Source organism: Pongo abelii, chromosome 4 (assembly GCF_028885655.2).
Source record: "Pongo abelii isolate AG06213 chromosome 4, NHGRI_mPonAbe1-v2.0_pri, whole genome shotgun sequence".
NCBI classification, from domain to species: domain Eukaryota; kingdom Metazoa; phylum Chordata; class Mammalia; order Primates; family Hominidae; genus Pongo; species Pongo abelii.
Window position 1 is genome coordinate 185,490,856 of NC_071989.2, and position 234,145 is coordinate 185,725,000.

The following is a 234,145-nucleotide window of genomic DNA, read 5'->3' on the forward strand; positions in this document are numbered from 1 at the left end:
GTTTTTGCCATGTGTGTTTAAAAATTTGAGGTATTTCATCATACAAAAGTTAAACATGAATGTGTGGCTATAGTCCTGCCGTGCGACGTGAGACATATCACAGACACACTTGGATCCCTCTGTCTTCTCCTGCCAAAGGTGATTGCTGCAGAATCTGACTTTTTGTGTCTGTCTTAAAATTTTTACCACAGGGATATGTATCTCTACATACATTGTATTGTTTTGAATTTCTGAAGACTGTAAGTGGTACATGGACGTATTCCTCAACTTTTGCAATTCAGCATTGTTGGTGAGTCTTTGGATTGCATGTGGCTCAAGATGGGTGTTTCTCGCCGTGAGGTATGAACAGACTCCAGTTCCTCCATTCTGCTACTGATTGGAGGTGGTTTAGGGCTTTTGCTCTGCTACACGATACTGCTCTAAGCACTCCTGGATGTGTCATATTTATTTATTTATTTATTTTTGAGACAGAGTCTTAAACTCTGTTGCCCGGGCTGGAGTGCAGTGGCACAGTCTTGGCTCACTGCAACCTCTGCTTCCTGGGTTCAAGCGATTCTCTTGCCTCAGCCTCCCGAGTAGCTGGGACTACAGGTGTGCACCACCACGCCTGGCTAATTTTTGTATTTTTAATAGAGAAAGGGTTTCATCATGTTGGCCAGGCTGGTCTCGAACTCCTGATCTCAAGTGATCCTCCCGTCTCAGCTTCCCAAACTGCTGGGATTACAGGCGTGAGCCACCGCACCCAGCCCATTTTCAGTTTTACTAGAGGGTGCCTCGCTGCTCTCCAAATCGGGCCATGACCACGGTGGGGTGGCACCTGCCGAGATGCCCTGTGCCCCTCAGCACCTGATATAGTCACAGCTTTCCGTTTTTGACAGATGGATGCAAAAGCTTTCGTTTGTTTCTCTGCTAGCCATGTTGGGATGTGTGCATTGGTTGGCATCTGTGTTTCTGTGTGGTGGTTTAGTCCGGGCCCGTTCTTCCAGCCGTGTAGGAGTGCCTGTGCGGGGCTCCTCTGGTGATAGGCCCTTGGTGCATACCTCCCAGTGTGCCTGGGGGCTTTTGCTTTTCAATGACGTCGTTTGATATACAGCCTGTAATTTAATGTGATTTCATAATCTATTCTAAAGATTTTGTTTTTGCTTAAAAGCTTTAAAATTTTGCTTTTCAAATTTGGCATTTAATCGAAGTGGAGTTAAGTTTGTGTAGGGTGTGATGTAGGGAATCCACTTTTCCTATTGTCTCCAGCCAGTTCCAGCACCGTTTACCGACCCCTGGGTCCTTCTGCACCCTCTGAGGCCCACACTCAGGCGGCCACACCACATCTGCTCCTAACCCTGCCCCTCAGCTTCCTCCCCTCTGGGGCTGGAAGGCTATATACTTGGCTGAGCTCCTGGCTCCTTCCAGCTAGGGCGGCCGTGTGCCCACTGCAGCTGGTCAGATGCCCGAGCCTGCCGACGAGGGCCTCCGTTTGCTCTCGGTTTCCCCACGTGAGGAGATCTAACAGCAGCTGGTGTGGCTGGGCCCGCTCCCGTCTTCCTGTCCGGAATGTGGAAGGGACCCCTGGCATGCAGAAACCCCCGTGTGACCACGAGGGCCAAGTGGAGCACCCAGAGCCTGGTGGAGGGAGAGTCCTTGGTGTGGCTGAGATGCTGCCCAGCCTGGACTGCCAGCCGCTGGGGTTTTATGTTAAAAAAAAAAAAAAATGCCTATTTGTTCAAACTACTGTGAGTCATGTTTTCTGTTCTTTTGTGGCTAAAAGCAGCCCTGCCTTTGTCCCCTCTGTGTGGTGAGTTTTCTGACATGTATAGGTCTGCTCCAGACTGTCGCTGATGGTCACAGTCCGTTCTGTGCCACACACGGCTTTAGGCATTGGGGATACAACAGAGGACAAAAGGGACAAAGATCTTTGTCCCCATGGAGCTCATAGTCTAGTGGAGGGATCGGGTGAAATAATAAAGTATGTTAGATAATGCTTTACGTTGGTTTCTTAGGGCTGCCATAAAGGGCCACAGACTGAGGGGCTTGAACAACAGAAAGTGATTGGCTCTCAGCTCTAGAGGCCAGAAGTCTCAAGTCAAGGTGTTGGCAGAGCTGCGCTGTCTCTGATGGCTGTAGAGGAGAGCCCTTCCCTTCCTCTTCCCGGCTTCTGGCTGTTCTCAGCAGACCTGGGAGTTCCTTGGCTTGTAGACACATCACTCCAGTCTCCGATTCCATCATAACATGGCCAACTTCAGATCATCTTTCCTCTATGTGTCTCCATATCTCCAGTTTTTTCTTTTCTTTCTTTTTTTTTTTTTTTAATAGAAGTGGGATCTTGCCATGCTGCCCAGGTTGATCTTGGAACTCCTGGGCTCAAGCGATCCACCTGCCTTGGCCTCCTAAAGTGCTGGGATTGCAGGCATGAGTTTACTGCACCCGGCCCAGATTTTCTGTTGTTTTTTTTTTTTTGTTTTTCAAGACGGAGTCTTGCTCTGTCACCCAGGCTGGAGTGCAGTGACCTGATCTCAGCTCACTGCAACCTTCACCTCCTGGGTTCAAGCAATTCTTCTGCCTCAGCCTCCTGAGTAGCTGGGATTACAGGCATGAGCCACCGCGCCCAGCCCCAAATTTTGAGTTTTTATAAGGACACAAGTCCTTATAAAAATTAGTCCCCCCCGCTCCCAACAATGACTTCATCTTAATTTAGTAAATCTTCATAGAATCTATTTCCAAATAAAGTCACATTCTTAGGAGCTGGGGATTAGGACTACAGCATCTCTCTCTGGGCGAACAGAATTCAACCCCTAACAGTAGTTAAGAAGAAATAAATTAATGAAAGGTGATAAGAAGAGGCGGGTGGAGAAGAGAAAGGCTTGTGATCTGGCCAGCAGCCTGCAAGAAACAAGGGGGTGCGAATCATTGAGCAGTACACCTAAGATTTGTGTACTTTTCCACATACAATATTTCAATTAACTTTATATGCATTTCAAGAAGGCAGCTTTATTGTAAGAACCTCACAGTGTTTGGCATTTCTTGATTTCTGTCAACAGTGTTGATAATGCATATGCGCACTAAAATCTCCCCCATGGTTGCAGCATATTTCACTGCTTTTTTTTTTTTTTTTTTTTTTTTTTTTAGACAAAGTCTCGCTCTGTCACCCAGGCTGGAATGCAGTGGCATGATCTCGGCTCACTGCAACCTCTGCCTCCTGGGTTCAAGCGATTCTCCTGCCTCAGCCTCCCAAATAGCTGGGATTACAGGCATGCACCACCAGGCTCAGCTAATTTTTTGTATTTTTAGTAGAGATGGGGTTTCTCCATGTTGGTCAGGATGGTCTCGAACTCCCGACCTCAGGTGATCTGCCTGCCTCGGCCTCCCAAAGTGCTGGGATTACAGGCGTGAGCCACCACACCTGGCCTAAGTTTTTAAACTTCTGTAGAAACAGGATCTCACTGTGTTGCCCAGGTTCAAGCAATCCTCCTGAAGTGCTGAGATTACAGGCATGAGTGGCTGTGTCCAGCCTTTTTCTTTCTTTTTTTTTTTTTTTTGAGACAGTCTTGCTCTGTCGCCCAGGCTGGAGTGCAGTGACACAGTCTAAGTTCACTGCAACCTCTGCCTCCCATGTTCAAGTGATTCTCCTGCCTCAGCCTCCCTAGTAGCTGGGACTACAGGTGCGTGCCACCACACCTGGCTAATTTTTGTATTTTTAGTAGAGACGGGGTTTCACCATGTTGGCCAGGATGGTCTCAAACCCCTGACCTCATGATGCACTCACCTCAGCCTCCCAAAGTGGTGGGATTACAGGCGTGAGCCACTGCACCTGGCCTCTTTTCTGATTTTAAATTAACTTTTTCCACATGTTCTGATCCAGGCTCCTTTTCCAAATTAAAAGTGTATATTTAAACATTGCATCTTAGACGGTGTGATAGTCATGAGGTCATAGAAGTAGTTAAGAGGAAAGTTAATCTATAATGAAGATCAAGGCGAAGAGGAAAAGCATCTTTTCTGGAGCCCTAGTCTTTTGCAACATTTTACAAAACAATGTAGGTAAAGAAAAGGCTAATCTATAATCAGAGGAACAAAGGTTACAGCTGCCTACCACATGCCTCATAATCGCATTCCTTTAAGGCTCAAAGTAATTTAAAGTTCCAACAACAGATTCTGAATTACTTATTTTTGTAGACCCTTGAGAATGCACCCACAGGCAGCAGACTGCTGGGCACACAGCCATCTGGGGAGTGGACCTCCACCATCACTGGGCCCACTGGCACTGGGGACAGCATTTACATGGGAGAGAAATCAGCCACTGTGTATGCATTGTTGCAGGTTTTCTTTTGCTCACAGCCAAACCTAATCCTAACTCATACAAGTGGGAAGTTGTGATCAGAGGGAGAATCTAGTCTGTAAAAGCATTAATAGGTTAAGTTAGCAAATTGAGGAGAAACATCACAGGTTATTTATTTATTTAGAGACAGGGTCTGGCTCTGTCACCCAGGCTGGTGTGTAGTGGTGCTGTCTTGACTCACTGCAACCTCTGGCTTCTGGGTTCAGGTGATCCTTCCGCCTCAGCCTCCTGAATAGCTGGGACTACAGGTGCACACCACCATACCCAGCTAGTGTTTGGTGGTATTTTTGTTTTTTTTGTTTTTTGAGATGGAGTCTTACTTTGTTGCCTAGTCGCGAGTGCAGTGGTGCAATCTCACCTCACTGCAATCTCTACCTCCCAGGTTCAAGCAATTCTTCTGCCTCAGCCTCCTGAGAAGCTGGGATTATAGGCATATGCCACCATGCCTGGCTAATTTTTGTATTTTTAGTAGAGACAGGGTTTCACCATGTTGCCCAGGCTGGTCATGAACTCCTGAGCTCAAGCAATCCTCCAGCCTCGGCCTCCCAAATTGCAAGGATTATAGGTGTGAGCCATTGCATCTTGCCAGCAGATCAGTCAACATAGGAGGGAGCGGTTCTTGTGGAGAGGAGGCGTTAGGAGGGAACTAGGCAAACCCTGGATCGACTTGTGTGAAGTCAAGTACTGAAGATGGCCAATATGTAATCAGCTGGTGACTCTGGGCCACGTGCCATGCAATGGCACGTCCTCATCATCACAGCTGATCTTGGGCACCGCTGCTTGGTAGAAATCCCCAGAAATCTGGAATCCTGGATCTGGATTCTCTTAGTGTGCTGTAGGGGCTATTATATGTAGCCTGTCCTCACCGTCATCCTGAAGGGGTAGGACAAGAAATCAACAGAATTTACTTGGAATTTTGGTTCCAAATTGCTGTTAATTAAAAAAAAAAAAGTGCAATCTCCTGCTTTCCTGGTCTCTTAACTCTCTGATTCTTATATCCCATGTCTTTTGTACTTTCTGATTTTGAGGTATATCTCCTTTAGAAACTCTCCTATAGATGGTTTCGAGGTTGCCGTGGTTTGTCTGCCCCCTCCAAAACTCATGTTGAAACTTCATCTCTAGTGTGGCAGTACTGAGAGGGGAGCCTTTAAGAGGTGACTGGATCATGAGGGCTTTGCCCTCAAGAGATTAATCCACTCATGGATTAATGATTTCAGGGGTTAGTCGATCAATGGGTTATCATGGGAGGAGAACCAGTGGCTTCACGAGAAGAGGAAGAGAGACCTGAACTAGCATGTGAGCATGCTCAGCCCCCCACCCTGTGATGCCCTGTACCAGCTCCAGACTCTGCAGAGTCCCCACTAGCAAGACCTCACCACATGCAGCCCCTCAACCTTGGACTTCCCAGCCTCCAGAATTGCGAGATATTCCTTTTCTTTATAAATAAGTCAGTTTCAGGTATTCAGAAAACAGACTAAGAGGCTGGGTGCGGTAGCTCATGCCTGTAATCCTAGCACTTTGGGAGGCTGAAGTGGGAGGATTGCTTGAGCTCAGGAGTTCAAGACCAGCCTGGGCAACATTGTGAGACCCTGTCTCTACAAAAAAATAAAGAAATTAGCTTGGTGTGGTGGTGCAACTCGGGAGGCTGAGGCACAAGGTTTGCTTGAGCCTGGGAGGTTGAGGCTGCAGTGAGCTACGATCATGCTACTGCACTCTCGCCTGGAATTTTTTTTCTTTTTTTTGAGACCGAGTCTCGCTCTGTCGCCCAGGCTGGAGTGTAGTGGTGCAATCTTGGCTCACTGCAAGCTCCGCCTCCCGGGTTCAAGCAATTCTCCTGCCTCAGCCTCCTGTGTAGCTAGGATTACAGGCGCACGCCACCACGCCCGGCTAATTTTTTTTTTTATTTTTAGTAGAGACGGGGTTTCACCATGTTGGTCAGGCTGGCCTCGAACTCCCGACCTTGTGATCTGCCCGCCTTGGCCTCCCAGAGTGTTGGGATTACAGGAGTGAGCCACCGTGCCTGGCCTTTTTTTTTCTTTTTGAGATGGAGCCTCGCTCTGTCACCCAGGTTGGAGTGCAGTGGCATGATCTTGGCTCACTGGCAACCTCCACCTCCGGGGTTCAAGCGATTCTCCTGCCTCAGCCTCCTGAGTAGCTGGGACTATAGACATGTGCCACCACACCCAGCTAATTTTTTGTATTTATAGTAGAGATGGGGTTTCACCATGTTGGCCAGGATGGTTTCGAACTCCTGACCTCAAATGATCCGCCCGCCTCAGCCTCCCATAGTGCTGGGATTACAGATGTGGGCCACCACACCCTGGTGAGGATCTTTGCATCAGTGTTCATTACGGAATATTGGCCTATAGTTTTCTTTTCTTGTAGTGCCTTCGTCTAGCTTTGGTACTGGAGTAATGCTGGCCTCACAGAATGAGGAAGTTTTCCCTTCAAGCTTTTGGAAAAGTTTGAGGATTTGTATTCTTCAAATGTTTAGTATAATTTTACCAGTGAAGGTGTCAGGTCCAGGGAGTTTCTTTGTCAAGAGATACGTGATTACTGATTCGGCCTCCATAATAATCATAGGGTCTATTCAGAATTTCTGTTTCTTTGTGATATCATCTTGGTAGGTTTTATGTTTCTAGCAATTTGTCCATGTCATCTAGGTTATCCAATTAGTTGGGATACAGTTGTTCATAGTACCCTCTTATAATCCTTTTCACTTGCATAGAATGGGTAGCAATGTTCCTACTTTCATTTCTGATTTTAGTAATTTGAGTCTTCTTGTCTTTTCCTAGTCCATCTAGCCAAAGGTTTGTCAATTTTGTTGATCTTTTCAAATAACCAACTTTTGGTTTCATTAATTTTCTCTGTTGTTTCTTTGTTCTCTATTTCATTGATTTCTGCTTTAATCTTTATTATTTCCTTTTTTTCTGCTATCTTTGTGTTTAATTAGTTCTTTTTCTAGTTCCTTAAGTTTTTAAGTTAGGTTTTTAATTTGAGATTTTGTTTTTTTTCCCCTCTTACCATTATTCCCAAGAAATACGAAAATAAACACAATCATACAGAGAATGAAGCACTGTAAAAGTAAAGCACTGAAGAGTAAATATGAAATATATTGCACAAGAGGGTTGAGATCAAAATACCAGAAATATAAATTATATCAATAAATGTAAATGAACTCATGTAACAACATTTTATCAGGCCAGGCGCCAGTGGCTCACACCTGTAACCCCAGCACTTTGGGAGGCTGAGGTGGGTGGATCACCTCAGGTCAGGAGTTCGAGACCAGCCTGGCCAACATGGTGAAACCCCCTCTCTACTAAAAATACAAAAATTAGCCAGGCGTGGTGGTGCGCGCCTGTAATCCCAGCTACCCGGGAGGCTGAGGCAGGAGAATCATTTGAACCTGGGAGGCAGAGGTTGCAGTGAGCCGAGATTGCACCACTGCACTCCAGCCTGGAGACAGAGCGAGACTCTGTCTCCAAAAAAAAAAAAAAAAAAAAAAAATATATATATATATAAATATATATAAAACTGTATATAATTATATGTAATTAATATAACAACAAAAATTACATGGACAATTTTATATAATTTCTGTGTATATGAGATCTATATATTATGTGTGTATATGACTGAGAAAGCCAAGCTCATAGGCCTGTGGAGTGAAGGGTTCCTCAGAGACCAGGCATGCTGTTGGAAACATGAGGGAAGAATAAGCAGTTAGAACCACCTGGAGACACGGATATGAAACTTTTTAGTTGACATAAAGGACTCAGTATAGGGGTTGATAACAAAATGGATTCACCAAATTAGTTGAAGAAGATCAACTAATTTGAAGATCAGACCAAAGATCAGAGGACCTTGGGAGGAAACAGAAATGGAGATTTATATAGAGATTTATAAAGAGATTTTTTAAAGAGAATGGGCCTGGCGTGGTGGCTCATGCCTGTAATCCCAGTACTTTGGGAGACCGAGGCAGGCGGATCATGAGGTTGAGATTGAGACCATCTTGGCCAACATGATGAAACCCCGTCTCTACTAAAAATACAAAAAAATTAGCTGGGTGTGGTGGCGTGCACCTGTAGTCCCAGCTACTTGGGAGGCTGAGGCAGGAGAATGGCTTGAACCTGGAAGGCAGTGGTTGCAGTGAGCTGAGATCGTGCCACTGCACTCCAGCCTGGTGACAGAGCGAGACTCTGTCTAAAAAATAAACAAAAATTTAAAAAATACAAAATTAGACGGGCGTGCTGGTGCATGCCTGTAGTCCCAGCTACTTGGGAGGCTGAGGCAGGAGAATCGCTTGAACCTGGGAGGCGGAGGTTGCAGTGAGCTGAGATCGCGCCACTGCACTCCAGCCTGGGCGACAGAGTGAGAGTCCATCTCAAAAAAAAAGAAATATGGAGACTATAAATGGAAATCAGCAACCAAAAGATAACTGAAAAAGTCCTTTGCATCTGGAAGCTAAAAACATACTACCAAATAACATTCGGACTTAAGAATAAATCATAATGAAAGCCCCACGCTAAAAGAGGAAAGTTGCAGGACCTCGCTAAAGCAGGAGAGGTTTGTGGCTTGAACAAGAACATTTGCAGGGTGCCCTGATCCCTTGAAGAGGATGCCCTGATGCTGACCGTGGGAACGGCCTACGCTACGCGAGCAGGCGTTCAGGTGGAATACTCTTCCTGTACTCCAGAGAACAGGCTGAAACTTTTGACTCAGCAAAGGCCAGAAGGAAAAGGGGAAGTGGTTTATCAAGTGCCTGCTGGAGCATATAACATCCCAGACACTGGGCACTTGCATACAAGTGACCGACACGGTTGGCCCCACCGCTTGCCAGTGCTGCCTGGTCAATGGGTTAGACTCATCCCATGACGCTAGCAGGGTAGTTGCTCTTGTTGTCTTTGGAAGGACCTTTTCTTTCCTTTCCTTTTTTGAGATGGTGTTTCGCTCTTGTTGCCTAGGCTTTAGTGCAATGGCGCAATCTTGGCTCATTGCAACCTCCGCCTCCCGGGTTCAAGCGATTCTCCTGCCTCAGCCTCCCGAGTAGCTGAGATTACAGGCACGTGCCACCATGCCCAGCTAATTTTGTATTTTTAGTAGAGACGAGGTTTCTCCATGTTACTCAGGCTTGTATCAAACTCCCGACCTTAGGTGATCTGCCTGCTTTGGCCTCCCAGAGTGCTGGGATTACAGGCGTGAGCCACCACGCCCGGCCATGGAAGGACTTTTTCAAGAAACCGATGTAGTCAGTTTTCCATATACCTCCAGGTGCTCTGTTCTGGTGCCTGGGTGCTCCACCAGCACGGAGAAAGACATTGAGTGCCCTGTGGCCTGAGTCCCAGGCACTGAACACTCTAGCCTGGGCAGCAGCTCCGGGAGGACTCAGCTTCCCGAGCACCGCCCTCAGGTAGGGAATCTACAGCAGCACCGACAACACACCACACAGTGCACCAGCCATCAAGGGGGCACACAAATGGCCAGGGCTGCCTTCCAGGCAATGGCTACTGCCTGGTGGATCCAGTTAGTAAGCCAAGAGCAGCTTAAGCACATACCATCTCCATCTGGCATCAAACCGCCCTGCTCACTGCGCCAGTTGTTGTAAGGACACCCTGGATTTGTTGTCATTAGATATGATGTAACAGACATAGAAATGACTGCCATGGTGGGAAGAAGCTTATACTCACAGTTGCCTAGAAACAGGTGGCACTGTGCACTAACACGGGCCACACGGGGAAGCACCAGGGTTGGTAAGGGGGCAGAGGGAGGGAGGGGGAACTGTGGGGCAAGAGCCTTTATTGTGGTTTGCTTGGGAAGGAACCTGAGAGGCAGAGTGAGCAGGTCTAGGATTGCCTAGCTTGAATAATTTCAGTGGGTTTGGGGTAGGATGTCCCTAGTTGTCCAGTCTTTGGGGGATAGTGGTGCAGCGTGTAAGAGCCCAGTAAAGGAGATGGTTGGAGGGTATGGGCTCTGGATTGGTTAGTATGAATATGAAAGGCACACTTGCAGGTGAGTGAGTGATTTACTATCTCTAGGAATTGGATGAGAGGATGGAGTATGATGAACCTTTGATTCCTGGAGGGCCATGAGTTCACCGTGATATGGAAATGCTGCTGTGCTGTGATCAGTTAGTGGAGGCAAAAATTAATAATGAATTTTAGAAATGACGGATGCAACTCCCAAGGAGTTAGTTCACTGGACGTATAAGGAAATGCAAAGTAACAAGAAACAAGCTAAATATACCATCCTATTGTTCTCTGTAGCAACAATGAAGGCAAAAGATAGTGATAGGGCAGATCCTGAGATTGGGCAAAGCTTGGATTGTGGCTGGTCTGAGCTACAGCTATTCCCAGGGACACTTTTGAGGGGAAAAATTATGCTGAAACAACAGTGAAGATGGTTAGAATGATTCACAAGAGAGTGGGGAAAACAAAGGGAAGAGTCAAGATACTCATCCCAGCAGGATGGAATCTTTAAAGGGTTCTTAATGAAATGGACTGAATAAAGTAGACACTGATGGGGTCAAAACAAAGGTCATACTCCAACACCCTTGGAAGTCCTTGGGTGGACAGATGGGAGCTTCTGCTGGTCCCCCACTATTGAAGGGCCCTAAACAAATCTGATTTACTCACCTTAGTTTGGAGGATTTTAAAATGTCAGAGGGAGGCTGGCCTGTAATCCCAGCACTTCGGGAGGCTGAGGTGGGTGGATCACCTGAGGTCGGGAGTTCGAGACCAGCCTGACCAACATGCTGAAACCCCATCTCTACCAAAAATATAAAAAAATGGTCGGGCGTGGTGGCACACACCTGTAATCCCAGCACTTTGGGAGGCTGAGGCGGGCGGACCATGAGGTCAGGAGATCGAGTTCATCCTGGCTAACACGGTGAAACCCTGTCTCTACTAAAAATACAAAAAGTTAGCTGGGTGTGGTAGCATGTGCCTGTAGTCCCAGTTACTTGGGAGGCTGAGGCAGGAAAACCGCTTGAACCCAGGAGGCGGAGGTTGTAGTGAGCTGAGATCGCGCCATTGCACTCCAGCCTGGGCAATGAGAGCAAAACTCTGTCTAAAAACCAAACAAACAAACAGACAAACTAGCCAGGCATGGTGGCGGGTGCCTGTAATCCCAGCTAGTCAGGAGGCTGAGGCAGCAGGGGAATCGCTTGAACCTGGGAGGCAGAGGTTGCAGTGAGTTGAGATCGCGCCATTGCGCTCCAGCCTGGGCGACAGAGTGAGACTCTGTCTCAAGGAAAAAAAAAAAAAAGCCAGAGGGAAAGATGCCAAGGAGAAAGCTGATAGGTAGTCACCTGGGGCAATTGCGCCACAATCCAATCAAGGTAATGACTGACACCCACTGGGGACCCAAGGCCATGTGGACATGAGCTGCTGAAATGGTTAGGGGCTGCAGGAGAGACTTTACTGCGACACCTTTTGTGGAACCCATGCTCTGTGACTCCAGAATCTATTTGTGAAGTCCCAATGGGAGCAAGAGTTCGATTGGGAGAATATGGGAATGTGATACCTGATGGAATGGAAACGGGGAGGGTTGAGCAGGCTTTATGCAAAGCGACTGCAGCTCCTTTACCTGAATGTACTATGGGGGTGGATATTGGGTCTGCCTGAGGCGTTTCTCTTACCTAGCATGGTAAAGCGGAAGGCATGTGAATCTCCCCACCCGCCAATATTGATTGGATATACCTGATGGAAACCAGTAAGATTGCCCAAGCCTGTGCAAGTTGTTCATTTGTTGTACCATAGCCCCCCTGAGGAGCAGACTGGACCTGAGGGCAAAAGCCGGAGTGCCACCTAGTGGCAACCTCTGGGATTTTGGACCAGGAAATTTCCGTTTGACTAACTTGCTATTGGATTTAATTAAAGTCCAATTGCCCCTATGACTTAAGGACATAAAATAACCTTGAAACCTGAAATACTCATAATTTCTCGGGTGATGTTGGGGAAGTAATCTGATGAGGAGGGCAGTGCCCGGAAGGGTCCATCATAATTTGGAAATGATTTTTCTAGAACGTGCTATCTGGGGAATGCAAGGAGGCCGTCCCAAGTGGGAGCCTCTTCCCCCACAGGCAACTTCAGAGCCACCTAAGGAGTTTCACGGGCCACATGAGCAGTGAGTGCCTTATGAACAGCTCTCTATTGACAAAGAGCCACCTGGTTTATGGTTGGAAGTTTCAAGGTGACAGGACAGCTTCCTATCTGGAAGACCATCAAAGAAGGTAAAAACAAATACTCAGCAGATTGAATTGACTGGTGTTTGTGCTACATCTCATGGGCAGTGGCCAACCTGCCCGCACAGTCAGCAGAAGGGCAATGGAAAACTGGCCTATTAGTGGGATGCCTGTATGGGGCATGGGCCTGTGGACATCATTATGGGAGTCGGAGGGGTACATTAAAGTAGGACGTTTGATGCTCATCAGAAGAACCCCATTCCAGGATCAGGGAGTGATTGGAATCAGTCAGTGGATATTCCGGTGTGCTCACTTAAGGAGGCCTCATGGTATGAGGGACATACGGGGGCCGCCACAGTGCAGGGATGGACTGAGTCTAGACATGTTCCCCTTGCACCCTCTGAGGCACAAAACACCAGTAACTGTTCTGTCTGTCAACAAGAGGCTTGATAGGCAAGTCAGACTGAAGCCTGTAGCCCCAGGAAGTGTAAGTCGTGGCAGGAACAGACAGTCACTCTGCACACTGGGCTCGGCTTCCCTGTGGTAGATGCAAATGCTCACAGCACAGTAAAAGGACTGGAACTCAGCTGGGCGCAGTAGCTCACACCTGTAATCCCAGCATTTTAGGAGGCCAAGGTGGGCGGATCACCTGAAGTCAGGAGTTTGAGACCAGCCTGGCCAACATGGTGAAACCCCGTCTCTACTAAAAATATAAAAATTAGCTGGGCATGGTGGCAGGTGCCTGTAATCTCAGCTACTTGGGAGGCTGAGGCAAGAGAATCTCTTGAACCCAGGAGGTGGAGGTTGCAGTGAGCCGAGATCGCGCCATCGCACTCCAGCCTGGGGGACAAGAGCGAGACTTCATCTCAAAAAAAAAAAAAAGGTACCAATTTGGACTCTGCCAGGTCACATTTCTTCAGACCAAGGAACACATTTTACAGCACATAGTGTCCAACAGTGGCGGAGACATCCTCCCCAGAGTGATGGTTTGATGAAGAACTGGAATAGGCAAGTGAAACATTTGTTGACTAAAATAGGAAAAGCCAGGCAAGGTGGCTCACGCCTGTAATCCTAGCACTTTGGGAGGCCGAGGCGGACAGATTGCTTGAGCTCAAGAGTTTGAGACCAGCCTGGGCAACAATGGCAAAATCCCGTCTCTACAAAAAATACAAAAAATTAGCCGGGTGTGGTGTTGCACACTTGTAATCCTAGCTACTCAGGAGGCTGAGGCAGGAGGATCACCTGAGCCTAGGAGGTCAAGGCTGTAGTGAGCTGTGTTCATACCACTGCACTCCGGCCTGGGCAACAAAGTAAGACCCTTCATATATTACCAAGTTGGGCAACATACATGAAATTGGGGTTAGAGTAGGAAAGTAGGGATAGAATAAGACAGGAAAAATATTTGAAGAGATAAGAACTGAAAACTTTTCCAGAAGCTCAAGACACCCCAGGCAAGGCAAACACCAAGAAAACCACACCCAGGCGTGTCACAGCCAACAGTTGAAAACCAAAGGTGAAGAGAAAATATTAAAAGCAGATAGAGGATAACAATACATTATATCCAGTGGAAAAATAAGAATTTCAGCTGACTTAGAAAAAATGCAAATCAGGCTGGGTGCGGTAGCTCACGCCTGTAATCCCAGCACTTTGGGAGACTGAGGGGGGCGGATCACCTGAGGTCAGGAGTTCAAGACCAGCTTGGCCAACATGGTGAAACCCCATCTCTACAAAAAATAAAAAAATTAGACAGGCATGGTGGCATGCAGCTGTGGTCCCAGCTACTTGGGAGGCTGAGGTGGGAGGATTGCTTGAGCCCAGCAGGTCAAGGCTGCAATGAGCCCTCATTGTGTCACTGCACTCCAGCTGGGTGACAGCACGAGACCCCACCTCAAAAAAAAAAAAAGCCATACTACTGACCCTACAGAGGCCTGTTTGCAGTGTTCCTCCCAGGATAGCGGCTGCCAGGCACTTCTGAGACCTGTCTAGCCAGGGCTGGCCTCTTGGCTTAGCCCCTGTGACATCAAGCGAGGGACCGGCTGGCACCCAACTCCTGATCTTTATGCCGCACTGCCACAACAACCTGGGGAGCGTTCCAGAGGTGGCCTCTGTGTGGGGGTCTGCTGACTGCTTCTTCTGACATTCTATGGGTGTGGAGACACAGGCCCACCAGCCCTTCCCTACCCCTTGCCCATGGCTTGGCCAAGCCCCTGTTCGGCATCGGTTTGCTCTCTCGCTGAGGTCGTAGTCTGCAAGAAGAGGCTGACCCTGAGAGACGCAGGGCCCGCTGCTGCTTGGGAGGATGCGCTGAAGGAGGGAGGCCTGGGAACCTCCTGGAGCAAGTGACATTGAGCAGAGATGGCAGAGGCAGGGAGGTGAGCAAGGCCATGGCATGTCCCCTGCCACAGCAGGAGGAGGAGCACGGCCCAGCTCAAACTTTGTCCTGAAGGCCGTGGGAGCCTGGGCCTTCAGCGGGGGCGTGACCTGGTTAGCTCTGCGCCTGGTGAGTGCTGCTCTCTGGGAGAGGGGAGGCTGCGGGCAGCCCAGGGAGGAGGCTGGGCGGGGGTCCAGGGTCGGAGCCAGGCTCCTGACTCCCCTGATGACTCTTCTTTGCAGGGGAGAAGGGGAAAGGGATCTGGGGAACGCAGGGCCGTCTCCTCCTGCACCCTGTACCCTGTCCATGGAGTGGAGGAGGACGGTGAGCCCAGGACTGGCTGCCCTCTTCAAGGGGTCCTAACTGGGACAAAGGCCTGGGGGAGGGGTCTCCCTTCTCCCCTTCCACTCAGGGCACAGATGCAGACTCTGTCCTTGGAGCCCAGAGGACCGTAGTCCCCGATAGAGTCTGCCCTGCAAGGACAGGCAGCAGAGCCCCAGTTACAGTGGGCTGGTGGAGGCAGGAGGTCACAGGGCGAAGTGCAGGACCCTGCGGAGTCCGGGGCAGAGGATCTGGGCTGGTCACTGCTGAGGGGGCACTGCAGCTCCTCTGTCCAGTCCTGTGCCTAGAGGCCACTAGCTCTAGCATTTTCTCACAGGGGCCCAGGGGACATCCAAGGGCTTGGGGCAGGATCCCTGCTGATCCAGGCTGGATCCCCCCATGCCCCATCCCATCCTGTTCCTGGGGAGGTATTGTTCCTGTCTGGCCTGGCCGGTGGCCTTGACCGCAGCCCACATGCTGCCCCTGGCTGGAAACCACTCTGCGGCTCCTAGGATGAAGTCCAAACTCCTTGACATGAGCCCTCCAGCCCCTCTGCAGCCCCAGCCCGACTCCCACCACCTCCTGGCCATGTCTTCAGCTCACATATGCTTCCCTCTTTCCCTCTGCTGAAAATTCTCCTCCTTCAGAACCTCCCCACCCCTATCCCACCCAGACTGGAGGCCAGGCCATCTAGGGCCCAGACATCTGAGTAGGTTCGTGTCTGCACTGCATGGTGCTGACTTTGGTGAAATAAAATTGGAAATTCATTCACAAGCCTTGTGGCTCCTTCCTTCAGACATGGCTGATTGCAGCGGGGAGTTTGGGGGAACCCATCAGCATGTTCTGGGCCCTGCAGCCTCTCCAGTGTCAGCCTGCACGAGGCTATTTGCTCTCTGTAAGCCACACCGCCCCTGCCACGCTCCTTTCAGCCCCAGGGCCTTTGCACGTGCTGTTCCTTTGTCTGGAATTCTTTCATCTCTCCTATACTTAGATAACACCTCTTCATCCATTTCCCCAGTAAAGCCTTCTCTGACCTCACCAATTAGGTCAAATGTTCCTTAGAATATGCTGTGGGGGCACGGTCTCTCCCTGTGAGGACCTGTCCAGCTGGACCTCTGCCTTCCTGTGGCTGTGTTGGTGTCTTTCCCTCTCAGGCCTATGAGCTCTACAAGGGCAGGGACCCTGTATGCTTTTGCCTGTCGTATGTCCTCCAGCCCCCAGCACAGCGCCTGGTGTCAGCAAATATTTTGTGAGTTAAGGACAGGCGGCTGGGTAGATGGATCGTCTGCCTAGACAGGGCAGTTATTCCTCTGTGAGCAACTCTTAGAGAAAGTTCATTTTTTTTCGGTGCCCGGCCGAAACTTCAAGATGTTTCCTGGCCAGGAACGGTGGCTCACGCCTGTAATCCCAGCACTTTGGGAGGCTGAGGTGGGTGGATCACCTGAGGTCAGGAGTGCGAGACCAGCCTGGCCAACATGGTGAAACCCTGTCTCTACTAAAAATACAAAAATTAGCTGGGTGTGGTGGTGAGCGCCTGTAATCTCAGCTACTTGGGAGGCTGACGCAGGAGAATTGCTTGAACCCGGGAGGCGGAGGTTGCAGTGAGCCGAGATCGAGCCATTGCGCTTCAGTCTGGGTGACAGAGCAAGACTCAAAAAAAAAAAAAAAAAAAAAAGATTTTTCCCAAGGAACTGAGGCCTGACTGACATGTGCTTGTGTTTACCAGGACTGTCTCTTTACAAAGCATCTATCCCTCCCCCTTCTCTCCCCTCTCTATTTTCGGGTTACTGGAGTCACAGACTCAGCCCGTGGCTGGCAGCAATGCTCCACCCTGCTACAGCTGCTTTCATCTTCCTGTCCCCAGATGTGGCCCCACCTGCTGGTGCTGCGGCTAGAAGTCATCACAGCCACTCCTTCGGCCGGCTAGGAGAGTCAGGTGCAAGAAGGGTTCATGGACTCTGAGTAAGGCGAGCAGGGGCTGCCTGGGAGGCCAACGCCGCGGTCTGGTTGCACTGGCCTTTGAGATGGGCGGCTCCTTCAGGCCATGGGCACCGCGGAGGCATTGGTCTGATCCTTCAACGCTGTCGTAGGGCTCCTGAGGCTTAGAGACGGAGGTCACCTCCGGAGTCATACACAGCTGAGACATCAGTGACAGGAGAGGACCCCAAATCCGCGGATACCAGAGCCCAGGGCTCCGGAAAAGGCCATTTCGCGTGCCTCCAGGGTATGGCCTGCCTGAGGAAGCTGTTACCCCACTGACGTTTTCGTAGCAACAACAGCTTCCTCACAGAAGAGGGGGGCCGAGAGATTATTCCCATTCGACACAGTAGGAAGCTGGGGCCCACGGGGGCCTTCGGGGGCAGATGGCAGGCAGGCCTGGGGACAGACACCGGAGGGCAGGAGCCGGGTCCGGCGCCCCTCCGCCGGCGCCTGCGCATTGCGGCCCAGCTCCCCTCTCAACCCCGCCCCATCGCTTGGGTTTTCAAATTTGAAACCTGCTTCTTTTCCCGCCCAAACGTGTGGATCAGCGGCGGGAGAGGGCGGGGCGGAGCGCCAGCCAATAGGGCATCAGGGACTCCCCGACCCCGCCCCGAGGATGACAACAGCGATCCTTGAGAAGCCATGTGCGAATGGGCGAGCGGCGGCCGGCAGGCCCTGCCCCCGCGGCGCCCACGTGCAGCGGCTGGGCCCGGGGCTTCCAGGGGACCACCAGGCCCCCAGGGCGCCGTGCTATGTTGGGGGCTAGTCACTAGCACGGGGCTGGAAGCTGAGATCAAAGACGCCAACGAACCGGCGTGGGTGGATGAGTGAAGCGGGCAAGAAGCAGCACCCGTTAGCCTGAGGGTTCGCTCCAGGGCCAGGCCTGGAGCCAGCGCCCTTACCTGCTCCTGGAAAGTCTGAGACCACTCGGGGCGGGGCGGCTGCCGGAGGGTAGGCTGCGGTTCCGTGGCGGGTTCCAGAGGGGCGGAGCCAAGGGCTGGGCGTTCCCGCGGGCGGGGCGTCCCGGGGGCGGGGCGGGCCCCTGTGTTTGTTGCACCGTGTCAGTTACTTTGTAACAAAAGTGCTGCAGCCGCTTGCTCCGGCCGGCACCCTAGGCCGGCCCGCCGCCAGCTGTCGCCGACATGGAACCCGTGGCCAGCAACATCCAGGTCCTGCTGCAGGCGGCCGAGTTCCTGGAGCGCCGTGAGAGAGGTGAGGAAGAACCCTTCGCTGGATTCCGGGCGGCGACCTCGCTGACACGGGCCTGTACTGGACCTGGCTCCCAGCTTGAAGGATGCACCGCCCCAGGACAGTAATCCCGGGGCGCCTCGCCCTCAACTCGAGAGGAGTCCCGGGGCGGTAGAGCAGGGAGGGGTGGGGGAAATGGTCCTGGCGCCAAAAGCCTTTCCTTGACCGTGCTGTGCCTGGGGCTCCCGCTGGGACCAGGTCCAGCCCCAGCCTGACGCAGGCGGGGGCTCTCTCTGGCAGAGGCCGAGCATGGTTATGCGTCCTTGTGCCCGCATCGCAGTCCAGGCCCCATCCACAGGAGGAAGAAGCGACCCCCCCAGGCTCCTGGCGCGCAGGACAGCGGGCGGTGAGGAGGCCCGGGGCGGCGGGAGTGGGGGTGGGGGTGGGCGCCGCCCCTGGTCGGGCCCTCCTCTGCCCACTTGTTGCTTGCATCTTTTGGGCCAGGTGTCTTGCTCCAGGAAGCGTTCAGACCCCTCCTGCCATCTCCCCACTCTCCAAACACACTCACACCTTTCTATTCATTCAAGGACTATTTCTTGAGCACCTCTAGATGTGCCAGGAACTGCGAACAGCAGTTGGGGTCCCGCTTCCACTCGCACTCCCGCACTCCACACATCAGGCCAGTCACCTCCCCCGCTGGCTTCCTCCTTTTCTCTCCTCTCCCCAGCCCTTTGCATATGCTGTTCCCTCCTATTTGAATGCCTCTCCCTCCACTACCGTCTTGGGAAACATCTATTTCTGCATTTAGCTGTCACCTCTGTCTGGGAAGTCCTTCCTGACCAGCTGGCAGGGGCCCTCGTTAGGACCCCCATACCCACCTGGGCAGGCTTCTGTTAAGCATTTGGCTCCGTGTGTCTTTGACTCCCCTCGCCCTGCCAGGGGACTCTGGTGTCTGAGGCCAGCATGAGGTCTCCATAGGGGACTTGTTTGGGGCAGACATCTGTAGTGGCTCTTGAGCCACTGGGGGCCCTGGGATTGGGGCATGGGCAGTGGCTGATTCCCCTTCACCCCGTCCTCTCTGGCATTGGCAGGTCAGTGCACAATGAACTGGAGAAGCGCAGGTGAGTCCCAGTCCTTCCGTGGCCAGAGGCCACCGCCCTCTGGCCTTCCCTCCTCTGCCATTCCTGCGGCCAGCAAGGTGGGGCTGGCACTGCCCTCCAGACCTCTTCCCCACAGGAGGGCCCAGTTGAAGCGGTGCCTGGAGCGGCTGAAGCAGCAGATGCCTCTGGGGGCCGACTGTGCCAGATACACCACGCTGAGCCTGCTGCGCCGCGCCAGGATGCACATCCAGGTGAGGCCCCCCGCTGTGCCTGGACTGGCTTGCCCTGGTGTATGGAGGGCTGTGCTGTGGAGGGGCTGGTGGGACTGGGGAGCGAGACCTGAGGTCAGAACTCAAGAACTGTGTGACTTAGGACAGCTCTCTGAGCTTTTACTTTCCAGATCCATTAAATGGGAAGAAAAGCAGACAATAACTCAGAGGGTTGAGGCTTCAGTGAGTTCACTCTATAAATGTTCACTGTTGCTGTTACAGCTGTTATCACTTAGATCACAGCTGTGAGACCTTGGGCAAGTCACTTAGCCTGTCTGGACTAACCTTCCCTCCTGTTTGAGGGGAGGGGATGGCTGTTGAATTCTGTGATGGGGTGTATGTGGGGGTCCTTGGGACTGTAGAGGGTTGGTCCTTGCTCTCCCTCTCTCACCTTCAAGGCCTCCTGTTATGGGCAGTCTATCCTGGTGCCACCTGGGAGGCAGCTCCAGGGACAGGAGGGGAAAGGACTTAGAAGACGCCAGTCACTGGTCCTCCCAGGGCTCCCGCTGCTGCTGGGGCTGAGCTCAGTGCCCCCTGGTGGACAGGAGTGGATGTGCTGAATAAGGCCCAGGTGGCCCTGGCCATGTCAGAAGTGGCCTTGGAAACCACAGGACTTTTCCTGTCCTCCAGAGGAATACATGGAGGCACAGCTAGGCTGAGGGCCAACAAGTTGCACAGCTGATGGGCAGCAGATTCAGGACCCACGCCCAGTTCCCTGGCTTGCATTATCTCCTCCGACAAGTGTTTATTGAGCACTGGTTCTGCTAGGCCCTATTCTAGGCACTGGGGGCTGTGGCACGCATAGACCTATGCGCTGTTAGTAAATAAACCACAGCTGTGGGAACAACCGCACTGCCCCCCGGAGTCTGTTATTACCGTGATTGTGGCTGAATAACACTCTGGTTGGGTAGTGGCCCAGTTTCTCACATGGAGCTTGCCTGGCCTGGTTCTCGGATGGATGATGTGTGCCCCTCAGGGGCTGGCTGGCCCGTGGGCAGGACCTGGGCAGTGCTCCTTCTCTGGGACTCCATCACCCCTCTCCTGGATTAATTCACCGGCCTCCTCCCAGCCTTCCTGTTACCTGTTTTGCCTCCACCAGGCTGTCTTCTACTTTGCTCTAGAATGATCTCTGCAGCACACCTATCTACCCAGGCCCATCTCCTGCTGAAAACCCACCAGTGGCCCCTGACAGGACAAAGCCTCTGCTCCTTACTTCCTGTGAAACTCGAGGCCCTTCATAACCCAGGACTTGCCAGTAGGCTGCTCTTTTGGCCTCATCTCTCCGTGTGCCCCACAGAAGCTGAATGCTCCGTGCTCTTCCCAGGCTCCCTCTGCTGTGTCTTGACGTTTCTTCCTCCCTGTGTTGGCCTCGGCAGCTGTTACTCATCTTTCTACGCCCAGTCCAAATGCCTCCATGGCCCAATCCTCCCCTTGTTGAATGATCGAATGTAAGCTTCTGCCCACTGAGGGCTCTGCCTGGGAGAGCCCTTGGCCTTCCAGTCCTTGGAACTTCAGGGCTGGCAGAGCTTGGCGGGAGGTAGGGGGATGGGAGGGAGGGTGCTAACGCCTTCACGCTCTCGCTCTTGCAGGGATCGTGACCAGGAGCTACGGACTGGTAGCCTTTGTTTATTCTCTAGTTTTCTAAAAATTTAAATTAGTTGTCAACCCCTCAAAAGACATTTGACATAAAAAATCTGACTTTCCAGCTAGCTTCTCGTAAAGAAATGGGGGGCCGGGCGCGGTGGCTCACACCTGTAATCCCAGCACTTTAGGAGGCTGAGGCAGGCGGATTACCTGAGGTCAGGAGTTTGAGACCAGCCTGACCAACATGGTGAAACCCCATCTCTACTAAAAATGCAAAAATTGGCTGGGCATGGTGGCGGGCCCCTGTAGTCCCAGCTACTTGTGAGGCTGAGACGGGAATTGCTTGAACTTAAGAGGCGGAGGTTGCGGTGAGCCGAGATTGTGCCATTGCACTCCAGCCTGGGCGACACAGCGAGACTCTGTTTCAAAAAAAAAAAAAAGAAACGGGGAGACCTGGTAACACCGGGCCTGTTTCCCATGACAGCACATGCCTGGCACCTGAGCCAGAGTGTACACGCAGCAGTGCACCCTGCTCCCAGTTCCCACCACTGGACACCACAGCACTCCATTCCTTTATCCTTGACTAGGCCCCAAATGCCTTTGAGATTGTGGTGCCCCCCACCCCCAATCTAGGCAGCACCCTGACAGGACGTGTGCATGGCCGGAAAGGGGCTGGCTTTCTGGAGGATGTGGGTGCAACCCTCTGGGGCCTGGATTTAGTCGCCACCTGCCTGGAGTGGGCATTGGCCCTGTGGCCGTGGCCTGGTACTGGGTAGTGTTGGGGTGCAGCCCAAGCCCCCACGCCGCTAACTCCAGCCCCTTGCTCTTTTGGGATCCCCAGAAGCTGGAGGATCAGGAGCAGCGGGCCCGACAGCTCAAGGAGAGGCTGCGCAGCAAGCAGAAGAGCCTGCAGCGGCAGCTGGAGCAGCTCCGGGGGCTGGCAGGGGCCGCCGAGCGGGAGCGGCTGCGGGCGGACAGCCTGGACTCCTCAGGCCTCTCCTCTGAGCGCTCAGACTCAGACCAAGGTGAGTGCCCTGAGGCTGAGGGGTTGTGTGGCCCTCGGGGCGAGCCAGGTCTTCTGATTGGACCCCTCCCCGCGCAGAGGAGCTGGAGGTGGATGTGGAGAGCCTGGTGTTTGGGGGTGAGGCCGAGCTGCTGCGGGGCTTCGTCGCCGGCCAGGAGCACAGCTATTCGCACGGCGGCGGCGCCTGGCTATGATGTTCCTCACCCAGGGCGGTCCTCTGCCCTCTGCTCATGCCAGGCCCACTTGCCAGGCAGGAGCCCTCCCCAAGCCTTCAGGGCTGCTTGGAGTCACCTGTTGGAATGGACTAAAAGGACCCTTGTGTGGGAACAGGTGCTCCCCAAACACCCTGCTGCTGGCTGCCAGGCAGGCCCTCTGGAAGGGAAGGGGCAGGACTCATCAGGACCTCCCTGGACCCCTGTAGGACAGACAGCTTGGGCCTGAGCCCAAGCATTTGGCTCTGCTGCTCCCAAGGGGACAGGAAGCCTCTTGGGCCTCTTCCCTTCCTAGACAAGGCCCTCTAGCCTTTGCCTCACATAAACTGTACAGTATTTTCATTAAAAGCCTCTTTCATAACTTCCCGTCCATAGTCTTGCCTAATGAAAATGGGGGAACTCCCAACCACAGACCCACTGGAAGAGGAAATAATATCAGTTCCCATCACTGACACTGTTGGCCGTGCCAGGCAGTGCACTTAATTCTCACAACTCGAGGCGGTTCTGTCTCCACTTCATGGATGGTAGAAATGAGGCTGAGTGATGTCACTCGCCTGAGGTCCATAAACAGTGGAGTCAAGATTCAAACCAGAGCCTTCCGACTCCAGAGCTGGGGCTGAGTGAATTCAACAAGGATTTATTGAGTGCCTATTACGTGCTAGATACCGAGACACATCAGAGAACAAAACCAAAAGCCCTGCCCTCATCGGGCTTACAGTCTAGCACTTACCGCCAGTTAACCTGCAGGCTACCTGGAACCCTGGGCAAGTCACCTCACCTCTGTGCCTCGGTCCTCAGCTGCCCAATGGGAGAATAAGCAGACCTGGGTCAGACATGAATCATGTGCTTGGTGTACTGCAGATGCCAAACTGCATCCCCACAACCCACCACGCAGACAGCAGACAGGGCTGGAAGTTGAGTTTTAATGATAAAGTACAATGGAGGGAGGGCAGAGGGGCTAAGCCTAGCTGTCTGGGGTGCTATGGTGGTGGTGGGCTGGCTACACAAACTGTTGCTGCTGCTGCTGCTTCTTGGTGGCCGCCTTGCTGGCGAGGTCCTTGGCCTTCTCTGTAGCTGCCAGTGCCGTCTCCTTTGCCTTCTCCTTGGCTTCCTTGGCTGTCTCAACAAGTGTTTTGGAAGGGGCCTCACCTGTCATGAACAGCAGGTGGCTGCCTTCAGAGGATGCCTGAAAGACCAACCTAATTTCCCTCCCCCATGACACCCATCTCCCCTGGGCCAGGCTCCACTAAAAAGGTGGTATTCACCCTCCTCCCACACCCAGTACAGACGAGGAGTCCCCGCTCAGAGCAGGGCAATGACTAACCCAGACTCCACACCCGCTAGGCTGAATGAGCCTCTCCCTATGAGGAATATCCACATACCCAGAAACTCACCTTGCAGTTTCGCCAAGATATATTCAAAACCCTTCATAGTCTTGGTCACGTTGCTTTTGAACCGGGCAAGACCAAATTCCTGGCATGAGAAGGGGAAGGATACTGAGTTGCCCATTGACCCCAGCCCAGCCCCAATACCGAAAGCACTGGGTCCCAGAGCCCCAGCAGCCCCAACAACACTGCTCACCTGGACAGCTCTGGAGACACCAAATAAGCTAGAGGAGACCCAGGCTTCCCGGCGGATTTCGGTCCAGCCACTGTTGTCAGAGTTCACACAGTAAACACATCGTTCCTCCACCACCTATGCAGAGGCCAACCACAATCGTGGAAGAGTCTTTCATTTTGCCAACTTGCACATCAATCTGACTCCCTGTCTCTTTTCATGAGGCAAAGCAATACAATGAAAACCCATTCCTTCCCGACTGCACCCCCAAGTGGCACTGACAGAGCAAGAAGCCATAAATAAGGTCGTTTTGCTCTCGAAAATCTCTCTTCTGACTCTTAAACTAGAAGGCAAAAGGTCTCTTGAGATCAACAAAGGGCCTTCCAGCCCGTCCTGCTCCTGGATTTTGTTTTGTGCATCTATACACATGCAGTGTTTTAGCCGCCTTCCACCAGCTGCAGCTCTGGAGCTTCCTGACAGTCCAAATACAAACATTTGCCCGGTGCAGTGGCTCACGCCTGTAATCTTAGCACTTTGGGAGGCCGAGGCGGGCGGATCACTTGAGGTCAGGAGTTCGAGACCAGCCTGGTCAACATGGTAAAACCTTGTCTGTTCTAAAAATACAAAAATTAGCCAGGCGTGGTGGTGTGTGCTTAGAAATCCAGCTCTTCAGGAGGCTGAGGCACGAGAATTGCTTAAACCCAGGAGGTGGCGGTGGCAGTGAGGTGAGATCATGTCACTGCACTTCAACCTGGGTGAGACTCTGTCACCAGAAAAAAACAAAAAAACAGAAAAAAAAAAAAGAAAAGTACTGCCTCTGCCACTCAGCATCACTCCTGTGAGTCCAACATATATCTGTGCCATAGATGCCGGATGGGAGTGCTTAGCATTTAGAACTTAGGACAACTCAGTAAGATAGGTACCCCTCCCCCACTGTATGAATGAGTCAAAGGACAGGTCCAGAGAGGATGACCAGCTGAAAAGAAGAAAATCTGAGGTCATACTCTACAGCTGTCAACCCTCAGTAACCCAGACCTGCCTCCGGCCACAAAAGCTCCCTTATGGCTCTCTAGCCACATGTATCTGAGGAGCTCTCTATCTGGTGGGAAGGGGAGAGGGGGAGGTGCAGAATCACAACAGGAGGTGTCTCACCATCAGCCGGGCGTGGTTGATGTTCCAGGTGAAGGTAGTCATGGTCTGATTCTGTGGGTCCACAATAGAGTCCTCCAGGATGTACACCGAGTGAGCAACATTGGCAGGAAATAGTCGCTCGGCCCAGCGTGGCATCCTGTTGGTCTTGGTCAGGAGTCGCCGGGACAGCAGTTTCTGGTCAGGGGTCACCTCCCGGTGTACTGTGTCTTCCGTCAAGACATGTTTGCTGCAGGTGTCAGGGTGAAGGTGACCCTCAGAAGCCTGCCCCTAAGAGACTGCCCGAGGGGATTCCCATTTGGAGGCTCCGGGCCTAGAGAGGCCACGCCTTCCTGTAACCTTGCAGGGTGGTATGTGCTATGGTTCAGACCAGAGTTAAGGGCCCATCCCAGGGCAAATTCCAACTCCCGCCATCTGACTGACCTGGATTCCTGCCTTCTAGCAGGAATGGACCTCATGATTTACTGCACCCCAGGAAAGCGCCACGGGCAGAGGAATAGGATTTCCAACTCCAAGATCCCTCCCAACTCCCATACTGCCGCCTCTTCTTGTCTCACCACACTGAGAAAAGAATCTTACACTAAGGTCTCAAGTAAACCACCGCCCAGGCCCAACCTCCCTTCAGGACCTTGCAGGCCTGGCCTGGCCGCTTCCCCGATAAGGTCTACCTAAGATTCGATATCGAGTCCTTCCTGGTCCCAGTACTTGGGGATTACCCATACTTCGATCTCCAAATAGCGAGATGGCGCGGTTTTGCTCTTCCAAATACCACGTACCTATAGGGATTTGGGTACCGCTGCCAGAAGGCGGCGAACACTTGGTCCCAGGAACTCCGGAGCACGCTCTGGCCCAGGAAATACTTCACCATCGTCCCGGCCGGAGCGGGCTCAGCACCCGCGCAGCATCAGGGGTGCGGAGCCTGGGAGGCACGCGGGGGCCGGGCCGGGCCGGGGCTCGGCGCACACCCGCCGCCAGGCTCGTAGCTCAGTCACCACCGCACCGCGCCCAAGCAGCTGCCGCCGCCGCCGCCGCCGCCGCCATGAGTTGTCCGGCCGCGCGCCACTTCCGGCGCAGCCACACAGTAGCCACCGCTTCCGGCGCCCGCGCCACGTGACCTTGCGGTCCCGCCCCCTCGCCCTCTCGCCCCCTCCCGCGGGAGTCGCGGCGCTGCGGGTAGGAGCCGGGTTGGGGGAGACCCCAGGTTCGGTTGGGATTCCCAGCCAGAACGGAGCTTAAGCCGGGCAGGCGAGCGAATGACCGAGTAGCGAGCTGCACGGCGGCGTGCTGCGCTGTTGAGGACGCTGTCCCGCGCGCTCCCAGGCCGTCCCGGGGCTTGGGGTCTTCGAAAGATAATCGGCGCCCGGGGCCGAACAGCGGGGGCACACGGGGCGCTGCCGAAGTGCAAGGCCACGGCCAGAGCTCGAGCCCGACGCGCTGTCTGGAGTCGTAGGTTGGCGTCGTTTGGGGTCGGGGTCTGAGGCTTGGGCGCTGCCTGGGCCGAGCGGAGATCGGGGTTTGCCTCCCGTCCCCGCTCAGGATCCTGACGTGGCTGAAGCGGCCCCGGGAGCATGAGCGGGCAGCGCGTGGACGTCAAGGTGGTGATGCTGGGCAAGGAGTACGTGGGCAAGACTAGCCTGGTGGAGCGCTACGTGCACGACCGCTTTCTGGTGGGGCCTTATCAGAACGTGAGTGCACCTGGAGGGGCCAGGCACGGTGGGCGGGGAAGTGGGGGGGCGGTAATCTGCACCTATGGCCCCGATCTCTTCCCTCTCGTTGCAGACCATCGGGGCCGCCTTCGTGGCCAAGGTGATGTCGGTCGGAGACCGGACTGTGACATTAGGTATTTGGGTAAGTCCCCTGGGCATCTATTCTTGGGAGACTCATTCCTGAGGAGGTGTAGGTCCTGCCTATTACTGGTTGATTTGTGGTCTCACAGACCCGTTTCTCATAGACCCGTTTCCTTATCTGGAAAATAGCGGGGTCTGGAGAACGCGGCCTTAAGTTTGACTCAGGCCTTACTCTTTAGGACACAGCAGGCTCTGAGCGCTATGAGGCCATGAGTAGAATCTACTATCGGGGTGCCAAGGCTGCCATCGTCTGCTATGGTAAGGGGGGGGTCTGGGCTGTCCCACAAGAAAAGATGGGTGCCAGGCTAGCCAGAGAACAGCCCTTGACCACTTGGTTGTGTCTCCTGCATGCCGCACACCAAGACCTCACAGACAGCAGCAGCTTTGAGCGAGCAAAGTTCTGGGTGAAGGAACTGCGCAGCCTAGAAGAGGTAGGTGAACAGACCTCACTAGAACACTGGGGGCTGGGGTTCTGTTGGTCTGTGGAGGTGACCCTTGTCTTCTGCCTCAGGGCTGCCAAATCTACTTATGTGGCACCAAGAGTGACCTGCTGGAAGAAGACCGGAGGCGTCGACGTGTGGACTTCCACGACGTCCAGGACTATGCAGACAGTAGCTGCTCCTCAGCCCTTTGGGGGGTGGGGGTGTGTGGCTGTCTGGGTGGATCAAAGAAAATAGGGACTGCCTTGGCTGCCAGGGCAGGGTGCTCTAGGAGGTCTTCCTGGCCTCCTTGAACCGTGGGGTCTACGAGACTCCCTGAACTGCTAGCCCTCCCTTTTGTCTGTTTATCTAATTCTCAGGTATGAGGCTTTAGTCACTTCTCTTTACAGATATCAAAGCTCAGCTCTTTGAAACATCCAGCAAGACAGGCCAGAGTGTGGGTGAGTGCTGTGCTGGAGCCTCACAGCAGGAACACGCAGGGGCACCAGAGGAAGCTGAATAGGGCACTGAGGGCTGGGTCACTGGGAGATCCCAGGGCTACTGGCATTGGGCCCTCGCTGATCATCATTTTTCCTGCCAGACGAGCTCTTCCAGAAAGTGGCAGAGGATTACGTCAGTGTGGCTGCCTTCCAGGTGATGACAGGTGTGTGCCTCCCCAGCCTTTATGGAGACTTACTCTAGGCCCACAGCATCTAGCCCCTTTCCTGAGTTACCTGATCCCAACAGAATGGTGCTGAGCTGCCACCTCTCTCTTTGACAGAGGAGGACAAGGGCGTGGATCTGGGCCAGAAGCCAAACCCCTACTTCTACAGCTGTTGTCATCACTGAGTCAGCACTCACCTGGCCTGGGGGAATTAAAGGAATTCCCCATAAGGGCTGGACCCAGCTCCTTTCTGGGCTTGGGTAGTCAAATGTCTGAGCTACCCCAGGTCCTCATGTCAGCAGAGTGGCACCTGCCTGTGCTGGCCCATGGAACGGAGACAGCACTGGGCTGACTGTGGGCATGAGGAGGGATAAGGGCTGATTTGGACCCCAGGCTTCTGCCCTGGACAGCACTTGTGTCTGCAGATTATTTAAGTGGCTTTTGATCTGTAAATAAAATCAATGCACTGTGAATCACACCCAGCCCCTTTCCCTGCTGTGTGGATTGGGTGTCAAGACACCTAGTTCTTTCTGGGGCCACCCGGCTGGCTTCACTGCTTATATTAAGTCTCCTCCCAACTCCCATTTTCCTTTGGAAAACAAGACTTTTCTCCCCATGGTTACCGCTGAGATGATACTGAGGCTGTAGTAGTACAAAGCTCACAATTTCTTCTGAATGCTGAAAAGAGTGCGTGAGTTGCTTCAAAATAAAAGGGTCAAGCATTCCTACTTCAGACAGGTTGGTCTGACTGGCTCTACTGCATCAGTCATGTTTGGGCCCCTATGTCAGACCTGTGACTCAGGTCCTGAGCTTCCCAGTGACATCCTACAATGTGGTTTAATGGTAGGAAAGTCCTAAGTTCTGTAAGCCAGAAAGGTCTAATGGATCCAGATTTGGTTCGAATTCAGCTGCTAATTTAGAAAAGGGACTTAAACCCTCATCTTGAATTTCTCGTCTATAAAATAAGGTGACTAATACGCAGCCCAAGGATTGTGAAGAAAGTGAAGAGTAATTCTAGTACTAAATGTTTTTCCCAATCTTCCCAAGCACATTTTGCTGAAAGGGCAGGAAGTTCAGGACTAGGTCACAAAGGGAAGCAAATTCCCAAGTTTTCCCCAAAGAAGATCCAGATTATTTCTGAGGAATCAGGTGTTATTGTAAACAGGGCTGACACTTGCTGTTCAACCAGAAGGAAATTTATTGCAGCCCTTTCTGGTATGGTGGGTGTGGCCCCAGGCCAGGGGCTTTGCCTTACAGTTTTATCCTTTGCCTATGCTTTCCTGCCTTTATTTAGGCCTGGGCTGAGTCCTCTGCAGTGGCCAACACCTGCCTTGGAAGAATGTAAAACTTAGCCAACATGGTCAGACTCACACTCAGAAAGTGCTTTGGTTCCACTTCCTTTTTAAAAACCAATTCCTCAAACTGCCCTTCCTTCATGCGTGATGGGGGCTTCCTGTGGAGGGAGACTGAAACTGACACCAGCCACTCCCAACAGGGGAGAAAGAGGCTTGGGCAGCCCTGTGGCTGCTGGGAGGAAACACACTATTCCCATGACATGCTTGGAGGAAGGGCTTAGCTTCACAGTATCCCTGCGCCCCCCCGCCACCCCCACCTCGTACTATCTCTGGGGCTGGCTTCTGCTCTGACCCCAAACAATCCTCCCTCCTGTTAGACTACAATTCCCCACAGCCAATAAAACAAAACACAGGGCAAGGGCCATATATGAGTAAAGTTAAACTTTACTTTACAGTAAATTTTTTTTTCTATATACAAAGAATTACAGTACATGTTTATGGGGACTCCTAACACAGGGCTCCCCTCTTTTTCACTAGGAGTTTCACTTACAGCTGACAATCTATGGGGGTGGGGGGTGGGGGGGCGGCAAAAAAAAACAATGATGGACCTTGGCTGATCCCCCCGACCCCTTTCTTAACAATATAGGTAGATGTCTATCGTCAGCTTGCCTCTTTGCCAAGACCTAGGAGGCGGCTCTGCCATGAGCTGCTGTGCTGCCCTCCCCACCTTCAGCACACTCATCTACACACACACAGGTAGCACCCACCTCGATGAGACCGCCTTGCTCTGGCCTGCCCCAACCCTGGAAGTTGAAAACATAGAACCATTTATTTCTGCTTCTACTCTCTCTTCCCATCTCTTGTCCACGAAACTTTGCTTAACTTCCAGGACCTTACACCTGAAGCCCCACAATAACCTGATGTTTTGAAAGTCATGGGAAAGCAGCTCTAGAGAAGGAACCACATAAGCAGAAATAGCGCATGTTAAACTCGAAACACTTCTTCCGAGGTTGTGGATTTCTAGTTTAATTCTTTCCACTTCCTTAAAAAATATTACCCTTAATCTTCATAAGCAGTAGAGGTGCTTCCATGAGTGGAAGAGGTAGAGAGGGGCAGAAGGGAGCTGAGGAAGACCCAACAACCAGAGCTCTCTAACAACCTGCTCCAGGCAGCGTGGACGGAGGCTATGGACAAGGTGGCCCCCAGCCCTGAGAAACTCAATGGCCACCTTCACCTGGATATAGGATCTCTTCCACCTCTAGATTGCACTGGGCCACTCCAGGGTTGGGTGCAAGCTTCACTGAGGATCTTCCTTCTCCCCACTTTTAACAAAGCCTCAAACTTTTCTACATAAAATCTCCTCCCAAACAGGAACCCGGGTTTCTTGAGCTGCCAGTCCCTCAACCCTTGGCAGTGCTTATTTATACCGTGAAATTAGCACCATCATTACATTTGTGTGTGTGTGTGTGTGTGTACAAACAATGATCTATTCTTATTTCAATTTACACTATAGCAGCCTCTGGCCCTGTTGCACTGGCCCTAGGAAGCTCAGCTGAGAACTAACTGGCCATAGCCAATGACAGGCTCCCACAGCAACTACCAAGCAGTGACTTGGAATGTCTACACATGGAACTGCTCAAATGAGACTCAGCAAGAAAGGGGCTGGAGGCAGCTCCTTCTCTGCCATGATCTGAGAGAGGTTAGGACACTGGGCTCCTCTAACCTGGCTGACAAACCCCAAGAGGATGACAGTATCATTTAAAAAACCTTAGTAAAATCCACCTTATAGGGACTAAGGGTAAAACCTATCCAAGTTTCGTGCTGTCCTCATTACTCCCTATGGGGGAAGCTGCCAGGACTAAACTTTCTGCCATTCTGTTCTCACGAGGCAACATTAGAATTACAACCTGGGAGTCCAGCTCCAGTGAGCAGACAGTGCTGAGCCTGGGAAGGGATCAACAGGGTGTTTCATGCCCTGACCATAGTGTGGGGTGAAGGATGTAAAGAATAAAATAACTATTTTCATCAATGCTAAAGATTTGGTTCAGAAGAGGGTCAACACAGTGATTTAAGTCATCTCAAACTCAATAACAGGGTAAAGCAGACATTTAAAAATGAGGATGTTTCTGTATCAATGACAGCTATTTTGCTATTAGACTGGGTTGGCTCCAGCAAGATAAGCAAATGAGGCTTTGAATGTAAATTTCGACATTTGTCATGATCTTTTTCTGACTTAGCAGGGCTAGGAGATGTACTGGCTTTCTAGCTACCTATGGAGAATTTCAACTTTTGCCTTGTCCCTGGAAAAGGCTTCCTGGGGAGCTGGCTCCAAGGCAAACACTCTTTGAGATCTCAATTTCCAAGCACATACCCAAATACCACCCTGCATAAGGACCAGAAGTTTTCTAAGATGAAAGATTTCCTTTTCACTCCAATTCACATCCCCTTGGAAAAGGGGTCTTATTACAAACTTCAGGAGACGTCCCACAGGGCTGGCAAGGCCACTCCCTCCCCACCTTCATCCAAGAGTCACATTTCCCAACAGTTGTTGTGACTAATTGGATAGTGACTGCTTTCATGATTTTAACAATCTAGTATCAGATGCTGCTATTGGTGGGCCCAATAGCTCAAATTTCTAGTTTCTAATGGTTTTCTAGTTTCCATTCAATGGCCCTTGAAGGAAGCCCAGATGTCCATCCATTCAGATGAAGAACTGCTCCCCAAAATGGCTCAGAAGCTGTTTTCCCAGGCAGGTCTGGAACGAAGCCTCCAGTGAATGGCGGAGAATGGAAAGAACCAAAATAAAACCACAAAGCAGCCAATCATGGCCCCTTTCCCTCACTCCCTCCTGTCCTGTGAGACATCTAGACTGCTGTCAAGTTGATTACCTACCAAAGCCTACTTTAGAGAAGCTACTTTAGAATCAAACTTCTCCACGGAAAATTTTTACATGGCCTGCACGCCCTCCCCCCGCCCCCCCACCAAATTCACAGTTTATTTCATGAAACAAAGAGCTACGGTAATTTAACACACAACATAGTGAAAGGAGACTCTGACAGTGCAGTGCAGATATCTTTTTCTGATCACAACTACAGATGACTGGAGAGAAAAGGGCACAGGACTGGCACCAAGCAAACCCTACTCATATGACCTAAAAGATTAGGGAAAGGGACCTACTAGCTGCAGTTATATACTTATTATTCTCACACATGATAAATACTTAATATAATGAACTTTAATGTTCTGGGTGAATTTCTTTAAAAATATCTTTTTCATGGTTTAAAATTCTTTTAAAAGAAAATAAGATGCTTTACGTTTTCTCTTCCTTTTGAACAAAGAGCTTTTCCTCTTTGATGATGTGGGAAGAAAGAGAGGATGAAAGGGGAGAACTAGGCAGGTGGAATTCACAGAGGAGATTCCGAGGTCTCAGTGAAATGCAGGGATAGGCCCCTAGACTCAGGACAGCCCTGCCCAGCCTCGTCCCTCTGCCTGAGTTCAAGTGTCTCAACCTCAGAGACAGACTTTGGGAAATAAAAGCAGATTCTATTTTTAATCTTTAGATAAAGCGCAAATGCTTCTATAATAACTATTGTTCCCTCCGTGGACTTGATGGGAGTAACCTCAATAAGAACTTGAGGAAATTGGGACCAAATACAGAATACTGTTGAGAGCGTGAAAGCCATAACTAAGAGATAATGGCCAGGAGACGTTAGGGCCAGGGGATGGCCTGCTGGCTAAGTTGGCAAAGCAGAGAGGTAAACATGTTGGTCTAAGGACAAAGGAGGGGTAGACAAGTGGGAGGAAACTAGCCAAACAGCACTTCCTGTTGGCAGTCTGTGAGCTGGGTGAATGGTAGGGCAGGGTAGCACCAACAGATTTCCCAGCCCTTGGGCCCCAGCTCAGGGCAGCAGTAACAGATAATCAGCAGTTATTAGGAGTCATCTCTCAGCCTGGACGTTGCTCTAAACACCACCTCTCGCCAGTCTTCAGGGAAGGGTTCTGGCTTGCCTTTGAGCTAAGTCAGCAGGCAGGTGCTCTCAACACAGAGCACAGCAATTCTCAGGGAGGCGAAGAAGAGGACTCCCTCCACTCAGGAGGGAAAAGGAACGGGGAAAAGAAGTTTCCCATCAGGATCTGGTACTCTTCCTGAAGCTGGTGTGTCTAGCTCAGAGCTTGCCAGAGATTCCCTATGTCCACTGCCCGAGGCTCTGAAATCTGAAAGCACCTGAGTGTTTTAGGGAAATAGGGATGGGGTGGATTCATGTACAAAGAGAAAAATAGGTAGAAACAAAAGCAAAGAAAGAGAAGCTTGCCAAATGCCTTCTTCCACTGCTGGAAATCTACATTCGCACAGAGCCCAACTCCCCCTGACCATCTGCTCCTCGAAGGACTGATCTTGAGACTCTGCACAGCCCAGACAAAAGCAGCAGCGGCGACCCCACAGCCAACAGCCTTGCTGGCCTCAATGCGGCACCCTTGCATCTATAGAGGAGACCTCTATGAGTGTGCGCGCATGCACACGCACCCATGCACACCGCAGCCAAGAGACACTTCCTCAACATAACCACTTCTGGTGCCACAAAGGACATTTCAAAATGAATCTAAAGCCCCAGGGCCCCTCAGAACTTCCTGTTACTTCCTGGTCAAAGGTTCTTGAAAGCCTTGGAATCCAGGCTCACAGGGATGAGGCCTTATTTACCTCTGTATCTCTCATCAGTGACTAGCACCCAGCCTAGAACACGTGAATGCTCAGGAAATCGCCACTGATTTGAAAGAACACTATTTCCTCCCAAGGTTCCTAGGTGCCCTCAATGGGGCTCTGTCTGGTTGGGGAAATCGCTTGGGGAGCCCCTATACCTTCCAACCTGACCAGCGGAATTGAATTCCATACTTGACTCCAGAGTGGACTTTTTATTTCACGATGACCATGTGGAAAAGTTGGGGGAAAGAGACCCAAGTCTGTCTGTCTCCTTGGTTGGGGCCCACTGGATTTTCATACATGGTTCACACAACCATAAGCCCCCACTGGCTAATGTCACAAGAGTTCTGAGTGTTGGGATATGAGGAAAGAATAACAGTGGGAAAGTGTTCGGGGCAGATCTGTTTTTTTTTTTTTAAGGGGGAAAGAAAGAAAAGATTTTCCCTCCCCAAATGGTACCCTGGGGGCAGCTTGTTTGTTCATGTGACATTGATTGGTACTACTTCTGTTCTGATTCTGCACACTTGTGACTGGAAGGGGCCTGGTTAAGAGCTGGAAGTGTATTTTGCTCTGGTTTGGGGTCTTGCCCTCTTCCAAGAGACCAGCAAGTCTGTGCCAATGTCTGTGTGCTCCCAGCAGACCAGCAAGACTGTGCCAGTGTCTGTCCAGCCACTATGGGCCAGAGCCCTGCCCGTGATGAGGCTTTTCCCAGGGCCCAGGGACTTTGCTCTGTGGTTACCAGCTTCTTTTCTTCAGCGGGGAGGGAGGCTGGGGCCTTCCCGAGAGCCCTAAAAGATTGCCCACTCTTGGCGGCAAGTGCAGGTAGTTGCTGGCCTCCAACCATCTGCTTCGCCTGCTTCACCAGGCCCGGGGCTTGGCTAAGAGGCCCTGGGGTCTGCTCAGCCCCTGCAGGAGCTCTTCCTGAGGCCTGAGTTGTTGGCTCATATAAAAAGGCCTTGGCAGGAGGCTGAGAAAGAAGTCTGGCCTGGGTGAGTGATTTAACAGCTTGCCAGGGGTCCTCTGAAGGAGCTGCTGCTTTCCCAGATGTCTGAAGAAGATCTGACACACAGCCTTTGTCAACAGCTCTCGGCATATGCCCCAGACCTTTGCTGGCAGGCCATGAACTTGACTCCAACACTGGCATCTTCTCATCAGCCTGTGGTATGACCTCATGAGGTGAAGCTGCCCGCTCCTTCTGGCGAGGAGTCAGGTCTATGAGATCCATCACCAAAGCAGCTCTATTTTTTGACTGAGTATTCTGGTCCACAGGCCTCAGTGCTTTTTCTTTAGCTACAAGGGTCTGGACCACAGCTGATAGTACTTTCTCAGGAGGTGGGAGTCTCTGGGACAAAGAGGCATGGGGTTTGTCAGGAGGCCTGTCTGAAGTCTGGGGTTTGGGACTGCTGGTAATGTGCAGTCTGTCTGGCGGCGGAAGTCTCAGGCCAGTGGGAACTGGGGTTTTCTCCAGTGACTGGGGCCTTGGGCTGGCAGCACCTATGGATTTATCCAGCCTTGGGTCAGCTGTCCCCAGAGGTCTTTCCAGTGGTTGGGACCTGACTGAGGGTGAGGAGCTTGGGCTGGTCACTGGAGAGGGTTTGTCGCTTAGCTGGGGTCTTGGTCCTGTCACTGCTGGTGGCCTGTCCAGTGGCCTCTGGCTGGAAACCAAGGATTGGGATTTGGTCCCTGACCCAGCGAGGTCTCTGACCTTATCTAAAGACTGGGGCCTGGAGTCAGTTCTCTCAAGAGGTCTTTCAGGTAGCAGTGGCCTCTGACAAGTCCCTGCCAGAGCTTTTTTGGAGAGCGACAGCGTCTGGTTGGTGTCAGCAGGAGGTTTATCTGACATTTTGGGTGCCTGAGCAGCCATTCCTGTTGATTGCTCTGCCAGGTGAGTGCTTGGCCCTGGAGGCAGCGGTACTGGGGGAGGCACATACTCACGGATCTCCCCAGGTTCCAGAGGATTGGGCCCACAGGGGTCATGCTCAGTACAAGACAGACGCCCATCCAGTTTGGAAATGAAAAGCATCCCTTCTCGATGCTGCTTACAAAAGGAGCTGGGGCACATCTCACAGAAGGAGGCTGCTTCCTTCCCGCAGATGTCACACTGATGCCACGGACATTCCCATTTCCCTGAAAACACAGAAGTACATCAAAAGTTTAGGAAAAAAGAGATACATATCACATGGGCCATGGCTATGCTACAGTCCGTAGGTGTGGATGATGACCTTCCTTCACACTATCCCTGGTTCAGAGAGCTTATGCCACTCACCAGCCACCTCTTGCCCCAGAATTCCAGCTTCTCTTTCTGCACAGAATACATAAAGTAACAGCGAATTATCAAATAGCAACTACTATCAACTAAATATACAAGCAGAGGAGTAAACTGGTGTTTCTATGACTATTTCCAGCAAGGAGTTGGGCTGGGGGCAGGGGTGGGGACAACAAAAAGCTTCTTTTACATGAAACTTAAGATATTACTTTCATATTTTTGCAATCTCCATTTGTACTACACAGCTTTTAAATAAGCAACTCAAAGAGAAATATCCTGGCGATTTAGATTCCTGCTTATTTGCTTATTAACAGTAATAGAAAAGACATAAAATCATGAAAAATGGAAGATTTACCTTTGCTCTATTTTAAGTCTTGAGATCAGCACAGCACATTATATGTTGTTCACATGGAATCAGTAGAAAAGACCCAAAGCTGACCTAAGCTTTTACCTGCCTCCCCACATTTCATGAAACCTGAGAGTCTTGACCAGGGACAGTGTTTCCACCTTCAAATCAACTACACCAGCTCCCACTCCTGGCACACAGGCAAGATCGGTTCTATCACAGCCTGTGCCAGTGACGACCCTGAGCAGTTGATTCTGAAACAATTCTACTTGCTGGTGCTGACCGGTCAATGTGATTGCCTTGCCCTCATCCTACCTCAGTTTCTTTTATTTCATGACCCTGGCCAGTATACACTGAAGGAAAGCCAATCTGGGGACAAATTCCTTTTACTTATACCCCAAAGTTCTCAACCTTCTGCAACTCTTGGAAGCAGGTCACTAGTAATGTATAATCTCCTCACCCTGGAATGGCTCCCTACTGGTTTCTCTTTTTTGTTCATTAAAATAGATGGCATATCCAAATCCCTAAAATTCTCTAACCCCAAATCACTACTCAAAGGTTCTCAATTTCTTCAACTACAAATTTCCTGTGTACCACATCCACCGAGCAGCTTTTCATGTATTAACTGATACAACCAAATCTCCTTTAGAGGAAAAAAGTCTACTCTGCATGGGGGAAGACTGCACTAGGCGTAGGGGAGCAAGGTAGGAAGTGCTAAAAGGGTGGCAATCCATCTCTCACTGACTAGAAACACCTAAAAGCTTTACTGTCTCAATCTTTCTTTCTCTAGAAAGGCAACATGATTTAATAGTCTTGGAGTCAAAAACCCAGCTCTCAATCCAGCTCCTCTATCTATGTGTGAAAGGTCACCTCACCAATCCTAACTGTTTCTTCACATGCATTATGGAAGAAAACCAATCATTATGGGTTGCTGGGGGGATGAAATAACATGAATGTAAGTAAAGGTCTTGAAACACAGCAAGTGCACTGCTGTTCCATTCTTCATAACTAAGAATTCTAAGCCTTTGTTTTCATTATTTCCAGAATAAGAAAATAGACCATACCCCTCAAAATTATGCATGGAAAGACCAAATGGCACTTTCTTCAAGGCTGATGCAAATGGCATGAGACCCTGAGTATGATGGAGAGAACGAGTAGCAGTACGAATGGATTTTGGCACCAACCTGCTGGTCGCTTGGTCAGATTGAGACAGTCTGCATGGTAAACTTTTGGGCAGCCTGGTTTCTTGCAGGAGACGAGCTGGCCAGCATCCCCACAACTAAAACACTCATCTTCTCGCTCCTTTGTGATTTCACCCTGGGTCCTGCGCTTCCCCTGTTGCTTCTTCTTGAATTTCTTTGACTTTTCTTCTGTGGCAATGGGTTGATTCTACAGGTCAGATATTGAACAGTCAGCATTCTGTGAACACATTAGTACCAATTTTAACCAGGTTAACTATCCTCTCTGAGCCTCATTCTCTTCTCTGGGAAAAGAGATTGTCATGAAGATAAAATGCAGGAAAGGTACCTGGTACATCACAGATACGTAGCAATAATTACCACTTTTGTATCAACTACCCCTGCCACCTGAACAAAACAGAAGACAAAAATCCTTGTGTTTTTGCTGACCCATAAGGCTGGTGTTAAATGTCATGCCTTTCATAAGTTTCATTAATTAATTAATTTATTTATTTTTCAAGACGGAGTCTTGCTGTGTTGCCCAGGCTGGAATGCAGTGGTGCGATCTCGGCTCACTGCAACCTCCGCCTGCTGGGTTCAAGCAATTCTCCTGCCCCAGCCTCCTGAGTAGCTGGGATTACAGGTGCCCGCCACTCCTGGCTAATTTTTGTATTTTTAGTAGAGACAGGGTTTCAGCATATTGGTTAAGCTGGTCTCGAACTCCTGACCATGTGACCCACCTGCTTTGGCCTCCTAAAGTGCTAGGATTACAGGCGTGAGCCACCGCACCTGGCCAAAGTTTCACTTTTATATTCGTCTACTTTCAAAACTAAAGTAGACTTCTGTGTGTGGGTACACATGCCTATTTCTCGTTCATTCAACAAAGCATAACTGAACTTACTATGAGCAATGTGTTAAGACACAAAAAAGTTAATTCATGGTCCCTGCAGTCAACAAGACTACACATCAAGTCAAATTAGCTTCATGTCCACCACTCCCAAGGCAGACCCTGGAGCAGCCAGCAGATGTCCTCTCTTTGTTCCCTGCAGCCCACACTTGGTCACCAAATCATCTTATCACATTCTTCATTTTAACCCAGAAACATCCAGGACCAATCTGTAAGGCTTAATGGAGGTCCATCCTATTCTGACAGACCAATATCTACTAAGAGCACACAGTGACCTCTCTAGCATCTACCTCTGCCTGACTCCTGTGAAATGCTATCCTATGCAGACATCAAGGATGCTGAAACTGACATCCACACTACACTTAATACCATTAAGTACAGGTTAAACTGAGTTACTATTTTAATTTATAGGAAACAAGTCAACAACATCTTAAGGAACAACACCGTTAAACGAACAAAACTAAACAAAAAGCATAATAAAATCCAATATAATATAGAGGTGATTCTCCTTATTTAACAAGATTAAAAAACGACCATTGAGTGCTCTTCATTTCTGGCCGGGCACAGTGGCTCACGCCTGTAATCCCAGCACTTTGGGAGGCTGAGGCAGGTGGATCACCTGAGGTCAGGAGTTTGAGACCAGCCTGGCCAACATGGTGAAACCCCGTCTCCACTAAAAATACAAAAAATTAGCCAGGTGTGGTGGCAGAGGCCTGTAATCCCAGCTACCTGGGAGGCTGAGGCAGGAGAATCACTTGAACCTGGGAGACGGAGGTTACAGTGAGCCGAGATCATACCATTGCACTTCAGCCTGGGCAACAGAGTGAGACTCCGTCTCAAAAAAAAAAATTATTTACTCTTTTCTTATTGGCTTCTATGTTAATTTGCATTTTTCAGTTCTTAATGTTGAGCTTCACAATCAAAAAGGCATATGGAACATACTCAATTGAAGTCACTATATAGTTTATTTTGTATCAAAATTAAACTGCAATTTTCACTGTGCTGTTACTTATGATAGAGAAATCTTGAAGCATCCAGATGTTCATCTAGTATGTCCATCCATTATATAAAAAAATTAAGACAGTCACTAAAAATGATCAGCAAGGACTTTAAAAAATAATAATATAAGGGCCGGGCACGGTGGCTCACGCCTGTAATCTCAGCGCTTTGGGAGGCTGAGGCGGGCAGATCACAAGGTCAGGAGATCGAGACCAACCTGGCTAACATGGTGAAACCCTGTTTCTACCAAAAATATAAAAAATTAGCCGGGCATGGTGGCGGGCGCCTGTAGTTCTAGCTACTCAGGAGGCTGAGGCAGGAGAATGGCGTGAACCTGGGAGATGGAGCTTGCAGTGAGCCGAGATTGCGCCACTGCACTCCAGCCTGGGCAACAGAGCGAGACTCCACCTCAAAAAAAAAACAAAACAACAACAAAAAAATAAGAAGAAAAGGAGAATATAGACATGGAAATAATACTTAACAGTTACAGAATTAGAATTCAATTATTCAGAAAGTGCACACTAAAAAAACAGGAAGACACAGCAATGCTTAAACTTTTTTATAGTGGTGAGATTAAGAGTTCTACTTTTATCTATGATGTTATGCTACATTTAGAAGCTTAAACTGCAGATTTTTTGGTATCTTCAGAAAGAGAAAGTGAGAGAAAGACAGGGACAGACACAGATACACCAAAAATCTATATGGCTTATTAGGAGATGTGAGATCAAGACGAGGGAGGTAACTAACCTTCTTTATAAGGTCCTATTTCACAGCGTTATTAGTTAGAAAAGTAGCACCAATTAAAGTCAGATGGCGCAAAACACTTCAACAATATCCCCCAAAAACCTCTTATATAATTGAATTGATCAGCCGAATGCTTAGTGAATTGCAAGTGGCCCTATCAACACCTATTCAATGTCATTGAATTTTTCTTTTTTTTTGAGAAGGAGTCTTGCTGTGTTGCCCAGGCTAGAGTGCAGTGGTGTGATCTCAGCTCACTGCAATCTCTGCCTCCTGGGTTCAAGGGATTCTCCTGCCTCAGCCTCCTGAGTAGCTGGGAATACAAGCACATGCCACCACGGCCCAGCTAATTTTTCTATTCTTATTAGAGACGGGGTTTCACCATGTTGGCCAGGCTGGTCTCGAACTCCTGACCTCAGGTGATCCGCCCACCTCAGCCTCCGAAAGTACTGGGATTACAGGCATTAGCCACCATGCCTGGCTCAATGTCATTAATTTCAAAGAGATTTCTTCTTAAAATGTAGACTGCCTTAACACTGTTAGGGAGGGAGGACCGCACCACTAATCCCAAAGCAGAAGTCTAGAAGGGTGGTACCTTTGGCCTTACACCCAAGAAGCCACTGCAGTTCGGGGCTCCACATTTGCAAACAGTCTTTCCATTCCCAAGACATTCTAGGTTGTAGTTGAAGGTAAGTTCAGTGCCTGCATAAGAGACCGTGAAAATATTAATATCTATGGTTTTAATTACATTATTTCTGTATTAATTACAAAGGATACCAACTCCCAAGAGAACAGATTAATTTTAAAAAGAATTTAGCTCTAATCCTATATTTTAATTAATTCTAATCTTATAACATTAATAATCAGCTAATACAATTTAACAGAGAAAACTTAAATGGCTTAACAAGTAATATTTAAGATAACTCTTCCTATAGAGGTGTTAATTACCTCAAGTTGTTTTTCATTTGTTTTTTAACCATTCAGATTCAAAATATGTTAATTCATTACCAAAACAAACAAAAAACAACTTATCAATGTGTCAGGCCCTGGGAATACAAGTATGAGGAAAACCTGTTTGTCTGTTCTCAGGTGAACACATGTTACCTGGCAGCACTGGAGAGGCATCTCAGTACAGAATAACACTAGAAATCTGTAGACTACAGACTGTTTGTAGATCCAGTTATGTCACAGACTTAGCAGGGTAATCTTAACCCTGAGCAGCCCATTTTAAAATGGAGAAATCTAAGAAGCTTATTGAGACAATATGACATAATGCACATAGCAGTAATGTGTAAACTTTCAAAAGAGGTACTCAAATTAACAGGCAAACTGTCCTCTTTCTCTCTTTCTGTCAAAGGTCCATTTCATCAAAACTGTGAGAGGAAATAAACATTCAAACTCAAAACTCATAACTAAAAGCCAGTTATGGGAGGCCTACCAAATATAAGAATTTTATATAAATATGTAAAGAGGTTGCCTATCACAGGGGTAATGTTTACAGTTAATGTATAAGGTAACCATCATTCATATTAAAAATTGTCAATTCTTAGGAAGATTTCCCTTTGCAGACTGACATGCCTTTCATCAGTGAGACTGATAAACATAGTTTTTCATCTAATGTTAAATCATTATTATCACTATTTCTTTATTCAAGTATATTCACAATACCAGCAGCTACGTTAGGGGTCATGCTGTAGGAGTAGCAGAATTATTCATGGCCTGATGAGAGGCTCATGCCATAAGGAGCTTGCAGGAACTGAGTGAGACTGACCAATGTAACAGAAGGGTCATGTTTCCCATCTCATGCCTGAACTTAACTGGATTGAATCTTTGGTGGTTCTGTTCATGCTGTTTTTTTTTCTTTTTTCTTTTTCTTTCTTTGAGACGGAGTCTCACTCTGTTGCCCAGGCTGGAGTGCAGTGGTGAGATCTCGGCTCATGCAGCCTCTGCCTCCTGGGTTCAAGCTATTCTCCTGCTTCAGCCTCCTGAGTAGCTGGGATTACAGGCACGCGCCACCACGCCCAGCTAGTTTTTGTATTTTTAGTAGAGATGGTGTTTTACCACGTTGGCCATGCTGGTCTCAAACTCCTGAAGTGATCCTCCCACCTCGGCCTCCCAAAGTGTTGGGATTATAGGTGTGAGCCACTGCACCCAGCCCCACACTCTTTTTCTTAATAAAAGATTTATGAATAGATAACTAAAATTTTATAGATACGATGTGCTTATAATACAACTGTACCTTATACACAAATAAAAGAAAGCAGGATACTTGTCATAACTTGCTGCTCACTGAACATATACTATGTAAGCGTAATCACAGAGAGGCTAAATTAAATCAGAAATCAGTGCTCATAAAGTAAACAGTGATACCATTCTAGAAAAGAGTTCAATATGCAGCAATCCTTGATGGATCTTCAGTTACTGGGCATGGCAAAGGGCATGAGAGAAGAGATAAACAAGAGTAGGGATGGGACACTTGGGAGACAGTAAGTTGCAGGTATGTGAAGGGCCCAGGAAGTTGAATGAAGGCCTCAGCTCTGACAGGCACTCTGCCTGTCCCTTAGCACATCCTGTCTCATTTTCCCCATCCTGAACCTATGCAGACTGCAAGTCAAGTGAGGAGAGGAACAAAGTCTGAGAATTTCAACACCAAGCTACCTGAACTGATGAACACAGGAAAAAAAGAAGAGAAATTTGTGGCTAGACATGGCAGAGGAGGGCATCCCCATGGACATGAACTGCAGGTTCTAAGTAGACGAATGGGACTATCAGCATTCAGCAGACATAGTAGAACTAAATCATGTGACTGATTTATTATAGAGGAACTATATTTATATTGATTTAATATAGAGGAACCTCTCCACCCCTGGGGCGATTAGAGAGAAAAAGGGAGAAAAGAATGAGAGAGGTGTGACATCCAAGGATAAAAGTAACATAAGTATAATATCATCTACTTTACAGCACTTTTGCAAGGCTTAAATGAGATAATATGCTTAGAATCGTATCTGATATTCCATATCATTTATTGAATTACTCATGTTACAAAGTAGAAATCTAAACAATATACTCTGAAGCCACCCATTCCAAAAACCTGAAATAAATCTGCAACTAAAAACCAATCTCAAATAAGCAGAGTGCAGTGCACAGTGATGCTCAAGTGTCCTTGGCGTCATCATGTAAAACATTACGAGAAACAAACGCAAAACCCCAAAGTAACTAGTGGCTCAAATTTTAAAATCTAAAAATTGTCACAACCTAAAAAGTCTGAAAGACTCCTGGACAACACATTTAAATTGTAGAGAAAAAAATACACTGAGTGAGTGTGAGAAGTCCCATAGATTAAATTTAAAACACAGGCCAGGCGCGGTGGCTCATGTCTGTAATTCTAGCACTTTGGGAGGCCGAGGTAGGTGGATCACTTGAGGTCAGGAGTCTCTACTAAAAATACCAAAAAATAGCTGGGTATGGTAGTGGATGCCTGTAATCCCAGCTACTTAGGAGGCTGAGGCAGGAGAATTGCTTGAACCTGGGAGGTGGAGGTTGCAGTAAGCCGAGAGCATGCCACTGCATTCCAGCCTTGGCAACAGAACGAGACTCCATTTCAACAAACAAACAAACGAACAAACACACACACACACACACACACAAAAACAGGCTAAGATCTGAACAAATATCATTCTAATTCTTTTATCTTCATCAATGCTTCCTGAGGACAACAGTGACTGAACAAAGGAGAACTAAGGTCTTCCAGAACATTCAAATGGGATTCTGCTTCAACAGTAATTAGACTATACTACTGTATATTACAGACTACCTAGGCCAGTTCTATCCCAGTTTGAGTATAGGAGACTGATTTTAACTGTTTTGCTCATATCCTTGCAAAACTACATTTGAAAAATCATAACTTTCTTGTACATTTCAAAATGTACAACGTTTATACAAATTTTTTTTTTTTTTTTTTTTTGTGAGATGGAGTCTCGCTCTGTCACCCAGGATGGAGTGCAGTGGCACGATCTCGGCTCACTGCAAGCTCCGCCTCCCAGGTTCAAGCCATTCTCCTGCCTCAGCCTCCCAAGTAGCTGGGACTATAGGCGCCTGCCACCACACCCGGCTAATTTTTTGTATTTTTAGTAGAGATGGGGTTTCACCGTGTTAGCCAGGATGGTCTCGATCTCCTGACCTCGTGATCTGCCTGCCTCGGCCTCCCAAAGTGCTGGGATTACAGGCGTTAGCCACCGCGCCCAGCCACAAATTTTAATACTTAAAAAATCATGCAATCTGGAGGGTGTTACATGCATAGGTATATATGTTTAAAATAATCGTATCAAAATCTTGAAGCTATAGATTAAGATCCTTTAATTTATGGAAAATATCTACCACATAACTTTACTGTCAAACCACTCAGCCATACCAGATTTACTTTCGATTCAAATTAACTTCTTACTATTTGTCCTGGTTACAACCATCTCGCTACCCCATCAGAGAGACAAGTACCCAGGTGAGCCATGACAGAGCAGTAAATTCTCCAAAGATCCTGTTCTTTGACATCCTAGAGGTTGAGAGGTTTTTGTTGTTTTGTGTGTGTGTTTTTAAGAGTCAGAGTTCTCACGATACTACCCAGGCTGCTTCTCAAACTCCTGAACTCAAGTGATTTCTGGCCTCAGCCTCCTGAATAACTGAGACTACAGGCATATACCACCACACCCAGTGGTTTATTTTTAAAATAGCCTTGGGTCCATAACCCATAAGATATGGAAGAGTGAGAGATCAATCTTTGGTTTATAAAGTGGAAGAAGGGCAGCTGTGAAAGGGAAGGTGAGAAAGGAGACTGAAGAGCTAGTAGTTTCTAAAGCAAACCTATTAGTGGTAAGTTCATATGAATGCGAAAATTTGTTCCATTAAAACCAACCATGTTCTGAAGACACTGTGCTAAAAGAAATGAGCCAAGCTAAGCGAGGTGGCTCATGCCTGTAATCCCAGCATTTTGAGAGGCTGAGGCAGGAGGATCACTTGAGCTCAGGAGTTCCAGACCAGCCTTGGCAACATAGGCGAAGACTCCATCTCTACAAACAAACAAACAAAAAAAAAACAAACAAAAAAACAACCAAAACCTGGGAATGGGGACATGTGCCTATAGCCCTAGCTACTCAGGAGGCTGAGGCAGCAGGATTGCTTGAGCCCAGTTCGAGGCTGCAGTGAACAGTGATGGTGCCACTGTACTGCAGCCTGGGCAACAGAGCAATGTTCTGTCCCTAAACATTAAAAATGAATCAATGAATGAATGAAATGAGGTGGTCACAAAAGGACAAATATTGTCCATTTATATGAAGTACATATAGTAGTCAAATTCAGAGACAGAAAGTAGAATGGTAGTTGCCAGGGGCTGTGAAGAAAAAGAAGAATGGGGACTTAGTGTTTAGTGGGTATAGAGTTTTAGCAGGGGAAGATGAAAAGGGTTCTGGAGACAGATGGTAGTGATGGTTGCACGAAAATGTAAATGAACTTAATTCCAGAGAACGGTACACATAGAAATGTTTAAAATTATAATCTGAGGAAGCTGTTTGTAAAAAACAAAAGCCCTGAAATTCAGATGTCAGCTGCAGAATCCTGAAATGATTCTTACCTGCTTTAATGTCACTTAGTGCAAAAAGGCCTACACGGGTATCTCCGTTCACAGACCACTTCTGTGTTTCACAGTTGGGCTGGCAGCAATGATTCATGAACCGAGCATAGTTTCCTTTGGGACCAGCATCAATGATTCGGTCCTAGAATTCCAAAAGAAGCTACACATCAGACTTCCTGAGACCTCTGCTATAGATTAAAATTTGACTTCTCTAATAAGCTGGAGTTCCTATTTGTAAAGATTGAACCTCTCAGAGAAAAGATCCCAAAGAACTTTGGTTCTCAAAGTGTGATCCCTGGACCAGCACCATCACCATTTGGCAATTTGTTAGACATGCAAATTCTTGGGTTGTGCTTCAAATACACTAAAGCAGAGACTCTGGGTGCAGCATTCTGCATTATATATAACAAGGCCGCCAGGGGTTTCTGACTACATTGAAGTTTGAGGACCACTGCCCTACAAACAGCAGCTTGTCCCACTTTCTCTTTAGGTAGTTTCAACCCAGATGCACATTAGAAATCACCTAAGGAGATTTAAATACTAATGCAGAGTCCCAATCCCAAAGTAAGATCAGAATATCTGGAGGTGAAGATCTCACAAATCCTAGTGCACAATTTGAGAAATGTTTACAAAGGTAAATACCAAGAAAGGGTTTTATTATAAAAACTAAGGCCAGGTGCGGTGGCTCATGCCTGTAATCCCAGCACTTTGGGAGTCCAAGGCAGGCAGATCACCTGAGGTCAGGAGTTTGAGACCAGCCTGGCCAACATGGTGAAACTCTGCCTCTATTAAAAATACAAAAATTAGCCGGGCGTGGTGGCGGGTGCCTGTAGTCCCAGCTACTTGGGAGGCTAAGGCACGAGAATCACTTGAACCCAGGAGGCAGAGGTTGCAGCAAGCCAAGATTGCGCCACTGTACTCCAGCCTGGGTGACAGAACGAGACTTTGTCTCAAAAGAATTAAAAAAAAAATTTACATAATCTTATCAGTGAAATAATTAAATATTTAACGAACAATTTTCTGTAACAAACAATTACCTGTAAAATAAAATAAAAAAGAATTATGTACTTTTCTGAGTTCAAACTTGTAATCCTGTAGAAAAAATACTCAAAGATATAAGCTCCAATTTTCATTGAATTGTTCAAAAGCAATGCTAAAAGCTGCTGTATTGCCTCTGGCCATGAATACCCAGAAAATGAGCACTCTTATCTACTCCAGAACCCCAATCCAGCAATCCCAATGGGTGTGGGAAAAGACCCTACCTTGGGAACTGCGTTACATGCCTACAAATACTATGGCTGGGACAACACAAATTTACAATCTTGTAACAGTGAAAACAGCATTTCCCATTACTTACTTTGTCTAGGGTAAGCATATAGAAATTAGTGATATCATGTTCTTGAGCATAGCGAATTCGAGCTCTGCATTCTTCTTCATCTATAAGCTCACCCACATACTCATTCACAAATTCACCCTAGAACAAGAAATACCTCCTGACTTAATGGCAAAAAGGACACCGGTATCCAAATGTATACATTTTTTTAAAAAATTAATGAAAACATCAGATTCTACAAAGCAGATTACATGAGTATAATTTTAGGCACATATAATTACTTTACAATCCCCAACTATTTGATAATGAGAAACACCTCCTTACTCCCACCACTGACAGCAGCAGAAAGATTAGGATACACTGGATACTAAAGATCCTCCAGAATGGAAGATTAGTAAGTAAACTAGAGCATCCTTATAAAGAGAGATGGATGGCCAATCTCTACCTGCCCCAGAGCCCGAGAATTGGCTTCCCCAAATAAACTATGTTCATCTTCCTTGGCGCTTGCTCTGCTCCATATTTCAAAGTACCATCCTCCCTATTCATTATGCTACAGTCACTCTGGCTTTTCACACGTGTTCACTCCTAACCTGCAGGGCTTTAATGGTCACCTTGCCTGGGTCAACAGCTACTTATATTTCAAGTCTCAATTTAAAATAGCCTCACAAGTCAAGAGTGATGGCTCATGCCTGTAAACCCAACACTTTGGGAGGATCATTTGAGCCCAGGAGTTTGAGTCCAGCCTGGGCAACATGGTGAGACCTCACCTCCACAAAAAATACAAAAATTAGCCAGGCGTGGTGATGCGAGCCTGTAGTCCCTGCTACTCAGGAGGCTGAGATGGGAGGATCACTTGAGCCTGGAAGTTGGAGGTTGCAGTGAGCGGAGATGGCACCAGTGCGCTCCAGTTTGGGCGACAGAGTGAGACCCTCTCTCAAAAAATAAATAAAATAAAATAAAATATCATCAGAGACAAACTAGTTTCAGTTCCTTTGTCACACATCTCTAGAGCCCTTTATACTTCCACACTGGGAGATGATTTGTTCAATATTTCTCTCCCTCCGGAATGTAAATTTTATGAAGGTATAGGCCATATCTCTCGTCTTGGTTAGTGCATCCCCAGCACAATACCTGGCACATACAGTAAATATAAAAATAACTACTTGGCAAATGACTAAACGCCAACCCATATACACTACATTTCCTGGAAACCAATAAAATTCTTCAGAAAATGTAAGCAGAATAAGGCTTATTTTATTAAAAAAATAAGACTATACAATATTATTTATTTGTTAGAAACTTAGAGATCCTGCCAAGTTTTAAGTTGAAGACATGACTGCATTTTCATCCAATAAGGCTTAACCTTCTTATCCTTCATGGTTCATGAAGCCAGACCTGTTTTTTCCTCACTAAAAATATTTTATTAGTAGGTGGATCAATGTCTCTGTATCATGTGCTCACTGTCATCTCTCTTAATTACTGGCTGTAGGATATTCACAAAAAAGCAAACAAAGCCATAGCATCTCTATGAATGTCCCATTTTTTCCAACCTCCTACACAGTGACCATGATCAATACAAAGGACTTGGGAGATCAAAACCATCCATTCCTAAGCCTCTAAACGGTAGAAGGATATGGCAAGACACAACAATAAGGTTAATTATTAACTGTGTTATTTTCCTCTATGATGAATTTTCTAATGTCAAGAATCAATGATATCAAGCAACTGCAAAGAGGAGAAAGTATATGGTAATTAAGCTTTTTCTAACCTTTTTAATATCTATTTTTGTCCGTAGACCCCAACCCCGCTGTAACGTGCGGAAAATTTCAACCTCTGGATATTGGCGCTTGGAAAAGCACTGGTTTTGACAACGCCCTCCGGCAGGACACACTGTGGGGTGGCACTCATAGAGCAGCATGCGGTTGATGCATTCAGAGTCTATCCCACAGGGGTTCTCATCAGTAGCTTTACAGTTGCAACGGGGTATTTCAGATAAGTCTGCAGTGAAGATCTGTACCCTGCCAATAGGACGGTTTACCTGGAAAAGTAACACAAAGTATACTGCATAAAACAAGTCAGCATAAGACAATTCAGGTCCTGAAAAAGGCAAACTTTTTTTCCTTGAAGTTGCAGCCACATTTCCCATGATTTTGAACTATCAACACTTAGACAGTTTGATATAAAAACAAAGCCTCCCTTGACATACAAAATATGAACTCCACAAGAACTGCCTGAACCCAGGAGGTGGAGGTTGCAGTGAGACAAGATTGCACCGCTGCACTCCAGCCTGGCCAACATGTTGAGATTCCATCTCAAAAAAATAAAATACGAGCTGGGCATGGTGGTTCACGCCTGTAATCCCAGCACTTTGGGAGGCCGAGGCGGGTGGATCACGAGGTCAGGAGATTGAGACCATCCTGGCTAACACGGTGAAACCCTGTCTCTACTAAAAATACAAAAAATTAGACAGGTGTGGTGGTGGGTGCCTGTAGTCCCAGCTACTTGGGAGGCTGAGGCAGGAGAATGGCGTAAGTAAACCCAGGAGGCAGAGCTTGTAGTGAGCCTAGGTCGTGCCACTGCACTCCAGCCTGGGCAACAGAGCGAGACTCGGTCTCTCGGTCTCAAAAAATAAAATAAAATAAAGTAACATAAAATAAAATAAAATAAAGTAAAGTAAAATAACATAACATAACATAAAATACAAACTTTAAAAATTTTTTTGAAATTCATTTTAAAAAATAATTTCAGCCGTGCGTGGTGGCTCACACCTGTAATCCCAGCACTTTGGGAGGCCGAGGCAGGTGGATCACGAGGTCAGGAGATCAAGACCATCCTGGCTAACATGGTGAAACCCCGTCTCTACTAAAAATACAAAAACATTAGCCAGGCGTGGTGGCAGGCGCCTGTAGTCCCAGCTACTCAGGAGGCTGAGGCAGGAGAATGGTGTGAAACCGGGAGGCAGCGGAGCTTGCAGTGAGCAGAGATCGCGTGACTGCACTGCAGCCTGGGCAACAGGGCGAGACTCCATCTCAAAAAAAAAAAAAAAAATCAAAGCTGATCGGCCAAGTGAACTAATAAACTAGGTTTCTGCTATTGCCACATGTTGGTGTCACATTTGCTGCTACAAAAAAATAGGCATTCTTCTTCCTTCCTTTTTTTGAGAGGGAGTCTAGCTCTGTCGCCCAGGCTGCAGTGCAGTGGCGGGATCTTGGCTGACTGCAACCTCCTCTGCCTCCCGGGTTCTAGCCATTCTACTGCCTCAGCCTCCCAAGTAGCTGGGACTATAGGCACACACCACCAAGCCCGGCTAATTTTTGTATTTTTAGGAAAGATGGAGTTTCACTATGTTGGCTAGGCTGGTCTCGATCTCCTGACCTCAGGTGATCTGCCCGCCTCGGTCTCTGAAAGTGCTTGGATTATAGGTGTGAGACACCACACCTGGCAAAAGCACTGTTCTTAAGTGGCAAATAAATGGCATGAAATCATCTGTGCATAATTTGGTTTACTCTGTGCCTCCTGCATCAGCCTCACAAGTAGTTGGGACTACAGGCAGGTATCACCACACCCAGCTTATAATTTAAAATCTTTTAAAAGGACTATAGCAATGTCACTCATGGATTAATTTAGAAGTGGTGCTAGTGCTCAAAAATACAGTGAAAGTATGGTGAGGTAAAACACGAAGGTTAAACAGTTATTGTGATACCAAATCCATTAATGTAGAGGTTTTAACAAATACTAGCAACAATAAGGAAAGACAATAGATGTTCCAATACAATAATGGATTTGTGCATGAGAATGTATCTCCCCTCATTTCATATTATTTCAGTGGGAACAGTCAAATTTAGTCTTCTAAGACAGAAACCGCACAAAAAATTTTGACTGTTCAGGAACTGTGTGATTTTGAATAAATTACTTGCAAGACTATTGTAAGAATAAGAAATATATGTATAGTACAGCACCTAGCTGCCTCTTAAACATGGTAGACATATTAAATTCTTTCTTCCTTCCTTATATAATGTCCTTATGATTGTTTCTCTCATATCAAATATTCTAGATTACTCATTCCAGTCCACCTAAAATCACTTACTTAAAAGTTATTTCTATCCTCTAAATTTTCAAATGCTTTCATTTCTTGCATTTTATTATTTGCCTACTCCCCTTTAATATTATAAAATCTACAATCTGGATATATGCTGCTATCAAACCATTTTTCTATCAACATTTAACAGGAGGAGGCCAGGTGCAGTGGCTCACATCTGTAATCCCAGCACTTTTGGAGGCTGAGACTGGAGGATTGTTTGAGCCCAGAAGTTCAAGACCAGACCAGGCAACACAACGAAACCCTATGTCTACAAAAAAAATTATAAAGCTTAGCCGGGCATGGTGGCAAGTGCTTGAGGTCCCAGCTACTCAGGAAGCTGCAGTGGGAGGATCGTATAGGCCTGCAAGACACTCCAGCAAGATGCTGTCCGTGGGGAAAAAGGATGTAAGTCTCACTGCCAGATCTGTTCCTAGATTCATCAAAACACTGGTAAGGTTTGGAAACTTCTTGTTAATGGAGAAATATCCCCAACACATGCAACTGGAAGCCATAAGGCATAAGGCTTATAATGTCTAAGGCAAATTCTATGGGGATAGACAACAACAGCTAATCTCAGTCACCCAAGACTACCAGTCCTGAATAGGGCATTTGAACACTCACTTCTGATTCAAAGTATTTTTACTTGAACCCTTCCCAAATACACATAAAGGTTCATGCTACTTCTTTTGTCTCTACAAATATATGTTTGTTTTTGTTTTGAGACAGGGTCTTACTCTATCCCCCAGACTGGAGTGCAGTAGTGTAATCACAGCTCACTGCAGTGTTGACTTCCCAGGCTCAGGTGATTCAGGTAGCTGGGACAAAACGCACCCCACATTTTTTTTATTTTTTATTTTTTTGTATTTTTTGTAGAGACTGGGTTTTGCTATGTCGCCCAGGCTGGAAAATATATGTTTTAATCACTGTTTCTTATCAACTGATCTAACCTGTTATTAATCCAAAAATAAGTTTTGTACTTATCACATCATAAACCAAAAGCAAACCAAAACAAATCCCACATGGTTAAGAACAAAGACATGGATATGTAATTCTAAGTAAATCTCACTATAGATCAGGAGTTAAGTAACTTTTTCCGTAAAGGGTCAGAAAGTAAATACTTCAGGCTTTGCAGGCCATAGATCTCCACATGTAGCTCGACTCTGCCATTGTAATATAAAAGCAGCCATATGTAATACGTAAATGAAGAAGCATGCCTGTATTCCAATAAAATTTTCTGGATACTGATTGAAAGTTGAATTTCACATCATCTTTATGTGTCACAAAATCTCTTTTTTGCCAATCACTAAAAAATATAAAAACAACGTGCAGTTCAAGAGTATTACAAGAATAGGCAGTAGACCAGATTTGCCCATGAACCATAGTTTGCCAATGCCTGCTCTGGATCCCTTTCCTGGAAATGTTTATTTAAAAAAAAAAAAAAAAAGTGGAGGAAAGAAGTTGGCCTCTAAATTCTTGATGAGGTCACTCACAGGAACTGCTATCTCAATATGTTAATATGTTAACCCTAAAATGCCTACCTTGCTGTTATCTGACCCTTAGGACTATGTGAATAGAATTATTTTCCATTTCTGAGGCCTAACGACTACGTTCCAAGAATATATTTTCACATACATTGTGAGACTCATTTAGATCCAATTATAGGTTTTGAAATTCTTAATTTCAGAAGTTGTAATTATTTGTAAGGATTAACAGTTTATGACTTTTTTTGTTCTTTGTTCTTTTTTTAAATCTAATCTTGGTATTGATATTTTATGACATTTAAAGTAACAATGTAAAGGCCAGGAGTGGCAGCTCATGCCTATAATCCCAGTAATTTGGGAGGCCAACGTGGGAAGACAACCTGAGGCCAGGAGATCAGCCTAGGCAACATAGTGAAATCGTCATCGCTAATAAAGGGGGGAAAAAAAAAAACAACTGAGCCAGGCAGTGGCTCACCGTGGGAGGCTCAACTTTGGGAGACCGAGGCAAGCGGATCACCTGAGGTCAGGAGTTCAAGACCAGCCTGGCTAACATGGTGAAACCCCATCTCTACTAAAAACACAAAAATTAGCCAGGTGTGGTGGCATGTGCCTGTAGTCCCAGCTACTTAGGAGGCTGAGGCAGGAGAGTGGGCCGAATCCAGGAGATGGAGGTTGCAGTGAGCTGAGATCATGCCACTGTACCCCAGCCTGGGCAACAGAGTGAGACTCTGTCTCAGGGGAAAAAAAAAAAAGGCTTCAAAAGCAGTGTTTATGACTTTTATCCCTTTTTAGAGGCCTTCCAAAGTTCAAAAAGAAAATATACTTATTTAAAAGAATAAAATTCAGGCCAAGTGTGGTAGCTCACGCCTGTAATCCCAGTTCTTTGGGAGGTTGAGGTGGGTGGATTGCTTTGAGCTGAGGAGTTCAGGACCAGCCTGGGCAACATGATGAAACCCCAACTCTACAAAAAATACCAAAATTAGCCAGGCGTTGGTGGCTCATGTCTGTAATCCCAGCTACTTAGGAGACTGAGGCAGGAGGCAGGAGAATCACTTGCGCCCACGAAGCGGAGGTTGCAGTGAGCCAAAATTGCGCCAATGCACTCTAGCCTGGGTCACAGAGGGAGACCCTGTCTCAAAGGAACAAACAAAGAACAAAACTGATTCTGTCTTGTAAATACCATGTAAGTCCATCAGACTAAATCTAAGACACGGTATGGAATTTTAGTGTTCTTACTTTTCCTATATCTTGTAACAACTTACTACTTCATCATTACACATTATTACTAACTCATCAATAATTCACAACTATGCTAAAGAAGACGGAAATAATAAGACAAGGGAGGCCAGGCGCGGTGGCTCACGCCTGTAATCCCAGCACTTTGGGAGGCCAAGGCGGGCAGATCACGAGGTCAGGAGATCGAGACCATCCTGGCTAACACGGTGAAACCCCGTCTCTACTAAAAATACAAAAAATTAGCCGGGTGTGGTGGCGGGCGCCTATAGTCCCAGCTACTCGGGAGGCTGAGGCAGGAGAATGGCTTGAACCTGGGAGGCGGAGCTTGCAGTGAGCCGAGATCGTGCCACTGCACTCCATTCTGGGTGACAAAGCGAGACTCCATCTCAAAAAAAAAAAAAAAAGACAAGGGAAGCATAATGGAATCACATATAAGCACGATGAAATACTGAAATAAACTGTCACACTTTAGATTTTTTACGGCATTACCCAAAGTACTGCATTGTCGTTTAAAAAAAGTATAAAAGACTGTCTACTACACCTGAGGAAAGGAGTTTAAAAATAAAAAAGCAAGTATAAAACACTGGAGATACGATCTTGAAAGTCTGATTTCGGTAGGGTTATCAGATTTAGCAAATAAAAATCCAAGTCATCTAGTTCAATCTGAATTTCTGACAAACAACAAAAGTTTTTCAGTTTAACTATGCTCGATCCAATATTTGAGACAAACTTAAACATACTAGATTCTCAAGATGGTGGTCAAATTAGTCTCCAAGTAACATCTCAGATTATCAGTCTTTGGAAACACACAGCCGGGCGTGGTGGCTCATGCCCATAATCCCAGCACTTTGGGAGGCTGAGGCGGGTGAATCACCTGAGGTCAGGAGTTCGAGACCAGCCTGGCCAACACAGCGAAACCCCGTCTCTACTAAAAATACAAAAATTAGCCGCATATAGTGGTGTGCACCTGTAATCCCAGCTACTCGGGAGGCTGAGGCAGGAGAATTGCTTGAACCTGGGAAATGGATGTTGCAGTGAGCCAAGACTGCACCACTACACTCCAGCCTAGGAGACAGAGGGAGACTCCATCTCAAAAACAAACAAACAAAAAAAACACCACACACACATACACACACACAAAGGATAAGTGAACAACCTGGGTAACCTCCTTTTCTCAACAGGCCTAACAATATTCTTTCATGTTTTATGATATTTGAGCATCACAACTAACTTATCTGATAAAAAGAGGTTCGTAAAAAGGATTTAGTAAATATGAGGTTGGTGCAAAAGTAATTGAGGTTTGCCATTAAAAGTAATGATTTTAGCAACAACATAACACTAAAATTTCTAATAAATTTGTTCTCCACTGTCTCTTTATTTTTATGTCTGTCAATTATTCATATAAATGACATAAAAATGTTTAAAATACAAGTAGGCTCCACTGGACCCAGATGATAATGGTGATGACTATTTTACTAGGTAGGTTAAAGGTTAGGTGCACCTAAAATCAATTCTCCTGACATTGGGAATCCTGGCAATGTGCTAGGAACGGTGCTCTGGTACTTGTTTCTTTTTTTCTTCTTCTTTTTTTTTTGAGGTGGAATCTTACTCTGTCGCCCAGGCTTGAGTGTAGTGGCACCATCTCGGCTCACTGCAACCTCTGCCTCCCGGGTTCAAGCAGTTCTCCAGCCTCAGCCTCCCAAATAGCTAGAATTACAGGCACCTGCCTTGCCAGGCTGGTCTCAAACTCCTGACTTCAGCTGATCCGCCAGCCTCAGCCTCCCAAAGTGCTGGGATTACAAGTGTGAGCCACCGTGCCCGGCTATTTCTTATCTTCTTTTAAGCTCATACCTCTACCTAAAACGAACTATGCTTGTGCTTCCGTTCTTGTCATGAACAGAGTGGGAAGAGCCAGCTATTCCATATTTCTTCTAGAGAAGGTCCCCCAAGATTTTCTCCTCACCTTTATATGTTTATAAGGTGGTGGCTTCTTGTCATTCTTTCGGTCTTCCTGCAGCTGTCTTAGCTCTTTTTGGGCCTTTAATTCCTCAAACCTTGCTGCAGCTTCCTGAAGAGCTATGAAAACAGACAGCACAAGTCACTTCAAAATCTCTGGGTGGAATTACTTATTTATTCATTTATTTTTTACTTTTTCCCCTTTAAGTTGGAGAAACTCCATGTTTTACACAAAAATCGACCAATGCTATATGAAAAAGAAAACACATAACAGCTATTTTCAAACAGGTAATGTAGTCCAAAGGGTATTCAGACATAGTATTAAGACAAAACATAATCCAGAACTAAATGGCACAATACAGACTATCACCCTTTAGATCACGGGCGTCCATCCATTTGAATACGAGAACTTTTTTGCTTATCTGTGGTGGCGGATATCATAAAAATTATGCATGGATTTTTTTTTTTTTTTTTTAGCTTATCAGTTATTGTTACTGTTACTGTATTTTATGTTTGGCCCAAGACAATTCTTCTTCCAATGTGGCCCAGGGAAGCCAAAAGATTAGACAACTGTGCTTTAGATGAGAAAACAATAAACAACTAAATGACTTTAAAAAGCCCACAGATACCATCTCCTAACAACTACACTTCATCTGCTTAGCAAAGTCACTGCCTTTAAGCCTTTCTTTCCTCAGTCCTAAACCTCCCACTTTAGGAAACATGCTACATCTTAGGTGCCCCAGATATTGTGCTCACTCTCCTCTGGCAGAAATTCAAAGTTGAAGCTTTGTTCTCCTTCTTGCCTCTTATCCTAAGACTTGTTGTGTAAATATAAACTATTAGCTCTAATGATACACAGATCTTCATAGCTAATCTACACTCAAGTACTGTACTTTATTTATTTATTTTTTTTGAGACAGGGTCTCACTCTAACACCCTGGTTGGAGTGCAATGGAGCAATCACAGCTCACTGCAGCCTCGACCTCCTCGGCTGAAGTGATCCTCCCACCTCAGCCTCCCAAGTAGCTGGGACTACAGGCATGCACCACCATGCCAGGCTAATTTTTTTGTAGAGACAAGGTTTTGCCATGTTGCCCAGTCTGGCCTCAAACTCCTAAGGTCAAGGTATCTGTTTGCCTCAGCCTTCCAAAGTGTTAGGATTACATGCATGAGTCACTGTGCCCGGCCCCTGTACTTTCTCATGTTTAAAAGATTGCAGTATCTGAAAAGTCCAACAAAATCTTAAGATTCTCATTCTGCACTTAAAACTGTAACTCCTTATTCTTCACCCACGTTAAAAACTCTGAGAATCCCATTCTTCCCACTTTCTCTGTGCCTTTCTCCCCAAGTCTGTCAATCCTTTAAAGAAATTCTCCCCTCTGACCTATTCTTTTTTTCTTCCTTTCCTTGTAGCCATCTACCAGAGTTTGTATGTGTTCCATGGAGTCATCTAAATTGTCCTAAAATGTGTTCTTTCCAGGAGAATCATCTAAATCTTCCTAAAATGTGTTCTTCTAAGGAGGTAGACTAGGACATTATTCAGCATGTCCTAGTCTACCTCCTTAACATCTATCCAATATAAATCATATTCTCCATCCCCATGAACGATTCACCATTAGTCTCATTCTTTCTTTCTTTCTCTTTTGGTGGTGGTGGTGGGGGTGGTGGTGGGGGTGGGGGGGCGGGGAGGGGTGGGTGGACACACAGAGTCTCGCTTGCTCTGTCACCCAGGCTGGAGTGCAGTGGCATTAGCCTCTGCCTCCCGGGTTCCAGCGATTTTCCTCCCTCAGCCACCCGAGTAGCTGGGATTACAGGCGCACATCACCATGCCCAGCTAATTTTTTTTATTTTTAGTAGAGACAGGGTTTCAATGTGTTGGCTAGGCTGGTCTCGAACTCCTGACCCCATAGTGCGGGGATTACAGGCATTAGCCACCGTGTCCAGCAGAGTCTCGTCATTTCTGTCCCAAACTACTTAGCCATCTCACTGATTTTCCCACATGCAGCCTCTCACCTTTTAATGGTCCCAACAATGTCCCAGGCTGAAGTTTCTAAAACTCTGCTCTAACTAGGGATCTAGTTAGATCTTCATCCTTTCAGGAAAATAGCCCAACACTCCCCCAACCATGTGCTTATTAAACTGTACCAAATACTTGGAGGTTGCTAACTCAGGATTTTATTAATAGATTCAACACGTGCTTTCACATGTGATGCCTTCTTGGTAAAATGTATCACATTTTAAGTCCTTTTCCTTCTTCAAAGTCAGTGTAGAGGTTAGATTCTGGCCCTACTATCAGAGTCAGAAACATTCCTCTATCACTTACTGGTACTGATATGTCAGGCGAGTACTTTAACATTAATGTGCCTCAGTTTCCTCATCTGCAAGATCAGGATGGTATCCACCTCATAGGGTTATCATAAGCACTTAAAGCAGAAAATAAACACTGAACAGGGTCTGGCAAACAAAAATGCTAACTATTATTATTATGATTCATTCCTCAGAGTCACTTAGTAATCATTCATGACTTCCAAACATTGCTCCCCAGTTTCCTCTTGCTCTGTTCCCACAGAATATACAATTCACACTTCTGCCACAATATTAATAATACCAAAATCCCGGCAGGTATTTCGACTGCTGGTATCTACTTCAGATTCTCCTGCAAAAATACAAGTTCCAAGAAGTCAGAGGCACCTAGAAACCCCCTGATTAAGGCAGAATCTCAGAGCTTAGGCAGGCTCAGACCTGAGGTATTCCTTATACTCCACCTTCTCCCCCAATCTCAGTGGTGGCCAGCTCTGTGCAGGCCAAAATACTGGTGACTTTATCCCTGACCACCTGAGATTACAAGACTCAAGACCGCAGCTCCTGAAGTATTAGTACTAATAGCGCAGTACTATGTATTTTTTTATTAGCAGTAGAACTGATAGACAGCCCATATCTTTGTACAGAAACCACAAGACAAACAGGATAAGTGAGGAGCTACTAAAATAACATGTGGCAAACAGAACCTTGTTAAACTTGTTCCCTATCGACATTACTCCCATTCCCCAACCAGAAAGTTTTACCTGCTTAGAATCTTCTTCCATGTCACTTGCTTAGAATCCCTTTTCATCTCACCCTATAGACAAAATCTTACACAGATGCTCCTCATGTTAACAATTGGTTTACCTGGATGTAATCCCATCATAAGCTGAGGAACATAATGGAAGTGCATCATCATAAAGGTGTAAGTTGGACCATTTTGAGTTGGGAACCATTTGTACTTTAAGGACCAAATACATTAAATAGCAAGGGATATATTATCTTTCAAAGGACAGCTAGAGGAAGAAGGTAATTACCACTAAGCGGATACCAATTACGTACTCTGCAGGGACACTTTTGATAATCCCACTGAGTTCTGAGAGCAAACTTTCTCCATTATATGGCGAGAGAAAACCGGGTTCAAAGTTGATTCGACCACCTGGTAAGCAGTAAATCTAGCTCTGCTTATAACAGGGTACCCTGCCTTCATTGCTAGGCCAGTTTACAAAACTTTATTTTGATTCAGAGCATTTATGCTTTGACCTTTACTAGTTTGTTCTACAATATCTGGTGAATTTTACTTCTTCCCAACAAGCTTAAGAGAAGAGAAGAGAAGAGAAGACAAGAAAAGACAAGAAAAGACAAGACAGGACAAGACAAGACTAAACTCCTTGGAGCAAATGTAGCTCTGCTAGAGATCTGAGCCTCTGTCTAACAAACTGAAGTGTTTCTTCTATGAAATAGTTTCAGAACTCCATTATTTGATGGAATGCTGAGAAAACAACTGATAAGTCAAAAAAAAAGCTCAAGGAAATTCTAATTAAGTAAAGGTTAAGGCTCAAAAATAATGAGTTACATGGGTCAACTTCCTTGCAAAATACTGTATTTGCAGCCAGATAATGCCCTGAGAGGACAAAGGCAGTTTCAAAATGGAGCACATGTGAATTCTAAAACAGAGCAGACACTCAGGCAACAGAGGTCTGTGTTTGCCTGAGAAACAAAAAGGATAAAGTTACCTTTTTTATATGTCCCATCCACTCCTTTGCCCATCTTATCCTTGCTGCTCACGTCACCCTCCATGTAAGGGAAGACTCGGGCCTGGTGAGTCCACAAATAGTCATTAGATCCAAAAAAGAGGACCGGGAACTCTCCCACATCATGTCTCATCTTATCAATGTTGGAAGGAACAGCTCGAGGATGGCAGATCTCAGCTGGCCACCACCTGGAAAGGTGAAAAGGAGAAGGGAAACCTCTAGAAGTCTGCAAGCCATTAGGAAAATAACCTACTCATATAAAAGTAAGGATTAGCAATGTCTGTCTGTCCACATTAAAGTCCATCTTACGGCATTCTTACAACCTAACTAGAACACAAACAAGTTGTACGTGCTAGAAGCTGGAAAACACCTGCCCACATTCCCACACAGGCACGCACTCCCTTAGACTCAATTATTCTACTTCAAGGATTCTACTTAAGGAAATAATGATATAGGAACAGAGACTTATGACAGTAACATTCACTGAAGCATTATAAGAAGGAAAAACTGGAAAAGGTATAAATGCTCAACATCAAGAAAATAATAGTATTACCCATGGTACACTATACAAAATAAAATACAATTTGGCCTTTAAAAAGGAAACCTTCAATAATTAGTAGGAATATGGAAGAACAGCACCAAGAAATCAAAACACAAACACATACAAACAAAATCAAAGAATGTAAATTACTATACAGCCACTTTAGGGAGACAATTTGGCATTACCTATTAAAGCTGGAAACCTCTATCTACCTACTTTACTCCAGAGAATGCCCTAGAGAAGGCCCTAAGTATATAAACCAAATATATACTTGTATATAAGTATATACTTATATTCAAGGTCCCAAGTATATAAACCAAGAAAAACTGACCGAATGTTCACAGTCCAAACAGGAAAATGGGTAAGTGAACTAGACATTATGTGACTACATAAAGGAACAGTGAACTATGAATGAATCACTATACAATACTATGATGAATCTCAGGGGCATAAAAGTGAATGAAAAAAGTTGCAGGAAAATATATCAACAATAATTCCTTTACATAAAGGTCTAAAACATACCAAAGAAAACAAACTCTCACAGAACGGCGAAGGAATGAAAAACCTAAAATTTAGTACAGTGGTTACCTCTGGGGGTAGGAGAGAATGGAATCAGGGCATGGAATAAACCTCAAAAGTACCAACAGTGTTCTATTTCTTTAAGTAGGAGGTACACACACAGGTGTCACTTTTGTTATTCTTTAAAGTCATGCATGTTACATCCTTTGTGCTTTCCATATTCAATCAAAAATTTTTTTAAATTTTATTATTATTATACTTTTAAGTTTTAGGGTACATGTGCACAACGTGCAGGTTTGTTACATATGCATACATGTGCCATGTTGGTGTGCTGCACCCATTAACTCGTCATTTAGCATTAGGTATATCTCCTAATGCTATCCCTCCCCCCTCCCCCTGCCCCACAACAGTTCCCGGTGTGTGATGTTCAATCAAAATATTTTAAAAAAGAAAAAGTGGCTGGGTACAGTGGCATGTACCTGTAGTCTCAGCTACTCAGGAGGCTGAGGCGGCAGGATCCCTTAAGCCTAGGAGTTTGAAGTTGCAGTGAGCAATGATCACACCACTGCACTCCAGACTGGGTGACAGAGGATACCCTGTCTCAAAACAAACAACCCAAGACACATAACAGAGTATTATCTGTAAAAACAGTTATTTTGGATGGTGGGGGGCATAACTGCGTATTGGTACGTCTGGGAGTACATATGCCGAAATGTTAACAATGCGCCTGCCTTGTGAGATTATTAGTGTCTTTTCATTTAAAAAAAAAAAAAAACTTTTCACAAAATACATAAAAGAAAAAAAAATTTCGACAGAGAACATGTATTATTCCTATAATTGTAAATCATAAAGTTAGGTTTCTCTTCCTAAAAGGAAAAAAATCAATAAAAAGAGGGGAGGAGTACCATGAGTAATTAAGTAGATGATTAGAAATACGTTAAGCATTGTATCTGAGAAGTCTCAAGAAACAGAGGATGGTAAAAGAGATGAGTGCTATTCTTCAGGCTTACCTGTATCGTCCAACTTTTACCCAGACAATCTCCCTGTAGTGTGGCTTTTTGCCTGCCTTACAGTCATTGCAATACCAGTTTCCTTCAGGGATATCAATGTTCAGGCATTCACGATGAAAAGCAGCAGGGCAAGAATCACAGCACAGAAGGCTGCCTCCTGTGGGAATAAAAAAATGTGGCATTCAGACCACAAGACTGCACTTAAGAACCCAGCTAAAATAGCTTTTGCTCAGCTCTTAACCAGTTTAGCGCTTATTAATTTAACTAGTTATCCAGAAAGCCTATGCTGAAGAAGTATTCCCACTCCAACAACCCCGAACACGGCTCCCCTCAAAGCTTCTTAGATTCACAGCTAATAAACATGAGATCCTATTGGCAGAATTAAGTTAAAGCAATGAAGTCACAAGGAAACCTATAAAGTCATGTATGTGTACATCCATACACATATACATATTTTCTTTCTCTTCACTAAAAGATATACTAAATAAAAACATCAGTGACACATAATGACCAGAGTATAAACAGCATAAGCTTTATTTAACTCTCGTCAGGTTCAGGTTGGAATTCTAGCTCTAGGACCACAGGCCCTTGGGAAATTCACTTTCCTTGCTGAGCTATAATTTCCTCAGCGGTAAGGAGTTTTCTCTAATAAACAATAACCACATCTGTTTGAGGATTCACCTAGCTAGTAAGTTACCTAGTAGCGTCTGACACATAAGTAGTATCTCCATATGGTTAGTTCCTTCCCTCCTTTCAAAACTACTAACTTTTCGGCTGGACACAGTGCCTCAGGCCTGTAATTCCAGCACTTTGGGAGGCTGTGGCAGGTGGATCACCTGAGGTCAGGAGTTAGAGAATAGCCCGGCCAAAACGGCGAAACCCCCATCTACTAAAAAATTAGCCGGGCGTGGTGGCACATGCCTGTATTCCCAGCTACTCGGGAGGCTGAGACAGGAGAATTGCTTGAACCTGGGAGGCGGAAGTTGCAGTGAGCCAAGACAGCACCACTGCACTACAGCCAGGGTGATAGAGCAAGGCTCTTGTCTCAAATAAATAAATGTACAAATGCTTTCAAAACACGGTAGTTTCAGCAGACAGGCAGGCATTTTATTTTGTTGCCAAAAAGAAATGAGCCACGCTGTTGCCAGAAATGAGCATGCTTCAAACATGCTAGACTCAAACATGTAATTCCAAGTTTTACCCTGAAGTGGGGAGTAAAGCCTTAGCAAAGAATATATCCGAGTTAATCTTGTTCTCACTGTGCTTCTTTCACTTCTTAAAATTCTACTATAGAAAAAGGCAGGGGTCTTGGTGGCCGGCAGAGGAGTAGGTGCGGGTGAAGATGGCGGCCGCCGAGGTAGTGAACTGCATCATGGAGGTGTCCTGTGGCTAGGCGGAAAGCAGCGAGAAGCCGAACGTCGAACGCGTGACGTCCAAAGATTACTACTTTGACTCCTATGCCCATTTTGGCAACTCCATGTTTCACAACCGGCACCTCTTTAAAGACAAGGTGGTGCTGGATGCGGGCTCGGACACAAGCATCCTCTGCATGTTCGCCGCCAAGGCCGGGCCCGCAAGGTCATCGGCATCGAGTGTTCCAGTAGCTCTGATTATGCGGTGAAGATTGTCAAAGCCAACAAGTTAAAACACTTGGTGACCATCACCAAGGGGAAGGTGGAGGAGGTAGAGCTCCCGGTGGAAAAGGTGGACATCATCATCAGCAAGTGGATGGGCAAACTGCCTCTTCTACGAGTCCATGCTCAACACCGTGCTCTATGCCCGGACAAGTGGCTGGCGCCCAACAGCCTCATCTTCCCAGACCGGGCCACACTGTATGTGACGGCCACCGAGGACTGGCAGTACAAAGACTACAAGATCCACTGGTGGGAGAACGTTTATGGCTTCGATATATCTTGCATCAAAGATGTGGCCATCAAGGAACCCCTAGTGGATGTGGTGGACCTCAAACAGCTGGTCACCAACGCCTGCCTCATAAAGAAGGTAGACATCTACACCGTCAAGGTGGAAGACCTGACCTTCACCTTCCCGTTCTGCCTGCAAGTGAAGCAGAATGACTACGTGCACGCCCACGTGGCCTACTTCAACATCGAGTTTACGCACTGCCACAAGAGGACCGGCTTCTCTCCACCATACCCAAGTCCCTGTACACGCACTGGAAGCAGACGATGTTCTACATGGAGGACTACCTGACCTTGAAGACGGACGAGGAGATCTTTTCTACATGGAGGACTACCTGACCTTGAAGACGGACGAGGAGATCTTCGGCACCATCGGCATGCGGCCCAACGCCAAGAACAACTGGGACCTGGACTTCACCATCAACCTAGATTTCAGGGGCCATCTGTGCGACCTGTCCTGCTCCACAGACTACAGGATGTGCTGAGGCCCGGCTCTCCCGCCCTGCACAGGCCGAGGGGCTGAGCGTTCCTAGACGGTTGTGGGGCTCCCCCTTCCTCTCTCCCTCCCTCCCTCCCGCAGAGGGGGTTTTAGGGGCCTGGGCTGGGGGGATGGGGAGGGCACATCATGACTGTTTTTCATAACTTATGTTTTTATATGGTTGCGTTTATGCCAATAAATCTTCAGCTGGGAAACAAAAAAAAATTCTTACTATAAACATACTTCTGTTGGCACTTTATATATAATTTATTCCCATGCTGACTTTTGCCTTTTTTTTTTTAACAGTCCAGAGATCTTTTATTTTTTTAACACCTATGATGCCATGAATTCATAGGGAATAGGTTCCAGCAGCTCAGGCTCCTTCTCATTGGTTCTCACAAAGTATGCTTCTCTGGGTGGAGCAAGCTAGTGCTTCAGGAGAACCCCGGTAACATTCTCTTTGGCTTCTTTTTCTGATCATTTTCCTTCATACGTTTCAGGAAGCTCTTCTGGCTCTCAGGAGTGCTTAATGTGCTCAATATGCACATGAAATCTCTTGGCAAGAATCTTGCCCTTAACTTGTTTACAACAATGCCAACAGCATGCTGGGTAACATTGTAGACTCTTCCAGTTTTGCCATGGTAACACTTGTGGGGCATTCCTTTTTGAAGAGTACCCATTCCTTTGATGTCTACAATATCACCTTTCTTATAGATTCGCATATATGCGGCCAAAGGAACAACTCCATGTTTTCTAAAAGGCCTAGAGAACATGTATTGGGTGCCTCTCCTCTTTCCCTTTGTGTTCATCATTTTGGCAAATTACAGGAAGATGGCAGTTCCGGCCAAAAGGGCCTTTACTTAATAATTCTCTTCAACAAGCTCTTAAAATAAGAGTGGGAGTTTTATTTGTTTTTGTTGGGGCCAGGGGTGTGTTTCAGATCAGACTCCTACTTCAACTGGAAAAGCTCGCCTTTTGTCTGTATTGTATAGTGAAGCTCTCAGATTCAGAGTAAGATTACATTTGGAAATGCGTCTGCTGCTAAAAAACAAGTCTGAAGAACAATTATACACTCTAAACCTCTACTTAGCTATTTTGGTAATCAAATAATCTTAGAATGGTACACTAACAGTGACATAAATTCAACTAGCCCAGTGGCGGGATACTGTCTGCAACATTCCTATCTATGCTTAGTCACTTGCTGAATTACAACTTGTTTAGTCTGCTTACATAGTTTTAGGAGAAAAATCTTCCTTTCATTAAATTGGCATTCATGATACACTAGAAATATTTCACGTACAAAAAGGCACTCAAAGAAGGATATAACATGAAAACAAACCTGGATAAAAGAAAACCCACTGAATAAAGGACAAAGGTCAAAGATGAGGGGAAAAAGTGGCAAGCACCTCTGTATTTCAGGACAGAACATAATGCAGATTGAGCTGAGGAAGAACAGGAAGGAAGAAATCAATAGAACTACTCTGGGTAGATAGATGGGAAGCAGGAAGGAGGGTCTATCTAGTGACACTAGAGGTAATATACAGGAGAAAGCCGGAAAACCAGGAAGACAGACAGAAGAGGGAAAACTGCATGAGCCACTAAAACAAAGATAAAAAGAGACACTTGGTGGAAGAGGGAAAGAAAGAGAAAATGCATTTTAAACATACTGCTAAACTGAAAGGGTCCAATTCCTTACAATTTGCAATTTACCAAATTATGATCCTACTACCCGGGTTAACTACCTTTAGTTCTCTCCTTTACATGAGGGGGAAAAAAGTTGTAAGACTATTTTCCATCCCTGTTCACCAACTACAGGATAATCTTAGTTTATGGGAGCAGTCCTTGGGCTTTTTGGCCTAAGGCTTTCCTTGAATTTACAGGACCACATTATGCTCTTGAAAATTACAAAGAAACCCAAAGTGCTTTTGTGTGTACAGGATATAATACAGATATCTGCAAGAGAGAAATTTAAAACTAAAAATATTTTAAGTATCTAAATTCATTTTAAGTATCTATTTCATTTTATTATTTTAATTTCCTAGTTCCCACAAGCAGATACTAAGAATAATTAACCCATTAAACATTATTCACATTTTAATAAAAACTATATTTTTCCTCATCTTTGTCACCCAGGGTAGAGTGCAGTGGCATGATCTCAGCTCAATGAAACCTCCACCTGCCAGGTTCAAGCGATTCTCCTGCCTCAGCCTCCTGAGCCATGCCAATTTTTTTTTTTTGGTAGAGATGGGGTTTTTGCCAGGTTGGCCAGGCTGGTCTTGAACTCCTGGATTCAACTGATCTGCCACCTTGGCCTCCCAAAGTGCTGGGATTATAGGCGTGAGCCATCTCGCCTGACCCATTTTTGGAAATATTTTTTTTTTTTTGAGACAAGGTCTTGCTTTGTCACACAGGATGGAGTGCAGGCACACGATTTCGGCTCAATGCAACCTCCGTCTCCCTGGTTCAAGTGATTCTTCTGCCTCAGCCTCCTGAGTAGCTGGGCCTACAGGCATGCACCACCACGCCCAGCTAATTTTGTATTTTTAGTAGAGACGGGTTTCGCCATGTTGGCCAGGCTGGTCTTGAACTCCTGGCCTCAAGTGATCCACCCACTTCTGCCTCCCAAAGTGCTGGGATTACAGGCATAAGCCACCGTGTACAGTCCATTTTGGCAAATATTTTGAATTGCATTTTTTGCAATATGTTATTTGTTTGACATACGTGAAGAAAGTATGGCCTCTCAGAGATATATTGCTGGAAAAGAGTGCTAAAATAACCTGTTCAGTAACTGTGGATATTCATTCTTTGATACTATACTAAAACTCCACAGTGTATAGTTGCAATGTGGAAACTGAAACTATGTCACTAAACTTAAAATGACTACACTAAAATTCATTGATCTGTCTTCTACTTTGAATGGATCTTTTACATATGCAAAGTTTTTAACATCATGCATTAGCTATATTAAAAATATTGCCTCATCTCTACTAAAAATACAAAAAATTAGCTGGGCGTAGTGGCACGTGCCTGTAGTCCCAGCTACTCGGGAGGCTGAGGCAGGAGGATCGCTTGAACCCGGGAGGTGGGGGTTGCAGTGAGCCAAGATCGCGCCACTGCACTCCAGCCTGACGACACAGCCAGACTCCGTCTCAAAAAAAAAAAAAAAAAAAAATTGGTTCATTGAGTCATATGCATCTTCTAAATGGCCTATTTCATTATACTTTTAAAATCACATTTATTAATACTACCATGATCCAATCGGTAAGTACTAAGAAATTGTCAAACTGAAGGTAGCAGATAATAGTTTACAAAAATTTTAATTTTCACTTAAAAGCTCAAATTTTATCATTGGCCATTATTTTGCAGTTGTTTTTCTTGAATTGATAGGCTCACAGTTGTTCATTTTCAAGTAAATGTCTGCCAAATATCCAAGCATGAATAACCATAGTTTATCAGTAACTCTTACCATTAAAAATGGTGTTCCGTGAACAATGTGGATAGTTCAGCCTGAAACTCAGTTGCATGAGTGCTTTAACTCAAGATAACCATCAGTATGCAAAGAAACTGCTTTATGTGTACTTCCCACTTCATCACAGAGAATAGAAAAACAATGTTCACTTCATGGACAAGATATAATAAAACTAAGGTGCTTTACTTCAAGAATCTTCTAAGGTGAAACTGCCATGCTTTTACTGCGAGTAGGTGATGATACAGAACACAATGACTGCTTACTTGTATTGGTTTGGAGGTAGTGCCTTGGTTTATACTAAGGTGGCAGCAGTTTTACCCATCCATTGACTGTGTACTAGCTGTCAGATTTCAACTAAGTAAAAAAAGCTTCCAGAATTAACTAAACTCCAGTCTGTGGCTACAGAAACAATATATCGCAAGTAAGGAAAATTCTTCTTTTACAGAATTATTGGCATATACATACGCCTGATAATACAAATCTCCTTAGTGATGTGAATTCAAAATATGTCAGACAAGTCTCAACCAACTTAGAAAGTTTATTTTGCCAAGGTGACAATCACGTCCATGACACAACCTCAGGAGATCCTGGCAACACGTGCCTAAGGTGGTGGGGGTACAGCTTGCTTTTATATATTTTAGGGAGATAAGAGACATCAGTATGTGTAACATTGTCATTGGTTCTGATAGGGGGTTGGGGTTCCAGGTCATAAGTAGGTAAAAGACAAAAGGTTGCATTCTTTTGAATCCTTCATCAGCCTTTCACTGAATACACAATTTAATCTGGCTCAGTGAAACTGCATTTTTACATAAATAGGGCAGAGGAAGCAATCAGGTATGCATTTGTCTCAGATGAGCATAGGGATGACTTTCTGTCCCACACCTGTGAAGATAAGCGATCGGTTTCCACTGCCAGGGTGAAATTCAACAGAACAGAGCAATTCTCCTGCCTCAGCTTCCCAAGTAGCTGGGATTACAGGTGTCTGCCATCACGCCTGGCTAAGTTTTGTATTTTTAGCAGAGATGGGGTTTCACCATGTTGGCCAGGCTGGTCTCGAACTCCTGACCTCAGGTGATCCGCCTGCCTCAGCCTCCCAAAGTGCTGGGATTAGAGGCGTGAGCCATGGCGCCTGGCCTTGTAGCTGTATTATTGAGGAATAAAATGGGAGGCAGGTTTGCCTGATGTAGTTCCAAGCTTGACTTTTCCTTGGCTTAGTGATTTGGGCCTCCTGGGATTTATTTTCCTTTCACAGTGATATCTATTTTTTTGGTTGTTTTTTGTTTTGTTTTGTTTATGAGGTCAGTCTCGCTATATTGCCCAGGCTGGTCTTGAATTCCTGGGCTCAAACAATCCTCCCACCTTGGCCACCTGAATAGCTGGGACTACAGGCATGCACCACCATGTTCGGCTTCTTTAGTGATATCTTAAGAAAGAGGAAAGAAAAAGAAGGTATTGTTTCCTTGAAGGAAGTCATCTTGCAGGGAAAGTGGGTAGTAACAAAGATAATTTTTAGAAGAAAATCAAACAAAATGAGGCAGGCTGTAGAAAAAGTCAGCCCTACAGAGAATTAAAAATGAGACCAGAGACCATTTAAACTTATTTTCTCACTGTGCAAGGGCTTTAATCATATCTTTTCATTTAATTGATGCTATTATAATATGACTGTGTGATAGGGAATAGAGCCTATATTTTATAAACAAGCAAACCAAGCCTTGGTAAAGCAATTTGCCTGAAGCGACAAGCCAGAATTCAAACTTGGACTTCGAGATTCGAAGTACAATGCTCATTCTATTACATTTATTGACTCTTTTTAAAATTAGTCCCTCAGAATGTTCAGAGCCAGCCAGGTTTTCAGGAAACTGCATAATCAATAAGTAGATAATAAAAAAATTATTGCCAAGTAACTACTAAATCAACAAAATAAAATCTGAAAATAAATGAGAAAACTGAAGAACTGGTACCACTCTCATCACTAGGAAATAGTGGAGCAAAGTCCACAATGAACTTAGAAAAATACCATCACAAAATACCAATACCATTACCATGAACTTAGAAAAGTATCATTTACCTTTGTACTAGATATCCTTCTAGTACAAAGGCAAATGATGCCTCAAAGCAGAGAAATGAGCACCTGTGGGCTCACAAAAGTTCAGACAACCAAGAGAAAAACTGAAATAAGGAATTCAGAACTCTAAGTACTACAATTAACATACTGGTGATGAGTGCTAAAATCTTCCATTTAACTAGCAAAAATCAAGTTGTCAGGGATGACAAGGATAGAAAAGAAAATACGTAAAAGGTTAATACTAACTCTGCTCTAAAAAACAAGTATTTTAAAAATGAATAAAATGGCCGGGCGCACTGGCTCACATCTGTAATCCTAGCACTTTGGGAAGCTGAGAAGAGTAGATCAACTGAGGTCAGAAGTTAGAGACCAGCCTGGCCAACATGGTGAAACCCCATCTCTACCAAAAAAAAAAAAAAAAATTAGTGGGGCATGATGTTGGACGCCTGTAATCCCAGCTACTCAGGAGGCTGAGGCAGTAGAATCGCTTGAACCGGTGGGGGCGGGATGGGGAGCGGCGCGGCAGCGGAGGTTGCAGTGAGCCGAGATTGCACCACTTCACTCCAGCCTGGGTGAAAGAGCTAAGAATAAAATATATAGAAAATTTATCTTTCCTCTACGTGATCTTTTAAGAACTAATATTCTTACAATGAGAAAATATATAACTAAAGTTCACAAATCCCTTCACTTTTTCCATCACGTTCACTCTTTTTCTATTAATTTGTATAAAATTGCTTGTTAACAAAACACAATTACATGATAATGCTATTTTCAAGAATTGTTTCTATCTAGGTATCTGACTTTCTATCTGCTGACATGCATGAATGTCTGGAATAATGCCACTTAATATTAAGCAATGATTTTTTTTTTTTCTGATGGTGAGATTAAGTGAATTTTTGTCTTTACTGCTTCAATTGTTTATCATTTTAACAAAATTGAAGTCATTATTCAAAATAAGAAAAATTAAACCTCTCCCTATTGGGCAACAAAGCCAAGTTTTAAAAGTTCTGCTGGACAGGCACAATGGCTCACCCCTGTAATCCCAGCACTTTGGGAGGCCGAGGCAGACAGATCACTAGAGGGCAGGAGTTTGAGACCAGCCTGGCCAACATGGTAAAACCCTGTCTCTACTAAAGATACAAAAAATTAGTTGGGCATGGTGGCGGGCACCTGTAATCCCAGCTACTCGGGAGGCTGAGGCAGGAGAATTGCTTGAACCTGGGAGGTGGAGGTTGCAGTTAGCTGAGATTGTGCCACAGCACTCCAGCCTGGGCAACAGAGTGAAACGCTGTCTCAAAAAAATAAAAAAATAAAAAACGTTCTGCTATGTAATCATTAATTCAGGACATCATTTCCTGAATGGCAGATGAATAGTATCATTTCTAATATTTTTTCCAGTGGCAATCTGATGAAAAGTATTTTTGTTCCAATTAAAACATTGATTTAATCCCTTTTTAGACTACAAATAGAGGAAGAAATGATTTCTTACCTTCTGAGCACACAAAGCACCAGCTAACATTAACATGCTCATGATTTCGGCAGCCCCGCCTAGGGGTAAAGTGATTAGGGCAGATGATACTATTAGATGCAAGGATCTTTGACCCAGCAGCCAGGCAAAAGTCATTGGCGTGGTATGCCACAGGACAGCGGACACAGCGCATCAACCGACCTAAAGCAGGAAAATCAGGGACAAGCAAAAGAAAAACAAAAATATTAAATATAAAAAGAATGTGAGTTATTCAAGTCTATTTGTTAGCACTGAAAAAATGTCACAAATAGAAGGAATGACCACTAAGATGATGGATCTTAAACACACGATCCGCCAAGAAAACTCAGATGGGAGCTATGTGATAAGTCTCCAAAAGCAATCAAATCCCGTAACTGTCAGTGAGCCTGCTTCAACAAGGGAAAGCCCAACTCAAACCACCGTCCTGACAAGTAGGAAATCAGCCCCAGAATAAATAGGGAGAGGGGAGAGAACAATAATGCCTGCCTGGAACTCTGTGATTCTTTTAAAGCCTTTCAAGTGAACGAACCTCTCTACCATCTCCAGAGGAAATACATCCCCTCAAATACTTCATCTATTATAAACCATCACCAAACCACCACCAAACCCTCTAATGCAATCTGTAATAACAATTAAAAACGAGAAGGCAGCCAACTGCAAATCTTTTCATTTTTCTTTGTATTAATAAAGACACGGGGTTTCCCTATGTTGCCAAGGCTGGACGTGACCTCAAAGTCTGTGTGCTCAGTCTTCCCACTTCCTGCTTTACCTTCCCAAGAAGCTGGAAATACAGGTGTACACCATCATATTCATCGAAACTGCAATTTTGATCCAACAAGTTAAATTACTTATGAGACCCATGAGGCCAGGAAATAATCCTAAAAAAGGTACTGACAGTCTGATTAAAACAAACATCAACACTGCTAAATTTTACCTCCTCAATCCTCTATGGAAAAAGTCAAGGTTCTTTTGGCACACATGAATTCACCAGCAGAGATACAGTACTGGGTTTTTCCAGGTGCGGTGGCTCACGCGTGTAATCCCAGCCCTTTGGGAGGCCAAGGCAGGCAGATCACCTGAGGTCAGGGGTTCCAGAACAGTCTGGCCAACATGGCGAAACCCCATCTATACTAAAAATATAAAAAGTAGTCGGGAGTGGTGGCAAGCACCTGTAATCCAAGCTACTCCAGGGGCTGAGGCAAGATAATCTCTTGAACCTGGGAGGTGGACATTGCAGTGAGTTGAGATCACACTGGGCAACAGAGCGAGACCTCCTGTTTAAAAAAAAAAACAAAACAAACAAAAAAACACACGCTGGGCGCAGTGGCTCACGCCTATAATCCCAGCACTTTGGGAGGCTGAGGCAGGCAGATCACCTGACGTTAGGAGTTCGAGACCAGCCTGACCGATATGATGAAACCCTGTCTCTACTAAAAATACAAAAATTAGCTGGGCATGGTGGCATGTGCCTGTAATCCCAGCTAGTCAGGAGGCTGAGACAGTAGAATCATTTGAACCCAGGAGGTGGAGGTTGCAGTGAGCCAAGATTGAGCCATTGCACTCCAGCCTGGGCAACAAAAGTGAAACTCCATCTCAAAAAAAAAACAAAACAAACAACAACAACAACAAAAACAACTTGTTTTACCAAAGAGAACACATTTCAAAACTTAAGTTTACCTATATGCACAGACAGTTTTGGAAAACTCAGGTCTCAGCTTAACTATGAAGCAGAAGAAAATTTCTAGGACAAGAGTTTTCATTAAAAACAACAACAACAACAACAACAAAAAACAAATCAACACGAAACCCCCAATCCTGCCTTGACATGCATTTCTGAATGATATCACACACATAAACCAGAGATATAAAAATGGCCGGCCAGGCACGGTGGCTCACACCTGTAATCCCAGCACTTTGGGAGGCCGAGGCAGGCAGATCACCTGAGGTCAGGAGTTCGAGACCAGCCTGACCAACATGGAGAAACTCTGTCTGTACTAAAAATACAAAATTAGCCAGGCATGGTGGCTCATGCCTGTAATCCCAGCTACTCAGGAGGCTGAGACAGGAGAATTGCTTGAACCCGGGAGGCAGAGGTTGCGGTGAGCCAAGATTGCACCATTGCACTCTAGCCCAGGCAACAAAAGCGAAACTCCATCTCAAAAAAAAAAAAAAAAAAAAAAAAAAAAAAAAAAAGGCCCAGGGGGGCCCCGCGCAGTGGGTGGCTCACGCCTGTAATGCCAGCACTTTGGGAGGCTGAGGTGGGTGGATCACGAGGTCAGGAGATCGAGACTGGGTGACAGAGCGAGAGCGAGACTCCGTCTCAAAAAAAAAAAAAAAAAAAGCCCAGGGGAAGACTACACTCCGGTTTTCTAATCAATAGGGGGAAGAGGACGTGCAGCAGAACACTTTCTCAAACTACATCTCCCATGAAATCCAAATATTTAATACCCTACCACACAACCACATTGTGTTCTATGGAGCCCTGGCATTGCCTGGCTGCTGAACTAGTTCGTTATGCCCCTCTTCTCTCCCAAATACAATGTTGGTAATCTCTCTGATAAAAGCTAGAGAGAGGCCATAAAGTGACATGGTGGATTGATTGCATTTGAAAATATCTGTTGCCAGCCGGGCACAGTGGCTCACGCCTGTAATCCCAGCACTTTGGGAGACCGAGGTGGGTGGATCACGAGGTCGGGAGATCGAGACCATCCTGGCTAACACGGTGAAACCCCATCTCTACTAAAAATACAAAAAAATTAGCCAGGCGTGGTGGCGGGCGCCTGTAGTCCCAGCTACTCAGGAGGCTGAAGCAGGAGAATGGCGTGAACCTGGGAGGCGGAGCTTGCAGTGAGCTTGCAGTGAGCCAAGATGGCGCCACTGCACTCCAGCCTGGGCAACACAGCGAGACTCTGCCTCCAAAAAAAAAAAAAAGAAAAAAGAAAATATCTATTGCCAATTAAACTGAGGTTTTACAATTAGACTGGTCCACATAAGAAATCCATACCTTTAGATGCAGAAACATTGGCTGGATTAGCAGCATGACAGGTTATACAGATGTGGAGGGAGCACCGGAAGCCCTTGTTCTGCATAACAGTGGGTGGGTACTTCTGGACACACTCTTCATGGTAAAACTTTCCACACAAGGGTAGAAGGCACCTTTTAACATCTTCCCCACTCTGCTTACATACAAAACAGGTATGGATTCCTGAGAAGCCAAAAGAAGATAAATTAGTAAGAATTCAAGAATCTACCAAATGCTAAACCATTAGGTGAAAAGTTCACAAGAAATTTTATAATGGACTGATCGGTTTGACATCATGTGAACCCACTGTAACAATCTTAGTATTATTAAAATGAACAATCTGATAATACATACTCCCTGACGTGATACAACAGAAAGTACATGCTGTCTACAGAAAATGCTTGCCGCTGGCACCCCCGCCAAAAAAAGAAAAAACCGAAATTAAACCTAATCAAGCCCCTGGACTAACTACAAGTTTACAGGAAATATGGATGACACAGGAACAAGTTAAGGGGATACCTCCAGGAGGCAACCAGCGAAATTTAAGTTGGGCTGGGAGAGGAGGCTCACGCCTACAATCCCAGCACTTCGGGAGGCTGAGGTGAGTGGCTGGCTTGATTCCAGGAGGTTGAGGCCAGCCCAGGCAATGTGGCGAAACTCCATCTCTACTAAACATACAAAAATTAGCTGGGCATGGTGGTGAATGCCCGTGGTCCCAGCTACTCAAGAGGCTGAGGCAGGAGGATTGCTTGAGCCTGGAAGGTGGAGGTTTACTGAGCTGAGATCACACCAGCGCACTCTAGCCTGGGTGATAAGAGTGAGACTGCCTCAAAAAAAGGGTGGGGGCAGTATTGTTACAGATAAGTAGAAACTGAAGAGATGTATAAAAAAGTTTACACTACAGGAAATCACCCGACATACAATGCTGGTAATCTCCCTAACAAAACCTACAGAGACGTTTTTGGCCTCTCTCTGGATCTAGCTCTTGATTCAAAACATAATAAAAAGACATCCCTGAGACAAATGAGAAAATTTGAAAATGAACCGGCTAGTAGATGACACAAAGAAGTTATTACATATTCTTGCTATACATTAGATGTTGTGTTAGAAACCTTTTGAAATATATGGAGAAAATGAGACAGAAGTTGAAAACTATTGAAATTAACTGAATATATGGAGATTCTTTACATTGTTCTACTCTGGTGTATGTCTTAAGATTTTTGTAATAAAAAGTCAAAAACCGCCCAGAAGTAGTGTTCTCAGCACTTGGGAGGCTAAGGCAATTGGATCACTGGAGGCCAGGAGTTCAAGCCTAGCCTGGGGAACACAGTGAGACACCATCTCTACTAGAAATACAAAACAATTAGCTGGGTGTGGTGGCAAGTGCCTATAATCCCAACTACTACAGGGGCTGAGGCACGAGAATCTCTTGAACCTGGGAGGTGGAGGTTGCAGTGAGCTGAGATCACACCACCATACTCCAGCCTGGGCCACAGGAGACTGTCTCAGAAAACAAAAAAACAAAAAAACAAAACAAAACAAAAACCACAGACCTCTATCTCTCTGTGAGATGCAGTACAACATAAGAAAAAGAGCCTAAGCTTGACAGGTAAACAGATCTCAACATGAATCCTCCTACAGGTAATCGCTGGAAATGGAAGCTCATTCAAATCATCCATTTTATCTATAAACACTGAGAACATCCAGCAAATAAACATTTTAAGAACAATATTTGAATATGTATTTGTAAACAGGGAAAACACTACCTGATGCTGAATAACTGGTAGCTTTTTTTTTTTAAGACTCAATCTCCCTCTCTCGCCCAGGATGGAGTGCAGTAGCATGGTGTCAGCTCACTGCAACCTCCACCTCCTGGGATCAAGCAATTCTCGTGCCTCAGCCTCCCAAGTATGTGGGATTACAGGCACCCACCACCATGCCTGGCTAATTTTTGTATTTTTAGTAGAGACAAGGTTTCACCACATTGGCCAGGCTGGTCTCAAACTTCTGACCTTAAAAAATCCGCCCACCTTAGCCTCCCAAAGTGCTGGGATTACAGGCGTGGTAGCTATTATTACACCTGAGCAATCTAAACAATGATGTGACCACCCTATTGCAGGAAAATAGGGTAAGCCAAGAGCACTAATAAATGACTCCCATTTCTTACACTGTACCAAAACTGGTAAAATGTCCTACTCTCAAAGATAATAGCTTTCCTAGGAAAAAGAGAAAAAACCCCACGAATTTAAAAAACCAAAAATTAAAAAATTCTATCTTCTCTATACCTCATGTCATATGCAAAACTTAATACAAAACACATCACAGACCTAATAGTGAAATGTAAAACTAAAAAATTCTATGAAGAAAACACAGAACTAAAAATTTTTGTGACACTGGTTGGACGTGGTGACTCACACCTGTAAACCCAGCCCTTTGGGAGTTTGGGAGGCCAAAGCAGGTGGATCATCTGAGGCCAGGAGTTTGAGAACAGCCTGGCCAACATGGTGAAACCTCGTCTCTACTAAAAATGCAAAAATTAGCTGGGCGTGGTGGTGCACGCCTGGTATCCTGGCTACTCGGGAGACTGAGGCACAAGAATCGCTTGAACCCAGGAGGTGGAGGTTGCAGTTAGCTGAGATCACGCCACTGCACTCCGGCCTGGGTGACAAAGTGAGACTGTCGCAGATTAAAAAGAAACAAAACAAAACAAAACAAAAAAAACTTTGTGACACTGGGTTAAGCAAAACTTCTTAGCTATGACAGCAAATCACAGTCCATAAAAAGAACAAATTGATAAACTGGATTTCATAAAAATTAAGAACTATTAGTCTTACAAACACATCACTAAGAAAATTAAAAAGTTGGCCAGGTGCAGTGGCTCATGCCCGTAATCCCAGCACTTTGGGAGGCCAAGGCAAGTGGACCACCTGAGGTCGGGAGTTCGAGACCAGCCTGACCAACAGGAGAAACCTCGTCTCTACTAAAAATCCAAAAATTAGCCGGGCGTTGTGGCGCATGCCTGTAATCCCAGCTACTTGGGAGGCTGAGGCAGGAGAATCGCTTGAACCCAGGAGGCGGAGGTTGCCAAGATTGCACCATTGCACTCGAGCCCGGGTGACAGTGCGAGACTCCATCTGAAAAACAAAAACAAAAACAAAAACAAAACCGAAAAAAGAAAATGTGGCCAGGAATTGTGTGTTACACCTATAATCCCAACACTCTCAGAGGCTGAATGAGGAGGACTGCTTGATCCCAGGACTTCAAAACCAGCCTGGTAATAATGTAATAAAATCCTGTCTCTACAAAAATATCTTAAAAAATTGGCCAGGCATGTGGCAAGCACCTGTAGTCCCAGCTACTAAGGAGGCTGAGCCAGAAGGATCGCTTGAGCCTGGGAGCTTGAGGCTGAAGTGAGCCAGAATCGTATCACTGTACTCCAGACTAGGCAACAGAGACCCCGTCTCAAGGAAAAAAAAAGAAAAATGGGAGGGGAAGGGAAGTGGCAGGGAGGGTACAAAGTGTCCAAAAACTTGAATGTTCTCAGCAGCTTTATTTATAATAACCAAAACGGGAAACAACTCAAATGTCTATCAACAGATAAATGGATCAACAACCAAGTAAATCCATACAACAAACTACTACTCAGCGATAAAAAGAAATGAACTATCAATACACACAACAACCTGACTGAAATAATGCTGAGTGATGATTTCACAGATGCATACATATATACATAAAAATTTATCAACTCATACCCCTGAAATATGCGCAATTTTTTGCACTTCAATTCTACCTTAATAGAGCTGTTTTACACACTCAAAATGATTTTTCTCTTGACCCTATAATATCCTCCCTTTAGGTACTGTCTTCCTTTCTGCTGAAGTCAAGTTTCTTCAAGAAGTTATGTATACGGCTATCCACTCACCCTTTAATCTAGTGTAATGAGACATCCTCTGGCAAAAATTGAAGCATTTTCTCACTGCCACATACAAAAGCCTCTCTTTACTCCAGAACCTCCTTAGTATCTTTGCTGCATCTGCCCCTACAGATAACACCTGACTCCTGTGGCTTCAGAGATATTGACTAGCTCCTCCTCTCCTGCCAGTAACTCGTTATAAGAGCACATACGCCCAGGTAGTGTCACTGACCATTATCGTACCCTAATGACAGTTTTTCTTTGGGAAGTATGATCCATATGTGCGGCTTCAATGACTTACAGGCATAAGATCTATACCTCAACCCTGATTTATTCACTGTTTACATGCTGTAACATCTACACATCATGCTAAGGAAAAAAAAAAAAGGAGAGAGAGCGGCGACAGAACACTTTCCAGCCTGGGCAACATAGTAAGACCCCCCCACAACAAAAAATAAAAAAAATTACCCACGCATGGTGGCAAGTGGCTGTAGTCCCAGCTACTTGGGAAGTTGAGTTGGGAGGATTGCTTGAGCCCAGGAGCTCAAGACTACAATGAGCTATGATCACGCCACTGCACTCAAACCTGGACAGCAAGACCTCATCTCTTATTTAAAAAAAAAAAAAAAAAAAAAAAAAAAAAAAAGAACACTTTACTTAGCACAGCTTTATGAAGTGCTTTACCAGCTGGTCTCAGCTGACTACTCCTATTTTCTAACCCAATCTAAGCATTATAACCCGCAAATAATCTTTTTACTTTTTTGGTAAATATTTTTATCGATGTATAATGTACACATCGTAAAGTACACACATCCTAAGAGTACAGTTGATGAAGTAAACATGCTCATGTAATCACTACGCAGATTAAGAAATATAAAATATTACCAGTAACCAAGAAGCCCTCTTAGTTACTGCCTATGCCTCTTAACTAAAATATCCCAAACTCTAAACACATTGGCCTGTATTCCATATTCCCCAAATGTTTTATACACTTTCATTATTAGACCTTCTGCCCTTCCCCTCCCGACATCAATTTCTCTTTTCTCTCTTAAAGCTAAACACAGATACCTTCCTCTATGGCATTAGCTCGTCTTTGCTTACATTACTCTCTAAATGTATCGCCAGCACAGTGCTTTTTGCACTGTATTATGCCACCCACTTATTACTCACTTGGTGGCTTTTCTGAAAGCAGTGACCCCACAGCACCATTTCTGTATCTGTAACAACTAGCCCAGTGTTGCCACAAAATAGTGTCTCCCTCCAATAAATGTCGTTCCTGAAAAACTTAAAATTCAAACTTTCTTCGGAGGAAGACCGTTCGATATCTACTTTACCTGTGCGACATTCATTGCAGATAAATTTTCCTCTTGGCATCTCAGTCAATCCAAGGCACTCCAGGTGGAAAGCCCCACAGCACTGAGCCTCACATAACAGCAGCTCACCCAATTTTTCACAATTCTGTTAAGAGAAAGAAAACATCTGTTTTTTCATGTTTGAGAATCAAGAGTAAAACCACTGTCGGTGGGTTAAAGTAAACAAAGGTTAAACGTGGCAGAAAATGAGGTGAGAAAGAGGCAAGGGCCCGTAGTTGTAGATTTTATTCTAGTTACAAAGGTGTACCACTGGAGAGCTTTAACAAAGGAAGGCTAAAATCAGGTATTCATTTTTAAAAAGACTGTTCTGACTGCTACATGGAAAACGAGTTCAAGAGTAGAAAGGTCAGAAAAGAGCATAGAGATAAACCAGAAAGCTACTGAATGGTTCAAGCAACAGACACTGGCTAGCTAGAGTTGGGTCATAAAGTTCCAAAAGAGCTCCCACCAAGGTCTAAACAGCCCTTTTGGGATATACCTACAACCATCCCAGAGAGAGATCACTTTTCTGAAATAATCTCAGCTAAGATAGGGCCTCACTTAAGACAGGGGCTTAGGAAATAACAATGGGCATCTGTCGCTATAAAACATTGTAAGATTTATGAATTTTTCTTTTCTTTGAGACGGAGTCTTGCTCTGTCGCCCAGGATGGAGTACAATGGCACAATCTTGGCTCACTGCCACCTCTGCCACCTGGGTTCAAGTGATTCTCCTGCCTCAGCCTCCCGAGTAGCTGGGATTACAGGCAAGCGCCACCATGCCCAGCTAATTTTTGTATTTCTAGTAGAGACGGGGTTTCACCACGTTGGCCAGGCTGGCCTCGAACTCCTGACCTCGTGATCCACCCACCTCAGCCTCCGAAAGTGCTGGGATTACAGGTGTGAGCCACCGCACCCAGCCCAAATATTTTTAAAGCCTTGTACTACTATGAAGAGCAAACAAGGGGAAAGGTGACTAAGTAAGTTTTAGCTTCAAGAACTCATATAAACAAAATAGGTCTTGATCACTTAAGAATCAAAGCTTAAATAAAAAACTAGGACAGCTTTAGGGAGAAAGGTTAGAGAGGTAGCCTGGAATTGATAGGGGAACTCAGGGACTTTATCAACCTATAGTCTGAGATATCCTCAAATGTCTGACTCCCCATTATCTACTATTCACACATAAAAATTGAAAAATAGCACTATATATTGTACTTTGCATATTCAGAGTGCCAATAACGTTTCTATATATAGTAAAACAAAACTGACCTTCAGCACTTAAATAGGAAAACGTTAATTACAATGTGAATTAGAAATAAAATTTTTGCATTAACTAAATGTTATAGACTAATTCTTCAACTGGGATAACCATGTAATTTATCTTTCACTTGAGAGTGAAAAGAAGTGCTATTAATAAATTATGACAGCACAAGGGACCTACACAAAGACTGATCCAGAAAAGCCAGGACCACAGGGTCACCTTCCCTTTAATCTTTTCATTAAATGATCTTTGTAAAATGTATTTACACTCTGACTTGTCTCACTAAGTAAATAATGGGCATAACTGTTTTTGAGGATTAAGACTGTTGTTTGGGATCTGGTCCAAGAATGTAATAGTGAAGATAATAGGCAAAGAAACTGGATTGAAATTATATTGGCCACAATAACATTTTCTGGTCTGAGTTTACTTTTTTAGAGATCTCAACTTATTTATCTATTACTATTTATTATTTGTGAGATAGGGTCTTACTCAGTCACCCAGGTGGGAGTGCAGTGGCATGACCATGGCTCACTAAAGCCTCTACCTCCCCAGCTTCAGGTGATCCAATGACCTCAGCCTCCCCAGCAGGGGAATTACAGGCACGCACTATCATGCCTGGCTAATTTTTGTATTTTTGGCAGAGACAGGGTTTTACCATGTTGCCTGGCTGGTCTCAAATTCCTGGGCTCAAATGATCCACCCACCTCAGCCTCACAAAGTGCTGAGATTAGTGCTCTGCTTGGCCTATGGTTTCAATTTAAAAAAGAAGAACTGGCCAGGCGCGGTGGCTCACGCCTGTAATCCCAGCACTTCGGGAGGCCGAGGAGGGCGGATCACGAGGCCAGGAGATCGAGACCATCCTGGCCAACACGGTGAAACCCCATCTCTACCAAAAAATACAAAAAATTAGCTGGACATGGTGGTGGGCGCCTGTAGTCCCAGTACTTGGGAGGCTGAGGCAGGAGAATGGTGTGAACCCAGGAGGCAGAGCTTGCAGTGAGCAGAGATCACGCCACTGCACTGCAGCCTGGCCGACAGAGCGAGACTTTGTCTCAAAAATAAATAAATAAATAAATTAATTAATTAATAAAAAAGAAAAACTAACATCCTCAAGTTTTTTGTTTACTTAAAAGACAAGTCTGTAATCTTGACCTGTTGGGCTACAGGTATGAGCCACTGCAGCTGGCTAATTTAAAAAAAAGACAAATTTTTTAAAAATAGAGACGGGATCTCGCTGTGTTGCCCAGGCTGGTCTAGAACTCCTGACCTCAAGCAATCCTGCTGCCTCAGCTTCCAAAAGCATTGTGATTTGTAGGTATGAGCCACTGCGCATTGCCTATCTTCAAGTTTTTATATACTAAATTTTAAGAATTACATAGGTAAATCAAGACCATTAAAAATATATATATTCAAATGGTCATTGACTCTACTCACAAAGACTTAAAGTCTCTAACAATAAAGTGGAATCCCCTATCTCACAGAGAGGCAATCCAACAAAATGGTTAAGACTCTAAACCAACCAAGTCCAACGGAGCTTAAAGGTTAGAAAAACGGAGAGGGAGACTCTAAATCCAGACTGCTGAAGTTTAAATCCAGGCTTCTCTCATGAATATAAGCAAGCTATTTATCCTCTCTGTAATTTAGTTTCCTCATCTGCAAAACGGGAATAATCACAGAACTCTACTTACGAGATTATTAGGATGACTAAATAATGTAATATTTATAAAGTGCTTGGAACAATACTTCATACATAGTAAATACTGTATAAATATTTATTAAATAAATAAAACAATATAGGTGGTAGGCTTTCTAAAGTCACCATATTAAAGGAAAAAAATCTCGAAGCTAAAATTACCCGTGAAAAGTTGCTTACAAACCCAAAGATTCTGACACCATGAGAAGTACTGGAGAATTATATCTGAATAAGCAACCAGAGATTCACATATTCCATCTCAGACTTGTTTCACGGCATATATTCCTTCATGGGCCTTAAGGGCAGGTGGTTCACCAACACTAAACTATTTCTCCAAGTATCTTTCTTTGTGGGGAGAAAAAAAGGGGTCAAATCCTTAAAGAAAGTGACTCTACTGGAATCATCCAAAAGCATTGTTATTCTACCAAGAAACCATCATAAATAGATGGAGTGGGTTTCCCTTTAAAGATGAACATGCGATGAAAACACAAGTGGGCAAACATTTCTCTACCTGACAAACATTCTCCTTGAGTGCAGCTCCTCCACCGCGTTCACCCTGCATTTTTTTAGAGGCAGGCATCCCAGGATCGTGTTCTACACCTTCCTCAACAGTCTCCTTGGGGCTTGCGGCCGTCCTGTGAGGCATTAGTTCTCCCTTGCAAAGAAAAAATAATGTCCCACATCTGTATTATTGATGTCTCTTCCATTTGACCCCCTCCCTCTGGGCTGCTATTTGTCTAGCCATTAAGCACTTACAGATGTTCAGCCAATCACTCAGGCGGACTGCATGCAATGTTAGTTCTAACCCTGCTGTGATTGGGCGGGTAGTGGGCGCCTCATGCCCTGCCACTAACTGCTCTGAGGCTGTTTGTTCCACTGGAACTTTCTGAGCTGTTCCATTTTAAGGTTTCACTAAGGGAGAGAAAACATTCTTAAGTTTATTTGATTACTTATTTGTCCTTCCAAGATCAGTGTTTCCTAAATAATGCCCCTCTTGGGCATTCTATTCAAATTATCCTGGAAAGAAACATTCTGCATCATAATGTGTGATGCTGACCTGACTTCTCTCTTTTAACCTGAGTTGGAAACCCGAAGATACTATCAATGATTGCACTAATGCTTTGCAAGTAAATGGTTTTAAATCTTTTGTTTCCTGAAGGCCGATATTCATAAAAATTGTCCTATGATTAAGTAGCTGATGGTCTCCAGAAATAAACAAGTAAATCTTCCCGCTAACCACAGCAGTCTCGATTTTTTTTTTTTTAAAATAGAGACAAGTTCTCACTGTATTTCACAGGTTGGTCTCAAAATCCTGTTCTCATATGATCCTCCCACCTCAGCCTCCCAAAGAGCTGAGTGGCATGAGCCACAACGCCCAGCTAGCAGTCTCAATTTTTTTCTTTTGAAACAGAGTCTCACTCTGTCACCCAGGCTGGAGGGCAGTGGCATGATTTCGGCTCACTAGAACCTCTGCCTCAAGGGTTCAAGTGATTCTTGTGCCTCTGCCTGATTAGCTGGAATTACAGGCACACGCCACCACACTCAGCTAATTTTTGTATTGTTAGTAGAGATGAGGTTTCCCCATGTTGGTGAGGCTGGTCTCGAACTCTCAACCTCAAGTTATCTTCCCGCCTCGGCCTCCCAAAGTGTTGGGATTACAGGCGTGAGCCACAGCACCTGGCCAGTCTCAACTTTTATAGGACAGTATCTAAGTTCCTTCAGATCATATGTTGACTTGATATTGTGCTCTATGGTCTTACAAGTTTACTTAACGATGAAACACTTATATACCTGATTGGACACCTACAGCATAGGATGTGATGATCTTTTAAAAAGACCATACTGACAGCTGCAATACATGCCTTGCCTTATTATTAGGATAAGGCTCTACTTTTCCTCCAAGATTCCTTATGGCCATCAGCCATTTCAGTAGAATAGTATCCTTAAGAAAACTCAAGGGAAAGAGGGATGTGGCCTCTGGTGTGAAAAGTAGCTTCTCTTTAGAAGGTGAAAAGATTAGGAACTGAGTAATACCTCTGAGCCTGGAATCTCTTTTGACGAGTCATCATTTTTCACTTTTTTACACTGCATCTTGGCTGCAGCATGTCTCTGTCGTTTTCGCTTCCTTGGTTTGTCAAATATCTTGGTAGTGCCTATGACAGGAAAATAGGTGTTATCTGCTGGCTAATAACACACATGTCCAAAATCTCTTATCCTATTATTAGAATAAAAACCAACCTTAAAACTCATTTAATTCTCCAGCTTTGTGGATTAGGAAAACGGGGGAAATAAGAATTGAGACTAACTCATGATGACATAACAAGAAGGGAAATGGCTACATATATGTAACTTCTCCCTCATATAGATTAAATAGTAAGTGTATAGGTTATTACAGAAATTTTAATTTATATGATTGAAATGACAAATCTTGTAGTTCCTCAAAGGAATTAAATCCTATAGATAAAGAAATGCATTTTACTAGTCATCAGAAGATACCATTCCCTAGACTTCCAGATTGGAGACAATAATATAAATCACTATATGATTTAAAGATTAAGGACCGGGCACCGTGGCTCAAGCCTGTAATCCCAGCACTTTGAGAGGCTGAGGCCGGCAGATCACATGAGGTCAGGAATTTGAGACCAGCCTGACCAACATAGTGAAACCCTGTCTCTACTAAAAATACAAAATTAGCCAGACATGGTGGTGCATGCCGGTAATCCCAGCTACTCAGGAGGTTGAGGCAGGAGAATCACTTGAAACCAGGAGGTAGAGGTTGCAGTGAGCCGAGATCACGCCACCGCCCTCCAGCCTGGGTAACAAGAGCGAAACTCCATCTCAAAAAATATAAAAAATAAAAAAAATAAAAGGATTAAGATGGAGAGTTGAGGCTGGGCACGGTGGCTCATGCCTGTAATCCCAGCACTTTGGGAGGCCAAGGTGGACAGATCACGAGGTCAGGAGATCGAGACCATCCTGGCCAACATGGTGAAAACCCCATCTCTACTAAAAATACAAAACAAATTAGCCAGGCGTGATGGAGTGCATCTGTAGTCCCAGCTACTCAGGAGGCTGAGGCAGGAGAATCGCTTGAACCCAGGAGGCAGAGGCTGCAGTGAGCCGAGATTGTGCTGCTGTACTCCAGCCTGGGCAACAGAGCCAGACTCCATCTCAAACCAAAAAAAAAAAAAAAAAGAAAGAAATTCTTCTAGTCCCTCCTGCACTTTCCGTTAAACACATTTCAACTGTGTTGTAGAAACATAAAGAGGAATCTAAGAGGTATTTCATAAAACATTTAGGATATTTATGCTAGTTAACAATATGAAAGCCGGAGTTTTGAAGACTGCCTCAGTGAGCTCTTTTTTGACTGCCTGATTGAGGTGGAGAAGCTCTGCCATCAAAACTGCTTGCAGCCTAACACTAAAAGAAGAGTTAATATGAGCACAATAGAAAGGTTCGAAATTCTCATAAGCTGGAACACTTATACAAAATTTATAATGGATAAAGTCCATGTTGTAGGTTTTATTTTAAAAACAAAATATCAAAATACAGGAAAAGAGCTGTTGTTATTATTATTACTACTATTATTTTAAAAGACATGGTCTCTCATTGTTGCCCAGGCTACAGTGCCTGGTGTGAGCAACAGCTCTGTAGCCTCAACCTCTCGGGTTCAAGGGATCGTTCCATGTCAGCTTAACAAGTAGCTGTGACTACATAAATACACCACCATGCCTAGCTAATTTTTTTAAACTGTAGATGGAGACAGGGTCTCACTAAGTGCCGAGCCTGGTCTGGATGGAATACCTGGCCTCAACTGATCCTCTTATCTTGGCCTCCAAAGTGCTGAAACTGCAGTTGTGGGCCACCATGAACGGCCTGATATTATTTTGAAAGCAGCTTACTTTTAAATCTTACAAGCAAATTGACCAACCTATGGGATTACAATTGCCACATGGCTAAAATAAGCTAACATGTTGCTAGATTTACTTGTTAGAAAATTTAATAATCGTAGGCCACATTAAATATAATCTTCCCATGATACTCTTTGCTAGCAGACCACATCTGTTGCAGTGTGCTCAAATCTGGAATAATATTTCAAAAATGACACTAATCAATAAATTGCATTGGCAGACAAATGAAGAGTGGAAGACAGAAGTGACATGGAGGAAACCTGGGGTGGATAAGAAGACAGGAGTATGACCATGAAATTGGTCAGGTGTGGATTTAGTTCCCTGGCCTTGCTACCTTGTTCATCTTCACATTTCTTCTATAAAACAGGAATATTATAGATAATAACCTAACTCTCTGTAATGCTTTAGAGAGATTACAGGTAGCATTCCTACTAAAAGTCCTGGCAGAGTAGATATTCACTTTATCAATATTTTTTCTTTTTCAGGAAGCAGATTTTGGGCAAACCAGTTTTAAAACTTGTACCTCACTGGTCGGACTTACACATGTAACAATTTTTGTGGTTAACAGACAAAGGGCTTCAAACTTACTACTGCATTACATTTTTTAAATCTCAAAAATACTCACCTCCACCAAAATCTTTTGAATAAGATGTGGCACAAGATTCAGTTATGCCATTCTCCAGGTGACCAGCTTCATAGCACTACAAATAAGTGAAAACAACACCATTTACAGAGGAATGAAAAAATAAACCCTTTACTTTATATGCCAAAGTCTGAATTGTCAGCTGCCATGGATATTGAATTTGGACTTGTTTTAGCAATTAAAGAAATCAACATGACCACAGTAAAGGGTTGAACAGAAACTTCAGGGGGAAAGGAATCAGATTTTAAAATGCTCCAACAGATAGGGCATGATGGCTCACACCTGTAATCCTAGCACGTTAGGAGGCTGAGGCCGGTGGATCACCTGAGGTTGAGAGTTAAAGACCAGCCTGACCAACATGGAGAAACCCCATCACTACTAAAAATACAAAATTAGTCGGGTGTGGTGGCACATGCCTGTAATCCCAGCTACTCAGGAGGCTGAGGCAGGAGAATTGCTTGAACTCAGGAGGTGGAGGTTGCAGTGAGCCAAGATCGCACCACTGCACTCCAGTCTAGGCAACAAAAGAGAGACTCCATCTTAAAAAAAACAAAACGAAACAAAAACAATGCTCCAACAGACCTGTGAACACCACCTACTCCTTAAGAAAAAATAAAGACTTGCCAGAGATTTCCAACATATAGACTAGATACACAATGCTTTCTGTGACTGAAATGGAGAAAGAGAAGGGGTATGTACCCAGAGATCCACAGGGTCAATTTTATTGCACTCCACCCTGTACTTAAAATCCATCTTCCTGGCCGGGTGCAGTGGCTCATGCCTGTAATCTCAGCACTTTGGGAGGCTGAGGGGGGCAGATCACCTGAGGTCACGAATTTGAATCCAGCCTGGCCAACCATGGCCAATATGGTGAAACCCCGTTTCTACTAAAAATACAAAAATTAGCTAGGTGCAGTGGTGCACGACTGTAATCCCAGCTACTCGGGAGGCTGAAGCAGGAGGACTGTTTGAACCCAGGAGGCAGAGGTTGCACTGCACTACAGCCCGGGAGACAGAGCAAGTCTCAAAAAAAAAAAAAAGAAAGAAAGAAAGAAAGAAAAATAATCTATCTTCCTACAATTGTATTCACAGCTATTAGATTTGACAGAGACCTGTTTACTTGATGAACTGTAAATTAAACAGTTCTGAAATACTGAATGACATTCCAACTTAAAATGACTTCAGATTAATCCAAATTAAAGCAACATTAAAACTCAAAACAAATACATCAGGATTCTAATCAAGAGCCAAACATTTTATTCACCTCACCCACTAGTAATATACTTGTATGAATTAGTTCCATCCCAAGCAAATGTCTTTTCCTACAAGAATGATAATATTCTTCATCATAACTGTAAAACAACATTTAGTGGTCACAAAAAGTTAGTATAGTAAAGGCCATTCTGGCTGGGCGCGGTGGTTCACACCTGTAATCCCAGCACTTTGGGGGGCCGAGGCAGGCGGATCACCTGAGGTCGGGAGTTTGAGACCAGCCCGACTACCATGGAGAAACCCTGCCTCTACTAAAAATACAAAAAATTAGCCAGGCATGGTGGCACATCCCTGTAATCCCAGCTACTTCGGAGGCTGGGGTAGGAGAATCGCTTGAACCTGGGAGGTGGAGGTTGTGGTGGGCCGAGATTGTGCCATTGCACTCCAGCCTGGACAACAAAAGCAAAACTCTGTCTCAAATAAATAAATAAATAAATAAATAAATAAATAAAGGTCATTTTTGCTGTAGAGTTCCTAATGTTTGGGACTACAACAAGATAAAATACAGCTGTGAATTTCTGAATGCTCATTTTATCATATTAATAAATCATAAGACTGCAATTCTCCTTATGTTCACTATATATCAGAAGTCTATGTCAAGTAAAATGAATGGGCAAATGTTAGGTATCCAATTCAACAAAATGAGACTCCTAGACAAATCCGCAAAATACATTTCTGTAATTTTTTTTAAAATAGCAATCATTTAGATAACAAATTAGTTCATTGTTTAACAGTTACCCAAAAGCTGTGGAACAAAATAATTACAATGCTCCCCAGACTACAGTCAGAGAATAATGCAGGAAATATTCTCATTTCTATTATGATCAATTTTATACCTTAAAATAAAAATTAACGGCACATACACACACGCACACACACAACAATTATACCATAAGAATAAAAATCAAACTGTTCTGTTTAGAATGAAAAAGACCAAAGAACTTCTTAGAGGATGTGACTAAGATGCCAGTAACTTACTTTGTATATATAGTCTAGTGTGGATATACATTCAGCCAGAGTACCCTTAAAGCACTACCAGAACAGATCAATCTCTCATTCTGTTGGACATACTGATTAATCCACCTGCAGACACGGTGGTGGTGTGCCTGGTAAACTAAAATGGAACTGAATCATGGCTTTAGCCTTATGACAAAATATACCTCAGAGTGACCAGGACTTCAACAATGAAGTAGGCCAGGTCAGATGGCAGGACAGACTCCCAAACAGACAAGAGGACACTTTTCTCCAGAGTTTGGTGCTAGCCATAACCAATAATTCTGATTTTCTCTTGCTCTGATCCCAAATTTAACGGCAACCCCCTCTCCCCAAAAGTAAAAATTCAACAGTGACAAAGAGTTATTAAGTATAATTAATACTTAAAAGAGACTGGGAATCTGAGAGAGGGTGAGGATAAATATCAGGGAGTTTTTTTTTTTTTTTGAGAGAGACAGAGTCTCGCTCTGTTGCCTAGGCTGGAGTGCAATGGCATGGCCTCGACTCACTGCAACCTCTGCCTCCCAGGTTCCAGCAATTCTCCTGTCTCAGCCTCCTGAGTAGCTGGGATTACGCGCAGGTACCACGACACCCAGCTTTTTTTTTTTTTTTTTTTTTAGTAGTAGTAGAGACGGGGTTTCACCATGTTGGCCAGGCTGGTCTCCAACTCCTGACCGCAAGTGATCTGCCCACCTCGGCCTCCTAAAGTGCTGGGATTACAGGTGTGAGCCACCGGGCCCAGCCAATATCAGGGATTTTTTGGTAAATGGTGCTAAAACAACCGGACATCAATATGGGGGAGAACAAAACTCCAACTCAAAAATTCAAGATGGAACAAAGATCTATATGTGAAACCAGAACCAAAAAGCTCCTAAAAGAAAACACAGGGAGAACATCTTTGTGTCCATGGGATACACAAAAATTTCATTTATTGATTGAGACAGGGTCTTGCTCTGTCACCCAGGGTGGAGTGCAATAGCTCACTGCAGCCTTGACCTCCAGGGCTCAAGACATCCTACCACTTCAGCCTTCTGAGTAGCTGGGACCAGACACGCAACACCACACCCGTTTTCTGGGGTTTTTTGGGGATTGTTTTTTGTTTTGTGGAGACAAGGTCTCCTTTATTGCCCAGGCTGGTCTCAAGCTCCTGAGCTTAAGCAATCCTACTGCCTCAGGTTCTCTAAGTCCTGGGATTACAGACTTGAGCCATCACACTAGATTTTTTTTTTTTTGAGATGGAGTCTCGCCCTGTCACCCAGGCTGGAGTGCAGTGGCACAATCTCGGCTCACTGCAAGCTCCGCCTCCCGGGTTCACACCATTCTCCTGCCTCAGCCTCCCGAGTAGCTGGGACTACAGGCGCCCGCCACCACGCCCGGCTAATTTTTTGTATTTTTAGTAGAAAGGGGGTTTCTCCACGTTAGCCAGGATGGTCTCGATCTCCTGACCTCGTGATCCGCCCGCCTCAGCCTCCCAAAATGCTGGGATTACAGGCATGAGCCACTGCACCCGGCCGCCATCACACTAGATTTCTTGAATAAAACACAAAAAGTATTCATCACATAAAAAAAAAATTGATACCCGGTCTCTACCAAAAAAAGACAAAAAATTAACTGGGGAGCCTGGGAGGCAGAGATTACAGTGAGCCAAAATTATGCCGCTGCACTCCAGCCTGGGTGACAGAATCAGACCCTGTCTCAAAAAAACAAAACAAAAGGGCTATGACGACACGGCAATAGGAGAGTAGACTAGTGATGTTTGAGATAGTAGTTTAGTAGAAAACAGGTAAGAGGATTTGAACCCAGAAAAGAAATTATAAGAAACACAAACTTAATCTTCTTCAAAGCATTTAAAAATTTTTTTCACTTGGAAAGGAAACTTGAAACCAGTTAATACACATACATGGTCACACAACTGCAAAACAGCCTTTCATGTAGGAAATCTCAGATAATGTATGCCTGCTGACACACACACTAATTTCTATATGTATGTACATCAATGTTATAACTGCTACTCAAAATGTAATTTTTAAAATTTCTCATTTCCTGAGTTTATTTTAGAACTTACAAAAATAACATACCTTTTTAGAAAGGCCAAGGTCCCCCTTCTTGGGCATAAATCCAGGGTCTAAATCATTGGATTCAAGAAGTTTCTTAGTTGGTTTTCTTTGACGTTTACTTTCATAATTTCCTGAAATGCATGTATCTTTACATTAGATGATTTAGAAACTGGGCACAAGTTAATTTTTAAAAAATCTGTATACCATACAAAATGAATCTCAATGTTTTTGATGTTTTCCCCGTCATCTTATGGGAAGAGACAGGATGGTAATTTGCTTATTATAAAATATTAGTAAACAAAACAAGTAAATAGTTCTCAATGCAAGCACAAACTAATATGAGGGATGTGTGTGTGGTGACTTTAAATCACAAAATAAGGGAGAAATCAGAAGGACAGAACTGTCTTTATAACAACTGATTGTTGGTGAGGACAAAATAAGGAGAAGTGGAGTGAAATAGAACTTGGATAATGGTCATAAATGGACAAAGATTATAGTTTCTGCTCTGCCCCTAAGTAAATAAAATTCAATAGGTAAAAGATAATTCATAGGATCACTCAAGAATTATATAAAAGAGCTGACTTAATAGAGTTTTGGCACGTAGTAGGTACTGAAATAATAACTATCTTTACTATTCTTTCAAAAATCTTTTTTATTATACCCAACTAGTTTAAGCACAATTGGAATCGTTTCTTTGAGGAATAACATCAAAAGCTACTGTTGATAATGTAAAAAAGTTATATCCAAAATTTAAAGAGATACAGAAAAGAGGATTCTTCCCATTCCTTGACTGAGTATAATACTCAATAGTTACAAGGTGAATTAGAGACAATATGTTTAGATCCAACTCTCCCCAGGTGACATATAAAGAATGATCAAGTGAGAAGTAACTGGTAATTAACTTCGGATGAACTGGTAATTACTATGTTGTCAGGTATATAACATTATACATTAATACATTATGATCTCCATTTTATAGATGAGGAAACAAGTTCAGAGATTAAACAACTTCCCAAGTAACACAAGGATTGGTGGAGCCAGCACTTGAAGCACAGTGCTTATTCCACTAATGTGCAGTGCTCCTCTTGAAGCCCTGTTATCCTGGTTGTTAATTTACACAGTGGCTGATCAACAATCATGAAGAGCAACAGTGGAGCAAGGAGCATAGTTATTAAAAATACATCTTCTTGATAGTGTGCCACAGTTCATGGTTAGTAACTATATCTAATTAGCCATCATTTTAAGTATTTCCCAGGACAAAAGGGGGTAGTTTATTGTATATAGATACAATGTTAGCTTTATATCAAAACATACTAAAATCTCCTGCTTCCTCTAATCATATCTGCTCAAATACTGAGACCCCAACCCCACCTTACCTGGCGTTTTAACTAGCAATTCCTCAGACTCAAGGGCAGGCCGTGGAGAGACTTCCGGAGCCACAGGCACAGACAAGGTCAGCTGCGGCAACTCAGCATGTCCACCTCCAAGTTCTGACTGAGCCAAGGGGCCCTCCAAAAATGGAGCCTCCCTTTCAAGAACTGGAGGCTCTTCTTTGGTTGAAATCAAAGAATTCTCGTCCACCTGCTTGTTCTGAGCACTAGATCGACCTCGGGCTAGAAGGCTTTCCTCTTCACAGCGGGAACTTACCTAAGAACAAAAAATAAAAATAGAGTCCACAGGCGAAAATTGTTCTAATTTAAGTGTCAAAAAGAATAACGCACTTTAAAAGGAATGAAATTCTGACACAGGCTACAAAAAGTGGATGAACCTTGAAGACATTATGTATGCTAAGGGAAATTACTTAGACACAAAGAACAAATATCATATGATTTCAAGTATATGAGGTATCTAGAATAAGAAAATTCTTGAGACAGAAAATAGAATGGCAATTGCCAGGGGCTGAGCAGAAAAGGGAGTTATTGGTTAATGGGTATGACTTTTAGTTTGGAAAGATGAAAAAAATTATCGAGATGGATGCTGGAGATGGTTGCACAACAATGTAACTGTGCTTCATGCTACTGAACTGTACGCTTAAAAATGGATAAAATAGGCTAGGCGCAGTGGCTCACGCCTGTAATCCCAGAACTTTGGGAGGCCAAGGCGGGCAGATCACGAGGTCAGGAGATAGAGACCATCCTGGCTAACATGGTGAAACTCTGTCTCTACCTAAAAATGCAAAAAATTAGCCAGGTGTAGTGGCAGGCACCTGTAGTCCCAGCTACTCGGGAGGCTGAGGCAGGAGAATGCTGTGAACAGGGGAGGCAGAGCTTGCAGTGAGCTGAGATCACACCACTGCACTCCAGCCTGGGCAACAGAGTGAGACTCCGTCTCAAAAAAAAAAAAAAAAAAAAAAATGGATAACATAATAAAATTTATGTTATATATATATATTTTTAACCAAAATTAAATGAAGTTGACTGAGATACACTGAAGCTATAATATTGATAAGTCCACAACAATAATTCAAAAGCAGGGGAAAAAGACTGCTCTAACGTCTCCAATTAAAACAACTACTAATGAACTCCTTAATGTTACAATTGGTAATTAATGGGAAAGAAAGAAGCACTTATTCTGCCTTTCAAGTATTTCAGGACAATAACAGAGTCCAATTAATGAAAGAGACTATCAGTTAATAAAAATAGAGAAAAGAAAATCTGAAAGTCTTCATTTTGTAACCTCTAATAAAATTATTGATGTAGGTAAAGATCTTCAACTGGGGTTTTCAAAAAACCATCAGGGAAGCTGGGCATGGTGGCCCACACCTGTAATCCCAACACTCTGGGAGGCTGAGGCAGAAGATCACTGGAGCCCAGGAATTCGAGACCAGCCAGGGCAACATAGTGGAACACCGCCTCTACAAAAAAAATGTTGTTAAAAATTAGCCAGGTGTGGTAGTGTGCACCTGTGGTCCCAACTACTCAGGAGGCTGAGACGGAAAGACTGCTTAAACCCAGGAGGTCAAGGCTGCAGTGAACCGTGTTCACGCATCTCTGCACTCCAGCTTGGGCAAGACATTGTCTCAATTTAAAAAAAGAAAGAACAAACTGTCAGGGAATGGCTGATGGGAATAAAACATTCCTTTTTTTTTTAACCCTCTAATGTACAATATATTCCACATTATCATCTCTGATATAGTCTAGCTAAAAATGTTCAGCTTCAATCTATCAAACTGATAGGTTCTATCTTCCACTTAACAGAGAACAGGAGATAGAGAAAACAATCTAAGTGACATCTATGAGGAAGCAATTATACAAATACAGAAAGTAGATAACTTTATATGTCACTCTCTTATAGACATGATCATGATCATGAAAAAAGGGATTGTTCTGAATTCAAAGTGATTTGAGAACCTTAACAATCAGTTACAATGAGCAGTCCTAGATTGAGTCCTGGTATGAATAATCCAAAGGTAAAGGTTAGGGGATAATTGGTGAAATTTGAAAGACAGTTGATGTCAGATAAACAGATCTTATATAAGATGTAAATATGTTAAATTGATTATAAAGGAAAATGTTCCATTTTTTAACTACATATTAAACTATGTAGGGGTAGAATGTCAAGATGTCTCTACTCTAAAATATTTCATTTAAAAAAAACTGAGTTAAAAAATAAGACAAATAAGACATATTTACTTTTGAAATTAGGGTCAGACTATATATATTTCACTTTATATCCTATATTTTTACTTAAGATTAAATCATAACAATATTCCTAAGTCATTACTCTTTGAAAGCAAAGAGGGAAAAATATATACATGAAGAAATATAATATGTAGACTCATTTATATATTTCCTGAATAACCACTAAATCCTAAGTACTGTGCTAGAAGCTGAGAATAAAAAACAAGATCCCAGTTAAGGAAATTATTGTTTCATGAAGGTAAAGTATGACACTGAAGATAAAATTGCAGTTTCCTAAGGACCAGTGAAAGTTTGCCGAAATTTTGCAACATACCTTGTGCACCTGCTCCTGTACCTTCTTTTGTTTTTTCTTAGGAGCAAATATCTGATCATATTCTTCTGTATATTCCAAAAGCCACTTGCTTGGCTTCCTAAGGCGTTTCTTCTCTGACCGCACAGCTAAAAGATGATAAACAAATTCAACATTAATCAAAAAGCTTCAGGAAAACCCACTGTTTTTATGAGACCATCTGATATTCCCAAAAGTAACCAGATGAGAAACCACATAGGAAAATAGACTATGGCTTAAGATGCAAGAGGCACAAAATGGCTTATGTTTTCTCATATGCAAAAGGAGCTGGGGGAGACAAAAGGACTTGTGTTACCTTATATACGCAAATAATAGAATATATGTGGCCCATCCAATATTAAGGAAAAGGTTAAATTTAAAGCCAGGTCTTATAGTCACTGACACCTCTACATATAAAGCTAATACATACCTAACAAAAATATAGCATCTAGATCAGGTAAATGGGTAAAATACATCTTGAGTTACAGGTTAAGTATGCCTTATCTGAAATGCTTGGAATCAGAAGTGATTCAGAATTTTTCATATTTTGGAATATTTGCATATATATATATAAAATAAGTTATCTTGGGGATGGGACCCAAATTGAAACACTGAACTCATTTATGTATTACATACATCTTTTATACACATAGCCTGAAGGTAATTTTACAAAATATTTATTTTCTACATTATACAAAGTTTGTGTACAGTGAACCATAAGAAAGCAAAAGTATCATTATCTCAGCCACCCATGTGGAATATCAGTGGTTGTTTGACATTACCATCATTCCTGTCTCTGAATTTATATGCTACTGACAGGCAAACATTTTCTTATACTTATTCACACATAAGTACTTAACAGTAAAAATATGACATACCATTAATACAGTGAAAAAGTAATGTGTTCAGGGTAGCTAAGCAGCACAGTAGCATCACGAGAATACTTGTATCAGCTGATAAAAAAACAGTAATAACAATGTCGGGCTTTGTGTCTCCATCTATGATGCTGTGTTTTGATTAAAAGGTTACTGTATACTGTTTTATTTTATAAGGTAAGAAGAAACATCATCAGAAGCAATTAGGAACCAGGAAGTCCTCTAGGAATAAAGAGGCATTCTGTGGGATGGCTTTTTAAAATGTTTCCTCTAAAGTCATCTTCTCATTAACAACGAGTATTGTCTAGAAGAATCTCATTTTATTCATTTATTTATTTTTTGAGATAGGGGCTCGCTCTGTCACCCAGGCTGCGGTGCAGCGGCATGATCTCAGCTCACTGCAACCTTCGCCTCCCAGGACCAAGCGATTCTCCTGCCTCAGCCTCCTGAGTAGCTGGGATTACAGGCGCCTGCCACCACACCCAGCTAATTTTGTATTTTCAGTAGAGACAGCATTTCACCATGTTGGCCAGGCTCTTCTCGAACTCCTGACCTCAAGTGATCTGCCCGCCTTGGCCTCCCAAAGTGCTGGGATTACAGGCTCTCGAGACACTGCGCCCAGCCCAAGGCTCTCATTTTATAAACTGTTACGAATGAACACTGCTCTGGTCCTTCAATAAGCCCATCACATACATTAACCATGTCATCTATAGGTATTTTTTCTGCAGTGTTAATGTCATCTTATCACAACCACTCTGATTCAGATCGATGTCAGCTCTATCACCACGGTTGAACAAAGAAACGGGAGCCTCTTTGTCGATATTAAAAGCTTTCTTGTTATCCACTTCTTCCAGCTTACGGATAAATGGAAGGTATACTTTTTGCATATGTAAGGATGCTACATATTTTTCTCACTTTACTGAAGAAGCCATCAAAATCACCACCTTGTTCATTATCATCAGTGAACACAGCTGAAGGTCAGAAGTGGTGCCAGGCATACACAGCTGTACCTTTAGTCACTGTGTTCCAGGCACTGACAACAGCATATATGGGCATCCTTCACTCCTTTTGAAACCCTTTCACACCCATACATCTATTCACAGCTGGCAGCATACTCAAGAAAGCGTTTTTATATTTACTCTTCATCAATCTAGGGATTCCCTGGTCATATGGCAGTGAAGTCACACTTCAGGGAAAGCACATGGCATAAACATTATTTTTGATAAAATTGCAGCTGCAGGATGAGCCGAAGAGTTTTCAAGGAGGAACAGTCATCATCCTGTCCAGCTTCCCTGAAATAAGCACCAACTACTGCTACAAAATGTTTGTGAAACCAATCAGAAAAGATGTCCCTAGATATCCATGCCTTTCTGGTAGCATAATAATGAACTGGTAAGAAATTCATGCCTTTGGGGCAGGTGCGGTGGCTCAGGAGTTCGAGACCAGCCTGGTCAATATGGTGAAAGCCTGTCTCTGCTTTAAAAAAAAAAAAAAAAAACTAACCAGGCATGGTGGCTCATGTCTATAATGCGAGCTACTCCAGATACCGAGGCATGAGAATCACTTAAACCCGGGAGGCAGAGGTTGCAGTGAGCCAAGATCTAACCACCGCACTCCAGGCTGGGTGACAGAGCCAAACTTAAAAAAAAAAAATTCATGCCTTGGGGCTGGGTGCAGCGGCTCACGCCTGTAATCCTAGGAGTTAGGGAAGCCAATGCAGGAAGATCACTTGAGACCAGGAGTTCAATACCAGCCCAGTTAACATAGTGAGACCCCATCTCTACTAAAAATAAAAAATAAAAAAAATAGCCAAGCGTAGTAGCACACAGCTGTAGTCCCAGCAACCAGGGAAGAATGCTTGAGTCTGGAAGATCAAGGCTACTGTGAGCCATAATTGTGCCACTGCACTCAAGCCTGGACAACAGAGCGAGACAATCTCCAAAAAAAGAAAAGAAAAGAAATTCATGCCTTGAAATCACTAACAGTGAGAACACAAGCTTTTGCCTATCATAGCAAGTTTACACTTACACATGCCTGCTTAATTAGCACACCCCAGCACAGTTATTCTGCCCTAGTCATCCTGAATTCCTGTAGGGGCTGTCTCATCATACATGGTGGTCATTCTAATACCATACTCTTCTGTAAGATGTTTCACACTTACACCACTGTCTAGTTTCTCCAAGAGCCTGACTTACTTTCTGCACTATACCTAAATTCTTCCTCCTTTCTTATTACTCTTATCTATGGGGATATCTTCAGGCTTTCTGAAAAGTTCAACAAAATCTTTATACCACAAAGCAGGAAAAAATTCTTTTTAATTTAACAACACAATGAATAATGCAAGGAGGCTTTTGCCCCATGTGGGTTATTTTGGAAAACTTTCTGTTGGTGCATCCAGCCTGCACGTGTGCCATTTTATCACCTTTTATGGGTATAATTGCATGGGAAAATCCAGCTGTGCACATAAAAGATACATCTAAGCTGAAGGGGGATGGAAGGATAGTTTTTCCCTGGGGGACGTCGAATAAACTCTGCTGTGTTCCTGTGTTCTGACTGACGCACTGCATGATGTCAACTGTGAAATTTTCCACTTGTGGCATTATGTCAATATTCAAAAAGATTTCGATTTTGGAGCATTTTGGATTTCTGATTAGGAATGCTCAACTTGCATTTTAAACAACATCTCTATGGATTTTGTAGAATATCAGAATGACATTTCAACAGAATATTATATAATCGGCACTACCACATGAATTTCAAAACCACTTTACAAACACTTCACCAATTTAGTATCATATGGTTGTACTATTGTCTCATGCTAAAAAACTGAGAACTATACATCTAAACAGAATTATCAAAAAATATAAAAGGCATGGGCCAAGGTGAGCAGATGGTTTGAGCCCAGGAGTTCAAGAATAGCCTGGGCAACAAAGTGAGACCATGCCTCTGCTAAACATAAAAATATAGCTGCCTGTGGTGGCACACACCTGTGGTCTCAGCTACATGGGAGACAGAAGCAGGAGGATGGCTTCAGCCCAGGAGATAGGGGCTGCAGTGGGCCAGGATAGTGCCACCACACTCAAGCCTGAATGACACAGCGAAACCCTATCTGTAAAAATAAAATAATAATAATATATATAATTGATTATATGTCATTATCCCAATAACATAAAAGTGTATGTCATGTACACAAAAGGCAGGAGAATAAGATTTAATATATATGCAATTGCTTTATGGATCAAAAGAAAAGAAAAAAATTTAAAGATTAAAAATGGAATTTTGGGTACATCACATCCTTTAAAAAAATCTTGTCACGGGTCGGGTGCAGTGGCTCACGCCTGTAATCCCAGCACTTTGGGAGGCCGAGGTGGGCGGATCACCTCAGGCCAGGAGTTCGAGACTAGCCTGTCAACATGGAAAAACCTCGTCTCTACTAAAAATACAAAAATTGTGTGGTGGCACACGCCTGTAGTCCCAGCTACTCAGGAGGGTGAGGAAGGAAAATTGCTCGAACCCGGAAGGTGGAGGTTGTAGTGGGTCAAGATCGCACCACTGAACTTTAGCCTCCGTCTCAAAAAATAATAATAATCTTGTCATGTTTTATGATCAAAATATTAAAGTATACATTTTTCTTCAAAGTAATGGTGAAAACAGCTAGGCAAAGTGGCCCACGTCTGTAATCCAAGTACTTCTGGAGGCATAAGCAGGAGGATTACTTGAGCCCAGGAGTTCAACACAAGCCTGGGGAACATGGTGAGACCTCGTCCCTACAAAAAGTTCAAAAATTAGCCAGGTGTGGTGGCACGCGCCTGTAGTCCCAGCTACTTGGGAGGCTAAGGCGGGAGGATCACTTGAGCCCAGGAGTTTGAGGCTACAATAAGCTAGGATTGTGCCACTGCACTCCAGCCTGGACAACAGAATAAAACCCTGTCTCAAAGTGGGGGCAGGGTGGTGACTTACTCAAACCCATCAAATTAGTTAATTATTGAGATGGCAAGGTCGTAATTCCATCCCAAAGTCTCTCAAAACTCCCCATGAACACTTTTCATTAAAACAGGTCCCTATGCTATCACATCATGCCCCTTATCCCCATCCATCACTACCCCCCTCACACAAATTGGATCTCAATCCTAGACAGTCTCCTTCCTTTGTCTTCTTCTTGGCAGGTTCCATAGGCTAAGTCTTGTTGCATTTCCTTTTTTTTTTTGAGTCGGAGTCTTGCTTTGTCGCCCAGGCTAAAGTGCAGTGGTATGATCTCGGCTCACAGCAACCTTCACCTTATGGGTTCAAGTGATTCTTGTGCCTCAGTCTCCGGAGTAGCTGGGACTACAGGCACAAGCCACCACATCTGGCTCATTTTTCAGATTTTTAGTAGAGACAGGGTTTCATCATGCTGGCCCAGCTGGTCTCAAACTCCTGTCCTCAGGTGATCTGCTCGCCTCAGCCTCCCAAAGTGCTGGGATTATAGGCTTGAGCCACCACGCCTGGCCGCATTTCCTCTTATAATTGCTGTTTCCACTCTACCTTTGGGGTTTGCTTCTCTCATAGAGTAACTTCTCAGACTAGGCTTCAATCCTCCAGCTCTCTATCTCCTTGCAGCTCACAATGAAACCAGCAGAGAGCACAAAAGACTGGAAATTAAAGTGAGAAAGTCTATACTGGATACATCTACTAGGTGACAGAGACCTTATGGCTCATAAAACCTAAAATATTTACTATCTGGCACTTTAAGAAAAGTCTACCAACTCTTCCCCTAAATAAAAAATAGAGTAACATACTGAGGCTGAGGCACGAGAATCACTTGAACCCAGGAGGCAGAGGTTGCAGTGAGCCAAGACAACACCACTGCTCTCCAGCCTGGGCGACAGAGTGAGACTTCGTCTAAAAAATAAAAAATAAAAATAAAAAACAAATAGAGTAACATATTGTAAGTGAAACAGCTTGGTGACAACTGAATGAATTTAAAAAAGATGCTTCCTGGGTGAGATGCAGTGGCTCATGCCTGTAATCTCAGCACTTTGGGAGGCTGAAGCCGGCAGACCACTTGAAGTCGGGAGTTCGAGACCAGTCTGGCCAACATGGTGAAGCTCCGTCTCTACTAAAAATACAAAAACTAGCCAGGTGTGGTGGTGCATACCTGTAGTCGCAGCTACTAAGGAGGGTGAGGCAGGAGAATCGCTTGAACCTGGGAGGCGGAGGTTGCAGTGAGCCTAGATCGTGCCACTGCACTCCAGCCTGGGTGACAGAGCAAGACTCCACCTCAAAAAAGTAAAAAAATATATAAAAAGATGCTTCCTGGCTGTTGCTAGGCTTCCCCTCTTTCTTCCTTGCCTCAACTACCCCAACTCCCTACCTATGTTCTCTCCCAGTTACAGCACTTTTCAGTTGGAAAAGCATGGAGAATTCACCTACTCTTACTACAAAGGAGCAAAGTGAGGCAAAAAAGTAAGTGATTTGCCAAGCTAAGATAAAGAATATACCAGGAACAAAGGAGGAATTTGACCTTTTGGATACTGGAAGAAAATATCGAAATCCCTAAAACTGCACAAGTCAATGGAAAGAGGAGTAATTATGCAAACCTTAATACAGGATATGTAGCAAATATCAAACAAGGCAAGAGCCAAATCACACTACCCCTAAGGTTCTCAGCAAATATGCCCTAATTCCTACCACACAACCAGTACATCATGCCTACTATACAACTACAAAATGTCACTGTATTGTGAAGAAGAGATAAATGACAAATATTGGATAAGTATAGCAATAGCCGTAGACCTCAGAGTACACACTATCAACTAAAATGATAAAACAGCCAAAAAGTTGAAACAGCCCAAATGTTAATCAATGAATGAATGAATAAATAAAATCAGGCATATACCTAGGTGGAATACTATTTAGCAAAAAAGGGGACAAATTACAGACGGTAAGTTTTTTTTTTTTTAAATCACAAAAATATACCAAATGAGAAGAACAAGACACAAAAGGTCACATATTGCATGATTCCATTAATATTAAATGTCCAGGGAAAAGGCAAATCTACAGAGACAGTCAACTATTGGTTCTCTAGGACTAATGGTAGGAATAGGGATTAACTATATACAGATTAGAAGGATCTTTACTGGGATGGTAGAAATGCTCCAAAACGGATTTACAGAGATGGTTGCATAACACATTAAATTTGCAAATAGTATTCGATTGTATACATAAAATGTACGAATTTCATAGTATGTAAATTATACCTTGGATAAAGTTAATTTTAAAAAGTAAAATCTCTTTCATCAAGACTGAACTACATACAGTTTTCTCCTTTTCATTAAAATGGTGAATTTTTCCAAAGGACTAGAATACTAATAGCAACATCACTCTTCCAATACAGATTATTAGACCCTATTTATACCTCAACTTTCCTAGTTCTGGAACCTCAGAGAAAAAAGTTTAAAGAAACAAAAAAAAGGCAAAAACCCCAAAACCATTCCTAATAGTGGCAATCTAGATCATTCAGCCTAGGGCAGGGCTGGTGGCTCGCACCTGTAATTCCAGCACTTTGGGAGGTCGAGGCAGGTGGATCACTTGAGGTCAGGAGTTCAAGACCAGCCTAGCCAACATGGCAAAATCCCGTCTCTACTAAAAATACAAAAATCTGCTTAGCGTGGTGGCGCATGTCTGTAGTTGCAGCTAGTAGCTCATAAGTCAAGATCATGCCACTGCGCTCCATCCTGGGTGACAGAGTAAGACTAACTCAAAAAAAAAAAAAAAGAAAAGAAAAGAAAAAGAAAAAGAAAAAAAGGCCAATGTTATCAATATACTATAATAAAACTTACATGAATGTGTTCTCTCTCCCTCTCTGCCCCAAAATAACTGTATTGTACTGTACTCACCTATTTTTGGACCTCGGTTGACTATAGGTAATTGACACTGTGAAAAATGAGTTTCTAGATAAAGGGAGACTACTGTACAGAGTAAGAGAAATATGTAAAAGCAAATAACAGGGCTGCATACAGCGCAATGCAGCCTGAGAGAATCTACAGGATGAATCCTCCAAAAAAATAAATAAATTACAAGGGAATTTTCTTTTTTTTTTTTTGAGACAGAGTTTCTCTCATGTGGTCCAGGGTAGAGTACAATGGCACAATTTCGGCTCACTGCAACCTCTGCCTCCTGGGTTCAAGCAATTCTCCTGCCTAACCCTCCTGAATAGCTGGAATTACAGGCGTGAGCCACTGTGATAGGCCAAACTTTCTGCTTTCTGTTCCATGTTTTAGGTTATTTTAAAAATTTAAATATGAATATTTAGGCCGGGTATATGGCTCACATCTGTAATGCCAGCACTTTGGGAGGCCAAGGAGGGTGGATCACCTGAGGTCAGGAGTTTGAGACCAGCCTGGCCAACATGGCGAAACCCTGTCTCTACTAAAAATACAAACATTAGCCAGATGTGGTGGCGCACACCTATAGCTACTCCAGAGGCTGAGGCAGGAGAATTGCTTGAACCCGGGAGGTGGAGGTTGCAGTGAGCCAAGATTGCATCACTGCACTCCAGCCTGGGTGACAGAGCTAGGCTCTGTCTAAAAATAAATAATAATAATAATAATAATAAGCCACTGCTATTTAACTCATAAAAATCCAAAGTTAATGAATATTGTTATCATCCTGCCAGAAAGTAAAGGAAACTAACTTCCATCTGCCTCCTTATCAACTTATATTTTATTATTGTGGTGTATCTTAATGCCATATGTATTTAAGACCATAAGGCATTATTATTTTCATAGTCAATTGTTTGATTTACTCAAATATTTAGCACTTTCTTTATTCTGAATTCCTACTGAAAAAGGATGTATCATAGAAAATTGCAAACATCTATAAAACCAGTATAGTAAACACCTAGACTCACTGATTACAAATTCATGGCCAATCTATTTTCATCTGTATCCCCGTCTTTCCACGTTATTTTGCAACATCTCATACTCCATAATATTTCATCCATATGTGTTTCATCATATATCTCTAACAGGATATTTTAACATAACAGAATACCTCTAGTACGTGTAATAGTATTTACTCAGTAAAAATATCCCTACTCCACACCCTGCCCTACAGTCATTATAAATTTGGCAGAACTCTGTAAAATAAAAAACCATTGGAAATTCCAAACAACCAAAGTAAATTAACCGTCTGAAACATACCTTCATTCATATCAAAACTATACATGTAGCCCCTTAACAAAATTTCATACTTAACTCAAAATTTTTTTTTTAATTACTACTAGATTGTGAGTGGGAATACAGACTTGGAAAAGGGGGTGGTTAGACTGGATGTTAAAAAAAAATTAACAGAATGCCAATCTGTACTTTTCTATACTGTTAGTAGGAACATATCGGTATAACAACTATGAAGTGAAATTTCAAATTGGAATACTATGAGATATCGCCAAAGACAAACCAAATGACCTAAGCTGGGCATGGTAGTACACGGCTGTGGTCCCAGCTATTTGGCTGAGGCAGGAGGATCTCTCAAGTGAAGGAAAGAGTTTGAGACCAGGCTTCGGCAAAGTAGCAAGAACCCCATTTCAAAAATAAATAAATAAACCTCGATAGCAATTTATCTTTCAGGTTCTCTCACACATACCAAATGACTTAACGTTTTTAACTATGTTAAATTTTAAATTACTTAAAACTGGAAAACAAACTAAATGTCCATTAATTGAGAACAGGTTTAACAAATTATGGCACACTATTGGCCAGGCCCGGTGGATCACGCATGTAATCCCAGCACTTTGGGAGGCTAAAGCGGGTGGAACACTTGAGCTCAGGAGTTCAAGACCAACCTGAAACCTCACCTCTACCAAAAATACAAAAATTAACCGGGTGTGGTGGCACGTGCCTGTAGTCCCAGCTACCTGGGAAGCTGATGTGGGAGGATCGCTTGAGCCCAGGAGGCAAAGGTTGCAGTGAGCCGAGATTGTGCCACCACACTCTAGCCTGAGCAACAGAGTGAGATCCTGTCTCAAAAACAAAAACAAAAAACTATGGCACACTATAAGAAAAACAACTCTGCTGCTTAAAAAATGAGAAACTCATTATGCATAGATATGAGAGTGAAACAAAAAATCAAGGTACAAACAACGTATATATACTGTTGAATTTGTGTAACAAATATACATCTATCTTTTTCTTGGTAATTCATACACTGAGTATCTCTGGAGAGCAGATCTAAGCCATTGAGGTACAGGGTTGGGAGGAAAATTTTTACTGAATAGCTTCTCACATCTTTTCAATACATACTCAAAACAAAAAAACTCATAAACTGAAGTAAAAATAAAATTATATGAAAATATTTGAAATATTATAATGAAGGAAAATTGTGAACTATTCTGAAGGAAAATTGTGAACTATTCTCAAGGAAAAGATCTGCTTTAACAGTAATATTCACATGTACATTAATAATAATTCACAGGAAAGGATTATTTCCAGCACCCATATGACCCTATTTACTAGCAAAGGTAGATCTATATAAAGGCGGTGAAAGTAAAGGATGTCAGGAGAAAGGGGAGAAAATAAATAAGAAAGGCCGCAATTGGGTATAACAAAGCACTACTTAAGAATCTACCTGTCACATTCATTCTATGAGGCCAGCATACTCTGAAAGCAGAACTAGACTAAGACGGCTGGGCATGGCGGCTCACACCTGTAATCCCAGCACTTTGGGAGGCTCAGACAGGCAGATTACTTGAGGTCAGGAGTTCGAGACCAGCCTGGCCAATATGGTGAAACTCCATCTCTACTAAAAATACAAAAATTAGCTGGGTGTGGTGGTGCCTGCCTGTAACCCCAGCTACTTGGGAGGCTGAGGCAGGAGAATCACTTGAACCCGGGAGGCAGAGGATGCAGTGAGCCGAGATCACAGCACTGCAGCCTGGGCGACGAGGGCGAAACTCCGTCTCAAAAATACAAAAACAAAAAACATCAACAACAAAAAGAACTAGACAAAAGGTATCAAACAAACAGGAAAACTGTAGACCAATATCCTTTGAATATAGATTTTTAAATCTTCAGCAAAATACAAGCAAAACACATCCAACAACATTACACAACATGACCAAGTAGGATTTACCCCAGGACTTCAAAGTTGGTTCAAATTACAAAAATCAATCAATATAATATATCATATGGATAGAATAAAAGGGGAAACGCAAAACTGTCTTCTCAATAGACAGAAAAAAGATCTTACAAATGTGACAAAATAGGTATAAAAGAGAACATTCTAAATATGAAAGGTAATATAACAAAACCACAGCTGACATCATAGTTAATGAAAAAGACTCAATTATTTCCTCCTAATATCAAAAACAAGACAAGGATGTCTGCTTTTTCCACTAGTATTCCGCATCACACTGGAGGCTCTAGCCAGGGTAAGTAAGCAAAGGGGGAAAAGGGCAACTAGATTAGAAAACATGCAGATTGCATGGTCATGTACACAGAAAATCCAAAGTAATTCATAAAAAAATACTATTACTAACAAACAGTAATCAATTCTATTAATTAACAGAGATGAGTTCAGCAAAGTTGCATGATAAAATAATATACAAAATGTTTGTATTTTCATAAACATGAAATAAACAATTTGAGAATGAAATCAAAAACAAATTCATTTATAAAAGGACAAAGAAAGACTAAAATACTTAGGAATAGATTTTTTTAAGTGCAGAATTTATACACTGAAAATTACACAGTATCATGGAAAGAAGTGAAAGACGAATCTAATTGGATAAAAAGTCATCTATTACTCATGGATTCGAAGACTTAATATTGCTAAGATGGCAACACTATACAAACTACCCTACAGATTCAGCACAATCCCTATCAGAATCATAACTGGCTTTTTTGCAGAAACTTACAACCTTGTTCTAACATTAATATGAAACACCAAAGATGCAAAAGAGCCAAAATGATCTTGAAAAAAGGTAAAGTTAAAAAACTTATACTTTCCAATTTCAGAGACACAGTAAAATTAATTACTACAAAAATACTATAATTAATTACTACAAAAATACTGTAACTAACACTTATGATTTTTATTTATTTTTTGTTGAGACAAGAGTCTCGCTCTGCCACCCAGGCAGGCTGGAGTGCAGTGGCACGATCTCAGCTCACTGTAACCTCCACCTCCCAGGTTCAGGCGATTCTCCTGCCTCAGCCTCCTGAGTAGCTGGGATTACAGGCATGTGTCACTACACCCGACTACTTTTTGTATTTTTAGTAGAGATGAGGTTTGACCCTCATGTTGGACACGATGGTCTCGAACTCCTGATCTCAGGTGATCCACCCGCCTTGGCCTCCCAAAATTCTGGAATTACAGGTGTGAGCCACTACCTCATTGAGAGCACAGAACCAACCTCTTACATAGTTATGACCAACTGACTATCAATAAGGATGCAAACACCATTAAATAGGTAAAGAATATTCTTTTCAGGCTGGGCGTGGTGGCTCTCTCGTTTTGTTTTTTCGAGACAGAATCTTGCTCTGTCGCCCAGGGTGGAGTGCAATGGCACCCTATCAGCTCACTGCAACTTCCGCTTCCCGGGTTCAAGCGATTCTCCTGCCTCAGCCTCCCAAGTAACTGGGATTACAGGCATCTGCTACCACGTCCGGCTAATTTTTGTATTTTTAGTAGAGATGGGGTTTCACCACGTTGGCCAGGCGGGTCTCGAACTTCTGACCTCAAGTGATCTGCCGGCATCGGCCTCCCAAAAGTGCTGGGATTAAAGCTGTCAGCCACTGTGCCCGGCCTAGCCACCGTGCCTAAACCGGCTCTCTTAAAAAAATTAAAATTAGCCAGACGCGCTGGCACATGCCTGTAATCCCAGCTACTTGGGAGGCTGACACATGAGAATTCCTTGAACCCAGGAGGCAGATGTTGCAGTGAGCCAAGATCCGGCTCCAGGTTGCACTGCAGCCCGGGTGACAGAGCGAGACTGAAAAAAAAAAAAAAAAAAAAAAAATGAATATTCTTTTCAACAAGTGGACACCCACATGCAGCAAAATAAAATTGGACCCCTCACTCACACCATATACAAAAAATAATTCAAAATGCATCAAAGGTTTTAGAAGAAAACATAGGGTAAATCCTCATAATCAAGAATTACACAATGGTTCTTACATACACCAACAATAGCAAACAAACAGAATGTATCAGGATTTAAATTCTTGTAATTCAAGGTATATGATCAAACTAACAAAAAGACAACCCAAATAAGAGTAGAAAATATCTGTGTATCAAATAAACCCAAAGAATAGGAGAAAATACTTGCATCATATATAATAATGGACTTATATGTAAAATATATAAAGACCTCTTATTACTTAATAACCAAAAGACAAAAAAGCCCCAATTAAAACATAGTCAAAGACTCTAGATACACAATTGTCCAAATAAAATACATAAATGACCCAAAAGTATATGAAAATATATTGAACATCATTAGCCAGCAGAGGAATGCAAATGAAAATCATAATGAGATAACACTGCTCCACACCCAAAAGGATGGCTATAACCAAATAAAGTGTCAGCAAGCATATGGAGGAAGTGGAACCCTCATACATTGGTAGGAGGGATATATTATGGTAAAGCAGCCTTGCAAAACATCCTGGCAGTTACTCAAAGGGTTGAACATAGAATAACCAAATGACCCAGGAATTCTACTCCTAGGGATATAACCAAAAGAAATAAAAACTGGTCAACATGGCGAAACTCTGCCTCTACTAAGAACATAAAAATTAGCTGGGCGTGGTGGTGCGCACCTGTAGTCCAAGCTACTTAGGAGGCTGAGACATGAGAATCGCTTGTACCTGGGAGGTGAAAATTGCAATGAGGCGAGATCGTGCCACTGCACTCCAGCCTGGGTGACAGAATGAGACAATATCTCAAAAAGTAATAATAATAATAATAAATAAAACAAAGTGGGGGCCGGGTGCGATGGCTCACGCCTGTAATCCCAGCATTTTGGGAGGCCAAGGTGGGCAGATCACCTGAGATCAGGAGTTCGAGACTAGCCTGGCCAAAATGGTGAAACCCTGTCTCCACAAAAATACAAAAAACTCAGCTCGGCACCGTGGCGCACCCCTGTAGTCCCAGCTACTTAGGAGGCTGAGGCAGAAGAATCACTCAAACCCAGGAGGCAGAGGTTGCTGTGAGCTGAGATCATGCCACTGCACTCCAGCCTGGGTGACGAGAGTGAAACTCTGTCTCAAAAAAAGAAAAAACAAAAACAACAACAAAGTGGGGAAGGAGAAATATGAGTTTTACAGGGTGGGCGCAGTGGCCAATGCTTGTAATCCCAGCACTTTGGGAAGCTAACATGGACGGATCATAAGGTGAGGAGTTCGAGCCCAGCCTGGCCAACAAGGTGAAACCCTATCTCTACTAAAAATGCAAAAATTAGCCAGGCATGGTGGCGCATGCCTGTAATCTAATCCCAGCTACTTGGGAGGCCGAAGCAGGAGAATTGCTTGAACCCGGGAGTGTGCAGTGAGCTGAGACTGTACCACTACACTCCAGCCTGGGCAACAGAGCAAGACTCCTCCTCGAAAAAAAATTGGGGGGAAAAAAAGAGTTTTATATACATTCAACTTAAGTTGTTAACAGCTTAAAATAGATTACTGTACCTGTAAGACGTTTTATTTAAGCCCCATGGTAACAACATGGAAAATGCCTATTGAAGATACATAAAATGAAATGATAAAGAAAACAAAGTATGTCAATTAAAAAAAAAAAAAAAAAACAAGGAAGGTGGAAAGACAGCAAAAGGGGGACAAAACAGCTACAAACCAGACGAGAAACAATTAGCAAAATGGTAATAAATCTTTGTCTGTAATTACTTTAACAAAAAATGAGGCCAAATACAGGCCACAGTGGCTCACACCTGTAATCCCTGCACTGTGGGAGGCCAAAGTGGGTGGATCATTTCAGGCTAGGAGTTCAAGACCAGCCTGGCCAACATGGTGAAACCCCATATCTATTAAAAATGAAAAACCACACAAAATTAGCCAGGGGTGGTGGAAGGCACCTGTAGCCCCAGCTACTCAGGAGGCTGAGGCACAAGAATCACTTGAACCCGGAGGTGGAGGTTGTAGTGAGCTGAGGTTGCCCCACTGCACTCCAGCCTGGATGACAGAGGGAGAGCCTGTCTCCATAAAAAAAGAGGCCGACCACAGTGGCTCATAACCATAATCCCAGCACTTTCAGAAGCTAAGGCAGGTGGATCACTTGAGGAAGATCACTTGAGACTTGCCTGGCCAATATTGCAAAACCCTGTGTCTACTAAAAAGACAAAAATTAGCCAAGCGTGTTGGTGCACGCTTGTAATCCCAGCTACTCAGGAAACTGAGACACTAGAATTACTTGAACCCGGGAGGTGGAGTTTGCAGTGAGCCAAGATCATGCCACTGCACTCCAGCCTAGGCAACAGAGCAAGCCTCTGTTTCAAAAAAAAAAAAAAAGCAATTACTATAAGAAAAAAAAGGATTAAACTCCCCAATCTAAAGATAGAGTGGTTTAGTGAATGAAAACCATTATACAATTAGGTACTATCTATAAAAGGCTCACCTAAGATTTAAGTGAGCCTTAAATCTCACTTCACAGAGGCTGAACGTGAATGACTGCAAAAAGATATTCAATGCCAGTGGTAAACAAAAGAGAGCAGAGGTTTTGGCCATACTTATATAAAACAAAATACACTTTAAGTAAAACACTGTCACAAGAGACAAAGGAACACACGACATGATAATAAAACAGTCAGTTCATCAGGAAGCTATAACACTTGCAAATATGTAATTCACCTAACATCAGACCACCCAAATATAAAAAGCAAATAATGACAGAATTGAAAAGGGAAATAGAGTAACACAAGGAGATTTTAATACTCTACGTTAAAATAATGGAGAGAACCACAACGAAGATCAATAAGGAAACAGAGGACTTGAACAATTGTACATAACAAACATATAAAACACCAATACCAAACAGCAGCAGAATACACATTCTTGTCAAAAGCACATAGAATATTCTCCAATATGGTCACGCAGAGTCTTTTTTTTTTTTTTTGACACAGGGTCTTACTCTGTCGCCCAGGCTGGAGTGCAGTGGCATGATCTCAGCTCACTGCAACATCTACCTCCCGGGTTCAAGCAGTTCTCGTGCCTCAGCCTCCTGAGTAGCTGGGACTACAGGCATGAAGCCACCACGCCCAGCTAGTTTTTGTATTTTTAGTGGAGATGGGGTTTTGCCATGTTGGTCATGCTGGTCTCGAACTCCTGACCTCAGGTGATCTCGCCTTGGTCTCCCAAAGTGCTGAGATTACAGGCATCAGCTGCCACCCCAGCCACACAAGTCTTAACAAATTTATGAAGACTGAAATCATACCAAATATCTGTTCCAGTCACAATCAAGTGAAACTAGAAATCAGTATCAGTACAAAAACTGAAAAACCCACCAACAGGTGGAAATTAAACAACAAACTCTTGAACAATCAATGGAAAAAAGAAGAAATCACAAGGGAAATTAGAAAATATCTTTTGACAGGGCCGGGCGCAGTGGCTCACGCCTGAAATCCCAGCACTTTGGGAGGCCGAGACAGGAGGATCACAAGGTCAGGAAATCGAGAACATCCTGGCTAACACAGTGAAACCCCGTCTCTACTAAAAATACAAAAAATTAGCCGGGCGTGGTGGCGCATGCCTGTATTCCCAGCTACACGCGAGGCTGACGTAGGAGAATCGCTTGAACCCGGGAGGCGGAGGTTGCAGTGAGCCGAGATGGCGCCACTGCACTCCAGCCTGGATGACAAAGCAAGACTCCGTCTTAAAAAAAAAAAAAGAGAGAAAAGAAAATATCTTGTGACAAATGAAAACAACATACCAGCCTGGTGCAGTGGCTCACGCCTGCAATCCCAGCACTTTGGGAGGCCGAGGTGGGTGGAACATGAGGTCAAGAGATGGAGGTCATTCTGGCCAACATAGTGAAACCCCGTCTCTACTAAAAATACAAAAATTAGCCAGGTGTGGTGGCAGGCACCTGTAATCTCAGCTACTCGGGAGGCTGAAGCAGGACAATCACTTGAACCCGGGAGGCGGAGCTTGCAGTGAGCCGAGATCGTGCCAGCTCACTCCAGCCTGGCGACAGAGCGAGACTCCCTCTCAAAAAAAACCCCCAAAACTTATGGGATGCAGCAAAAACACTACTAAGAGAGAAGTCTGTATCAGTAAATGCCAACATTAAAAAACAAAGTTTTCAACTCAACAACCTAAATTTACACCTCGAGAAGACAGAAAAATAAAACTAAGCCCAAAGTTGGTAGAAGGAAAGAAACAAAAACTAGAGCATATAGAAATGAAAAGATAAACTACAGAGCAACATCTTTTATAAATACTGATACAAAAATCCTCAACAAAATACTAGTATACCAAATTAAATAGCACATTAAAAGAAATATACGGCTCCCGTTAGGGCCAGCTGGAGGAAAAAAAATAAAAGGGCTGGGCGCGGTGGCTCACGTCTGTAATCCCGGCACTTTGAGAGGCCGAGGAGGGCGGATCACAAGTTCAGGAGATGGAGACCATCCTGGCTAACATGGTGAAACCCTGTCTACTAAAAAATACAAAAAAAATTTAGCCGGGCGTGATGGGGGGGAGGGGGGCGCCTGTAGTCCCAGCTACTCGAGAAGCTGAGGCAGAATGGCGTGAATCCGGGAGGTGGAGCTTGCAGTGACCCAAGATTGCGCCACCTCACGCCAGCCTGGGCAACAGACCGAGACTCCGTCCGCCCCAAAAAAAGAAATATACATCATGACCAAGTGGAATTTAATCTTGGAATGCAACGATGATTCAAAAATAGAAAAAAAAAAATCAACAGAATAGAAAAATCAACAGAATAGAGCACATTAACAGAATAAAGGATCCCAAAAAAACTATATGACCTTCACACTTGCTGTAGAAAAAACATCTGACAAAATTCAACTACATTTCATGACTGAAAAGAAAGCACTCAACAAACTAGGAATAAAAAGAAATTACATGCCAGGTATGGTGGCTCACACCTGTAATCCCAGCACTTTTGGGGGGCCAAGGTGGGAAGACAGCTTGAGCCCAGAAGTCTGAGACCACCCTAGGCAACATAGTAAAATCTTGTTTCAACAAAAAATTACAAAATTAGTCAGGTGTCATGGTGCACACCTGTAGTCCCAGCTACTTGGGATGCTGAGGTGGGAGGATCACTTGAGCTCAGAAGTTTTAGACCCATCTAGGCAACACAATAAAACCCAACCTGTACAAAAAGGTTAAAAATCAGCGGAGTATGGTGGTGCATGGCTGTAGTCCCAGCTACTTGGGAGGTCGAGGTGGGAGTATTGCTTGAGCCTGGGTGGTTGAGGCTGCAGTGAGCTGTATCACTACTGCACTCCAGCCTAAGTGACAGAATGTGACCCTGTCTACACTTTGGGAGGCCAAGGTGGGCAGATCACAAGGTCAAGAGTTCAAGACTAGCCTGACCAACATGGTGAAATCCCGTCTCTACTAAAAATACAAAAAAATTAGCCGGGCGTGGTGTTAGGCACCTGTAATCCCAGCTACTCAGGAGGCTGAGGCAGGAGAATGGCTTGAACGAGGGAAGTGGAGGTTGCAGTGAGCCGAGATCACTGCACTCCATCATGGACACCAAGAACGAAACTCTGTCTCAAAAAAAAAAAAAAAAAAGAATGTGACCCTGTCTAAAAAAAAAACACAAAAAAGTAATTACATAAATATAATAAAGACTATATATGAAAAGACCACAGCTAATATGCTTGACAGTGAAACACTGAAAGCTTTTCCTCTAAGATAAAGAGCAAGGGAAATATACTCACTGTAGCAATCTATTCAACACATTATTTGAAGTCCTAGCAGAGTAATTAGGTAATAAATAGGCAAGCAAGAAGCCAAATTATCTCTTTGCAGATGACATGAACCTTTATGTAGGAAACCCTAAAGATTCCACACGCTATTAGAACAAAGAGGTAAATTCGGCAAAGTTCCAAGATACAAAATTAAACCCGAAAAATCAGTTGCATTTCTATATACTCATAATGAACAATATAAAAGGAAATTAAAACAATCACATTTGCAACAGCATAAAAAAGAATAGAATACTTAAGAATAAACTTAACCAAGGAGGAGAAATGGTTGTACACTCCAAAACACTGTTGGATGAAATTATGGAAGACATAAATAAACGGAAAGATAGCCTGTTTTCATGGATCGGGAAACTTAATATTGTTAAGATATCCCTACTACCCAAAGGAAACTAAAGTCAACGCCATCCCTATCAACATCTCAATAGCCATTTTTTTTTTTGCAGAAATAAAAAAAACATCCTAAATTAGTGTGTAATCTCAAAGAACCCCCAAATAAACAAAACAATCTTGAGAAGAAAAAAAAAAAACCTGGAGGCCTTACATTTCTTGATTTCAAAACATATCATAAGGCTATGGTAATCAAAACAATATTGTACTGGCATAAAAATATAGACATGTAAGTCAATGGAACAGAATAGAGATCCACAGAGATCCCTGGCCAGGGTGGTGGCTCACACCTGTAATCCCAGCTTTTTGGGAGTCTGAGGCAGGAGGATCACTTGAGCCCAGGAATTCAAGAACAGCCTGGGCAACATGGTTGGATCCCGTCTCAATTTTACTAAAAATTAAAAAAACAACAACAGAGATCCCTGAAATAAATCACGTACATGGTCAAATGATCTTCAACAACAGTGCCAAGACTACACAATGGGGAAAAGATAATCTCTTTAACAAACGGTATTGTGAAAACTGGATGTGCACATGCCGAAGAAAGATGAACTCTCATTTTACACCTTATATAAAAATTATCATAAAACAGATCAAAGACCTAAACATAAGACCTCCAACTATGAAACTCCTAGAAGAAAACAGACAAAAAACTTTATGATATTGGAATGAACAATAATTTCCTGGCTATGAGACCCAAAGCACAAGTAAAAATTTTTTAAAAAGCAAAAATGGAAAAAAAAATCACATTAACTTCTACACAGCAAGAAAACAATCAACAGAGTGAAAGGGCAGGTACAAAATGGGAGAAAATACTTGCAAATCATACATCAGATAATTGGTTAATATCCAGAATATATGAATAACTCTTATACCTCATTTTTTTTAAATAACAAGATTTAAAAATATGCAAAGGGATATGCACAGTAGCTCATGTCTGGAATCCCAGCATTTTGGGAGGCCAAAGTGGGAACATCATTTAAGCCCAGTAGTTGAAGACCAGCCTGGGCAGCATAGCCAGAAACCTGTCTCTACAGAAAAACACAAAAATTAGCCAAGTGTGGTGGCATGCACCTGTACTCCCAGCTACTCAGGATACTGAGATAGGAGGATCACTTGAGTCCAGAAGTTCGAGGTTGCAGTGAGCTATAACTGCACCACTGTATTCCACCCTGGGTGACAAACAGGCCCAGTATCATTAAAAACATATGTATATGGACAAAGGACTTACAAAATGATGCAGCAATTACGCAAAACACTATAGAGGTTCATCAAATTAAAAGTAGGCCAGGTGCAGTGGCTCACGCCTATAATCCCAACACTCTGGGAGGCCGAAGCAGGAGGATCACTTAAGGTCAGGAATTTGAGACCAGCCTGGCTAACGTGGCAAAACTACTGTAATCCCAGCTACTTGGGAGGCTGGGGCACAAGAATTGCTTGAGCCCAGGAGGCAGAGGTTGCAGTGACTTGACATCACATCATTATACTCCAGCCTGGGTGACAGAGGGAGACCCTTGTCTCAAAAAAAATAAATAAAAGTAGAACTACCCTATGTTCCACCAATGCCATTCTAGGTATTTATCCAAAAGAAATGAACACCACTGGGTGCAGTTGCTGATGCCTGTAATCCCAGCACTTTGGGAGGCCGAGGCGGGCAGACCACCTGAGATCAGGAGTTCGACACCAGCCTGGCCAATATGGTGAAACCCCATCTCTACTACAAATACAAAGTTAGCTAGGCGTGGTGGCATATGCCTGTAATCCCAGCTACTTGAAAGGCTGAGGCAGAATTGCTTGAGCCCAGGAGGCGGAGGTTACAGTGAACTGAGATTGTGCCACTGCACTCCAGCCTGGGCAACAAGAGCGAAACTCCATCTCAAAAAAAAAAAAAAAATTGAAAACCAGATCTCAGAGATATCTGCATATCCATGTTCACTGTAGCATTATTCACAATAGACAAGATGTGGAAGCAATCTAAATGTCCATCAACCAATGAACTGATAAAGAAAAGATACTTTAGTATGGAAAAGAAAAAGTATGTTGGAATATATTCAGCCGTAAAAAAAGGTTACTGGCAGAGCATGGTGGCTCATGCTTTTAATCCCAGCACTTTGGGAGGCCAAGGCGGGCGGATCACGAGGTCAGGAGATCGAGACCATCCTGGGGAACATGGTGACACCCTGTCTCTACTACAAATACAAAACAAATTAGCCAGGCATGGTGGCATGTGCCTGTAGTCCAAGCTACTTAGGAGGCTGAGGCAGGAGAATCGCTTGAACCCATGAGACAGAGGCTGCAGTGAGCCGAGAACCCACAAGGCAGAGGATGTGGTGAGCCGAGATCAAGCCACTGCACTCCAGCCTGGGCGACAGAGTAAGACTCTGTCTCCAAAAAAATAAGGTGATCCTGTCATATGCTACAACATGGATGAACCTTGAAAACATTATGCTAAGTGAAATAAGCCAATCACAAAACAACAAATACTACATGATTCCACTTACATGAGATGTCTAAAGTAATCAAATTCACAGAAGCAGAAAGAATGTTAGTTGTCATGGATTCAACAAAGGAGAAAATCAGGAGTTGTTCAATGGGTATAGAGTCTCAGTCAAGCAAAATGAAAACATTCTGGAGATCTGCTGTTGTACATGTACATGATTCATGACACTATAATACACATTTAAATACTGTTCTTTTGTTTTGTTTATTTTGAAATGGAGTTTCGCTCTGTCTCCCAGGCTGGCATGCAGTGGCGCAATCTCAGCTCACTGCAACCTCCACCTCCCAGGTTCAAGTGATTCTCCTACCTCAGCCTCCCGAGTGGCTGGGATTACAGGAGCGTGCCACCATGCCCAGCTAATTTTTGTATTTTTAGTAGAGATGGGGTTTTGCCATGTTGGCCAGGCTGGTCTTGAACTCCTGACCTCAGGTGATCCATCAGCCTTGGCCTCCCAGAGTGCTGGAATTACAGGCGTGAGCCACCGCACCTGGCTGTAAATACTGTTAAAGAGTAAATTTCACTCTAGCCTGGGCAACAGAGCCAGACCCTATCTCAAAAAAAAACAAAAAAAGGTACATTTAGGTTACATGCTTTTTAACCGTAATTTTAGAAGAAGACAGAAGAACTGATACATACTACAAGAGGCATGAACCAGAAAACATTAAACTAAGAAAGGGAAACCAGACCCAAAAGGACCACATATTGTATGATTCCATTTCTATGAAATGTACACAACAGACAAATCTACAGATTTGTAAAAACTGAAGGCAGGGCTGGGCGCAGTGGCTCACGCCTGTAATCCCAGCACTTTGGGAGGCGGAGGTGGGCGGATCACGAGGTCAGAAGATCAGAGACCATCCTGGCTAACACAGTGAAACCCCGTCTACTAAAAATACAAAAAAAATTAGCCGGGCATGGTGGCGGGCGCCTGTAGTCCCAGCTACTCAGGAGGCTAAGGCAGGAGAATGGCGTGAACCCGGAAGGCAGAGCTTGCAGTGAGCCAAGATCACACCACGGCACTCCAGCCTGGGCAACAGAGCGAGACTCCGTCTCAAGAAAAAAAAAAACTGAAGGCAGATTGATAAGAGTTCTGTGTTTCTGTCTGGGATGATGCAAATATTCCACAATTGATCGCACTGATTGTTGCACAACTCTGTGACTATACTACAAACCACTCAATTAAAAATGTTAAAAGGTGAGTTTTATGATATGATAACTGCATTTTCGATAAAGCTGTTAGAAAAAAATCTATTATGATACACAATTTTGAGAATCTTATGTTAATGGATATTGCTGTAAAAAAGAAAAAAAATATGTATATACATGTATACACACACTGCTTTACCCTCAACTATATACTGTGTAATGTTAATATCTTGAAAGATTTCTGTTTTCCATCTGCTGCTAGGTACAACACTTGGGTACTTCTGGTATTTTTATTTGTTTATAATCCTCATTCCCGTAGGGATTTAAGACACCTAAGACCTTCAAATAAGTACTACAGAATACTTGCAGTTTTTTCAAAAGCACATGTGGTTCATCAAATTGTCCACAAAACAGAAGGACCTATCTTAAGTAGTGGTCAAAGAAAACCTAACATCCAGCCAGATGCAGTGGCTCATGCCTATAATCCCAGCACTTTTGGCAGGCGGATCACTTGAGTTCAGTTCAAGACCAGCCTGGCCAACGTGGTGAACTCTCATCTCTACTAAAAATACAAAAATTACCAGGTATGGTGGCGGGTACCTAAAGAAAAAAAGAAAAACTACCATCCAATAGAGTCTATTTGCTTTCTATAACCTAACAACTGGATTTAAATCCTAGGATCAGAGCCTCTCAATTACTTGCAATTACATATTGAGTCCCAAAAAGCTTGGGGATTTTAAAAGGTAAGAAATGGGGAACAGGTCAGGCAAGAGTAATTCCAGCACTTTAGGAGGCAGAGGCTGGCAGATGGCATGAACTCAGGAGTTTGAGACCAGCCTGGGCAACACAGTGAGACCCTGTCTCAAAAGAAAAAAAAAATAAAAACAAACAAAAAAAAAACGAGAGAGAGAGAAAGAGAGAGAGAGAGAAAGTGAGAAAGAAAGATGTTATAGAGATTTACTTGAAAAGGTTGGGGAAAAGGGCTTCTGGTAAAGTTTAACTTTTGAATATATATGGAAATCTCATCTTCAAAATTCAGACCTTTCTACATAAAACTCCTTCTTCATTGAAGTGATGATTCTTCCCCCCTTGTTTATACTTCACTTTACCATTACAACAGACCAATTTCAGAAGGGCAATGTTTATCAGTACTTTCTCCAATTTTTTTTTTTTATCACATTTAGATGTCCTTACCTGGTTCAGGGAGCTCAGCCTGCGGTGTCAAACTGGGAATTCCTGGCTCCTTTTCCATGTCACCAATGCTGGCACTGGATTTATCACAAACATTTAACCGTGGCCCAACTGCATCTAAGCAGTCAGCATGATTTTGCTCTGTCAGTGGTTCCTCAAGTATGCTTGCTGAAGGAGGAGTTCTATGCTCTGGAAACTCATCCTGCCCCTCCTGCACAGGGTCACTGGGAAGTAAGACCCTAAAGGCACACTCAGAGTTTTCTTTCTCTTTAAATCTGTTCATGCGCTTACGAGGTTTAGTGCGCCTTTGGTTTAAACGCTGCCACCGCTTTTTAGGCACCACTTGATTTACACCATTGAGTTCATCATTCTCACTGTTCATTACAGAGTCCAGCTCTGGGCCTTTTCCGTTTTCAAAAGAGAGTCCTTTTTCAGAAATTTTACCAGGATCAGATTGCTTAACGTTGTTATCGAAATGCACATCAGAAAAATGGTCACCATCTTTACTTGTTAAGTGGCCCATTATCTGAAGGGGTTCCTCTTTACTAGGATCTTCTGCCCCACCTCTCAATGAACCTCCATGTTCTCGGTCTCCCTGCAGTACAGCATCAAGAGTCACACTTGGAAGCTGATTCAGTTTTCTTTTGCGCTCGGTCTTTAAGGCTTTACGGTTCACTGTGTTCTTTACCATTTGGGCTGAAAAAGCATCTCGCAATTTGGATGAAGGCTTTGATCGTCCACAGTTGCGCCTAGTAACACAGTCTGAACGACTTTTACCAGAAGCAGGGAGGTCTCTTTTGTCTGACACTAAGCCAGGTAGGGAAGCAGACAACTCCCCAGATAATGCAGAGTCACCCCCACTAGGGCTAGGATTGGCAGAGTTCTGAATGCCATCTCCCTTTTTCTCTGAATTGTGTGTGGAGCCTCCTGAAACCAAAACCTTAGAGACTCCTACAGGACTGTTAGTAGAACAGTCCCCACGACCAGGACTCCGGTAAGAGACCAGGTTTTGAGCAGTCATCAACCGCTGCTCCTTCGTCTTACTATCATGCATATCTTTCAACATCATTAGCAATGTACTGAATTTGTAGTCTGGTTCAATAGGTATGTGATTCTGACTAGAAGCAGAAGAGAAAAGTAATGGTTTTGATGGCTTTGATGTTCCAGAGTCACTAACATCCTCACCTAAGGATCTGTAAGAGAGTTCCTTCAACTCGGATAAAACATGTTTCACCACTGCTGTTTCTATGTCACTTGAATCCCTGGTTTTCTCATGCATATTGTTCAGTAGTTTTAGACCATCCACTTTCCCACTTTTAGAAATGCTGGCCAAAGGAGAGCCTTTGGTATCAGAAGAGCAGCATTTCAAACTGCACTCCTCATTTATAACTGGGGGTTCTACCATAACTGGATTTTCTTTGTGTTTGCACTTTATACTTCGGAACTTGGGCTGTTTGCTTTTCGAATGTAATAGAGCTTGATTTGCTGCCCCACCCTTTATTAACGAGTTCTCACTGGATATACTTGATGACATGTTGAATTTTGGAGAGACAGCATCATTTGTAAAATCTGATTGGGGTTTGTGAACAAGAGTAGATGCCTTCAGATCAGAGAGTTTAACCTGAGACGTCTCAGTTCCAGGCTCTGCACTCTTAGTACAACCCATTAAGTGGTCTGTATGTGAGTTACTAATGAGAGGCTTCTGTTTTGCTTTTACCCTAGTGTTTGTGGCAGCAAACCTAGAATACTTTATCTTTTCATTTTTCTGCATAGATAACATGTTCTCTGTTCTATCGAAAGCATCTGGAATTTCAAGGATGCTGTTATCAGACTCTGAGCTGTGTTCTATGGGATCCAGGTCACTGCTTCCATCATCAGAAGTGGTACAGATACTAATGGAATCACTTCGCTTTTCCTCATCACCTGCTCCAATATAGCAGAGCTTCACTTTTGAACCACACACCAGGCTTCGTTGGGGTTTATTCTTCTCTCGAGAACACTTTGAGATCAAAGCACCCTCAGGCAAGCCCAATAAAGAGTCACCATTTGAAGTCTCAAATTCTTTCCTTGCAGTGTTTTTTCCACAGGAAGAAAACAGAAAACTTCCTGGGGCAGTGTTGGACCCTGTGAGGCTATTTGCTATCCTGGAAAGTTCATTAGAGGCCTGCGTATCAGATATATCCCCAGAGATAAAGTTTAGGCCAAGGTTCTCTGGAATCTTTCCCCTCCGTTCATCTTTATGTGCTTCAAATTGTATGTGGCCCTTTTTCACACTAGTCCTTTTTGGATTATCAGAGCTCTTTCTGGCTCGAGATTTAGCACAAGGCTTTTCCTTCTCATCTGCAGAATGTTCAGAATCAAAAGCCAGTGATTTCAAGCAGCCATTAAGCAACAGATCATGTTCTGACTCAGGATCATTTGTGCAGTCTTCAAATGGCATATCTTCTTCACTGTCCAACTTGATTGAACCAGGAATACATTTTCGGTTCTTTGACCCCTTGGGAACATCATACTGTTCTGCAAGTCCAACACTGGCTTCCCATTTACTCAAAATTTTCTGAGGAACCTTAAATTTAAAGGAGAAAAAGAATTATCACTTATCAAAGAAATGGGTGGGGTAAAAGGGAGATGAAATCAGAAGCTTTTTTTTTTTCCTTTTTTTTTTTTTGAGACAGAGTCTTGCTCTGTCGCCCAGGCTGGAGTGCAGTGGCACAATCTTCGCTCACCGCAACCTCTGCCTCCCGGGTTCAAGTGATTCTCCTTCCTCAGCCTCCCGAGTAGCTGGGCTTACAGGCACCCGCCACCACACCCAGCTAATTTTTTGTATTTTCAGTAGAATCGGGGTTTCACCATGTTGGCCAGGCTGGTCTCAAACTCCTGACCTGAAGTGATCCGCTCACCTCAGCCTCCCAAAGTGCTGGGATTACAGGTATGAGCCACCGCTCCCGGCCTGACATCAGAAGCTTTTACAAACCTGTCAGGCCTCCTACTTTTATGGAACCAGCCAGGTAGTTAGCACCTGAGCTCAAGCAGCATCTGAATCACCCTAATGGAGCTTCCTCAAAAATACTTCTACTAATAAGATTATGTCATTAGAGTAAGGACTGAGCTCACAAACACTCCACCCTCCCTGCATTTATAAGCACAAAGCAGAATATAGACTAAAACTGGTAACATTACATTTCTGAATTAAAATATACTTGGCCAGGTGTGTGGCTCACGCCTGTAATCCCAGCACTTTCGGAGGCTGAGGAGGATGGATCACCTCAGGTCAGGAGTTCAAGACAACCCTGGCCAACATCACCAAACCCCATCTCTACTAAAAATAAAAAAATTAGCCAGGTGTGGTGGCAGACACCTATACTCCCAGCTACTGTGGAGGCTGAGGCAAGAGAATCACTAGCACCTGGGAGTTGGAGATCACGCCATTGCACTCCAGCATGGGGGACAGAGCAAGACTCCATCTCAAAAAATTAATTAATTAATTAAGGAATATGAAGGCCAAACATATGTTCAGTTGCATAAAAAAGAAAGTAGGGAGGCTAAGACACGAGAATCATTTGTACCCAGTACGTGGAGGTTCCAGTGACCTGAGATCATGCCACTGTATTCCAGCCTGGGTGACAGAGCAAGACTCTGTCTCAAAAAGAAAAAAGAAAAGAAAAAAAGAAAAAGAAAAAGAAAAAGCAAGAAAATAAAGAAAAAGAAAAGCAAAAGGTTAAGGAAGATGAATATAGAAAAAACAGGATAAGAGAAATCAGCAGGTTTGATCTACCTCCCCAGGGGACTTGAAATTTGAAATTCTAGTTAACACTAGCCACCTGGCTAATCAAGAATCGACTATAAATGTTAAATATAACCTGGATTATAACCAAGCCATCTCCTAGGCTTCATCATGTAATCCAGAGCTATTACACTTATGACACCATGGGTGTTACATTATCTTTTCTGGATACCTCACAGCATGAAAACATTGAGACTCTGTGAAATACAGCTAATTTTTCAGACTCTTATTTTCTTCCTTAACTCCATACAATAGGTATTAGTCAAGATTCTAACTACCACATAGTGTTCACAAATACTTTAATATTTGTGAAGGGGACGTTCTGCAGAGCAAGTAAACATTAAGATCATTGCTGGGGACAGTGGCTCATGGCTGTACTCCCAGGACTTTGAGAGGCTGAGGCAGGTGGATTACATGAGCTCTGGAGTTCAAGACCAACCGGGGTAACACGACGAGACCCTGTCTCTACTAAAAATACACACACACACACACACACACACACACACACGCACACACACAAATTAGCCGGACATGCTGCATGCACATGGTCCCAGCTACTCAGTAGGCTGAGGCAGGAGGATCATTTGGGCCCAGGAGGTGAAAGCTGCAGTGAGCCGAAACCGTGCCACTGCACTCCAGCCTGGATGACAGAGCACGATCCTGTCTCAAATTTTAAAAAATAAAATAAATAAATAAAAGGCTGGGTGGAGTGGCTCACACCTTTAATCCCAGCACTTTGGAAGGCTGAGACAGGAGGATGCCTTTAATCCAGCCTGGGAAACACAGGGAGACGCCCTCTCTAAAAAAAAAAAAAAAAAAAAATTTTTTTAAATAAATAGGCCAGGCACAGTGGCTCATGCCTGTAATCCCAGTGCTTTGGGAGGCTGAGGTGGGCAGATCACAAGGTCAGGAGATCGAGACCATCCTGGCCAACATGGTGAAACCCCGCCTATACTAAAAATATAAAAAATTAGCCAGGCCTGGTGGTGGACACCTGTAGTCTCAGCTACTCGGGAGGCTGAGGCAGGAGAATGGCATGAACCCAGGAGGCGGAGGTTGTAGTGAGCTGAGATCACGCCACTGCACTCCAGCCTGGGCAACAGAGCGAGAGTCTGTCTCAAAATAAATAAATTAATTAATTAATTAAATTAAAAAATAAATAATTAGGGTAACGAGGCCGGGCACAGTGGCTCACGCCTATAATCCCAGCATTTTGAGAGGCCAAGGTCGGGAGGTGGCAGGGGGGTCACCTTAGGTTAGGAGGTCGAGACCAGCCCGGCCAACATAGTGAAACCTTGTCTCTACTAAAAATACAAAAAGTAGCAGGGCGTGGTGGCGCAGGCCTGTAATCTCAGCTACTTGGGAGGCTGAAGCAGGAGAATTGCTTGAACCCAGGAGGCAGAGGTTGCGGTGAGCCAAGATCATGCCACTGCATTCCAGCTGGGGCGATAGAGTGAGACTCCATCTCAAAAAGAAAAAAAAAAAAAAATTAGGGTAACTAGAGGAGTAGCCTCCTCTTAAAGAAAGGATCAAACTGACAATCTGGTGTGTGTATTTTTTTTTTTTTTAAGCACAGAAACACATATCCACTAATGCTCATGACTGAGACCAGAGTAAATCAATTTTCCAGAACCTGAAAGCCCCAATAAACACCTCTAAAAAGATTGGTAACTCTACATACCTAAAGACTTAACAAAATAACCGACACATCCCTATCAGCAACCAGCTGAAATATCTGAAAGGAAGCCGTTAACCTCTTTCATCCTAACAACACATACTAATTGTTTCTAAAGCATCAATTGTATGTCATATTAAATATTTTATACTTATTTCTAATGTTTACAACAGTTCTATAAGGTCTAAGTTATTGTACTAGCTTTAGAGATGAAGACACCAAGTCTTTGAGAATTCAAGTGTTAAGTGGCAGACCCTGCATATGAACTCTAAATTATCCTAATTATGATTTTTAAAAATAGTCTACAAGTATTGCCAGCATGGTATCTCATGCCTGTAATTCCATCACTTTAGGAAACCGACATGAGAGGATTAAGTCCAGGAGTTCATGACCAGCCTGGGCAACATGGCAAGACCTCGTCGTTCTACAAAAAAATAAAAATAGAAATTGGGGCTGGGCACAATGGCTCATGCCTGTAATCCCAGCACTTTGGGAAACCGAAGCAGATGGATCACTTGAAGACAGGAGTTTGAGACCAGCCTGGCCAACATGGTGAAACCCTGTCTCTACTAAAAATACAAAAATTAGCCAGGTGTGGTGGCATACACTTGTAATCCCAACTATTTGGGAGGCTGAGGCATGAGAATCGCTTGAACCCAGGAGGCAGAGGTTGCAGTGAGCCAAGATTGTACCAGTGTACTCCGGCCTCGGTGACAGAGCAAGACTCTGTTTAAAATAATAATAATAATAATAAATAAAAATTAGCCACTGTAGTCGTACATATCTGTAGTCCCAGCTACTCGGGAGACTGAGGCAGGAGAATGGCTCGACCCTGGGAGGTCGTAGCTGCAGTAAAAGATGACTGTGCAACAGCACTCTAGCATGAACAACATAGAGAGACCCCCATATCAAAGAATAATAATAATAAATAAAAGTATTTAGACCCAGGGGAGTATAAAACACCAAACTAAGAATTATTATTTCTCCTCCTAGAATTGAATATAAGAGAATATTAAATCATAGAGACAATGATGGTAGTGACACCATAATAGAATGGTGGTGACAGGTGATGGGAGGACAAATGGGGAATTACTGTTTAACAAGTAAAAGAGTTTCAGATTTACAAGATGAAAATAATTATGAGATGTTTGCACACCATTATAAATGTATTTAAAACCATTAACTGTACACTTAAAAGTGTTTAAGATAGTAATTTTTATATTATATATATTTTAACACAATAAAACAAATGGGAGGAAAAAAGAGGATTAAAATAAGCTGGTACTTTTCTCAGCCAAATTTAACATAAAACATCAAGCAAAAGAAAAAAAGCCACAATACTGATCGTTGAAATAACTAGAGTAGAAACTTTAGACTTAAGCACTGACAAACATAAAAAAGAAAATTATTAAAAATGTTATGGTTCTCAGTGGGTGCAGTGGCTCACGTCTGTAATCCCAGCACTTTGGGAGGCTGAGGCGAGTTGATCACCTGACGTCAGGAGTTCAAAACCAGCCTGGCCAATATGGCAAAACCCTGTCTCTACTAAAAATACAAAAATTAGCCAGGTGTGGTGGCGGGCACCTATAATCCCAGCTACTTGGGAGGCTAAGGCACAAGAATGGCTCAAACCTGGGAGGTAGAAGTTGTAGTGAGCCAAGAGTGTGCCACTGCACTTCAGCCTGGGTGACAGAGTGAGACTCTGTTTCCAAAAACAAACAAACAAACAAAAAAACCACATTATTCTCACTAATAGAAATAATTAGTCCAAGTGGCAAGAAGCAGAATATTTCATTTTAATGATCACTTTCATCATGCATAAAAGATAACAAAAGAATGGTCATGCTATGTCATAATTTTCACTACTGAGTGACACAGTGAAGTTGACTAAAATAATTTATCAAAAAATTGAGTATAAATACGTCACAAGCTAGCCCCAGCCCACTGGGGAGGAAAAACAAACAAACAAATAAAAAAACCCACCTGCATCTGCTCCCTAGCTCTTTTCTCACAGATATTCTACCACCAAAGGAAATAACTTATATTTCAAAAATATGCTTCTTCCCTGCCTCCTTTCTGCTAACCCCCAAGTAGATAATTATTTTTAAAAGGCCGGGCCAGGCGCAGTGGCTCACACCTGTAATCCCAGCATTTTGGGAGGCCAAGGCAGGCAGGCTGCTTGAGCTCAGGAGTTCAAGACCAACCTGGCCAACATGGCGAAATCCTGTCTCTACTAAATACAAAAGTTAGCCAGGCGTGGTGGTGCTCGCTTATAATCCCAGTTACTCAAGAGGCTGAAGCACGAGAATCACTTGAACCTGGGACGTGGAGGATGCAGTGAACAAAGATTGCACCACTGTACTCCAACCTGGGAAACAGCAAGGCTCTGTCTCAAAAATAAATGAAAGGCCATTTTCTTTCTTTTTCTTACTTGCTTCTGTCACTCAATAAAAAGCCTTTTTCGTTTCCTACCTTATGCCTATATCCTTTTTCTTTCTGTTTTCCTCTTCTCCTAAGGACAGGTAGCTCTTCAAATTGATGTCTGCCTTCAAACATGACGATTGCTTTTCCAGCCACCCAGGCTCTCTCAGAAGGATCTCCAAAAGCCTCCACGTAGTACTGCCGATAGGGCCTCCGGTTGGAAACTAGGTAAGGGTAAGAGAACCAGAATCATTAGATCAAAGAAATTACTTCTCATCATTAAGAGAACAGCCACATCATTGTTGCCAAAGAAGACTGTCTGGAAACAACTAACATGCCCACTGAACTAGACAATCTAGAGTAGATCACACACAAGGAAAATTTTAAGTATTCTATATGTGTGGCAAGAAAACACACAGGAGGTTATCAAAGAATCAGTAGTCTAGTCTGATGATATGATATAGCTTCAAAACCAGCTAAATGTAGATTAACTACAAAGAAGAAATTAAGATAGTAGACAGGTAAGTTTCTTTCACTATATCAGTCTATAATTTCATTGTTCCAAAAATACAGAAGATGTATAATAAGCCCACAGCAACAAAAATATATATATTAAAAAAAAACCAAGAAAATGTGAAAAACACTAGGCTAATATAAAGAAGAAGAAATGTTTCAGCAAAGCAACATGTATGATCTGTTAACATTTATAATGCAGCTACTCATAGACAAGCACCACACAAGGTGCTTTGCATGGATTCCTCCCCACAACCACACCCCCAAAATAATGTATGGTTTTGATATTTTAGATATAGTAAGTTCAATAACTTCAGAGAGAACAAGCGCATGGTCAAACACTGGTTTTGCAAAGAAAGTGAAATGCAATATTTCAAATTAGGGAAATTTTAAAAGAAAAAGGAAAGCCTACCAGTAATAAAACCAAAAATAAATCCAGTTTAGCCTATAATTTCTTGGTTATCTAAAGTTCTATACATACAATTAAAAATATGAAAATACAAATCCCATCTAGAAAAGATTATAATTAAATTCATCTAGTATATGTTATCTTCCACACATTTACAATTTTATTAGCAACTTTTATTACACTAAAATGTCACAAAAGAAAGAGACTCAGGACAACACATGTTTAACAATTTGTCACTTTTAATAAAAGGAAATAAAAATCATTTTATACGAAAATTCATTTTAACTCAGATCTAGTTCCCTTGTAACAACCACGTCTTATTTCAAAACACAGAAAAGAATCCAAATAACCTTTGGAAGAATTACGGAATGCCTATTTCCTTCAGAATGCAAAATGAAAAATGAAAAAAGAAAGACAAAGGAGAGAAGGGATTTATAAACTGAACTGTCAACGGTAACTTCTCTATAAATGCTGGTTTCAAAAGTGTACACACGGTAGTTTTTCTATAAAAAACACAGCTTAATAATGAAACTAAAACTTAAATTTTGTGTTGTCTGGTTCATTTTAAAAACAAACTGAAAAAAAAAATGAACTCCTTATTTCCCACCTATTGAATTAAATCCTTCAATAAAAATCACCTACAGGAACTGGAACTCGTTAATATACACGTGTGTACCTATATAGAAGTTCTTAAAGTCAATTGGAGAAATAAGTCACTCTCCCATGAGTCAATACATTGAACTGGCCAGGTGCAGGGGCTCACACCTGTAATCCCAACACTTTGGGAGGCAGAAGTGGGAGGATTGCTTGAGCCCAGGAGTATAAGACGAGCCTGGGAAACATAGCAAGACCCTATCTCTACTAAAAATAAAAAAATTAGCTGAGGATGGTGGCATGTGCCTGTAGTCCCACCTATTTGGGAGGCTGAGAAGAGAGGATCACTTCATCCTCAAAGGTCAAGAATACAGTGAGCCATTATCACGCCACTGCACTCCACCCTGGCAGTACAGCAAGACCTTGTCTTAGAAATAAACAAATAAATAAATTCCATTAACAGATCAAGAACTTGATGTGCCAGCAACGTGAGGAGGAGAAAAAAGAACTCACTGTCTGACAGATAAGTCATCTATAAATAGATTACAGTACAAAAGGCATGACAACTGCAAAAATAAACACTTATTTCTTTAAAAAAAAAAACTCAATTATAAGTGGGAGGAGATAAATGAAGTACTTGAACAACTTTTTTTTTGAGACGGAGTTTCACTCTTGTTGCTCAGTCTGGAGTGCTATGGCATGATCTCAGCTCACTGCAACCTCTGCCTCCCAGGTTCAAGCGATTCTCCCGCCCCAGCCTCCCAAGTAGCTGGAATTACAGGCATGCGCCACCATGCCCGGCTAATTTTTTGTATTTTTAGTAAAGACGGGATTTCCTCATGTTGGTCAGGCTGATCTCAAACTCCCGACCTCAGGTGATCCGCCCGCCTCGGCCTCCCAAAGTGCTGGGATTACAGGCGTGAGCCACCGCGCCAGGCTGAACAACTTTTAAAGTTAAACAGTTTGGCCAGGTGGGATGGCTCATGCCTGTAATCCCAGCACTTTGGTAGGCTGAGGCAGGCGGATTACCTGAGGTTAGGAGTTCAAGACCAGCCTGGTCAACATGGTAAAACCCTGTCTCTACTAAAAATACAAAAAGTAGCCGGGCGTGGTGCAACATGCCTGTAATCCAAGCTACTCGAGAGGCTGAGGCATGAGAATCGCTTGAACTCAGGAGGCGGGGGTTGCAGTGAGCTGAGATCGCACCACTGCACTCTAGCCTGGACAACAGAGTGAGACGCCATTTCAAAAAATAAAAATAAAAAAAAAAGTAAACACTTAAAGATAGAATTATAGTATGAGGGCATAGAACCCTCAAAGGCATGAATGAATAAAACAAAACAAAACTACAAGTAGTTCTAAACACTGTATCATAAACTAGAAGAAAAGGGAAACTAATATAGGTTGGGCAGCAACCAGACTTGTAAGCGTTCGCATGGCATGTTAAGATCTTAGCCATTACAGCTTCGACTTTTAGCTGACTTTTAGTCCCAGCTACTCGGGAGGCTGAGGCAGAAGAATCACTTGATCCCAGGAGGCAGAGGATGCAGTGAGCCAAGATCCCGCTACTGCACTCCAGCCTGGGAGACAGAACAAGACTCTGTCTCAAACAAACAAACAAACAAACAAACAAAACACAGATGCTTAGGTTGGACGCAGTGGCTCACACCTATAATCCCAGCACTTTGGGAGGTGGAGGCAGGCGGATCACCAGAGGTCAGGAGTTCGAGACCAGCCTGGCCAACATGGCAAAACCCAGTCTCTACTAAAAATACAAAAATTAGTGCCAGGTGTGGTGGTATGCACCTGTAATCCCAACTGAGGCAAGAGAATCACTTGAACCCAGGAGACAGAAGTTGCAGTGAGCCAAGATCGCACCTCACTGCACTCCAGCCTGAGTAACAAGAGTGAAACTCCATCCAAAAAAAAAAAAAAGAATACAAAAACACCAGATACTATACAATGTTTATAGAAACACTGTTCAGAATGGCCAAAAGGAAACAACCCAAATGTTCTCTGATGGATGAATGGAAAAACAAAATGTGATACTTAGAATACAATGACGTATTATGTAGCCTTTAAAAAAATTAACAGAGAGAAAGAAATTCGGAAACATACTATAGCATAGATAAACTTAGAAGACATTATGATAAGTGAAGTAAGGGGTCAATAGGACAAATGTCTGATTCTAGTTATATGTGGTATCTAAAATAGTCAAATTTATAAGGAAAAAAAACACAGAACAGTGGTTACCAAGAGCTACGGTGATGTTGGTAAATGGGTACAGAGTTTCAGTTTGGGAGATGAAAGAGTCTGGAGATGAATAGTGGTAATGGCTACACAACAATGTTAATATACTTAATGCTACTGAACTGCCTACTTTAAACAATGAAAACATTAGGCGAGGAAAGGTGACTCAGGCCTGTAGTCCCCGCACCTTGGGAGGCTGAGGCAGGACAGCACCTTGGGAGGCCAAGGCAGGAGGATCACTTAAGGTCAAGAGTTCAAGAACTGCCTGGCCAACATGGTGAAATCCTGTCTCTACTAAAAATACAAAAATTAGCCAGGCGTGGTGGCACATGCCTGTAGTCCCAGCTACTTGTATAGTCCCAGCTACTCAGGAGGCTCAGGCAGAACTGCTTGAACCCAGGAGGCAGAGGTTGCAGTGAGCTGAGATCCCGCCACAGCCTGGGCAACAGAGCAGGACTCTATCTCAAAAAAACAAAACAAAACAAAAAAACATTAAATTTATATTTTGTCTATTTTTTAAAAGTCAAATAACCAATGATGGGTATATGGGAAAAATCAGAACCAATGCATTCCTAGTGGGAACGTATCCCCGTTGTTAAGTTGAGAAGCACAACAGATTTGCGGAAAAATTATAAACAAATCACAGATGCTCCATGACATACCCATTATAAGTTGAAAATATTAAGTTGAGGCCGGGCGTGGTGGCTCGCTCCTGTAATCCCAGCATTTTGGGAGGCCGAGGCGGGCAGATCACGAGGTCAAGAGATCGAGAACATCCTGACCAACATGGTGAAACCCCGTCTCTACTAAAAACACAAAAATTAGCTGGGCGTGGTGGCAGACGCCTGTAATCCCAGCTACTCAGGAGGCTGAGGCAGGAGAATTGCTTGAACCAGGGTGTCAGAGGTTGCAGTGAGCTGAGATCGTGCCACTGCACTCTAGTCTGGTGACAGAGCAAGACTCCATCTCAAAAAAAAAAAAAAAAAAAAAGAAAAGAAAAGAAAATATTAAGTTGAATATGAAGGCTGGCCAGACGCAGAGGCTTCACACCTATAATCCAAACACTTTCTGAGGCCAAGGCAAGAGGACTGTTTGAGCCCAGGAGTCCAAGACAAGCATGGGCAATACAGGGAGATCCTGTCTACAAAAAAATTAAAAAATTAGCTGGGCGTGGTGGCCCTTGCCTGTAGTTCCAGCTACTTGGGGGGCTGAGGCGGGAGGATCACATGAGTCCAAGAGGCAGAGGTTGCAGTGAGCTGACATCGCGTCACTACACTCCAGCCTGAGCAACAAAGCAAGACCCTGCCTCTAAAAAAAAAAAAGAATAATTAGAAAATGCATTTAATACACCTAGCCTACGCTAAACATGCTCAGAACACTTACATTGGTCTACAGTTGTGCAATATTTCTGACACAGAGCCTATTTTAAAATTAACTGCTGAATATATCCTGTAATTTACTGAATACTACATTGAAAGTGAAAAACAGAGTGGTTCTACAGGTAACTCAAAGTACCATTTCTATTTAATGTGTATCGCTTTCACACCATTGTAAGGTCAAAAAATTCTAACTCAAATTGGGGACCTACCACATATGAAATGTCCAGAATATGCAAATCCACAGAAATAGAAAGTACATTAGTAGTTGCTTAAGGCAAACACATATGGGTGTGGAAAGATGGAGACAGAGGAAGCTAAAGAGTATGGGGTTCCATGTTAGGGTGATGAATATATTTTCAAATTGATATCCTGGTGAAAACTTCAAGTATGGAGTTGAGTATATAAATCTAAAGGCTGGATAAAGACTATCACTATGGATATGAATTCAGTTTACTGATGACAATTTAAAACTCAGTTATAAGACTGTCACTCAAGAAGGATGAAAAAAGGCTATTGCAGACTAAATGTTTGTGTCCTCCTGAAATGCATTATTCTGAAGCCTTGACCCCCCCCCATATGTTGGTGTTTACAGGTGAGGCCTTTGAAGTAATTAGATTTACTAATTTTATACACTAAATATACCAAGAATACTAAATACTATTACTAGATTAGTAATAGGTCCCTCATGATGGAGGTGATCTCATGATGCAACTAGTCTCCTTATAAGAAGATGCCAGAGTGAGTACTTTCGCTCTCTGCCAAATGAGGACACAGCAACAAGGTGGTTATCTACAAGTCAGGAAGACAGCCCTCACTTGGGATCCAAATTGGCTAGCACCTTCATCTTGAAACTTCCCTGTCTCTAGAGTCAAAAATAAATTGGCCAGGCACAGTGGCTCACACCTGTAATCTCAGCACGTTGGGAGGCCAAGGTGGGAGGATCACTTAAGGCCAGGAGTACAAGACCAGTTCATGCAACATAGGGAGATCTTGTCTCTACAAGAAATATAAAAATTAGCCAAGTGTTGTGGTGCACACCTGTAGTGCCAGCTACTCAGGAGGCTGAGGTGGAAGGAGCACTGGAGCCCTGGAGCACTGGAGCCTGGGAGATGGAAGTTGCAGTGAGCTGTAATTGTGCCACTGCACTCCAGCCTGAGTGACAGAGCAAGACTCTTTCTCAAAAATAAGAATAATATTAAAATAAAAAATAACAAAAAATAAAAATCCTTCTGAATCCTATATACCTATCTGCCTGCAGCATCCTCCCTTCTCTGTCTGTCTCCACTGCCTCAAATCAGTCCAATCTAACTTCTACCCTAATCAAACCAACAACAACAAAAAAGGTACTCGTGATCTCCACCTTCTTATCCCTAATGGACATTTTATTTACTTTCTAGGCAACACTCAGCAAAATTGACCACATCGTCCTTGAACTACAGTGGTCCCAGCTCACCTGAGACTTCACTTTCGATGGTTTCAGTTACCTGTGATACGGTAAAATAAGCTACTGGGGTCGAAGGTAGGGGACAGATTCCCATAACTTTTATTACAGTGTAATTGTTCTGTTTTATTTATTTATTTATTTATTTATTTATTTTTTGAGATGGAGTCTCGCACTCTCGCCCAGGCTGGAGTGCAGTGGTGCCATCTTGGCTCACTGCAAGCTCCGCCTCCCGGGTTCACACCATTCTCCTGCCTCAGCCTGCCAAGTAGCTGGGACTACAGGTGCCCGCCACCCTGCCCAGCTCATTTTTTGTATTTTTAGTAGAGACAGAGTTTCACCTTGTTAGCCAGGATGGTCTCAATCGCCTGACCTTGTGATCCGCCTGTCTCGGCCTCCCAAAGTGCTGGGATTATAGGCGTGAGCCACTGCACCCGCCCTCTGTTTTATTATTAGTTGTTATTGATCTCTTACAATGCCCAATTTATCTTTTATTTACTATTTTTTTTTTTTTAGATGGAGTCTTGCTCCATCGCCCAGGCTGGAGTGCAGTGGTATGATCTCGGCTCATTGCCACTTCCACCTCCCAAGTTTAAGCAATCCTCCTGCCTCAGCCTCCCCAGTAGCTGGGATTACAGGCGTCCACCACTAGGCCCAGCTAATTTTTTGTGTGTTTTTAGTAGAAACAGGGTTTCACCATGTTGGCCAGGCTGGCTTTCAACTCCTGACCTCAAGTGATCCGCCTGCCTCGGCTTCCCAATGTGCTAGGATTACAGGCGTGAGCCACCACAACCGGCCACAATGCCCAATTTATAAATGATACTTTATAATAGGTATGTATATACAGGAAAAACATTATATATATGGGATTCAGTACTATCCAGTTTCAGGCATCCATTGAGAATCTTAGAACATATCCCCAGTACATACTACTGTACTCTAGCCACATTCTCCTACTTTTCCTCTTCCAACTGTTTCATCCGATTCTTTTTCATCATTCTTTTTCAGCGAGCTCAGTCTCTTCCATACAGATGTCAAATGATGTCTTCCTCAATGTACCTTTTGTCTCATAGTATCTTTTGTCCCAAAAAATCTCACCCATGCCTTGCCCATGGCTCCAACTAATATGAACAAGAATATGTCCTTTCTGAGTTATAGATGCTCTGGTGTTCTCTCAGTAAATGATGATCTATTCATCCACCCAGTGATGAAGCTAAAAACGTGGGAGCCATCCTGTGATATGGAAACCTGAGAACTGAAAGCCTCAGGACTTCATTTTCCCTCACTCAACATTATCCAATGCATTATTACATCAGATGCATTTTACCTCCTAATCTGTTTTTATTTTCTATTCACAGTTTTCATCACACCATAATCACTAATAATGACTTCTTTAACTGTCTCTTTTTACTTATTTGTGGTCCCCCTCTAACACATGTTCAATAATCCAGCCACAGTGAACTTTTAAAATGAACAGATCAGAGAATGGTGGCTCCTGCTAAACATCTTTTAATTATATACATTGTTCCTGAGATAAAAATAACAAAATCTTTTAACAAAGTCAACAAGGCACGGAACACTCTGTCCCATATCTACTTCCCAGCCTCATACTGTGCCACCCTCCATTACTCTGTGAGCTGCAGATTCCTGGAACCATCTTCTTCTCTCTTCCCTAGTTAACTCCCAACTCATCCTCTCAAGTAACAGATCAGAGCAAACACCACTGATGAAAAGTCCAGGTCAGTTATCCCTGTTATATCACTGAATAGGCATCAAAATTGTTCCTTGGACAGACTTCTCAGTTAAGTAATAATGCATTTGATTATTTTCTGGTGTCTTGTCCCTTATACTAGATTCTAATTTCTCATGAGAGCAAGCAGTATTGATGTATGGCCCAATAATGGATCCCAAAACCTAGCACAGTACTCAATCTATACAAGGTATTTACTATTTGTCAAATAAATAGCATGGACTCAACTAGTATGCATAAGAAACACTATAAATAGGCTGAGTGCAGTAGCTCCCGTCAGTAATCCCAAGTACTTTGGGAGGCCCAGGCGGGTAGATCGCTTGAGCCCAGGAGTTTCAGACCAGCCTGGGCAACAAGGCAAAACCCCGTCTCTACAAAAAAATTAAAAACTAAGCCAGGCATAGTGGCGAATGCCTGTAGTCCCAGCTGCTTGGAAGGCACAGGAGGGAAGATCGCTTGACCCTGGGACGCTATGGCTGCAATGAGTCATCATCACGCCACTGCATTCCAGCCTGGGCAATAGAACGAGACCCTAAATCAAAAGAGAGATGAGGAAAGAGAGAAAGAGAGACACCCTAATGAGTAAGAAACCAGCAGTCATAGGGACAGGGAGGTTAGAAAAGGAGGACTCAGAGTTCTCTAGTAGTAGAATTTAAATATCCAGACAGGTCACAAAGGATAAGGTATCAACATTTTTTTTTAATTAAAGAGAAAGTGTCTCATTGTGTTGCCAAGGCTGGTCTCAAACTCCTGGGCTCAAGTGATCCTCCCACCTCAGACTCCCAAAGTGCTGGGATTATAGGCATGAGCTACCGTGCCTGGTCAAGGTATTAAATTTTTAACACGCTAAATTATTTTTTTCTTTTGAGACAGAGTCTCGCTCTGTCGCCCAGGCTGGAGTACAGTAGTGTGATCTTGGATCACTGCAACCTCCGCATCCTGGGCTCAAGCAATTCTTCTGCCTCAGCCTCCCCAGTAGCTGGGATTATAGGAGCATGCCAACACACCTGGCTAATTTTTGTATTTTTAGTAAACACAGGGTTTCACCATGTCAGCCAGACTGGTCTCGAACTCCTGACCTCAGGTGATCTGCCCGCCTCAGCCTCCCAAAGTGCTGGAATTACAGGTGTGAGCCACTGTGCCCAGACACAAAACCTAGTACTGTGCTAGGTTTTGGCACCTGTAGTCCCAGGTACTTGGGAGGCTGAGGCAGCAGAATGGTGTGAACCCAGGAGGTGGAGCTTGCAGTGAGCCGAGATTATGCCACTGCACTCCAACCTGGAAGACAGAGCGAGGCTCCGTCTCAAAAAAAAAAAAAGACACTAAAATTTATAAAGGTTTTTGGGCACCTCACTATTCAAAATATAAAATCAAATCCAGGAATTCTACTTTGGAGAAATCATCCTTTTTGTTAAAAAAAAAAAAAAAAAAAAAAGAGGCATGGTGACTTCCAGCACTCTGGAAGGTCAAGGTGGGAGGATCCCTTATTAAGCTCAGGATTTCAAGACCAGCCTGGGTAATATATGGAGACACTATCTCCACCCAAAAAGAAAAAAAAAAAAAAGCCATGTGTGGTGGCACACATCTGTGCTTCCAGCTATTCCAGCTATTCAGGATGCTGAGGTTGGATGACTGGTTGAGCCCTGGAGACCAAGGCTTCAGTGAGGCGTGGTTATGCCATTACACTCCAGCCTAGGCAACAGAATGAGATCCTGTCTCAGAAAAATAAATAAATACATAAATAATAAAAATATGAAAAAAATATCCACAAAGTGGAAAAGGCAAGCTGCAAAATATACAATGTTCTGTTTGTGATAAAGGAAAGACGTGGAAGATGACTAAGAAGTATATATTTACTCATGTAAATATAAATATAATTTACATGAAAAAACATTATGTATATAAAAATATATTAATACCAGCCGGGTGTGGTGGCTCACGCCTATAATCCAAACACTTTGGGAGGCCAAGACCGGTGGTTCACTTGAGGTCAGGAGTTTGAGACCAGCCTGGCCAACATGGTGAAACCCCGTCTCTACTAAAATACAAAAATTAGCTGGGCATGGTGGCACACACCTGTAATCCCAGCTACTCTGGAGGCTGAGGCAGGAGGAGAATTGCTTGAACCCGGGAGGCAGAGGTTGCAGTGAGCCGAAATTGCGCCACTGCACTCCAACGTAGGTGATAGAGCAAGATTCCATCTCAAAACAAAACAACAACAACAAAAATTAATATCAATTGGTTGCCTGTTGAAAGGAATGAAGAATGTGGCAGATCACAGCAAAGCAGAGAGTAAGCTGATTTTTCTGAATCTCATCAACATATGACTTTCAGAAACTAAAATACATATATTAAAACTAAAATAAAATCACTACCATCCTAATAGAAAAAAGGACAGCTCAAATCAAGTTTCAGGCCAGGTGCAGTGGCTCACGCCTGTAATCCCAACACTTTGGGAGGCTGAGGAAGGAGGATTACCTGAGGTCAGGAGTTCAAGACCAGCCTGGCCAACATGGTGAAACCCCATCTCTATTAAAAATACAAAAATTGGCCTGGCACAGTGGCTCACGCTTGTAATCCCAGCATTTTGGGAGGCCGAGGCCAGCAGATCACGAGGTCAGGAAATCAAGACCACCCTGGTTAACACGGTGAAACCCCGTCTCTACTAAAAATACCAAAAAAATTAGCTGGACGTGGTGGCTGGCGCCTGTAGTCCCAGCTACTCGGGAGGCTGAGGCAGGAGAATGGCATGAACCCAGCAGGCAGAGCTTGCGGTGAGCCGAGATCGCGCCACTGCACTCCAGCCTGGGAGACAGAGCAGAAATTCTTCTCTAAAATAAAATAAAATAAAACTAAATCAAGTTTCAGCCCCATCCTTTAGAGTAATTTAAAACTAAGGTACCTGAGATTCAAACACAACAATCAACTGAAAAACAAACAATAGCATTTAAAGGAAATACTCCAAATTAAAATTTCAAACTTCAAAATTATTAATAAGAAACATTTACAATTGTTTCAGCTTTTATATTATCAAAAATGATACAAACCTGATTGAAGTAGAAATATGTAAATATACTAAAAGGTGATTCTGGACAATGTAAACATTAGAGAAATGGCCTAACATCTTCCTGGCATCAACAGAATAACTGAGAATGTTTAAATCAGCCAGGCACAGGCAGTGGCTTACGCCTGTAATCCCCATACTTTGGGAGACTGAGGTGGGCGGATCACCTCATGTCAGAAGTTCAAGACCAGCCTGGCCAACATGGTGAAACCCCATCTCTACTAAAAATACAAAAATTAGGCCTGGTGCAGGGCTCATGCCTGTAATCTCAGCACTTTGGGAGGCCGAGGCAGGCAGATCGCCTGAGGTCGGGAGCTTGAGACCAGTCTGACCAACATGGAGAAACCTCGTCTCTACTAAAAATACAAAATTAGCTGGGCGTAGTGGCACATGCCTGCAATCCCAGCTACTGAGGAGGCTGAGCCAGGAGAACTGCTTGAACCCAGGAGGCGGAGGTTGCGGTGAGCCGAGATCACGCCATTGCACTCCAGCCTGGGCAACAAGAGCAAAACTCCATCTCAAAAAAAAAAAAAACCAAAAAAACAAAAATTAGCCAAGAGTGGTGGCAGGTGCCTGTAATCCCAGCTACTCGGGAGGCTAAGGCAGGAGAATCGCTTGAACTCACAAGTCAGAGGTTGCAGCGAGCTGAGATTGTACCACTACAGTCCAGTCTGGGCAACAAGAGTGAGACTCCATCTCAAAAACAAACAAACAAACAAAAACAACCGAGAGAAGGTTTAAATCATAGAGTAAAATGAACTTTTAAAAGCCCCAAAAGATAAAATATGTAACACCAATTCATTCACAAAATATTCCAAGGTAAAAAATATATTATTATTAAAGATAACAAAAATTGAGTTATTCTAAAGGCAACTGCCTTTAACATGTATAATCACTGCAAGTATTACCTTTCATTTTTGAATGTGTGTTAATCAACGGATCAGAACAAATCCTGCAGGGCCACCACGGGCGTCTCTTGAATTTTGCCCAGATGAGATCTCCAACTTCATACTTCAGTGGCGTAGACTTTTTCTTAGGTTGACACTTTAGACAGACAAAACATGCGGTATCAATAAGAATCAAAATATTTTGAAACAGTATTGTCATTCCTATTAGCCTTCTGAAAAAGCAATGTATGAAAAATTGAGAATGAAAACACTCTAGCCTCAAAAGAATTACAAAATAAGTACAACTAAATTATTTCATCTTAATTTTTCATAACATAGCCCTTTATACATGGTTCTCAACTTATAATTGTTTTATATAATGAATCTATCCGTATTTTGAAAATAAAATTAAGCTGGCTTTATTTTTAAAGAACTAAAAACAAACACAATAAAGAAAATCATCCGAAGGAAAAGATATCCTTGATATAGTCCTTGGATCAAAACACAAAGGGGAAAAAAATGGAGAAAAAAATTATAGGAAGAATTTTTAATAATATCAAGAGACTTCAGACCCTTCTGCATGTGATATTCTACATGCTTTTCAAACCAATATTTCTATTAGCATATTAACAATAGTAATAGCCAGGAGTGGTGGCACACGCCTGTAGTCCCAGTTAACACTTTACTTTCAGACATAAGCACCAGAGAAAACAGCAAAGAATTCTTCTAGATACTCATAGAAGTTAAATCTCATTAAAAATACTGGGATTGGCTGGGCAGGGTGGCTCACGCCTGTAATCCCAGCACTTTGGGAGGCCGAGGTGGGTGGATTACCTGAGGTCAGGAGTTCATGACCAGCCTGGCCAACATGGTGAAACTTCGTTCTACTAAAAATACAAAAATTAGCCGGGCGTGTTGGCGGGCACCTGTAATCCTACCCAGTTACTTGGGAGGCTGAGACAGGAGAATCACTTGAACCCAGGAGGTGGAGGTTGCAGCGAGCCAAGAGCCACTGTACTCTAGCCTGGGCAACAGAGAGACTCTTCAAAAAAAAAAAAACAAAAAAAAAACGCTGGGTGCAGTGGCTCATGCCTGTAATCCCAGCACTTTGGGAGGCCGAGGCGAGCAGATCACGAGGTCAGGAGATCGAGACCATCCTGGCTAACACGGTGAAACCCCGTCTCTACTAAAAATAAAAAATTAGCTGGGCATGGTGGCAGGTGCCTGTAGTCCCAGCTACTCGGGAGGCTGAGGCAGGAGAATGGCGTGAACCCAGGAGGCGGAGCTTGCAGTGAGCCAAGATGGTGCCACTGCACTCCAGCCTGGGCAACAGAGCAAGACTCCGTCTCAGAAAACAAAACAAAACAAAAAAAACCTGGGATTAGTTCCTCATGTATATAGAGCTACTAGAAAATGAAACAAGAACTACATCTTACTTTCTTTTAAAAAGCTCTAAGGGGCCAGGCACATCTGTAATCCTAGCACTCTGGGAGGCCAAGGTGGGCAGATAACTTGAGGCCAGGAGTTTGAGACCAGCCTGGCCAACACAGAGAAACCCCGTCTCTGCTAAAAAGAGAAAAAAATACAAAAATTGGCCAGGTATGGCGGCACATGCCTGTAATCCCAGCTACTCGGGAGGCTGAGGCAAGAGAATTGCTTGAACCCGGGAGGCAGAGGTTGCAGTGAGCCAAGATTGTGCCACTGCACGCCGGCCTGGGCGACAGAGTTAGACGCTGCCTCAAAAGTAAAAAGAATAAAATAAAATAAAAAGCCCTAAGGGGGCCAGATGCTGTGGCTCTTGCCTGTAAATTCCAGCACTTTGGGAGGCTGAGGTGACAGATCACTCCACCCTAGGAGTTTGAGATCAGCCTGGACAACACGTCAGACCCCGTCTCTACAAAAAATTTAAAAAATTAGCTGGGCATGGTGGTGCATACCTGTACTCCCAGCTGCTTGGGAGACAGGTAAGAGGACTGCTTGAGCCCAAGAGTTCGAGGCTGCAGTGGACCATGTTCATGCCCACTGCACTCCAGCCTGTGCTACAGAGCAAGATCTGTCTTAAAAAAAACCTAAGGGACCATTTTGATGGTTATCAAGTAAATTCTCAAAAAGAATACGACTTCAAAGTTAATTGACTTTGAAACTTTAAGAGATACCAAGAATCAATGGGAAAGACAAATATTTTATCTGTACTGAAAACTGCAATCTGAGTAGGTTCCAATAAATTTATTATATAATTTGATTTTTGATTATTTAAATATGATTTATTTGGCACTGCTAAATATGGAACTTGCTTATTTATTCAAGTCCTAAATGACTTCAAATACATTAAGTAACATGATGTTTGCTACATGCAAGGCACTGTTCCTCTTGAAGTAAATACATTATTACCCATTATTTCACTACATGCCTGTGGTTACATAGTTATCAAGTGACAGAACCAAGGATTCAAACCTGGGGAGATACAACTCCAGAGCCTAAATTCTTAAACCACTCTCCTGTTATCCAATAACAATAAAACCTCATTATTATTATTATATGCTTTATGACAAATTTAACCATAACCAATCTAGCACATGTTGTTGGTTCTGTCTTCTCCTCAGAGAACCACTACAAAAAGATTACATTGTATTTTCGGAAGTATAATCATAAAATACATGCATTCAATAGACAGAGGAGAAAGAATGTCAGTGGTATCAGGTAAAGACAATAGCCAGAACCACAGAACCAGAGAAAGCAGTAATAAATCCTCTCTTCTGACTCCATCACAAACTGTGTCACCTTCAAAAAGTCTGTTAATTTGGCCTCAGTTTCCCAAGCCACAAAATTGGGAAAGTAACACCTACTCTATAATACACCATCAAAATGAATAACTAGTAATTCAGCTCCCAGTATTTTAACCCCCAAAAATAATTCAAAGTAATTTCCTATAATTCCTAATTCTAGGGTAAGATATTTAAAGCAGGTTTTTGTTTGGTTGGTTTTTTGTGTGTTTTTTTGAGACAGGTTCTCACTCTGCCTCCCACGCTGGAGTGCAATGGTGCAATCTTCACTCACTGCAACCTTCGCCTCCTGAGCTCAAGCCATCCTCCCATCTCAGCGTTCCAATGCTCACCAACATGCCTGGAAAATTTTTGTATTTTTTGTAGAGATGGAATATAACCACGTTGCCCAAGCTGTTAAAGCAGTTTTTTTTTTTTTAAATGACAAAAGTTAACATCCACCAAGAGATCTGTTTAAAAAAATTATGCTAGGAGCCGTGGTGGCTCAGGCCTGTTGTTCTGGTGCATAAGGAGGCGAGGCTGGGCGTTCAAGGCCAGCCTAGCCAACACAGAACCTCTCATCTATATAACCAAAAAAAATTATGCTATTACAACTCTATGAAATATGCTAAGTTAAGATGTCCTATATTAAAGATAATAACACAGCTATACATACACTATATGATCCATTATAAACTAGGCTGAAGCAATAATGATGACCTTAAAAAAATTTTTAAATAACAAGGCCATTGAGAAACACAAATTTTAAAGTTTCATTAAATTGATGGTACCATGAGTAAAGATTTTAACAAACCCCTATTTACTTTCTTCTATCTTGAAAAATTTACATGACCAAATAAAATAACATATGCAAACCCACTGGAAAAATAAATCTATATAAATACACATTAATACTTTCATTCATAGACAATAATAACCAAATCCAACTGATTTTAATAAATAAACTTAGAAGCAGGCAAGAATTTCAGACCACAAAAAAGCTTCTAAACATGAAAATAGTGGAAATAAGAACAAGGGTTTAAAAAAGCAAGATGACTTTAAGACCAGCTTAAAAATTTTATCTTGCAGAGATAGACGCTAAAATAAACCCATTTAAGCACATAATTCAACTACACACAAACTTAGTCAACACCTATGTACAAAGCTCAACAAGAGACACAAAGACGAATAAGTCACAATTCCAGATCCCAAGACACTTGGGAAAAGAGATCAGAGAAGATGTTAAGTAAAGAAGTGGCATCTTCCAGGCTTACACTGGCAGGACTGGCAGATTTCAGAATGGCTTTTTCTAATATGTCTATAGGTCCAGTTGGAAATAATATACTGGTGCTAAGCCTTTTTTATATATGGTATTGGGCTGAATTCTGTGTACACTGCCACGCTACACACACACAAGATATACTCCTCCCTAATCCAGTAGCTGTGAATTTGATCTTATTTGGAAGTAGGGTCTTTGCAGTTGATCCAGATGAAGTCACAAGTGTGGGCCTTAATTCAATGCAACTGTTTCCTAATAAAATGGAGAAATGTGGAAACAAAGACAGGCACAAATAGAGGGAAGACAACGTGAAAACACAGACAGAACACAATCTATTAACCAAGGAAAGCCTGAGGTCAGACATTAGGAGAGGGACAGGGACAGATACACACTCACAGTCCTCAAAACAATGTGCTGACAACTTGAGTTTGTACTTCTAGCTTCCCGAACTGAGAGAGAATTTCTGCTGTTTAAGCCAGCCAGTTTGTGGTATTGTGTTACAACAGCCCCCCAAAACTAATACACATACATTATCTTGCTTACCCCTCACAACCTTACAAGACACCATTATCTCAATTTTGCAGATAAAGAAACTGAGGCTCAAAAAGGTTAAGCCACAGGCCGGGTGAGGTGGCTCATGCCTGTAATCCCAGCACTTTGGGAGGCCGAGGCGGGCAGATCACGAGGTCAGGAGATCAAGACCAGCCTGGCAAACATGGTGAAACCCCATCTCTATTAAAAATACAAAGATTAGCCGAGCATGGTGGTGGGTGCCTGTAATCCCAGCTACTTGGGAGGCTGAGGCAGAAGAATCGCTTGAACCTGGGAGGCGGAGGCTGCAGTGAGCCAAGATCGCACCACTGCATTCCAGCCTGGGCAACAGAGTGAGATTCCATCTCAAAAAAAAAAAAAAAAAAAAAAAAAGTTAAGTCACAATTGTAAAGATCAGAATTTAAATCCATATCTGAATAACTCTAAAGACCATGTTTTTTGCATTAGAAATAAATACGCTAGAATTTGTTTGCAAAGTGTTTAAATCCAACCTAAAAGCTAACTAGATTTAAAACCTCCCATTTTCTTTTTGTTTGTTGGTTTGTTTTTTGAGACACAGCCTCAGTCTGTCACCCAGGCTGGGGTGCAGTGGCGCGCTGATTTCAGCAACTCGAATAGCTGGGACTAAAGGCACACACCACCACACCCAGATGATTTATTTTTAATAGAGACAAGGTCTCCTTGTGTTCCCCAGGCTGCTTTCGAACTCTTGGTCTCAAGCAATCCTCCTACCTTGTCCTCCCAAAGTGCTGGCATTACAGGCCTGAGCCACCACGGCCACCTTATATTCCTTCTTTATTTCACTGACAGTGACGTGTCACTTTACATTAAACTAACCCAGAAAAGCTCGTCACTACCATCTTCGAAAATCATTAAAGGCTTAACACATCTCTACAACTCTAAGAAGTGGCTCTTGAGCCAAAAGCTCTGTTTAAAGGAATTTTAGACGAGATCTTTACTTTCACTAATGAATTTTTCTAGCAACAGTTACAAATCAAACCTATGTTGCACTTCTGAGGATTTTTAAAAAAAACCTAAACTGGTTCAACTATGTTCCTGGTCATATGGCATATGCTTTCTATTTTAATGTAAATTGAATATAGTCCTTGGATATCAATCTCTTCCCAGACATATCCAAAAATTACAGTTGAGCTAATATTAAAAAATATATAGTGCAACAATTTTTTCTTTTTCGTTTCTGAGACAGGGTCTCCCTATGTAATGCAGGCTAGAGTGCAATGGTGCGATCACAGCCCATTGCAGCTTCCACCTCCTGGGCTCAAGCAATCCTTCCCCCTCAGGCTCCCAGGTAGTTGGAACTACAGACGCACACCACCACACTGGGCTGATTTATATATTATATATAACGTATATATAATATATATAAATATATATATAACGTATATATAATATATAAATATATATATATTATAATAACAAAAATATATATATTTATATATATATAATATATATTTGGTTTGTCTCAAAAAAACAAACAAACAAAAAACCAAATATATATTTGGTTTTGTTTTTTTGAGAGGGAGTCTCGCTCTCGTCCCCCAGGCTGGAGTGCAATGGCACAATCTCAACTCAATGCAACCTCCGCCTCCTGGGTTCAAGTGATTCTCCTGCCTCAGCCTCCTAAGTAGCTGGGATTACAGGCACCCGCCACCATGCCTGGCTAATTTTTGTATTTTTAGAAGAGACAGGGTTTCACCATGTTGGCCAGGCTGGTCTCGAACTCCTGACCTCAGGTGATCCACCGGCCTCCGCCTCCCAAGTGCTGGGATTACAGATGTGAGCCACAGCACCCGGCATTTATATATTTTTTGTAGAGACGGGGTTTCACCATGATACCCAGGCTGGTCCCAAACTCCTGAGCTCAATCAATCCATCCAAATCGCCCTCCTAAAGTACTGGGATTACAGGCATGAGCCACTGCACCCAGCCACAGTTTTTAAAAAAAACTTCCTGAGAATCTATAGTGATACACAACTTGAGGTAAAGATGAGGGGAAGTGGGGGAAGTACTAATGCTTTACATAACAATTATCATAGAAATTATCGCAACTCTAAGGACTCAGTTATTGTTTTAGTTACCAAAAACTCCCATAATATTAAGTTGTTATAAAGAGACGACAGCAATATGTAAGACAAAAACACATCCGTTTAGATGCTTGATTTATATGATATCCAAAGCCTACTAAAACTTTTCCACAGCTTAAACTACCCATATTTAAGAATAAGGTCATCAAATCAACCCAAGTATAAATACATAATCTCATTTATAAACAAGAAAACGCCAGGTGTAGTGGCTCCAGCCTGCGCAATCCTAGCACTTTGGGAGGCCAAGGTGGGTGATCGCTCGAGGCCAGGATTTCAAGATCAACCTTGGCGAGATCCCATCCTTGCGTGCACACGCACACGCACGCGCGCGCGCACACACACACACACACACACACACACCAGACAGACATGGTACCACACGCCTGTAGTTTTAGCAGCTTGGGAGGGTAAACCGGGAGGAATGCGTGAGCTTGGGAGGTCAAGGCTGCACTGAGCCATGACTGTGCCGCTGCACACCAGCCTAAGTGACAGAGTGAGATCCTGTCTCCAAGAGAAAAAAAAAAAAAACCCAAAACAAATAACTAGAATATGTGAGGATATCAAATAACTCTGAAAGAAAAATATAGCAATCAAATTAAACAGTTTTCCTAAAAATGGACAAAAGATCTGAATAGAAATTACTCAAAAAGACATACAAATGACAAACAAGAATATGACAAGGTGCTCAGTATCACTGATCATCAGAGAAATGCAAATCAAAACTACAATTAGATACCCTCTCAAACAGATAAAATGGCTTTTATCCAAAAGACAGAAAAGAATAAAAGGATGTGGAGAAAAGGGAACCCTCATACATTGTTGGTGGGAATGTGAATTAGTACAAATCTAGACAACAGTTTGGAGGTTCCTCAAAAAACTAAAAATAGAGCTACCATATGATCCAGCAATCCCACGACTAGCTATATACAGAAAAGAAAGGAAAGCAGTATTTCAAATAGACATCTACCCTCCCATGTTTATTGCAGCACTGTTCACAATAGCCAAGATTTGGAAATAACCTAAGTGTTCGACAGATGAATAAATAAAGAAAATGTGGTACATATACATAATGGAGTGCTATTCAGCCATGAAAAAGAATGAGATCCTATCATTTGCAACAACATAGATGGAACTGGAGATCATTATGTTAGATGAAATAAGTCAGGCACAGAAAGACCAACTTCATGTGTTCTCACTTACTGGTGGGAACTAAAAATTAAAACAATAGAACTCATGCTGATAGACAACAGAAAAACGGTTACTAGAAGCTAGGAAGGGAAGTAGAAAAATGGAGGGAAGCAAGGATGGTTAAAGAAAACAAAAGAATAGATGGTTCAATAAGTCCAAAAAAAAGTTAGACATAATGAATAAGAACTAGAATTTGATAGCACAACAGGTTGATAATAATTTAACTGTATATTTTAAAATAAGAAAAAGGGTATAATTAGATTGTTTGTTAACACAAAGGATAAATCCTTGAGGGGATGGTAACTCCATTTACCCTAATGTAATTATTACATATTGCATGTCTGTACCAAAATATCTCATGTATATCGTAAATATATGTACCTATGTACACACAAATATTGAAAATAAAATTTTTTCTTAAACACAGAATGACCATATGATGCAGTAACTCTACTCCTAGGTATACAATACCCAAGAATAATGAAAACACACATCCACACAAAAACTTGTAAAAGCATACCTTGGAGATACTACAGGTTCGGTTTCAAGACTACCACAACAAGGCAAATATTGCGATAAAGTGAGTCACGAGAATGCTTCAATTTCACAATACATATATAAAAGTCAGATTTACACTACACAGTAGTCTGTGTACAATAGCATTATATATTAAAAATAACAAATTAAGGATGCTTTGTTGTATTCAATGTATAAATTTGGGGGAAAAAATATATAGTGCTAAAAGAAAAGAATATCCAGCCTGGGCAATATAACAAGAACTAATCGCTAAAAAAACAAACAAAAAAATTTTACCCCTTAACTGAGGCTGGTTGTGGGGGTTCACAACTGTAATCCCAGCACTTTTGGAAGCCAAGGCAGGAAGACTGCTTGGGCCTAGGACTTCAGGACCATACTTGGCAATATAAGTGAGACCTCACCTTTACTTAAAAAACAAAAAAAGAGGCCAGGCACGGTGGCTCACACCTGTAATCCCAGCACTTTGGGAGGCCGAGGTGGGTGGATCACCTGAGGTCAGGAGTTCGAGATCAGCCTGACTAACGTGGTAAAACCCTGTCTCTACTAAAAATACAAAAATTAGCCAGGCGTAATGGCGGGCACCTGTAATCCCAGCTACTCAGTAGGCTGAGGCAGGAGAATCACTCGAACCCAGGAGATGGCGGTTGCAGTGAGCTGAGATTGCGCCAATGCACTCCAGCCTAGGTGACAGAGGGAGATCCCATTTGAAAAAATAAAAATAAAATAAAAATTTTAAAAAGCGGGGAGGGGAAGGGAGGGGAGGGGAGGAAAAAACAAAGCCAGACTTAGTTGGGGTTGCTGGCACAACCTTGTAGTTCTAGGCAAAACAATCACTTGAGTCCAGGATTTTCAGGTTACAGCAAGCTACGGTTTTATCACTGTACTTGAGCCTGGGAAAGAGAGCAAAACCCTGTCTCTAAAAAATGATCATCTGAGCTGCAAGCTTTATGCTGATGGAGGGTCTTGCCTCAGTGTTCATCGCTGCTTGCTCAAGGTCAGAATGGCTGTGGCAATTTCTGTTTTTTTGTTTGTTTGTTTGTTTTTGCTGAGACAGAGTCTCACTCAACTGTTGCCCAAGCTGGAATGCAGTGAGACAAAAACAACTCACTGTAGCCTCTGCCTCCTGGGTTCCAGTAGTCCTCTAGCATTGGCCTCCCGAGTAACTGAGACTAAAAGTGCATACCACTATGACCAGCTAGTATTTTTTTTTTTTTTGAGACGGAGTCTCGCTCTGTCACCCAGGCTGGAGTGCGGTGGCGCGATCTCAACTCACTGCAACCTCCACCTCCCAGGTTCACGCCATTCTCCTACCTCGGCCTCCCAAGTAGCTAGAACTACAGACGCCCGCCACCATGCCCGGCTAATTTTTTGTATTTTTAGTAGAGACAGGGTTTCACCGTGTTAGCCAGGATGGTCTCGATCTCCTGACCTTGTGATCCGCCCACCTGGGCCTCCCAAAGTGCTGGGATTACAGGCGTCAGCCACCGCGCCCGGCTAATTTTTTAAATTTTTATGTTTCCCCTGATGGCCTCAAACTCCTGGGCTCAAGTGATCCACCTGCCTTGGCCTCTCAAGGTGCTGGGATTACAGGAAATAGCACAGAACCCACCACAGCAATTTCTTAGCCAAGCACAGTGGCTCACACCTGTAATCCCAGCACTTTGGGAGGCCAAGGAGGGCAGATCACTTGAGGTCAGGAGTTCAAAACAGCTTAGACAACATGGCAAAACTTCATCTCCACAAAAACTACAAAAAATTAGCCAGGCATGGTGGCAGGCACCTGTAATCCCAGCTATTCAGGAGGCTGAGGCAGGAGAATCACTTGAACCCGCGAGTTAGAGGTTGCAGTGAGCTGAGATTGTGCCAATGTGCTCCAGCCTGGGTGACAAGGTGAGAACCTACCACAAAAAAAAAAAAAAAAGCCCCATAATGAAGTTTCCCACATGGATTGACGATTGACTCTTCCTTTCCTGATTTCTCTGTAGCATTCAATGCCATTTGATAGTATTTTACACACAGTAGAGCTTCTTTCTTTTTGGGTGTTTTCTGGAGACAGTCTTGCTCTGTCACTGTCACTGAGGATGGAGTACAGTGGCACAATCTCGGCTCACTGCAAACTTCCTTCCTGAGTTCAAGCGATTCTCGTACTTCAGCCTCCCGTGTATCTGGGACTACAGGCATGTGACACCACACTCGGCTAATTTTTAGTAGAGACAGGGCTTCACCATGTTGGCCAGGCTGGTCTCTTGAACTCCTGGCCCCAGGCGATCCGCCCACTTCCGCCTCCCAAAGTGCTAGGATTACACCACACCTGGCCTAGAGCTTCTTTCAAAAGTGGAGTCAGTCCCCTCAAACCTGGATACTACTTTATCAACTAGTTTCATGATATTCCAATTCATCTGTTGTCATTTCAACAATATTCATATCATTTTTACCAGGAATAGATTATACCTTAAGAAACCACATTTTGGCCGGGTGCAGTGGCTCATGCCTGTAATCCCAGCACTTTGGGAGGCTGAGGCGGGCAGAACATGAGGTCAGGAGATCAAGACCATCCTGGCTAACACGGTGAAATCCCGTCTCTATTAAAAATACAAAAAATTAGCCAGGCATGGTGGCAGGCGCCTGTAGTCCCAGCTACTCGGGAGGCTGAGGCAGGAGAATGGCGTGAACATGGGAGGTGGAGTTTGCAGTGAGCCGAGATCACACCACTGCACTCCAGCCTGAGCTACAGAGGGAGACTCCATCTCAAAAAAAAAAAAAAAAGAAAAAGAAACCACATTTTTTTGCTCATCTAGAAAATGCAACTCTTCATCTGTTAAAATATCATCATCAGTCGGGTGCGGTGGCTCACGCCTGTAATCCCAGCACTTTGGGAGGCCGAGGCGGGTGGATCATGAGGTCAGGAGTTCAAGACCAGCCTGGATAACATGGCAAAACCCTGTCTGTACTAAAAATGCAAAAATTAGCCAGGCATGGTGGCATGTGCCTATAATCCCAGCTACTTGGGAGGCTGAGGCAGGAGAATCACTTGAACCCGGGAGGCGGAGGATGCAGTGAGCTTAGATCATGTCACTGCACTCTAGCCTGGGCAACAGAGCGAGACTCCATCTCAAAATAAACAAATAAATAAAACAAATAAATAAATAAATAATAAAAAGAAAAACAGAGATGCCAGGACACATAACAAAATTATAATCACAGGGTGGGAAAAACCTCTCTCAGTAATTAACAGACTAAGCAAAGGACAAAGTCACTACAAGTTTACAGGCAGTGGCTCATGCCTGTAATCCCAAAACTCTGGGAGGCCGAGGCAGGTGGATCACTTGAGCCAAGGAATTCAAGACCAGCCTGAGCAACATAGCAAGACCCTCGAGATACCAAGGTACGACATTCATTGAAACGGTGAGTAGGCCAGGTGCAGTGGCTCATGCCTGTAATCCCAGCACTTTGGGAGGCCAAGGTGGGTGGATCAGTTGAGGTCAGGAGTTTGAGGCCAGCCTGGCAAACATGATCAACATGGTGAAACCCTGTCTTTACTAAAAATACAAAAAAATTAGCTAGGCGTGGTGGCATGTGCCTATAATCGCAGCTACTTGGGAGGCTGAAGCAGGAGAATCACTTGAATCCAGGAGGCGGAGGTTGCAGTGAGCCAAGATCGTGCCACTGCACTCCAGCCTGGGCAACACAGCGAGACTCTGTCTCAAAAAAAAAAAAAAAGAAAGAAATAAAATAAAAAATACAAATACAAAAATTAGCCAGGCATGTTGGCAGGTGCCTGTAATCCCAGCTACCCAGGAGGCTAAGGCAGGAGAATCGCTTGAAACCTGGAGGTGGAGATTGCAGTCAGCCCAGACCACACCATGCACCCCAGCCTGAGCGACAGAGCAAGTCTCAAAAAAATAAAAAATAAAAATAATATTAATTATATCTTAATAGACTAAAGAATAGAAGTAACAATTTCTTAATAGCCCAGACACACCTGATTGGCCTCCGTCCCCATCTCCCACATATCACACCAACTTATTTCCAACTCTAAGAATGTATTTTACAATTAATCATTAGTTAATCAATTCCTCTGGACTTCTCAAAATCCTTCTGTTGAAATTCCATCACAGAGCTAGTTTTCAAATTGTGTTCCTCTGAGATAGTGCTCACGAGAGCCCCTTGTAGGCTACAAGAGGGTGATAAGAAAGCTGGCTGTTCCACACTCCAAGTCAAAGCAGCTCCATCTTTTTTTCTATGTTTTATACTTGCGTTCTGTGTATGATTTATTTTGAAACATAAAAATTTAAAAACTAGCTGGGCACAGTGGCTCACGCCTATAATCCCAGCCACTTTGGGAGGCTGAAGCGGGTGGATCACCTGAGGTCAGGAGTTCGAGACTAGTCTGACCAACATGGAGAACCCTTGTTTCTACTAAAAATACAAAATCAGCTGGGCGTGGTGGCACATGCCTGTAATCCCTGCTACTAGGGAGGCTGAGGCAGGAGAACTGCTTGAACCCAGGAGGCAGAGGTTGTGGTGAGCTGAGATCTTGCCATTGTACCTCAGCCTGGGCAATAAGAGTGAAACTCCGTCTCAAAAAACAAACAAAAAAAAACTTAAATCCAAGGTCCTAGGATGAAAAATAAAGCCCTTCCTAATCTGACTCCTACCCTAGGAAAAACTATGACCAAGTTGCATCACACGATTTATACTTTGTAGTTCACACAAATCTTATGCTATCATACCTCCATGCACTTGATCATACTTTTCAATCTAAGGCACGCTTCATTTTCCTATCTGGCTAATAGCTACTTATACTTCATAACTCAGCTCAAAGAAACATCTCTTGGGTCTACTTTACCCCTACTTAAGGCTCCGGATCCCCCTGTGCATACCTCTTATTACTGCACTTGACACATTACATTGATATTAATACCACACTCTAAGAGTCTCAACAGCAGAGGCAATAATCTTATTTTCTATTCATTTTTTTGTCTTATTCATGTTTTAAACTCCAGCACCTACTCAGTAATCAATAAAAATGTGCTAAACCAAACACTTTCAACAAAGCACTTTTTAATGTTCTTAAAAACAAACATTAAACAAGGATCACTTAAGCCGAGGAGGTCGAGGATGCAGTGAGCTGTGATCACTCCACTGCACTCTAGCCTCAGTGACAGGGTGAGACCCTGCCTCAACAACAAAACCTTTTAACTATAAATCATTATAAATTTGTTTTTTATTTTTAGGGATTTTTCTTAATCCTAATAAGTTTAAAACATGTCTATTAAAGGCCAGGTGCGGTGGCTTACGCCTGAAATCCCAACACTTTGGGAGGCCAAGGCAGGTGGATCACCTGAGGTCGAGAGTTCAAGACCAGCCTGACCAACATGGAGAAACCCCATCTCTACTAAAAATACAAAATCAGCCAGGCTTGGTGGCGCATGCCTGTAATCCCAGCTACTCGGGAGGCTGAGGCAGGAGAATCGCTTCAACCCGGGAGGCGGAGGTTGTGGTGAGCCGAGATCCCGCCATTGCACTCCAGCCTAGGCAACAACAGCAAAACTCCATCTCATAAATCAACCAATCAATCAAATATGTCTATTAAAATATTTTAATACAGCCAGGAGTGGGGCTCACATCTATAACTCAAGCACTTTAGCAGGCCACAGTGGGCAGATCACTTGAGGCCCAAGAGTTTGAGGCCAGCCTGGCCAACATGATGAAACTGTGTCTCTACTAAAAATACAAAAAAATTAGCCAGGAGTGGCAGCGCATGCCTGTAGTCCCAGCTACTCAGGAGGCTGTAGTATGAGAATCACTTGAACCCAGAAGGTGGAGGTTGCAGTGAGCCAAAACTGCTCCACTGCACACCAGCCTGGGTGACAGAGCAAGACTCTATCTCAAAAATAATAATAATTTAATGCAATTTTTTGCATTAACAGAATATGCAAAAAATTAAGCAAAAAACAAAAACAAATAGCTCTAAAATCTTAACAAATAAAGATTTCTTTAAAAGGCAATTTGAGAGAGTTGGGAGAGTAATCAGAGCAGAGAGAAAACTCTGGGCACTGGTTGGCAGGAAGAGTTCCCACACATATAGGTTCTCACACATATAATTGTGAACTACAATCTAATACTGATTTTTTTTTCTTTGAAAGACAGGGTATGAATGAATCTGTCACCCAGGCTGGAGTGCAGTGGCATGGTCATCGCTCACTCCAGCCTCAACCTCCCAGGCTCAAGCAATCCTTGTTGTTGTTGCTGTTTTTTTGTTTTGTTTTGTTTTTTGTTGTTTTGGGAGAAAGAGTCTTACTCTGTCACCCAGACTGGAGTGGAGTGGCACAATCTCGGCTCACTGCAACCTCTGCCTCCTAGGTTCAAGCGATTCTCCTGCCTCAGCCTCCTGAGCAGCTGGGAGGCATGCACCACCACACCTGGCTAATTTTTGCATTTTTAGTAGAGACGGGGTTTCACCAGGTTGGCAAGGCTGGTCTTGAACTCCTGACCTCAAGTGACCCACCCACCTCAGCCTCCCAAAGTGCTGGGATTACAGGCATTAGCCACTGTGCCAGGCCCAATCCTTGTTTGATGTTTGCCTTTCTCACTTTACTGAAGGATCCATGAGGGCAGACACAATGTCTATTCTGCTCATCACGGTATTCCCAGCACTTAAAACACCGCACAGCTATACTCCAGCCTGGACAACAGAGACCCTGTCTCAAAAACAAAACAAAACAGTGCATAGCACATAATTAATAAATTAATGAGTAAGAAAGTAATTTGTGACACCTGTAATCAGTTCTTTCACACATAATATAACAGAATCCTCACAAGAATTCTAGTAGGGGGTATTGTTTTCATTTACCACTGAAACATCCAAAACAAGTTTCCAATTAATTAATGAGCTCAATTCTGACTGATCCCCAAGAAATAGATATCTACCACTCCTCCAGAACTCTAGAAATTGGACCTGGACTCTGGACTACACCCTCGAGTTAAAGAATCCTAAGGCTTTTTGGCAAAATATAAAACAAAGTTGTTATAAGCTCTTCCAACACAATGTATCCCTTATGGGAATGAGCCTTTCTAGGTTTTAACCGTACCAATAATCAGGAAAAGTAATGACATAACCAGATTTTACAGATTTCTGGTAAATGCAGATTATATACTAATTATACAGTTATAAACATTAATAGAACAATAATGGCGTCGGGTGTGGTAGTGTGTGCCTCTGGTACTAGCTACTCAGAAGACTGAAGTGAGAGGATTGCTTAAGCACAGGAGTTCAGGACTGCAGTAAGCAATGACTGCCACGGCACTCTAGCCTGGGTCACAGAGCAAGATACTGTCTCTTTAAAAAAAAAAAAAAAAAAAAAAGAATAGCCAAGCATGGTGGATCACACCCAACACAGCACTATGGGATTCAAAAATTGCTTGAACCTGGGAGGTGGATGTTGCAGTGAGCTGAGATCGTGCCATTGCACTCCAGCCTGGGCAAAAAGTGTGAAACTCCATCTCAAAAAAAAAAAGAGGAAGAAGAATCGAATATTTAGATCTTAGATTTTAATCCCTCAATTTCAAAACGCTGAAATCACTGAAATGTTATGATTTTTGCAATCGGGCCGGGCGCAGTGGCTAAGGACTGCAATCCCAGCACTTTGGGAGGCCGAGGCAGGTAGATCACCTCAGGTCAGGAGTTCGAGACCAGCCTGGTCAACATGGTAAAACCCTGTCTCTACTAAAACTACAAAAATTAGCTGGGCATGTTGGCATGTGCCTATAATCCCAGCTACTCAGGAAACTGAGGCAGGAGAATCACTTGAACCCAGGAGGCAGAGGTTGCAGTGAGCCAAGATGGCGCCACTGCACTCCAACATGGGTGACAGGGCAAGACTCCATTTAAAAAAAAAAGAATTTTTGCAATCGAATAATGTTTATATCACAAACATGCTTTGTTGTAAAATCGAAACAGGATGTATCTATCACTTGCCATCTGGAGAGTATTTTATTAATAAAACTATCCTAGATGTTACTATTTTCATACAAAGTATCATTTTCCATATGGCTTAAATGATATGACACTATTATACTCAAGGCTATAATATTATTTGCTTTTCCAAGAATAACCTCTGAAGAAGGCTTTCAAATACTTTATTTTTTTTTAAGGCAGGGTCTCAGTCACTCAGGCTAATGTGCTGTGGCCTAATCACAGCTCACTGAAAACTACACCTGTTGAGCTCAAGTGATCCTCCCACCTCAGCCCCACCAAGTAGCTGGGACTAATGACACATGCCACCAGCCTGGCTAAATTAAAAATTTTTTTTTTTAGAGATGAGGTTTTGTCATGTTGCCGAGGCTGGTTTCAAACTCAAGGGTTCAAGCGATCCTCCCACACTGGCCTCACAAAGTGCTTAGATTACAGGTGTGAGCCACGTGCCCAGCCTCAAAAAGACTGTCTGTAACATATATGCATTCAAATTTTCTTCCTACTCACTGCCAAAATTAATTACAGAAAATTAAGCATAACCTTTTGTGACAACATTTGTCCAAATCTTCTGTGACCACATTTGCCCAAAACTAAATCAATGATATAATAAATACGATGGCTTAAAAGTCAGGCCGGGTGTGATAGCTCACACCTGTAATCCCAGCACTTTGGGAGGCTGAGGCAGGCGGATCACGAGGTCAGGAGATAGAGACCATCCTGACTAACACGGTGAAACCCCGTCTCTACTAAAAATACAAAAAATTAGCTGGGCGTGGTGGCGGGTGCCTGTATTCCTAGCTACTCGGGAGGCTGAGGCAGGAGAATGGTGTGAACCCAGGAGGCGGAGCTTGCAGTGAGCCAAGATAGCACCACTGCACTCCAGCCTGGGTGACAGAGCCAGACTGTCTCAAAAAAAAAAAAAGAAAGTCAGATAAGGCCAGGCACGGTGGCTCATACCTGTAATCACAGCACTTTGGGAGGCCGAGGTGGGCAGATCACCTGAGCTCAGGAGTTTCATACCAGCCTGGCCAACATGGTGAAACTCCATCTCTACCAAAAATACAAAGAAAAATTAGCCGGGTGTTGTAGTGGGCACCTGCAATCCCAGCTACTCAGGAGGCTGAGGCAGAAGAATTGCTTGAACCTGGGAGGCGGAGGTTGCAGTGAGTCAAGATCACACCATCGCACTCCAGCCTGGGTGACAAGAGCAAGACTCCGTGTCAAAAAAAAAAAAAAAATTCAGATAAGTATTTTGGGCAATGGTGCATTGATTATATAATAACTTTCTGGCTGGGTGCAGTGGCTCACGCTTGTAATCCCAGCACTTGGGGAGGCCGAGGTGGGGGGGCAATCACCTGAGGTCGGGAGTTCGAGAACAGCCTGGCCAACATGGCGAAACCCTGTCTCTACTAAAACCACAAAAATTAGCTTGGCAAGGTGGCATGCGCCTGTAATCTGTCTCGCTCTTGTTGCCCAGGCTGGAGTGCAGTGGCGCGATCTCGGCTCACCACAACCTCTGTCTCCCGGGTTCAAGCGATTCTCCTGCCTCAGCCTCCCGAGTAGCTGGGATTACAGGCATCCACCACCACCCCGGCTAATTTTGTATTTTCAGTAGAGATGGGGTTTCTCCATGTTGGTCAGGCTGGTCTTGAACTCCCGACCTCAGGTGATCCACCCACCTCGGCCTCCCCAAGTGCCGGGATTACAGGCGTGAGCCACCGTGCCTGGCCTTTTTAACCTCTTTTCTGACGACCAAGGAGGAGAATAAAAAGGAATGCTGACCAACAGGATAATGTGAATATGAAAATATCACTAAAATATCCTTCCCACTAACCAGAGTAAGTTGAATTAATGTTAATTTAACTACCAAATTACTGCTTCATCCATTAAAAGTTAACATATTAAATGTGCTTATGAAATAATATTTTGGCAGTCGCATTAGAACACATATGAATGACTATTGTTCTCAGAAGACCAGAAAACCAATCAATAACCTGTGACAATCACACACGTCGGTAAACTTTTTTCTGTATAAGAGCCAGATAGTAGGCCAGGTGCAGTGGCCATGCCTGTAATCCTGGCACTTTGGGAGGCCCAGGAGGGCAGATATGTTAGGTCAAAAGTTCGAGACCAGCCTGACCAACATGGGGAAATCCCGTCTCTACTAAAAACACAAAATTAGCTGGGTGTGGTGGCACGTGCCTGTAACCCCAGCTTCTCAGGAGGCTGAGGCAGGAGAATTGCTTGAACCCGGAAGGCAGAGGTTGCGGTGAGCCGAGATCATGCCATTGCACTCCAGCCTCGGCAACAAGAGTGAAACTCCGTCGCAAAAAAAAAAAACCAGCCAGATAGTAAATATTTTGGATCCTGCAATGTAAGACATACATTCGAAATTACTCAATCCTCCCATCACAGCACAAAAGCAGCCAAACAACATATTAGTGGCAACATTCCAATAGACTTAATATAGTTACTGAAGTTTTAATTTCACATAATTCTTTTGTTTTGTTTTTTTTTTTTTTTGAGACAGAATCTAGCTCTTTCGCCGAGGCTGGAGTGCAGTGGCGCTATCTCGGCTCACTGTAAGCTCCGCCTCCCGGGTTCACGCCGTTCTCTTGCCTCAGCCTCCCGAGTAGCTGGGACTACAGGCACCCACCACCACACCCAGCTAATTTTTTGTATTTTTAGTAGAGATGAGTTTCACTGTGTTAGCCAGGATGGTTTGAATCTCCTGACCTTGTGATCTGCCCGCCTAGGCCTCCCAAAGTGCTGGGATTACAGGCGTGAGCCACCGCGCCTGGCTTAATTTCATATAATTCTAACATGATACAAAATATTCTTTTTTTTTTTTTTGAGACAGGGTCTCACTCTGTTGCCCAGGCTAAGAGTACAGCGGCATGATCTCAGCTCACTACCGCCTCAACATACCAGACTCAAGTGATCCTCCTACCTCAGCCTCCCAACTAGCTGGGACTACAAGGTATGTACCACCATGCCCAGCTAGTTTTTAAAAAAAGTTTTAGAGACAGGATCTCACTATGTTGCCTAGGCTGTCTCCAAGTCCTGGGCCCAAGCCATCCTCCCACCTCAACCTCTCAAAATCCTGGGATTATATACGTGAACCACCATATCCAGCCTCAAAATATTTTCCTTTTGATTTTGCCTCAGCGACTCACAAATGTAAAAACTATTGTTCGCTCACTGGTTGTACAAAAACAGCTGTTAGCCATATTTGGACTGCAGGCTAGTTTGCCAAATCCTGCCATATATTACCACTAAGAAGTCATTTCTATGTATCACATGATAAAAACCATTCATGTTACTTCAAAGTCACACTTAGAAGCTGTTATCTACTAGTTTTATTTATTCATCAGATTCAGTCTTTATTTCATTTTACCTGATGAAAGCATCAAAGCCTAAGCACAATTATGTCTTTGAAGAAATAGCTTTAAGACTGAGATGAAAAAAAAAAAGACAATTATAAAAAAATAAACTCCAAAAGTGTCTCTAACTCCCAACTCAAGAAATTCTCCCACCTTGGCCTCCCAAAGTGCTAGGATTACAGGCGTGAACCACCACATCCAGGATCCAAAAATATTTTTAGGAAAGGCTGCCACAGTCAGAAGTGTTTATAGTGACATCAGAGGAAATGGAGTTGTCATGAACTTCAAGGGCCAGTATCTCCCCCAAAACAGTCAATAAATAGGGGAAAAACTATCACAAGCAATTATATGAACTAGGGAAACCCTTCAAAGGTATACAGCAAAGACTTAAGAAAGGAAGGGGTGGACTTCCTCAAAGAGTTAAGTACAGAATTACCATGTGACCCAGCTATTCTGCTGCTAAGCATATACCAAAAAGAACTGAAGGCAGAGACTCAAACAGATATTTGCACACCCATGTTCATAGCAACATTATTTACATTGTCGAAAAGGTGAAATCAACTCAAATGTCCATCACGAATGGATAATACAACGTATTATTATTTACAAGATGGAAGATCATTCAACCATGAAAAAGAAGTCCTGATACATACTACAACATGCAAAAACCTTGACAGCATTATGCTAAGTGAAATACACCAGACACAAAAAGACAAATACTGTATGACTCCACTTAAATGAAATACCTAGGATAGGCCAATAGAGTTACTACAAAATGGCCAAAATAGACGATGGGAGGAAAGGAGACTCATTCAATAAGTACAGAGTTTTTGTTTGGGATGATGACCATCAACTGATGAATGGATAACAAAATGTGAAATATCCATACAATGAAGTATTATGTGGCCGCTGATACATGCTAAATAGGGATAAACCTATACCATGCTAATAGAAAAAAACAGTAACAAAAGTCTACATATTATATAATTTCATTCATATGAGTCTCAAATAGAGGGATGTAGAGACAGGCAATAGTATAATGGTTACTTAGGGGCGGGGAAGTTAAGGTGTAGGAGGATGGTAACTAAAGGGTACAAGGTTTCCTTTTTTCTTTTTTTTTTTTTTTTGAGATGGAGTCTTGCTCTATCGCCAGGCTGGAGTGCAGTGGCGTGATCTCGGCTCACTGCAACCTCTGCCTCCCTGGTTCAAGCGATTCTCCTTCCTCAGCCTCCTGAGTAGCTGGGACTACAGGCGCACTACTAATTTTTGTATTTTTATTAGAGACGGTTTCACCACGTTGGCCAGGATGGTCTCAATCTCTTGACCTCGTGATCTGTCCACCTTGGCCTCCCAAAGTGCTGGGATTACAGGCCTGAGCCACCACGCCCCGCCAGGTTTCCTTTTTTTTTTTTTTAACACGGTAAATTATCAAGCAAGAAGGTTTCATTTTGAAGTGACAAAAATGTGCTAAACTTGGCTCCACTTTATGTTAATAAGCCAGATATAAAGAGATAAATATTATATGATACTATTTATATTATCTAAAATAAAACAGGCAAATTCAAAGGGAGAGAAAGAATTTAGGTTACCAAGGAGTAGGAATAGGGAACTATTAGGAATTACTATTTAATGGATAGTTTATGTTGGGGATATTGAAAAACTTTGGTATAGAAAATGATTATAACACTGTGAATATATGTAATGCACTGAATTGTACACTTCCAAATGGATGAATATGAAGTCATGTACACTTTCCAAAAAAATTAAAAATGAAGTTGGCTGGGTGCAGTGGCTCACAACTGTAATCCTAGCACTTTAGGAAGCTGAGGCAGGCGGATTACCTGAGCTCAGGAGTTGGAGACCAGCCTGGGCAACACAGTGAAACCCCGTCTCTACTAAAATAACAAAAAAAATTAGCTGGGCATGGTGTCATGCGCCTGTAGTCCCAGCTACTCAGGAGGCTGAGGCAGGAGAATTGCTTGAACCCGGGAGGCAGAGGTTGAAGTGAGCCGAGATCACACCACTGCACTCCAGCCTGGGCGACAGAGCGAGACTCCGTCTCTAAAAAAAAAAAATTAAATAAAATCATGCATACTTTACAAAAACAAAAAGGGTATTGACCCCCACCAAAAAAAAAAAAAAAAAAAAATCAAATATACACCACAGCCGGGCACGGTGGCTCATGCCTGTAATCCCAGCACTTTGGGAAGCGGAGGCGGGCAGATCTCGAGGTCAGGAGATTGAGACCATCCTGGCTAACACGGTGAAACCCCGTCTCTACTAAAAATACAAAAAAAAATTAGCCAGGCATGGTGGCGGGCGCCTGTAGTCCCAGCTACTTGGGAGGCTGAGGCAGGAGAATGGCGTGAACCCAAGATGTGGAGCTTGCAGTGAGCAGAGATCGCGCCGCCACTGCACTCCAGCCTGGGCGACAGAGCAAGACCCCGTCTCAAAAAAAATTATACACCACAATAATACAACAAAGCAAAATAACACATGATCACCTCAACAGACAGAAAAAATATTTTAAAAATCGAATACCCTTTCATGATAAAAACACTAAGCAAACTATTAGGTTGGTACAAAAGTAATTGCAGTTTTTGCACTGTTGGAATTTGCAATTTGATATTGGAATACATTCTTAAATAAATGTTGTTATGTTATACATCATTTTAATGGGCACTTTCTTGCTTTATGTTATTTTTGCTAAAGACTTATTACTTGTTTATTTTATGTTTATTTCACACTATGGAAATGATCTTAGACAAAAAGCAAATTTGAGCAATTTTCTTATTCAGGTTCAAAATGGGTCATAAAGCAGTGGAGACAATTCACAACATCAACAACACGTTTGCCCCAGGAACTTCAAACAAATGTACAGTGCAGTGGTGGTTCAAGAAGTTTTGCGAAGCAGGCGAGACCCTTGAAGATGAGGCATAGTAGCCGGCCATGGGAAGTTGACAACGACCAGTTGAGAGGTGGGAAGTTGACAACGACCAATTGAGAGTAATCATCGAAGCTGATCCTATTACAACTTACCCAAGTTGTCAACTTACCCAAGAAGAGCTCAACGTCGACCATTCTACGGTCGTTCAGCATTTGAAGCAAATTGGAAAAGTGAAAAAGCTCAATAAGTGGGTGCCTCATCAGCTGAGCAAAAACTAAAAAAAAAGTCGTCGTTTACCATTTCTCAATCGGACTGTGGCATGCAATGAAAAGTGGATTTTATCTGACAACCAGCAATGACTAGCTCAGTGGATAGACTAAGCAGCAGGTCCAAAGCACTTCCCAAACCAAACTTGCACCAAAAAAAAGGTCATGGTCACTGCTTGGTGGTCTGCTGCTGGTCTGATCCACTACAGCTTTCTGAATACCACTGCATCTGAGAAGTATTCTCAGCAAATCAATAGATGCAAGGAAAACTGCAGTGCCTGCAGCTGGCATTGGTCAACTAAAAGGGCCCAATTATTCATGACAATGCCCAACTACACGTTGCACAAACAATGCTTCAAAAGTTGAACAAATTAGGCTATGAAGTTTTGCCTCATCCTCCATATTGACCTGACCTCTCCGCAACCGACTACCACTTCTTCAAGCATCTCAACTACTTTTTGCAGGAAAAATGCTTCCCAAGAGTCATCAAATCCTGAAGCATGGATTTTTATGCTACGGGTATAAACACACTGGCCGGGCATGGTGGCTCATGCCTGCAATCCTAGCACTTTGGGAGGCCAACGCAGGTGGATCACCTGAGATCAGGAGTTCGAGACCACCCTGACCAACATGGTGAAGCCCCATCTCAACTAAAAATACGAAAATGAGCTGGGCGTGGTGGTGGGCACCTGTAATGCCAGCTACTTGGGAGGGTGGGGCAGGAGAAATCACTTGAACCCGGGAGGCAGAGGTTGCAGGGAGCCAAGATCACGCCATTGCACTCCAGCCTGGGCGACAGAGTGAGACTCCGTCTCCGGAAAAAAAAAAAAAAAAAAGCAATGAACAATCCAAAAAGGAAACTGAGCAAAAAATTCCACTTAACAGGATCCAAAAGAAAGACACACAGATAGATGCTTCTCAAATTACAACAGGGCTAAGTCCCAACAAATCCCTCATAAGTCAAAAATATCATAAGTTGAAAATGCATTCAATCCTCCAGTAAACCCTATCATAAAGTTAAAAAATCATTAAGTAAAACTGTGGGAATTAACAACTGTTTGTACCTATGAATAAATTTAACCTAGGCTGTGAAAAGTCTTATACAGTGAAAATTACAAAACATTATTGAAAGGAAATTAAAGACCTAAAGAAATGGGAAGACATCCCAAGTTCATTACTTGGAATTTTTAATACTGTGTTGTTAAAATGGCAATACTCCCTAAAATCATTTACAGATTCAGTGGAATCTCGACGAAAATTCCAATGGCCTATTTAGAGAAATGAAAAAGCTAACCTCAAATGCATATGGAACTCTATGCATGAGGCCCTAGGTTCATTCAGTACCGGACACCTCCGCCAAAAAGTAAAAATCATATGCAACTGTAAGAAGCCTGAACAGCCAAAACAATACAGATGCTCCTCAACTCACAACAGGGTTACATCCTGATTAACCCATCATAAGTCAAAAATATCGTTAAGTTGAACCATTGTTAACTGCAGATGCTCAACTTACTAAGTGCTTATGTCCAGATAAGCCCACCATGAAGTTCAAAAACTCTAAGTAAAACCATCGTAAATCTGAGACTATCTGTACTGGAAAATAAAATAAGACTGAAGAACTCGCAGAAGCAGAATTCAGCTACAGTAATCAAAAACAGTGTGTACTAGTAGCCTACAAGCAGAAATATAGACCAATGGAATAAAATTAAAACTTCAGAAATAAAGTCTCACAAATATATTCCTTTTTTTTTTTTTTTTTTTTTTTGAGATAGAGTTTTGCTCGTTGCCCAGGCTGGAGTGCAATGGCGTGATCTCGGCTCACCACAACCTCCGCCTCCCGGGTTCAAGCAATTCTCCTGCCTCAGCCTCCCCAGTAGCTGGGATTACAGGCAGGCGCCACCAAGCCTGGCTAATTTTGTATTTTTAGTAGAAATGGGTTTCACCATGTTGGCCAGACTGGTCTCAAACTCCTGACCTCAGGTGATCCACCCACCTCGGCCTCCCAAAGTGCTGGGATTACAGATGTGAGCCACCACACCCGGCCATATTCAATAAATTTTTGACAACCAGAAAACAACAGTCAATGGAAAAAGAATAGTATTTCAAAGGAATGTTAAAAAATTAGTCTCTTTTGAATTCAATGGAAAAAGAATAATAGTCTCTTCAACACATGGTACTGAGAAAACTGGATCACCTAATAAACTTTGGCTTATGCCTCATTCAATATATAAAAAGTAACTCAAGGTCTGGCACAGCCTTGCCCAGTAGCTCACGCCTGTAATCCCAGCACTTTGGGAGGCCGAGGTGGGCAGATCACTTGAGGTCAGGTGTTCAAGACCACCCTGGCCAAAATGCTGAAACCCCATCTCTACTAAAATTACACAAAACAATCAGCTGGGCATGGTGGCACGTGACTATAACCCCAGCTACTCAGGAGGCTGAGGCAAGAGAATTGCTTGAACCCAGGAAGCAGCCATGTCAGTCAGCCGAGATTGCGCCACTACAGCCTGGGTGACAGAACGAGACTCCATCTCAGGAAAAAAAAAAGTAACTCAAAATGTATCAAGGGCCTAAATATAAGAGCTAAAACTACAAAACTTTCATAAGAAAATTTAGGGATAAGGGTTCATAACTTCAGATCTGGCAAAGGATTCATAGATTGAACAACAAAACTGAGCAACAACAAAAAAAATAGGTGAAGTTAAAATCCCCCCACCCAAAAAACTAAAACTTTTTTTTTTTTGAGACAGCATCTCACTCTATTACCCAGGCTGGAGTGCAGTGGTACCATTTTCACTCACTGCAGCCTCCAGTCCAATTCAAGCGATCCTCCTGTCACAGCCTCCCCAGTAGCTCAGACTACAGGTGCATGCCACCACGCTTCGCTAATTTTTGCATTTTTTGTAGAGACATGGTTTTTCCATGTTGCTCAGGGTGTTCTTGAACTCCTGAGCTCAAGAGATCCACCCACCTCGGCCTCCCAAAGTGCTGGGATTATAGGCATAAGCCACCTTGCCCAGACCTAAAAGTAAAACTTTTTGAAACAAAGAAAATTATCAAGAATGTGGGCTGGGAGGCCGGGCGTGGTGGCTCACGCCTGTAATCCCAGCACTTTGGGAGGCCAAGGTGGGCGGATCATGAGGTCAGGAGTTTGAGACCATCCTGGCCAATATGGTGAAACCCCATCTCTTCTTAAAAAAATACAAAAATTAGCTCAGCGTGGCAGCATGTGCCTGTAATCCCAACCACTGGAGAGGCTGAGGCAGGAGAATCGCTTGAACTCGGGACATGGAGGTTGCAGTGAGCCGAGATTGCGCCACCGCACTCCAGGCTGGGCGACAGAGCGAGACTCCATCTCAAAAAAAAAAAGCATGTGGGCAGGGAGCAGCGGATCATGACCATAATCCCACCACTTCAGGAGGTCAAGGCTAGAAGCCTAGAAGATTGCTTGAGCCCAGCCTGGGCAACACAGTGGGAGCCTATCGCTGTAACAACAACAACAACAACAACAGTGATTTGCCAGGCATGGTGGTGTACACCTGTAGTCCTGGTTACCTGGGAGGCTGAGGTGGGAGGTAAGGATTGCTTCAGCCCAGGGAAGTCGAGGCTGCAGTAAGCTATGATCACACCACTGTACTCCAGCCTGGACAACAGAGTAAGACCTTGTCTCAAAAAGAGAAAGAAAAAGAATGTCAAAGAGCCTACAGAAACAGAATGGGAGAAAAAAAATTGGCGAATCATATCCCTAGTTAAGGATTTAATATCCAAAATATATAAGGAATTCTTACAATTTAAAAAAAAAGGCAAATTGAATTTTAAAGTAGACTAAGGGGACAGGCACAGTGGCTCATTTTGGGAGGCCAAGCCAGGCGGATCACTTGAGCTCAGGAGTTCGAGACAAGTCTGGCCAACATGGGGAAACCCTGTCTCTAATAAAAATACAAAAATTAGCAGGGTGTGGTGGCAAGCACCTGTAATCCCAGTTACAGAGGCTGAGGCAGAAGAATCACTTGAACCTGGAAGGCGGAGGCTGTAGTGAGCTGTGATCCTACCACTGTACTCCAGCCTGGGTGACAAAACAAGACCATCTCAAAATAAGTAGGATAAAATAAAATGGTTACAATGGTAAACTGTAACTTATTTAATTTTAAAGTTTTTATATTTTATTTTTTATTTTTTGTGGAGATGAGGTTTCCCTATGTTGACCAGGCTGGTCTCAAACTTCAGAGTTCAAGTGATCCGCCTGCCTTGGTCTCCCAAAATGCTGGAATTACAGGTGTAAGCCAATACAATCAGCCTTAAGTTATTTAAATTTTACTTTTTTTTTTTTTTTTTTTAATGAGACAGAGTTTCGCTCTTGTCACCCAGGCTTCAATGCAACAGCAGGATCTCAGCTCACTGTAACCTCTACCTCCTGGGTTCAAGCGATTCTCCTGCCTCAGCTTCCTGAGTAGCTGGGATTACAGGCACCTGCCACAATGCCCGGCTAATTTTTGTATTTTAGTAGAGATGGAGTTTCACCATATTGGCCAGGCTGGTCTTGAACTTCTGACCTCAGGTGATCCACCCACCTTGGCCTCCCAAAGTGCTGGAATTATGGGTGTGAGCCACCGTGCCTGGCCGCTTTACCTCAATTTTTAAAAAGTGGCTACCTTCCCAAGATAAAACTACTTTTTGAATAAAGCATTTATTTCCAGTATAATATACAGAAAGAACATTTTATTACTTCATAGATAAACTTACAATGTGATAGTTAAAAAATGATTACAACTCAGAAGTCAGACAAGAAAATAAATCCTCATACTACATAGACGTTACATTTTGAGGCCGGGCGCAGTGGCTCACGCCTGTGATCCCAGCACTTTGGGAGGCCGAGGCAGACAGATCACCTGACGTCAGGAGTTAAAGACCAGCCTGGCCAACATGGTGAAACCCTGTCTCTACTAAAAATACAAAAATTAGCCGGGCATGGTGGCAGGCGCCTGTAATCCCAGCTACTCAGGAGGCTGAGGCAGGAGAATTGCTAGAACCCGGGAGGTAGAGGTTGCAGTGAGCCGAAATCATGCCATTGCACTCCAGCCTGGGCAACAGAGCTAGACTCCATCTCAAAAAAGAAAAAAAAAAGGTTGCATTTTCCTGTGAAGAACAGGATGGGACAGATTTGCAGATGACACTTGCCTTTCTATTGATGTTTTTAGGCCAAATTTTTATGCAGATCAGAAATACAAGTAATCAAATTTCTAGCTCTCATCAGACCACGTCTCACAAACAAAAAAAATTCCTCTCATTTTAACCTTCCATTTACAAAAAGACAACAATCCACTAAAAATACATTATGTAGTTGTGTTCTTAGTACTTTGCAACAGGAGAGGCAGCCTAACAGAAAGTAAATGCTCTGAAAGCAGATGGCCTTAGTTGGAATACCAGCACCATCACTTAGCTAACCACTTAAATCTCTCTAAGCTTCAATTTCCTAATGTGTAACCCTGAAATAATGGCTGTCTAGCAACTCAGGTAGGGTTCTTTTGAGGATTAAATGAGATAATACTTATAACGTGCTTAGTACAGATCCCTGGCTGCCTGGCACGTGGCACCGAATATATTAACTAAGAGAATTATAGATAGCAGCAGGTACCTACCATGTGCCATATACTGAACTACGAATTAATTTTCAAAACACCTTATAGATTAAAAACTAAGGTTGAGAGGTTCTTTGTCTAAGGCAAGCACGGGACTCAAGTATAGTCTCAAATGGAGGCCTGTCCAACTCCAAAGCCTACATTCTTTCTACAATCCCAAGCTGCCTTTCTAGATAAGACATTTCACGGCTGGGCGCAGTGGCTCATGCCTGTAATCCCAGCATTTTGGGAGGCCAAGGTGGGTGGATCATGAGGTCAGGAGTTCAAGACCAGCCTGGCCAACATAGTGAAACCCCATCTCTACTAAAAATACAAAAATTAGCGGGGCATGGTCATGCGCGCCTGTAGTCCCAGCTACTCGGGAGGCTGAGGCAGAAGAATCACTTGAACCCACTAGGTGGAGGTTGCAGTGAGCCGAGATCGTGCCACTGCATTCCAGACTTGGCAACAGAATGAGACTCCGTCTCAAAAAAAAAAAAAAAAAAAAGACATTTCATTCATCTTTATCATTTTTGGCATTATTTGTCAACTGAGGGAGAAATTAACTAATTATTTCACATTTACTCTTGAAGGCCAGCAGTAATCCCAGGAGCTTGAGACCAACCTGGGCAACATAGGGAGACCCTGTCTCTTGAAACAATTTTTTAAAAATCAGCCAGGTATGGCTGAACATAGTGGCTCATGCCTGTAATCCCAGCACATTGGGAGGCCGAGGCAGGTAGATCACCTGAGCTCATGAATTCTAGACCAGCCTGGGCAAACATGGCAAAACCCCATCTCTAAAAAAAATCAAAAATTAGATGGGCGAGGTAGCACCTGTGCCAGCTACTCAGGAGGCTGAGGTGGGAGGACTGCTTGAGCCCAGGAGGCAGTGAGCTGAGATCACACCACTGCTGTCCAGCCTGCATGACAGAGAGTAAGACCCAGCCTCAAAAAAGCTATAATGGGCAAGGCAAGGTAACTCATGCCTGTAATCCCAGCACTTTGGGAGGCCAAAGTGGGCGGATCGCTTGGGCTCACAAGTTTGAGACCAGCCTAGCCAACAGAGCGAAAGAAACCCTGTCTCTACAAAAGCATGGTGACACATGCCTGTGGTTCCAGCTACTCATGAGGCAAAGGTGTGAGGATCACTTGAATCTGAGACGCAGAGGTTGCAGCAAGCCGAGATCCTGCCACTGAACTCCAGCCTGGGTGACAGAGTGAGACCCCCATCTCAAACAAACAAACAAACAAACAAACAAACTATAATGACTTCCAGCCTGGTTAATTTTAACAAATTCCTAGTAAAAATTTGGAAAGACCCGATGACATTTTTCAACTAGATTTTTTTTTTTTTTAATTTAAGACCGAGTCTCACTCTCTTGCTCAACCTGGAGGGCAGTGTCGTGATCTCAGCTCACTGCAACCTCCACCTCCCGGGTTCAAGCGATTCTCATGCCCCAGCCTCCCGAGTAGCTGGGACTACAGCCATGAGCCACCATGCCCAGCTAATTTTTGTGTTTTTAGTAGAGATGAGGTTTCCCCATGTTGGCCAGGCTAGTCTCGAACTCTGGACCTCAGGTGATCTGCCCACCTCAGCCTCCCAAAGTGCTGAAATTACAGGAGTGAGCCACCACGCCCAGCCTCAATTAGATTCAATCTGTGCTTTTTCCCACTGAGTAGCAGCCAAAATTAAGAAACAGAAACAAGTGCCTGGAACAGTGGCTCACACCTGTAATCTCAGCACTTTGGCAGGCTGAGGTAGGTGGATCTGTTGAAACCAGGAGTTCGAGAACAGCCTGGCCAACATGGTGAAACCCCATCTGTACTAAAAATACAAATATTAGCCAGGCATGGAGGAGGCTAGAGGAGGACAATCACTTGAACCCGGGAGGCAGAGGTTGCAAGTGTGCCAAGATCGTGCCACAGCACTCCAGGCTGGACTCTATCTCAAAAAAAAAAAAAAAAAGAAAGAAAGAAAGAAACAGAAAACAGGTTTATAAATACAAAACCCAATGTTCACAGGAAAAATTCAGGTAAAAAAATATAATTTCAATCGTTTGCACAAAAAATAGAGGCCTAGATGGAAGGATTGCTAGAGCCCAGGAGTTTGAGACCCAGCCTGGGCAAAATAGTAAGACCCTATCTCTATTCAGAAAAAAATTTTTTAAAAATAGGAGAATATAGGGAAAGGTCTATTTACACCTTGCCTACCCCTCCAATGTCATCCCTTCCTGCTCCACCCTCCCAGCCTAATCATGCCACACTGAATTTTTTTTTTTGAGACAGCATCTCACTCTGTCACCCAGGCTGGAGTGCATAATCAGAGCTCACTGCAGCCTGGAACTCCTGAGCTCAGATGATCTTCCCACCTCAACCACCCAAGTAGCCGGGACCACAGGCACATGCCACTCCACCCGGCTAATTTATTTTTTTTGTAGAGGCCGGATCTCCCTATGTTCCCCAGGCTTGTCTCAAACTACTGGGCTCAAGCTAGACTCCCACCTCAGTGTCCTAAAATGCTGGGATCACAGGCATCAGCCACCATGCCTGGCCCATACTCAAAGCAGCAGCTTTGGGAGAATGAAATTACTCCTGTAATTTCAGCACTTTGGGAGGCTGAGGTGGGCAGATCACCTGAGGTCCAGAATTCGAGACTAGCCTGGCCAACATGGGGAAACCTCATCTCTACTAAAAACACAAAAATTAGCTGGGCGTGGTGGCTCATGGCTGTAGTCCCAGCTACTCAGGAGGCTGAGGCATGAGAATTGCTTCAACCTGGGAAGTGGAGGTTGCAGTTCTTATAATCCTAGATTATGCTCCTCTCAACCAAGCGCATGTTGCCCTGCCTCAGGTACAATGATATTCCTATCTTACCAGTGCCTAGGACATAGTAGGCAACTCAAAAAAACAAGTCAGTGACACATAAATAAATGAAAGGACTGTCCCAGTTAATGTTAGCAATTTTCAAAATGCAAAATTACAAAAAAAAGTCCTTGATAAACTCTCTTTTAATTGAGAACTTAAGAAGTAATTGCAGGCCGGGCACAGTGGCTCACTCCTGTAATCCCAACACTTTGGGAGGCTGAGGAAGGCAGGTCACTTGATGTCAGGAGTTCGAGACCAGCCTGGCCAACATGGTGAAAAGCCCATCACTACTAAAAATACAAAAAAATCAGCCGGGTGTCGTGGCACGTGCCTGTAACCCCAGCTACTCAAGAGGCTGACGCAGGAGAATCTCTTGAACCTGGGAGGTGGAGGCTGCAGCGAGCCTAGAGCGTGGATTCCAGCCTGTGCGACAGAGTGAAACTCTGTCTCAAAAACAAAAAACAAAAGAAAAGAAAAATTAAAAAAAAAAAAAAAATCACATAAAAAATGAAGTAAAGCTCATTCAAGGGTAATCTTGAAGACAGTATTACCCTGATACCAACACCAGACAAAGACATCACAAGAAAACTGTAGACTTAGCCGGGTACAGTGGCTCATGCCTATAATCCCAGCACTTGGGAAGGCGGAGGCGGGCACATCACCTGAGGTCAGGAGTTCGAGATCAGCCTGGCCAACATGGTGAAACTCCATCTCTACAAAAACACAAAAAAATTATTCAGGCAAGGTGGTGCACGCCTGTGGTCCCAGGTACTCAGGAGGCTGAAGCAGAAGAATCGCTTGAGCCAGGGAGGCAGAGGTTGCAGTGAGCTAAGATCACACCACTGCATTCCAGCCTGAGCCACAGAGCGAGACTCCATTAAAAAAAAAAAAAAAAAAAAAAAATTCGGCCGGGTGCAGTGGCTCACACCTGTAATCCCAGCACTTTGGGAGGCCGAGGCAGGCGGATCATCTGAGGTCAGGAGTTCGAGACCAGTCTTGACATGGAGAAACCCCATCTCTAATAAAAATACAAAATTAGCCAGGCGTGGTGGTATATGCCTGCAATCCCAGCTACTCGGGAGGCTGAGGCAGAATTGCTTGAACCTGGGAGGCAGAGGTTGCGGTGAGCCAAGATCGCACCATTGCACTCCAGCCTGGGCAACAAGGGCGAAACTCCGTCTCAAAAAAAAAAAAAAAAAAAAAAAAATCAGACTTAGGCCAGACTTGGTGGCTCATGCATGTAATCTCAGCACTTTGGAAGGCTTAGGTGGGCGGTTCACCTGAGGTCAGGAGTTTTGAGGCCAGCCTAACCAATCCGGTGAAACCTTGTCTCTACTAAAAATACAAAAATTAACCAGGTGTGATGTCACACACCTGTAATCCTAGCTATTTGGGAAGCTGAGGCACCAGAATCGCTTGAACCAGGGAGATGGGTTACAGGGAGCCAAGATACTGCCACCGCACTCCAGCCTGGACAACCGAGTGAGACTCTGTCTCAAAAACAAACAAACAAACAAACAAAAAAACTGGAAAGAAAAAGGGAAAAAGAACAACTGCAGACTTAATTCATCCTTCATGAATTAAGACAAAAAATCTGGGCATGGTGGCGAACACCTGTAATCCCAGCAACTCGGGAGGCTGAGGTACAAGAATCACTTGAACCCCAGAGGCGGAGGCTGCAGTAAGCCAAAATGGCACCACTGCACCCCTGCCTGGGTGACAGAGTGAGACTCCATCTCATTCATTCATATATATCTATATCTATATATATATATATATATATATATATATATATATATATGTACACACACACAAAAAAACTATATATAAAAAACTTTCCAAAGGTATTAAAGATCTAAATATTTAAGTTGGTGCAAAATAATTCCAGTTCTTGCCATTACTTTCTTTTTTTTTTTTTTTTTGAGATGAAGTCTCACTCCATCACCTAGCCTGGAGTGCAGTGGTGCAATCTTGGCTCACTGCAGGCTCAGCCTCCTGGGCTCAAGCGATGCTACCACCTCAGTCTCCCTAGTAGCTGGGATTACAGGCTAAAATTAAAAAGACAGTAATAAATGTTGATGAGAATATTAAGAATTTAGAACCCACGGCCGGATGCAGTGGCTCATGCCTGTAATCCCGGCACTCTGGGAGGCCGAGGCGGGTGAATCACCTGAGGTCAGGAGTTCAAGACCAATCTGGCCAACGTGGTGAAACCCTGTCACTACCAAAAATACAAACATTAGCCAGGCATGGTGGCGGGCGCCTGTAGTCCAAGCTACTCGGGAGGCTGAGGCAGAGAATTGCTTGAACCCGAGAGGCGGAGGTTGCAGTGAGCCAAGATCATGCCACTGCACTCCAGCCTGGGCTACAGAGGGAGACTCTGTTCTAAAAAAGAAAGAAATTAGAACCCATATAGGCTAAAGTAAGACTGTAAAACGGTGCAACCACTATGTAAAACAGTCTGGCTGTTCCTCAAAATGCTAAACATAGAATGACCATATGATCCGACAATACCACTTCTAGGTATTTTCCCAAGAGAACTGAAAACATATATTCACGCTAAAACTCTTCACAGTACAAATTTTCACAGTAGCATTGCCTGTAACAGCCACAAAGTGGAAGAAACAAAATGTCCATCAACTGATGAAAAGACAAACAAAAAGTGGCAACAATACAAAGCAACATTCAGCAGTAAAAAAATGGAATGAAGTATGCATACATACAACATGAATGAGCCTTAAAACATTATGCTAAGTTAAACAAGTCAGACACGAAAGGCCACAAATTATAAGACTGTATTCATATGAAACGCCTAGAATAGGCAAATACATAGAGACATGAATTAGATTAGCGGTTGTGAGGGGCTAGAGGAAACTGAATGGGAAATGACTGCTGGGAATGGGTTTTCTTTTGGGGTGATGAAAGGTTCTAGAATTAGACAGTGGTAACAGTTGTTCAACTCTATACCCTTTAAGTAGCTGCATTTTATTCTTTATTTTTGAGATACAGTTTCACCCTGTAGCCCAGGGATTGAGTGCAGACTCAGTGTCCTGAGTAGGTGGATTACAGGTGTATGCCACCACACCTGGCTAATTTTTGTATTTTTAGTAGAGACGGGGTTTCACCATGTTGGCCAGGCTGGTCTCAAACTCCCTGACCTCAAGTGATCTGCCCACCTCTACCTCCCAAAGTGCTGGGATTACAAGGCATGAGCCACTGCGCCTGGCCAAAGAGGGTGAATTTTATCTTATGTGAATTATATTTTGATTTTTTTTCTTGGAGACGAAGTTTCGCTCTTGTTGCCCAGGCTGGAGTGCAACAGCACGATCTCCGCTCACCACAACCTCCACCTCTCAGGTTCAAGCAATTCTCCTGCCTCAGCCTCCCGAGTAGCTGGGATTACAGGCATGCGCCACCACACTAGCTAATTTTGTATTTTTAGTAGAGACAAGGTTTCACCATGTTGGTCAGGCTGGTCTCAAACTCCCGACCTCAGGTGATCCATCCACCTCAGCCTCCAAAAGTGCTAGGATTACAGTTGTGAGCCACCGTACCCGGCCTATACTTTGATTTTTAAAATGTAGTTAGTATACATTTATTTAGTTAGTTAGTTACTTACTTACTTATTTATTTAGAGACGGAGTCTCACTGATGCAGTTAGTATACATTTATTTATTTATTTATTTATTTAGAGACGGAGTCTTGCTCTGTCCTCCAGGCTGGAATGCCATGGTGCAATCTCAGCTCAAAGCAACCTCTGCCTCCTGGGCGCAAGCTATTCTCCTGCCTCAGCCTGAGGCGGGGTTCCACCATGTTGGCCAGGCTGGTCTTGAACTCCTGACCTCAGAAGATCTGCCCGCCTCAGCCTCCCAAAGTGCTGGGATTACAGGTATGAGCCACCACTATGCTTTTAAATTTGCAACTATATAACCAATATACATTAAAACATGACATACTATAAAAAATTCTTATGTAAAATAGTATTAAGTATTAGCTTGTTTTTCATGAAGAGGGGATCTTGATATTATTGTCAAGGCGGGTCTTGAATTCCTGGGCTCAAGCAATCCACTTGACTCAGCCACCCAAAGTCCTGGGACTAAAGGCATGAGCCACCGCTCCAAGCCAAGTCTGATTTTTTAAGTTCATGCTTTAACAAAAATTCTCTTAAAAATCTAAAAAAGGCCCGGCAGAGGCTCACGCCTGTAATCCCAACACTTTGGGAGGCTGAGGAAGACAGACCACGAGGTCAAGAGAACGGGACCATCCTGGCCAACATGGGGAAAGCCTGTCTCTGCAAAAAATACAAAAATTAGCTGGGCGTAGTGGTATGCACCTGTAGTCCCAGCTACTCAGGAGGCTGAGGCAGGAGAATCACTTCAACCCAGGAGGCAGAGGTTGCGGTGAGCCAAGATCGCGCCACTGCACTCCAGCCTGGAGATAGAGCAAGACTCTCCATCTCAAAAAAAAAAAAAAATTCTAAAAAGAGCGAGGGAGGAGTGCGGAGGAATAAATATTTATCGGTCCCTAAATGCCCTAGAATACCTAGGGTATTCCATATTTGAAGGTATTTAGGGTCCAATAAATATTTATTATTCCATTTCCCCCTCAACTACAATAATTATCTTCATTAAGAATCCCCATGCAGGCCAGACGCAGTGGCTCACACCTGTAATCCCAGCACTTTGGGAGGCTGAGTCGGGCATATCACCTAAGGTCAGAAGTTCGAGACCAGCCTGGCCGACATAGTGAAACCTGTCTCTACCAAAATTACAAAAAATTAGCTGGGTGAATTTTGTAAAAATACAAAAATTAGCGGACACCTGTAATCCCAGCTACTGGGGAGGCTAAGGCAGGAGAATTGCTTAACCCAGGAGGCAGAGGTTGCAGTGAACCGAGATTGTGTCATTGTACTCTAGCCTGGGCGACAGAGCGAGACTCTGGTCTCAAAAAATAAATAAATAAATAAATAAAAATAAAAATAAATTGCATATATATAGTTGTTCACTTTCAGAATGTATGCACAGGAAATGTCTATCCATTCATGCAAAAGAAAACCATCCACGTTAAAAAAAAAAAAAAGCCAGGTGCGGTGGCTCACGCCTATAATCCCAGCACATTGGGAGGCCAAGGCAGGCAGATCACCTGAGGTCAGGAGTTCGAGACCAGCTTAGCCAACATGGTGAAATCCCATCTCTACTAAAAATACAAAAATTAGGTCACGCCTAGTGGCTCACTCCTGTAACCCCAGCACTTTGGGAGGCCGAGGCGGGTGGATCACCTGAGCTCAGGAGTTCCAGACCAGCCTGACCAATACGGTGAAATACAAAAATACAAAATACAAAAATTTCTACTGAAAATACAAAAATTAGGCCAGGCGCGGGTGGCTCACGTCTATAATCCCAGCACTTTGGGAGGCCAAGGTGGGCGGATCGCCTGAGGTGGGGAGTTTGACACGAGCCTGACCAACATGGAGAAACCTAGTCTCTACTAAAAATACAAAATTAGCCGAGCATGGTGGGGTATGCCTGTAGTCCCAGCTACTCGGGAGGCTGAGGCAGGAGAATCACTTGAACCCAGGAGGTACAGGTTGCAGTGAGCCGAGATCAAACCACTGCACTCCAACTTGGGCAACAGAGCAAGACTCTGACTCAAAAAAAAAAAAAAAAAAAAATTGCCGGGGCACAGTGCCTCACGCCTGTAATCCCAGCACTTTGGGAGGCTGAGGTAGGTGGATAACCTGAGGTCAGGAGTTCGAGACCAGCCTGGCCAACATGGTGAAACCCCATCTCTACTAAAAATACAAAAATTAGCCGAGCGTGGTGGCAGGCGACTGTAATCCCAGCTACTCAGGTGGCTGAGGCAGGAGAATCACTTGAACCCAGGAGATGGAGGTTGCAGTGAGCCGAGATCGCGCCATTGCATTCCAGCTGGGGCGACAGAGGGAGACTCTGTCTCAAAAATAATAACAAAATTAAAAAGGGAAAGCTATGCTCTAAAATGGAAAGATTTCAACATACACCATTATGTGAAAAAGGAAGACCAAGTGTGCACAGTCCACTACCTTTGTCTTAAAAAAGGTGGTCTCCGGGGAAGCACAAGAATTGGAGGCGCGTTACCTGAGCAAACATGGCACAGAGGTCACTTCACTGGTTAACTTTTCATGTATTTTTTAATCATATATCTATTCAAAAATTCAATTTGAAAAACTATTGACTCAGCTTAAAAGTAAAAACTAACGAATGTCTATTTAACATAATCCTTTTCCTTTAATTAAAACTATTAATTTCTTATTTGGTTGGATATGGTAGCCAGATTCCAAGCTGGCCCCCAATTATCCCAGCCTGATGGTATTCATGCCTTTGTGTAATCCCTTCCCTATCTGCTTGGTATGTGTGGCCAGCCACTAGAATACACATCATAAAAAGTTACTGCATCTTCCTGCTTGGTCTGTCCCTCTCTCTTGGATCACTCACTCCGGGAAAAGCCAGCTACCATACAGTAAGCAGGCCTATGGAGAAGTCCAAGTGGAAAAGAACAGGCCTCATACAAAGAGCTAGCAGCCATATGAGTGAGCCATCTTGGACAGGGATCCTACAGCCTTCAGAGACCGCAGCCCTGGCAGACATCTTGACTGTAAATTCATTAGAGAGACTGAGCCAGCACCATCCAGCTAAGCCACTCCATGATTCCTTACAAAATGTGAGATAATAAATATTTACTCCTCTAAGCTACTACACTTAGGGGTCTGTTACGCAGAAGAGATAACTGATACAGCAGAAAACATTCCATCCACAGCTCTAAAAACTTATGTTCTCAAAAAATTGTAGTAAAAACACTATAAAAATTATTAGCATAGTACTGGATATTAAAACCCCTATTAAATCAGTAAGACTGTAGTAGATATGAGTTCTTCAAATTTTTACAAGAGTCTAAAGTCAGTTTATCAAATATCTGAAGCACAATAAGCTTTGAATCAATAATCACTCGAAAACACAGATCTAGCTATATAATAAATGAAACTTTGACTATACAACTACAGAAAATCATTAACTAAAATGAAAACCAGATTGGGAAAATATTTATATCCAATGAGATAAAAGTTTAATATGTATAAAACATTAAATCCAAAAAGATACATCAGCAAAGAATATAGACACAAAACTCCTAGAAAAAAATACAAACAGTAAACAAGTAGAAATCATTTTCATCAAGAAAATTGTAGTAATTAAAGCAATCTTATAGTAGCATTTTGCACCCACTTAATAAAAAAAAAATCAGTGCTATCTAAGTGTGGGACAAATGCTAAATTCATATACTATTTAGAACTATGTGTAAAATGGTAAAATCCTTTTGGAAAGCCATCCAGAAATAAGTACATCAAGAGCCAACTATATATATGATATTCCACTATCAGCAGTTAATCCTCAAGAAATAATTAAAAAAAAAAAAACAGAAAAAGAAATTCCACAGACATTACTATGAAATTGATAAGGTATCTATCAAGACTTCACTTACAACTCCAATCATTATCTTCTCCTCCAAAGAACTAATTTCAGTGGTTTAATGACCTGCCCTAACACTTCTGCCCCAAAGCTCTGTTAGAAAAGCACTTTACATACAATACCTAAATGAAAACATAATTTAAAAGGAAAAAAGAATAAATATAAAACCTGGGAAGGGCATGGTGGCTCACAGCTGTTATCCCAGAACTTTGGGAGGCTGAGGAGGACGGATCACTTGAGGCCAGGAGTTTGAGACCAGCCCGTCCAACATGGTGAAACCCTGTCTCTACTAAAAATACAAAAATTACCCAGGCGTTGAGGGCACACGCCTATAATTTCAGCTACTCGGGAGGCTGAGGCACAAGAATCACTTGCCAAAAAACAAAAGAAATGGCTGGGCGCAGTGGCTGACGCCTGTAATCCCAGCACTTTGGGAAGCCGAGGCGGGTGGATCACAAGGTCAGAAGATCAAGACCATCCTGGCTAACATGGTGAAAGCCCAGTGAAACCCCATCTCTACTAAAAATACAAAAAATTAGCCAGGCATGCTGGTGGGCATCTGTAGTCCCAGCTACTCGGGAGGCTGAGGCAGGAGAATGGCGTGAACCCGGGAGCCAGAGCTTGCAGTGAGCCTGGCGACAAAGCGAAGACTCCGTCTCAAAAAAAAAAAAAAAAAGAATCGCTTGAACCCAAGAGGCAGAAGTTGCAGTGAGCTGAGATCATGCCACTGCATTCGGGCCTGGATGAAAGAGTGAGACTCAGTTCCAAAAAAATAAATATAAATATATACAAACATACATACATACACACACACACACACACAACCTGGCTGGGCACAGTGGCTCACACCTGGTGGCTCACATATGTAATCCCAACACTTTGGGAGGCCGAGGCAGGAGGACCACTTGAACCCAAGAATTAAAGACTAGCCTAGGGAACATAGGTGCCATCCCATCCCTACAAAAAAATACAAAAATTAGCTGGGCATGGCCGGGCGCAGTGGCTCACACCTGTAATCCCAGCACTTTGGGAGGCCAAGGCGGGCAGATCATGAGGTCAGGAGAACGAGACCATCCTGGCTAACATGGTGAAACCCCGTCTCTACTAAAAATACAAAAAATTAGCCAGGTGTGGTGGTGGGCACCTGTGGTCCCAGTTACTCGGGAGGCTGAGGCAGGAGAATGGCGTGAACCCGGAAGGCAGAGCTTTCAGTGAGCTGAGATCGCACCACTGCACTCCAGCCTGGGCGATGGGGCAAGACTCTGTCTCAAAAAACAAAACAAAAAAAAATTAGCTAGGCATGATGGCACACATCTGTAGTCCCAGCCTACTCAGAGGGGCAGAGGTGGGGGTATTGCTTGAGACTGGGAGGTTGAGGCTGCAGTGAGTTGTGACTGCATCACTGCACTCCAGCCTAGGCAACAGAGTGAGACCCTGTCTCAAAAGATAAAAAAAAAAAAAAAAAAAGGACAGGCACAGTAGCTCATGCCTGTAATCCCAGCACTTTGGGAGGCTGAGGTGGGCAGATCACCAGAGGTTGGGAGTCGGAGACAAGTCTGACCAACATGGAGAAACCCCATCTCTACTAAAAATACAAAAATTAGCCGGGCGTGGTGGCACATGCCTGTAATCCCAGCTAGTCAGGAGGCTGAGGTAGGTGAATCGCTTGAACCCGGGAGGCAGAGGTTGCAGGGAGCCGAGATTGTGCCATTGCACTCCAGCCTGGGCGACAAGAGCGAAACTCCGTCTCAAAAATAAAAATAAAAATAAAAATAAAAAAGACTGAGTCTCACTCTGTTGTCCAGGCTGGAGTGCAATGGCACAATCTTGGCTCACTGCAACCTCCGTCTCCTCGGTTCAATTCAATTCTGGATTCTCCTGCCTCAGCCTCCCGAGTAGCTGGGACTACAGGCACCCGCCATCACACCTGGCTAATTTTTTTATTTTTAGTAGACAGGGGTTTGGCCACATTGGCCAGGCTGGTCTCAACTCCTGACTTCAGGTGATCCTCCCGCCTAGGCCTCCCAAAGTGCTGGGATTACAGGCGTGAGCCACCGTGCCCCGCTGGCAATTCTTAATATATTGTGACATGATGGAAGTACTGTTCCTCAATATACTAATTATAAAAACAGACAACATATTTTCAGTTGAACCAACTACAACGTTAAAGAAATGCCTTTGGTATACACGACTATAAATTACCAATTTACAATCATATTTTTAAAAAGAAAAGAAATGCTTTTGAATGTAAAATTCCAATGACAAATTAGTGTGGCATTAATGTCTGTTATTTTCACTGGGTATAGACACAACTTGTACATCACCTACTTTCACCAGGGAGACCCAACAGCTCCAATTACAGCATCAAGAAAAATCAGAGATAACACAGGAAATATAGCCTCATAATTTACAAAGAAAGACTACCTTCAGACTCACTCTGGTATGTGAGGGAATATCACATAACCAGTAACTACTTTTAATTTAATCTAATATGAAAATATAATTGTTCATTCTCCAAAATAGATTTTATCTTTCCAGCAATTGCTAAAAGAGCATTATGGTATTTTATATAAGGTCACTAGCAATGTGAAAGGAACTTTACAGGTATTAATAAAGTAATTTCACCTAATAACAGCAAAAAAACACTAAAATTTGTGTTTTACTAAGGGAAAATCACAAGTATGTATGATTTTATTGGTTCCCTAACAAATTATCTAAAAATGGAAGCAACATTTTCAAAGTATGATTTGTGGCAGGACGCAGTGACTCACGACTGTAATCCTAGCACTTTGGGAGGCCAAGGCGGTGGATTCCCTGAACTCAGGAGTTTGAGACCAGAATGGACAACATGGCGAAAACCTGTCCCTACTAAAAATACAAAAAAGCCGGGCGTGGTGGCGGGTGCCTGTAATCCCAGCTACACGGGAGGCTGAGGCAGGAGAATCGCTTGAGCTCGGGAGGCAGAGGTTGCAGTGAGCCGAGATCGTGCCATTGCATTCCAGCCTGGGTGACAGAGTGAGTGAGACTCCATCTCAAAAAAATAAATAAATGAAAATTAAAAAATACAAATACAAAAAATTGGCCAGGCATGGTGGAACACACCTGTAGTCCCAACTACTCGGGAGGCTGAGGCAGGAGAATCACTTGAACTTGGGAGGCGGAGGTTGCAGTGCGCCAAGATCACGCAATTGCACTCTAGCCTGGGTGACAGAGTGAGACTGTCTCAAAAAAAGAAAAGAAAGAAAGTATGGTTTGTATACAGGCATTTAAAAGAATGTGGATCATCTAGAACAGGGGTCCCCAATGCCCAGGCCACAGAATGGTACTGGTCCTCTCAGCCTGTTAGGAACCGGGCCGCATAGCAGGAGGTGAACAGCAGACAAGGGAGCATTATCGCCTGAGCTCCCACTCCTGTCACATCAGGGGTGGCATTAGATTCTCAGAGGATCATGAACCCTACTGTGAACTGCAAATGCAAGGGATCTAGGTTGCACGCTTCTTATGAGATTCTAACTAATGCCTGATAATCTAAGGTGGAAAAGTTTCATCCCCAAACCATCCCACTCCCACCTGTGGAAAAACTGTTTCCCAGGAATTTGGTCCCTGGTGCCAAAAAGGCTGGGGACTGCTAATCTAGACTATAGAAAAAACTCTCTCTGCATAGAATCCACCATATAAAACTGTAATCCCAGCACTTTGGGAGGCCGAGGTGGGCGGCTCACCTGAGGTCAGGAGTTCAAGAACAGCCTGGCCAACGTGGTGAAACCCTATCTCTACTAAAAAATACAAAAATTAGCCAGGTGTGGTGATGCACTCCTATAATCCCAGCTACTCCAGTGGCTGAGGCACGAGAATTGCTTGTACTCAGCAGGTGGAGGTTGCAGTGAACCGAAATGGCATCACTGCACTCCAGCCTGGGCAACAAGAGCAACATTCCGTCTCAAAAAAAAAAACATAATGAGATGAGACATTACTACATATCTACACGAATGGCTAAAATTAAAATAGTGACCGCACCAAATGCTGGTGAGGATCCATAGAAACTGAATCACTCGGCCAGGTGCAGTGGCTCACGCCTGAAATCCCAGGACTTTGGGAAGCCAAGATGGGTGGATTACCTGAGGTCAGGAGTTCCAGACCAGCCTGGCCAACATGGTGAAACCCTGTCTCTACTAAAAATACAAAAAATTAGCCAGGCATGGTGGCACATGCCTGTAATCCCAGCTACTCGGGAGGCTGACGCAGGAGAATCACTTGAAGCCGGGAAGCAGAGGTTGCAGTGAGCCGAGATCGTGCCATTGCACTTCAGCCTGGGCAACAGGGCGAGACTCCGTCTCAAAAAACAAAAAATAAAAGAAACTGGATCACTCATATACTGCTAGTGAGAATGTAAATGGTACAGACACTAGGGAAAACAGCTTGGTAGTTTCTTATAAAACTGAACATTGGGCCGGGTGTAGTGGCTCACACCTGTAATCCCAGCACTTTGGGAGGCCGAGGTGGGTGGATCACCTGAGGTCAGGAGTTCGAGACCAGCCTGACCAACACGGTGAAACCCCGTCTCTACTAAAAATAAAAAAATTAGCCTGGTGTGGTGGTGTGCACCTGTGGTCCCAGCTACTCAGGAGCCTGAGGCAGGATAATCGCTTGAACCCGGGAGGCAGAGGTTGCAGTGAGCCAGGATCGCACCACTGCCCTCCAGCCTGGGTGACAGAGAGAGACTCTGTCTCAAAAAAAAAAAAAAAACTGAACATTGGCCGGGCACCGTGGCTCACGCCTATAATCCCAGCACTTTGGGAGGCCGAGGAGGGTGGATCACCTGGGGTCAAGAGTTTGGGACCAGCCTGGCCAACACGGTGAAACCCCATCTCTACTAAAAATACAAAAAATGAGCTGGGCGTGGTGGTTGACACCTATAATCCCAGCTACATGGGAGGCTGAGGAAGGACAATCACCTGAACCCAGGAGGCAGAGGTTGCAGTGAGCCAAGATCACGCAATTGCACTCCAGCCTGGGCAACAAGATCGAAACTCCCTCTCGAGAAAAAAAAAAACTTAACATGCCATTACCATATAATACTGCAATTGTTCTACTGGTATTTATCCCAGAGAAGTGAAAACTTATAGTCACACAAAACCCCATAAATGAACATCAATAGTACTTTTACCTTAATTACCAAAAGCTAGCGTTGCCCCAGATGTCCTTCAACAGGTGAATGGTCAAGCAAACCATGGTATATTTGTATCATGGAATATTACTTAGTGATAAAAAGGAAAAAACTAGAGCTGGGCGCAGTGGCTCACACCTGTAATCTCAGCACTTTGGGAGGCCAATGCAGGTAGATCACTTGAGGCCAGGAGTTCAAGACTACCCTGGCCAACATGGTGAAACCCCATCTCTACTAAAAATACAAAAATTAGCTGGGTGTGGTGGCAAGGGCCTGTAATCCCAACTGCTCAGGAGGCTGAGGCAGGAGAATCGCTTGAACCTGGGAGGCAGAGGTTGCAGTGAGCCAAGATCATGCCATTGCACTCCAGCCTGGTCCACAAGAGTGAAACTCCGTCTCAAAAAAAAAAAAAACTATTGATATCGTCAACAACTTAGATGAATCCCCTGGAAATTATGCTAAGGGAAAAAAAGACAATCCCAAAAGGCTGCATACTGTATGATTCATATTTATCTAACATTTGTGAAATGACAAAACTTTAGAAAAAGAAGTTTAGTAGCTGACAAAGGCTAGAGATGGAGGGGCTAGGCCAGGCATGGTGGCTCCTGCCTGTAATCCCAGCCGTTTGGGAGGCCAAGGCAGGCGGATTGCTTGAGCTCACGAGTTCAAGACCAGCTTGAGCAACATGGTAAAACCCCATCTCTACAAAAACATACAAAAATCAGTGGGGCATGGTGGCAAGCGCCTGTAATCTCAGCTAATCAGGAGGCTGAGGTGGGAGGATCGCTTAAGCCTGGGACACAGAGGTTGCAGTGAGCTGAGATGTAACTACTGCACTCCAGCCTGGGCGGCAGAGCAAGACGCTGTCACATACGAAAAAGAGATGGAAGGTTGCCAAGAAGAAGACGGATGTAGTTTTAAAACGGCTGGCAACAGCAGGGATCCTTATGGTATTAGAAATGTTTAGCAACTTTTTTTTTTTTTTTTTTGAGACTGAGACATACTCTGTCACCCAGTCTAGAGTGCAGCGGCGCGATTTCAGCTCAGTGCAACTTCTGCCTCCTGGGTTCAAGCGATTCTCCAACCTCAGCCTCCCGAGTAGCTGGGATTACAGGCATGAACCACCACACCCAGCTAATCTTTTTTTTATTTTTAGTAGACACGGGGTTTCACCATGTTGGCCAGACTGGTCTCGAACTACTGACCTCAGGTGATCCAGCCGCCTCAGCCTCCCAAACTGCTGGGATTACAGGCATGAGCCACTGCACCCAGTGAACATTTAGAAAGTTGACAGCAGTCATGGATATACTAACCTATACAGGTGATAAAAACAAAGAACATAATATACACACAATGAAAGACTACCAGTAAAACTGGGGACATCCAGAATGTCCTGACAGAAATACAGATTTCTTTTAAGGAAAAAAATAAAATTAAGGACATCTGAATAAGATGGATAAATTATATGAACGTCAATGCCTAAGTAAGACTGGCTGGACGCGGTGGCTCAAGCCTGTAATCCCAACACTTTGGGAGGCTGAGGCAGGCGGATCATAAGGTCAGGAGATTGAGACCACCCTGGGTAACACGGTGAAACACTGTCTCTACTAAAAATACAAAAACTAGCTGGGCGTCATAGCATGCGCCTATAGTCCCAGCTACTCGGGAGGCTGAGGCAGGAGAATTGCTTGAACCCGGGAGGTGGAGGCTGCAGTGAGCCAAGATCGAGCCACTGCACCCTAGCCCAGGCGTCAGATGGAGACTCCACCTCAAAAAAAAAAAAAAAAAAAAAAAAAGATTGGTGAAGTACATCAACATCAATATTCTGGTTGTGTGATATTAGATATTTTTTGCAAAATATTACCACTGCAAAACCAGGCAAAATATACAAGGAACCTCTCTGTATTCTTTTCTTTTTAAGAGACAGGGTCACCCAGGCTGGTGTGCAGTGGCACAATCAGTGTTCACTGTTGCCTCAAACTCCTGGGCTCAAGCAATCCTCCAACCTCAGCCTTCCAAAACGCTGGGATTACAGGCATGAGTCACCGTGCCTAGCCCATGGAATTTCCTGATTTTTTTTTTTTTTTTTTTTGAGATGGGAGTTTCGCTCTTGTAGCCCAGGCTGGAGTGCAACGGCACGATCTTGGCTCACTACAACCTCCACCTCCCAGGTTCAAGTGATTCTCCTGCCTCAGCCTCCCGAGTAGCTGGGATTACAGGCATGCGCCATCACGCCTGGCTAATTTTGTATTTTTAGTAGAGACGGGGTTTCTCCATGTTGGTCAGGCTGGTCTCGAACTCCCAACCTCAGGTGATCCACCTCAGCCTCCCAAAGTGCTGGGATTACAGGTATGAGCAACCACACCCAGCCTGGCCATGGAATTTGTTACAACTGCATGCGAATCAACATTTATCTAAACAAAAATTTCATAAGAAAATATTTGCGGCTGAGGTGGCTCATGCAGAGTAGGAGAATTGCTTGAAGCCAGAAATTCAAGACCAGCCTGGGCAACATAGCAAGACCCTGTCTCTACCAAATAATTTTTTCTTTAATTAGCCAGGCGTGGTGGCATGGGCCTGTAGTCCCAACTACTCATGAGGCTGAAGTAGGAGAATCACTTTAACACAGGAGATCTAGGCTGCAGTGAGTTGTGATCACACTACTAGACTCCAGCCTGAGCAACAGAGCGAGACATTGTCCAACAACAACAACAAAAAAAACTTGTTACATGTTACATGCTCATATGAAAAGATGTCTTAATATATTAACCAAAAGGGAAAAAAAGGGGTGTGTGGAGAGAAGAGACAATTTCTAATAGAATATTAAGAGTGTAAATGAGGGAGTATATGAAAAGTGACAAAAATCAAGAGATTTTTATATTCCATTTTTAAGTTTGACTTTTTTTTTTTTTTTTTTGAGACAAAGTCTCACTCTGTCACCCAGGCTGGAGTGCAGTGGCACAATCCCAGCTTACTGCAACCTCTGCCTCCTGGGTTCAAGTGATCCTCCTGCCTCAGCCTCCCGACTAGCTGGCACTACAGGCACATGCCACCACACCCAGCTAATTTTTTTTTGTATTTTCAGTAGAGACAGGGTTTCACTACGTTGGCCAGGCTGGTCTTGAACTCCTGACCTCAGATAATCCACCCGCCTCGGCCTCCCAAAGTGCTGGGATTATAGATGTGAACCACCGTGCCCGGCCAAGTATGACTTTTCTAAATTCAAAAAAGTTCATAGGAATTGCTTTAAAAGGCTACAATTGAGATTATTTAAATTAGATTCAAAAATAACTGTTCAATTGTTATTATCCTACCACTAAAGTTCAGAGACTGGATCTCCTTTCAAGGGGCTCCCCTGAAAACCAGGAAGAAGAAATTAAACATTTCTATCTAGGACAAAGGACAACCTGCAAAAAGCAACAATGTAATAAACTTACACCACTTAACAGTTGGAATACAGAAAGCTATTGATCCTATTGCACAAATTAAATTATTCTGATTATCAAACAAAAGTACAACAAATGCTCCTGATTACTAATTAAAAATGGAAACTGTCAACAGCAGTTAATGTCTTTATCTTACTAATCAAATAAGTTTGGAAAAATAGAGAAAAAAAAACAAAAACTCAGCTAAACGCAGTGGCTTATTCCCGTAATCCCAATACGCTGGAAGGCTGAGGGCAGTGGATCACTTGGGCCCAGCCAGGAGCCAAGATCAGGCCACTGCACTCTAGCCTGGGCAACAGTACGACACCCTGTCTCAGAAAGAAGAAAAAAAAAAAAACTCAAAAATATCTTTCTTGAAATTCACAACTCTTTCAAATATACATTTGACTCTTGGCATGCAGCAGCAGGCATCACTTACTGCACACCTACTTCAGGACTAGCAGTGTATTACTTCATATAAATTATCTTGTATCATGGCCAGGAGAGATGGCTCACGCCTGTAATCCTAGCACTTTGGGAGGTCGAGGTGGGTCGATCACCTGAGGTCAGGAGTTCGACCAGCCTGGCCAACATGGTGAACCCCATCTCTAATAAAAACACAAAATTAATCGGGCGTGGTGGTGCATGCCTATAATCCAAACTACTTGGGAGGCTGAGGCAGGAGAATCAACTTGAACCCATGAGGTGGAGGTTGCAGTGAGCCAAGATCGTGCCATTTTGCACTCCAGCCTGGGCAATAGAGTGAGACTCTGTCTCAAAAAAAAACAAAAGTTATCTTGTATCATAGACTTAACAACCCTCCAACGAAGGTACTAGCCGTAATTTAGAAGTGAGGAAACGGGCCTCAGAAACGTTAAGGGACTTCTTCCACTAAACACAGTGCAGTACGCGGTCAAAGATGTCCAACCTAAAACCATTATAATTTATTACCCTTAGCCAGGCGCAGTGGCTCACGCCTGTAATCCCAGCACTTTGGGAGGCCGAGGCAGGCGGATCATAAGGTCAGGAGTTCGAGACCAGCCTAACCAACGTGGTGAAACACCATCTCTTCTAAAAATACAAAAATTAGCCAGGCGTGGTGGCATGCACCTGTAATCCCAGCTACTCAGGAGGCTGAGGCAGGAGAATTGCTTGAACACGGCAGACGGAGACTGCAGTGAGCCAAGATCGCACCACTGCCCTCCAACCTGTGCAACAGAGCAAGACTCCATCTCAAAAAAAAAAAAAATTATTATCCTTAATTAGGAGAGTGAAAGTTGAGAATGGACAAAAAAAGTTAACGCATGAGATATTAGGAAGCTCAAATTCAAAAAGCCTTAGAAATTGAGTACATGAGGAAATGAAAAAAGAAAACCAACCAACCAACCTGTAAAGTTTTAGTAATTGGTCCATTGAAAATGATGAAGGCTGACAATCCACTCATCACCTTTCTACCTAAAATGTACTCACTCCCCTTCCCAAACTGTACCTCTGTAATAGCATCATTCATTCATTAACTCGATATGTCCCCAGTAAAAAGAAGGCACCATGCTGTACACTGTTAAGATGCAAAGATGAATCAGACCAGGAGAATAAAGGCATGAGCAAGGGGAGAGTATGGAGCAAGGGACCATTAAGAGTTCAGTTTGGCTGAACTCAGGGTACACAAGGCTCTAGCATAAGATTTGGAAAGGTCAGGACAGGATCCTATTAAAAAGGACACTGAATTTGGGCTTTATTTGTTCAGAAAATGAGGTGTGAGGCATTTAGGTTACAAATTTAAGCAGAGACCCAGTATTTCTCATTTTGGAAGTAGGAAGTAATTTTATATAGGACAGACTGGAAGGAAAGACTAAATGAAGACCAACAATAAAGATGTCATAGAAAAATGAATAAAGGGAGAAACTGAGGGCATCTGTAAAATTTTCTAATAGTAAAAACATTCAACTATACAGCACGGCATATAAGCCTATCTTTATACCTTTATCTCCTGACAACCCCACTCCTCCCAGATAGCTAGCCAAGGATTTCTGGCCACTTGCATGTGCTATTCCCTCTTACTGGCATGTCTCTGCTCAAACTATAAATAACCACTCTGTGAAGTCCTCCCTGATTATTCTAGGCATGCCTTCCTCCACACTCCCAAAGTACTGCATACATAACACCTACCAGACCACTTAGTATTCTGTATTGTCATTGTTTACACTAGTTTTTGCCACACAGTGAAGTTCCTTAAAAGCAAACCATCTCTTTCCTTTTTTTGATTTTTTTATTTTTTATTATACTGGCAGTGCCTGGCTCAAGAGGTACTCAAATGTATTTTAATCATTTACATGATTAAGTGACTGCAAGGTTTCTAGCTTTGAGAAGAATAGGATAATGATGTCATCATGAACACGGAAGTTAAATGCGTGTTTGGCAATAAAAGAGATGGGTTCAAAATGAAAATAATAGGCTGGGCGCAGTGGCTCATGCCTGTAATCCCAGCACTTTGGGAAGCGGAGGCAGGAGGATCACTTGAGGTCAGGAGTTTGAGACCAGCATGGCCAACATGGCAAAACCCTGTCTCTACTAAAAATACAAAAATTAGCCAGGCATGGTGGTGGGCACCTGTAGTCCCACCTACTTAGGAGGCTGAAGCAGGAGAATCACTTGAACCCAGAAGGCAGAGGTTGCAGTGAGCCAAGATGGCACCACTGCACTCCAGCCTGGGTGACAGAGAAAGACCCTGTCCAAAGGAAAAATAAAAAAGAAAATAATACTACGTTTTAGGTGAATATAACACAAGGTAGAGGAGCAGCTTAGTTGACAATTAGAATTTCTTGGTTTGAAGTCAGTTCAGAAGAGAGTTTCATAGAGTAGAGTAGCAGCAGAATCAATCAAAGTGAATGAGACTGCAGAGAAAGAGGAAGAAAAAGAGAACAAGGATGCAAAAAAGGACTGTTTGAAAAGTGGTATGCAGGTTGTGGTGGCTCACACCTGTAATTCTAGCACTTTGAAAGACTGAAGCAGGTGGATCACTTGAGGTCAGGGGTTCGAGACCAGCCTGGCCAACATGGTGAAACCTGTCTCTACAAAAAATACAAAAATTAGCCAGGCATGGTGGAGGGTGCCTGCAATCCCAGCTACTTGGGAGGCTGAGGCACAAGAATCTCTTGAACCCAGGAGGCGGAGGTTGCCGTGGGCTGAGATCACACCACTGCACTCCAGCCTGGGCAACAGAGCAAGAATCCATCTTATAAAAAAAAAAAAAAAAAAGGCTGGGCGCGGTGGCTCACGCCTGTAATCCCAGCACTTTGGGAGGCCAAGGCGGGTGGATCACGAGGTCAGGAATTCAAGACCAGCCTGGCCAAGATGGTGAAACCCCGTCTCTACTAAAAATATAAAAATTAGCCAGTCGTGGTGGCGGGCGCCTGTAATCCCAGCTACTCTGGAGGCTGAGGCTGAGAACTGCTTGAACCTGGGAGGCAGAGGTTGCACTGAGCCGAGATCGCCCCACTGCACTCCAGCCTGAGTGAGAGAGTGAGACTCTGTCTCGAAACAAAAACAAAACAAACAAAAAAAAAAGGTCACCCAGCAAGAAGGGAGTCGGAGAGAGAGCAGAACCTCAGGTGTGAAGAGATCAATTTTCTTCCAAGATAGCTAAGGAGGGAGTAGAAAATTGTGGGATGATGGGTAGAGAAGAGGAAAGAACCTCTGAAGAATCATCTTTGTCTCAGGCAGCAAAACTATAAGCCTCAGACATCATCTGCCTCATCTCTCTCCATTCCTCAAATCCAGACTCCAATCTGCCTCCAGATCCGGTAGCCCCAAAAAAGCTGCCAATTTTCTCCCTTTGAAATAATCTTTTAGATTTACCCCCCTTTCTGTAGAGTACTCACTGTGCTCTTTTTTTTTTTTTTTAACAGACAGAATCTCATTATGTTGCCTAGGTTGGAGTGCAGTGGCTATTCACAGGCACAATCACAGCTAATTGCAGCCTCAAGTGATCCTCCTGCCTCGGCCTCCAGAGTAGCTAGGACTACAGGTACATGCCACTGGGCCGATTCTTAAGTCTTAATTACTATTGCAACATACCCTACATCCTGACCTTGCCTCTTATCTCCCCTAGTCAGTCTTCCAAACAGATTTTACATCACTTCTCAGCTAAAATCTCTCAAGGGCTGCCAGTTCCTATCACATCAATACCAAATGCTTCAGTCTGAATTTCTAGGCTCCATTACCTGACTACATCCATCCTACCCAAGCAATCTCCAACAAGTATCCTCTGAAAATGCCATGCTCATTTAATTCTCTACATCCAAAGCACGTAGCCTGTCTCAACAACAACGACAAAGCACAAAGCCTTTGTACACTGGGAGGAATTAGAAAATATCAACCCAATTAAATATAAAAGTATCAGGTCAGGATTATAAATTGTAATGACAATCACTTCGCTGTATGCAGAGAAAATAAGAGCACATGATGGTAAACTGAAGAGGCTACTCATTCGTGACAAGAGGCAAACAGTCCACTTAGAGGTAGATACACAAAATAACAGAAAATATGACCCTTCTTTCTCTAATTCCAGACAGGAAAGCTACAACCCTAATAACTACTCTTACCCACTGCCAAGAGAATTTTCTCCTTTTTTTTTTTTTTTTTTTTTTTGACAGGATCTTGCTCTGTTGTCTAGGCTGGAATGCAGTGGCATGAACATGGCTCACTGCAGTCTCAAACTTCTGGCCTCAAGTGATCCTACTACTGCCTCAGCCTCCTGAGTAGCTGGGACTACAGGCATACCACCACATCCAACTGAGTGTAGAGACAGGATCTCACTATGTTGCCCAGTCTAGTTTCGAACTCTGGGCCCCAAGCAATCCTTTCGTCTTGGCTTCCCAACTTGCTAGAATTACAGGTGTTAGCCACCAAGCCCAGCCAAAATTACAGACAAAAAGAGACAAATAGCAATTTGCTAAGGATTTTCTAAAATTCCCAGCATAGTAACTATACCTACTGTATCAATAACTTAAATCAACTGTGAACAGGTTGAATACATTAATATCATATGACTACATAGAAAAGTTATTTTTAATTACACTTTTCTCAAGCCATATTGCTTACCTAACTTTGCATTCTAAGATTGACCGCTTTTTTTTTTTTTTTTTTTTTTGAGACGGAGTCTCCCTCTGTCGCAAGGCTGGAGTGCAGTGGCACAATCTCGGCTCACTGCAACCTCCGTGTCCCGGGTTCAAGTGATTCTCCTGCCTCAACCTCCCGAGTAGCTAGGACTACAAGTACTCGCCACCACGCCCAGCTAATTTTTGCATTTTTAGTAGAGACGGGGTTTCACCATGTTGGCCAGGATGGTTTTTTCTTTCTTGAGAGGGAGTTTCCCTCTTGTCGCCCAGGCTGGAGTGCAATGGGGCGATCTCGGCTCACTGCAACCTCGGCCTCCCGGGTTCAATCGATTCCCCTGCCTCAGCCTCCCGAGTAGCTGAGATTACAGGCTCCCACCACCATGCCTAGCTAATTTCTTGTATTTTTAGTAGAGACGAGGTTTTGCCACGTTGGCCAGGCTGGTCTTGAAATCCTCATCTCAGGTGATCCACCCGCCTCAGCCTCCCAAAGTGATGGGATTACAGGCGTGAGCCACCATGCCCACCCTGACCTCACTTTTTAAGTCTTCAGTCTGAGGCCGGGCTCCGTGGCTCCCACCTGTAATCCTAGCACTTTGGGAGGCTGAGGCGAGTGGATCACCTGAGGTCAGGAGTTCGAGACCAGCTGGGCCAACATGGTAAAACCCCATCTCTACTAAAAATACAAAAACTAGCTGGGTGTGGTGGTGCGCACCTGTAATCCCAGCTACTCGGAAGGCTGAGGCAGGAGAACCGCTTGAACCCAGAAGGCGGAGGTTGCAGTGAGCTGAGATCACGCCATTGCACTCCAGCCTGGGCGACAAGAGCAAAACTTCGTCTCAAAAAAAAAAAAAGTCCTCAGTTCAAAAATATCAAAGGCAAAAATAAAGGCAATAGATTTCAATCACAACTGTGAACCAAATTCCTAAAATAATAAATTAGGGGATGGGTACAGTGGCTCACGCCTGTAATCCCAGCACTCTGGGAGGCCAAGGTGGGCGGATCACCTGAGGTCAGGAGTTCGAGACCAGCCTGGCCCACATGGTGAAACCTCGTCTCTAATAAAAATACAAAAAGTAGTCAGGCGTGGTGGTGCACACCTGTAATCCCAGCTACTCGGAAGGCTGAGGCAGGAGAATCGCTTGAACCCAGGAGGAGGTGGTTGAAGTGAGCTGAGATCGCACCACTACACTCCAGCCTGGGCGATAGCAAGACTCTGTCTCAAAAAAATAAAAATAAATAAACTACATACTTGCTTCTTCAAGATCATAAAGTCTTTGAGCAATTTCAATTTCTCCCTGTAAAAAAACTTCTACATTTATACATTTGCTAACTCCCATTTTAGACATGTAACCTACTATCTAAAGGCTCCAATATTTTCAGTTTTTTTTTTTTTTTTTTCTTTGAGACAGAGTTTCACTCTTGTTGCCCAGTATGGAGTGCAATGGCGCAATCTTGGCTTACTGCAACCTCTGCCTCCCGGATTCAAGCGATTCTCCTGCCTCAGCCTCTGGAGTAGCTGGGATTACAGTTGCCCACTATCACGCCCGGCTCATTATTGTATTTTTGTAGAGACGGAGTTTCACCATGTTGGCCAGACTGGTCTCAAACTCCTGACCTCAGGTGATCTGTCCGCCTCAGCCTCCCAAAGTGCTGGGACTACAGGTGTGGGCCACCACACTCAGCCTTCTTTTTTTTTTTTTTTTAATAGAACCAATACTCCACTAACATCTCTTTGATGAGAAACAGGTTTACAATTCTATTTGTATGCTTCTACAGAAACACCTATCTCCATTCTCAGATTTAAATTTATGTGCAAAAACAAAGACACGATATATATATGAAATAAATTTCAACGTGAACCCAAGAAAAAGGATTTGTCCGAGCTGCCAAGGGGTTTTCAAAACAGCCTATCCACTCTAATGTGTAGGACAATTCAGACTCAAGATAACCACTAAAGCAAATTTTTTTAAATCTGCAATTGCCAAGAAACCAAGGAGTACTAAGGCACAATTAAGATACGAATCAAGAGAAACAAAAGTGACACACCCACATTCTCCCTCTGTAACTTTAAAGAACAGCAGGGATATAAGGTAAAGCAAATGTTTAATGAACTCAGAATAACAACATACCATAGAAGTTTTTCTTATAAAAACTTAACGCGGTATGAGACAGTTGTTGGCCAAAAAAAATTCTCTTTGCTAACATTACCGGCGGTGACCAAACAATGTGTTTAGGCAGAAGCAAAATCAATATCAAATATTAACAGTTAAGGCTGAAGGAATCTTATAGCAATCAAGTACTTTTGGAATTTAGAGGCAATAAAATTGAGGCTAAGAGAAGTGAACTGATCATTTAGCTAGAAGTCAAGAAATTCTTCATAAGCTCAAATAAAAACAAATGTTATCATTTATCACCCTCTAACAATACTTGACAGCATTACTGAAAACAACAACTCAAATAAGATACTCTCCGTTTCTATACACACAGAATGTATACATATCACACATACACATACACACTTCAAAATCTGAAACTACTGTAGTTCTAGCTGATGCAGGAGGATCGAATGAGCCCAGGAGTCCCGACGCCAGCCTGGGCAACATGACAAGGCCAGTCTCTAAACAATAAATAAATATAAAACTTTGTCTTAGTTAGGGTTCTGTTAAAATAAAATAAAACAAAACAAAACTAGAAAAACTTCAAGAGCTAATGGTGTTACAAAAATTAGCCGGGCGTGGTGATGGGTACCAGTAGTCCCAGCTACTCGGGAGGGTGAGGCAGGAGAATCGCTTGAACCCAAGAGGCAGAGATTGCAGTGATCAACCACTGCACTCCAGCCTGGCAACAGAGTGAGACTCCATCTCAAAAAAAAAAAAAAAAGAGCTAATGGTGGCAGTTATCAAAAGCACAGGATGCTATACCTTCAAAACAGACAGTTCAGAAAAACTAGCCTAATTTAAATTTTGACAATGTCCAAGAAAACCTCATCTTAGCCACTTTAATCTGTGTTCAAAATGCCCTTCAACCTGAAGTAAGTGTCAAGTCATCAAGTAAAAAAATAATCTGCCACATATAGCAACAGGACTCCAAGTACTAAATTGGTTCACCTGCACTCACGGTGCTGGCAGGCCAAAACCCATCTTTTTTTTTTTTTTTTTTCCTTAATCATATGTATACCTCCATCTTGAGAAATTAAACCTGAACTCAATCAAATGCCTTTAAAAGCATTAGCCTACTCTCAATGAAGAGTTATTCGGAAAAAGCTTAAAATAACCAAATTCATACAACAGAGATAAATTTAAAAATCAAAGTAAAATTTTGCCCAAAAGCTTATGATTAGCAATAGGATTTCAGCTGTGAACTGATAAGCAACCAAAAACAAATTTGTTACAAGTTTCCCTTTAAGTGGCCTGTATATATACATATACGTATATATTTAAGTTGTACCAAAAACTGCTTACAAATGGCAATTCCTGTGAAGTAGATGATGATGAAGTTCCAGGTAATTCTAGCATGTTTCCTAATGTACTGGTACTGGAATCTGGATCATCCTGAAAAGATAAATTTATTGAGTTTAATTGCTCTTCTATTGTAATGTTTGTATCTCCTAGTGAAAAGGGGGCTGGGAGAAGGGCTGCTTTTTCATTGCTGCCGTCCACTTCATTTCTTTGCTTATTTTTCTGTGTTTCAGTCTGAGGAGCTAATGGCAAGAATGGCGATTTGACTGCACCGTGTCTACTCTCTGGTGTGCTGTCTTGTTCACTTCCCATGGCCACTTTTACACCATTCTCTGATTTAGTCTCATAATTGCAGGTGGCATTGGTCTGAGTTTCCTCAAAGATCTCCTCTATACTCTCATCCTCTGTGACTGGCTGTTCTGAGTCCATTTCAGAATCTACATCTGCATCGTCCACACAAGTAAAATTCTCAAAGTGCAGAAAGCCATTCTTGACAGTCTTTGTTACTTTTACCTGGAGTTCAGGGGAGTTATTACAAGAGGGTTCCTGTTTCATAGCAAGTGCTGTAGGACCACCAGGACTCAAGGAAGTGCAAACAATTGGCGTCTGAGCTCTTGAATCACTTTTTTCAGGGTCTTGAAAGGATTCTGATCCATCAGCAGACCCATTTAAATACTCTACATTGATCATGGAGGCCAAATCCTGTAGTCTCCGCAGTGGAATGTAACAAGATGGAGAATCTTGTCCATAAGCATTTTGGGATGTTCCACTGACAGTCGATAACTGCATAGTACACCCATTAAGTGGCTCAGAAAAATTGGATTGACCATTACCGAAAGGGCTGTCCTTGTCTTCAGGGGCATCTAAATTCACTGGATTGGAAAAGGGCAGCAAACAATTTCTTCTGGGTAGTTCACAGGTCTGATCCATCCTGGGCCGGCATCAACCTGGAATCCAAAAGCACAGCAATTAATCTGAGTTAACAGGCCATCTGACTCGACTCTTTAAAATGGCAGCCACTTCAAGGCCTAGTGGCCTCTATGCCTTTCTGCTGCACTTCCATGGGCAGAAAAAGTTCCCCCGACTGGAGATGAAAAAATGGCCTCGGTGAGCCTCTGAAAACTCCATTTTTCTGAAGCTGGGCCGATCCTGCCACACAGAAACAGCCGGTCTCTTTTTCCTCCTCTGCAGACTGGTGGACACTTGGGATGAACTAAAATTAAAACCCCTCTGCCCGTCAAAATTCCCAATTCTCAAACAGGAATCGTCCTCCCCCTCCCTCGCCAGGGGTCGAGCAGCTGGATCTCTCAAAAGCAAAAGGCTGCGGGGTCCGAGGGGGGCTCCTGGACCCTGCACAAAAAGGTACCCCCCCTTCCTGGCTCGCTAGGGCGCAGCGGTCACAATAGCGCTGCACCCTGAGCCCAGCCAGCGCCGGAGCCTTTGCAGCGGCGGTGCGCAGGCCGCAAGCGAGCCGGCCGAGGCGGGTGCACCCCAGAGCTCGCCTTCCTGAATGCAGGCCTGCTGGATCCGCAGCTGCAGGGCCCAGAGGCCTGGACGCGGCAGAGTGAGAAACCGAGGCGGCCAGCGAAGCCCAGTCAGGGCAGCAGCAGCTGCTACAGCTTGAAAAACATGGCTGCTGCCGACGCCGCCGCCGCCTGCCCGGGCCGCGCTCCTTCCCGCAGCCGCGGCAGCACCTCCCAGCCGAGCCGATCGCTCTCATCAATATTCAGCAGCAAGCAAAGTTTGCTGCGGGAGGGCAGCCAGCCCCGCGCCCCGCAGCCTGCTACCTGAGGGGAGGCGGAGGCCGAGGTGCTCGCAGGCGGCCGGCGGGGCACGGGCCGCGCCGGGAGGAAGTTCGCGGCAGCCCGGCCAGCTAGGCCTGAGCCCGGCTGGTAGTGATGGAGGAGGGGGAGGGGGCCGGCGGCTGCAGCGCCGCCGGCCACCAACCCCGCATCGCGCCTGGCCCTCCCCCGAGCCCCTCACCTCACGGCCACCACCATCTTCCCCGCCCGGCCACCCTCCTCCCTCCCTTCTCCTCGCGCCTGCCCGCCGCCCACCCCAGCGCACTAGTTACCGTGCCCCGCGCCCCCTCCCGGGCCAGCTGGGGGGAGGGGGTGACCCTCATTACACTGGGGTGCGAGCGGAGCGGTGGGGAGAGAGCGGGGCCGCTCGCCGCACCCCCCTCCCCCCGCGTCTCTCTTCAGGGGAGAAGGCAGCGAGCGCGACCTGCCCCGGCCTATTCCGCCGCCGCCTCCTCCTCCTCACACCCCCACCGCGCGCGCCCCCGCGGCCGCGCGTGCGACCGAGCGCCTCGCGCCGGCCCGCGTGCGGCTGGGCCCCTAGTGCGCGCGCACCCCTTCCCCCACAGAGCGCGCGCGTTCCCTTGCCTCACTCTTCGGGGTTCAGGGCGGGTGAAGTCGGGCTTGCGAGCGCGCCGCCCAATCAGCGGAGCTGCCGCTGCCGCCCCCTCCCCTCCCCCTGCGCGCCCGCTCGCGGCCGGGGCCTACGGGCCGGCCCGGCTGCCCGGGCGGGGCCTGAGGCGGGCTCCCCAGGGGCCTCGCGCGCCTCCTTGGAGTGTCCGGGCCTGCGGGCGTCGTGGGTGGCATTCCGATCCCCTCACCTACCTCGGGGCACGGCGCTGGCCTCGGGCCGCACACGGCTCCCGCACCCTACCCGTCTCGAACCCCAACCCATGCGGCACCTGGCGCGGCTGAGGCCTGTCCGATCGTCCCGCCAGCCCTGCTCGGGCCCGCGTCAGTCCCGGCCTCCATCTTAGGTTACAGCCCAGGCTCCCCATCCACTGGGCACCTGCCCTTAGCCCGCTGAGTTCGGCCCGAGGCCAAGGCAACCCCCCTCCTGCCGCAGGGCTCACCTGGGGGTTTGGGCTGGGGTCCTCGAGGCCTCAGGCCCCGAGCAGACGCGGCCGCAGGTGAACCCCCCTACCCGGCCGCACCCCAAACCCACACCACCACCACCACCACCACAGACCAAGCTGAGCAGGAAACAAAATGGAGGCAGCAGCTCGGGTCTGCCTCCCTGAGCCAAGCCTGTGCAGCCCCAGGGCTCCCTCCTGTCTCAGGCTCGACGCCCGCGAGGCAGAGGCTGGATCGTCCCGGGTGCCGCGGGCAGCCGCCCCTACAGCAGCGCAGACGGGCCGGGGACTCGGCCCTGCGGTGCCCACAGCCCCTCACCCACCACCCCTTCCCTTCCCCCTCCCCCCATCCCTCTCCCTCCCCTTGCCGGGCCGTGCGGGGTGAGCGGCTCCGGGGAGCCGGGTCGGGTTACCCGCCCGGGCACTGCTCGCCCGGCCGTGGCCTCCGCGGGGGAACGAAGCCAGGCGACCCCAGCGCTGAGCCCACCCCCCGCACCGAGCCGGGCTGCAGCCTGACAGCGCGTCCGCACCTCGGCCTGCAGCCGTGCGGCCCCCGCCCAGGGAGGCCGAGTCCCCAGCCTGGGCCCAGCCGGGACGAAGCTCCCTCACCACCCCCGAGCCCAAGGGTCCTCGCAGCCTCGGGCGGGGCGAGGGGATCGCCGGGGGAGGGGGTCTTCTAGTCCCTGCACCGCCTCCCGCGCCTAGTCAGTGTCTGGGCCTGGCACGGGGGCTCGGGCAGCGGGAGCCGGCCGGCGTGGGTATGTGCGTGCGCGCCGGGCTGGGGGCCGGGACGGGACGGGCCGCGCCTCGCACCGCGGACGCTGCAGTTCTCAGCACCCAGGCAGATGGCCCTCTCGTGCCACCGCCGCCCAGAGCGGGCCGCCTGCTCCGCAGCCCGGTTCCCCGGGGAGTGCGCGCCTCGCCCCTGAGGGCCGGGCATCTGGACCCCAGCGGAGCTGCGCCGGGACACGGGACCGCCCGGCTGGCCGGGACAAGCCCGCTGGCGCAGCCCTCGGCCTGGGGCCTCACGGCCTGCATCCTGCACCGGGCTCGCAGCACCGACCCTAGCACGGCCGCGTGGCGTCCAATCCCCCAAGACAGCGGAAGGGCGGGACAGGGAGCCCAAGCTGGGCCTGAACTTGCGACTCCAGCCCCTCGGGCCCTTCCCCCAGCCCGGACTCCGTCGCCCCCTGGGCTTGATCCCCACCAAGAAGCTCACCTCAGGAGTTACCTGGTCCCTAGGGCGCTAAGCGCCTTCTCGCTGTTCAGAGAAAGCCGGATCCGGCCGCCATAAAAATTCCGCCTCCTCCAGAAAGCCTTCTGTGATTAGATTTGGAGTTAACTCCATCTCAAGCTGAGGGCACCGCCCTCGAGGGCCACGTGACTACTATTCTTCCCATGGCTTAGTAAATGTGCATAGTTATTGCCCCAATGGACTGTTTACTCACTGCCTTCTGTTAACTTTGAGCCCACCTGGGAGAAAGGCCATTTTTGGCGTTGCCCTGTGTGACATTAGTGCTGGCCAGCTAAACTCCATCCTTCTCCTGCCTTTACCCAGCGACTGGCCCAGCAGGCGTGGAGCTCGAGATGCTCTTACCCTTTTGCTCTCCAAGGCCCACAGTCCAGTGATGGAGGCTCCCAAGTCAACAGGCCCTTCCTTAGCACATGTCTGCAAGTGCCGGATGCAGACCCTGCCAAGACAGCAAGTGGGCTTTGTTAGAGGGAAAGCGCCCACTGGAACGGGAGTGATGAGAGGGCTGTGACCTCAGGGAGGCTCCTTCTGTTGAAGAGTCTGAGGTACCCTGAAGATTCTCAGGTGCAAAGTCAGGTTGGCAGTTGTCTATGTGCTGGGACCAACCAGAGAAAAGTCGAGTCTATACCCACAAGGGCCAGCTCTTTGTTCTGCTAGAGTCACTCACCCTGCTAATCCCATCCGGGCAATTCGACTCAACAGGCAAGCTCTGACTGGTTCCTTCTTCACACCTAATAATTTGAGCCAATCATTTTGACTAACAATTACTCCTCTGCCAATTGCCCCAATTCATCAATGCTCCTCCCAGTCCTTTACTTTGCCACTAACCATCCTGAGGGCCTGAGAGCTGCCTTGAACTAGTCACTTAACAGTCCTGAGCCTCAGTTTCCCCATCTGCAACTTCCAATGCACAGCACTGGCTGCGAAGATTCTGTAAGGTAAAGGTCTAAGTGTTAGCAGCCTACACTTAGACTTCGTTATAGGCTGAGCACTTGATGAGTGCTGAAATGTAATTCATCGCTTCATTCAGCAACCATTTCCTGCATTTCAGGCAGTGTGCTGAGTGCTGGGGAAACAAAAGATGAGATCCTGGCCTCGGGAAAAGACAGTTAAATAAAGGTGCTAAGGTGTGAAAATAGGGTTGAGACAACAGTTCTTCCAAAGCTCACCTCTGAACAACACTGCCCTGCAGAGCCCCTCTCTCCCACCTCCCAGCTCCTCTGGAAGACTGAGGGCCAAAAGGAGATTGGCAGCTGGGGATGAACTGCTTGCTGACAGGTCTGGGGGAGAAGACCAGGACCCCAGGGAAAACCTCTCAGACTTCTCTGCGGTAAACCCTGAGGGCCTTCTCTGCCTCTTAGAGTAAAACTTGGCCACAGAGGTCTCAATCACAGCCGACCCATCTCCAGCCTCCCCATCGGGCAGGCCCTGGCCAAGCATCTCATGTGTGCCAGCACTAGGTTGAGAAGATTCACAGCACCATAGATTCTCACAAGGACACTGACTCCTTGAGTGGGGGCAGAAGGGAGAGGACTGTGTCCTTGTAGGGTGGGGGCCTGGGATGTTCACTCAGCTCTCCTCTGGCTGGTTGTCTCAATCCAGGGACATTTTCTGGGCCTGTGACTCCCATCCTTAGGACTGAGATAAGAATCAGTAAACACTTGCTAGGTCTGTACTATGTACTGGACACTATCCTAGGCACTTCACATACAGTCGTTCCTATGACCCTTCACCAGCCCTACGAAGAATTGAGGTCCAAGAGACTAAGCCCTCATGCAAGGTGTCAGCACCTTAACTCTCACCTGGTATGATGGGCCTCACGTGCTTGCTCTCAGCCTGTCCACCCTACAAATACCGCCTGTGAAAAGCCCAGCATGGTGCTCACACACAGGTGCCCAGAAATTTGAATGACAGGCAGAGGGACTCTACCTTGGGCTGAGTTTCCTCATCTGTGAATCTTGGTTACTGATAATTCCTACCCTGGTGAGATATAATAGATACCTGTTGGGACATTTGGCCAATGTACAGTGACCTCTTTTTTCTTAGAACCACCCCTTTTCATTCATTAATTCCATAAATATTTTGGGGGCTCCCCGTCACAGCCTTGTGGAAAAAGCAGACAGGTAATAACAAGGCAGAGAACTGAGTACTGAGAGAGAAGCCAAGGGTGCTGGAGAAGCTGAGAAGGCCCTTGAAACCAACTTGGGTATCCTTGAGGAAGCAACATCCAGAGAGAGTCCTGGAGGATATTCAGGAATAGCCAGGCAAGAAGGGGAAGAGGCAGAGATTCCATCAGAGTCCAGAGAAACACCAGGCTTCAGAGGAACTGACCACACCAAGCATGGCTAGTGTATGTGCCAGGGGCACAGGTAATGAGTGCAGAAAGAGGCTCAACCAAGGATGGGGCAGACACAAAGGCCTCACCCTTCAGAGCTTGGCTGGTCAAGTTAAAGAGTTTAAGCTTTATCTGGAAGGCAGTAAGCAGGCATGGAAGGTGAGGAAGGAGGATAATGACATGATGGCATCTGAGCAGTAGAAAGCTCACTCTTCTGTGTCCAGAAGATACTGATTCCTCCCCTAGAAACACAACTCCAGCAAGGGCTCTGCCTGTTGTTACAATAACAGTTGTAGCTTATCCTCCTCTGTTCCAGCTACCCTGCAGGATACTCATTTACTCCTCTGAGATGGGTATTATTGTTATCCCCATCTTCTAGAAAGGAAGCATGACTTGCCCAGAGACAAACTACCATCCTAGTTCCAGCTCCTTGTTCCCAATGAACAGGAACAGCATCTGCCTTCTGACTGAACAGTTAGGTCTTGGGAGAGGCATGGAGGCCTTTGGTAATTAATCCTGAACGTAGCTGGTGAACACCAGGACCATGCCTTCTGATGAGTCTAGGAGCTGTTTCCTTCCTCTCCCCACCCACGGATTTCCCCAAAATTGAATCAGTTTTCAACTTAAGATCAAGGAAGGCCTGACCACATCTGAGACCAGGCAGCCCTCCAGCAGTCTCCTTCCTGCCCCAAATACCAGGTCCCGTCGCTAACCTGAGCCTGTACCCCCAGCCCCAGCCCAAAGGACTCAAGCATCCACCTTTAAGTTTTCTTCTTCTTAAACCTCCTTCTGAAGCTTGGTATGATGACCACTAATCCCTGCCCTCCTGCTCTCACTTCCCCCAACTGCCCAGTGCCAGGACAAGCCACATCCTGTCCAGCCTATGTTCATGCCAGTCACTCTGCCTTTTCCCCTAGGCAAACTCCATTCATCCTGTTTAGAAGACTCCTCCTCCTGGTACTCCTCCCACCCCTACAGGCAGCCATTTTCCCCTGAGTCCTGGTAGTAACTAATGGCTTCTAAATCTGGTCTCATCCAGTTGGAGAGTCACTTCCAACAAGACTAAGGACATATACTCTCTGACCTCCAGTGAACAAGCTCAGACTGTGAGGCTCAGAGTGAGTGCTCCAGAAACATTTCATGATGCCTGATCTATCCCCTCCTCTCCTCTCCAAGCCTGTGTCTCCATCAGACAGAATTGTGGTTTCAATAACAGACCAAATGAGTTGTACAAAACTCAAATCCTCCCAAAAAGGATTCAAGATGTTTGAGGAACAAACAGCCTTTGGTGCCAGACAATGCTTTACAAAGCATAAGAGGCCAGGTACAGTGGTGCACGCCTTTAGTCCCAGCACTTTGGGAGGCTGAGGCAGACAGATCGCTTGAGCCCAGGAGTTCAAGACCAGCCTGGGCAATATGGCTAAACCCTGTCTCCACAAAAAATACAAAAAGTAGGCCAGACGCTGTGGCTCACATCTGTAATCCCAGCACTTTGGGAGGCCAAGGCGGGTGGGTCACGTGAGGTCAGGAGTTTGAGACCAGCCTGACCAACGTGGTGAAACCCCGTCTCTACTAAAAATACAAAATTAGCTGGATGTGGTGGTGCATGCCTGTAATCCCAGCTATTCGGGGAGCTGAGGCAGAAGAATCGCTTGAACCCAAGAGGCTGACGTTGCAGTGAGCTGAGATCTCGCCATTTCACTCCACCCTGGTCCACAAGGCGAAACTCCATCTCAAAAACAAACAAACAAACAAACAAATTATCCTGGCGTGGTGGTGTATGATTCGCACCCATAGTCCCAGCTACTTGGCTGGCTGAGGTGGGAGGATCGCTTGAGCCCAGGATGTGGAGGCTGCAGTGAGCCATGTTCATGCCATTGCACTTCATCCTGGGTGATAGAGTGAGACTCTGGCTCCAATAAATAAATAAATAAAAGTGTAAGAGACATGACCAGGCTCAGTGGTTCACGCCTGTAATCCCAGCACTTTGGGAGGCCGATGAGGGCGGATCATGAGGTCAGGAGTTCGAGACCAGCCTGGCCAACATGGTGAAACCCCGTCTCTACTAAAGATACAAAAGGTTAGCTGGGCGTGGTGGCACGTGCCTGTAATCCCAGCTACAAGGGAGGCTGAGGCAGGAGAATTGCTTGAACCTCGGGGGTGGAGGTTGCAGTGAGCTGAGATCCCGCTATTGCACTCCAGCCTGGGCTACAGGGTGAGACTCTGTCTCAAAAAAAAAAAAGCTTAGGTGACCTGGAGTCAGATGCACACAAATTCAAACTGCAGCTGGGCCATTTACCAGGAATGTCCTTTTCTCTCTTTGAGCCTCACAAATGCGATAGTTATGAAGATAAAATATTCAAAGTACGTATAACCTGGCCCTGGGCCCAGCACAAAGCAACTGCCCATTGGGCACCTCCTTCAGGATGCCCCCAGGTTCCTCAACCCAATTATCTGTCTTCTCTCTCCCACCCCAATCCTGCTCCTTCTCTAGGCATCTGATTTTGTTGGATGCACCCCCAGCTTCATATCAAGCCAAGCACTTCTGAACCTACTGATTCAAAACAGAGGAAGAGAAAGTGAGAGAATGCTGGGCTCTGGCAGTGCTTGGATCAGGCAGTGGGAGAAGGAGTATGCGGAAATGGGGGGGGGTCTCCAGCTAGTGGCCAGAAAGGTGGCTGCACCTCTTCCTGGGTGAGGATTAGGGTTTATAGCTCACCCACCCACATCTACCCCTTGTTGCCCCTCAAAGAGAAGATATCCTATTTTACAGATGAAAACAAAGGCTGAAAAGCAGCTCATTAAAGCAATACTCTTGCTAGTGGAGGAATGACAAAGAGTTTGTACCCAGTAGTTGCTCAATAAATACTAAAAGGGCTGGGCGGTGGCTGAAGCCTATAATCCCAGCACTTTGGGAGGCCGAGGCGGGTGGATCACTTGAGGGCAGGAGGTGAAGACCAGACTGGGCAACGAAACCTCATCTCTACAAAAAATTAGCTGGGTGTTGGCCGGGCGCGGTGGCTCACGCCTGTAATCCCAGCACTTTGGGAGGCCAAGGCGGGCAGATCACAAGGTCAGGAGATCAAGACCATCCTGGCTAACACGGTGAAACCTTGTCTCTACTAAAAACACAAAAATTAGCTGGGCGTGGTGGCAGGCACCTGTAGTCCCAGCTACTCGGGAGGCTGAGGCAGAAGAATCGCTTGAACCCGGGAGGCAGAGGTTGCAGTGAGGTGAGATCGCGCCACTGCACTCCAGCCTGGGTGACAGAGTAAGGCTCTGTCTCAAAAAAACAAAACCCAGAGGCCGGTTCCGGTGGCTCACGCCTGTAATCCCAGCACTTTGGGAGGCCGAGGCGGGCAGATCACTTGAGGTCAGGAGTTTGAAACCAGCCTGGCCAATATGGCGAAACCCCCTCTCTACTAAAACTACAAAAATTAGCCAAGCGTAGTGGTGCACACCGAGCGTGGTGGTGCATGCCTGTAATCCCAGCCACTTGGGAGGCTTAGGTAGGAGAATCTCTTGAAGCCGGGAGGCAGAGGTTGCAGTGACCCAAGATCACATCAGTGTGCTCCAGCCTGGGTGACAGAGCAAGATTCTGTCTCAAAAAAAACAAACAAACAAACAAACAAAAACCCTCTACAGCTGTAGATTCAGCTAGCTTGATTTATAGAAAATGTGTCTGAAATGGCAAAGACAGGCCTCATCATCAAATCCCTCAGCCAGGCTGGGTGTGGTGGCTCATGCCTGTAATCCCAGCACTTTAGGAGGCCTAGGTGGGCGGATCACAAAAGGTCAGGAGTTTGAGACCAGCCTGACCAACATGGTGAAACCCCATCTCCACTAAAAATACAAAAATTAGCCAGCCATAGTGGTGCACACCTGTAATCCCAGCTACTTGGGAGGCTAAGGCATGAAAATTGCTTGAACCCGGGAGTCTGAGTTTGCAGTGAGCCAGGATCACACCACTGCACTCTAGCCTGGGCAACAGAGCGAGACTTTGTGTCAAAAAAAAAAAAAAAAAAAAAAGGTCCTCAGCCAACTCAGATTGACTTTCAGTCAGAAAAGATCTGACTTCGTTTCTCATGAAAACCACTGTTAGGCCGGACATGGTGGCTCACGCCTGTAATCCCAGCACTTTGAGAGGCCGAGGTGGGTGGATTACCTGAGGTCAGGAGTTCGAGACCAGCCTGGCCAAAATGGTGAAACCCTATCTCTACTAAAAATACAAAAAATTAGCCCAGCATGGTGGCGGGCACCTGTAATCCCAGCTACTTGGAAGGGTAAGGCAGAAGAATTGCTTGAACCCAGGAGGCAGAGGTTGCAGTGAGCTGAGATCACACCATTGCACTCCAGCCTGGGTAACAGGAGCGAAACTCCGTCTCAGAAAAAAAAAAAAAGAAAGAAGTAAACCAGTGTTCCAGTGTTAGTATGCATCCCTGTGACAGCCATCCCCTGCTGGATTCTAATTCTACAACAGACAGACAAGATCAGAGCGTAGCCCGAATTTGTTGGGTAAGGCCTGGGAAGCTCTACAGGCTCCCCAGCACCCAGTCTCTGAGGCACCCTGCCCCCCGCCGCCGACTCCGAAGGAGATTCACTTGGGTGAGATGTGGCTTTTCCCTTCTTAGTGAGAAACTGGCAGAAAGAAGACCTGAAGAGATGTGATTTCTCAGGCCCACCGAAGACAAATGGAAGGTGAGGTCTGGGAACTTGTTCTCTTGTTCTTCTAACTCCAGCCATACTCAGAACAATCTGGAAAATCTTCATATCTCTCAGGCAAAAACTTTAAGCAAAAACCGAGATTGGAAAACAGGGCTTTGTAGAACAAAGACAGCAGCTGTGAGTGGGGGATAGCGGGACAGGGCTTTTTCCAGAGGTCCTATATAGTTGGCCTCTCTATCACAGGGCCTGGGTTTGCTGTTCCCTCTGCCACCCCATGACTCCTCCTGTCAATCAGCTGGAGTCCCTCCTCAAACAGGTATTCTTTGGCCCCTCCCCTGACTCTAGGAGCTCCTATCAGGTCCCAGGTCACTCTAGCACATCTTCCTGTTGAATTGCCTTAGAGCTATTACCACTCTCTGAAATTACCTGATGTCTTTCTTATTTATTTCTTTATTTCCTTTTTGTTGAGATATAATTATCATACAATAAAATTCACAAAGAGTACAATCCAGTGGTTTTGGTTTTTGGTGTTTTTTTGAGACAGGGTCTCACTCTGTCACCCAAGCTGACGTGCAGTGGTGCGATCTTGGCTCACTGCAACTTCCGTCTCCCAGGCTCAGATGATCCTCCCACCTCAGCTTCCTGAGTAGCTGGGACTACAGGCACATGCCACCACTCCCGGCTAATTTTTGTATTTTGTACTTATTGGCCATTTATAATCTTCTTTGAAGAAATATCTATTTAGATCCTTTGCCCATTTTTTAAAAATTGGGTAATTTGTCTTTATTGTTCTATTTTGTTTTGTTTCAGAGTCTCGCTCTGTCGCTCAGGCTGGAGTGCAGTATCATGATCTTGGCTCACTGCAACTTCTCCTGCCTCAGCCTCCCGAGCAGCTGGGATTACAGGTGCTCATCACGCCCGGCTAATTTTTGTATTTTTAGCAGTGGCGGGGTTTCACCATGTTGGCCAGGCTGGTCTCCAACTCCTGACCTCATGTGATCCACCTGCCTCAGCCTTCCACAGTGCTGGGACTACAGGTATGAGCCACTGCACCCGGCCGTCTTTATTGTTGAGTTGTCAGAATTCTTCATGTATTCTGGATATGTCTTTTATCAGATATGAAATTTACAAATATTTTATCCCATTCTGTGGGTTGTCTTTTCATTTTCTTGATAGTGTCATTTTAAATACAAAAAATTTAAATTCTGATCAGGTCTAGTTTTCCTGGTTTTTCTTTTTTTTTAAGATAGGCTCTCAGTTTGTTCTGTCACCCAGGCTGGAGTGCAGTGACACGATCTGGGGTCACTGTATCCCTGATCTCCAAGGCTCAAGTGATCCCCTCCACCTCATCCTCCCTAATAGTTGAATTAGAGATGTATGCCACCATGCCTGGCTAAGTTTTATATTTTTTTGTAGAGACAAGGTTTCACCATGTTCCCCAGGCTGATCTCAAACTCCTGGGCTCAAGCAATCCACCTGCTTTGGCCTCCCAAAGTGCTAGGACTATAGGTGTGAGCCACCTATTTTTTCTTTGTTGCTTGTGCTTTTGGTATCATATCTAAGAAACTACTGACCAAAACTCAGTCATGAAGATTTACCCTTATGTGTTTTGCCAAGAGTTTTACAATTTTAGTCCTTATATTTAAGACTTTGATCCATTTTGAATTAATTTATGGTGTGAGGGAGGGGTTCAACTTCATTCTTTTGAATGTGGATATCCACTTGTCCTAGCACCATTTGTTGAAAGGACTATTCTTTCTCCATTTGAAGGGTCTTGGCACTCATGACCACAAAAGCACAGGTTTATTTTTGGATTCTCACTCCTACTCCATTGATCTATAGACCCATCTTTATGCCAATACTACACAGCCTTGATTGCTTGATTTTTGTTCTTGTTATTATTCATACCTGTGTCTTTCTGGTTGTCTATAATGGAAACCATTATAGACCAGTGAAGAAGGTGAGGACTTCTTCACTGGTCTGTTCCCAATGCCTAGAGCAAGACATGGTGCAGAGTAGATGCTCAATAAATATTTGTGAATTGAATGAACAAATGATTGAATGAGTACAGTCCTGTTGGGAAGAGGCCAATTGAGAGCGGAAGGTTGAAAGTACAAGATCAAGAGACGACTGAGGCAAAGAAGGTGCGGGGTGTATGGATGGGATCACAGGTGAAGGCATGGGCCATGGACCAGAGGAGGAATGCCTCAACCTCTGACACTGGAGGGAAAGGCAAATTGGGGCCTCAGCTGTGTTTTATGTGGGAAGGTAAGGAAATTGAAGGAAGTCCCAGCCAGTGCCTCTGTTTTCTTGGAGAGGTGAGAAGTGAGATCATTAGCTGAGGTAGAAGGGAGGGGCAGTAAGCTCAAGGAAGATGAGGACAACTGAATGACCTTGGGGCTCCAGCCCAGATCACTCCAGTCACAGGTGGAGGGTGCCCACTGGTTAGGCCCAACCATGGGCTGAAGTTGGGGGTGGTACCAGAGGTGGGGTCAAGGCGGGTTCTGGGGAGGAGGGGTACCAGATGAAAAATGGAGCTGGGGCAAAAGTAGGAAATATGTTCAGTTTTTCAGTTTTTCCTTTTTTGAAACAGAGTTTCTATTGCCCAGGCTGGAGTGCAATGGCGTGACCTCAGCTCACTGCAATCTCTGCCTCCCAGGTTCAAGCGATCCTCCTGCCTCAGCCTCTGAAGTAGGTGGGATTACAGGCGTGTGCTACCACGCCCCGCTAATTGTTCAACTGTTCAGTTGTTTTTTTGTTTTTTTTTTTTTTGAGACGGAGTCTCACTCTGCTACCAGGCTGGAGTGCAGTGGTGCTATCTTGTCTCACTGTAACCTCCACCTCCCAGGTTCAAGTGATTCTCTTGCCTCAGCCTCCCAAGCAGCTGGGATTACAGGCCTGCACCACCATGCCCAGCTAATTTTTGTACTTTTAGTAGAGATGGAGTTTCATCGTGTTGGCCAGGATGGTCTTGATCTCTTGACCTTGTGATCTGCCCACCTCGGCCTCCCAAAGTGCTGGGATTACAGGCATGAGCCACCACGCCCGGCCTCTTCAGTTTTTTTTTTTACAGATGTACTTTTTTTTTTTGAGACAGAGTCTCATTCTGTCACTCAGGCTGGAGTGCAGTGGTGTGACCTCGGCTCACTGCAACCTCCGCCTCCCAGGTTCAAGCGATTCTCATGCCTCAGCCTCCCGAGTAGCTGGGATTACAGGTGTGTGCCACCACACCAGGCTAATTTTTGTATTTTTAGCAGAAGTGGAGATTCACCATGTTGGCCAGGCTGCTCTCGAACTCCTGACCTCAAGTGATCCGCCCACCTTGGCCTCCCACCACGCCTGGCGATATCTTAAACATATACAGAAAAGGCCAGGCGTGGTGGCTCACGCCTGTAATCCCAATACTTTGGGAGGCCCAAGTGGGCGGATCGCCTAAGGCCAGGAATTCGAGACTAGCCTGGCCAACATGACGAATCCCCATCTCTAATAAAAATACAAAAATTGGCCAAGCTTGGTGGCTAACGCCTGTAATCCCAGCAATTTGGTAGGCCAAGGCAGGAGGATAACCTGAGGTCGGGAGTTCAAGACCAGCCTGGCCGACATGGTGAAATCTTGTCTCTAGTAAAAATACAGAAATTAGCTGGGTGCGGTGGTCTGCGCCTGTAATTCGAACTCCTGGGGAGGCTGAGGCAGGAGGATGGCTTCATCTCGGGAGGTGGAGGTTGCAGTGAGCCAAGATTGTACCACTGCATTCCAGCCTGGGCGACAGAGCAAAACTCTATCCCAAAAAACAAATGAAAAAGAAAATTAGCCAGGTGTGGTGGCATGCACCTGTAATCCCACCTATTTGGGAGGCTGAGGCAGGAGAATTGCTTGAACCCGAGGAGGTGGAGGTTGCAGTGAGCCGAGATCATCATGCCCTGCACTCCAGCCTGGGTGACAGAGTGAAACTCTATCTCCAAAAAAAAAAAAAAAGACAAAAAAACAGAAAAGTAAAAAAGAAAAATAATGGCTGGGCGCAGTGGCTCACGCCTGTAATCCCAGCACTTTGGGAGGCCTAAGTGGGCGGATCACCTGAGGTCGGGAGTTCGCGACCAGCCTGACCAACATAGAGAAATCCTGTCTCTACTAAAAATACAAAATTAGCTGGGTGTGGTGGCACATGCCTGTAATCCCAGCTACTCGGGAGGCTGAGGCAGGAGAATTGCTTGAACCCGGAAGGCTGAGGTTGCCGTAAGCCAAGGTTGCGCCATTGCACTCCAGCCTGGGCAACAACAGTGAAACTCCATCTCAAAAAAAAAAAAAAAAAAAAGAAAACGAAAAAGACCTGGACTCAATGTGTGTTAACATTTTGCATATTTGCTTGGTAGACATTTTTCGAAGCCATTTCAAATTGAGTTGCAGAAATCCTGATACTTCTCACCTACAACACTTAGTAAACTTCTCCAAAAAGGAGAACAATTTTCTACATAACCACAATACCACCTAACAATAATTTGCTTCAATCTAATGCCTTTTCCATATTCAAATTTCCCTAAAATGTCTTTGGTAGACAGATCGTACACTGGTCCTTGTATCTCTTTTTTTTTTTTTTGTGATGGAGTTTTGCTCTTGTTGCCCAAACTGGAGTGCAGTGGCACAATCTGGGCCAATTGCAACCTCCACCTCCCGGGTTCAAGCGATTCTCTTGCCTCAGCCTCCTGAGTAGCTGGGATTACAGGCGCCCACCACCATGCCTTGTAACTTTTGTATTTTTAGTAGAGACGGGGTTTTGCCACGTTGGCCAGGCTGGTCTTGAACTCCTGACCTCAAGTGATCCACCCGCCTCGGCCTCCCAAAGTGCTGGTATTGAGCCACCATGCCCGGCCAGTCCTTGTATCTCTTAAGTATCTTATAATCTAGAACGTCCCCAACCTCATGTTTTTTTGTTTGGGGGTCTTGATCTGTCACCCAGGCTGGGGTGCAGTGGCATGATCTCAGCTCACTGCAACCTCCACCTCCTGGGTTCAAGCAATTCTCCTGCCTCAGCCTCCTGAGTAGCTGGGATTTACAGGCACACACTGCCATGTCCAACTAATTTTTTTTGTATTTTAGTAGAGACAGGATTTCACCATGTTGCCCAGGCTGATCTTGAACTCCTGAACTCAGGCAATCCACCTGCCTGACACTCTGGGCCTCCCAGAGTGTTAGGATGATAGATGTAAGTAAGCCACCATGCCCAGCCACACCTGGCTAGTTTTTGTATTTGTAGTAGGGAAGGGGTTCCACCATGTTGACCAGGCTGGTCTTGAACTGCTGACCTAAGGTGATCTGGCTGCCTCAGCCTCCCAAAGTGCTGGGATTACAGGCATGAGCCACCGTGCCAGGCCTATTTTTTTTTTTTAGATGGAGTCTCCCTCCAGTTGCCTAGGCTGGAGTGCAATGGCTCGGTCTTGGCTCACTGCAACCTCTACCTCCTGGGTTCAAGTGATTCTCCTGCCTCAGCCTCCCAAGTGGCTGGGATTACAGGCAGCTGCCACCATGCCCAGCTAATTTTTGTATTTTTTAGTAGAGACGGAGTTTCACTGTGTTGGCCAGGCTAGTCTAGAACTCCTGACCTCAGGTGATCTGCCTGCCTCAGCCTTCCAAAGTGCTGGGATTACAAGTGTGAGCCACCATGCCTGGGTATTTTTTAAAATTAATTAATTAATTAATTTTTTTGAGATGGAGTCTCACTCTGTCAACCAGGCTAGAGTGCCATGGTGTGATCTTGGTTCACTGCAACTTCCGCCTCCTGGGTTCAAGCGATTCTCCTGCCTCAGCCACCTGAGTAGCTAGGATTGCAGGAATGCACCACCATGCCTGGCTATTTATTTATTTATTTATTTTGTATTTTTCGTAGAGGCGGGGTTTCACCATGTTGGCCAGGCTGGTTTCCAGCCCCTGACCTGAAGTCATTTGCTTGCCTTGGCCTCCCAAAATGCTGGGGTTCTAGGCATGAGCCACCGTGCTTAGCCTTGGCCAAGCATGTTTAAGTAAGGCAGGTGCTGGTGCTCTGGCATGTTAGGTTTGGAGAGCTTTGAGGGACATCAGGGGCAGATGTCATGCTAGTGGTTGGACACACATGTAGTTTGACGATCTGGAGAAAGAACTAGGTGAGAGAGAGTACTTCCAGGGTTATCACAGAGGAGATGAGACCTGAAGACTTCGTAGGGGTGAGAGGCAGTGAGAAAACCCAGGACATCTGAGAATGAGCATCTCAACGAGATGGGCATTTCCAGAAGAGTGAGTGTAAGAGAGGAACAATGGGAGGATGACCTGAGGCTGGACAGTCAGCAACAGACCTGCTCTTCCCCTCTCCCAGGCAAGAATCCCAAGCCCCTCCCCTGGACAGTTAGTTGGTAGATCTAGAGTTGATACCAAGTACTCTGGAGGAAAATTACAGAGGCCTTAAGTGATATGGCATTTCCAGAATCAAAACTGGAAGTACAGGGATTGGATATTTCAAGGAGGAATGAGGCTGGTGGCAGCAGGCCTGGCTAATTGGCTGTATTAATGAACCATGTAATAATGAGGAGTTGAGGATGGTCCTCATGGTGGTGGCATTTCCAGTCTGGGTGATGGCATGCCCAGGGAGAAAGCCCAGGGGGCAGCTGGGGAACTTAGGGCTAAGATGGACCCTGGGCCTCTGGGCTGAGCACAGACAGGACTGAAGCTAAGCCATAGAAAGCGAGAGGGCCCTTCTGCCTCCTGCATCACTGGCCTGTGGCAATGAAAGGTCAGAAACACTCCTTGAACACCCAGCTACATGCTTCCCATATGCTTACCCCACCTAGGAGACCTGTAAACTCTGTTCCTACCTGCAAATCCAGGCTCATCCCCTACCAGGTTCCCCTCAGTCTCCACCCTTAGGACACACTGGCCTCCTTCGGTTCCTGGATGCAGAAGCCGTTGCGCCGTTAGCCTAGCACTCTCCGTACTTCTGTGTGCTGGGTCTTACTTTGCTTTATTTTTTATTTTTTGAGACAGAATCTCACTCTGTCACCCAGTCTGGAGTGCTGTGGCGTGATCTCAGCTCACTGCAACCTCCGCCTCCCGGGTTCAAGCGATTCTCCTGCCTCGGCCTCCCCTGTAGCTGGGACTACAGGTGTGTGCCACCACACCCAGCTAATTTTTGTATTTTTAGTAGAGACGGGGTTTCACCATGTTGGCCAGGATGGTCTCGATTTCCTGACCTCGTGATTCGCCTGCCTCGGTCTCCTAAAGTGTTGGGAATGCAGGCGTGAGCCACTGTGCCTGGCTGTGGTGGGTCTTTAAGAGTGCCTATTGCCTGAGCTAGTGTTGGAGAGGCAGCACTCTGTGAAGTTATGGGCACAGACGCTGGCCCACAAGGCCTGATTTGAACCCCCAGCTCTGCCACTTAACAGTGACCTAGGGTAAGTTATAGAGAACTTCTCTGTGCCTCTGTGATCACTCTGTAAAGTGGGATTTTCTATGTTTTTTTCTTCTTCTTTTCTTTTATTGAGATGGAGTCTCACTCTGTTGCCCAGGCTGGAGGGCAGTGGCACAATCTCACCACAACCTCCACCTCCCAGGTTCAAAGGATTCTCCTGCCTCAGTCTCCTGAGTAGCTGGGATTACAGACGTGCACCACCATGCCTAGCTAATTTTTGTATTTTTAGTAGAGACGGCGTTTAGCCACGTTGGCCAGGCTGGTGATTCACCCGTCTCAGCCTCCCAAAGTGCTGGGATTGCAGGTGTGAACCACCATGTCCAGCCTAAGGTGGGATTGTTGAGAGGTAATATGTAAGCTTAGAACAGTATCTGGCACCTGGCAAGTCCTCCAATGATTGTAATCATGATTATTATTTCAGCGAGGTTCACACAAAGTTGGTGCATGGCAGCCTTCTAGCAAGATGTGTTTCAGTACCTCCCTGTTGTGTTATAAACATTCCCACCTTATTGCTGGTGTTTTTCCTGATGTAAATCCCATGGTTTCACGTCCTGTCCTACTACTGTTCCTGTATAGCTTAAATTTCCCCTTGTTAGACCAAGTGAAGGGATTGTGGGATTGGAAGACTAAAAAGTCATATGGTTACACCCTTGTTAACAAGCAGTGTACATTCTAGTAAGGGGCAGCAGGAAGAAAAAGCCTTAGTACAAGGCCGTGTGTGATGAGATTGTGAGTTCCTCTAGGGTAGGATTATCCACAATCACAAAAACTGTTACCAACGTGTTTTGGGAGCTCACAGTGTGCCAGGTACGAGACTTTACAATCTTCACAAAGATACTGAAGTAGGTATTAGTAGTCCCATTTTCCAGAAGAGGTATCTGAGGTTCAGTGAAGTTAAACACTTGTCCTAGGTCACATGGTAAGCAAGTAATTTTTCTTTTTTTTTTGAAACAGGGTCTTGCCCTGTCACCCAGGCTGGAGTGCAGTGGTGTGATCTCAGCACACTGCCGTCTCTGCCTTCTGGGCTCAAGCGATCCTCCCACCTCAGCCTCCCGAGTATCTGGGACCACATGCACACGCCGCCATGCTCTGCTAATTTTTGTATTTTTTGGTAGAGACGGGTTTTGCCATGTTGCCCAGGCTGGCCTCAAACTCCTGAGCTCAAGCAATCTGCCCGCCTTGGCCTCCCACATTGCTGGGATTACAGGCATGAGCCACCATGCCCGGCATTTATTTGGGATTACAGGGGTGAGCCACCACGCCCGGCATTTATTTATTTATTTATTTTTGAGGCAAGGTTTCACTTTTTAGCTCAGGCTGGAGCGCTGTGGCGTGATCTCGGCTCACTACAGCCTGCCCACTCTTGCTCAAGTGATCCTCCCACCTCGGCCACCGGAGTAGCTGGGACCACAGGCACGCAACGCCATCCCCATCCCCGGCTAATTTTTGTTTGTTTGAGACGGAGTCTGTCGCTCAGGCTGGAGTGCAGTGGCGCCATTACCGCTCACTGCACCCTAGAACGCCCGGGCTCAAGTGATCCCCTCACCTCGGCCTCCAGGGTAGCTGGGAGGAAAGGCACGCGCCACCATGCCCGGCTAACTTTTGTATTTTTTTAGTAGAGACGCGGTTTCGCCATGTTGTCCAGGCTGGTCTCAAACTCCTGAGCTAAAGCAATCCGCCCGCCTAGACCCCCCAAAGTGCTGAGATTGCAGGCGTCAGCCACGCGCCCAGCGGAGCAAGTAATTTCAACTTGGTTCTGCTTGCTTCCAAATCTCCTAAAACACCACTTTGGACCAGAGAGGGTAAAAAGGACATGGCCCCAGACGCCAGCGAGAGAAAAAGGGGGAATTTATCAGAAGGACACAGGGTCCGGGCGTCTGGGACAGGCGGCCTCCCCAACTCCCTCGGCCGGCGGAACAGGGTAGTGGGAGACCCGGCCCCAGACTCCCAGTTCAGCGCCCGCGGAACCCAGCCGGGTGCACGTGGCCAGCACAGCCTCTGGGCCCTGCCGCACTCAGGTCTGGCTTCCGCTCCCGGCCACACGCGGGCCGCATTCCTGGGAGAACGCCTCCGATTGGTCCGTTCGGTCAGGTGGCTGCCACGGGCCAATCAGCGGCGGCTGGTGCCGTGGGCCGCGCGAAGGGCTCAGCGGCGGTGGAGCCTCAGAAAAGATAATCTTTGTGCGCTGGGTTGCGCCGGCAAAGGGCAGCCAATTCCTATTAACGTTCAGCGTGTCCCAGATCTTGCTAGCGACCCCACTGGCCCTTTGTGCCTGTTTATATGAATTCACCACCAGCCCTGCCGCAGCGCTTAGAGAACGAGACAGAGAGCAACTGGGCCGGCCCTCCTTGTGGGCTTTGAGTCCCGCCCTATTGCTTCCATGGGTTTTTGTGTCCCTTTCTCCTCTCTCGCCTCTGGAGCGCCAACCCTTTCCTGTCTTCTTGCTCCTTCCCGGCAGCCCACAAACGGCCGAGAAAAGTCTCAACTCCCCTGCAACCAGGCTCTGCTTCTCCTCCCCTCCACTGTCCTGTCCCCTTTTCCTCATCTTCCTCCTGATCCCACTGCACCCTGGCTTCAGATCACCAGTAGTGCCGCTGTAGCCAAATCTGGTGACGTTTCACGATCTTTGCTGCTTTACTCTGAGAAGCATTTGACTCTTTACCCCACTTGAACCAACCAGGTTTCCAGGCCATCCCACTCCTACCTGATCCCTCCTAATTCTCACAAACCCTTCTCTATGCCTCCATGTCATGGGCATGTCTCCCCTTTTCCCTGCCTGGCAAACAAAGGTGTTGCAGTGCCGCATCCCAGGCCCATTTGCTTATCATTCACCCAGTTTCCACGAGGGATCGTCATCCACTCAGCACGTGCATTCCCTAGATGCCAGCAATGCTGGGGCCTCAATCTAGCCTAGATTTGTCCCACAGCCGCAAATTCACTACCTGGGAATCTCACAGATAACTCAGGCTCAACATAAGTCATTCATTCAATAAATATGTATTAAGCTGTGTGCTTATTTATAGTAAATATCTATATCTTTATATATATATATATATTTTTTTTTCAGATGGAGTCTCGCTCTGTGGCCCAGGCTGGAGTGCAGTGGCGCGAAATCGGCTCACTGCAACCTGCGCCTCCCGGTTTCAAGCGATTCTCCTGCCTCAGCATCCCGAGTAGCCGGGATTACAGGCGCACGCCACCATGCCCGGCTAATTTTTGTATTTTTAAGTAGAGACGGGGTTTCACCATGTTGGCCAGGCTGGTCTCGAACTCCTGACCTTGTGATCTGCCTACGTCGGCCTCCCAAAGTGTTGGGGTTACAGGCGTGAGCCACCGTGCCTGGCCTTTTTTTTTTTTTTTTTTTTTTTTAAGACAAAGTCTCACTCTGTCACCCAGGCTGGAGGGCAGTGACCTGATCTCGGCTCAGTGCAACCTCCACCTCCCGGGTTCAAGCAATTCTCCTGCCTCAGTGCCCCTAGTAGCTGGAATTACAAATGTGTGCCACCACACCCCGCTAATTTTTGTATTTTTAGTAGAGATGGGGTTTCACCATGTTGGCCAGGCTGGTCTTGAACTCTTGACCTCAAGTGATCCGCCCGCCTTGGCCTCCCAAAGTGTTGGGGTTACAGGTATGAGCTACCACGTCCGGCCAACATTAGGTGATTTTTTTTTTTTTTTTTTTTTTAGAAAGTCTCACTTTGTCGCCCAGGCTGGAGTGCAGTGGCCCCATCTTGGCTCACTGCAACCTCTGCCTCCCAGGTTCAAGCGATTCTCCTGTCTCAGCCTCCCTAGTAGCTAGCTGGGATTACAGGTGTGTGCCACCACGCCTGGATAATTTTTTTGTATTTTTAGTAGAGATGGGGTTTCGCCATGTTTGCCAGTCTGGTCTCCAGACTTCATGTGATCCACCCGCCTCAGCCTCTCAAAGTGCTGGGATTGCAGGTGTGAGCCACCTTGCCCAGCACACAAGTTACCATTAATAAATATTTCTTTACTGCTGCATGCAAGAGCTTGTAGTGCTGTCTATTGTGACAAGCACACAGTGTGTACTTCATTACTCTGTACTGAACGCATGTAGAAAGGATGTCCGGCATAGTCCACGGCACAGAGGAAGTGCTCCATCAAAGTTAGCTCACTTCCTCTTTAGAAGCTAGGAGGGCCTGGGAATTCAGTCTTGGGAGCCTTGGCTAGGATGGGGGAGGGAAACTGTGGGAACACCGAGGCATCATCCCTCAGACAAGCTCTTCCCCAGCGATAGGAACTATCCCAGCACCTCACACACAGTGCAAAAGCTACATAAGTGACCTAAACTTCAGAGGTAGAAAGCAAAAGTGAAAGTCTTTGCCCTTGTCCACTCCCAGGGCAGACCTCTGATCTGTCAGCTCAGCAAAGGCAGCACTGCCCAGTGATGGGGGCGGGAGGCTGAACCGGGACTGACGGCCTAGGACAGGCAGCTGCTGCAGCTGTCCTGGGAGACGCACAGACCAGGGTTCAAAACTTGGTTGGAGGCTGCACGTGGTGGCTCACACCTGTAATCCCAGCACTTTGGGAGGCCGAGACCGGCAGATCTTTTGAGGCCAGGAGTTCAAGACCAGCCTGGCCAAGATGGCAAAACCCCATCTCCACTAAAAATACAGAAGTTAGCTGGGCATGGTGGTGCGCACCTGTAATCTCAGCTACTACTCACTAAGCTGAGGCAGGAGAATTGCATGAACCCCAGAGGCAGAGGCTGCAGTGATCTGAGATTGCACCACTGTGCTCCAGCCTGGGCGACAGAGCTAGACTCTTTATCTCACACACAAAAACAAAAACGAAAAAACAAAACCTGGTTGGGTGATCTTGGGGGTATGAACTGACTTCTGTGAGTCATCATTTCCACCTATAGGCAGGGGATATGAATGGACTAAAGGAGACTCCTCAGATCGCTCCCTAAATCTCCCTCCATCTCTTAGAGGCATCTAGAAAACATTGGTATTTGGCTTTTGCTTTGGCTGAAAGGGAGGGAGAACCAGAGCGCTCACGGTGCACTGTCGCCACCGTGTGACTAGCTGGGGAATTGCATGGGAAAGGTTCTCAGGCCCAGGAAAGCGTATCTGGACTGTGGAGTTTTTTGTTGTTGTTTTTTGAGACAAGGTCTAGCTCTGTTGCCCAGGCTGGAGTGCAGTGGCGCGATCTCAGCTCCACTGCAACCTCCACCTCCCGGGTTCAAGCGATTCTCATGCCTCAGCCTCCCGAGTAGCTGGGACCACAGGCGCCTGGCTATGGAGTTCAATGAAGACTGAGATGGGCCCCTGCTGCCAGCATCCTCTTCCACTGCCTACAGTGCTGTCATCTCTGGGGGAGTGAGCAGCCTACCCCTGGGCTTAGGGTACTGGTGGTGCCTTCTCTGGCTCTAGAACTTTTGTTGACTTCTCAGTGTGGCATTCAAGGCTCCTCACAGCTGGCGCCCTGGACACCTGCTCTGCACTTGGAACTCAGAGTGACTAAGCCCAGACCTGCCCCGAGTCATTCTCCCTACTTTATCATCCCTTCTCGGTCCTCCTGGAGCTCCTTTTGTTTTCTCCCTGACTGAAATGAAGCGCATTTCCCCGGTGAGCATGTTCAGTTCCCGAGATAGCATTCATGGAAAAAGCAACCATTGATGAGTGCCTGCTGTATGTCCGGTGCTGTGCTGGAGCCTTGTGGAGATTCATTCTACCTACTCTTCACAAACCTCACTAGGCCGATTACTACGATTGTCCCCGTTTTGCAGAAGAGTACAATGAGGCAGGGAAAGGCAAAGCTGTTCACCCAAAGTCATGTAGTCACTGGATGTGACAGAGCCCTGCCTGTAACTGTTAGGCCGCCTAGTATGGTGGGGAGGGCAGACAGACCCAGGTTCAAATCCCCTCCCTACTGCTCTCAGCTTATTTCCCAACTGTGAGGCTAAGCTTCCTCCTCCGTAGAATGAGAGGGCAGCTCCTACAGGCCACAGGGGCTGGCTTAGAGAGGCAGGCAGCATGTGGGTGCCTAACACAAGGGTATAAGAAGTATGCATGTGTGGTGGGGGTATCAGAGGAGGCAGCCAGAGCTGGTGTGGAGCACACCAGGGTACGCTAGAGTCCCCTCAGGGAGATCGGCAGAGGAATTAGGCTGGCACCTTGCAGGGCTGCCCCTGTCTAGCCCAGAAAGACTGGAGACAGGACTGGGAGCCCCAGCTCAGGACCCAGCCAGCAGGAAGTGGGGCGCTCAAGGATCCAAGCCCCCATCATCTCTCTCCTATGCAGCCCCCACCTGTTCCCCCCAAACCCACTTTTGCCTTGTCAGTGCCTTTCGCACTTGGCAGCCTTACGTGGGCCCTTCCAAACACATATCTGATCATGTCTGCTGCTACTGAAAACCTTGACCTTCCACTGTTCACCAGGGACTCAACCCATCACCCAGGACCATGGTACCTGTTGCCACAGCCCTGCCAACCCCATCACCCTCTCAGGCCTTTGGCCCTCTTCCATCCCCTTGAAGCATCTTGGACCTTCGCACATGCTGTTCTGCTGTTCCCACGGCTTGAGATGCTCATCCTCCCTGCTTAATGTGGAGGTGCTGGAAGCTGTCTTCCAGGGAGGTGGGGAATTGGAAACCTGAAAGAGGAGGAGGAGTTTGGAAAACCAGAAGCGGGGAGACTGTTCTAGGAAGAGGGCAGGTGCAAAGGTCCCGTGCACTGGGGAAGGCACTGAAACTAATGAGAACAAGGTGCTGTGCCTGAGGCCAAGGCCAGATCATGAAGGTCTCCTATGCGTATTAAGGAGCTTGGACCGACGCCTGAGGATGGGGAAGGGTTTGAGCAGGGGCAATTATGGTTTTGTCCATCAGCGATTCCCTTGAGTAAGGTGAAGAGTGGCTTATCAGCATTGTTCTGAAAAACACAGTGCCTAGAGCCACAGGGTCCTTCAGGAACCACCCGATCACCACCAGCAGGAGAAGACTCGGGGTCCCCAGCTCAGGCTTGCACCACGCACCAGGCTGAAGAGGAGTATGCACTTCCTGTGGCTGCCAGCAGATGGCAACAACACCCCACCATGTCCCCTCCAACTCTTCCTTCTACCTGGAGACCCCTCACAGGGCAGAGAGACCAGAGAGAAAAAAAGAGATGGAGGAGGAAAGGAGAGGACGAGGCCAAGGGATGGATGGGGAAGGGGCTGGGAAGAGTTGGGGTGAAAGGCACAAGGATAGTGAAATTGGGATGCTGCTGGCTTCCTGTTGTTTGTTTCACAGTCAGGCACAGTGTGTTGGTCTGGCGACATTTTCATTATCATCTGCCCTGTTCACCCGTCTGTGGTCCCTCCTCAGGCCCCTGAAACACACTGATGCCACTTGTTCACTCAACTCTCTGTCCTTTCCCATCTCCAGGTTCTCCATCACCTCCTTCACCCTCCCGCCCCCCATCAGCTAGTCCCCTTTTATTATTTATTTATTTATTTATTTATTTTCTGTTTTTTTCTGAGACAGAGTCCCGCTCTGTCACCCAGGCTGGAGTGCAGTGGTGCGATCTCGGCTCACTGCAACCTCCGCCTCCCAGGTTCAAGCAATTCTCTGCCTCAGTCTCCCAAGTAGCTGGGACTATAGGCGCCCGCCACCACGCCTGGCTAATTTTTTGTATTTTTAGTAGAGACAGGGTTTCACCATCTTGGCCAGGCTGGTCTTGAACTCCTGACCTTGTGATCCCCCTGCCTCGGTCTCCCAAAGTGCTGGGATTACAGGTGTGAGCCACCGCGCCCAACCCCTTTTATTTTTATTTTTATTTTGTTTTTGAGAGGGAGTCTTGCTCTGTCACCCAGGCTGGAGTGCAGTGGCATGATCTCGGCTCACTGCAACCTCCACCTCGTGGGCTCAAGCAATTCTCCTGCCTCAGCCTCCCTAGTAGCTGGGCTACCTAGTAGCCCGCCCACACCCAGCTAATTTTTGTATTTTTAGTAGAGACAGGGTTTCGCTGTGTTGGCCAGGATCGTCTCAAACTCTGTCTCAAACTGAGGCGGGTGATCTGCCCGCCTCAGCCTCCCAAAGTGCCGGGATTACAGGCATGAACCACTGTGCCCGGCCTCCCTTTTATTTATTTATTTATTTATTTATTTATTTCAGACAGGGGCTTGCTCTGTGTTCCAGGCTGGAGTGCAGAGACTCAATATCATAGCTCACTGCAACCTACTGGGCCAGATCCTGAAGGCCTCCTATGCGTGTTTAGGAGTTTGGACTATTCCAAGAAGAGATTGTTCTCTCTGCAAGGGTGATCCTACCACCTCAGCCTCCCAAGTAGCTGGGACTACAGGCACGTGTTCTCGCACTCGGCTAATTGTTTTATTTTTTTTGTAGAGACAGGGTCTCACTGTGTTGCCCAGACTGGTCCTGAACTCCTGGCCTCAAGTCATTCTCCCGCTTCAGCCTCCCAAAATGCTGAGATTTCAGGCGTGAAATGCCATGCCTGGCCTAGCAAATCCTCTTATTCTGCATCTGACCTTCCACTTTTCTCTATCCCCTTGGCCAAGCTGGGAGCCTCAGAATGTAGCTGTGCAGAGGGGCTGCTGGCCCCAGGCCAGAGAGTGGGAGACAGCGTGGATGGTCACTCTGTGGGTGCTCTGGGGCTCTTACTTCTGTTTTCTTGGGAGGCCACACATGTACTTTGGGGGGTGCTGTTCCAGTTCCCAGTTCTGAGTCTAGCCAGGCGCTGCAACAATCCCCTCCACTGCCTGCCCGTCTGCACCAGCCCCTTGCTTTCTGGTCTTGTCACTTGCCTTAGGATGAAATCCACAGCCTACGAGGCCCCTAGGTTTGGCCTCATCTGGCACCATGTTCCCCCTCACTCTGTGTGCTCTGTCCACAGAGCTGGATTGGACGCCCTCACCTTCGCCCTGCACCTGCCTCCAGACCTTTGCAGAGACCATTCTGTCTGCCTGGAATGCATTTCCGCCTACTCTTCACAAGGCCAAGACTCTCCTCCTTCAACTCAAACATCAACTCCCTCAGACAGCCCTTCCCGGAGCCGGCCAGGACCGGTCCCCACTGTCAGCACTCACAGCGGCAGGCTGTTGACCTTCAGAGCTCTGTGTTTAATTACAGTCAGCATTTTCCTGGGTGTTTGTTGAATATCTGTCTCCATTTGTAGATATGAAACTCCTCAGGGCAGGGGCCAGGTCTGTCTTCACTGGGTATACCCAGTGACTAGAAGAGCACCTGGCCTATGATGGGTGCCCAGTAAACATTTCTTGATTTACTGAGCCTTTCAATTCCCAACACTCCACAGCTCCACACCCCTGCACACTTTCCTCTGTCTGGTCAGTGCTCAGTGCTTTGTTCTTTTTTTTTTTTCTTCTAATACAGAGTTTTGCTCTTGTTGCCCAGGCTGGAGTGCAATGGCACAATCTTAGCTCACTGCAACCTCTGCCTCCCGGGTTCCAGTGATTCTCCTGCCTCAGCCTCCGGAGTAGCTGGGATTACAGGCATGTGCCACCACGCACGGCTAATTTTTGTATTTTTAGTAGAGACAGGGTTTCACCATGTTGGCCAAAATGGTTTTGATCTCCTGACCTCGTGATTCATCCGCCTCGGCCTCCCAAAGTGCTGGGATTACAGGCATGAGCCACTGCGCCAGGCCTCATTCTCCATTCTTATCACCCTGCCCCCGGACAGTCATGCTAATAGTTTTGTGTGTGCGTTCTTGGAAAATGTGTGTTTTCCGTGTCATCATTTCGTGCAGATGGCTTTGTGCTTTAGATCTCATTCCATTTCTTACTCTTGCCTCTCAGCACAAGATTTCTAAGTTCCCCCATGTGGCTCTGTGTCCATTGGGTCCTCCACACATTTTGCTGATCCGCCTTCCAGGGAGGAACCCCAGGCTGCATCCAACCCCTCCTCCTGCCTTCCCCACATGGTCACATGGGAGGATCTCTGTGTGCTTGTGTGTGTGTGTGTGTGTGTGTGTGTGTTTAGGGGGCAGTTATATGTTCAGGGCAGCATTTCCAGGTCATAGGGCATGTGTGTATATACTTAGCTGAATGCTCCTGGACTTCACTGGGACAGCTTCAGCCCCCAGTCCAGGAGAGCCTCTCATCTCCTTGCCAGCACCTGGAGTTCTCCAGCTTTTTTTTTTTTTTTTTTTTTTTTTTGAGACAGAGTCTCGCTCTGTCACCCAGGTTGGAGTACAGTGGCATGATCTCCGCTCACTGCAACCTCCACCTCCCGGGTTCACGCCATTCTCCTGCCTCAGCCTCCTGAGTAGCTGAGATTACAGGCGTGCACCACCACACCTGGCTAATTTTTGTATTTTTAGTAGAGACGGGGTTTCACCTTGCTGGTCAGGCTGGTCTTGAACTCCTGACCTTGTGATCTGCCCTCCTTGGCCTCCCAAAATGCTGGGATTACAGGCTTGAGTCATCATGCCTGGCTAATTTTTGTACTTTTAGTGGAGACAGGGTTTTACCATGTTGCCCAGGCTGGTCTCGAAATCCTGACCTCAGGTGATCTGCCTGCCTTGGCCTCCCAAAGTGCAGGGATTATAGGCGTGAGCCACCACGCCCAGCATTTTTTTTTTTTTTTTTTTAAATACTGAGTTTTGCTCTTCTTGCCCAGGCTGGTGTGCAATGGTGCAATCTCAGCTCACTGCAACCCTCTGCCTCCCGAGTTCAAGCGATTCTCCTGCCTCAGCCTCCCGAGTAGCTGGGACTACAGGCGCCCGCCACTGCGCCCAGCTAATTTTTTGTATTTTTGGTATTTTTAGTAGAGATGGGGTTTCACTGTGTTAGCCAGGATGGTCTTGATCTCCTGACCTCGCGATCTGCCCGTCTCGGCCTCCCAAAGTGCCGGGATTACAGATGTGAGCCACCACGCCCAGCCCATTCTCTGACTTTCTCACTTGCCAGTCTGGTAGGTAGGAAGTGAGAGCATACCTAAGGTTATTCTCGAGTCTCCAGATCTCCTCCAGTGCTTCTTAGCCTCTGGGTCTCCTCCTCAGCCAATCACCTGATTCCACACTGTCCTTATTTGTGTTTTGAGGTGCCCGTCTTCTTTTGGATTTGCAGGAGTTCGTTAGATATTGGTCCCTTGTCTCCCATGCTGTCCTCCACACAGTGTTGGAGAATCCTGGTTTATAAGCAGACATCCCCAGCCTGGAGGTCCCTCAAGGGCAGTAACAGTCCTGAGCCGTCCCTGCGACCCCACCCTGACATGAGGGCTGGGCCCCCAGGTCAGAGGATGAGAAGGGGTTGCCGGACCCCCTACAGACACTCTGGGGCTCATGGTTGCAGTCCCCTCAGGAGGCAACATGGATATTTTGGGAACATTGTCTCAGGTCCTGAGAGGTTTTTGGAGCCTCTCTGAGATCAGCTCACCAGCCTGGGATTTGAATTCTGAATTTGGGAAATTCATTCAACATGTCTTTTTTCCATGAACGTCTATGGAGCACAGACTATTAGGCAGACACCATTGTAGACGCTGGCGGCGCAGCCCTTGGTTTCTCAGAGCTCACCTATTGGTGGGAGCGAGTAAAGAGTGAACAAATAAGATCATCGCAAAGAAAACAAACAAGGGGCTAAAATATGGAATAACAGAGAGAGGACTTTAGCAAGGGTGGTCAGGAGAGGCCAATCTTAGGAGCTGACCTTTGTTCTGAGAGCCAGAAAAGCCAGATGAAGAGAGTGGCCAGTGCAAAAGCCCTGGGGCGCTAGTGCGCTTGGGACCAGGGAGACACAGAAAGGTCGTGGGGCTGGAGGCTAGATGGGGGAGGGGCGAGTGAGGAGCTTGGGAGTGGTAAGGGACCCATTCAGGCTGTGTCAGGTGGTTCTCTATTCGGGCCTGGGCTGCTGTGTGGGCAGGAGGATGGTTTGGCCTGAATGTGACTGCCTAGGAGGGTACTGGGCCCTGGAGTTTGTGAACTGGCTCTGGGGTGGCTGAAGCTTTGGGCCAGGCAGCTCTGGCAACTGTTCTGTACCCAGAGGGAATACTTTTCTTCCTTAATGTTTTTTTCTTTTCATTTCTCTCTCTCTCTTTTTTCTTTTTCTTTTTTTGTTCATGCCATTCTCCTGCCTCAGCCTCCTGAGTAGCTGGGACTACAGGCGCCCGCCACCACGCCCGGCTAATTTTTTGTATTTTTAGTAGAGACGGGGTTTCACCATGTTAGCCAGGATGGTCTCAATCTCCTGACCTCGTGATCCACCCGCTTCGGCCTCCCAAAGTGGTGGGATTACAGGCGTGAGCCACCGCGCTCGGCCTTTTTTTTTTTTTTTTTTTAAGATGGAGTCTCTCGCTCTGTCACCAGGCTGGAGTGCAGCGGCATAATCTCAGCTCACTGCAATCTCCGCCTCCTGGGTTCAAACGATTCTCCTGCCTCAGCCTCCTGAGTAGCTGGGATTACAGGCACGTGCCACCACACCCAGGTAATTTTTGTATTTTTGGTATAGACAGGGTTTCACCATATTGGCCAAGACGGTCTCGATCTCCTGACCTCGTGATCCTCCCGCCTTGGCCTCCCAAAGTGCTGGGATTACAGGTGTGAGTCACTGCACCCGGCCTCTTTTCATTTCTCTTTTTGGAAACATTTTTTCTCTTTGTGATAGGTAATACATGTACCAGGTACAAAAATCAAAGGAAACAAAGGCATATACAGTGTAAGGTCCTTTCCTGCCCTTACCCCAGCCACCTACTTCCCCTCCTGGGAAGGGAACCAACTATTGTGCCTGCTTGCCATCCCCAAGCCATTGCATTCCTGCAAACTCAGGTTCACAGTTCACACCGATGCAGGTGCACGCCACACACTGCCCGTGCCTCGAATTTTCCATTCAGCAGTGTAAGGCGGAGACAGTTCCCAATGAGTCCACTTAGGAGTCCTGGAGGGTTCCAGGGGGGCCTGGAGGCTCCAGACCTACAAGGAGCCCACAGCCATATGCCTTGGGCCAGGTGGTGAGGTCAATAGGGCCATGTCAGGCTGCGCCCCCAAGTACCAGCGCGAGAACGTGAGGCTGGCACTGGGGGCCCCGGAAACGGCTGGCGCTGTGGAATGTGAGCAGTGGCAGGGCTGGAGAGGATGTGGGGAAAGCTGGGTGAGTTCAGCTGTTGGCGATTTCACGCCCCCTCCTCAACCACTTCTCAGGGACAGGACCCAGCCATGGGGCCCAGGTGCCGACGAAGGTCAAATTTCGATAGCAAGAGAGTAAAAAGGATATTTCCTCCAGAGGGGAGCCCTCTCCCCGCAGTGGGAGCTGCAGCTGCCCCACACTCATACTCCAGGATTAGGCCAAATCCTACAGCAGGTGGAGGGGTGGGGGGGCCCCAGTTAGGGCCCGGGGAGTGTGGGAAGCGGTGGGCAGTATGGGGTGGAGTGTACACACCTGACTGTGCCTGTACCTGGGAATGGGTCTCCTTCTTCCCTTCATTTAGCAAACACTTTGCTGCATCCCATTTCTGCCAGGCGTTGACCTGGGTGGGGATTTTGCGGGGAGGAGCAAGACGTAACAGCTGAACTGGACCGAGGGTCACACAGCATGTGATGGGGGCCATGCAAGGAGACCCAGCAAATGATGGTGGTTTCTGCTGGGGAGGGAGATAGTGAGAGCAGGGGGTTGGGGGAGTTGCTTTTCAATGAAAACCTTTCTGTACCATTGGAATTGCTTTTTAATTGTTGAAACTAGGTACATTTATTGACTCTTTAAAACTGTGGTTCTTGGCCAGGCGAGGTGGCTCACGCCTGTAATCCCAGCACTGTGGGAGGCCGAGGCGGGCGGATCACCTGAGGTCAGGAGTTTGAGACCAGCCTGGCCAACATGGTGAAACCCCATCTCTACTAAAAATACGAAATTTAGCCAGACATGGTGGCACACACCTGTAATCCCAGCTACTTGGGAGGCTGAGGCAGGAGACTCGCTTGAAACCAGGAGGCAGAGGTTTCAGTGAGCTGAGATTGCGCCACTGCACTCCAGCCTGGGCAACAGAGTGAGACTCTGTCTCAAAACAAAACAAAACTAAAGCCGAGGCAGGCAGATTACTTGAGGTCAGGAGTTCGAGACCAGCCTGGCCAACACGGTGGAGCCCTGTCTTTACCAAAAATTCAAAAATTAGCTGGGCGTGGTAGTGCACGCCTGTAATCCCAGCTACTTGGGAGGCTGAGGCGAGAGAATCTGAGACTCTATCTCAAAAAACAAAACTAAACTAAACTATAGTTCTCAAAGTGTGACCCCCCATTCCCTCCCCAGACCAGCAGCATCTGGGTAGCAATGCAAATTCCCAGATTCCACACCAGACCCACTAAATACAAAATTCTGGGGGGTAGGGAGTCCAGCATGCAAGCCCACTAGATAACTCTGACATATGCTACAGCTTCAGAGCTACTGATTTAAAAAACACAACAAAGCTGGGCGCGGTGGCTCATGCCTGTAATCCCAACACTTTGGGATGCTGAGGAGGGCAGATCACCTGAGGTTGTGAGTTCGAGACCAGCCTGACCAACATGGAGAAACCCCGTCTCCAAGGCGTGGTGGTGCATGCCTGTAATCCCAGCTACTCAGGAGGCTGACACAGAAGAATCGCTTGAACCTGGGAGGCGGAGGCTGTAGTGAGCCAAGATCACGCCATTGCACTCCAGCCTGGGTGACAAGAGTGAAACTGTCTCAAAAAACAAAAACAAAAACAAAAACAAAACACAACCAAAGCAGAACTTGCGTCTTGGTGCTCACAGTCTGGGGGAAGGAGACTATTCAGAGCATCCCTCTACTACAGAGACAGCCGCCAGAGCCTGTGAACGGGGCTCAGCCTGGAAGCCGACCTGGAATGGAGGACCTGAGGAGGCTGCCCAGGAATTGAGGCTTGAGTGACATCTGAAGGGCAAGTGGGTCTCAGCCACATGGGAGGTGGTAGGAAGAGTGTCCCCAGGAAGGAGTGGCCCATGGGAGGGGACTGAAGGGGCAGGGACCGAATGCCATGGGGCTGGAAGAAGGAGCACTGAGACAGGCACCTCTGTGCTTCAGTGTGGTGACTGTCCATCCACCCCTGTGTGTGCACATCTCAGTCACAGACGTCCCCTGCTTCATGCACACCCAGAGCCTCTCCTGACCCTCAGAACTGCCGGGCTGACTAGGCTGTGGGAGTGGGCTCTTCCGTGGGACAGGCAGGGCACCTGGCCCTGAGCAACAACTTTCTCACTTTCCCCCGTGTGACCCTGGGCCAGTCACTTCCACCTTCAGAGCCTCAGTGTCCACATCTGGAAAATGGGGCAAGAATGCCTTCGTGGAAGGGCTGCCAGGAGAAGGAAATGAGATCATGGCACCTGCACAGTAATCCACCCCTGGAAGCCATTCCTTCCCGCTCTTCGATTCCTTCCCAATCTCCGATTCCTTCCTAATCTCCGTGCAGCAACAGCTGTTGTTTACAGAGCACTAGAAACCATGCTGTGAGGTGGGTGTCATCATTCCTGTGTGACTGGTTGGAAAAAGGAGGCTCAGAGAGAGTAATTTTAGTCGCACAGGTTGAGCATCCCTAATTCAAAAATCTGAAACCTGAAATGGTCCAAAATCTGAAACTTTTTGAGCACGGACATGATGCCACAGTGGAAAATTCCACACCTGACATATTTGCTTTTTGTTTCTTTTCTTTCTTTCCTTTTTTTTTTTTTTTTTTGAGACAGAGTCTTGCTCTATTGTCCAGGCTGGAGTGCAGTGGAGCAATCATAGCTTACTGCAGCCTCGAACTCCTCGGCTCAAATGATCCTCCTACCTCAGCTTCCCAAGTAGCTGAGACTACAAGTGTGTACCACCACACCCGGCTACTTTTTTATTTTTTGTGGAGATGGGGTTTTGCCACGTTGTCCAGGCTGGTCTCGAACTCCTGGGCTCAAGCGATCCTCCTGTCTCAGCCTCCCAAAGTGCTGGGATCATAGGCATGAGCCACCGTACCTGGCTTTTTTTTTTTTTTTTTTGAGACAAGCTCTCACTCTGTCACCCAGGCTGAGTGCAATGGCGCAATCTTGGCTCACTGCAACCTCCTGTCTCAATCGATGCTCCTGCCTCAGCCTCCTGAGTAGCTGGAATTACAGGCAACCACCACCACGCTCGGCTAATTTTTTTTGTTTTTGTTTTTGAGACGTAGTCTCTCTCTGTCACCCAGGCTGGAGTGCAATGGTGTGATCCCCGCTCATTGCAGCCTCCACCTCCTGGGATCAAGCAATTCTTCCACCTCAGCCTCTCAAGCAGCTGGGATTACAGGGGTGTGCCACCATGCCCAGCTAATTTTTGTATTTTTAGTAGAGATGGGTTTTCACCATGTTGGCTGGGTTGGTCTCAAACTCCTGACCTCAGGTGATCCACCAGCCTCGGCCTACCAAAGTGCTGGGATTACAGGCGTGAGCCCCTGTGCCTGGCTGGCCAATTTTTGTATTTTTTGTAGAGATGGGGGTTTCACCATTTTGCTCAGGCTGGTCTCGAACCCCTGAGCTCAGGTGATTCACCTGCTTTGGCCTCCCAAAGTGCTGGGATTATAAGTGTGAGCCGCCACGCTCGGCCCCCTACTTTGCCGATGGTTCAATATACACAAACTTTGTTTCATGCTCAAAATTATTTAAAATATTGTATAAAATTACCTTTAGGTTATGTATACAAGGTGTATGTGAAACATAAATTTTGAATTAGAAACATTTTGTATATGAAACATGGATTTTGTATTTAGACGTAGGTCCTGTTTCTAAGATTACAAACTCTGGAAAATCTGAAATCTGAAACACTTCTGGTCCCAAGCATCTCAAATGGAGGCTACTCAGCCTGCAGCCCCTCCCCTTCACCATGCGCCTCCCCCTCCCTCCCAGGCGCTGACTCCCCAGCCAGCAGCCTCCATCCCTTGGCTAAGGCTTCCCAAGTCAGAGTCACTATCTTGATGCCACCAGAGCCCTGCCTTATGCACACAGCCAGCAAGAGGCAGAGTCCGGAGGTGGGCTCAGTGCTTTTTCTTTTCTTTTTTGAGATGGAGTTTCGGTCTTGTTGCCCAGGCTGGAGTGCAGTGGCTCAATCTCGGCTCACTGCAACCTCTGCCTCCCAGATTCCTGTGTCAGCCTCCCGAGTAGCTGGGATTACAGGTGCCTGCCACCATGCCTGGCTAATTTTTGTATTTTTAGTAGAGACAGGGTTTCACCATGTTGGGCAGGCTGGTCTCGAACTCTTGACTTCAGGTGATCCAGCCAGCTTGGCTTCCCAAAGGCTGGGATTACAGGCATGAGCCACCTCTCCTGGCCTTCTTTTTTTTTCTTTTGGGACGGAGTCTCCCTCTGTCGCCCAGGCTGGAGTGCAGTGGTGCAATCTTGGGTCACTGCAACCTCCACTTCCCAGGTTCAAGCGATTCTCCTGCCTCAGCCACCCAAGTAGCTGAGACTACAGGTGCCCCCCACCACGCCCGGCTAAATTTTGTATTTTCAGTAGAGTCGGGGTTTCACCATGTTGGCCAGGCTGGTCTTGAACTCCTGATCTCAGGTGATCTGCCTGCCTCAGCCTCCCAAAGTGTTGAGATTTCAGGGGTGAGCCACTGTGCCTGTCCTCAGTGCTTTTTCTTTTCTTTTTTTTTTTTTCTCTTGAGCCAGAGTCTTGCTCTGTCACCCAGGCTGGAGTGCAGTGGTGCTATCTCCGCTCACTGCAAGCTCTGCCTCCTGGGTTCATGCCATTCTCCTGCCTCAGCCTCCCAAGTAGCTGGGACTACAGGCACCCACCATGCCTGGCTAATTTTTTGTATTTTTAGTAGAGACGGGGTTTCACCATGTTAGCCAGGATGGTCTCGATCTCCTGACCTCGTGATCCATCCACCTCAGCCTCCCAAAGTGCTGGGATTACAGGCGTGAGCCACTGTGCCTGGCCCGGCCTCAGTGCTTTTTCTATGGGCTGCTGTCACTGGCTAGAACCCAGGCAGACCAGGGAGGCCAGGCCCCAGCTGCTGCCATGCTGCTGGGAGCGGGGAGGGGAGGGCAGAGAGCTGGAGCATCAGAGCTCGCATCGGGGAATTAGCAGTATATGTGTCATTCTGACATGGGACATCAGGAATGTGGAATGGCCCCAGGAAGCGTGTGCCTGCCAGGGACGCTGGCAGGGAGGGGGTGCACGGTGGGGAGCTGAGCCCCTCCCGGCCCCCAGGACCCACCAGGCAGCAGCTGCCCCTGTCACTCTGAGTGACCTGGGTCTGGTCTCCAGTGTGCACATGGCCTTCTGGAAAGCTGGGGTTCAGCCTAGCTCCTTCCTGGAGCCCCGTTCTTGTGACCCTGGACCTCAATTTCTCCACTGTTAAATGAGAAGAACAACCTTTATTTGGCAAGGCTGTGGCGGGGGAGAGCGTGGCTGGTTGAACCTGGCACTGCAGCAGGCTCATGGTGGGAAACTGGAAAATGGGGCTGTTGTTCCACATCCCCCTTAGAATAGTGTCCTCACACACGATTCTAATCTCCCAGTCCTCTCCTTCCCAAGGTGAGGTCCAAGGGATCTGCTTCTCCTGTGACTGGCTGGAAAGGCGGACACGGTCAGTGGACAGTGACCCCCAACGGGAGACTATACTCTGAGAGGGGCTCAGTCAGAACGTCCAGTGGCTTGGGAACTTTGGGAGGCCAAGGTGGGAGGGTTGCTTGAGGCCAGGAGTTTGAGACCAGCTTGGACAACATGGCAAAACCCCATCTCTACAAAAAATAAAAAATAATTATCCATGTGTGGTGGCACGCACCTGTAGTCCTACACGCTTGGCAGGCTGATGTGCGAGGATTGCTTGAGCCCTGGAGTTTGAGGCAGCAGAGCCATGATCATGGCGTCACTGCACTCCAATCTGGGCAATAGATCAAGACCTTGTCTCAAAAAAAAAAGAAAAAGAAAGAAAGAGAGAGAGAGAAAAAGAGAGAGAGGGAGAGAGAGAGGAAGGAAGGGAGGGAGGGAGGAAGGGAGGAGAGAGAGAAAGGAAGACAGAGGGGAGGGAGGGAGCAAAAGGAAAGGAAAGGAAGGAAGGAAAAGAAAGAGACAGAAAAAGAAAGAGAGAGAGGGAGGGAGGGAAGAAGGAAGGAAGAAAGGAAGGAGGGAAGGAAGGAAGGAGGGAAGGAAGGAAGGAGGGAGGGAGGGAAGGAAGGAAGGAGGGAAGGAAGGAGGGAAGGAAGGAAGGAGGGAAGAAAGGAAGGAAGGAGGGAAGAAAGGAAGGAAGGAAAGAGGGAAGGAAGGAAGGAGGGAAGGAAGGAAGGAGGGAAGAAAGGAAGGAAGGAGGGAAGGAAGGAAGGAGGGAAGGAGGGAAGGAAGGAAGGAAGGAAGGAAGGAGGGAAGGAAGGAAGGAGGGAAGGAGGG

At 45.1% G+C, this 234,145-nt stretch overlaps 4 protein-coding genes, 1 long non-coding RNA gene and 1 pseudogene across 21 annotated transcripts; 3 read left to right on the forward strand and 3 right to left on the reverse strand.

Annotated features, from left to right (window-relative positions):
* Positions 1–2,435: 2,435 nt before the first annotated feature.
* Positions 2,436–17,735, reverse strand: LOC134761457 (uncharacterized). The gene is made up of 2 exons (XR_010140086.1): positions 17,078–17,735; positions 2,436–5,200 (listed from the first exon to the last, which is right to left on the reverse strand). It is a non-coding gene; the product is annotated as an uncharacterized LOC134761457 (long non-coding RNA).
* A 153-nt stretch (positions 17,736–17,888) lies between these two features.
* Positions 17,889–22,919, forward strand: MXD3 (MAX dimerization protein 3). Of its 2 annotated transcripts, XM_063724434.1 has the most exons (7): positions 17,889–18,132; positions 18,297–18,393; positions 18,670–18,775; positions 19,461–19,490; positions 19,606–19,720; positions 22,164–22,347; positions 22,425–22,919. In XM_063724434.1, exons 2-7 carry the CDS (start codon positions 18,324–18,326, stop codon positions 22,538–22,540), a joined length of 621 nt encoding a protein of 206 aa, XP_063580504.1. In that variant the 5' UTR covers positions 17,889–18,132; positions 18,297–18,323; the 3' UTR covers positions 22,541–22,919. The 2 variants fall into 2 exon arrangements, with proteins under 2 accessions (XP_063580504.1, XP_002816310.2); XM_002816264.6 differs by lacking the exon at positions 17,889–18,132 and having other exon boundaries at positions 18,190–18,393.
* Positions 22,920–23,175: 256 nt separating this feature from the next.
* Positions 23,176–26,389, reverse strand: PRELID1 (PRELI domain containing 1). The gene is made up of 5 exons (XM_002816268.5): positions 26,041–26,389; positions 25,268–25,493; positions 24,140–24,253; positions 23,953–24,031; positions 23,176–23,707 (listed from the first exon to the last, which is right to left on the reverse strand). Exons 1-5 carry the CDS (start codon positions 26,130–26,132, stop codon positions 23,559–23,561), a joined length of 660 nt encoding a protein of 219 aa, XP_002816314.1. The 5' UTR covers positions 26,133–26,389; the 3' UTR covers positions 23,176–23,558.
* A 15-nt stretch (positions 26,390–26,404) lies between these two features.
* On the forward strand, positions 26,405–28,672 carry RAB24 (RAB24, member RAS oncogene family). Of its 3 annotated transcripts, none has more exons than XM_009241319.4 (9): positions 26,405–26,710; positions 26,801–26,949; positions 27,044–27,112; positions 27,291–27,369; positions 27,475–27,542; positions 27,623–27,722; positions 27,941–27,991; positions 28,132–28,194; positions 28,312–28,672. In XM_009241319.4, exons 2-9 carry the CDS (start codon positions 26,833–26,835, stop codon positions 28,377–28,379), a joined length of 615 nt encoding a protein of 204 aa, XP_009239594.1. In that variant the 5' UTR covers positions 26,405–26,710; positions 26,801–26,832; the 3' UTR covers positions 28,380–28,672. The 3 variants fall into 3 exon arrangements, with proteins under 3 accessions (XP_009239594.1, XP_009239593.1, XP_054412283.1); XM_009241318.3 differs by having other exon boundaries at positions 26,561–26,714; XM_054556308.2 differs by having other exon boundaries at positions 26,585–26,710; positions 28,278–28,672.
* A 1,243-nt stretch (positions 28,673–29,915) lies between these two features.
* On the reverse strand, positions 29,916–200,517 carry NSD1 (nuclear receptor binding SET domain protein 1). Of its 14 annotated transcripts, none has more exons than XM_054556277.1 (24): positions 200,380–200,517; positions 197,122–197,235; positions 196,292–196,381; positions 140,215–140,350; positions 127,958–128,130; positions 120,030–122,592; positions 95,972–96,096; positions 93,394–93,664; positions 92,039–92,148; positions 87,678–87,753; positions 85,176–85,294; positions 83,653–83,796; positions 80,171–80,294; positions 74,903–75,103; positions 71,881–72,060; positions 62,461–62,617; positions 60,373–60,578; positions 56,343–56,455; positions 49,350–49,619; positions 47,606–47,722; positions 46,249–46,390; positions 41,221–41,327; positions 37,985–38,189; positions 29,916–36,315 (listed from the first exon to the last, which is right to left on the reverse strand). In XM_054556277.1, exons 2-24 carry the CDS (start codon positions 197,149–197,151, stop codon positions 34,688–34,690), a joined length of 7,287 nt encoding a protein of 2,428 aa, XP_054412252.1. In that variant the 5' UTR covers positions 197,152–197,235; positions 200,380–200,517; the 3' UTR covers positions 29,916–34,687. The 14 variants fall into 14 exon arrangements, with proteins under 14 accessions (XP_054412252.1, XP_054412251.1, XP_063580502.1 ...); XM_054556276.2 differs by lacking the exon at positions 200,380–200,517 and adding an exon at positions 199,161–199,267; XM_063724432.1 differs by lacking the exon at positions 200,380–200,517 and adding an exon at positions 198,676–198,763.
* Positions 63,803–64,980, forward strand: LOC103890782 (protein arginine N-methyltransferase 1-like; annotated as a pseudogene).
* Positions 200,518–234,145: the final 33,628 nt, after the last annotated feature.

Excerpts from the sequence above, each read along its gene's own strand:
- MXD3 (XM_063724434.1), top strand. The coding sequence starts at position 18,324 with ATGGAACCCGTGGCCAGCAACATCCAGGTCCTGCTGCAGGCGGCCGAG. Across the intron at positions 19,491-19,605 it reads AATGAACTGGAGAAGCGCAG|GAGGGCCCAGTTGAAGCGGT; the intron begins GTGAGTCCCAGT and ends TCTTCCCCACAG. Across the intron at positions 19,721-22,163 it reads GCGCCAGGATGCACATCCAG|AAGCTGGAGGATCAGGAGCA; the intron begins GTGAGGCCCCCC and ends TGGGATCCCCAG.
- PRELID1 (XM_002816268.5), bottom strand. The coding sequence starts at position 26,132 with ATGGTGAAGTATTTCCTGGGCCAGAGCGTGCTCCGGAGTTCCTGGGAC. Across the intron at positions 25,494-26,040 it reads CGGTACCCAAATCCCTATAG|CAAACATGTCTTGACGGAAG; the intron begins GTACGTGGTATT and ends TGACACCTGCAG. Across the intron at positions 24,032-24,139 it reads GTGTCTCCAGAGCTGTCCAG|GAATTTGGTCTTGCCCGGTT; the intron begins GTGAGCAGTGTT and ends TTCTCATGCCAG.
- RAB24 (XM_009241319.4), top strand. The coding sequence starts at position 26,833 with ATGAGCGGGCAGCGCGTGGACGTCAAGGTGGTGATGCTGGGCAAGGAG. Across the intron at positions 27,370-27,474 it reads GGCTGCCATCGTCTGCTATG|ACCTCACAGACAGCAGCAGC; the intron begins GTAAGGGGGGGG and ends CCGCACACCAAG. Across the intron at positions 28,195-28,311 it reads TGCCTTCCAGGTGATGACAG|AGGAGGACAAGGGCGTGGAT; the intron begins GTGTGTGCCTCC and ends TCTCTTTGACAG.
- NSD1 (XM_024247156.2), bottom strand. The coding sequence starts at position 197,218 with ATGGATCAGACCTGTGAACTACCCAGAAGAAATTGTTTGCTGCCCTTT. Across the intron at positions 140,351-196,291 it reads CTTCACAGGAATTGCCATTT|TGTCAACCTAAGAAAAAGTC; the intron begins GTAAGCAGTTTT and ends GTCTGTCTAAAG. Across the intron at positions 128,131-140,214 it reads CACACATTCAAAAATGAAAG|TTTCCAACCGGAGGCCCTAT; the intron begins GTAATACTTGCA and ends ACCCTTACCTAG.